Below are 288,358 nucleotides of genomic sequence, written 5' to 3'. Positions count from 1 at the left end.
CAGCCAGACAGAAACCTCTGCATGCTGCGGTTTGTGTCCAGCCGATTCCCGGCATTCTTTGATGGAACTGGGTGCCAGATCACAATGCCTTATCTTATGTTTGTATGTCTCTGTACATGCAATGTACTGCAGCGGGACCTGACACTGTGCCAAGTTGGGTTTGGCACTGTGACGTCTAGTTTATAGGAGTACTTTGCCTAACAGAAGACTTTAGGATGGGGTTGGGCAATAAACCGGTATTAACGATATACCGCGGTATTAAGAAATGGAGATATCGCCATTTCTTGGGGTACTTTTACATTAGCGTCGCTGGATTCTGACAGGCAGTTCCATCTGGCAATCTGTATGCAAACGGATACCATTTGTAGACTGCTCCGGATGCGGATCCGTCTGACAAATGTATTGCAATACCGGATCCGTCTCTCCGGTTGTCATCCGGAAAAACGGATCCGGTATTCATCTTTTTCACATTTTTAAAGGTCTGCGCAGACCGCAAAACCGGATACGTTTTTCCAGAAAACTTAGGGCCGGATCCGGCATTAATGCATTTCAATGTAAAATAATGCCAGATCCGGCATTCCGGTAAGTGTTCCGGAATTTTGGACGGAGAAAATACCACAGCATGCTGCGGTATTTTCTCCGTCCAAAAACCGTACAGTGACTGAATTGAAGACATCCTGATGCATACTGAACGGATTGCTCTCAATTCAGAATGCATTAGGATAAAACTGATCAGTTTTTTTTCCGGTATTGAGCCCCTAGGACGGTACTCAAAACCGGAAAAGAAATACGCTAGTGTGAAAGTACCCTTAATTACCGCAGTATTTTAGTGGCGTCATAGGGGCAGACACACGTCACAGTGCTGAATGCCTTTAAAACGTCTGGTGCACAGTGGAGAAGGAGAGTCCCTCCCCACTGTGATCCGGCTGACTCTGCGCCACAAATGAGAATTGCCCTCAATTCAAATATAGTCTGTGGGTGCCAGCCATATCACATACTCAGCACCCGGTCTCAATGACAGGAAGCGGTGATCCTGCAAACCGAGGCAATTTACCCCTCAAATGCGGCACCTGAGGGGTTAATTGGCACGGTTCGTCAGGATCCCTGTCATTGAGACAGAGTGCCAACTGTGTCATATGGCTGGCAACTGCCGTCTACATTTGTATTATGAGGTTAACTACATTCATTGGTGGCGCAGTGCACACCCCCCCCCCCCCCCCCCCCCCATACCCTAGTATTATAAATTATAATCATTGGTGGCGCAGTGCACCCAAGCCCCCCAGTACTATAATCATTGGTGGCAGTGGCCACAGGGTCCTCTCCCCTCTTCATTGGTGGTGCAGTGGCAGCTTCTGATCGGAGCCCCAGCAGTGAAATCTCAGGGCTCCGATCGGTTACCATAGCAGCCAGGACACTACTGAAGCCCTGGCTGCCATGGTAATCTCACTGCTGCCGTGTGCACAAAGCACAGGGCAGCAGGGACAGTGTGAGATCCTAGGCACACTAATAGATCTCTGGCCGGGGCTGAGAACAGTCGCTGCAGTAATATGGCTGTAGTGTGTCGGGACTAAGACCCATATGGGAAGTGCCAGTCTTTAGTGAATGACCCCCAATACCAAGATGCCCTTCCTGACGACAATGTGCACCTATAATGGACACACTCTGAACAACCCACTTATCAGGGTTTTCCGCTAGGATGTCCCACTTTCTGTGGGAGCGGTAAACGTGGCTGATCGCTGCTATCTCCAGCACTCCCAGATAGAATGAATGGAGCAGCAGGGGGCACGGCCGCTCCATCAGATTTGGGGGGAACGGTAACCCCTTCTTGGTGGGCAACTAAGAGATATTACTGCATGGGGGCATCAAGGAGACATTATAATGTATGGGGGCAACGAGGAAACACAAGTACAACCAGGCAGCCTATAGCTGGCCATACACATAAGGTTATGACAGGCAACTCACCAGCCACATTCATATGAGTGCTCTGACCATCAGCATGCCAACATGACAGATTTATATGCAAATGATAGCTACTATAGCAAACTATTGTCGGCTGATGTGGTCAAAATAGTTCATTTTATGTGTATTAATCAGCTTAAAGTGGTTATGGCAAGTTTTTAATGTGTGCCTTATCCACAGGAAAGGGGATTGGTATCAGCCCCTCGGACCCCCACCGATCCTCAGCTCTCTATAGTTGGTTATCTTCAATAGTCCTATAGAGAATGAATAGAGGGGCACAAGCAGTGAAGGAATGGAACCCCCATTCTTGTGATCGGTGGGGGGCCCCCAGTGGTTGGACCTTCACAATCAAATACTTATCCCCTAAAGAGGCTAGGTTAAAAACTTGGCACAACCCTTTAAGGCAGAGTTGTCACTGAACGTGGGGCAGAGAAGAGAAATGAGCTGTGCTGTCTATATGAAGAAGGTTGTCAGTAAAGCAGATCTGTCTTCAGACTTTGCTGCTCTGTGTAAGGGCAGCATATTATGGGGACATTGCTCTTTTTCTTACATTTTGCATGTATGCTCGGAAAGCTCCCGACATACATGCTGTCCATTAGTAAGGTGGAGGCAAAAAAGTGTGTGTGATAAGTGCCACGGTTGGAGGCTATTTACACAAGTGTATATAGGACGAATTATCCCTCCATAGTACTTGCAAGTGTTGTGCCCAGTTGTGAGTATAACTTTCCAGAACTTGCAGCATCATTGATCCTGCAACTGGGCCATGCCACATCCGAGTAAGGCTACATGCACATGAACGTTGTTTGTTTCCGTGTCCGTTCTGATTTTTTGCGGATAGGATGCGGACCCATTCACTTCAATGTGTCCGCCAAAAATGCGGACAGCACACCGTGTGCTGTCCGCATCAGTATGTCCGTTCCGTGGCCCCTCAAAAAAAAATGTAAAAAAAATAGACCATGTCCTATTCTTGTCCGTTTTAGGCATTGTTACAATGGATCTGCAAAAATAGACCTAATAGACTATAACCGATGTCCATATGGTGCTGTCAGTTTTTAAGAATAATAATTATGAAAGGGAACATTTACTTAATTTCATTAATGTACTTTTTTTCTTTTTTTTCCTTTAAAAATCCTTAGAAGTCCCACAGCTGCAGCCTCACCCTGGTCTAGAAAAGAAAGAAGAGGAGGAAGAAGATGAAGAGGAGGAAAGCCCTAGTACAAGGAGGAATACCAAGAAAAGTGTGCAGTCTGGTCCTCGCACCCCTAACCCATATGCCTCAGACAACAGCAGCCTCATGTTTCCAATTCTGGTGGCCTTTGGAGTGTTTATCCCCACACTCTTCTGCTTGTGCCGGCTATAGAAGGCCGGGTGCCAATCTTTTCTTTAACTTTTTTTAAATATTTTTTTATTCCCTTCCCCCCCTGATTTGCTTTAGTTTTGTTTGTTTTTTTCCCCTGGTAATTTTTCTGAATCTTTTGACAATGAAGCAGAAAATCTCCTGGAAAGGAGATAGGTGGCCCTCTACGAGCAGCAAATCGTTGCCTGACCGTTTCATGTTTACATGGTGAATGGATCTGGAGCTGCGGCCAGTGACACATCTGAACTATAAGGCTCGTGCTCCTGAAAGGTTTTAGACATCTATTACATGTATTGAGGAGAACTGGAGTAGAATGCAAGTGCTGCTAACTGATTTTCTGACCTGGAAGATCTATGGGACTATGGACATACAGCCTAGAGATTTGCACAGAGTTTTCCAGGGTACCATTTCTGCATTCTCTATATATTTTTATGTCATTGGGTTCCAGCTCTCAAAATCCTTTAACAACAACTCCTGCCAAACCTATGTGAGTGTGCTTGTGTGTGGTAGCAGGGGATTCCAGTACTCTGTTGTGGCGTCTCCATGATGGTGACTATGAGCTATGTCTTTCTGCTATGCATACAATGGGGAATATTTGATTTGCAAGCTTATTGTTTTTATGTATGTTTTTTTATTTTGCGTGATTTATACCATGAAGTGACTCGCTTATAATTGCCTTTAGCCTCACTGTCCTGCCATTTTTAAAGGGGTTGTTCCCGACTACTGGGGCCCTTCTTGATCACTAGAGAGGTGAGTCTTATTCCCCTGTATGAATGGTGCAGCAAGTTGCACTTTTTGCACCGACGTTACATCCTTCTGTGGGACTGCAGGAGATGGAGTACAGCACTTGGTTATCTCCAGCAGTCCCTTGGAGTTGAATGGAGCTGAAGTACGCACACTTGAGTGCTACTCCATTCAAACTGGGGAACACTGGACCCATGATGAGGTCAGACGCAACCTCACAGATCAGCTCCTAAAAGCAATCAGCAGATTTGTACCTATGAGACTGACTGACCTGTTGAATGTATGCTTGGCAGCTGAAGACATCTGTGTTAGAGAATTTCAATATATGCAAATGAGCCTCTAAGAGCAACGAGGGTGTTGCCATTACACCTAGAGGTTCTGCTTTCTCTGCAACTGCCACGCCCTCTCCACTGTGATTGACAGTCAGGCATGATAACTGCCTGGCCCTGTCAAAGTGGCGAAAGGCGTGGCAGTTGCAGAGAAAGCAGAGCCGCTAGGTTTAAAGAGGCTCTTTTCACAGAATTTTATTAATTGAGATAAGTACCTGTACTTGTGGGGTCCCCCTCCCCCCGCTGATGCTGCCACCCTGCCTGTTTTGTTAAAATAGAGCTCCTATGCTACGCTATTTTAACAAAATAGGCAGGGTGGCAGCATCAGCGGGGTGGGGGGGGGGTATCCTGCAAGTACAGGTACTTATCTCAATTAATAAAATCCGGTGAAAGGTCCTCTTTAATGACAAAGCCCTAGTTGCTCCTAGAGGCTCATTTACATATATTAAAACATCATCTTTCTCCGCAATGCGGGCACATATGGACATGGGACCAACACAGATGTCTTCGGCTGCCAAGTGCACATGTAACAGGTCGGCCAGTGTTATAGGTGCAGATCTGCTGACAGATGCCCTGTCATTGGACAACGCCTTTAAGAGGTAACGCCCTTTTCCATGTTTCTCCCTAAGCGGTTGGTTATAGGCACAGGCAACCTCTTCGCTGTCAATCTCTTCACCTCAGCCAATAGCTGAACTTCCTTCTCCTTTAAAGGAATATAGCTTCATTCACTGAGCTATATATTTTAAGACTAGAATGAAATTGAATACTCTCGGAGGAAATCTGGGATTTATTTTTTATTTTTTTTACCTTAAAATACATAGAACTCACACAGACTGTTCTTGCATCTGTATGAATGAAGCCTGATGGCAAACTGCTTGCTCACCATGGCCTGAAGCTCATTTGGGGATGGCTTTTACAACTGTTAAAACGGTGCAATGACTTTAGTTTAAATGGCTGACAGTGTTTTACGCTTTTTTTTTTTTTTTCTTCCCCCTACCCCCTTTCTTTGGTGCCTTTTGCGTTTTTTGCCTTTCCGTTCATAGGAAACTGAGAGGTAGCATCCTGTTGTACTTTATACGTTCTTGCGATGCTGTCATTGAAACGCCTCTATAGATAGTACTTTTATGCAGATGTCAGAACTGCCAATACGTCGTAGAGGCAGCACAAGAAAAGAACATTGGTTCAGTTCAGTTTTCTGGTGCTAATGACTGGAAGGATCATCTTTTTGGACACCCTGAGACTTGTCTTTCGTGTATTACTTGAGCCGTATTTGTGTGACTACACAAGGTTCCCAGGTTCGGACTCTGTTAGCACCAGATATGATGACTCTTCCCGGTTGTCAGTACAGTTTTTTCCCTCCTATTTATAATTAAGTACTACCTGTTGTCTTGTGGCCTCAGGAACGTATGAGTTCTTTGTATTGTGGATGATACATCAGAGGTACTTGGCATTTCTAGGCTAGATGTCCGACTCCAGCTCAATTCTGCTTGAAAATCTTTTATGTGACGTTTGTTTTTTCACTTGATTCTGAACTACAAGCCCAACAGAACAGAAGACTTTCTTATTTTCTGGTATGAACGACTTGTAATTGCTTGGTGAAAGCTTTGATTTCAGGTACGATAATATTGTCATGCTTTGTGAAAATCTTTGCGACTTTTTTTTTTTTTTTTTTTTTTTTAAACTTGAATTTTATGACGGTACTGTGTCTGCGCAGACAATATTGGAGTTTAGTGTTGGCCAACCTTCATTTATGACAGGCGTTATTTTCCTCCATGATGATATGCCAGAGCCTGGCAGGAGGTGAAAACCTAACTTGATGCGTACCTGTCGGGTACCAAACTAAATGGTACGATGTCTGAGCTTCATGAATTCTGTTTCAATCTTCTGCGTTTGGGCTCCATTTCCCTTTGCTCCAGGGGAGTGGAGGCGGCTCTGCTTCAAATTTTTTATTTTTTTATTTTGGTAAATGTTTTATTGCCTTTTTTTTAATGGTTGCTATTTGTAAGTGAATTCAAAATCGATTGCAGCTTTAGTATGCCACGTACCCAGATGGATTTAGTGCAGTTACACATAAGCTAACCCTGACACTTGGGACTACATCTTTTTGATAAGATGGGTTTCATAGTTGGCTGTAGGAATTCATGGAGTGACAGTGTCCGCCTTCATTGAAACTGGTCTCCATGATCGGGTCATGATGGCACACTTGCTGATGGTGAGCTTCATTTAGCCAATAGTGATCCAGTCTATTTAATTTGGCTTATTACCAAATACATGGCCCATTTTGAGACTAAACCACACAAAGCCGTGGAAGAATGTACCAACAAGCCTATGGTGTATAAATTTACTATACTTAGTATCTTACATTGGCTTATTTTTTTGCGTTCATCTATGGTAGGCGTCTAAAAGTAAGTAGACCTTATATATTTTTCAAAGCGTTATTGATGAACCGTATATTTTTCCAACGCTTGTTTCTGCCTTGCTTTATGGTTTGCTTACATGCCTTGAGTTGAGTGTCCTTTATAGAGCAGTTCCCATGCACTCCTGAACCAGTAGGGGATGCTACAGAAATCGTTCAACTGCCAAACCCACCTTTCTTCGGTTCTTTTCGGTTATGTTCTGTTTTATTGATCTGGAAATCTGGCATTACATCCAGTTTATAAACAAAATAAAGATAATAAAGTTTATATTATACTTTTCTGTGCTTCGCTGATTCTCTGAGAACTGTAAACTGGGAAAGGAAACCTGGCCCATAGTAACTGGATTGATCCTTTCTTTTTCCAAAGGTGATCGGAAAAATGAGGTTTTCCTTTTTACAGCAGTTTTGATCTCTCCGTATATGTATTTTTACAATAAGGCTACTTTCACACTCCTGTTTTTTTTGCAGATCCATGACGGATCCGCCCAAAACGTATCCGTTACAATAATACAACCGCATGCATCCGTTATGAACATTTGTATTATCTGTAACATAGCCAAGACGGATCGGTCATGAACTCAATTGAAAGTCAATAGAGGACGGATCCTTTTTCTGTCAGTCTCGTTTTGGTGTCAGTCTCCAAAGCGGAATGGTGACTGATCGGAGGAAAACTGATGCATTCTGAGCGGATCCTTTTCCATTCAGAATGCATTAGGGCAAAACTGATCCATTTTGGACCGCTTGTGAGAGCCCTGAACGGATCTCACAAACGGAAAGTACAAAACGCCAGTGTGAAAGTAGCCTAAGAAAAAAAAAAAACTTGCATAATGTGCAGGGAGGCTAGCCCTGATCTGACACACCCCAACAAGTTTGCACGTTTGGCAGATGAGGGGGATGTCAGTCCAGGGACAGCACTGCTGCAGCCGGACACTTCCTCTGCCAGTCAGAGGAATGTCAGCTCCAGTAAGCAGGGGACCAGGAGAGCAGGGCAGGCCAGGCAGGTGTTGGTAGTGGAGACTCAATTATTAGGGGTACAGATAGGGCGATCTGTCACAAAGACCGTGATCGCCGAACAGTGTGCTGTCTTCCTGGCGCTAGAGTTTGACACATCGCGGATCGGGTTGACAGATTACTGGGAGGGGCTGGAGAAGATCCAGTGGTCATGGTCCATATCGGAACCAATGACAAAGTTAGAGGTAGGTGGAGAGTCCTTAAAAATGATTTCAGGGATTTGGGTCAAAAGCTTAGGGCAAGGACCTCAAAAGGTAGTATTTTCTGAAATACTGCCTGTAACACGAGCCACACAAGAAAGGCAGCGGGAGATTAGGGAGGTTAACAAGTGGCTCAATAACTAGTGTAGGATGGAGGGGTTTGGGTTCCTGGAGAACTGGGCCGACTTCTCTGTTGGCTACAGGCTCTATTGTAGGGATGGGCTGCACCTCAATGGGGAAGGGGCATCTGTGTTAGGGGAGAAGATGGCTAAAAGGTTCAGATACAGACTGGGGGCAAGGTAGTGGGACTGGGGGAGAAATGGAAGGAGGGACTAGAACAGCTCAGAAGGAAAAGTGTAGGGTACAAAATATACATAAACCTCTTAAATGTATGTATACTAATGCCAGAAGCCTGACTAATAAAACTGGGGAACTGGAATTAGTGATGTGTGAGGAGGACTATGACATAGTGGGAATAACTGAGACATGGCCGGATAAGAGCTATAACTGGGCGGTTAATGTACAGGGTCACAGTCTGTTTAGAAAGGATCGCCAAAACAGGAGAGGGGGTCTGGCTTTATGTAAAGTCCTGTCTAAAGCCCAAAGTCCGAGAAGATATAAGTGAGGGACATGAACATGTGGAGTCACTGTGGGTAGAAATACATGGAGGCAAAAACAATAATAAATTACTAATAGGAGTTTATTATAAACCACCTAATATACCAGAGTCCACAGAAAATCTACTACTAAACGAGATAGACGAGGCGGCAAATCATAATGAGGTGGTTATTATGGGGGACTTCAACTACCCAGATATAGACTGGGAAACTGAAACTTGTATATCTCATAAGGGATGAAAACCGACCAAAAGGAGTGTCAATACAGTACAAATAACACTAATGGTACCAAAGTAGTCCAAAAATAGCATAATTTTTATTTGAAAAACACATGATTGACACAAGTCACACAAAGACATTTAATACAGGTCACAATACATATTAAAAAGCAAGAGGACCGATGGTGAACTGCCGGTACATATAAATAAGGTGCACGTGCAAAAAAGCTTCCTGATTGGTCATCCGTAGGAAGGTATGTCATACCTACACACTATGGCTCCAGATTTGCATGATTTAACCTATATGCATAAATTGTACAACAGATACCAGAGTTGGGGGTGATAATACACACCACAAGTGGCTAACTGAGGCAATAGGGTAAATAGAATTATAACAAGCACATAGAAAATACTGACCAAGCAGTTTAGTATACCGTACAGCAACACCACCGGTCCACTCCCCAACGCATGTTTCGCGTACAGCTTTTTCAAGGGGTACTGGTTGGTATAGTGAAGGTAGTCCCTTAAGTAGGTGGAACAACTGTATCCTGTTTGCTGATAGGCTATCGTTCAATCAAATCACTGATGCCATTGGCTAGCCTGTCATCCGTCTGTTTTGACTCGCCTAAATGATATCACATGGTGAGTGCTCTATACATGGCGCCCGGTAGTCTGCCATGAACGCCGCGCTGCAGGCCACGCCGATCCGGAGGAGGGAAGTCACGCACTTACTGCGCGACAATCGTCATCCAGGAGCGGCGGGCGGCATGCGCGGAACGTCAGGCTCACTGCAACCACCATATTAGGTGAGGAAATACGGATCGGCTGCCGTTCTGATTACAAACAACAAGAATAAAATTGTATTTACAATATCCAGATCCGATACAGATAGACCGCCAATTGTCGGTCATACAGATATAAGTTTGCTCCAAAGGCAAGAATGAGACACATAGGCACCTGTCATGAGAAGCAAAACATCCAATAAATTAGATGAACCTAATGCTAATCATAAATGGAATACAGGATGTATTGATGTTTTTATAACTTGATGTATTTTTAATACATATATATATATAAATGTGGATCTTTATTCACCCTTGGGACGTTTCAGTCCACTTGCTGGGACTATTATCGCTTGATAATAGTCCCAGCAAGTGGACTGAAACGTCGCAAGGGTGAATAAAGATCCACGTTTTTCACCTACGGATGTGCTGCGGTGTCTCTCCTTTTCTATATCATACACCTTGGTAAGGTGTTTCCACCGCTGGCACCCATTTATCCATCACCAGGTGTGCTGCCCTGATTCTACGTTGTGTGTGTGTGTGTGTGTATATATATCAAGCTTGAAAAAGGCTCTTGTAGGAGCTGAAACATTGCCATCCACATGGGTGAATAAACACCATTGCTTTTTACTTGGAGTGCTGTCAGTCTTTCATCACTGTTGATTTGGGGTAAGCAGCTACATCCCCGGACCTAGCGCCCACATTGCTGTTTTCCGGTGCCGCCATTATTTTCTATATATATATAATATATTATAATTATTTTTTTTTATTTTTTTTTGGGGAACAACGGTATAGTGCATGAATGTACAGCGCGCTGTACACTCATGCACTATACCGTTGTTCCCCAAAAATATATATATATATTGTGGGGGATTAGCTCTTTTCCGGTGGTTGCAATCACACGCTTCTTCACAGACACCAGGATTTAGGGGCCAAACTGTGCTTTATTGTGGCACACGGCATAAAGAAAAACACACAAAGCCAAAATAAAATACCTTGCCCGTCTGGGCCCTATCTAAACACATAGGTTTCCCTGACTCACCTAAAACGTACCACAGTTCACACCCGTGATGAGATGCGGCTTTCCCAGCCCAACCTCCAGCAGCCTCCAGACTGCTCCCACACCAGTGTCTCTTGTGGGATAGTGGTCTCTCAGCCCTCCCGGCTCAGACCACACAGAGCTACTCCAGCCTTCTGTGTGCAAGTCCCCCAAAGTCCAGGCTATTGCCTAGCCTCGTGTCCCCTCAGCCTTGCCTAGCTGAGACCACACTGACAGAGCCTCACCAGGCCTCTGTCTGCACACTCTCCAGAGTGAAACACACCCAAGATCCAGTAGCAGGATTAAATAGGATCCCTGGACATGAGCATGCCCTAAGTCCCGGACTGGAACCCGGGGAAACACTACCTCAATGTTCACATTGCCACAATATATACAGTACAGACCAAAAGTTTGGACACACCTTCTCATTCAAAGAGTTTTCTTTATTTTCATGACTATGAAGGCATCAAAACTATGAATTAACACATGTGGAATTATATACATAACAAACAAGTGTGAAACAACTGAAAATATCTCATATTCTAGGTTCTTCAAAGTAGCCACCTTTTGCTTTGATTACTGCTTTGCACACTCTTGGCATTCTCTTGATGAGCTTCAAGAGGTAGTCACCTGAAATGGTCTTCCAACAGTCTTGAAGGAGTTCCCAGAGATGCTTAGCACTTGTTGGCCCTTTTGCCTTCACTCTGCAGTCCAGCTCACCCCAAACCATCTCGATTGGGTTCAGGTCCGGTGACTGTGGAGGCCAGGTCATCTGGCGCAGCAACCCATCAGGGTCGAGTCGAGGGGGAACGTGTGGGAACGACGTTCCTGCACTTTTTTCATGGCAGGAACGCCGTTCCCTTTCAGGGCAAAAGGATCAGGAGGGGAAGCGGTGAAATCAGATTCACAGGGGGCGGAGCGGAGGCGAGGCCCTGCGTGACTCACACTGTGCAGGGCAGGCTAAGGGAGGAGGGAGGAGGAGGAGCGGCTTCAGTTGAGGACGGAAGAGGAAGCTGTGTGCAGCGGTGCTGGGCTGGCTGCGAGTGACTCACTGACTGACTCCCCCCCCTCCTGGCTGAGAGCTCCCCTCCTCCTATCCTGAGCCTGCGACTGCCTGACTGTCTGCTGAGGTGAGCGTGGCTGGACCATCTGACCGGACCGGGGTCCTGGTGGTCCGGTCCAGACCAGTCTAAGTGTCTGTGACTGTCCCTGAGTGAGTCCGGGGGCCCTAACCCTCCTGGTGGGAGCGCCGGTGGCCAGCAGCCCCAGACCAGACCAGTCAATACCCCCTCCTTTATCTCAGTCAGTACTCTCATCAGATGTGACTGCAGGCAGCACAGCAGCAGGCCAGAAGCGATCGATCAGCCAGGATTAATGTGCACAGCCTGGGTGGGAGGCCCCCCTTACCCTGGCCTTAGGCAAGTGACAAACTGCCCCCCCCCCCTCCTCAATCTTAGGCAAGTGACAAACCCAGCTCTGCTACATCTACAATGAGCAACTACAACAAATGTAATGCCAAACTGCAGTTCCTCTATGTGATTGTGATGCCTTGGATAGCTTCCACTGGACCCACAGCCTGTGGGTCCAGTGGAAGCTATCCAAGGCATCACATAGAGGAACTGCAGTTTGGCATTACATTTGTTGTAGTTGCTCATTGTAGATGTAGCAGAGCTGGGTTTGTCACTTGCCTAAGATTGAGGGGGCAGTTTGTCACTTGCCTAAGGGAGGCCTCCCACTGTGCACATTAATCCTGGCTGATCGATCGATCGCTGCTGCTCTCACATCTGATGAGAGATTTCCTAAGGGGGTATTGACTGGCATTAGGGACGGGCTGGTGGATGAGGGCAGCCACCCGGTCCTGCCTATGGATCACCCAGTTTGCATTTAGCTATGCCCAGGCCCCATGCCAGGGGGTCCCTGATGTATATTAACTGACCAATAACATGGAGATCCCAGTGCCAGCTGCCTTGCTGGTGGACGATTGGCATATACTTATGCTGTGGGCCACAGCGGAAGTATATGCCAATCGTCCACCAGCAAGGTAGCTGGCACTGGGATCTCCATGTTTATTTCATGTTAATTTTGCAGTTGTTTGTGTAAACTGGCACTTTACAATAAATGTTGCACTGAATTATTATTTTATTTTTTTGGGGGGGTTTTCAGTGGATCTTGGGTGAGTTCCCACACTTTTGTTTCCCAGGACTTGACCCCTGTCCTTCATGGTCAAATAGCCCTTACTTTCAAAGTTTTCACAATTTTTCGGCTGACTGACTGACCTTCATTTCTTAAAGTAATGACGGCCACTCGTTTTTCTTTACTTAGCTGCTTTTTTCTTGCCATAATACAAATTCTAACAGTCTATTCAGTAGGACTATCAGCTGTGTATCCACCTGACTTCTCCTCAACGCAACTGATGGTCCCAACCCCATTTATAAGGCAAGAAATCCCACTTATTAAACCTGACAGGGCACACCTGTGAAGTGAAAACCATTTCAGGGGACTACCTCTTGAAGCTCATCAAGAGAATGCCAAGAGTGTGCAAAGCAGTAATCAAAGCAAAAGGTGTCTACTTTGAAGAACCTAGAATATGACATATTTTCAGTTGTTTCACACTTGTTTGTTATGTATATAATTCCACATGTGTTAATTCATAGTTTTGATGCCTTCAGTGTGAATCTACCATTTTCATAGTCATGAAAATAAAGAAAACTCTTTGAATGAGAAGGTGTGTCCAAACTTTTGGTCTGTACTGTATATTAAAAATACATCAAGTTATAAAAACATCAATACATCCTGTATTCCATTTATGATTAGCATTAGGTTCATCTAATTTATTGTATGTTTTGCTTCTCATGACAGGTGCCTATGTGTCTCATTCTTGCCTTTGGAGCAAACTTATATCTGTATGACCGACAATTGGCGGTCTATCTGTATCGGATCTGGATATTGTAAATACAATTTTATTCTTGTTGTTTGTAATCAGAACGGCAGCCGTTCCGTATGCTCTCACCTAATATGGTGGTTGCGGTGCGCCCGACGTTCCGCGCATGCGCCGGGTTGGGGCGCCGCCCGCCGTTCCTGGATGACTATCGTCGCGCAGTAAGTGCGTGACTTCCCTCCTCCGGACCGGCGTGGCGTGGCCTGCAGCGCGGCGTTCATGGCAGACTGCCGGGCGCCATGTATAGAGCACTCACCATGTGATATCATTTAGGCGAGTCAAAACAGACGGATGACAGACTAGCCAATGGTATCAGTGATTTGATTAAACGATAGCCTATCAGCAAACAGGATACAGTTGTTCCACCTACTTAAGGGACTACCTTCACTATACCAACCAGTACCCCTTGAAAAAGCTGTACGCGAAACGTGCGTTGGGGAGTGGACCGGTGGTGTTGCTGTACGGTATACTATAACTGCTTGGTCAGTATTTTCTATGTGCTTGTTATAATTCTATTTACCCTATTGCCTCAGTTAGCCACTTGTGGTGTGTATTATCACCCCCAACTCTGGTATCTGTTGTACAATTTATGCATATAGGTTAAATCATGCAAATCTGGAGCCATAGTGTGTAGGTATGACATACCTTCCTACGGATGACCAATCAGGAAGCTTTTTTGCACGTGCACCTTATTTATATGTACCGGCAGTTCACCATCGGTCCTCTTGGTTTTTAATATGTATTGTGACCTGTATTAAATGTCTTTGTGTGACTTGTGTCAATCATGTGTTTTTCTGTGATTTTCTAATAAAAATTATGCTATTTTTGGATTACTTTGGTACCATTAGTGTTATTTGTACTGTATTGACACACTCCTTTTGGTCGGTTTTCCTACTTTAATCAGGGGTGGGCCCTGAACTTTATTTGGGCTATATATAGGTTCCCCCTATCTCATAAGGGAAACAGGTTCTTGGCAATAACCAAAGACAATTACCTCTCCCAACTGGTTCAGGACCCGACTAGAGGGACGGCCATACTGGACTTAGTATTAACCAATAGACCTGACAGAACAACAGATGTGCAGGTTGGTGGACACCTAGGAAATAGTGACCATAAAGTAATAACCTTCCAATTATCATTCAAAAGAGCGTCTCTACAGGGAGGAACAAAAATACCAAACTTCAAAAAAGCTAAATTTAGCCAACTAAGAGAGGCCATAGGCCTAACTAATTGGGACAAAGTCCTCAAAAATAAAAATACAGCCACAAAATGGGATATCTTTAAAAAAATCCTAAAATCTCATTGTGAGAGGTAAATACCGTATGGGAATAAAAGGTTAAGGAACAAAAAGAAACCAATGTGGATAAGCAGAACTGTAAAGAAAGCAATAAATGACAAAAAGAAAGCATATAAATCACTAAAACAGGAGGGTAGCACGGAAGCACTGAAAAACTATAAGGAAAAAAATAGAACATGTAAAAAAACAAATAAAAGCGGCCAAACTAGAGATCGAGAGATTAATTGCCAAAGAGAGTAAAACTAACCCTAAAATGTTCTTCAATTATATAAATGTTAAAAAGTATAAATCTGAAGGTGTCGGCCTTTTAAAGAGTAATGAGGGGGGAGTCGCAGAGAGCGACGAGGAGAAAGCAAAGCTGTTAAATATTTTTTTCTCCAATGTATTCACTGAGGAAAATAAACTGTCAGATGACATGCAGAATGTAAAAATAAATTCCCTATTAAAAGTGTCTTGTCTGACCCAGGAAGAAGTACAACAGCGACTTAAAAATATTAAAATGGACAAATCGCCAAGACCGGATGGCATACACCCCCGTATCCTAAGGAAATTAAGTAATGTCATAGCAAGACCCTTATTTCTGATATTTGCAGACTCTATACTGACAGGGAATGTCCCACAGGATTGGCGCATGGCAAATGTAGCGCCAATATTCAAAAAGGGTCCAAAAACAGAGCCTGGAAACTATAGGCCGGTAAGTTTAACATCTGTTGTGGGTAAACTGTTTGAAGGTTTTCTGAGCGATGCTATCTTAGAGCATCTCAATGGAAATAAGCAAATAATGCCATATCAGCATGGCTTCGTGAGGGATCGGTCATGTCAAACTAATTTAACCACCTCCGGACCGCTGTACGCACAGACGCGTCCTGGAGGTGGTTGATTCATTCCTCCTGGACGCGCCGGCGCGTCCTCTCGCGAGACACGAGATTTCCTGTGAACGCGCGCACACAGGCGCGCGCGCTCACAGGAACGGAAGGTAAGAGAGTTGATCTCCAGCCTGCCAGCGGCGATCGTTCGCTGGCAGGCTGGAGATGTGTTTTTTTTAACCCCTAACAGGTATATTAGACGCTGTTTTGATAACAGCGTCTAATATACCTGCTACCTGGTCCTCTGGTGGTCCCATTTGTTTGGATCGACCACCAGAGGACACAGGTAGCTCAGTAAAGTCCCACCAAGCACCACTACACTACACTACACCCCCCCCCCCGTCACTTATTAACCCCTTATTAGCCCCTGATCACCCCTAATCACCCCTGATCACCCCATATAGACTCCCTGATCACCCCCCTGTCATTGATTACCCCCCTGTCATTGATCACCCCCCTGTAAAGCTCCATTCAGATGTCCGCATGATTTTTACGGATCCACTGATAGATGGATCGGATCCGCAAAACGCATCCGGACGTCTGAATGAAGCCTTACAGGGGCATGATCAATGACTGTGGTTATCACCCCATATAGACTCCCTGATCACCCCCCTGTCATTGATTACCCCCCTGTAAAGCTCCATTCAGACGTCCGCATGATTTTTACGGATCCACTGATAGATGGATCGGATCCGCAAAACGCATCCGGACGTCTGAATGAAGCCTTCCAGGGGCATGATCAATGACTGTGGTGATCACCCCATATAGACTCCCTGATCACCCCCCTGTAAAGCTCCATTCAGATGTCCGCATGATTTTTACGGATCCACTGATAGATGGATCGGATCCGCAAAACGCATCCGGACGTCTGAATGAAGCCTTACAGGGGCATGATCAATGACTGTGGTGATCACCCCATATAGACTCCCTGATCACCCCCCTGTCATTGATCACCCCCCTGTAAAGCTCCATTCAGACGTCCGCATGATTTTTACGGATCCACTGATAGATGGATCGGATCCGCAAAACGCATCCGGACGTCTGAATGAAGCCTTACAGGGGCATGATCAATGACTGTGGTGATCACCCCATATAGACTCCCTGATCACCCCCCTGTCATTGATTACCCCCCTGTCATTGATTACCCCCCTGTAAAGCTCCATTCAGACGTCCGCATGATTTTTACGGATCCACTGATAGATGGATCGGATCCGCAAAACGCATCCGGACGTCTGAATGAAGCCTTACAGGGGCATGATCAATGACTGTGGTGATCACCCCATATAGACTCCCTGATCACCCCCCTGTCATTGATTACCCCCCTGTCATTGATCACCCCCCTGTAAAGCTCCATTCAGACGTCCGCATGATTTTTACGGATCCACTGATAGATGGATCGGATCCGCAAAACGCATCCGGACGTCTGAATGAAGCCTTACAGGGGCATGATCAATGACTGTGGTTATCACCCCATATAGACTCCCTGATCACCCCCCTGTCATTGATTACCCCCCTGTAAAGCTCCATTCAGACGTCCGCATGATTTTTACGGATCCACTGATAGATGGATCGGATCCGCAAAACGCATCCGGACGTCTGAATGAAGCCTTACAGGGGCATGATCAATGACTGTGGTGATCACCCCATATAGACTCCCTGATCACCCCCCTGTCATTGATTACCCCCCTGTCATTGATCACCCCCCTGTAAAGCTCCATTCAGACGTCCGCATGATTTTTACGGATCCACTGATAGATGGATCGGATCCGCAAAACGCATCCGGACGTCTGAATGAAGCCTTACACGGGCGTGATAAATGACTGTGGTTATCACCCCATATAGACTCCCTGATCACCCCCCCTGTCATTGATCACCCCCCCTGTCATTGATCACCCCCCCTGTCATTGATCACCCCCCCTGTCATTGATCACCCCCCCTGTCATTGATCACCCCCCCTGTCATTGATCACCCCCCCTGTCATTGATCAACCCCCCTGTCATTGATCAACCCCCCTGTCATTGATCAACCCCCCTGTCATTGATCAACCCCCCTGTCATTGATCACCCCCCTGTAAGGCTCCATTCAGACATTTTTTTGGCCCAAGTTAGCGGAATTATTATTTTTTTTTTCTTACAAAGTCTCATATTCCACTAACTTGTGACAAAAAATAAAATCTCACATGAACTCACCATACCCCTCACGGAATCCAAATGCGTAAAAGTTTTTAGACATTTATATTCCAGACTTCTTCTCACGCTTTAGGGCCCCTAGAATGCCAGGGCAGTATAAATACCCCACATGTGACCCCATTTCGGAAAGAAGACACCCCCAGGTATTCCGTGAGGGGCATATTGAGTCCATGAAAGATTGAAATTTTTGTCCCAAGTTAGCGGAACGGGAGACTTTGTGAGAAAAAAATAAAAAATATCAATTTCCGCTAACTTGTGCCAAAAAAAAAAAATTTCTATGAACTCGCCATGCCCCTCATTGAATACCTTGGGGTGTCTTCTTTCCAAAATGGGGTCACATGTGGGGTATTTATACTGCCCTGGCATTCTAGGGGCCCCAAAGCGTGAGAAGAAGTCTGGTATCCAAATGTCTAAAAATGCCCTCCTAAAAGGAATTTGGGCCCCTTTGCGCATCTAGGCTGCAAAAAAGTGTCACACATCTGGTATCGCCGTACTCAGGAGAAGTTGGGGAATGTGTTTTGGGGTGTCATTTTACATATACCCATGCTGGGTGAGATAAATATCTTGGTCAAATGCCAACTTTGTATAAAAAAATGGGAAAAGTTGTCTTTTGCCAAGATATTTCTCTCACCCAGCATGGGTATATGTAAAAAGACACCCCAAAACACATTCCCCAACTTCTCCCGAGTACGGAGATACCAGATGTGTGACACTTTTTTGCAGCCTAGGTGGGCAAAGGGGCCCATATTCCAAAGAGCACCTTTCGGATTTCACTGGTCATTTACCTACTTACCACACATTAGGGCCCCTGGAAAATGCCAGGGCAGTATAACTACCCCACAAGTGACCCCATTTTGGAATGAAGACACCCCAAGGCATTCCGTGAGGGGCATGGCGAGTTCCTAGAATTTTTTATTTTTTGTCACAAGTTAGTGGAAAATGATGATTTTTTTTTTTTTTTTTTTTCATACAAAGTCTCATATTCCACTAACTTGTGACAAAAAATAAAAACTTCCATGAACTCACTATGCCCATCAGCGAATACCTTGGGGTCTATTCTTTCCAAAATGGGGTCACTTGTGGGGTAGGTATAATGCCCTGGTATTTTAGGGGCCCAAATGTGTGGTAAGGAGTTTGAAATCAAATTCTGTAAAAAATGACGAGTGAAATCCGAAAGGTGCTCTTTGGAATATGGGCCCCTTTGCCCACCTAGGCTGCAAAAAAGTGTCACACATCTGGTATCTCCGTACTCAGGAGAAGGTGGGGAATGTGTTTTGGGGTGTCATTTTACATATACCCATGCTGGGTGAGATAAATATCTTGGTCAAATGCCAACTTTGTATAAAAAAATGGGAAAAGTTGTCTTTTGCCAAGATATTTCTCTCACCCAGCATGGGTATATGTAAAAAGACACCCCAAAACACATTCCCCAACTTCTCCTGAGTACGGAGATACCACATGTGTGGCACTTTTTTGCAGCCTAGGTGGGCAAAGGGGCCCATATTCCAAAGAGCACCTTTCGGATTTCACTGGTCATTTACCTACTTACCACACATTAGGGCCCCTGGAAAATGCCAGGGCAGTATAACTACCCCACAAGTGACCCCATTTTGGAAAGAAGACACCCCAAGGTATTCCGTGAGGGGCATGGCGAGTTCCTAGAATTTTTTATTTTTTGTCACAAGTTAGTGGAAAATGATGATTTTTTTTATATATTTTTTTTTTTCATACAAAGTCTCATATTCCACTAACTTGTGACAAAAAATAAAAACTTCCATGAACTCACTATGCCCATCAGCGAATACCTTGGGGTCTATTCTTTCCAAAATGGGGTCACTTGTGGGGTAGGTATAATGCCCTGGTATTTTAGGGGCCCAAATGTGTGGTAAGGAGTTTGAAATCAAATTCTGTAAAAAATGACGAGTGAAATCCGAAAGGTGCTCTTTGGAATATGGGCCCCTTTGCCCACCTAGGCTGCAAAAAAGTGTCACACATCTGGTATCTCCGTACTCAGGAGAAGGTGGGGAATGTGTTTTGGGGTGTCATTTTACATATACCCATGCTGGGTGAGATAAATATCTTGGTCAAATGCCAACTTTGTATAAAAAAATGGGAAAAGTTGTCTTTTGCCAAGATATTTCTCTCACCCAGCATGGGTATATGTAAAAAGACACCCCAAAACACATTCCCCAACTTCTCCTGAGTACGGAGATACCACATGTGTGGCACTTTTTTGCAGCCTAGGTGGGCAAAGGGGCCCATATTCCAAAGAGCACCTTTCGGATTTCACTGGTCATTTACCTACTTACCACACATTAGGGCCCCTGTAAAATGCCAGGGCAGTATAACTACCCCACAAGTGACCCCATTTTGGAAAGAAGACACCCCAAGGTATTCCGTGAGGGGCATGGCGAGTTCCTAGAATTTTTTATTTTTTGTCACAAGTTAGTGGAAAATGATGATTTTTTTTATATATTTTTTTTTTTCATACAAAGTCTCATATTCCACTAACTTGTGACAAAAAATAAAAACTTCCATGAACTCACTATGCCCATCAGCGAATACCTTGGGGTCTCTTCTTTCCAAAATGGGGTCACTTGTGGGGTAGTTATACTGCCCTGGCATTCTAGGGGCCCAAATGTGTGGTAAGGAGTTTGAAATCAAATTCTGTAAAAAATGACGAGTGAAATCCGAAAGGTGCTCTTTGGAATATGGGCCCCTTTGCCCACCTAGGCTGCAAAAAAGTGTCACACATCTGGTATCTCCGTATTCAGGAGAAGTTGGGGAATGTGTTTTGGGGTGTCTTTTTACATATACCCATGCTGGGTGAGAGAAATATCTTGGCAAAAGACAACTTTTCCCATTTTTTTATACAAAGTTGGCATTTGACCAAGATATTTATCTCACCCAGCATGGGTATATGTAAAATGACACCCCAAAACACATTCCCCAACTTCTACTGAATACGGAGATACCAGATGTGTGACACTTTTTTGCAGCCTAGGTGGGCAAAGGGGCCCACATTCCAAAGAGCACCTTTCGGATTTCACTGGTCAGTTTTTACAGAATTTGATTTCAAACTCCTTACCACACATTTGGGCCCCTAGAATGCCAGGGCAGTATAACTACCCCACAAGTGACCCCATTTTGGAAAGAAGAGACCCCAAGGTATTTCGTGATGGGCATAGTGAGTTCATGGAAGTTTTTATTTTTTGTCACAAGTTAGTGGAATATGAGACTTTGTAAGAAAAAAAAAAAAAAAAAAAAAAATCATCATTTTCCGCTAACTTGTGACAAAAAATAAAAAGTTCTATGAACTCACTATGCCCATCAGCGAATACCTTAGGGTGTGTACTTTCCGAAATGGGGTCATTTGTGGGGTGTTTGTACTGTCTGGCCATTGTAGAACCTCAGGAAACATGACAGGTGCTCAGAAAGTCAGAGCTGCTTCAAAAAGCGGAAATTCACATTTTTGTACCATAGTTTGTAAACGCTATAACTTTTACCCAAACCATTTTTTTTTTACCCAAACATTTTTTTTTTATCAAAGACATGTAGAACAATAAATTTAGAGCAAAATTTATATATGGATGTCATTTTATTTGCAAAATTTTACAACTGAAAGTGAAAAATGTCATTTTTTTGCAAAAAAAATCGTTAAATTTCGATTAATAACAAAAAAAGTAAAAATGTCAGCAGCAATGAAATACCACCAAATGAAAGCTCTATTAGTGAGAAGAAAAGGAGGTAAAATTCATTTGGGTGGTAAGTTGCATGACCGAGCAATAAATGGTGAAAGTAGTGTAGGTCAGAAGTGTAAAAAGTGGCCTGGTCTTTCAGGGTGTTTAAGCACTGGGGGCTGAGGTGGTTAATCAGTTTCTATGAGGAGGTAAGTTCTAGACTTGACAGCGGCGAATCAATGGATGTCGTGTATCTGGACTTCTCCAAAGCATTTGACACTGTACCACATAAAAGGTTAGGATATAAAATGAGAATGCTCGGACTGGGAGAAAACATCTGTAAGTGGGTAAGTAACTGGCTCAATGATAGAAAACAGAGGGTGGTTATTAACGGTACACACTCAGATTGGGTCACTGTCACTAGTGGGGTACCTCAGGGGTCAGTATTGGGCCCTATTCTCTTCAATATATGTATTAATGATCTTGTAGAAGGCTTGCAAAGTAAAGTATCAATTTTCGCAGATGACACTAAACTGTGTAAAGCAATTAACACTGAAGAGGACAGTATACTGCTACAGAGGGATCTGGATAGATTGGAGGCTTGGGCAGATAAGTGGCAGATGAGGTTTAACACTGACAAATGTAAAGTTATGCACATGGGAAGGAATAATGCAAGTCACCCGTACATACTAAATGGTAAAACACTGGGTAATACTGACATGGAAAAGGATCTAGGAATTTTAATAAACAGCAAACTAAGCTGCAAAAAACAGTGTCAGGCAGCTGCTGCCAAGGCCAATAAGATAATGGGTTGCATCAAAAGGGGCATAGATGCCCGTGATAAGAACATAGTCCTACCACTTTACAAATCGCTAGTCAGACCACACATGGAGTACTGTGTACAGTTCTGGGCTCCTGTGAACAAGGCAGACATAGCAGAGCTGGAGAAGGTCCAGAGGAGGGCAACTAAAGTAATAACTGTAATCGAGCAACTACAGTACCCTGAAAGATTATCAAAATTAGGGTTATTCACTTTAGAAAAAAGACGACTGAGGGGAGATCTAATTAATATGTATAAATATATCAGGGGTCAGTACAGAGATCTATCCCATCATCTATTCATCCCCAGGACTGTGACTGTGACGAGGGGACATCCTCTGCGTCTGGAGGAAAGAAGGTTTGCACACAAACATAGAAGAGGATTCTTTACGGTAAGAGCAGTGAACTATGGAACTCTCTGCCTGAGGAGGTGGTGATGGTGAGTACAATAAAGGAATTCAAGAGGGGCCTGGATGTATTTCTGGAGTGTAATAATATTACAGGCTATAGCTACTAGAGAGGGGTCGTTGATCCAGGGAGTTATTCTGATTGCCTGATTGGAGTCGGGAAGGAATTCTTTATTCCCCTAAAGTGGGGAAAATTGGCTTCTACCTCAAAGTTTTTTTTTTCCCTTCTTCTGGATCAACTTGCAGGATAACAGGCCGAACTGGATGGACATGTCTTTTTTCGGCCTTATGTACTATGTTACTATGTATAATTTCGAACATCCGTTACAAAGAAAACCAATGCAAAAGTTCCTATAGTCCTAATCCTCACAAGGATGTACTCGTAAAACATCACAAGCACATGACTAGTGCCTTATGTAAAATAACATGCCACAGGCCACACATACCTTATCAAAACCAGTGTAAAGGAAAACTGCCTTAGTTGCCCATAGCAACCGATCAGACTTCACCTTTCATTTTTCAGATCACCTTTGGAAAATGAAAGGATCAATCTGATTGGTTGCTCTGGGCAACTAAGGCAGTTTTCCTTTACACTGTTTTTTATACATTTCCCCCCTTGTCATAATGTAGTCTACACTATGTATAGCGCAAAGTCATTGATCCTGTGTCATGAATGGTTTATTTGCCTACTGGGCTCTGAGATGCAACCAACATGCTTATTTACTATTAATCTCTGCAAAAACCCTTTAGTCCGTGCACAGTCTGACGCTATCCAGTCAATGCTGCTAGCATCAGATTTGGCAGGGACACACCCCAATAGGTAGCAGCCCGATAGACCTGCATTGCAGACTGCTAGCAAATCATTCACGACTTCTAGAAGGAATAATAAACGAATGGTACAACATAGTCGAAGGAATATATGCTGAAGAATTATTACAAGAGGGATGCAAGTAGTTACTAAAATAGGCATGTCAGGAGAGGTTTCAGGTCCTCTTTAAAAGAGGTTTCGCTCATTATGTGAGTACAAATCATTACAGCTGAGGTCAGGCAGGGACACACAGCATTAGAAATCATTATAAGGCCTCTTGCACACGACCATATGTATTTTGCGGTCCCCAAAAAATCCAGATGGCATCCGTGTGCGTTCCGTATTTTGCGGAACAGAACAGCTGGCCCTTCATAGAACAGTCCTATCCTTGTCCGTAATACGGACAATCATAGGACATGTTCTATTTTTAATTTTTTTTGCAGAACGGAAACGGAATGCACACGGAGTAACTTTTTTTTTTTTTTTGGCGGACCCATTAAAGTGAATGGTACCGCACACGGTCGCATGGAGTGAGTGAGCTTGACTGAAACTGCCTATACACTTCAGATAGCGGTTAGCAGAATGTTTGTTCAGCAGACAACTATCTCGACTGACTTAAGCCTCATTCACACGTCCACGATGACATCAGTGACAAGATGGTCAGTTTTTCATCTGTGTGTCCGTTTTTTGCCCTACGCGTGTCATCTGTATTCAATGGACACTGCTCAGCCGAAAATTAATTCCAAAACATCTCCTAGCAGCCATCCATGTTGTGTCAGTGGATTTTCACGTGGACGTGATCGATACGTATACATGGACAAAAATAGGGCATTCTCCTGTGGTGTTACCATGGACAGATGTGTGAAAACACATTGAAATCAATGGGTACGTGTGGTGTCTGTGATTCACTGATGTCTGAATCAGGCCTTAGCCTGTGATGACGGCAGTGGTTCATCTGTGAAGGGTCCGTGTGTAATCTGTATTCCATAGACAATGCGTAGAGGAAAACTAATTAGAAGAGCCTTTCCTAGCAACAATCTGTATTGTGTCTGTACGGACCCATATTATACAGTATATTGGGCGCGTGGGACAGGAATAATTAGGCATTCTTTGCATGTTCTGTAAATTAAATGATGCAAATCCTCAAACAATCCATGTTCATTCCAGGTTGTGAGGCACCAAAACACGAAAAAAGTCAAGTGGGGTGAATACTTTTGCAAGGCACTGTATTTATCCCCAGGACTGTGACTGTGACGAGGAAAGAAGGTTTGTTCTTTACAGTAAGAACAGTGAGACTGGAACTGTAACTCTCTGCCTGAGGAGGTGGTGATGGTGAGTTCACTAAAAGAGTTCAGGAGGGGCCTGGATGTATTTCTGGAGTGTAATAATTAGTGATGTCCGGATCATCAACGAATCGTTCTTTTGAATGGGGGGGGGAATGTAGCGGAGCTGTGTGTGTACAGGGTGCATGCAGCAGTGTAGCATGTAGCAGAGCAGGAAGCCTGGCAGGGACTCAGTGACACGATTCTTTTAACTAATAAACTCTCAGACAATTATCTGAGTCCCTGCAATAACTATACATTGTAATTACATCACAGTCTGCTCCACTGCATTCACTGCAGCAGAGCTGTGTTTGCCAGGAGCGATTCCCTCTTGACCTTCGGTTCACTTGAGAGCCGACTCAGCAAGTGAACCGAGGATCCGATGAGCTGAGCATGCGCATTGATCTTCAGTTCACTTGCTTCTGCCAGCTCAGGAAGTGAACCAAAGATCCGATTCATGAATCGGTTCTTTCGAATGAACTGATTCAAATGAACCGATTCATGAAAAAGATCCGAACTTCCCATCTCTAGTAATAATATTACAGGCTATAGCTACTAGAGAGGGGTCGTTGATCCAGGGAGTTATTCTGATTGCCCGATTGGAGTCGGGAAGGAATTTTATTCCCCTAAAGTGGGGAAAATTGGCTTCTACCTCAGTTTTTTTTTTTGCCTTCCTCTGGATCAACTTGCAGGATGACAGGCCGGACTGTATGGACAGATGTCTTTTTTCGGCCTTATGTACTATGTTACTATGTAAACATACTTGCCGATTGGTTGATTGTGTAGTATTGTTTTAGTGGTGACTGTTGTACATTTATAATGCAGAGAGAAAATACCTGTTTGGGCGCTTCTGTGTAGGCCTAGGACCCATACAATAGTAACCTTATTACTGTAAACGGTAAATCCATTGGAAACAATGACTTTCCTGGACAGAACACCCTCCAAGAAAGCCACCAGTTACTCCAGACAAGGCAAACCCTGAAGTCTAAGGCCCCTTTCACACGGGCGAGTATTCCCCGCGGGTACAATGATTGAGTTGAACGCACTGCACCCGCACTGAATCATGACCCATTCATTTCTATGGGGCTGTTCACATGAGCGGTGATTTTCACGCATCACTTGTGCGTTGCGTGAAAATCGCAGCATGTTCTATATTCTGCGTTTTTCACGCAACGCAGACCCCATAGAAGTGAATGGGGCTGTGTGAAAATCGCAAGCAAGTGCGGATGCGGTGCGATTTTCACGCACGGTTGCTAGGAGACTATCGGGATGGAGACCCGATCATTATTATTTTCCCTTATAACATGGTTATAAGGGAAAATAATAGCACTCTGAATACAGAATGCTTAGTAAAATAGCGCTGGAGGGGTTAAAAAAATAAATAAATAATTAAACTCACCTTAATCCACTTGCTTGCGCAGCCGGCATCTCTTCTGTCTTCATCTGTGAGCAATAGGACCTTTGATGACGTCACTGCGTTCATCACATGGTCCATCACATGATCCATCACCATGGTGATGGATCATGTGATGAGCGTAGTGACGTCATCAAAGGTCCTATTGCTCACAGCACAGATGAAGACAGAAGAGATGCCGGCTGCGCGAGCAAGTGGATTAAGGTGAGTTTAATTATTTTTTTATATTTTTTTAACCCCTCCAGCCCTATTGTACTATGCATTCTGTATTCAGAATACTATTATTTTCCCTTATAACCATGTTATAAGGGAAAATAACACAATCTACAGAACACCGATCCCAAGCCCGAACTTCTGTGGTGAAGTTCGGGTTTGGGTACCAAACATGCGCGATTTTTTTCACGCGAGTGCAAAACGCATTACAATGTTTTGCACTCGCGCGGAAAAATCGTGCATGTTCCCGCAACGCACCCGCACCTTTTCCCGCAAAGCCCGTGTGAAACCAGCCTAAATGTTGGCATTTAATTTAATCAAAAAGATCTTTATCCTTTGCTGCTCACCTCTACACCTCAAATAGCTCCTCACAAAGACTCTGATTGTAAGGCCTCTTTCACACGGCCGTGTGCTGGCCGGGCCTGTGCTGTGGACTGCAAATTGCGGTCCGCAATGCACGGGCACCGACCGTGGGGCAGCCGCATGCGGATCGCAGACCTATTCACTTGAATGTGGTCCGCAATCCGTCCGGAAATCGCCGTATGCGGCCCGCAATACGGCCACGGGAGCACCCGTGTGAAAGAGGCCTAAACCTGAGAAGAACCTGTTTAAGGCTACACTCACAGGTATCAGAAAAAACGCTTCCGTTACTGATAATACAACCGTCTGCATCCGTTATGAATGGATCCGGTTGTATTATCTTTAAAATAGCCATTACGAATCCGTCATGAACACCATTGTAAGTCAATGTGGGGCAGATCCGTTTTCTATTGTGTCCAAGAAAATGCATCTGTCCCCACTGACTTGCATTGTGTGTCATGCCGGATCCGTTTTGCTCCGCATCCCATGCCAAACAGTAAACCGCAGCGGAATGGAATTCATTTTGGAGCATTCCGTTCTGTTCAGTTACGTTTTGTCCCCATTGACAATGAATGGGGACAAAACGGAAGCGTTTTTCTCCGGTATTTATATCTCAATACCGGAAAAGTTAAACACAAGTGTGAAAGTAGCCTAAATATCTTCCAGTGTTAGAGCAATGTAATGGCAATGCATTAAAATCAATGACTACAGCACATGTCCGTGATTCACTGACGTGTGGATAAGGCCTTACACATGGATGCTCGGCTCTGCTAAATCTGTATGTTTGCTGAATTAGGGCTTATGCACACAAAGGTTTTTTTTTCAGTGTCTGTTCTTTTTTTTTTGTGACCCTTATGTTGAACCATTCACTTCAATGGGGCCACAAAAAATTGGAAATGACTCCGGGTGCATTCCATGTACGCATGGGCGTTTCTCAAAAATATGGCTAAGGATAGGACTGTTCTATCAGGGGCCGACCCTTCCGTTCTGCAAAATGCGGAATGCACACGGCCGGTACCCATGTTTTGTAGATCCGCAATTTGATCCTTTAGAAAGGGGAATAAGCCACTCTCAAACACCTCTTACAGGGGCTTATTGCCTGGGGAAAAAAAAGATTGGGCATGTTACCTGCACAAGTGTAGCTAGTAATAGAAACTAGCCAACCCCTTTAAGGCTACATGCACACGACCGTGTTTTGCAGTCCGCAAATTTCGGATCCCCCCAAAAAACGGATAACGTTCCGTATGGCATGTTTTTTTTTTGCGGATCCGTAGTTTTTGCGGATCCATTGTAATAATGCCTATCCTTGTCCGCAAACTTGAAAAAAATAGGACATGCACTATTTTTTTTGCGGGGCAACGGAAAGGACATACTGATGCGGACAGCACACGGTGTGCTGTTCGCGTTTTTTGCGGACCCATTGAAATGAATAGGTCCGCATACTATCCGCAAAAAAAACGGAACGGACAAGGAAACAAACAATGTTTGTGTGCATGTAGCCTAAAACTGAAGGCACTGGCCCAGGGAAATGTGAGAATAAGGCTACATGCACACGACCGTATGTGTTTTGTGTTTTTTGCGGACCCATTGAAATGAATCGGTCCGCATTCTATCCGCAAAAAAAACGGATCGGACACGGAAACAAAATACGGTCGTGTGCATGAGGCCTAAGGTATGTATCCGTATTTCAGATGTGTGATTCAGCTTTTAACCCTTTTTCTACCAGTGCCATGTATGTAACGGCACTGGAGCGATAGGCAAACATGGCGCCCGCTCGCAGCGGGCGTCATGACTGGCAGGTCCTTGCAGTTTCAAACAGCAGAGACCTGCGGCTAATTATTGCCGGTTGCGGTAATTAAAGCCTTTAGATGCAGTGATCAAGTGAGATCACAGCATCAAAAGGGTCAAAAACTCTGTGGCCAATGAGGATGCCAGTAATTGATTTCAATGCTCTCACTCTCGCTGAAGAGGCTGAGAGCATTGAAGCTTCAATTCTTATTTGGGCCACCAGGTGGTGGTAAAACTGTAAAAAATATAAAAGTTTTAAATCACCCCCATTTCCGTATAATAAAAAAATAAATACCAAAAAATATAAACCTCATGTGTATCACAGCGACTGAAAACGCCCGTACTATTAAGATATAAAAATATTTTTCCAATATGGTGAATGGTGTAATGGAAAAAAGGATCAAAATGGCCAATTTGCCATTTTTTCATTGCTTCTCTTACCCCAAAAAATTTTATAAAATGGTAACAAAACCCGTAAAACAGTGGAGGAATTGCGTTTTTTTCCAATTACACCCCATTTGGATTTTTTTTTTTTACTGCTTCCCACTGCATTGTATGCCATAATTAATGGTGGCATTAGAAAGTACAACTTGTCCTGCAAAAAAATAAGCCCTCATACGGCTAAGTGAACAGAAATATAAAAAAAAGTTATGGCTCAAGGAAGATAGAAAAGAAAAAGAAAAACGAAAAAGCCTCTGGTATCCTTAGGGTTAAAAGAGTCATAGATCCCTATGATGTTATGAGCTGGGGTGTGTAAATTTGCGGTCAGGCAAGGACATTCGTCTGTAGTACACTTGGACCTTGTCTAAACCAGCTTCACGTGGTCAGTATTTTGCATCCATATTTGTAATCCAAAATCAGTAGTGGGTCAGGATTAGGGATGAGCGAATCGACTTCGGATAAAACATCCGAAGTCGATTCGCATAAAACTTTGTTCTGATACTGTACCGAGCAGGAGCTCCGTACTGTATTAGAATGTATTGGCTCTGATGAGCTGAAGTTATTACTTCGCGAAGTATCGCGAGACTTTGTGTAATAACTGCATAAATTAATTTGTACTGGAAAAAAACATTTCCCGAACTCTGGTTCGGTTCCAAGGTACCACTTTGAACCGAATCCGAGTTCAGCAAATGTTTTTTTACAGTACAAATTAATTTATGAAGTTATTACGCGAAGTCTCGCGATACTTCGCTAAGCAATAACTTCGGCTCATCGGAGCCAATACATTCTAGTACAGTACGGAGCTCCTGCTCCGTACAGTATTGAAGCAAAGTTTAATGAGAATCGACTTCGGATGCGGACCCATTCACTTTCAATAGGGCTGGAACGGATCCGAATCCGCATTTCCGGGATCCGCATCCGTTTATTCGGGATCCGCAATTCCGTTCCTGAAAAAAATAGAGCATGTTAAATCTTGTCCGCAATTGCGGACCTGAAAAGGCATTTTCTATTATGTCTGTGATGTGCAGTCTGCAAATTGCGGATCGCACATTGCAGGTGTCCGTGTTTTGCGGATCCGCAAAACATTTACGGACGTGTGGATGGACCCTCAGGACGTTTTTGTTAATTGCCAATTTACTGACAAAACCCTGATGTTTGGCTCATTTTCATTTATATTAGATAAAAATAATTGCATTCTGTTTTAGGCCTCATTCACACATATGTGGATTTTCAAGGACCTCGGTCCGTGAAAACCCATTCTGCCGAGTGTATTAATGTACAGCGGCATGAAGTGCACGGCGTCATAGCAACCAATGACGCCGTGCACTCATGCACTCAGCAAGACGGGTTTTCACGGACCGTGGTCCGTGAAAATCCACATATGTGTGAATGAGGCCTTAATACTTCTATCACTTGTTCCCACGAGTTTCATAAATGCGACTTTTTGAAAAAAGTCACATCTGTCTGCCATAAATGCGACTTTTTACACAAAACGCCACCACATAAGTTGGCTTAGGCTACTTTCACACTAGTGTTTTTTTATCAGATCCGTCATGGATCTGCAAAAACGCTTCCGTTACCATAATACAACAGCATGCGTCCGTCATGAACGGATCCGGTTGTATTATATCTTCTATAGCCGTGACGGATCCGTCATGAACACTGTTGAAAGTCAATGGGGGACGGATCAGTTTTCTATTGTGTCAGAGAAACGGATCCGTCCCCATTGACTTACATTGTGTGTCAGGAGGGATCCGTCTTGCTCCGCACCACATCGCGGACAGAAAACGTTGCTTGCAGCATTATTCTGTCCACGATGGGAGCGCAAACAGAACGGAATGCATTTTGGTGCATTCCGTTTAGTTTTGTCTGCATTGACAGTGAATGGGGACAAAACGGAAGCGTTTTCTTTAGCTATTGAGACCCTATGACTGATCTCACTAGCGGACTTGAGAAAGTAGCCTTAATTGTGCCCAAGAGGATGATAAATAAGGCGTAATATGCGCCAATTTTATAACCCCGCCCACTTTGACATATCTAACTAATTTCTGGCGTGATGCATTCTTTATGGTGAAATTCTGGAGAAAACAGTTGATACCATTCTTTTTGGTGCATTTTACGCCATAATTTTGGTGCAACATACTTAGTAAATGTCCCCCAAAGTTTTTCAATTTTTTTTCTTCCTATATAGAATTTTGGAAATTCAAGGGACAAGCCAGATGCTCCAGAGCAGGACTGGTGGGGGGTGAGGGAAGCCTTTGTGTACGTGCAGACTCTGCTTCCCATTGGTGGGGGCATATTTTGGATGTACGCCCCTTCATTTGTGCCTCCTTCCTTACGCTCTCTTCTGTTGCCTAGTAACGGTGGTACCCGCCTCCTCTCCATAGTTACGGCGCTAGCGGAGGTGGCAGCCGCCATCTTGTAGAAATGAGCGGGTCGAACCGTGAGGCGGCTAAGGAAGAACGCAAGAAAGCGGGGGGTGGGGTGATTAACCGTCTGAAAGCTCGGAGGGTGCAGGGCAGGGAGGGAGGCGGCTCCGATCACCGAGCAGTGATTCCGGTCACCGAGCACGAGTTGCTGGGCCTGAAGGAGCTGAGACCGGAGCACGTCCTAGGCCTGAGCAGAGTCACGGAGAGTAAGTCTTGCGGTGGGGCCCCGCGGGCGCGCTGCTCGGGGGCCCCTCCACTCACTTGTCTTTTGTCTCCTCACCAGATTACCTGTGTAAACCTGAGGAGAATATCTACGGCATTGACTTCACTCGCTTTAAGATCCGGGATCTAGAGACTGGCACCGTGCTCTTTGAGATCTCCAAGCCTTGCCCAGGTAACCTCCAGCAAGGTGGCATATCATAGAGGACTGGTCACACACTGCATTCATCATCACTGAGGTGCCAACCCATAATGCTGCCATATAGTGCATGGATTATACTATCCTTATGCCTCCGTGCAGTACTTCCACGACTTGCATACCTATCCAAGTACCGGCGCAAAATAATACAGCTTAAAGAGGATCTTTCATGGTTTTGTATTAATTACGGTAAATACCTTTCCTTGTGGCTGATTCTGCCACCCTGCCTGATTTTTATTTTTTTCTCAAAATATCGCTCCTGCACCCCGCTGTGCCCCCGCGCAGTTTTCCCGCTGGGTATGTAAATACTGAGCATCGGTACAGGGAGGAGGAGACGCCAGGGTTTCTAAATGGGCGTCTCCCTCTCCCTGGCTGTGCCGCGATCCAATCACAGCCTCAGGGAAGGAACTGCGCATACGTGAGCTTGCGCACCGCGAGATTACGACGATCTGACTTTGTGAGCAAGGAGGAGATTCCTGGATACAGGCGGTGCTGGGCTCCAGAACGGTTAGCGCAGCCCCTTACCAGGCTGATTTACATATATATAAAACCACTCGGAGATATGGGACAGATATATTGCAGACATGCTAGCGGCGATCTAGCTGTGCATGTCCGCATCTCTATAGGGTAAAAAGAGGTGACAGAATCCCTTTAAGGCAATCGCATAAAAAAAGCAATAGTGGTGGGAGTTAGGCAATGGTTTTTGTCAGAATGAAACCCGGCATTTTATGCGAGAAAGCGGCCTGATCACCGCCGTACCTCATTGCTGTCAGTGGGGATCCGGTGGTTAAATGGAGGATCCAGCAGGCTTCTCTGTACTGGAACAGTCTCTCAGATCTCCTAACGGAGATGTAAACGATGCCTTGTGGCTCATGCAGACGACTGTTTCCTGTTTTGCAGTCTGCAGATTGCGGATCCTCAAAACATGGATGCTGGCCTGCCCTCTATAGAACTGTCCTATCCTTGTCCGCAAAACGGGGCCACGGAACAGACATACAGATGCAATCAGCACACGGTTGTTCTGTCCGCATCTTTTGAGGCCCCATTGAAGTGAATGGGTCCACATCTGACCCGCAAAAATATGCGGATCGGATGCGGACCAAAACCACGGTTCTGTGCATGAGCCCTTACAGGTATACACCTAGTAAAAACTAAACAAGCAAGTGGGGGAGGGAAGAGCTGAATAGATTGCACTTGGTTCTGTGGAGTCACATTGTGTATCACTCAATTCTCAACCCAGTTTGCTGCTCTGAAAAGGATCATGTGAATATTTGTGACTCAACAAAGCCCCATTTCATACTAGTGCGGCCTGGCATCAATTACTTTCCAAATAAGGTTATTTCATACTAATGCGGCCTGGCGTCAGAATTACTTTCTAAATGAGGTTTTTTTCATACTAGTGCGGACTGGCGTCAGAATTACTTTCCAAATAAGGTTATTTCATACTAGTGCGGCCTGGCGTCAGAATTACTTTCTAAATGAGGTTTTTTTCATACTAGTGTGGCCTGGCGTCAGAATTACTTTCTAAATGAGGTTTTTTTCATACTAGTGCGGACTGGCGTCAGAATTACTTTCCAAATAAGGTTATTTCATACTAGTGCGGCCTGGCGTCAGAATTACTTTCTGAATAAGGTTTTTTCATACTACTGCGGCCTGGCGTCAGAATTACTTTCTAAATGAGGTTTTTTTCATACTAGTGTGGCCTGGCGTCAGAATTACTTTCTGAATAAGGCTTTTTCATACTAGTGCGACCTGGCGTCAGAATTACTTTCTGAATAAGGCTTTTTCATACTAGTGCGGCCTGGGGTCAGAATTACTTTCTAAATGAGGTTTTTTTCATACTAGTGCGGCCTGGGGTCAGAATTACTTTCTAAATGAGGTTTTTTTCATACTAGTGCGGCCTGGCGTCAGAAATACTTTCTGAATAAGGTTTTTTCATACTAGAATTACTTTCTGAATAAGGTTTTTTCATGCGGCCTGGCGTCAGAATTACTTTTCTAAATTAAGTTTTTTTTTTTATAGAACAAGAAGATGAAGATGAAGAATCGGGACAGGTGGATAGTAGCGCCGGACGTTTTGTACGATATCAATTCACACCAGCATTCCTTAGACTTCGAAAAGTTGGTGCTACGTGAGTATTAGGCCTCATGCACACGACCGTTGTGTGCATCCGCGTCCGTTCCGGTCATTTTTCAGTTTAGCGGAGGTCCCATTCATTTCTATGGAGCTGTGAAAAAAAAACTGATAGTCCTCCGTTTTTTTGTCCGTGATTCCAGTCCGTCAAAAAAATATAACCTGTCCTATTCTTGTCAGTGGAAAACGGAGGACGGACCCATTCAAGTCAATGGGTCCGTCAAAAAAAAAAACGGATGCACAACTGGTATGTCATCCGTGTCCGCTTTTTTTTCTACAAGACCTTGGTGCAATAAAATGACACTTTTCATTAACCTTCCTTTTTTTTCCCCCCTGTCAGACAAAAAAAAAGGAAGACACAAGGAAACACAACTGAAGCAAAATCAGACACGGACCACTGAAGCCAAATCACTGACAGTGAAAAAACACTGTCGTGTGCATGAGGCTTTAGAGAAATTCAGATTAAAGCTCTGTGCAAGCTGATTTATCGAACGCGTCTCCATTTTTCCTAAGTGGATCATACATGTTATATGGATATCAGTGTATATAATATGTATGGGGTTATCTTGACATCTGCTTTCTGGGAAATGAGGATGGCATGTGAGGTGGCCATACATCTTAACAGCCTTTTACACAGTCTGACAGTTGAACATTCGTTAGCGATGATTTTGTGGTGTAAATGCACTGCCGAAATGCTCGTTCATCGGGTAATTATATATTTTCTGCAGCACAAAAGATCATCGTTTCCTGGGGCAGATTGTGCCGTGTGAACAGGATCTGATGCCCGGAAACAACGAGTCAGTATGGGGAAGAGCGATGGCATGAGCGATCTCTCCTCCCCATACTCTGGAGGAGATTGCTGCTTGTAAATACTGCGGTCTCCTCCGCTAGCAATTAGCAGATTGTCGGGAAGACACGCTTCCTTCCCAATAATCTGCTAGATCATCAACAGAATGAGCTGCTGTCAGACACCCCTGGTAGCACCTTATCTATCTTGAGAAGAAAAGGATCAGGCATGCTTGAATCTTTTTCTAGATATCTGCCTTCAGCGAAGAGTCAAGAAAGCCTTAGGCTGAGTTCACACGGGCGCGTATTCCGCGCGGGTGCAATGCGGGAGGTGAACGCATTGCACCCGCACTGAATCTGGACCCATTCATTTCTATGGGGCTGTGCACATGAGCTGTGATTTTTCACGCATCACTTATGTGTTGCGTGAAAATCGCAGCATGCTCTATATTGTGCGTTTTCCACGCAACGCAGGCCCCATAGAAGTGAATGGGGCTGCGTGAAAATCGCAAGCATCCGCAAGTGCGGATGCGGTGTGATTTTCACGCACGGTTGCTAGGAGACCCGATCATTATTATTTTCCCTTATAACATTGTTATAAGGGAAAATAATAGCATTCTGAATACAGAATGTATAGTACAATAGCGCTGGAGGGGTTAAAAAAATAATAATAATAATAATTTAACTCACCTTAATCCACTTGCTCGCGCAGCCCGGCATCTCTTCTGTCTTCATCTTAGCTGTGTGCAGGAAAAGGACCTGTGGTGACGTCACTCCGGTCATCACATGGTCCGTCACTTGGTAAAAGATCATGTGACGGACCATGTGATGACCGGAGTGACGTCACCACAGGTCCTGTTCCTGCACACAGCTAAGATGAAGACAGAAGAGATGCCGGGCTGCGCGAGCAAGTGGATTAAGGTGAGTTAAATTATTATTATTATTATTTTTTTAACCCCCTCCAGCACTATTGTACTATGCATTCTGTATTCAGAATGCTATTATTTTCCCTTTATAACCATGTTATAATTACAGGGATATTTTTGATGGTATGTAATTTGTTTTTGCATATATATTATGTACTTCATGGATTGAAATGTGAACATGTTAAATGTTTTTGAAAAATGAACTGAATAAAAACAGTTTAAACATAACCATGTTATAAGGGGAAATAATACAATCTACAGAACACCGATCCCAAGCCCGAACTTCTGTGAAGAAGTTTGGGTTTGGGTACCAAACATGCACGATTTTGCACTCGCGCGGAAAAATCGCGCATGTTCCCGCAACGCCCTTCTGAACTCAGTCTTACACGTGTTAGATGTCTGGCTGGATTTGGCAGACTATTATTTAAGGCCACCCCTAGGCCTCTTTCACACGAGCGAGTTTGCCATCCGGGTACCATGCGTGTAGTGAACACATAGCATCCGGACTGAATCCTGACCCATTTATTTCAATGGGTCTGTGCACATGAGTTTTTCACGCATCCTCTCTGCGTTCAGGAAAATCTCAGCATGTTCTATATTGTGCGTTTTTCACTCAGCTCTGGCTCAATAGAAGTGAATGGGACTTGTGTGAAAAACGGAACACATCCAGATGCAATGTGGTTTTCACTGATGGTGGCCAGGAGATGTAGATTGTTATTCTTCAGGTTTTTCTAAATGCACATGAAAAACACAATCCGGACAGAAAAAATGCACGCACTGAACGCAATCGCAGAAAAAACTGATTGTTTTACACACAAGTTCAATCAGTGTTTCCTGAACAGATCCTGATACAATCCGTATTGCTAGTGTGAAAGAAGCCTTAGGCTCCATTCACACGTCCGCAACGTGTTTTGCGGATCCGCAAAACACAGACAGCAGCAATGTGCGTTCCGCATTTTGCGAACCGCACATTGCTGGCACTAATAGAATATGCCTGTTCTTGTCCACAATTGCAGACAAGAATAGGACATGTTCTATTTTTTGCGGAACGGAAGTGCGGATCCGCATAGAAATGAATGGGTCCGCAATTCCGTTCCGCAAAATGCGGAAAGAAATTGCGGACGTGTGAATGGAGCCTTAGACTGCAACATGCCCGTTCTTTGTTCTGCCAAGAGATACATACGACACTGCACGGTGTCTGGCAGCAGCTTCTATCCCTCTGTCTTCTGAGTGAACATGCATGGGTGGCATAAGTGTAAGTAGGGGCTACAAGCGTTCGACTGTCGAAAAAAAGGACAAACTGGGACTTGAAAAGATTTGCATTGTCTGTGCGTGTAGAATTCACTGTGCCAGGCATGCCGTGGTTAAAAAGGTATCCCTGTAATATAAAAATAACCCCTATTCACTATCCAATAGTACTGAATCCCGCCGGCCCCCATGAAGGAGCATGTGCACTTTTGCACCATTCATCTCTGAGACGTCTGCAGAGTACAGCACTCTGTTATTTCCGGAAGGTCCCATAGTGATGAAGGGAGAAGCAGGACGCATGCTCAAACTGCCGCCCTGTTTCTTATCCCCATTCTGTGGGTAGGGGATAACTTCAAGTTACCGGAATACCCCTTTAAGTGCTAATACAATTACAGTATCCAGCCACTAAGATCTTACAGAAAGGGCATTGCTCTAGATCTGTGATCTCCATGTCTGCGTTATGATCTGCGAGGATTCACTGATCCGAACTTGACATGTAATGAATGTAATCATCTCATAATAAATGAATATATCATTGCTGTATGTTAGTGTTTTACACAGATTGTTACCGTATGTAATCTGTAACAGAGTGTAGTTAAAGCAGGGGTTCCATTGTGGTAGTTCGATTTGGGAAGTGCTGAGTGTAGTTAAAGCAGGGGTTCCATAGTTCGATTTGGGAAGTGCTGCTGATTTTGCGCTGTGCTCCATTCGGGCACAGTAGTGATCAGTGACCTATTTTAGTGTCCTGTAGTCAGAAATCATCATTTTATCTCATTTGTGATTTCGGAGACTCTGGCTGTTGCTCCTTTGCGTTTGTAATGCAGTCCACTTACGTTTATTACAGTATTATGTCATGTTTAGCCCATGATTCTTGAGTCTAGACTAAGGCGATGGATAAAGCTAGAGCAGATATGGGTATAGTCAGGGGCGGATTGGCCATAGACCCTACAGGGAAATTTTCCAGTGGGTTGATGCCCAGGGGGCCACCCAAGCTCTCCTGATGGCCATAGGCCAGGTACATAATGATGATCTGATGCTCAACAGCCGCTGTTGCACTTCTGAACTGTATTACCATCCTGAAGACCATGCTGGCGCTTCATACTGTGGAGAGGGCGGCAGTGTTTTGTGCTGCACTGTGGTATTTGGTTCTGCTGGGTACACTGTCCCTGTCTACTCATGTTTCCCCGTCTTCAATCAATTTAGTCCCACCTACAACATGGGGCCACTTTTATTTTTTAGTTTTTTCCACTTTAAGTTCCCAATCCGCCCCTGGGTATAGAGCCGGGATGAGCAACCTCTGGCACTCACCTCTATGGGAGTTACAAGAATAGCTAAGCAAGTGTGCATGCTGGGAGCTGTAGTCTCACAGCAGCTGGAGTGCGAAAGGTTACTGATCCCTGCTATGGTCAGAATTTACTCCTAAATAGTGTCCTGACTTTCCAGTGGCAGATTTTGGGCAATTAATAAAGAGGTTTCTGGGGTTAGAATCAAGTGTCTGGTTTTTGCCTGAAACAGCGCCTCTCTTAGGCTGCGTCTGGTATTAATGCTCATCCACATTGAAGTAAATGAGCAGAGCTGTATTACCAGACCCTCGCCATGGACAAGATTGGTAATAAATCCCTTGCAGTGATGGTTCCTGTGCTGTACTTGTACCGTCCACTACTGTTACTCAGTGTCTCGTTTTCTTTTTAGTGTGGAGTTCACCGTAGGGGACAAACCCGTGAAGAGTTTCCGAATGATTGAGAGGCATTATTTCCGCAATCGCATACTGAAAAGCTTTGATTTTGACTTTGGCTTTTGCATTCCAAACAGCAGTAACACATGTGAGCACATGTATGAATTTCCACAACTTTCAGAAGACCTTAGTAAGTATATATATTTTTTTTATTATTATTTTTTTGTAAATACTTTTTAATATAGAAATCGGAGATCCCGTTCTAAGAGCTGTTAGAAACGACACCCCTAAAGGTATTTAAAACTGATTTTACAAACTTTAACCCTTTAGGTGTTCCACAAGAAAAATGGAGATGAAATTTCAGAATTTCACTTTTTGGCAGATTTTCCATTTTAATACATTTTTTTCCAGTAATAAAGCAAGGGTTAGCAGCCAAACAAAACAATATTTATTACCCTGATTCTGTAGTTTACAGAAACAGAAACACCCCATGTGTGGTCGTAAACAGCTGTACGGGCACACAGCAGGGTGCAGAAGGAAAGGTTTTTGGAGGGCAGATTTCACGGGGATAATTTTAAGTTGCCTGATGCACCGCTAGAGTAGAAACTCCCAAAAATTACCCCATTTTGGAAACTACAGGTTAAGTTGGCAGTTTTGTTGGTACTATTTTAGGGTACATATGATTTTTGGTTGCAGGGTAATAAAAATAGCTGTTTTGGAGCCGTTTTTATTTTTTATTATTTACAATGTTCATCTGACAGGTTTGATCATGTGGTATTTTTATAGAGCAGGTTGTTACGGACATGACAATACCAAATACGACTACTTTTTTTGGTTGGTTGTTTTACATAATAAAGCATTTTTTTTGTGTTTCCATATTCTGAGAGCCATAGTTTTTTTTATTTTTTGGGCGATTTGTTCTACATAGAGTTTCATTTTTTGCAGGACGAGATGACTGTTTGGTTTGATTTTTGGGGTGCGTATGACTTTTTGATCGCTTGGTATTACACTTTTTGTGATGTAAGGTGACACCTGAGGGATTAGTTCATGTGATATTTTTATACAGTAGGTTCTTATGGACGATACCGAATATGTATGCTCGCTTGCGGCGATACCTAATATGTATACTTGTTTATTTAAGTTTTACACGATAACAGCATTTTTTAAAGAAAAAAAATCATGTGTTAGTGTCTTTATATTTTTGAGAGCCATAGTTTTTATTTTTTGTGCGATTGTCTGTCTTTGGTAGGATCTCATATTTTGCGTGATAAGATGACTGTTTGGTAGGATTTTTGGGGTGCGTATGACTTTTTGATCGCTTGGTATTACACTTTTTGTGATGTAAGGTGGCCAAAAAAATAGCTTTTTTGACACTGATTTTATTATTTTTACGGTGTTCACCCAAGGGGTTGGATCATGTGATATTTTTATAGAGCAGATTGTTACGGACTTGGCAATACCTAATATGATTATTATTATTATTTTTTTACATTTAACACAATAAAAGCATTTTTGAAACAAAACAAAAAAAAATCATGTTTTAGTGTCTCCATAGTCTGGGAGCTGTAGATTATTATTATTATTATTATTATTATTATTAATAATAATTTTTTTTTTTTTTTTTTTCTGGAGGAAGTGACTGTTAGGTACTATTCTGGGGGGCATACACCTTTTTGATCGCTTGGTGTTGCACTTTTTTTTAGTGATGTAAGGTGACAGTTTTATTTTTTTTACTGTGTTCACCTGAGGGGTTAGTTCAATGTGATATTTTTATACAGTAGGTTCTTACGGCCGCGGCAATACTTAATATGTCTACTTTTCTTATTTTCCCTAATTGTTGTTATTAATAATATATATTATTATTTTATTATATATATTATAAATATATATTTTATTTTTTTTCTTGAAACTTTTTTTTATTTTATTATGAAAAAAACTTTTTTTCTTGAAACTTTTAAAATTTGGCCCACTGTGGGACTTCACCTTTTCGGGGTTTGATCCCTGTTTCAATTCGGTACAATTCTGTATTGTACTGAATTGAACTGTCAGCGTCTTACATAGTAAACCGCTTATAGTTGCCTAGGAGACCCAGCCTGCAGGCTGGATCTCCTGGGCTTCCGTAGCTGGCAGGCTTTGATGCGTGTGGAAGGCAGCGGGGGGCCGATGGAATCAGAGGGAGCCTCCTCCTTCTGTAAACTCCCCTCCTCCCCCCCCCCCCCCCCGTGCCCTGGTCAGCGCTGACCGCGGCATGTGAAAAGGTTAATCCACCGGCATCACCGCATACAGCGATGCTGGTGGATGCAGCAGGGAACCAGCTATCAGTAACATGGATCACATTACGTACATGCACGGGGGAATGCGGTAAGGCACCACATTCCCCCACGTACATGTACGTGATTTTGCGCAAAGGGGTTAAACTAACAGTTTTCCCTCATATTTTCTTCATTGTTTTCTGCAAAACTTTTAAGTTCACGTTTTTTTCAAGTGCATGAAAAATGCAAGAAGAATAAAACACAGCAGCCGTCAGTGAGAACTGGACCATCCTTCAGTGGGGCTCAGTTGTTGTTGTTTTTTCACTGACCTGTTGACTTGATTGGGCAAGTCCATTATGAAATCGCAACATAACACATGCCCTGCGTTTGGTTGTGTTTTTCACACAGACCCATAAAAAAAGATAATTTCTATGGGATCTTTCTTGTGTGGAAAACACAAAAGATAAAACATGCTGCATGTTTCTTTTGCACATATCAATCGTGCATGAGAAAAAACTGCCTGTGTGCATAAACACATTGGGCCAGATTTATCATTAGCTCAGGTCAGAATAATGGAGTGAAAAAGTGCCAAAAAAAGTCCCAAACGCTAAAACTGCGCACAAATTTGCGGCTTTTTTCTGCTCTGCTCTATGCTCGCCAGTTTTCTGAAAGTGGGCGTGTTTTCTTATGTAAATGAATCTCTAGACAGATTTACTATTGGGACTATTTAAAAAGTCGCAAAAAAGTCGCAATTTCACTCCAGTGAGGACCATGCTTATCTTATGAGACTTTTTAATAGAACATGCGACTTTTTCATAAAAACGTGCGATTTTTTTCGTAAAGATGTGCGACTTTTGTAAAGCTGCTTACTGACGGATAAACTGCTACCGTCAAACCACATTTATTACAGTCTTAAAGGGCCGATCATAAATCTGATTTGGCTAAAACTGACTTTAGCCATATGTGAAAGTGGAGTGAGTTGTCAGAGTCATGATAAATCTGGCCCATTGATTTTATTGAGTACGTTTTTGCTGTAGGTGGTCTGCTTTAAATACTGACTGCACCCATGCATGAAGCTTGCTTGTGTGCACGAGCCCTAAGGCCTTCTACCTTTTGATTTCAGGGTTTTTAAAATGCTTGTATAAAAAAATTAAAATTTTTTCCAGGGTTTCGAATATTTTCAGTGCCATTTATTTTGTAACATTTAAAGGGAACCTGTTACATCGTATGCTGCCCTGTCAGTCTAGCACAGGGATCAGCAACTTCCGGCACAAGCTACCATTCCCAGAATCCTTTCACTTCAATGGGAGTCACAAGAACAGCTAAGTACGTGTGCATGCTGGGAGTTGTAGTTTTACAGCAGCTGGAGTGCCGAAGGCTGCTGATCCCTGGTCTAGCGACAAACCAGCTGATTTCAGTGGTCTGTCACTGCTGTGATGGTAGTCGCCACTTAGAGCACTGACCTGCTCCATCCCGCGGCCCAAGCCAGCGCTGATCCGCCCCCAGACGATGAGTGACAAGTTTCTTTCCTTTGCACGACAGGAAAGAAAGCTGTCGGTTTACTTATTAGGGCTCTTTCACACTTGCGTTCTTTTCTTCCGGCATAGAGTTCCGTCGTCGGGGCTCTATGCCGGAAGAATCCTGATCAGTTTTATCCTAATGCATTCGGAATGGAGAGAAATCCGTTCAGGATGCATCAGGATGTCTTCAGTTCCAGAATGGAACGTTTTTTTGGCCGGAGAAAATACCACAGCATGCTGCGCTTTTTGTTTCGGCCAAAAATCCGGAACACTTGCCGCAAGGCCGGATCCGGAATTAATGCCCATTGAAAGGCATTGATCCGGATGCGGCCTTAAGCTAAACGTTGTTTCGGCGCATTGCCGGATCCGACGTTTAGCTTTTTCTGAATGGTTACCATGGCTGCCAAGACGCTAAAGTCCTGTTTGCCATGGTAAAGTGTAGCGGGGAGCGGGGGAGCAGTATACTTACCGTCCGTGCGGCTCCCCGGGGGCGCTCCAGAGTGACGTCAGGGCGCCCCACGCTCATGGATGACGTGTCGCAAGGATCACGTCATCCATGCGCATGGGGCGCTTTGACGTCATTCTGGAGCGCCCCGGGAGCCGCACGGACTGTAAGTATACTGCTCCCCCGCTCCCCACTACTACTATGGCAACCAGGACTTTAATAGCGTCCTGGCTGCCATAGTAACACTGAACGCATTTTGAAGACGGATCCGTCTTCAAATGCTTTCAGTTCACTTGCGTTTTTCCGGATCCGGCGTGTAATTCCGGCAAATGGAGTACACGCCGGATCCGGACAACGCAAGTGTGAAAGGGCCCTTACAGAAGAAAAATCGTTCATACAGCAAAGTTGTGAGCAAAGTACGGTCTGGTATAACCATATAGCTGTAGAAAGTCAGTGACGCCATTTTGTTTTCTTTCCCCCCCACAGTTCGCTTGATGATTGATAACCCATATGAGACGAGATCCGATAGCTTCTACTTTGTGGATAACAAGCTGATCATGCACAATAAAGCAGATTACGCCTACAATGGTGGCCAGTAAGGATCGGCTTCCGTTGACTGACCTAACATTCCTTGACAAGAGCAGAGGATTTGGGGATGTGTGCGGTCAATCCTGTGCTTGATGCATCACGGAGCATCGTCTGTTTGTTTCTCTTCCCCCCCCCCCCCCCCCTTTTTATAAAGTGCTGTAATACAAAACTGAAGACTTTGTACAAAAGATATTTATTTATTTTTGTAATATCCTCCTTTTATTGGCAGTTAAGCAGCTTTCTGAGCTGGGAGGAAAACCATGAGAGAACAATCGCTGTTACGTGTTATAAGAAATTATCAGATAAAATGTCTAACTTGATTCTTGGTTTGTGCAATATCACATGCCCCTTACCCCTCTCTTCAGAAGGAATACCTGTTCATGAAATGCACAGAGAAGTTTAGTTTGGGGAGCTTTTGCAAGTGACGTAAGTGTATAAAAACAGCCCTATGATCCAAATGTGGATCATTAAAGTGATTGTCCAGCTTTCACGAAGTGATGCCCATCCTCAGGATAAGGCCTCCTGCACACGACCGTTTTTTCCCCCCGTTTTCTGGCCGTTTTTTGCGTTCCGTATACGGTCCGTATACGGAACCATTCATTTCAATGGTTCCGCAAAAAAAACAGAATGTACTCCGTATGCATTCTGTTTCCGTATTTCCGTTTTTCCGTTCCGTTTAAAGATAGAACATGTCCTATTATTGCCCGCAAATCACGTTCCGTGGCTCCATTCAAGTCAATGGGTCCGCCAAAAAACGGAACACATACGGAAATGCATCCGTATGTCTTCCATTTCCGTTCCGTTTTTTGCGAAACCATCTATTGAAAATGTTATGCCCAGCTCAATTTTATCTTTGTAATTACTGTATACTGTATATGCCGAACGGAAAAACGGAACAGAAACGGAAACACAACGGAAACAAAAAACTGAACAACGTGAAAAACGGACCGCAAAACACTGAAAAAGCCATACGGTCGTGTGCAATAGGCCTAAGCCATCACTTACTGCCAACACTCCGCTGATCAGCTGTTTGGTTGTAGCTCCAGTGCCAGAACTACACAGCTGTGACAACGGTGTAGAGGGCAAAGCTTGTGCTCCCATCGACTGACTGGAGTTACAAGCTCCCTCACAGTTCAGACGCCTGAGCTACACCCAAACAGCTGATATACGGGGTGTCGGACCCCTGCCGATCAGCTACTGCTGGCCTATCCTGAGGACATGCCATCACTTACTAAAAGCTGGACAACCCCTTTAAAGGGCTATTTCCATAATTAATCTAATTTTCTCATATCAGTAGAATTTTGACTGCCTTTTATCTGTTTGTATTTTTCAATGACGCCAGAAGCAATAATTCTCCAAATACCAGGTATTGTGCCTGCCATCAGGTCAGAGAGTAGAGGCCAAAACAGATAAATGTCTTCCATATGCACAGAACAAGGACAGGCTTATAGCGGGCAGGTGGTGATTCTGGGTCCATATTAGTCCTTGTCAATGTGGTTAGGAACATTAGTAAGCGCCTTTTAAAGAGTCACTTTAATTCTGATAAAGTGATGTGAACGGGTAACATATTGTCAGTTTTGTTTTTTGTCATTGGGATGTGTTGAAATAGCAGGTGGTAAGGGTCCCACTATACAGCTTTTGGAACTAGTGCTTTGAGGACTACTTGAATGCCTGGAATTCAACTGAAAAGAACATAGACTGAGCTATTGCTCTACATTATCAGTTGCTCTTATCCAATCAACATTGCTTGAAAAACCTCCGACAACGGCACTGACAGCAGAACATATTATTATTATTTTTTATTTTTTTTTAGCTGAGCTGTCCTTTTCAGCTCGATGCTTGTTCTGGGAGCTGTATAAGAAGCTCTTAGCAATCAATTGTTTAACTCATTATGAAAATGTATTGATTTGTCATAAATTATTACTAGACTCCTTAAAGGGGTTATCCGGAAAAAAATATTGATGACCTTTCCACAGGATAGGTCATCAATAACACCCAACCAATGTGATGTTAATGACCTGTAAGCTGTTTTGGGAAGCTGCAGCGGCTTCCCAGGCGCTTAAACAAGCACATTGTATAGTGGCAGTGCTTGGTATTACAGCTCATCCCCATTGACTTGAATGGGGCTGAGCTGCAACTAGGTCATAGTAACCGATGTTCTGTGAAATCACATGGCCTAAGAAGATGCCTTGTTGGTCACAGAGCTGATCGGCGGGGGCCTGGTTGTAGGATTAGATCTGATATTTGAGGATCGGTCATCAATATGAACTTCCAGACAACCCCTTTAACCTATTTTGTAGCAGCAGGCGGATTATCTGAGCTTGCTCTTTTGCACATGCAGGTCCATAGGATGTTTTGCAGGGTGATATGACTGTAGTTGTCACAAACCAAATGGTTGTGGAAAAGGCTTTTGCTCTGTGCCACGGCTTTTAGAAATTCAAATTACAATTGTGTTAGGCCGTTTTCATTCTTGGAAAACACGCTCCGTGTGTGAGTGGCCTGAATGCTGCTCCTGTGAAGTGAACTTGCAACATTATAATGATTAAAGAGGACCTTTCACCAGTTTTTACTTTATAAAAGCGATACCTCACACTGTAGCCCATGTTCTCTAGATGTCATATCGCACATTTTTTTTTCATGATATGCTGCTCCGTTGTGCCGCTGTGCCCCTCGTTCTATTTAGGCGCCCTGTATGCTAATTAATAGCATCGGTACATGGAGGAGGAGACATCAGCTTTTCTCAGTGGGCATATCTTCTATCTGGCTGTGGCGCTGTCCAATCACAGCGGAGCGCGTCACAGCCAGGGAGAAGGTGAGCAGTTTTTTTCTCAATGGCTGTGATGCGCTCCGCTGTGATTGGACAGCGCCACAGCCAGATACAAGAGACGCCCAATGAGAAAAGCTGATGTCTCCTCCTCCTTGTTCCGATGCTAATTATTAGCATCGGGGCGCCTAAACAGAACGAGGGGCAGAGCGGTGCACTGGAGGAGCATATTGTGAAAAAAATTAGCGATATGACATCTACTGAACATGGACTACAGTGTGAGGTTATTGGTAAGGAAATAGAAAGTATAGTGGCTCTACCAATTGGCCTGACAATGGTTCGGTGCACTCCCCCACGACACGCCCACCGTCATTAAAATTGTCAAAAAATAGAAAGATGGGGGGGGGGGGGGGGGCAGGCACTCTTCTATCTGGCATTATACGGACACACTAAATGGTTTAAAATTGTACATAAATTTGATCAAATTTTTTTTTTAACAATAGAAGCATACCAATGTGGTCATCCGGACCCCACAGAGGCCTTCTCAACAAGCAATATAGTCACTTGACACATGCTAAAAATGCATACTATTGCACTTACATAGACTTACATAAAAATATTAAGTGAAAATGGAATAAAAATAGAATAAAACAATGCAGTATATATATGAAGTTCCTGGGATTCAACTAGCAGAGCTACAAGTTGTTTTTGCGACTCGTTACGTTTTGTATATGTAGCAATTATTTAGCAATGTTTTCCTCTGCAATGGTTATACAAGCAAAACAGCGCTGACTTGATGAAATGGCTACTCGTAGATCGGCGGTAAGACTGGAATTAACAACATCATAAATCATTTTAAGGGTCCATTCACACGTCCGCAATTTCGTTCCGCATTTTGCGGAACGGAATTGCGGACCCGTTCATTTCTATGGGGCAGCACGATGTGCTGCCTGGATCCGGAATTGCGGATCCGCACTTCCGGGTCCGCAATTTCGATCCCGAAAAATAAAGAACATATCCTATTCTTGCCCGCAATTGCGGACAAGAATAGGCATTTTCTATTCAGTGCCGGCAATATGCGGTCCGCAAAGTGCGGAACGCACATCGCCGATGTCTGTGTTTTGCGGATCCACACACACGGACGTGTGAATGGACCCTAAAGTTGTGAGTTCACTTGACAGGAGCAGCTCACACACAGCGTGCTTCCTGGATTGAACACACTTGTCTGAAAGTAGCCTTAAAGGCTCATCCAAGTGATGGTAGTCGATGGGGGGGGGGGGGGGGGGGGGGGAGTTGGGGGTGCTGCTGATCCTGGAATCTCCTGGATTATATTCACATGCTAGTTTAATCAAAAACTTGCTTTTATTTATGACTTTGGAATAGATTCATTTCTTAAAGACATTGTAACCTGATAATTCTGTATTTTTCATTGTCATTTGTCTTCTGTAGGGAAATACAAATAAGATACATAAAGTATGTACTTTTATGACATGGCCTTTCCATTCACCTTTTTTCCACATTCTGACTACACCCTGTCATACTCCAGTATGGCTCAGCAACCATAGTCACTCCAGCTGTTGTGAAACTACAACTCCCAGCGTGCACACTTGTTCAGCTGTTCTTATAACTCCCATAAAAGTGAATGGAGCATTTTGGGAGAGGAGGTTGCTGATTCCTGTACTACGGCTTTGTGGATGTGATGATCCTCTCACTATCTGGTGGCTCTATGCCCTAGCCCAGGGATCAGCAACCTTCGGCACTCCAGCTGTTGTGAAACTACAATTCCCAGCGTGCTCCATTTATTTCTGTGAGTTCTGAGAAGAGCAGAGGAAGTATGCATGCTGGGAGTTGTAGTTTCACAACAGCTGGAGTGCTGGAGGTTGCCTACCCCTGCCCTACCCTGTGGGTGGATTGAGATTGCCTGTATTCACGCTAGTACATTCTCCTTTCTACTGAGCACCATCAGAGGATTGTAACTGAAATATTTAGTACCACAGGGAATAATCCTTTATATTCTCTACAAATCTATTGACACTCAGCAGAAACAACCACAGAATACCAGGTTGTTTATATTGTTTGTAGCTGTGGAAGTGGCCAAAATTATCTACTGGAAGCAAATAATCATTGGGTGTTACTGTGCCTTTAAGGTGAAGCAGTAGTAAGTATATTTAACAATTTAAAGGAGAGTTATGGTAACATCTACTCTGTACTGTTACTACCAGGAGTAATTGTTCCCACTGTGTGACCAGATTTACAAGAACCTGTATTTTTCTGTAAGAAGTAATAAAGTACTTTTGAGAAGAAAAAAATGTCTTGTGTTTTATTAGGGTAGAAGTTAGAATGGAGTGGGTAAAATGAGGTGTGACGTCACAGGTTCTATGGTGAGAGGTATAATAGATGCAGTGTGTGCATGTATATGTGTATGTGTGTGTGTGTGTGTGTGTGTATATATATATATATATATATATATATATATATATATATATATATATATATATATGTCGCCATATAAATTTATGGCTGAGATAAGAGTAAGCTCTATAGAAGCATCTGGTGCTAATTAACTCTACAGATGGTATCTATTAATGAGGCAGACAATCAGTGGTATCCATATACCGTATTTTTCGCTTTATAAGACGCACCTGATGATAAGACGCACCTAGATTTTTGAGGAGGAAAATAAGAAGAAAAAAAATTTGAACCAAAAGGTGTGCTTTTGGAGGGGTTTTGAACTAATGGTGGTCTGTGGATGACGCACTGTTATGGGGGGACCTGTGGATGACGCACTGTTATGGGGGGACCTGTGGATGACGCACTGTTATGGGGGGACCTGTGGATGACGCACTGTTATGGGGGGACCTGTGGATGACACTGTTATGGGGGGACATGTGGATGACGCACTGTTATGGGGGATCTGTGGATGACGCACTGTTATGAGGGGGATGTGTGGATGATACACTACTACGGGGGATGTAGCATCATATATAGCATCTTATGTAATGGGGGTCACTATTCACACAGGGACAATATACTGTGACACATATGATACTGTGACCAGCATAAGATGATTTTATGCTGGTCACAGTATCATATGTGTCACAGTATTTTGTCCCTGTGCGAATAGTGACCCCCATTACACCACAGGGCACACAGTAGATTTTATATGTAAAATCTTTTAATGGCTCTGCTTTCTTCTATAACAGTACTCACTATAAAAGCAGCAGTCTGGCCAGCACGTGACGTCACTCACTCAGTCAGTCACGCTCCTGCCAGCTTCATTAATGAAGTGGGAGGAGCATGACCGAGTGAGTGACGTCACGCGCCGGCTGGACCGCTGCTTTCATAGTGAGTACTGTTATGAAAACTGCTTCATTACACTTTGCTTTCTTCTATATGTAAAGTCTATAATCTTCAAGCAGTATCTCTGCTTTAAACTAGGGCAATCCTCTGTAGTAGTACACCTTACTATGAAAGCGGCAGGCAGGGCGGCAGCGTAACCTCGCGATTCTCACTCATTTAATGCTCCTCCCACTTCCTTCCCATGAATGAAGTGGGAGGAGCGTGAATGAGTGAGCATCGCGAGGTTACGCTGCCGCCCTGCCTGCCCCTTTCATAGTGAGTTGTACTGCTACAGAGGATTGCCCTAGTTTAAAGCAGAGATACTGCTTGAAGATTATAGACTGTACATGTGATAATTGCCGTGAGCGGGGTCCGATGTATTACAGTACAGTTACTGCACCGGGCCCCGCCGCGAGTGTTGCCAGCCTCCGTCCCCTCCTCCCACCCCTCTGATACATCGCGGCTTGCGATGTATCAGCGTGACCAAAGTAAACATGGCAGTGTTCGCTTTATAAGACGCACTGCCATTTCCCCCCCACTTTTGGGGGGGGGGAAAAGTGCGTCTTATAAAGCGAAAAATACGGTACTCTTATAATCAACCTTAGTTTTGTATGAGAAAATCAATAAGACATATGTATTGTTTTATATTGTTCAGCCTTATTAAGGACTTTTATGGATTTGCTAATATATATATCAGAGGGTGCGCCTCTTTTAGACTGAGCACACGCCCATCTGCCTGGGGCTTCTGAGCAAAGTACAAATGTAGCTGGTTCCTTCACTGCCCTGATAATGTGGACTTGGATAAGTCCAAGAGAGGCGGTATATTAGTGATAGAGACCCGTCCGCGGAAGCCACCTTGACGCCTGGTGGATGGGCCCGACACAAGTTTGATCAAAATGTGCGCTAAGAACTTCCATTGATCTAATTGTGTGTGCAGCCATTATTTTTTTTACTTATTATGTTTGCCTTATGGATGTGCACCCATGACCATGATTATGAATAAGAATATGCCAGTCTAAATTTTCTTGTAATATATACATTTTCTTAGAAACACATATATTCCTATTATATGATGAAGACAGTTTGGGTATGGACTTTAATGAGTATCTGTAAAGATGTGTTTTTTTTTAAACCAAAATGCTTTATTTTATTTTTCAAAAGGTTGTTACAATAGTACATCATAAAAAGACCATCACATATTTCTTGTATCCAATGTAATTACAAAAGTACAAATATACCATTACAGCCATTTCTCTATTGCTATCCCTGAGTATGATCTGTTTAATAGCGGTAGGGCTTCCGTTACATATTACAACCCTTTTAAAACGACATCTTTATTTAGTAAGTCTTAAGAACTACCCCCCCCCCCCCTAACACATGCTACCTCCACTCTCCTTCCTGATTTTTCAATTATTATTTTCTCACAATAGGGCACTATAGAAAGCTTAAGTTGTATGTCTCATTCATTTACAAAGCAGGCTGTTGGCGTTATTGTTCAATGAACAACGAGTTCCACGGATCTGATGGATACAATTTCAGAAACCATTCCGTATGTTGGAATGGCCGCACTACCTCCCTCACTTCTTCTGCTGAAAGAAATGCCGCAATATATGGTCTCCACTTCCCAAAGAATGCACCCGTCAATTTGGCCTTCTGATATTCTGCCTCTATTTTCTCTAGGTTTAGGCACTTTTTCATGTCATTTAGTGTTTCTGATATCGAAGGTGTGTTTTCTTTCAACCAATGTCTTAGTAGACTTCTCTTAGCTGCTAATATTAACATATGCAGTATTGAGGGAAATTTTCCTTTGCTTGTGTTTTTTCGTCTATGGAATAGAAATAAAGTTGACTCCGTTGGTAGCGTCATCTTCATTTTGTGTCTAATCTCGGATATCATCTTCTCCCAAAATTTTCCAGTCTCCGGGCAGGACCACAGACCATGCAACACATCCGTATTCTTCTGTTGACATTTTGGACAGTGTGTGATCCTGCCCGTGTTCGCCGTTCCCTGATCCCTAGGGGTATGAAAACCATATATTGCTTTATGTATTATTTTGTACTGCGTTTCCCTCCATATTTCATTACTTACCCATCTACATACTTTGTCCCATCCCTCCATTATGTCCCCTGGGAGATCCAAATCTGGGAATTCCTTGGCCCACCCTTTGAAAAGTGACTTATCTCCCTGCCGTGAGACTATTTCATTTATTGCCCCGTATATGTGAGCCAGCGAAGATACTGATGTTTTTGTTCCAATCAGGGAATCGAAGGGGTTGGTTTTCCTTTCATTTGTAATATCATGTACTCTGGGTCTCAGAAATGCTGTCAGCTGATGATATGCTAAAAAGTGTGATTTCCGGATGTTGTATATTGTTTGTACCTCTTTAAAGTTTAAATATCTGTTTTCTTCTTTGTGCCATAGATGTTTCACTTCTTTTACCCCTAACTCATTCCATTTTGCAAACTGCTTATTTATTGAGAATGCCTTAAATTCTGGGTGTGACCAAAGTGCCATATGTTTAGATATAGTTACCGGTAGTTGGTATAATTTTCTTGTTGCCTTCCATGCGGCTATGGAGTCCCTCAGTAGCACACTATCTTTTACTGCTTTAGGTATGGCCGAGTATTTTGTGTGTAATATGGCGTTTAAACTCCAGGGTTTGACCATTTCTGATTCAAGATCCACTACTGAATAGTGTGACGATCCTTTTAACCAATCTATATTGTGTCTCATTAAACTTGCTAAGTTATACCTCCTGATATCTGGCATGCCTACGCCTCCATTGCTTCTAATTCTTGTCAACTTGTTGAATGCAATTCTCGGCTTCTTACCTTGCCATATGAACTGTCTAAACTCTCTATTGAGTTTTTGTATGTCTTTTAAAGATGTGTTTTTACTCACAATCAATTAACCGTTGGTATAGCAGAGGAGGCACAGAGATCTCTGTGAGGAAACCAGGCCCATTCATATTATTATCTATAACATAAATTTAGGAGAGTGAAAAACATTCAAGGGGCGCCTAGAAGTCTGTCCTTTAATTGGTAAGAAGTGTCAAAATTTATCCCTCTATCTTTTATTTAGGTTCTAGATGTCAAATGTATAGAATGCAAGATGAAGTCAGACTTGTGATGTTAACTCTTTATAGTATGATGCTAATAGCTTATACAACAGTGCCACCTAGGTATGGGTAGGTGACATTACAACCGGAGCAGAAGTGCATTCTGGGTGATGTAGTGACATCACCACCCTTATCACATGTACACGCCTATCCGACACTGATTAGAAAGTTCCAAACTAGAAAGGTGTGTCTAACTGATAAGTTTGTGGATAATAACCCACATGGAGGAGGTAGAAAAAAAAAAAGGGACCACCAACAAGAAAGAAAGGAGAGACCCCAGGAGAAAAAACGATGACCAGAAAGTACCTTAGAGCTGACTTCCCTTAGTCCCTGCACATCACCTGTATTCTCGGTAATGTATAACTTTGTTTGGTGTAGTATTGATATAAATTAATCAGCGTGATATTTAGCACACTCCCTGCTGTTGGCGGATGTATAGTTGTTAAAAGTGCTACATTAATATTGTTAATATTCAGCAAAGATGCATATTGCTGAATAAAAGACCTAAATATTGATTTCAGAGTTAACCCTCTGATTGGAATAATTTCATTCCATAGTCAATACCAGGCTTGATTTATATTGCTACCCCATTATCCGAGATTTGTCATAGTTGGGTGCAGAGCAAGGGTACGTATCTTTTATGAAAGTTATTGAGTTTTTATATCTAAAATTGTGGCCAAGACGGATTGTATTATATTCTTATATCTGAGAGGTACTGTGTATACGCTGATATTTGTGTTGGTGCCATCTTGTGGTGGATTTGGGGTACTACATTTTACTAACCATCATTGGTTTTATATTCATTGTTATTGATTTGTATATAAATTATTGTATAATCATTTATATTTTTGCATAAGATGCTTGTACCTTGTTTTACTGATTTCACAATATAATTAAATAACCGATAGAACTCTTTTTGAGGTGTCATATATGTCCACCTCGAGGATCAAAATCATTTGAAATTTTTCTTTGAACCTTTCTGTTATATAAAGCCTTGCTTTATATCCCCAACATACCTCACATATCACTGCACTGCTGTATATACTATATATCTGTACACACTGCATCTATTATACCATGTACCTTACATATGGGTCCACTGCTGTATATACTATATAGCTTAGAACACTGCATCTATTATACCTCGTACCTTACATATCAGTACAATTGACGGTGGGCGATATGGCCTAAAATCTATATTGCAATATAATTTGAAGCATGTGTGATATGCGATATATATATTGCGATATATTATTTTCTTCTGTATGTATACAAATTACAAAACTTTTCAAGAAATTTTTAATGTGTATTGTGTAACGGATCTTTTTCCAAACAATGTAATGATGAAGACTAAGGCCTCTTTCACACGGGCGTTGCGGGAAAATGAGCGGAACATGCGTGAGTGCAAAACATTGTAATGCGTTTTGCACGCGCGTGAGAAAAATCAGCATGTTTGGTACCCAAACCCGAACTTCTTCACAGAAGTTCGGGCTTGGGATCGGTGTTCTGTAGATTGTATTATTTTCCCTTATAACATGGTTATAAGGGAAATAATAGCATTCTGAATACAGAATGCATAGTACAATAGTGCTGGAGGGGTTAAAAAAAAAAAATATATATATTTAACTCTCCTTAATCCACTTGCTCGCGCAGCCCGGCTTCTCTTCTTTGCTGTGTACAGGAAAAGGACCTGTGGTGACGTGATGACCGGAGTGATGTCACCACAGGTCCTTTTCCTGTACACAGCAAAGAAGGGAAGCCGGGCTGCGCGAGCAAGTGGATTAAGGCGAGTTAAATTAATTAATTCTTTTTTTTTTAACCCCTCCAGCGCTATTGTACTATGCATTCTGTATTCAGAATGCTATTATTTTCCCTTATAACCATGTTATAATGGAAAATAATAAAGATCAGGTCCCCATCACCTAGCAACCGTGCGTGAAAATCGCACCGCATCTGCACTTGCTTGTGGATACTTGCGATTTTTTACGCAGCCCTATTCACTTCTATGGGGCCTGCGTTGCGTGAAAAACGCACAAAATAGAGCTTGCTGCGATTTTCACGCAATGCACAAGTGATGCGTGAAAATCACCGCTCATGTGAACAGCCCTATAGAAATGAATGGGTCCTGATTCAGTGCGGGTGCAATGCGTTCAACTCACGCATTGCACCCGCGCGGAAAGGGGCCTAGTGTTAGTAAAACACAAATTTCATACATGTCCCTCAGAGCCAGTGCCATCATCATCATACATTTCCCCCAGGGGCCCAGAGCCAGTGCCATCAGCCCCATGGCATTTGCCATCATCATCATCATCATCATCATAATCATCATCATACATCTCCCTCAGAGCCAGTGCCATCAGCCCTATGGCATTTGCCAATTGCCATCATCATACATGTCCCCCAGAGCCAGTGCCATCAGCCCCATGGCATTTGCCATCATCAGACATGTCCCCCAGAGCCAGTGCCATCAGATCAGCCCCATGGCCATCCTTTGCAAATAGATCCCCCCCCGATGAGTCGCTGTTATTATACTTACCTTTCCTGCAGGGTGCTCGGCAGCGTCTTCTTCCCAGCATGAATTGGGCGGGACCTGACGTCACACACAGCGTCAGCCAGCGGGCTGACGCTGTGTGCACGCCAGGCCCTGGCCAGTACAGCGCGGTGCGGATTGCGGAGTCGGGAGGCCACAGAGCGGTGAGTGAGAAGCTTCTTCAATTCACTACCACTCCGTGGTCATATCGCGGTCCGGCGATATAGAGAAAATCTGTATTGTGCATAAAAAAGTAAAAAAAATTGATATTTATTCCACACATGTTGATACAGGCAACGTTTCAGCTCTCTCACAGAGCCATTATCAAGCCAAGTCACTTGGCTTGATAATGGCTCTGTGAGAGAGCTGAAACGTTGCATGTTTCAACATGTGTTGAATAAATATCACATTTTTTCACTTTTTTTTATCCAAGGAGTGCTGCGTTATATTTTATTTAGACCAAGGGGATAACGCTGGCACCTGAACTGCTTTAAGCTAGGAGTGCTGCCCTGTGATTTTTTTGGAGGTGTGTGTGTGTGTGTGTGTGTAAAATTATATATATATAATATATATATAATATATATATATATATATATAATATATATACACACCGTATTTTTTGCCCTAAAAGACGCACTCCCCCCCCCCCCCCCTCCCTTGTTGCTTGTTACGATACCTTGCTGCAGTGCTGGAATGGAAGGGTCGGCCGTGCTGCGGGTGCTGGGAGGAAACGTTGGGCGGGCTGCAATTGTGTTAAGGCAGGGACCGGCCGCCGTTGGAGATGGCGTGATGCAGGGGCTGGTCGCCTCTGCGGGTTGTCTGTGGTAGGGTTGTTGTGATACCAAAATTTTTATTCAATTTCGATACCATAAAAAAATATTGCGATACCCGATACCACGCAAAAAAAAAAAAAGCCGTGTGCATTCCGCATTTTAAAAAGGCGAATCGTGCAGTTTTTTTTTTTCTTTCTGTTTCTGTGTTCACCGCATAGGAGATTGTTTTTATATTTTAATAGTTTGGACTTTTTGGACGTGGCGGTTTGTTTATTTATTGTTTATATATTTTATATGTAAAATTGGGAAAGGGGGTGATTATACTTAATATTTTGGTGTGTTTTTGTTTTTTTTTACTTTTTATTTAATAACTATTAGCTTCCTTAGGGGCTAGAACCTGGGATCTTTTAAACCCTTGTCCTATTTAACCTTATAGAGCTCTATTAGGGTGATTAGGACCTCACACTCTCCTTGCTGCCATGTGCATAGTACAAACAGCAGCAGGAAGATTACCATGGAGGGCTTCAGTAGCATCCTGGCTGCCATGGTAACCGAAGGATTACACTGCTGGGGCTCCGATCAGAAGCTGCCACCGCCACCAATTATTTTAATACTGGGAGGGGGGGGGGGGGGGCGGGTGTCAGCCGCAGATCAGCGGCAGTTAACCTCTCAGGTGCCGGCACTGTAATTCTGCTGCCAGCACCTGCCTCCTCTATTAAAGGTTAAAGAGGACCTTTCATGGGTCCAAACATTGTACACTATCAAGATATGTAGCGCGGCGCCCAGGGATCTCACTGAACTTACTATTATTCCTGGGCGCCGCTCCGTTCGCCCTCTGTGGCCCCCGGTATATGCTCCAGCTCTGTATGCTAATTGCTAGCATCGGAGCAATGGGGAGGAGACTGCCCTTTTTCCTCAATGGGCGTTCCTTCTCCCTGGCTGTAGCGCTGTCCAATCAAAGCGCAGAGCGTCACAGCCAGGGAGAAGGTGAGTTTTTTTTTTTTTCTCCCTGGCTGTGACGCTCTGCGCTTTTATTGGACAGCGCTACAGCCAGGGAGAAGGAACGCCCATTGAGAAAAAAGGGCAGTCTCCTCCCCATTGCTCCGATGCTATCAATTAGCATACAGAGCTGGAGAATATACCAGAGGGCGAACGGAGCGGCGCCCAGGAATAATAGTAAGTTCAGTGAGATCCCTGGGCGCCGCGCTACATATCCTGATAGTTAGTTTACAATGTTTGGAGCCATGAAAGATCCTCTACTATCATTCGTGGCGCAGTGCGCCTCCCCCTCCTCCTCTCTCTTCTTATTGGCAGCAGCAGCGGCACAGGGGGGAGGGATAGAGTGACTCCTTCTCATCTGTGCTGCTGAGGGAACATGAGCCCGCTGACAGCAGCGCGCTTATCTTCTGTGATGCTAGGCTGCGCAGTAGGGCAGCCTAGTATCGATAAATGTCAAATCCTGGTATCGTATCGATACCGGGACAAAAGTATTGATTGGGTATCAATATTTCGATACCTGCAACAACCCTAATCTGTGGTAAGGGCCGGCCAGCTGCAGCAAGTGCTGGGTGGTAGGGACCGGCCGGCCCGAATGTGATGCGCTGTTATGGAGGAGGACAATTGAATGGGAACGCGGGAGCAGGCAGACGAGGGGCGGAGCAGACTTCCCTGTCACACATGCCTGCTTCGCCTCTCTGTCTTCACACGTGACTGCTCCTGGCTATGTGCGCTGTGAAAGCTGTGCCCTGCCCTCCCTAAGGTACCCCTAATAACCCCAATTCTAATAAAATTACCCCACTCTTAATAAAGTGACCCCCCAAAATAAAGTGACTAGAGATGAGCGAATTTCATATTTTGAAATTCGCTAACACTTCGTTTGGTGGTAAAAGCAGAACTGCGTTATGGATTCCGTTTCCATGGACAATAACAATTCTATGATGGAATGCATAAAAGAATGCCTTTAGAGTCATTGCGTTATTCATTCTGTCATAATGGAAACGGGACGGATCCGTTATGCAGCCCATAGACTTCTAAATTATTTTTTTCCTATTTTCACCCTCTAAAACCTAGGTGCGTCTTATGGGGCGAAAAATACGGCATATGCACACTGCATCTATTATACCTTGTACACTGCTGTATATACTATATTGCTGTGTCCACCATATCTATTACCTTGTACCTCAAATATCAGTACACTGCTGTATATACGATATATCTGTACACAGTGCATCTATTATACCTCACATATCAGTACACTGCTGTATATACTACATACCTGTGCCCACCATATCTATTATACCTCGTACCTTACATATCAGTACACTGCTGTATATACGATATATCTGTACACAGTGCATCTATTATACCTCACATATCAGTGCATCTATTATACCTCACATATCAGTGCATCTATTATACCTCACAGTATATACTACATACCTGTGCCCACCATATCTATTATACCTCGTACCTCACATATCAGTACACTGCTGTATATACTACATACCTGTATCCACCGTATCTATTATACCTCGTACCTCACATATCAGTACACTGCTGTATATACTATATTGCTGTGTCCACCATATCTATTACCTTGTATCTCACATATCGGTACACTGCTGTATATATCTGTACACAGTGCATTATAACTCATACCTTACATATATAGTATATACCGCAGTGTACTGATATCTGTACACACTGCATCTATTCTACCTTCTACCTCACATTTCAGAACTCTCTATTAAACTGCATATCTCGCATATCGGTCCACTGCATCTATTATACCGTATGATACATGTAGTAGGGTACATGGGGAGAAAAGAGTAGGATTTCCTTTCCCCCACTCCATTCTAGCCTGCTTTACCCACTCTCTAGTCTGAACTGTTTCATTAGGAATCTGCCTGTAAATGGAGGACGTGTGAGGCAAAACCTGACCAATCACTAGCCTCGAAGTCCAGTCACCTGACCATGTATTTACATCTGTTACGTGACTCCTTTTACGCTACGTCAAGTGATAGGTGGTGCTTCACGAGGACGTCAGGGAGGGGCGGGGCCTGGTTACAGCTGCAGTGGCCCTACTCCAGGGTGGTGAGGGGACAGCAGAGCAGACATGTTACGGGGTATTACGGCCCTGAGCAGGGCATGGCGGCCGCTGCACTCAGGTGAGCTGGGGTGTGGTTAGTGACCTTGAGGTGACGTTTGCCCGACAGCTGACTAAGTTCTCTGTGTTGTCTCCACAGCTCCCCGGTGCTTGCACACGGTGTATCAGAGCGTGGACTTACCGGACGTTCATAGCATGCTGCGGGACACATGCAGGGAATTTGCCGAAAAAGAGCTCCAGCCCATAGCAGGCCAGCTGGACCGAGAGCACCGCTACCCGAGCGAGCAGGTGTGACAGCCGAGCCCGCTCCTGCACTTTCACCTACTGCCTGCTATGCCCTCTGCTTATACTGAGAACACCAGTGTCTCTGCCCCCTGCCCAGTTCTGTACAATGGGTGCAGTTATTTACAGCTCCATGATAAGGCTGAAGTTGGTTTCTTATTCACATCATTTGTATATATATGTATATATTTATTTTTTGAAAGAATTTTGAGGACACCTTATCAACAGTAACAGAAGAAGTTGCAGTGAGCGGTCCTTAACATAAATCAGTCGAAAGTGGCATTAAAATACAAAAGATGGGCATTGAAGTGGGCACCAAATGTGATTTAAGGAATTAAATGAATTCGGGCCAATGATCACACACTGCCAACATACAGAGGGCGATGCCCCGCATCAGATACAATGGAGTTCAGCCTGGCCCAAACAGGTTCTGGACATAAAAATTGGAATCAAAGTTGGCAGACAGGCACTTTTCTCTGATTTGAATAAGTAGCTGATGTTTTTAAGGGGTTAAATATATTCAGGCCAATGATTTCGCACTGCCAACATACAGCGGGTAACGCTCCGCATCAGGTACAGTGGAGATCAGCCTGGTCCGAACAGGTTCTGGGCATGAAGACCTGCATCAAAATGGGCAGACAGGCACTTTTCACTGATTTGAATAAGTAACTGATGATTTTAAGGGGTTAAATATATTCAGGCCAATGATTTCGCACTGCCAACATACAGCGGGTAACGCTCCGCATCAGGTACAGTGGAGATCAGCCTGGTCCGAACAGGTTCTGGGCATGAAGACCTGCATCAAAATGGGCAGACAGGCACTTTTCACTGATTTGAATAAGTAACTGATGATTTTAAGGGGTTAAATGAATTCGGGCCAGTGATCTCACACTGCCAACATATAGCGGGTGATGCCCCACATCAGATACAGTAGAGTTCATCCTGTCCCAAACAGGTTTTGGGCATGAAAACTGGCATCAAAGTGGGCAGATGAACACTTTTCACTGATTTGAATAAGTAACTGATGTTTTTAAGGGGTTAAATAAGATCAAATCAGTGACAAGTGTCCGTCTGTCCACTTTGATGCCAGTTTTCATGCCCAGAATATGCTCGGGCCAGGCTGAACAATACTATATCTGATGCAGGGCATCACCCTCTGTATGTTGGCAGTGCGAGATCACTGGCCTAAATTCATTTAATTCCTTAAATTACTCTTTTTTTGTGCCCATCTTTTGTATTTTAATGCCACTTTCAACTGATTTATGTTGAGGACCGCTCACTGCAACTTCTTCTGTTACTGTTGATAAGGTCTCCTCAAAATTCTTTAAAAAAAATGATGTGAATAAGAAACTGACAACTAAGAAATCAACTTCAGCCTCGTTCCATGATGACAGAATGACAATATAGGCTGTTGCAACAACGTATCAGTACTTAAAGTGGTTTTCTGGGGGGAAACATAATGATAACCTAACCTCAGGATAGGTGATCAATATCTGATCGGTGAATCATCTGTTTGAAGAGGCCTAGGCCCTCCAGTGAGCACTGTGTCCTGGTCCTAGGCTTGTGATGTCACATTCATTGGTCACGTAGCCTAGAAGCAGCTCAGTCCCATTCAAGTGAATTGGTCTAAGTTGCAATACCATGCACAGCCCCTACGCAGTGGTTGGTGCTGTGCTTAGTAAGCTGTGTGAAGCCTCTTCAAACAGATGATCGGTGGTGATGCTGAGTGACTGGCCTTTACCGACCAGATATTTATGACCTATCCTGAGAACGGGTCATCAATATCTTACTCCCTGGCAAACCGTTTGAAAGGCCAGTCCAGGCTAGTCTAGGGTGAGTCCATGGGTAGAGGTTGAGGTGTGGTTTTATTGCAGATCAGCACCGGTTTCAGATTCTTAAAGGGATTCTCCGGGTTCAAAGCTGAACACGGACATACCCTTATTTTCACCCAGGCCCTGATGTTAACATTGGAGCATCTCATGCTCCATTGCGCTCCCTTGCCCGCGCAGGGCAAGGGCTATTTTATTTGCAATAACACACTGCCGGGAGGAAGCTTCCGCCCGGCAGTGTGTCCGGTGACATCACCGGCTCTGATGGGCGTGCTTTAGCAAACGGCTAGGGCAGCGCTAAAGCCTGCCCATCAGTGCCGGTGACGTCACCAGGCTTCTTGGCAGCCACATGGAGAGCCTGGTATGTCAACGGAACTCCGGAAAATGCCTTTGCCCTGTGCTATTTAGCGCAGGGCAAAAGAGAGCATCAGACCATGAACTGCTCCGATGCTCAAGTCAGGGGGGCTGCCTTGGTGAAAATGCTCAGAACCCGGACAACCCCTTTAAAGTGTCATCAGAAAATGACATTGTTTAAATCACATTTTATGTTTATCATATTTTTAACCCCTTAAGGACTCTTGCTGTACATGTACGTCACAGCTGGACGTGACTTAAGGACCAGTGACATACATGTACGGCAGGCTGATCGGGCAGGTGCAAGAGCTACGCCCGCCAAATCAGCGGCAGGAGTCCCTCAGTCGCTGACAGCCGGACCCCTGCTGCATACGCCGGTGTTCTGCCACTTTTCTATACCCGGACAAAAGTCTATACCCGGAAGTGATGTAGCTGCACCGGAAGTCACGTGGATGCGTTGGAATCAGCTGGAGGAGGGGGTGTGCGCGCTGCGCAATCGCATTCGGCTAAAGTATAGTAATCTGGCATAACGCCGCGAGCCCGTAATCTACATTAATTTGTACCCTCGCGGGCTCGATTCGCTCGCAACGCATCGGCCTCGCTGCGCTCGGCATTTGCTAAAGCTAACTCTGTACCGCCATTGATAGTAAGGAAAGAGATGGATAGTAAAGAAAGAGATGGCTAGTAAAGAAATGGAGGGCTGGGAAAATGCAGGGGCGTTCTGCCAGATTAACATACTTTAGCAGAATGCGCTTGCGCAGCCCGCACACACCCTCCTCCAGCTGATTCCAATGCGTCCGCGTGACTTCCGGTGCAGCTACATCACTTGCGGGTATAGACTTTTGTCCGGGTATAGAAAAGTGGCAAAACACCGGCATTGGTGAAAACGCCAATGTCGGCGTATTAACCCCTTGTATGCTGCGGTCAAAGCCGAGAACAACGGGGTTTGTGGAGGTTACGCGTGCCCTCCGTTTCCCCATCGGGTCCCCGCGCTGCAGAGACGGGGACCCGATGGCCGAGAAGGCAGCCCGATGCCTTCCATAGGCATCGGGGCTTGTCTTCTATGGAAGCCTGTGAGATCCATCCCTTAGGCTGGGTCTCACAGGCAGGTTGTGAGCATACAAGACATATTTGGTATCGCCGCATCTGTGACCGACTAAAACATAAAATAAAAACTGTGCTAAAAAACCCCAATTTTTTTTTGTCACTAACAGAGCCCCACCAAGCGATCAAAAAGGCGTATACCCCCCAAAATAGTACCAATCTAACAATTGCCTCATCCCGCAAAAAATTATCCCCTACCTAAGACAATCGCCCCAAAAAATCGCCTCAGACTATGCAGACACAAAACATATTTAAAAAAAAAAAAAATGCTGTTATTGTGTTAAATGTAAGTTAAAAAAAAAAAAATAGACATATTAGGTATCGTCGTGTCCGTAACAACCTTCTCTATAAAATACCACGTGACCTAACCCCTCAGATGAACACCATAAAAAAATAAAAAAACGGTGTCAAAAATGCCATTTTCCATTTCATCCACCATGACGGCTACACATGAGATTGACCCCTTGACCTCTGTAGGGGCAGGAATACAGAGAGTTTAAAAGCTCTCACCCACTCTCACGCCTCAGTGTTTCCTGTCCCTATGGGGCATCTCACAGAGAGACCTCCCTTTGGGAGGTGAAGTTTTTTTTAATTTTTTATAATCTTATTCACAGTTACCTTTAAGGAACGGGGGTTGTCTTTTTTTTCCTCCTTCCCTTCTGCCCTCCTGCGGTAGTGACTAAATCTGGGCAGAGGAAAATACAGGAGTCGATTCTCGTCCCTGAGAGCGGGGGCCTGTAATCACTCCTTGCCGCATGGTCTTCCTTCCCTTTAGTGATGAAGCAGACCAGAGGAAAGGAGCATGTTGCACGCCGATCGGAAGCTAGGGAACATGTGGGGAGCGCGCGTGCGCTTGTGATGTCAGACGCCGCTCTAGGAATTAAAGAGCAGCCAATTCTGTCAACCTCTTTTTCCACTGATTCCTGCTCCCGGAGAAGCTACAACATGTCAGCTCCTGAACCCCCTGGAAGCCACACGGAAAGTACAGACCCACCTTCGGCTGCTCCTGCTTTGAGTTCCCATGTGTGGAAAAATATCAGCATTTTTTTTTCTTCATGTGATTTAGAAAATTCTGATACCTGGTTGCTCTTCTTTTTATAGGGAGTGAAAGAGTCTAAAGTTAAATCCAAATACGCAAGATGCGCAACAAAAAAACTAAAATTATAAAAAGAAACTTTGCAGATCTTGCATTAGTGAGCTTGTAAAGGAAGAGCAACCATCTATCCTTATGGAGGTTAAATCTATGATTCAAAATGAAATTAAATCCTCCCTGGCCTCCCTTACTCCAGTTCCTCCTACACCTCCTGCCAAAAAAATCCAGGTTGTCAGCTTCATCCTCCTATGATCATGAGGACATGGACGAGGAGGCTTCCACCTCTAGACATAATATTGAAGATGATGTATTGTCAGAGGGGGAAATTGTGGAAGACGAAAATAAACATTACTTTGCATCTGAGGATATGGAGGAGTTACAAAGGGCAGTATGGGTATTGAAGATATCCAAAAACCCCGGTCAGTACAAGACGAGATGTTTGGGGGACTAAGTATTCCCTATAAATGAAAACATTAAGGACATGATCCTTGATGAATGAACTGATCCAGAAAGAAGGTTGGGAATCTCTAAGGCCCCTTTTACACGGGTGAGTATTCCGCGCGGATGCGATGCGTGAGTTGAACGCATTGCACCCGCACTGAATCCTGACCCATTCATTTCTATGGGGCTGTGCACACGAGCAGTGATTTTCATGCATCACTTGTGCGTTGCATGAAAATCGCAGCATGCTCCTCTGTGCGTTTTTCACGTAACGCAGGCCCCATAGAAATGAATGGGGTTGCGTGAAAATCGCAAGCAAGTGCGGATGTGGTGCGATTTTCACGCACGGTTGCTAGGAGACGATCGGGATGGAGACCCGATCATTATTATTTCCCCTTATAACATGGTTATAAGGGAAAATAATAGCATTCTGAATACAGAATGCATAGTAAAATAGCGCTGGAGGGGTTAAAAATAAATAAATAATTTAACTCACCTTGATCGCGGAGCCGCCATCTCCTTCTGTCTTCATCTTAGGCTACTTTCACACTAGCGTTCGGGGCTCCGCTTGTGAGTTCCGTTTGAAGGCTCTCACAAGCGGCCCCGAACGGATCCGTCCAGTCCTAATGCATTCTGAGTGGAGGCGGATCCGCTCAGAATGCATCAGTCTGGCAGCGTTTGTCCTCCACTCCGCTCAGCAGACGGACACCTGAACGCTGCTTGCAGCGTTCGGGTGTCCGCCTGGCCGTGCGGAGGCAAACGGATCCGTCCAGACTTACAATGTAAGTCAATGGGGACGGATCCGTTTGAAGTTGACACAGTATGGCTCAATTTTCAAACGGATCTGTCCCCCATTGACTTTCAATGTAAATTCAAAACGGATCCGTTTGCATTATCATGAACAAAAAAGAAAAATTTTTTTTTTTGTTTTGTTTTTTGTTCATGGTAATGCAACAGGACCTGTGGTGACGGCACTCCGGTCATCACATGGTCTATCACCATGGTAAAAGATCATGTGATGACCGGAGTGACGTCACCACAGGTCCTGTTCCTCCACACAGCTAAGATGAAGACAGAAGGAGATGCCGGCTCTGCGATCAAGTGCATTAAGGTGAGTTAAATTATTTTCTTATTAACCCCTCCAGCGCTATTTTACTATGCATTCTGTATTCCGAATGCTATTATTTCCCCTTATAACCATGTGATAAGGGAAAATAATACAATCTACAGAACACTGATCCCAAGCCCGAACTTCTGTGAAGAAGTTCGGGTTTGGGTACCAAACATGCGCGATTTTTCTCACGCGAGTGCAAAACGCATTACAATGTTTTGCACTCGCGTGGAAAAATCGCACATGTTCCCGCAACGCACCCGCTCCTTTTCCTGCAACGCCCGTGTGAAAGAGGCCTAAGGAGTTTAAAAATAGGCTGTTATTTGACCAGGCTGAAATAAAAAATTTTTATGAAACCCCAAAGATTGACGTTCAGGTGGCAAAAGTTGTTAAAAAAAAATTCCCTGCCATTCGAGGATTCGTCACAGCTAAGGGATCCCATGGAACGGAAGGCAGATGCCCTCCTGAGGAAATATTGGGAAGCCTCCATGTTTAGGGTGAAGACAAATATAGTGGCAACCTCTGTGGCTAGAGCCATGTATTTTTGGCTCAATGAATTAGAAAACCATATAAAAAATAAAACTCCCAGAGAGAAAATCTCCATCCCCCTTCTTAGGACTGACACAGCTTTTCTGGCTGACGCCTCCGCAGAATCAGTCAGATTCGCTGCTAAAGATGCGGCTCTGTCAAATTCTGCAAGAAGAGCACAATGGATGAAATCCTTGGGAGGTGACAGAAACTCCAAGCCAAAATTGTGCGCCATTGCTTTTTCAGGAGAATACGTGTTTGGGCCCGTAAAAGAAAGGGTTCCCAGAGAGGAAACCTTTTTCATCCCTTTAGTTCACAGTCCAAATCCTAATAGGGGAAAGAGCTCCAACATCCCGTTTAGCCATCAGAAAGGGGGCAAAGGTAGAGGTTTTCGCCTTAATCCCCAGAACAAAAAAATTTAAAACAATGATGCCAGGGTAGGAGGAAGGTTGAGGAATTTTCTGAGCCAGTGAGAAGCTGTAACCCAAAATCCCTGGGATTTAGACATCGTGAAAAATGGTTACAAGATAGAATTTTCCTCAACCCCTCCAAGAAGATTTCAAATCACTTCCCACAGTTAGAACGAGTTATCAAAAATTTGGCAGGGGGCCTGGACTTTAAAAAAATTGGGAGTAGTGGTAGAAGTACCCGAATCGGAAAGAGGAAAGGGCTTCTATTCAAAATTATTCATCGTCCAGAAACCGTGACGGCTCTTTCTGTACTATTATAAACTTACAGGAAATTCAAAATGGAGTCAATTTCGTCAATCATCCCCCTAATCAAAAAGGGAGCCTATATGACATCCATTGACCTAAAAGATGCTTACTACCATGTTCCTATCAATACAAAATCACAAAAATATCTCAGATTTGCGCTAAAAAACTAAGCATAATCAATAATTTTCAATTCATTGCTCTACCATTCTGTATATCATTAGCCCCAAGGGTCTTCACAAAGCTGGTAGTCAAAATGATATCTCCCTTTAGACTAGAAGGGCTACAAATCTTTCCTTACTTAGACGATTTCCTTATAGTAGGAAACTCAGAACTGGAAACGACCAGACAAACTGAATATGTGCTACAAAAAGTCTCGGAATTGGGCTGGTTGATAAATGTAAAAAAATCTTGCCTAATACAGTCATCAAAAAGAAAGTTCTTAGGGGGTAATGCTAGATTCAGTTTCCCAACAATCATCCATCCCACAGGAAAAGATGGAGTCTTTCAGGGAGAAAATAAAGAACTTCCAATCTCATAAACAGTGCTCTATCAGAGGAGCTATGAGCATCCTGGGACTGATGACATAATGCATTACAGCACTTGCATGGTGCAAAGCTCACACCAGAATAACACAATCCTGGATTCTAGGGAAATGGGACAAAAAGCAGTTCTCCCTAGACAAAAAGATGAGCATCCCTTACCACGTAAAGTTAGATTTAAACTGGTAGAAGGAAAGGACGAATCTATCAAAAGGCGTAGCCTGACTATCTGTGCCAGATCATGACAGATGCAAGCGGTTCCGGATGGGGAGCAAAAGTGGCTTCCTCAAGCTGGCAGGGCAAGTGGTCAGAAGAAGCAAGAAACAGATCCTCAAACTACAGAGAACTATGAGCGGTCTGGGAAACCCTAAAAACATCTCAAGCAATGTTACCCAAAAACATCTGAAAATATTTTCGGACAATACCTCGACTGTTGCCTATTTAAAACATCAAGGAGGCATAAGATCTCCAGGCTTGAGACTGCTAGCGGAAAAAATATTTTCTTGGGCAGAAATTATTGTTCTTTCCATTACAGCAATCCATCTGAAGGGATCAGAAAACCTAGAGGCAGATTATCTGAGCAGAAGAACATTAGACCTGGGGGAGTGGTCATTAAACCAAGAAATCTTTCAGGGGATTTCCTAAAAATCTGGTGTACCACAAATAGACTTGTTCGCCTCAAAAACAAATGCAAAAGTAAGGTGTTTCTGTTCCTTAAATCCCAGAGAAAAACCGTTGGCAGTAGAAGCCTTTTCAGTAAAATGGACATGGGACCTAGCTTACTCGTTTACTAACGGTGATATTAATAGCCCCCTACTGGCCCAAAAGAAGCTGGTTCTCTATCCTAAAGAAAATAGCTCTAGAAGAACCTTTGAAAATACCATTGCAAAAATTCATTCTGTCACAGAGCCCAATTCTTCCTCAGAATCCTAGCCTTTTCAAGCTGTCAGCCTGGATCCTGAGAAGCAAGGGGCTCTTGGACAAAGTTATAAATACATTGAAGGCTAGTAGGAAGAAGGTCACCTCAGCTATATATCTTAAAATCTGGAAAAGATACTGTAGTTGGTTGGGGGATATGTCATCCCCATGTATCCAGAAAATTCTAGATCTCCTTCAGAGGGGATTGGATCTTGGTCTTAGACCAAGTACACTAAAGGTCCAGATCTCCGCCTTAGGGGCCTTCTATAGTAAAAACTTAGCCGATCATAGATGGATAAAAAGATTCATAAGAGCTGCATCTAGACTGAGACCATCCTTAACTCAAAAGTCCCTCAATGGGATTTAAACTTGGTTTTAGGGGATTAATGAAATTTACCCCATTTACCCCTATATCGGACATTTTAATTAAACACCTCTTATTTAAAACAGCGTTCCTAATAGCTATAACATCAGCTAGACGCCTGGGGGAAATTCAGGCCCTCTCCTGCAGAGAACCCTATCTTTCAATATTTCCTGACAGGATAGAGCTGAGATTTGATCCTGGTTTCCTTCCAAAAGTGGTCTCTGATTTTAATAGAGACCAGGAAATCCTCTTACCTTCTTTTGTACAGACCCACAAAACCAGTCAGAAGAACAGTTCTATCACCTAGATGTAATGGAGACAATTATCCAGTACCTGTCGGCCACTAAGGAGTTTAGGAAGGATGACAATCTTCTGATTCAGTTTGCAGGTCACAATAAAGAGAAGAAGGTTTCCAAAGCTTCCATAGGTCGTTGGATAAAGACCATGATATCCTGCTTTTACTCCATAATGGGTCTTACAAATCCTTTTACCGTTAAAGCCCATTCCACCAGGGCAATGGCATCTTCTTGGGCAGAAAAAGCTGGGGTGTCTCTTGACAAGATATGTAGGGCCGCTACTTGGTCAAGTATAAATACATTCATTAAGGATTATCGTCTAAATGTCTCTGCTTCTACAGATCTGACCTTTGGCCAGAAAATTCTGCAAGCAGTTGCACCTCCTACTGATTAATCTGGTAGTTCTCATGTGTAGCCTTCATGGTGGATAAAATGGAAAACCGTAATTAGACTTACCGGTAATTCTGTTTCCTTGAATCCACCATGACAGCTCATATACTCCCTCCCTTAGTTGTTCAGATATGGAGTATGAAGTAATACACAAAAAAAAATTAAAAAAATTTTGCACCCACTTGGGTAATTTGTAAACACTGAGGGGTGAGAGTGGGTGGGGGCTTTTAAACTCGGTGTTCCTGCCCCTACAGAGGTCAAGGGGTCAATCTCATGTGTAGCCGTCATGGTGGATTCAAGGAAACAGAATTACCGGTAAGTCTAATTAAGTTTTTTTGTCACCTTACATCACTAAAAGTGCAACACCAAGCGATCAAAAAGGCGTATGCCCCCCTAAATAGTACAAATCTAACCTTCACCTCATCACACAAAAAATGAGCCCCTATCTAAGAAAATCGCCCAAAAAATAAAAAAAACTATGGGTCACAGACTATGGAGACACTAAAACATTTTTTTTGTTTCAAGTATGATATTATTGTGTAAAACTTAAATAAAAAAAGTATACATATTAAGTATTGCCACATCCGTAACGACCTGCTCTATAAAAATATCACATGGCCATTAGTTGTCACCTTACATCACAAAAAGTGTAATACCAAACGATCAGAAAGTCATACGCACCCCAAAAAAAAAACAATCAAACCGACATCTCAGCCCGCAAAAAATGAGCCCCTACATAAGACAGTCGCTCAAAAAATAAAAAATTAAGGCTTTCAGAATATTAACTTTTTTTTTCAAAAATGCTTTATTATGTAAAACTGAAACAAACAACTAAAAAAAGTAGTCATATTTTTTAGTATAAAAATAGCACATGATCTAACCTGTCAGATGAACGTTGTAAATAACAAAATATAAAAACAGTGCCAAAACAGCTATTTTTTGTTACCTTGCCTCACAAAAAGTGTAATATAGAGCAACCAAAAATCATATGTACCCTAAAATAGTACCAACAAAACTGCCACCTTATCCCATAGTTTCCAAAATGGGGTCATTTTTTTGGAGTTTCTACTCTAGGGGTGCATTAGTGGGTCTTCAAATGTGACATGGCAACTTAAAATTATCCCAGTGAAATCTTGCCTTCAAAACCATATGGCGTTTCTTTCCTTCTGTGCCCTGCCGTGTGCCCGTACAGCAGTTTACGACCATATATGGGGTGTTTCTGTAAACTACAGAATCAGGGTAATCAATATTGAGTTTTGTTTGGCTGTTTACCCTTGCTTTATTTCTGGAAAAAAATGGATTCAAATGTAAAATCTGCCATAAAAGTTAAATTCTGAAATTTCATCTACATTTTCCTTTAATTTTTGTGGAACACCTTAAGGGGTAATTTTTTTGTGTGGTTTCTATTATGTAAGCCTCACAAAGTGACTTCAGACCTGAACTGGTCCTTAACCCCTTAAAGCGAACCTGTCACCATGATTTTGCGCACAGAGCTGGGCACATGGGCTGCTAGATGGCCACTAGCTCATCTGCAGTACCCAGGTCCCACAGCTCTCCGCGCTTTTATTGTGTTAAAAAAACCTTTTGAGTGATATGCAAATTAGCTGATATGAGTCCTGTAGCCGGAGATGAGTCAAGCGTCAAGGAGCCCAGGACCGCCCCGCGTCCTCCGAATCTCCTCCTTGCCGCTTGACTCATCTCCGGCTACAGGACTCATATTAGCTAATTTGCATATCACTCAAAAGGTTTTTTTAACACAATAAAAGCGCGGAGAGCTGTGGGACCTGGGTACTGCAGATGTGCTAGTGGCCATCTAGCAGCCCATGTCCCCAGCTCTGTGAGAAAAATCATGGCGACAGGTTCACCTTAAGGACAGTGTCACTTTAAGTGCTGATAACTTTAAAACGCTTTTACTTACACAGGCCTTTCTGAGATAGTTTTTTTTGTCACATATTGTACTTCATGACACTGCTAAAATTGGGTCAAAAAAGTAAATTTTTTTTGCATACAAAAATACCAAATTTACCAAAAATTAGCAAATTTCCAAGTTTCAATTTCTCTACTTCTATAATACATTGTAATACCTCCAAAAATAGCTATTACTTTACATTCCCCATATGTCTACTTCATGTTTGGATAATTTTGGGAATGATATTTTATTTTTTGGGGATGTTACAAGGCTTAGAAGTTTAGAAGCAAATCTTGAAACTTTTCTGAAATTTTCAAAAACCCAATTTTTAGGGACCAGTTCAGGTCTGAAGTCACTTTGCGAGGCTTACATAATAGAAACCACCCAAAAATTACCCCATTCTATAAACTACACCCCTCAAGGTATTCAAAACTGATTTTACAAACTTTGTTAACCCTTTAGGTGTTCCACAAGAATTATTGGAAAATAGAGATACAATTTCAAAATTAAACTTTTTTGGCAGATTTTCCATTTTAATAATTTTTTTCCAGTTACAAAGCAAGGGTAAACAGCCAAACCAAACTCAATATTTATGGCCCTGATTCTGTAGTTTACAAAAACACCACCATATGTGGTCGTAAACTACTGTACGGGCACACCGCAGGGCGCAGAAGGAAAGGAATGCCATATGGTTTTTGGAAGGCAGATTTTGCTGGACTGGTTTTTTTGACACCATGTCCCATTTGAAGCCACCCTGATGCACCCCTAGAGTAGAAACTCCATAAAAGTGACCCCCCATCTAAGAAACTACACCCCTCAAGGTATTCAAAACAGATTTTACAAACGTCGTTAACCCTTTAGGTGTTCCACAAGAATTAATGGAAAATAGAGATGAAATTTCAGAATTGCAATTTTTTGGCAAATTTTCCATTTTAATCAATTTTTCCCAGTAACAAAGCAAGGGTTAACAGCCAAACCAAACTCAATATTTATGGCCCTGATTCTGTAGTTTACAGAAACACCCCATATATGGTCGTAAACAGCTGTACGGGCACACAAGGAAAAGAATGCCATACGGTTTTTGGAAGGCAGATTTTGTTGGACTGTTTTTTTTGACACCATGTCCCTTTTGAAGCCCCCCTAGAGTAGAAACTCCAAAAAATTCGCCCCATTTTAGAAACTACGGGATAGGGTGGCAGTATTGTTGGTACTAGTTTAGGGTACATATGATTTTTGGTTGCTCTATATTACACTTTTTGTGAGGCAAGATAAAAAGAAATAGCTGTTTTGGCACCGTTTTTATTTTTTGTTATTTACAACATTCATCTGACAGGTTAGATCATGTGATATTTTTATAGACCAGGTTGTCACGGATGCGGCAATACCTAATATGTATACTTTTTTTTTTTTATTTATGTAAGTTTTACACAATGATTTCTTTTTTGAAGCAAAACAAATCATGTTTTAGTGTTTCTATAGTCTGACAGCCATAATTTTTTAAGTTTTTGGGCGATTACCTTGGGTAGGGTATGATTTTTGCAGAATGAGATGACGGTTTTATTGGCACTATTTTGGGGTGCGTGTGACTTTTTGATCGCTTGCCATTACACTTTTTGTGATGTAAGGTGACAAAAAATGGTTTATTTAGCACAGTTTTTATTTTAATTTTTTTTACGATGTTCATCTGAGGGGTTAGGTCATGTGATATTTTTATAGAGCCGGTTGATACGGACGCGGCAATACCTCATATGTATACCTTTTTTTTTTTTATTTATGCAAGTTTTACGCAATAACAGCTTTTTTAAAACCAAAAAAAATGTTGTTTTAGTGTCTCCATATTCTGAGCCTTAGTTTTTTTATTTTTTGGGCGATTGTCTCAGGTAGGGGCTAATTTTTTGCGGGATGAGGTGATGGTTAGATTGTTGTACTTTTTGTGATGTAAGGTGACAAAAAAATGGTTTATTTAGCACAGTTTTTATTTTTTACGGTGTTCATCTGAGGGGTTAGATCATGTGATATGTTTATAGAGCCGGTCGATAAGGATGCGGCGATACCTAATATGTATACTTTTTTTTTTTCCCCCCAATTTTTTTTTACTTTATTTGGGGAAAATGAAATTTTTGTTTATATTTACTTGAAACTTTAAAACATTTTTGGGGAAAACTTTATTTTTTCAACATTTTTTTTTCACTTTATTTTTTGTCCCACTTTGGGACTTGAACTTTTGGGGGTCTAATCCTTTACAATGCATTCCAATACTTCTGTATTGGAATGCATTGGCTGTATGAGTAATACTGTGTGTATTACTCATACAGCTTCCGGCCTGTGAGATCCAGGGGGCTGGATCTCACAGGCTCTTCACCGGAAGGCAGCGCAGATGCCTCAGGAAGGCATCGCGCTGCCTTCCATGCCATCGGGTCCCCCCTACAGCCCCATGGGGACCCGATGGCACAGCCGCACCAGGTAAAAGCCGCAAACCGCAGGTCTGAATTGACCTGCGGTTTGCGGTGATCGCCGACACGGGGGGGGGTCACGGGACCTCCCGCGCATTTAGCCAAGGTGCCTGCTCAATGATTTGAGCAGGTACTGGATTACGATCACCGCCCGCCAGGCGGCGAAGATCGGAACTATACATGACGTACCGGTCCTTCATGGGTCCTTAAGGACTCGGGAACCATGCCGTACCGGTACGTCATGGGTCCCTAAGGGGTTAATGGACATACGATTTGGCAGGTAAACAGTGGTGAAACCATACCTCGGTCATGCTGTGGCAGCTATATATAGACCTACTCTTAGAGTACATCCACGCGTCGTGAAAATATGGATTTTCCAGCGAAAAATCTCAAGCGGAATTCAGTAGCAGCAAAGTATCTCAATAGCAGAAACGTGTCCAGCAGACATTGACCTGCGGTGCTGATTCCAGCCCTTTCCATGTAGAGGGCAGAAACGCGCAGCATAGTCCACATTACACATGAGGATTTGTCCATTCTTTGTGGACACAACGTGAATTGAATCTGATTGGTCAGATCATCAGCCATTTCTCTCAATTATCCCAGATACAGTCACGTTTGGCAAAGCATACAGTACATGATTATTTCAATGAGGAGAATTAGCCAGACACTTGGCAGCATCTTATTTGCTGAGGTATAAATGACAGGTTTTACTAAATCTTTTCTCACAAAACTATATATCAATCTGCTCATCTTCTCCTGCTCTATAACATGGTGCCTGCAGATTGCACTGCATTTTGTGGTGACAGGTCATCTTTAACCCCTTAAGGACCGGGCTCATTTTCACCTTAAGGACCAGGCCATTTTTTGGAAATTTGACCATTGTCACTTTAAGTGCTAATAACTTTAAAACGCTTTGACTTATCCAGGCCGTTCTGAGATTGTTTTTTCGTCACATATTGTACTTCATGACACTGGTAAAATGAAGTCAAAAAAATTATTTTTTTTTGCACAAAAAAATACCTAATTTACCAAAAATTTGGAAAAATTTGCAAATTTCAAAGTTTCAGTTTCTCTACTTCTGTAATACATAGTAATGCCCCAAAAAATTGTGATGACTTTACATTCCCCATATGTCTACTTCATGTTTCAATTGTTTTGGGAATGATATTTTATTTTTTGGGGATGTTATAAGGCTTAGAAGTTTAGAAGCAAATCTTGAAATTTTTCAGAAATTTACAAAAACTCAATTTTTAGGGACCAGTTCAGGTCTGAAGTCGATTTGCGAGGCTTACATAATAGAAACCACCCAAAAATGACCCCATCTAAGAAACTACACCCCTCAAGGTATTCAAAACTGATTTTGCATACATTATTAACCCTTTAGGTGTTGCACAAGAGTTATTGGCAAATGGGGAGGAAATTTGAGAATTTAATTTTTTTGTCAAATTTTTCATTTTAACACATTTTTTCCACTAACAAAGCAAGGGTTAACAGCCAAACAAGATTGTATCTTTATTGCCCTGACTCTGCCGTTTACAGAAACACCCCATATGTGGCCGTAAACTACTGTACGGGCACACAGTAGGGCGTAGAGTGAAAGGTGCGCCGTTTTGTTTTTGGAGGGCTGATTTTGCTGGACTGGTTTTTTGACACCATGTCCCATTTGAAGCCCCCTGATGCACCCCTAGAGGAGAAACTCCCTAAAAGTGACCCCATCTAAGAAACTACACCCCTCAAGGTATTCAAAACTGATTTTACATACGTCGTTAACCCTTTAGGTGTTGCACAAGAGTTATTGGCAAATGGGGATGAAATTTGAGAATTTCATTTTTTTGCCTAATTTTCAATTTTAACCCATTTTTTCCACTAACAAAGCAAGGGTTAACAGCCAAACAAGACTGTATCTTTATTGCCCTGACTCTGCTGTTTACATAAACACCCCATATGTGGCCGTAAACTACTGTACGGCCACACAGCGGGGCGCAGAGTGAAAGGTGCGCCGTTTGGTTTTTGGAAGGCTGATTTTGCTGGACTGTTTTTTTGACACCATGTCCCATTTGAAGCCCCCCTGATGCACCCCTAGAGTAGAAACTCCATAAAAGTGACCCCATCTAAGAAACTACACCCTTCAAGGTATTCAAAACTGATTTTACAAACGTTGTTAACCCTTTAGGTGTTGCACAAGATTTAATGGAAAATAGAGACACAATTTCAAAATTTCAAATTTTTGGCAGATTTTCCATTTTAATATTTTTTTTCCAGTTACAAAGCAAGGGTTAACAGCCAAACAAAACTCATTATTTATGGCCCTGATTCTGTAGTTTACAGAAACACCCCATATGTGTTCGTAAACCGCTGTACGGGCACACGGCAGGGCGCAGAAGGAAAGGAATGCCATACTGTTTTTGGAAGGCAGGTTTTGCTGGACTGTTTTTTTGACACCATGTCCCATTTGAAGCCCCCCTGATGCACCCCTAGAGTGGAAACTCCAAAAAAGTGACTCCATTTTAGAAACTACGGGATAGGGTGGCAGTTTTGTTGGTACTAGTTTAGGGTACATATGATTTTTGGTTGCTCCTATATTACACTTTTTGTGCAGCAAGGTAACAAGAAATAGCTTTTTTGGCACGTTTTTTTTTTTTGTTATTTACAACATTCATCTGACAGGTTAGATCATGTGGTAATTTTATAGAGCAGGTTGTCACGGATGCGGCGGTACCTAATATGTATACATTTTTTTTTATTTATGTAAGTTTTATACAATAACTTCATTTTTAAAACCAAAAAAATGTTTTAGTGTCTCCATAGTCTAAGAGCCATAGTTTTTTCAGCTTTTGGGCGATTATCTTGAGTAGGGTCTCATTTTTTGCGGGATGAGATGACGGTTTGATTGGTACTATTTTGGCGTACATGCGACTTTTTTGATCACTTTTATTACCTTTTTTGGGAAGTAAGGTGGGCAAAATTTCAATTTTCTCATAGTTTTTATTTTTTTATTTTTATGGCGTTCACCGTGCGGGGAAAGTAACATGACCATTTTATAGATCAGGTCGTTACGGACGCGGCGATACCTAATATGTGTAGTTTATTTTATTTTTTTAATTTTTATTCATTGATAAATGTTATTTTTTTTTATCTTAACTTTTTTCACTTTTTTTTACATTTTTTTGACCCAGACCCGCTTGGTTCTTGAAGATCCAGTGGGTCTGATGTCTGTATAATACAGTACAGTACAATATATATTGTTCTGTACTGTATTTTACTTACACTGAACAGATCTATGCTTTCAGCATAGATCTGTTCAGCACCATGGACAGCAGGACGCCTGAGCAGGCGTCCTGTTGCCATGGGAACCCTCCCCGTCTGCTCAGAACTTCGCAGACGGGGAAGGGTAAGCACAGGGCTGAGGGGGGCTCTCTGGGGGCTCTCTCCCTCTCCATCGGGGGGCTGCAAAGGCACAGCAGCCCCCCGATGGAGAGGGAGGGAGCTCCCTGACCGATGACAGTTAACTTTTTCCATACAGCGGTCGGTATGGAAAGGGTTAAACGGCTGACATCTGCACAGATGTCAGCCGTTTATACCAGGGTGCCAGCAATGTGCTGGCACCCTGGTATACCCACTAGAAGCCAACGATCATTCATGGGGAGGCGGGCGGGGGATCGCGATCCCGCCTGCCGCACCTCCCGCAACGCCCCCACCGCATGCGACACCCCCCCCGCACCACCTGCCGGCATCAAATCATGCAGGGGTGCAGGGGGGGGTGAAAAATATAGATTTTAGCCACTCTAAAGTTTCTGATCGCCGCGGTCAGGGACCGCGGGGATCAGAAACTGCAAAAAGCGCAGCAAACCGCAGGTCTGAATTGACCTGCGGTTTGCTGCGATCGCCGACACGGGGGGGTCACATGACCCCCCCCTGGCGTTGTCACAGGATGCCGGCTGAAGGATTTCAGCCGAAATCCCGTTCCGTTTAACCCCTCGGGCGCCGGAATACAGATTTTAAGTCAGGACGTACCGGTACGTCCTGTGTCCTTAAGGACTCGGGAAATAGGGCGTACCGGTACGTCCTATGTCCTTAAGGGGTTAATGTGTGTGCACAGATTTAGTCATGACAATTAGGCCATCATGGATTTTACTGCTCAGCTTTTCCAGACACTGATACATGCCTGTATTTCTGCATAATTAGGTAATTGTGGTTTGTCATCTAAAACTAGAAACAGCAAGGACTTGCACTTACTGATGATTTGTTTCATTTTGGGTTCATACAACTCCTCTCTCTAGGTCCAGAAGATGGGACAGATGGGATTACTGTCAGTGGAAGTCCCAGAAGACCTAGGTGGAGCAGGACTTGACTGCTTGGCTTACGCTATTGCATTAGAAGAAATCAGCCGTGGTTGTGCATCCACTGGAGTCATCATGAGTGTGAACAATGTGAGAAAAGAGAGCTTTTAAATTTTTGGGAATAAGCGTCAATTCTCATCCAAAATATTAAAATGTGGAAGCAGATTTATAGATTTTTATATGGGGTATTCCAGTGTGGATATTTATAAGCGTTTTTACTTCCCATAGGAGTGAATAGAGAGTCGCACAGGCACAGCCACCTCTCCATTCTGTGACCTGCACCAATCAGACATTTATGGCATACCTTGTAAATGTTAGTTGGGAATACCCTTTTAGCCCCTTCCCGAACAGAGCCGAATGTGCACAGTGCTGGTCGGGTCTTTACAGATGGTCCTCGGTGCGGAATTGGCGCCCAATAGCTGCTAGGTTTTTTCTGTTTCACACAGCAGAGACCCGGGGCTAATGTCTGTGATCTGCAGCAACGTATTTGTAATTTTGCTTTAGAAATTATCCCTCTTTGACAGCAGTAATGAAGACACATAAAATAAAAGTAAGAGCTTTGCTAATACATTTTCATAATGGTCTTGTATTTCTTGTAAGTTCTTAAATTCGGAGTAAATGTTAGTTAACCACTTGCCTACCGCCGCACGACTTTCTACGTCGCGGCGGTAGGCTCTTATCTGTAACCTGACGTATAAAAGTGCCGGTTACATCGCGATCTTCCGGAGGCCCATGCCACCACAGATCGCTGTAACCGCGCTGTCATTAGACAGCTGCGGTCACAGGGAGAAGTCCGGAAGCCAGCTGGAGCGGTCTGGTTGGAATACACGCTTGTAGCACTCTGCTACAAGCCTGTATTACATTGAAGAAGCTGAAAGCCGGCTGGGAGCGCTTTTTCTTATGTGAGGGTGCCACCTGCTGGCTTTAAAATGAAATGGCTGGGAATTAACCTCTTCCTGCCTTGACTGTGGCAGAAAGGGGTTAATTCATTTTAAAAAAAGTAAATAAAATAATAATAATAATAATAAAAAAAAATTACAAAATATAGCAATAGTTACTAGTATTAGCAATAGTAATTAGACTACGCACACACCCATACAAACATCCCGCCCCTTTTTTGTTCATAAAAAATAAAAATAAAAATTAATATTTATATATATTTATTAGTTTTAGCAATAGTATGGGTGGAATCTGTATGTGTAAAATATACAAACATACCTAGATTTTTAAATTAAACAAATGTGTGTATTTGTTTTAGCTATATTTTGTATAGCAGGGTTTTTTTTTCTGCGTAAAATATACAAACACATTCAAAAATGCCAAAACAAAACAAAAACCCTTAAAGTGTCCAAATGAATACCTTAGTGCAAATAACATAAAATAAAAATAACATAAAGTCACTTTGAAGGGGATTGTAACGTTTTGGCGCTGTATAACAGTTTTCTGCCAATACGGTGCCATAGAATCAGGCCGCCAAAATGCGCTCCAGTCTTTTTAAGTCTTTGGGTGGGCCCAACTAGTAGATAAATTACATAAATAGTGTCCATTTTCAGGGTACAAGCGTACGGGATGGTTTTAGAAATGTTTTGTCTTTAAACCTTTTGTAATAGAAAGAAAAATTGAAAGAATATTTTTCTTCATAATTTTCAGTTTTTCCTTAAATATTATTTTTTTTAAATATTATATCCATTATCTAATGGCACAAAAGAAAGGTCTAAGGCGTCCCGTGAAAAATAATATCAAATACATTTAGGCTGTCTCAGAAATTAATCAGTTATTTGCAGTTAGATAGGCCCATTGCTACAACTTAAAAACTGGCCTGGTAAGGAAGGGGGATAAACATTCCGGTAATTAAGTGGTTAATGGGCATAATTTATCTGGCCTCTGGAAAAATGGCTGCTGCATGGTGATTTTTATTTATTTCTTTGCTATGGGCAGCTTTCTATTAGGCCGGGTTCACACGGGCGTTGCGGGAAAATGTGCGGGTGCGTTGCCCGCGATTTTTCCGCGCGAGTGCAAAACATTCTAATGCGTTTTGCACTCGCGTGAGAAAAATCGCGCATGTTTGGTACCCAAACCCAAACTTCTTCACAGAAAATAATAGCATTCTGAATACAGAATGCATAGTAAAACAGCGCTGGAGGGGTTAAAAAAAAATAAAAAATTTTTAACTCACCTTAGTCCACTTGATCGCGTAGACCGGCATCTCCTTCTGTCTCCTTTGTTGAACAGGACCTGTGGTGAGCATTAATTACAGGAACAGGACCTTTGATGACGTCACTCCGGTCATCACATGATCCATCACCATGGTAAAAGATCATGTGACGTACCATGTGATGACCGGAGTGACGTCATCAAAGGTCCTGTTCCTGTAATTAATGCTCACCACAGGTCCTGTTCAACAAAGGAGACAGAAGGAGATGCCGGGCTACGCGATCAAGTGGACTAAGGTGAGTTCAATTTCTTGATTTTTTTTTTTTTTAACCCCTCCAGCGCTGTTTTACTATGCATTCTGTATTCAGAATGCTATTATTTTCCCTTATAACCATGTTATAAGGGAAAATAATAATGATCGGGTCTCCATCCCGATCGTCTCCTAGCAACCGTGCGTGAAAATCGCACCGCATCCGCACTTGTTAGCGGATGCTTGCGATTTTCACGCAACCCCATTCACTTCTATGGGGCCTGCGTTGTGTGAAAAACGCAGAATATAGAGCATGCTGCGATTTTCACGCAACGCACAAGTGATGCGTGAAAATCGCCGCTCATGTGAACAGCCCCATAGAAATGACTGGGTCGGTATTCAGTGCGGGTTCAATGCGTTCACCTCACGCATCGCATCCGCGCGGAATACTCGCCCGTGTGAAAGGGGCCTTAGAATTAGTCTCATATTTGATCTTACAGACAGGGGATGGGCATGAGATCTTTTTCAGACTGCTGAGTTTTCTGGTTTATTTAATGTGATACATGTTTGTGAGACAATGTGCTAATCAGACTACTTATTCTTAATCTTGTCATTTACATACCTGCGTTTTTGTAGTCCCTTTATTTAGGGCCGGTCCTCAAAAATGCCTCTGAAGAACAGAAAAAGAAGTGGATTACTCCATTTTGTAGTGGGGACAAGATCGGCTGCTTTGCACTTAGTGAACCAGGTTTGTGAGTTGCATATGTAATGAGACCTGTGAAGGGGAGTATACTTACCTGCTTCCTGCCACTCGGTTCAGGCTTTCTCTGCACTTCCAGTTCTTGTATGTAAACTTCTTGCAGGGTGGGGTCACATGTATTATTGCAGAAAATGACTGGCCACAGCAGTGACATGTCCCCAAGCTGTACGACACTGTTGGACCACGTTCCACTTGGGGATATGTCACTGATGAGGCCAGTCAGTTTGTATTTCTCAGCCTGAACATTGCCCCTGTGAAGTAAAGTGATGATGTTTATGATGTTGTGAATTCCAGTCTCACTACCGATCTACTGAATTGTAGTCACCTCATTATGTGATAACAGTTCAGAAGATTGGTGGTGAGACTGGTATTCACACCATCATAAATCATTACAATGTTGTGAGTTCACTTCACAAGAGCAGTGTTCAGGCTGGGAAATACTGCTCACACATGGATCGTGTTTTCACGAATGAATATGCTAATTTCACTTATGTTTCACACTAGCGTTAAAATCATCCAGCATGCTGTTACGGCAGAGGTACAGTGTGCCAGAGTTCATTGTATTCTGCATAGCCAGATACTGCCTTTTCCTGACGGAGCTCATTGACTATAAAGGGTTTTGGCCAGAACAAAAAAACGGTGCTTTGACTAATGCCGGATCCCCCCTCCCCCCCAGGTCCCATTATAGTCAATGGGCTCAGCGGGGAAAGACATCTGGCTAATGGCGTAATGAAAAAAGGGGTCAAAATGGCTGATTCAACATTTTTTTTCATCGCTTCTCTTACCCAACAAAATGTAATAAAATGTGATCAAAAGGTCACACACACTCCACTCCAATGGTAGCAATAAAAACTACAGATCGTCCCGAAAAAAATGAAAGTTATGGTGATGCCATAACTATTTAGACATAAAAAATCTATACATATGTGGTATCGTTGTAATCGTACTGACCCAGATAATGAAGGGCACAGGTCAGTTTTGCCATAAGGGGAACGACGTAGAAACAAAACCTCGTAAAACGGTGGAGGAATTGTGTTTTTTCTTTACAATTCCACCCCATTTGGAATATTTTTCCCGCTTACGACTATATTGTATGCCATATTAAATGGTTTCATTAGAAAGTACAACTTGGCCTGCAAACAATAAGCCCTCATATGGATATGTAAACAGAAAGATAAAAAGGTTATGGCTCAAGGAAGATAGGGAAGGAAAATGAAAACGCAAAAACGAAAAAACCTCCGGTATCCTAAGGGTTGAAGTGGCCCTGGAAAAAAAAATGAAAAAGTGTCCTCATGTTGCAGGCGGGTCCAAATTGACAGAAGGCGGGGCAATACCATAGCGCAAAATACCCTCCTAGCAGAAACATACACCACAGTGCAGCACAATATATTGACTCAAAAGTTGTCCTTCTGTGGTGGCCATCAATAGATGTCATTTTCTGTCCTCCTCCTCCCTTTGTTGCTGATTAAGATATGGAGTAGGGGGCTTAAGATGTGAGATGTAGGCCAAAGCAGTTGATATTAAGAGGGCATGTGCGATTGCTGGCCGGGTACATGAGTACCTCATTCTCACAGCATTAATTACTGCTGAGAGCTCATTATGTACCAGGCCAGCGGCATAGAGGAGGGCTTGGGTGGCCCCCCAGGCGACGGCCCACCAGGAAATTTCGCTGTAAGATCTATGACTAGTCCAACCTGATTTATATGCATAATGAGGCCATACTGCTACCAAGGACACCATATACAAGCATAAACAATTTAAGCACTAGATATAGAAATGAATACATGCTCCCACATTTCTCAGTGACTGCTGAACTGCTTTGGAGCTAGAATGCTAATCTCTTTTCATTGGTAGGTAATGGCAGTGATGCCGGAGCAGCAAGTACCGTAGCCAGGCTGGATGGGGACGAGTGGATTCTGAATGGAACAAAATCCTGGATTACAAACGCATGGGATGCCTCTGCAGTTGTCGTCTTTGCTACAACAGATAAGTCCATGAAACACAAGGTGAGTGACCCAATCATGTAAAAACAGCTTTCTCCCGCTCCTGTTATTGTTTGCTGGCGATATTATTCCTTTTGATTTATTAATTACAAGGGTTTCTTGAGATTTCTGACAAAATTTGCGGAAATATACTGCATACAGTTATTATAGTGTAATATACATTAAAAGTCTCACATCCTGCCCTCAGTATGTTTATCAGTATATCACAATATACAGAAATCCTACTCCCTTTATGTAGTACTTTTTAGAGCATAAAGATTGTCACAATGAATGTCATGCCCTGCTCTGACTATGTGCGGAGGTCGGCCAGAATAGCAGCACGTGTTTAGTTTAGTTTTGTTTTGGAGTCGTGCTGGACCCGCCTCCCATAAGGTGCACTGGGTGGGGTCATTGGTTTAAATATCACTCTAGTCCAGTGTTCTGAGCGGGTTATAGAAATCAGTCTGGCCTTGGAAGCAAGGAAGGAGGGTTGTCTGTTCCAGCTCAGAAAAGATGAGTGTGGTTTCAGTTTTTGTTGATTGCTGTCTAGGTTGTGTTTGTGTCATCTTTCCCATCCGGGTTCTGTGCGGACGGGCTGCTCCTTTTCCCCTTTTCGCCATCTCGGGGAGTCTGGGGTGTTTTGGCCCGGGCGCGTCGTTCCTACCTTCAGGGTCTGAGTGTGGGCTGAGCAGTGCAGGGAGAGAGGTCGGGATTTAGCTAGGAGGTGACCCTTCCCCTGCTTCTCGCCTAGAGCCTGGTTGTTGGTTTATCAGTGTGTCTGAGTTCCCAGTCCGCCGTGACATTATAACCCGCCATACTGTGACTGCCATTACTCTGCGTTTTTGTGATGGCGTCAATTGATGCACTGGTTGACTGCATGCAGGGATTATCCATAGAGGTTGCGGATCTGTGTAGTTCGGTCACACGGTGTCAGAATGCTCTGGCATCAGGTGCATGCCAAATTTGTGTGGAGCCAAAAGTGGCACTTCCTGATCGATTTGCAGGGGGTACGGATAACTTGATCCGTTTTAGGGAGTCTTGCAAATTGTATTTTCGGCTGCATCCATCGTCGTCAGGTGATGAGAGTCAGAGTATAGGTATAATCATTTCTCTGCTTAAAGGGGACGCGCAATCCTGGGCCTTTTCTCTGCCGCCCGGTTCTCGGGCCCTCCGGTCGGTGGAGGAATTTTTTAAGGCCCTGGGTTTGATCTACGATGACCCAGATCGGGTTTCCGGGAATTGAACCGTATTACGGTCCGGGATCCATATCCCCTGCCTTTGATCTCTGACCTTTTTGATCAGATTGTTGGAGCCAAGGTGTTCTCCAAGTTGGATTTGAGAGGGGCCTACAATCTGATCAGAATCAAGGAGGGGGATGAGTGGAAAACGGCCTTCAATACGCACGAGGGAAATTTTGAGAATCTGGTTATGCCTTTTGGGTTGACGAACGCGCCAGCAGTATTTCAGCGATTCGTCAATGACATTTTTCATCATTTGGTGGGGAGATTCGTGGTGGTTTATTTGGATGACATTTTAATTTACTCTCCTGATCTGAAGACCCATCAGGATCATGTGAGACAGGTTTTGACGATCCTTCAGGAGAATAAATTATATGCTAAATTGGAGAAATGTTTGTTTTCGGTGCAGGAGCTTCCATTCTTGGGATATCTGCTTTCTGACTCTGGTTTTCGTATCGACCTCGAAAAGGTCCGGGCGGTTCTGGAGTGGGACCGACCTGAGAATCAGAAAGCTTTAATGAGGTTCCTGGGGTTTACTAATTATTATAGAAAATTTATTTCGAACTATTCTACCATTGTAAGACCTCTCACTGATATGACTAAGAAGGGCGCCGACGTCTCTGTCTGGTCGGATGAGGCATTGCAGGCCTTTTCGGCTATTAAGGAGCGTTTTGCGTCTGCTCCCATTCTGGTGCAGCCCGTTGTGTCTCAGCCATTCGTAGTGGAGGTTGATGCATCTGAAGTGGGGGTTGGAGCGGTGCTGTCGCAGGGTCCATCTCCTGGCAAATAGGTCCCGTGTGCTTTTTACTCCAAGAAGCTCTTGGTCGCCGAGAGGAATTATGATGTTGGAGATAGCCAGCAACTCTCTATCAAGTTGGCCTTTGAGGAATGGCGTCACTGGTTGGAGGGGGCGTCTCACCACGTTACGGTATATACAGACCATAAGAATTTGGCTTACTTGCAATCTGCCAAGCGTCTGAACCCTAGACAGGCCAGATGGTCACTGTTTTTTACCAGGTTCAATTTTGTGGTTATCTTTCGCCTAGGGGTTAAGAACGTCAAGGCGGATGCCTTGTCTCGCAGCTTTACTGGGGGAGCTGATTCAGAGGATCCTGCTCCGATTTTAGCTGATGGGGTGGTGGTCTCCGCTCTGTACCCCAAATTGGAGATGGAGGTGTTGGGAGCTCAGGAGGGGGATCCTGGTTCTTGTCCCCCAGGGAGGTTGTTTGTTCCTGAAGGCCTGCGATACAAGGTATTCAAGGAACATCACGATACTGTCCTTGCTGGACATCCTGGTGGTAAGTCCACCTGTGATCTGGTGTCTCGGAGGTTCTGGTGGCAGCTTGTGAGACCTGTGCTCGGTCAAAGGTTGCTCATACTCAACCGGCTGGTTCACTTCTTCCATTGTCAATTCCGTCTCGTCCTTGGACTAATTTGTCTATGGACTTTATTACGGATCTGCCGAGTTCCTCCGGGAGAACAGTAATTTTGGTGGTAGTTGACCGTTTCAGTAAAATGGCTCACTTTATATCTTTAACTAGTCTGCCTAACGCCATGACTCGGAAATTGCATGGTATTCATTCGGATGTGGTCTCTGATAGGGGCACGCAGTTTGTCTCCAGGTTTTGGAGGGTGTTCTGTTCTCGGCTGGGCATTCAACTTTCGTTCTCTTCGGCTTTTCATCCGCAGTCGAATGGACAGACAGAGCGTACTAATCAAAACCTGGAGACCTACTTGAGGTGCTTTGTGGCTGAGAATCAGGAGAACTGGTCCTCATTCTTGTCCCTAGCAGAATTTGCTTTGAATAACCGTAAGCAGGAGTCCACGGGTAAGTCGCCATTTTTTGGTGCCTACGGTTTTCATCCTCAGTTTGGTACCTTTTCTGGGACTGGTTCCTCTGGGATGCCAGAGGAGGAGAGATTTTCTTCTGCCTTGTCCTCTATCTGGAGGAGGATCCAAGGGAATTTGGAGAAGATGGGCGAGAGGTATAAGCGAATGGCTGACAAGAGACGTGTGACTGGTCCGGACCTGTGTGTGGGTGATCTGGTGTGGTTGTCCACTAAAAATATTAAATTGAGAGTGCCATCTTGGAAACTGGGTCCAAGATTTATCGGTCCGTACAAAATATCTGCGGTGATCAATCCAGTAGTGTTTTGGCTGGATCTTCCGCAGACTTGGAGGATCCATGATGTGTTCCACAGGTCTTTACTAAAAAAAATACGTAAAATCGGTGGAACCATCGCCATTGCCTCCTCCTCCCGTTCGAGATCTCCAGGGTTCTCGACTCTAGAGTTCTTCGGGGTTCCCTTCAGTACCTGGTACACTGGAGGGGATACGGCCCTAAGGGGAGGACGTGGGTTCCGGCGCTGGATGCCAGTGCCAGCCGATTGGTAAGGGCTTTTCATAGATCCTATCCGGATAAGATTGGTCTTTAGAAGGGGGGGTACTGTCATGCCCTGCTCTGACTATGTGCGGAGGTCGGCCAGAATAGCAGCACGTGTTTCGTTTTGTTTTCTTTTGGAGTCGTGCTGGACCCGCCTCCCATCAGGTGCACTGTGTGGGGTCATTGGTTTAAATATCACTCTAGTCCAGTGTTCTGAGCGGGTTATAGACATCAGTCTGGCCTTGGAAGCAAGGAAGGAGGGTTGTCTGTTCCAGCTCAGAAAAGATAAGTGTGGTTTCAGTTTTTGTTGATTGCTGTCTAGGTTGTGTTTGTGTCATCTTTCCCATCCGGGTTCTGTGCGGGCGGGCTGCTCCTTTTCCCCTTTTCGCCATCTCGGGGAGTCTGGGGTGTTTTGGCCCGGGCGCGGGGGTGCGTCGTTCCTACCTTCAGGGTCTGAGTGTGGGCTGAGCAGTGCAGGGAGAGAGGTCGGGGTTTAGCTAGGAGGTGACCCTTCCCCTGCTTCTCGCCTAGAGCCTGGTTGTTGGTTTATCAGTGTGTCTGAGTTCCCTGTCCGCCGTGACAATGCATTTCTGAAACTGGATATTTAGTTAATAAAACTCATATGAACGTGGGAATGCAAAAAATCTCTTGATACTAAAAATTGTAGGAGTTAATTAGCTTTCGTGAATTAGGCTTGTGACAGTGCTTCCTGAATGTGGACATATAATTTTTAAAGCCAGAAAATAGGGGTTTTAAAAAGGTCAGTCACAGGAGATGGGATAGGAACATGTGACTTGTAATATAATTCCTCAGGCAAGAAATATATGCACTTTTTGACCTGTGGTCACTTAAAGGGGTTGTCCAAGTTATGTAGAAAAAACAAAGCACTGTAAATCTGATGGTCAGAAATATCTATATTAGCTAAGCAAGTGTTAGACCAAAAAGTTTTAGGCAAATTATATTTGCTCATTTACCTAATTATGTTCTGGCCCCTTTGTTTACATGCAGTTGCAGAGATGTGGGGGTGTGTAACAGTCTCTGAGGTTGTCAACAAAGACTGTCTATCCCCTACCCCTGCTCTGCAAAGGGAGTGAATGAAAGTGCTGCCCTGACTGCTGGGATACTTAGCAGCATGTTGTATGTGTAGTACTACAAGTCCTGCTGTATAGTACAATGACTTTACTGATACACACAGGATCTTCCCCCTACCTGTTCTTGTTCAGTGCTCTGCACACACTTCCTCATAGCTGGCAGAAGAGTACAGAGGAGAGGACTCCAGTTCTTGTCAGCTGTGTGTTTGGAGGGTGAGTAGGGAGTGAGGATCCTGTATACAGAATTAGTCTCTTTCGTGCCTGGAGAAGAGGAAACCCTGCAGCTGCTCAGTACCTGAGGCAGAGCCTCCAGCCCTGAGTCTGTGCTGCTAATGCTAGAAGGGGTTAAACTTTGCTGAAGAATCCAGTGGGAGGAGAGACACAGCTCAGCCAGCAGGTCGGGCAGTTCAGGGATTGTGGCTTGTTGCTCCAACCAGCACAGCCTTCACTGTGACGTTCCGTGCACAGAGACAGACGTGCTCCCTCAGGCTTGTGCACTGAACTTCCGAGCAGGGGAAGCAACTGACATCACAGGTCATGTGATGTTCAGCTAACTAGAAGAACTGGGCCACCCTAGATGAAGTGAATTGAAAACCCCTTACATTTGCTTAGTTAGAAACATACAAAGAACAAAAAAATTACTTGGACAACCCCTTTAACCCCTTAAGAACCTCCCCCGTACATGTACGGTGGAAATCCGCTCTTTAAACATGGCGCCTACTCAGAAGTTGAGTGGGTTGCCATAGCCGCCGGTTGCCTGCTGTTTTACACATCAGACACCCCAAGGCAATATCCATGATCGGTGATAATGCCAATCATGGACATTTAACCCCTCAGAGGATGTGGTTACTTGTGACCACAACATCTGGTCGGTTTAACCCTGGGAGCGCTGCTCTCCTGGGGCCCAAATGTTTGTTTGCTATGGCAGCCCAGGGCCCTCTGAAAGAACTATTCTAAGGCCTGCCACAGTGATGTTCCTCTGCAGGGCTCTATAGAAAGATAGTTAATCTCCAATAGATTGCAATGTTAAATCATTGCAGTCTATGGGAGAAGCAATCAGATAATCGCATTTTCAAGTTACCTCAGGGAGCATAATATAATTGTAATAAAAAGTTTAAAAAAAGTTTATAAAATTTAATAAAAAATCTGATCATCCCTCTTTCCCCATATTAAAAATAAAACTGAATAACAATAAACAATATCAAAACAATAATCAAAAATCATTGTATTTATCCTGTACAGTGAACGCCCCAGAAAAAATTAGCCCTAACACAGCTCCATAGACATAACTATAAAACAGTTATGTGGGTCACAATATGGTGATGCAAAGAAAAAAAAAATTTTCAAAGTTTTTAAGAATAACTATATAAATGTGGTATCGCTGTAATCATACTGATCTGGAGAATGAAGGTAACAGGTCAGTTTTTCCCACTTCCACCCCATTTGGACTTTTTAGTAGAAAGCTGAAAAAAAAAAAATTATTGTATGAAATATAAAGTGGTGCCGCTAGAAAGTGGAACTTGTCCTGCAAAAAACAAGCCCTCATACGGCTATGTGAATGCAAAAATAGTTGCTTCAGGGGACAGGGAGTAAAAATTTAAAATCAAAAATGGAAAATCGCTTGGTTCTTAAAGGGGGTTATCCATGGTTAATGTAAAAAATGAAAATTGTTCATCATATTATATGTGACAATATCTTTCTAACAAAGAACCAGCCCTGTACCTCACAAGGATCCAGAGATCTCCCCATTCATTGTTCCAGTTGCGCTGCTAGATTTATATGAAGCTGATAGCTCAAGGGGCATGTTCTTTCTGTTGCATCTCTCTCCCCATCACAGCTCAGGAGGTGGTTGAAGGATGGAACTGAACATATGCATCCACCTAAACAGCAGGTGGCGCTATACAGATACATTTTATTTGCTAAAATGTATATTGGCTATATTAAATTTTAAATTACATGCAATTACAAAAGTATTTAGATCCAGGTGTTGGTTTGAGAATTGTTTGAGAATATTGTTTGTGGGGCAACCCCTTTAAGGGGTTAAAGGAACACTAAACCTTGAAAAACAACAAAAGAAGTTGGAGTAGAAGTCTTGTCGCTGTACTCTCACATTGTACAAGTTTCCCAGCTTTCATAGGTTCCTGAAATCTGCCTAGCTGTGGCATTATTTGGGAGAGCTGAGAGGGATTATTTATTTTTTATTTTTATCAAATCTCTTTTTATTTTCAATTTCAAAAGTAAACAATTTCTTACATTACACCATAAAGAATTACAGTGGTTATACACAAGAGATTTCAAATAAGTGATATAGACAAAAACCACATCTTATGAAAATGGTAAGAAAGGTAGGGAAGGTCCGGGGGGGAAGGGAGGGAAGGAATGGGAGTAAAGAAGGAGAGGGAGTTAAAGGACGGAATGAGGGGAACATTTGATGGCATTATAAAAAGAAAAATATGGTACAAACATGTAGTATTACTGGTCCAAAATGTAAACAATAGTGCCTTACAAATACAATGACCGCAGATTAAATGAAGAAAGACAATTCAGACACTACTGCAACCACCTAATCAAATCAATTAGAATCCATCAGAATAAAATAAAATCAAATATTCCCCTCTAAGGGCAACGGAAACTAAGGAAATATGCTTGGAACCTCATAAACATTTGAGTCTAGCATTAGAACCAAGCAAACATTCTGCTACAGCATTGAGGGGTCGAGTTGAACAAACTACCTAGTTGTATAAATAGTGATAAAACCTATCACATGGACATAGTTTTCTGGAAAACATTGTGCTGGACTATAGTTGACTAGGGAGGATTTCGATATGACTTCCAAGGTTTCCATAACCTAGTAAATTTTTCATGGGATCTGTTTGACCAGCTTACTAACTCCTCCATTAAGTATATTTGGTCAACTTTTGTGCGCCATTGTTCTAATGTAGGGGACAGGGGACTAAGCCATTGAAGTGGGATTAAAAGTCTCGCCGCCTGGATCAGTAAAGTGGCCAAATCTCTTGAAGAGGGGTACCATTTATCATCTGGTAGCCATAGAAGTACAGATTGGGGAGAGAAGTTCAAGTCAGAATGACAAATTTTATTAATTTCCCTTCCAATTAGGTCCCAGAACTGACGAATCTGGGGACAATGCCAAAATATATGACCCAGGGAACCCGTGTGAACCGAGCATCTCCAGCACTTATCCAATTGAGAAAGACCCATTAAAAATAGCTTCTGCGGATCGTTATACCACCTTGTTACTGTCTTATATGAGTGCTCCTGGATTTTTGCGCATCTCGAAAAACCATGAGAGTTTCGGTGGATGTGTATAATATCTTGATCGGAAATAGATATGTTGAGGTATTTTTCCCAGGATCTGATATAGGAGGGGACAACTGAATCAATAGGGGTGATCAATGCCTTGTATAGGGTAGATATACAACGTTTCGGGCAGGAGTCTAGTGTGGTTAATCTTTCAAACCACGTGGGGTCTGTCTGGATCTTAGTGTTAGACAGTAAGGCCTTGAGGGAGTTCTGAAGCTCCTGATTAGCAATAAAGTTGCTAACAGCAATGACTTGGGAACAAAAGTTTGGAATGTTATCAGCTGAACCAATCTCTTGCAACAAGGAAGAGACCGGGACATCTTTCAAACCTTTCCAAAAATGGGGTAATTCCTGGGAGTATTTATTTAAGAAATAAGGAATAAACTTTGCAGGTAGGGTCTTAGGGGGGGAGGAGAATATCCCCAATGTTGTGTGCAAGGACCTTATGGTCTGGAATACACCTCTTGTGAGGTTCTGTGGGATAGAAGAGGAAGTGTTCAACCCCCACAAACCTGATTCTATATCCGATCCCAATATCTTATATTTAGATATGCACAACTGTAACCACCTTTTAAGTTGGATCGCATTGTAATATTGCTCCACATCCGGGAGGCCGAAACCACCGTGAGCTCTACTCCTTGCAAGTTTGAAGAAGGAAATCCTAGGCTTCTTACCTCTCCATAGGAAAGTCGTAAGGATACGTCTGATCATTTTAAAGAAAGACTTTGGGAGAAATATAGGCACCATTTGTAATAGGTACGTTATTTTAGGTATAATATAAGTTTGTAAGAGGTTTTTTCTACTTATCCAGGACAACCACGGCAGAGCAAGAGTACTCAATTGCTCCTGAATCTTTTTTACTAATGTAGGATAATTTAGTTTATATAGGAGGGAGGTGTTATTGGGGAGAGTTATCCCTAAATATGGAAGAGAGGTAGAATTCCACCTGAATGGGAATTTGTCTTTCAATAAGTGAACCGTGTGGGTCGAAAGGTTAAAACCCATTGACTCCGACTTAGTGTAGTTAATTTTAAAATTGGACAGATTGCCAAATTCAGAGAAGATGTCCAAGACATGAGGAAAGGCCATTGTGGGATTGGTAATTAAAAGCATAAGATCATCTGCAAATGCAGCACATTTATGTTCAGAACTACCAATTTTTAAACCCCTTATGCGAGAATCATCTCTGAATGCCTGTAGCAAAGTCTCCATTACAAGAATAAAGAGAGAGGGAGACAGGGGGCAGCCCTGTCGTGTCCCATTCGTGATGGGAAAGGGCTCGGATAATGTACCATTAACTCTCACTCTCGCTCCTGGGGATCCATACAGAGACATTACAGCTCGTACAAAGGTATCTGGCACTCCAAATCTATGCAAAGTTCTCTGCATGAATAGCCAATTTACCCTATCGAAAGCCTTCTCAGCATCTGTGCTGAGAAGGACTAATGGGGAAGAATTCTTCTGAACCCAGAAAGCTGCATTTATCAATCTGCATGATTGAGAACTACCCTCTCGACCCAACACGAATCCCGCCTGCTCTGGGTGGACTATTTTTGGTATAAGGGGGGCTAGTCTAGAGGCAAGGAGTTTGGCCCAAATCTTGACGTCTATGTTTAACAAAGAAATAGGGCGGTAATTTCTACATTCTTTGTTATCTTTCCCCTCTTTGTGTATGATGGTAATAGTGGCTTCCAAGGTCTGTTTTGGTAAGGGGTTTCCTTCTAACAGTGCCTGACACCATTTAGTTAGCTCTGGGGATAAGACTGGTAAAAGTTTCTTATAATAGCCTACAGGTAGACCATCTGGCCCCGGAGCTTTTCCCATAGGCATTGAGCTAAGTATTTTTAAGACTTCGTCTTCTGTGACCGCTGCAAGAAGAGAGGAGCTATCTGACTCCTGCAAACTGGGAAGGTGTAATTTTGAAAGAAAGCTGTCAATTAACTGACGCTTCTCATCTTGGATATGTTCCTTGTGTGGCGACTCTATAGGGGGGTCAATATTGTATAACTTAGAATAGAACGAGCAGAACTCTCTTGCAATATCCTTAGTGGTGTCTACCAGTGTGCCTTTATCTGTTCTGATTGCTGCAATATGTTGTGCCTCGTTTCTCTTCTTTATCATATGCGACATTAAGCGGTTCCCCTTATCCCCATGGAGATAAAATTGGGCTTTAGAGTATTGATAAGCCTTGGCACATCTAACATTGAGGAGTTCTTTTAGTTGTCTCCTAAGGGTATCAAGTTCAGCCTGTGAAGACAGAACAATGGATCTTTTCTGCTTAGTTTCTATGGAGGATATTTGGCTTATCAGGGAGTTTATTTTACTCTGCCTCTCTTTCTTAATGCGAGAGCCTAGGGCTATTAATTCCCCCCGAATAAATGCCTTATGTGCCTCCCACGTTATAGTTTGTGACGTGTCCTTGGGATTATTCTCCTGAAAATATCTTGAAAGTTTTTTCGAGATGTCAGACAAGTGACGTTCGGAATCTAATAAAGTCTCATTGAGACGCCAAGCCCACTCCCTAATAGGTAAGTTCATAAAGGAGAGAGCAGTGGTCACCGGGGCATGGTTGGAAACAGTGATGGGGTCTATCTTTGAATCGCGTACCATTTCAACATGGGATTGAGAAATAAATATGTAATCTAAACGTTGGTATGTATGGTGGACTGCTGAGTAAAATGTGTAGTCCCTGTCAGAACTATGCAACAACCTCCAAGTATCTATTAGCTTAAGATCCCTCAACAGCAGTTGGATACCTCCTATCGTCTTCTGGGATTGAGCTGAACCACCTACGGAAGTGTCTAATGAGGGATTAAGCGAGATATTGATATCTCCCCCTACTATTAAAATTCCCTCCGCAAAATCTCTGAAGCTTCTGAGGGTAAGTTTGATCCATTTGTGCTGGCGCGTATTAGGCGCATAGAGACAAGCTAGGGAAACCATAACCTGACCTACCCTGCCTTTCACAAACATGAATCTACCTTCCGGATCTATTTGGGTCCCCGTGGTCACAAAAGGTACACTTTTACCAATGCCTATGCTGACTCCTCTTGCGGCTTTGTGGTATGTGCTGTGATACCACTGTGAGAAATTGGTTTTTGGAAGTTTAGGAACTTTCTCATTCTTAAAATGAGTTTCCTGTAGAAAACAAATATCACTTTTGTTTTTCCTCAACATAGTAAAGATTTGAGAGCGCTTCTGAGGTGTGTTGAGGCCTCTCACATTGAAAGTAGTTACATTAAGTACCGCCATGAGGAGTCAGCATGATCCAGCATCAATACTAATATAAAGGTCGCCCAAGCAAAGCTGTAACAGATAGAAAAAATGGGGAAGAACATAGGCACAAACATGTGCCACAATAACAGTGAACTAACAAGCACTATCCTTGAAGCAAGGAAGACATGCAATGTGTCGTCTAAAGCCAACACAATTGGCGAGGGCAGAGGAAGATGGTAAGTGAACATCCTAGCCCGGGTCCTCACATCCATGCTCCAAGGAGCTATTACATATTGTATAATACCTGGTAAAAATAGAACATACTAAGGAGAGTAGAGGATGAAATATTACATGACAATAATAACCTAGCGGGTTAAATTTAGGTCATGTCAAATATGCCATAAACTGAAGCACAGGAAAAATCTTGAACCTGTGGACTGAATAACCCTTTAGGGTAGATGGGAGAATTTGGAATACAGAGTGACCAACTCCTGTTATAAGACCACCTTAAATGAATATGGCACACGTGACATGCGTACTAGCTCATTGGGATAATAATCAAACCGACATTAACTTTTTATCAGTATTGGGTCCCATAGCAAATAAACAGGGTAACAGTAAAGATCATACTCTAAGAATGATAGCAGTGACTTGCACAAAAAGCAAGGCAGCCGTGACACATCACCGAGAGAACTCCCTGTTTTCTCTAGTGTGTCAAGGGTTATAGGAGACTACAGTTATCTGCGTAAATACACTGAAGCAAATCCCCTGATGATGAGGGCCTATTGAACGTCAGCCCGTCTCTTGCTGCTGGATTTCGGTCTGGTGACCGTCTCCCACGGTTCTCTTGGCGGGAGGCGAGGTAGTGTGTCCACTAGTGAATCCACTGGCAGCCAGGAATCTATTTGAACTGGAGGGACCTCCAATATGGACCAGGCCTCAGCAGGATCAGAAAAGGCGCGAACAACACATCTGCGGCCATTTTTAGCGAAGGTTAACCCGAAAGGGAACAGCCATTTGTATAGCACTTTCTGACTTCTGAGTTGTTCCGTGAGGGGTCTGAGAATTCGCCTCTTCGCCAATGTGGAGGGCGCTAGATCTTGAAATAAAAGGATAACAGAGTCGGTGTACCTGATTTCCTTCTTGTTCCTTGCGGCTTGTAGGGTGGCAGCTGTGTCTCTAAAACTTAAGAGCCCACAAACCACGTCTCTCGGCGGTTCATCCGTCTTGGGTTTGGCCCTGAGGGAGCGATGAACCCGCTCAATGACAATGGAGGCTGCCCTTTGTTCCCCCAGTAGATCCGGAAATATCTTCATGACGGCAGGCTCCAGGTCTTCATTCGCCACTAACTCTGAGAGGCCTTTAAGCCGGAGATTCCTCCTCCTGCCTCTATTCTCTTGGTCCTCTATCATGAGGTGGGCAGTGTTCAGCGAGGAGGCATGTTGTTCCAGCGACCGTTCGAGTGCTGTGCTGTGAACGATAATACGATCGTGTCTCGATTCCAGCTTTTCTACCCTCTGGCCTAAGGATCTCATCTCATGGCTGAGGTCACGCATCTCCTTTATGAGCGGGGCAATCGCTTGTTGTAGCGTGGCTTTAAAAAAGGCTTTCGTGAGGGCGCCAATATTGTCTTCCCGGTCGTCTCCCGCGCACGACGCTACATCGCTCTCTGCATTCTCATCCTCTGTAGGAATTCTGTCTTTCGTCCCGCGCCATCTTGGAATCGCGCGCTGGGGACCCAGCACTTTTCTTATAGAGGTATTTATCCATCTCCGCCGGGTTTTTCTGCGAATTGGAATGTCTAGGGACTTCTCTGGGCTTGTCTCTCCCGATTTTTACCATATTGTCTCAGGTATTTCGGTGCATTAGCTGCAGAGCACGGACTTCAGAGGAAGGAGATCTCTCCTACAGCTCTGTCTCCATCAGCGGCTAGGCACCGCCCCCGAGAGGGATTTATTTTGATAGATTTAGTGTTTAGCAGTCCCTATTACTTAACCTTATAATGTGTTACTCAGCATTCCCAGGGCCCTGAATGACAAGCCTCTCTAGCTATGCTACGGAATGGAGGATTTGTCAACTTGGCTGATTTGTCAGTTGCAACTTTGCATGGATACTTGGTCATGCTTTCCAGGATCCTGTATAGTAAATCCATCCAGATATTCTATAATATGAGAGTTGGGGGTTTACCAGTGAATGAGTAGTTTGATCTGGCATTCTGTAGCCTGAGAAAGCTGGGTAACAATGTCTGTGAGGTGGTTATAAGGATGCTATATTGGTTATAGAAAATATACACCGTGTGGCCCTGATACATTGTGCGAATCTGTCATATGGTACCGTATCTGTTGTCACTAATGCAGCTCTACAGTCTTGTCGCCAGCAGTCAATCTGTCTATAAGTGGAGATCTAACACTACATGCCTAGGCGATGTCTGCAAACATGTATTAGAGGTCACACTTAGTACATATATTCTGTATACGCTATATCCATAAAATATAATATTAGGACAACTGTGAGTATATACTGTATGTATTTTAGTCTCCAGCATACCGTCACATACCTACCCAGCTTCCAAAGCTACTAAAGGCAAATCTGCACAATTATGCAGTGAAAGACAGAATTATCAGTGCATAACTAGGCAGATTTGCTATTCAGCTGTCTATAAAAGTTGGGTGACTATCCCTATAGAGCTGTGATGGAGGCCTCAATCGGCTGTGTAGACACTGCTGTCCTATGTGCTTATCTATAGTATTGGGACACTGGTATGTGTGCTGCCTCTGTCCCTGTACAACCAGTCAGTAAGTGAAGTGCAGTCGCCTGTAGCCACCGTGGGCCAGATTTATCATTAGCTCAAGTCAAAATAATGGAGTGAAAAAGTCGCAAATTTTTGCGCAATCGCTAAAACTGCTCAAAATTTTGCGACTTTTATTGGCTCTGCGCTATGCTCGCCAGTTTTCTGAAAGTGGGCGTGTTTTCTTATGTAAATTAATCTCTAGACAGATTTACTATTGCGACAATTAAAAAAATTCGCAATGAATTGCGCAATTTCACTCCAGTGAGGACCATGCTTATCTTATGCGACTTTTTAATAGAACATGCGACTTTTGTAAATCCGCTTACTGAACGATAAACTGCTACCGTCAAACCACATTTATCACAGTATAAAGGACCATTAATAAATCTGACTTTGGACATATGTAAAAGTGGAGTAAGATGTAAGTGTAATGATAAATCTGTCCCTGTGTATGTTCTGCTGCTGGTACGATGGGGGAAATTCATTATGAGGAAATTTCTCGTGCATGGCATTGGGGGACACAGCACCATGGGTATATGTCCAACTACCACTAGGAGGCGACACTAGACATAAAAAGTGTTGGCTCCTCCCCGTTGGGCTATACCCTCTCCACAGGCACTAGGCTAATCAGTCTTGTTCTAGTGTCCGTATGAGGCAGACCTGACCTGCCCTTTTTGTGCAGGTCATCCTGCTATTTTATTTTATTTTTTCTTCAATCATTTTTTATTTTTCTTCTCTGCAGGTTCCAGCCTGCTGCAGGGATGGCTCCATCGTGTTCCACTTTAGTTGCCCCCCTGCGGGCGCGTACTCAGGTACCTGGCAGCCACCCAGTCCCCAAATCTGCTTCCGCAGTGGAATTCCGGCAGTCCCACGGTTCCCGTGTTGAGTCCGCCGAGGGGGTGGTTATTGCTGAGCCTGAAGACGTCTGAGGGTGAGTATGTTAGATTAGGGTCTCCCACCCTCCTCCCTGGGCCTGGGCGCGTTCCCCCCTCTCCTCTCCTTCCCGGATACCTTCATCTCTTAGCTGTATCCTGGCCTTCCGTTTTTCCCTCTCTGGGGGTTTCTTCTCCAGTTCTCTCCCCCACCTGGCCCACGTTCGTCGCGGCAACTCCGGAGCACCTCCGCAATCGCGGCCGCGCTCAACTAATTTAGGCCCCGGCTTTTCGGACCTACTAGGCCGCAACTCCCCGCCCACTTTCTGGGCTTCCCGGGCTTGCTCCGTCACCTCCCCTCCGTGGGGGGAGCCTGGGAGGGGCCTCTCCTGCCTGCCCAATCTAGCTCCAGGTTCCCTGCTCTGTCAGAGGGGCGGTTCTTCCTTCGGCTGTCGGCTTCTTTTTTCTACACCGGGTCGCCATCTTGCTGCTCTCCTTGCTGCAGCTCCTGGGGTCTGGTAGGCAGCCTCTGGCTGAATTGCTCTGCAGGCTCCTTTTCCCCCCTCTCCCTCCCCTCTCAATTGCCGCATTCTCCTGCAGCCCTGCCACTGATCTATAGCTGCTGCAGCACCTCTTGGGAACAGTGGCATCCGGGGACAGATAGGTCAGCCCTGCTGCTCTATGAGGGCCTCCTCTCCCAGCCTCCCTATCGGATCGCCACGTATTTCACGTGCGTCCGTTGTCTACGGAGGTTTCCATGTGGTCGGCTTGTCCCCCCCCCCCCCCCTTCCACCCTTTTGTGTAGGTCCCCCCTGAATGGGCTCCCTCCCTGTCGAACCATGGGAACCTTGCCTGACTCGCCCAATCCCCGGCGGAGTCTCTGGAGCGCCACCTACAAATTGCGGTCTCCTCTCCCCCCCAGGGTCCTCCCTGCAGATGGGCCACGCTCACGCTCAGATACAGGGTCACGCAAGGAGTAGCCCACGGACCAACCTCGGGTGGCCTTAACTAGCTTCCACCCCTCCTCGGCATCCTCGGGTCGCCCCAGGACAGGCCTGAGGCTGGTGACGAAGCCTTTTCTGTCAGTTGCCTCTGGGGACACCTCTGCACCGATTCCCTCGGAACAGAGCATCAGGCGGTCTTCCACCATGCAGGATCCCTCTGTGAGGTCAAGACAAACGTGCACGGTGGTACCTACCCTACCCAGGTTTGGTACCCCTATGGTGGACTTTCAGATGGCGCTCTCCTGCCTGCACAGGTAATTACCGCACAGGTAAGGCAGCCGTCACCGTGCTTAGCAACTGGGACACCTACACGGTGTCTCTGGTACTTACGCCCTCGTAGGCTGTACACGACAGACCTTCCTGGTTCCCCTATCCAGGGGCTATGTTCTAGGCAAGCTGATAATTCAGGCAAACGCATCTTGTAGGGTTGGTAACCCTTCTCGGCCTCTAAAGGTTCTTTTGTAGTGCCTGTACCAGAGAATACAGGCCGGCTTCTATTGCCGTGGCGATTACTTCTGTCTGTTTCCAGCCGCCTTGTTACTTTCATAGGTAGAGTTCCTACACCTACTCCAGATGCTGTAGCCTTTACCTCTGGCTGGCTCTATGGTGTTCCATGTGGCACTATTTCCCCCTTTCGGGCGAGATATACAGGCCGCCTTCAATTGCCGTAGCAATTGCTCCTGTCTGTTTCCAGCCACCTTGCTCCCTTCATAGGTAGAGTACCTACACCGTCTCCTGATACTGGCGGGCTCTATTGTGTTCCGTGCGGCACTATTTCTCCCTTCCGGGCGAGATATAGAGACCACTCTCAATTGATGTTGCAATTGCCTCTGTTTGGTTCTAGTGGGCACCAAGCTGCCACCTTGCTCCCTTCATAGGTAGAGTACCTTCACTACCTCCTATCTGGCCTTATGGTGTACCTTGCGGCACTATTTCTCCCTTACCGGACAAGATATTGAGGCCACCTTGTATTGCCGTGGCCACTGCACCTACCTCATCATAGTGTGCACCAAACAGCCATCTTACTCCCTTCTTAGGTAGATTCCTGCACCGTCTCCGATGCTGCAGCCGTTACACTTGTCTGGCTCTATGGTGTACTATGCGGCCCTGTATCCCTCAGATAAAATAGAGGGCCTCCTTCAGTTGCCATTGCACTTACTTAATTGTGGTGTGCACCTGTCGTTCTTTGTGGTACCGTGTGGCCCTATTTTCCCCCTCGGAATATAGGTAGCATTGCTAACGCGGTAGCCGCTGCACTTCTCTGGTCCTAGGGTGCACCATGCGGCCACATCGCTCTAATCTTAAATCTAGTACCTCTACCCTCTCCAGATGCTGTACCCATTGCACCTGTCTGGTCGTATCTCTACACTACACAGCCGTATTTCTACTTTAACAGGTTGAGGACCTGTACCCTCCAAATGCGGTCGCATTCCCGGATGCTGTGGCTTTGTTTCCACTCTCCTTAGTGTGCAACATGCAGCCACTTTATCTCGGTTTTTAGGCGTGTATTTTTAGTACCCACGTGCTGGGCCCTATGGTGCAATCTGTTGCCCATACAGTTTCTGTATTACTGGGTGCTTTCTTCCCCGGGCTCTAATCTGTGCTGCGGATGTGGTTACTTCTCTTTTTGGTTCTTCCATACATCTGCCACTCCGTTACTGTCGTGCTGTATCGTCTTCTTGTACTTTCTCAAGGCACTGTCCACAACAGGCCATCCTGGTTTAGCATGTACATGGTAACCATATCTGGCAGGGGTGGGCCAGCCCAACCCCCACCTCCACCTTGTCGGTCTAGTGCTACTTCTGGTGTACCCAGTATATGGCTGATCTGTTCTGATCTGGTGGGTGGTCCACATACAACCAAGCTCCCTACACCATGGCCAGGTGGTTGTTGGCTTTTGTGCTAGGGTTGCTCTTGCCATCCCTATAAAATACTACTGTCTGCGGCACTCCACGTTACCCCATATTATAAAGGAGTACCCGCGTTGTTTTCTATTACAGGGCGGACCATTCCTGGTGGAGTACAGTGATCTCCACTGGATCTTCTCCTTGTTCGGGTACGTAGCTTGGTGAGCACCGGCCGCTGCAGCAGTTTTCGGCCATCACTGGATGTCCTCCGCCACACAGAATCCTTTTGGGGTCAGCGACTTTTCCTCGCTGGACGTCCTTCCTGATGAGTCAGGGACAGAACCGCTGAGCGCCACACACCTGCCCGGTAGGTGAATTTTCTGCTGATTGCTCTGGCATCGGACAGGGTTCCATAGTTCCTTCTGGGTTCGGGTGTTCCATTATATTCTCTGCTTAGTTGTACTATATGACAGAGAGCAGTTCCCTTGGACCTTGCTATTGTCTGTGCCTGTCAGGTACTTTCTCCCCCTGGGAGTCTTCTATATGTCGGTCGCAGCTGGTTTCTACATTTCGTGTAGTCATACCCAGTTTCTTTCATAGCGACTTCGCTATTCCTTATGCATATGGGTGTCTGTCGATTTAGTGGTACAACCCAAGCCGCTGTACTTGCCCTCCCCGGGACAATGTATGTAGATTGCTAGCCACTATTCTTAGAATGGCTAGTTGTCCATGACCAATTCCTTCCCATATGGTGGTTCTTTTCATTTTTTCTTGGATATTCTGGCTTTTGTTGTCCTCTGGTGGTTCAGTTCCTGGTTTCTTGTGAGCCCATACCGGGTACTCCTTTCTGGAGTCCCTGTCCCCGTTCATTTGACCACACAGATTCTGTATGATAATCATTGTTTGGGGGAGGGGGGGGGCCTGGGTTGATTGTTCCCCTTGTAGGTTCCAATAGCCTTGTGGACCTCTTGGGATTCGTGTCTATCTTCCCATCCTCCCACGTCAAGTATCTGGTATTGAGTGGTTTAGTGCTAAGGTTTGCATTTCCACCTTATGGTCTCCTTCGGGAGTGACTTCCTCCTGTTGGTAGAAACTTCCTCCTTAGACTGTTGGGAGTACTATCCTTCTCCTCCCATGTCTCTCAGTCCAGTGTGTCCCTGCTGAGATTTCCTGGGCCTGCTTCTGTTTCCCTGATACTTCATTTTGCCAGAGTTTCTCAGGTCTAGCGCTTCTCAGCGATATTTTGTTTTCAGTGGATCGTTCCTCGTCTCCTGATTTTGGGATGCCGGCCTTATCTTTTCTCTTTTCCTGGCATTTACTTACAACCCCCTCCCTTTCCAAGGGTTGGCGGTTTCCCTTAGCATCTTTGGGGTTTTCTCCTTTCAATAGGGCGCTTATCTTCATCACCTGCTTTGCGGTGGGGGGAGACCTGCTCCCTTCACATGTGAGCCTTGCTAAGGCTTCCCTCACTTGTTTGGCCTTCAGTGATTCCATGTTTCCTTGCTCCCCTGGCCTGTCAAGGTTTGGCCACAGGGTGTTTGTGCTTTTGCCTGAGTCAATTAGAATGTTAGGTAGCTCCACTACGCGGTGCTGTCCTACTTTTTCTCCAGCCTTTGGATGAGCTGGGTGTTCCCCTTTGACTTCTTCTTGCATTTGGGTCCTTCTCCCAGGCATTTGTCCTGGGGTCCTGGCAGTTTCCTTGGGGTTTCTCCCTTGTTATGAGGCTTCTTGCCTATTCCGTGCATTTCTCCTGTTGGGTCACATGGTTCTCCTGCACCTGTATGCCCAACCGGTGGCATGGCTGTTCATTTCCCACCCTCGAGGACTGCTTTGGGACGTCCCATGGTGCTGTGTCTCCCAATGCCATGCACGAGAAAATTAGATTTTTTTGTACTCTCCGTAAAATCCTTTTCTCGTAGTAGGCATTGGGGGACACAGATCCCACCCTATGTTTTTTACTTCTGCTTCTCCGGGCTGGTCTCTTGATCTTTCCCGGTACGGGAGTTGTTGGTTCCTTGCCTTTCTTCTCTCTCCTACTGCTTTTGGTACAAACTGATTAGCCTAGTGCCTGTGGAGAGGGTATAGCCCAACAGGAGGAGCCAACACTTTTTATGTCTAGTGTCGCCTCCTAGTGGTAGTTGGACATATACCCATGGTGCTGTGTCCCCCAATGCCTACTACGAGAAAAGGATTTTACGGTGAGTACAAAAAATCTAATTTTTTTAAATCAGTTTTGCAAGTGCCTGCATTGCTGCAATTTAGGCTAGATTTGGCAAATGTTGCACAATATATGATAAATCTAGTGCTTTTTCAAGTCAACACTTCTGTCTTGAGATGTTTCTTCACTTTCAATGCCATCCTTTACTGGAGTAAGAGTGAGACCATTTTTAAATAAAATAAATCCTCAGCTGATAAATCTGGCTTAAATCAGCTGGACCCACTTCTGCACCCACTTTTCAAAACTGGAGTGAATTAGATGTTTTCCATCTTTTATTCCAAAGAGTACATAAAGCACATGAAACTCAAATGTCTTCCAGGCTCAAGTGCACTACCATTGGGGGAGGAGGCATGACTGCCTCCTATGGGAAGTATACACTGCTGTACTATTTTATTTTAATTGTTTTGCAGTTGTGATATCAGGACAGTACAAGAGCAAGAAAAATGAGGAGATAATGTTAGGTTTTGTTAGTTAGGTTTTTGTTAGTTCATATTTTTTGGGGGGGATTCTGTATTTAGTGGTCCTTTAACCGCCTCCGGACCGCTTAATGCAGGAACGCGTTCCGGAGGCGGCAGCCCTGCGCAGAGTCACGCATATATGCGTCATCTCGCGAGACGTGAGATTTCCTGTGAACGCGCACACACAGTATCGGAAGGTAAGCGAGTGGATCTCCAGCCTGCCAGCGGCGATCGTTCGCTGGCAGGCTGGAGATGCGATTTTTTTAGCCCCTAACAGGTATATTAGACGCTGTTTTGATAACAGCGTCTAATATACCTGCTACCTGGTCCTCTTGTGGTCCCTTTTGCTTGGATCGACCACCAGAGGACACAGGCAGCTCAGTAATAAGTAGCATCAAACACCACTACACTACACCCCCCCCTGTCACTTATTAACCCCTTATTCACCCCTGATCACCCCATATAGACTCACTGATCACCCCCCTGTCATTGATCACCCCCCCCCTGTCATTGTTCACCCCCCTGTAAGGCTCTATTCAGACTTCCGTATGTTTTTTACGGATCCACGGATACATGGATCGGATCCGCAAAACACATACGGACATCTGAATGGAGCCTTACAGGGGGGTGATCAATGACAGGGGGGTGATCACCCCATATAGACTCCCTGATCACCCCCCTGTAAGGCTCTATTCAGACGTCCGTATGTTTTTTACGAATCCACGGATACATGGATCGGATCCGCAAAACACATACGGACATCTGAATGGAGCCTTACAGTGGGGTGATCAATGACAGGGGGTGATCACCCCATATAGACTCCCTGATCACCCCCCTGTCATTGCTCACCCCCCTGTAAGGCTCTATTCAGACGTCCGTATGTTTTTTACGGATACATGGATCGGATCCGCAAAACACATACGGACATCTGAATGGAGCCTTACAGGGGGGTGATCAATGACAGGGGGGTGATCACCCCATATAGACTCCCTGATCACCCCCCTTTCATTGCTCACCCCCCTGTAAGGCTCTATTCAGACGTCCCTATGTTTTTTACGGATCCACGGATACATGGATCGGATCTGCAAAACACATACGGACATCTGAATGGAGCCTTACAGGGGGGTGATCACCCCATATAGACTCCCTGATCACCCCCCTGTCATTGATCACCCCCCTGTCATTGCTCATCCCCTGTAAGGGTCTATTCAGACGCCCGTATGTTTTTTACGAATCCATGGATCGGATCCGCAAAACACATACGGACGTCTGAATGGAGCCTTACAGGGGGGTGATCAATGACAGGGGGGTGATCATCCCATATAGACTCCCTGATCACCCCCCTGTAAGGCTCCATTCAGACATTTTTTTGGCCCAAGTTAGCGGAAATTGTTTTTTTTTTTTTCTTACAAAGTCTCATATTCCACTAACTTGTGTCAAAAAATAAAATCTCACATGAACTCACCATACCCCTCACAGAATCCAAATGCGTAAAAATTTTTAGACATTTATATTCCAGACTTCTTCTCACGCTTTAGGGCCCCTAAAATGCCAGGGCAGTATAAATACCCCACATGTGACCCCATTTCGGAAAGAAGACACCCCAAGGTATTCCGTGAGGGGCATATTGAGTCCATGAAAGATTGAAATTTTTGTCCCAAGTTAGCGGAAAGGGAGACTTTGTGAGAAAAAACAAAAAAAAAATCAATTTCCGCTAACTTGTGCCAAAAAAATAAAATTTCGATGAACTCGCCATGCCCCTCATTGAATACCTTGGGGTGTCTTCTTTCCAAAATGGGGTCACATGTGGGGTATTTATACTGCCCTGGCATTTTAGGGGCCCTAAAGCGTGAGAAGAAGTCTGGGATCCAAATGTCTAAAAATGCCCTCATAAAAGGAATTTGGGCCCCTTTGCGCATCTAGGCTGCAAAAAAGTGTCACACATGTGGTATTGCCGTACTCTGGAGAAGTTGGGCAATGTGTTTTGGGGAGTCATTTTACATATACCCATGCTGGGTGAGATAAATATCTTGGTCAAATGCCAACTTTGTATAAAAAAAAATGGGAAAAGTTGTCTTTTGCCAAGATATTTCTCTCACCCAGCATGGGTATATGTAAAATGACACCCCAAAACACATTGCCCAACTTCTCCTGAGTACGGCAATACCACATGTGTGACACTTTTTTGCAGCCTAGGTGGGCAAAGGGGTCCACATTCCAAAGAGCACCTTTCGGATTTCACCGGCCATTTTTTACAGATTTTGATTTCAAACTACTTACCACACATTAGGGCCCCTAGAATGCCAGGGCAGTATAACTACCCCACAAGTGACCCCATTTTGGAAAGAAGACACCCCAAGGTATTCCGTGAGGGGCATGGCGAGTTCCTAGAAAAAAAATTTTTTTGTCACAAGTTAGCGGAAAATGCTGATTTTTTTATTTTTTTTTCTTACAATGTATCATATTCCACTAACTTGTGACAACAAATAAAAACTTCCATGAACTCACTATGCCCATCACGAAATACCTTGGGGTGTCTTCTTTCCAAAATGGGGTCACTTGTGGGGTAGTTATACTGCCCTGGGATTCTAGGGGCCCTAATGTGTGGTAAGTAGTTTGAAATCAAAATCTGTAAAAAATGGCCGGTGGAATCAGAAAGGTGCTCTTTGGAATGTGGGCCCCTTTGCCCACCTAGGCTGCAAAAAAGTGTCACACATGTGGTATTGCCGTACTCAGGAGAAGTTGGGCAATGTGTTTTGGGGTGTCATTTTACATATACCCATGCTGGGTGAGATAAATATCTTGGTCAAATGACAACTTGTTCTATGAACTCACTATGCCCATCAGCGAATACCTTAGGGTGTCTACTTTCCGAAATGGGGTCATTTGTGGGGTGTTTGTACTGTCTGGCCATTGTAGAACCTCAGGAAACATGACAGGTGCTCAGAAAGTCAGAGCTGCTTCAAAAAGCGGAAATTCACATTTTTGTACCATAGTTTGTAACCCAAACCATTTTTTTTTTTACCCAAACATTTTTTTTTTTATCAAAGACATGTAGAACAATAAATTTAGAGAAAAATTTATATATGGATGTCGTTTTTTTTTGCAAAATTTTACAACTGTAAGTGAAAAATGTCATTTTTTTGCAAGAAATCGTTAAATTTCGATTAATAACAAAAAAAGTAAAGATTTCAGCAGCAATGAAATACCACCAAATGAAAACTCTATTAGTGAGAAGAAAAGGAGGTAAAATTCATTTGGGTGGTAAGTTGCATGACCGAGCAATAAACGGTGAAAGTAGTGTAGTGCAGAAGTGTAAAAAGTGGCCTGGTCATTAAGGGTGTTTAAGCTAGGGGGGCTGAAGTGGTTAAAAAGGATGGATTTGTGGCATACCCACAGGAAATGCCATAAATATGATAAATTAGGTACCCCATCCAACCTGGTGAGGCAGCCACCACATCTAGGCAGAGGGTGGTGAAGGGGGCTGCACATGTGCATGACTCTCTTCAGCCACTTCCATGAGTTACTGAAGCATCTGAGCACCCTCTTCATGTAGGTGTTCTTTAGATGCAGGTCTCAGAAGTGGGATCCACATAGATCAGACATTTGTCATATCCTTGGCCATGCCATACACTTGTTAGGAATAACTATACTTGTGATGCTATTCATTATTTGTACTTTTATTTTTTTTACAGGGCATTAGTGCTTTTTTAGTTGAGATGCCGACCCCAGGCCTTTCACTTGGAAAGAAAGAAGATAAGTTAGGAATCCGCGCCTCTTCCACTGCCAATCTGATTTTTGAAGACTGCCGCATACCATGTGAGAACCTTCTAGGACAGTCTGGAATGGGCTTCAAAATTGCTATGGTAAATAGTTTTCTGCATTATTTAGGTATCAGTTTCTATGTATTATAATTGTTTTAACTTATTCACTTCTTTTAGCAAACTTTAGATTCCGGGAGGATTGGCATTGCATCTCAGGCTCTTGGCATTGCTCAGGCCGCTCTGGACTGTGCTGTAGACTATGCAGAGAAGAGGATCGCATTTGGAGCACCAATCACCAAATTGCAAGCCATCCAGGTACAGAACCTAAATAGCTACTTATCACCTTTATTAGCTGCTGTCCATTCGTTTTCATCCGTTTCTCTCCGCCTCACAGTTTAAGCTGGCAGACATGGCCCTAGCATTGGAGAGTGCAAGGCTCCTCACCTGGAGAGCAGCAATGCTGAAGGATAACAAGAAGCCTTTTACCAAGGTTAGAGGTCATCCATCTTGATTTATAATACATTGCTATATCCTGCCTTGTAACAATATATATTTTCTTTTATTAGGAAGCTGCAATGGCAAAACTAGCGGCATCTGAAGCCGCTACAAAGATATCACACCAGGTATGATTAGAAACTTGCTACAAATAACATACATGGGGCTTATGCCTTTTTTATTATTCAAGTGTTTTATTGGGGTTTTGGTATAATTTTTTGTCAACAAATAATACAATCTCGGTAAAGACATAATAAAGGAGAACACATATATCTTCCTATGTCCATAAATGTCAAACCATGCAACAAACATGGATGAGTGCGAGTAATCATACATAAAGCATAACAACTGTTTGAGTGACAAGAAAGAAAAAAGAAAGGAAAGGAAACAAAAAGCGAGTAGGAGAGGGGAAGGGAAAGGGTGGTAGAAGGCAGAATGTGTTTGACTCAGCTGTAGGTTACGGAACATCTTCGAGGAACGAAACGTATCCCTACAGACTCCAGGTTCTCAGAAATCGCGAAGAGCCTGAGGGGGTTAGGATAATTAGATCCCCCTCCGCTGATATAGGGAGACATCCTCGAACAATTTGTCTAGTGAGGGTGGAGAGGGGGATTTACAGTGTCGTGGGATGACTGCTTTTGCTGCCTGAACTATATACTTAAAGGGAACCTGTCACTGGGATTTTGTGTATAGAGCTGAGGATATGGGTTGCTAGATGGCCGCTAGCACATCCGCAATACCCAGTCCACATAGCTCTCTGTGCTTTTATTGTGGAAAAAAAACGATTTGATACATATGCAAATTATACTATTCAAAAAGGTAATCCTAAAACATAACATTTATTAGTAATACAAATCAAATAAGTTGTATCCAAAAATAAAGTGCAAAACAAAATCGGCAATTGGGATCAAGGGTAAATGAACCCCCGATTATACAACCATAAGTATCCCAAAAGAAAGAAAGAATATAAATAAATAAAGTGCACAGCGGAACTAATAACCAGCACGTCCTACCGGTACCAAGGGACGGTCATCAGATCCTTCTCCGATAACTTGAGCCGTATCGTACCCATCTGAGGATGATGTCCAATCAACGTAAAGATGGCAGTGATACTCAGCTATGTAGGGTCCCTATTCATGCCCTGTAGCTAGCTAACCGCTTCACCCTGATACTAGGAAATATGTAGCAGCCTGACCACAGGGCACTCGTCCTAATAAGGGCGACCCCGTCCGGAACCTGTCCCTCAGCAATAAAAATCTATATGTCCCTATATGTACATGAAACACTCTACACGCATGTTTCACTGCCAGGACAAAAGCAGTTCATCAGGGGAGATGGAAAGGTATTAGGAATCAATACATAAGGATAAACTATTGATCCCATACAGCAAGTTAAAGATTGTATTTCTGCTGGTAAAGAGGGGTACCAAGGTGGTGGGACCCCCCAAGGGCAACCTCAAAAATGGGAGGTAAAGGTGGTGCAGGTTAAAGATAAAAAATGCCTGCACATGGGACGCCAACTAAACTGGCGCTCCCACCTCATTTAAATAGTTACCTTTCTCTGCCTGCCGCCACCTGTGATACCAATAACCAATGAGCGCGCCCGCCTGCACGGCGCGTGCGCTCATCACAGATCCAAAGCGAGGCATGAAGCGCAGGGAAGTGCCAAAAGGAACTGAGCACTCCCGCGCATGCGCGATCTCGCACTAAATATCGCGAGATCGCGTCTGCCGGCCTGAACGACCATGGCATTAGGGGTAATCACCGATACCTATTACTCCTATGTGCTCTCAGGCTGCGAAACAATAGGACATCATGCCGCAACCGGAGCACGTCGGCCCACAATTAGACCTTATTGAAACATGGTATTAAAAGCAATATGCAATAATCAAAACAAAAAGAAAACTGGATAATGGCCTAACAACAAAAACATTGACCATTGGCACTAGCTAATAGGCATTATAGTGATCTTTTTCCAAAAGGTAAAAAAATAATGGCATAGTGAATAAATTAAATTCTTTAAACTATAAATGATAGTAAAACCAGACAAAAGATAGAAGACCATCATTAATGTAGGGGAAGGATACAGCCTCTAGTTTATATGGTACAGTAACAAAGTCATGGGCATTGAAAAACAGTTCATGAGTACTAAGGGAAGAGAGGAACGAACCTCTCCATTTGAGGAACAGTCACCAAGGGTGATTGCTTATTTACAAAAAACAACTAAAGTTTAGTTGTTCATTAAGCCCTGTCGGGGTGACCGTCCGTAGGAGAAAAATCCAACGTGCCTCACGCTGTAATAAAATCTTGTCCCAGTCCCCACTACGTTTAGGGGGACTAACAGTTTCAATGCCCATGACTCTGATAACCCTAGGGTCTCCCTGATGGAAGTCGCATACATGGCGAGCGACCGCTGTGTCTCGCCGCTTTTCAATATCCAAGAGATGTTCTCCTACACGTCGACGAAGCTCCCGTTTCGTTTTTCCTATGTATTCCTTTTGACAAATACACGTAATTTTATATATTACACCAGAAGTCCGACATGAAATAAAATCACTGATGATAAAGCTGCGTTTTAAATTGCTGCTGCTAAAAGTTTTACCCGTGGTAATACTGTCACAGGCCACACAGCCACTACATTTAAAACATCCTATAGGTCGGCAACTCAACCAGGTGTTTGGTGTAACAAGTGGGGAAAAGTGACTGTGCACTAGTAGATCCTTGAGGCTCTGGCCCCTCCTGAAGGTCACCTGTGGATACTCGTGTAAGACATCACTAACATCCGGGTCCATCAGAAGAATCGGCCAGTGTCGCCCAAGGATCTCACGTGATTCATTAGAAGAACCATCAAATGTGGTAATGAATCGTATCTTTTTATCTCCTTCCTGCTTCTTTTTGGGTATCAGGAGTGTATCTCTTGGAGTATTAACCGCCCTCTGAAAAGCCTTTTTCAGAACTTGATCAGGGTAACCCCTAGCACGAAATCTTCGTCGGAGATCAACAGCCTGATGTCTAAATTCTTGTTCTTCTGAACAATTCCTCCGCAGACGTAAATATTGTCCGTAGGGAATTCCTCTTTTCAGTGGTAATGGATGACTACTTTGCCAGTGAAGAACCGAATTTGTGGCTGTTGATTTCCGAAAAATGTTCGTGGAAAGTTCGCCCCCACCTTTCTTAGATATTCGTACATCCAAGAAGGGAAGTGATTGTTTATCAACCTCATAGGTGAAGCGGAGGCCAATAATGTTGTTGAGACATTCCACAAAAAGTTTAAAGGCCGATTCACTGGCATTCCAGATTATGAGGATATCATCGATGTACCGGGCCCATAATAATATGGGCCCGGTCATCGAATCACCCTCGCCAAAGATAGTGGTAGCCTCTCACCAGCCCAGGAGCAGGTTTGCATAAGACGGCGCACAGGAACATCCCATGGCCGTGCCCCTGAGCTGGTGGTACAGGCGGCCATCAAACATAAAAAAGTTATGAGTGAGCAAAAACTTGAGTAATCGGAGAACAAACTCATTATGCGCGGAGAATTGTTGTCCGCACATGCTCAGGTAATAGCTCACTGCCTTGAGTCCTGCCTCGTGTGGTATGGAGGAATAGAGAGCCTCCACATCCACACTGGCTAGAAGGGAACTGTCTTCAATAGATATCCTATCCACCCGTTTCAAAAGGTCCATGGTATCTCGGGTAAAGGACGGGAGTGCGGTTACAAATGGCATCAATATCTGATCAATGTAGACCCCCAAGTTTTGTCCTATACTCCCAATGCTGGCCACAATTGATCTTCCTTTAAGTGGCCTGAGGCCTTTGTGAATTTTAGGGAGACTATAAAAAGTGGCCGTTACTGGATACTTGGGGTACAGGAAGTCAAATTCCTTTTGGGAGATAAGATTTTTTACTCTACCTTCAGACAGAATATCCCTAAGCTCCACCAGATATAGTGCTGTAGGATTTGAAGTCAACATCTGATAGTTGTTCTTATCTTTCAATATCTGCTCACACATGGACTGATAACCTTGTCTATTCATGATCACCGTATTTCCGCCCTTATCGGATGGTTTTATAACAATGCCCTTATCTTCTCTTAGAGCAGTAATTGCACGATGTTCATCAGAGGAACAGTTATTAAATCTCCCGTCCTTTACCCGAGATACCATGGACCTTTTGAAACGAGTGGATGGGATATATGTTGAAGACCGTTCCCTTCTAGCCAGTGTGGATGTGGAGGCTCTCTATTCCTCCATACCACACGAGGCAGTACTCAAGGCAGTGAGCTATTACCTGAGCATGTGCGGACAACAATTCTCCACGCATAATGAGTTTGTTCTCAGATTACTCAAGTTTTTGCTCACTCATAACTTTTTTATGTTTGGCCGCCTGTACCACCAGCTCAGGGGCACGGCCATGGGATGTTCCTGTGCGCCGTCTTATGCAAACCTGCTCCTGGGCTGGTGGGAGGCTACCACTGTCTTTGGCGAGGGTGATTCGATGACCGGGCCCATATTATTATGGGCCCGGTACATCGATGATATCCTCATAATCTGGAATGCCAGTGAATCGGCCTTTAAACTTTTTGTGGAATGTCTCAACAACAACATTATTGGCCTCCGCTTCACCTATGAGGTTGATAAACAATCACTTCCCTTCTTGGATGTACGAATATCTAAGAAAGGTGGGTGCGAACTTTCCACGAACATTTTTCGGAAATCAACAGCCACAAATTCGGTTCTTCACTGGCAAAGTAGTCATCCATTGCCACTGAAAAGAGGAATTCCCTACGGACAATATTTACGTCTGCGGAGGAATTGTTCAGAAGAACAAGAATTTAGACATCAGGCTGTTGATCTCCGACGAAGATTTCGTGCTAGGGGTTACCCTGATCAAGTTCTGAAAAAGGCTTTTCTGAGGACAGTTAATACTCCAAGAGATACACTCCTAATACCCAAAAGGAAGCAGGAAGGAGATAAAAAGATACGATTCATTACCACATTTGATGGTTCTTCTAATGAATCACGTGAGATCCTTGGGCGACACTGGTGGATGTTCGTGATGTCTTACACGAGTATCCACAGGTGACCTTCAGGAGGGGCCAGAGCCGCAAGGATCTACTAGTGCACAGTCACTTTTCCCCACTTGTTACACCAAACACCTGGTTGAGTTGCCGACCTATAGGATGTTTTAAATGTAGTGGCTGCGTGGCCTGTGACAGTATTACCACGGGTAAAACTTTTACCAGCAGCAATTTAAAACGCAGCTTTATCATCAGGGATTTTATTTCATGTCGGACTTCTGGTGTAATATATAAAATTACGTGTATTTGTCAAAAGGAATACATAGGAAAAAACAAAACGGGAGCTTCGTCGACGTGTAGGAGAACATCTCTTGGATATTGAAAAGCGGCGAGACACAGCGGTCGCTCGCCATGTATGCGACTTCCATCAGGGAGACCCTAGGGTTATCAGAGTCATGGGCATTGAAACTGTTAGTCCCCCTAAACGTGGTGGGGACTGGGACAAGATTTTATTACAGCGTGAGGCACGTTGGATTTTTCTCCTACGGACGGTCACCCCGACAGGGCTTAATGAACAACTAAACTTTAGTTGTTTTTTGTAAATAAGCAATCACCCTTGGTGACTGTTCCTCTAATGGAGAGGTTCGTTCCTCTCTTCCCTTAGTACTCATGAACTGTTTTTCAATGCCCATGACTTTGTTACTGTACCATATAAACTAGGGGCTGTATCCTTCCCCTACATTAATGATGGTCTTCTATCTTTTGTCTGGTTTTACTATCATTTATAATTTAAAGAATTTAATTTATTCACTATGCCATTATTTTTTTACCTTTTGGAAGAAGATCACTATAATGCCTATTAGCTAGTGCTAATGGTCAATGTTTTTGTTGTTAGGCCATTATCCAGTTTTCTTTTTGTTTTGATTATTGCATATTGCTTTTAATACCATGTTTCAATAAGGTCTAATTGTGGGCCGACGTGCTCCGGTTGCGGCATGATGTCCTATTGTTTCGCAGCCTGAGAGCACATAGGAGTAATAGGTATCGGTGATTACCCCTAATGCCATGGTCGTTCAGGCCGGCAGACGCGATCTCGCGATATTTAGTGCGAGATCGCGCATGCGCGGGAGTGCTCAGTTCCTTTTGGCACTTCCCTGCGCTTCATGCTTCGCTTTGGATCTGTGATGAGCGCACGCGCCGTGCAGGCGGGCGCGTGCGCTCATTGGTTATTGGTATCACAGGTGGCGGCAGGCAGAGCAAGGTAACTATTTAAATGAGGTGGGAGCGCCAGTTTAGTTGGCGTCCCATGTGCAGGGATTTTTTATCTTTAACCTGCACCACCTTTACCTCCCATTTTTGAGGTTGCCCTTGGGGGGTCCCACCACCTTGGTACCCCTCTTTACCAGCAGACGTACAATCTTTAAAGGGGTTGTCCGGGATTGGGGACATTGTTGTAAGGGTACAACAAGCACATAAATATTACATACATTCCTGTCCTACCTTTGCCAGAGTTTTCTGATGCCCTGTATTTCTTTCATAAATTCTCAGCTGGAAGTTCAGATTTTCAAAGATTCAGTGACGTACCGACTCCTTACTGGTGTGCTAAACCTCTTCCTTCCGCTTAGCAAGGAGCCCAGTGACGTCACCAGCACACAGGATCGTTCTGCAGCTAGCAAGGAGGCTGTCAGTAGGAGGGAAATGTCGGAGCTAATCCACGTCCCTCTGTGACATCACCGGGCACAGAGGGCGTTAGTCTGAGAGGAAGGAGGCAGTATTGGAGGAGGGAACTCGCCTCACTAAGGAACGCCCCCCTCTGCCGATGATGTCACCGGCCATAGAGGAGTGTTATCAGGAGTAGAAGGAGGCTCTATTGGAGGCAGCAAACTATGCTATTTAGCATAGTGCACGCCTCCCATGGTCATTTGCAATGAATGGGATGTGCTACAGCTCCCTGCCACTATTGTCTTTTATGCAATGCTAGCAGAGAGCAGATACATGGAAGCAGGGAGGGATTCAGTTTGTAGGCTTAGAAAAAGGTGGTTTTAGGGGAGGAATACTGATGAGGAGTATGAGTGGCAGGAGGCGGAATACTGATTAGGGGGAGTGGAAAGGCTTGTAAGATCCAGCTGCAGAGTCACGCAGCCTTGTGGGACCCATAAGGCAGTGTGGCCGGAAATGACATAGCACAGGAGCTGCTATGTAAACAATACTGACAGCAGTATTAGAGACTCATAGGAGCAAAGAGGATGAAAAAAAAAATACACAGAGCATCAGAATGACTTTACTGCGTAATATCAAGGTGATTATTAACGTTTTTAAAAATTACTTTGATCCCGGACAACTCCTTTAACTTGCTGTATGGGATCGATAGTTTATCCTTATGTATTGATTCCTAATACCTTTCCATCTCCCCTGATGAACTGCTTTTGTCCTGGCAGTGAAACATGCGTGTAGGGAGTGTTTCGTGTACATATACAGTCATGTGAAAAAATTAGGACACCCTTTGAAAGCATGTGGTTTTTTGTAACATTTTTAATAAATGGTTATTTCATCTCCGTTTCAACAATACAGAGAGATTAAAGTAATCCGACTAAACAAAGAAAACTGAAGAAAAGTCTTTTCAAGATCTTCTGTAAATGTCATTCTACAAAAATGCCTATTCTAACTGAGGAAAAAGATAGGACACCCTCACATGTATTCCCTCTTAAATTGGCTCAGATCTCACACAGGTATATCACACCAGGTGCACATAATTAGTAGATCGTTACTCTGCATGTTGAATGAGGCTTGCCCTATTTAAACCTCAGACATTTAGTTTGGTGTGCTCCTGACTGTTGAAGTGAGAGTGAGCACCATGGTGAGAGCAAAAGAGCTGTCAGAGGACTTCAGAAAAAAGATTGTAGCAGCCTATGAGTCTGGGAAGGGATTTAAAAAGATCTCAAAAGATTTTGAAATCAGCCATTCCACTGTCCGGAAGATAGTCTACAAGTGGAGGGCTTTCAAAACAACTGCCAACATGCCCAGGACTGGTCGCCCCAGCAAGTTCACCCCAAGAGCAGACCGCAAGATGCTAAAAGAGGTATCCAAAAACCCTAAAGTGTCATCTCGAGAACTACAGCAGGCTCTGGCTACTGTTGATGTAGAAGTACATGCCTCTACAATCAGAAAGAGACTGTACAAGTTTAACTTGCATGGGAGGTGTGCAAGGAGGAAACCTTTGCTTTCCAAGAGAAACATCGAGGCCAGACTGACATTTGCCAGCGATAAAGTTGACAAAGACCAGGACTTCTGGAATAATGTTCTTTGGACAGATGAGTCCAAAATTGAATTATTTGGACACAACAGCAGAGGACATGTTTGGCGTAAACCAAACACAGCATTCCAAGAAAAGAACCTCATACCAACTGTGAAGCATGGAGGTGGAAGTGTCATGGTTTGGGGCTGCTTTGCTGCAGCAGGACCTGGTCAGCTCACCATCATAGAATCCACGATGAATTCTACTGTGTATCAGAAGGTGCTTGAAGAACATGTGAGACCATCAGTTAGAAAATTAAAGCTGAAGCGGAACTGGACCATGCAACATGACAATGACCCAAAACATACTAGTAAATCAACCAAAGATTGGCTGAAAAAGAAGAAATGGAGAGTCCTGGAATGGCCAAGTCAAAGTCCAGATTTGAATCCCATTGAGATGCTGTGGGGTGACTTGAAAAGGGCTGTACGTGCAAGAAACCCCTCAAACATCTCACAGCTGAAAAAGTTCTGCATTGAGGAGTGGGGTAAAATTTCCTCAGACCGATGTCGAAGACTGGTAGATGGCTACAAGAACCGTCTCACTGCAGTTATTTCAGCCAAAGGAGGTAACACTCGCTATTAGGGGCAAGGGTGTCCTATCTTTTTCCTCAGTTAGAATAGGCATTTTTGTAGAATGACATTTACAGAAGATCTTGAAAAGACTTTTCTTCAGTTTTCTTTGTTTAGTCGGATTACTTTAATCTCTCTGTATTGTTGAAACGGAGATGAAATAACCATTTATTAAAAATGTTACAAAAAACCACATGCTTTCAAAGGGTGTCCTAATTTTTTCACAAGACTGTAGGTACATATTGATTTTAATTGCCGACGGACAGGATCAGGACGAGTGCCCTGTGGTCAGGCTGCTACATATTTCCTAGTATCAGGGTAAAGCGGTTAGCTAGCCACAGGGACCCTACATAACTGAGTATCACTGCTGCCATCTTTACGTTGATTGGACATCATCCTCAGATGGGTACGATACGGCTCAAGTTATCGGAGAAGGATCTGATGACCGTCCCTTGGTACCGGTAGGACGTGCTAGTTATTAGTGCCGCTGTGCACTTTATTTATTTATATTCTTTCTTTCTTTTGGGATATGTCACGGATTAGAGTGGGGGTAACTCTAATCCGTGTGATGTTAACATAAGTGGAAGCTGCTTGACCAGGACAACAGAATTAGGGAGCAGGTCACCTCCTAGCGCATCCCTAATCTGACCCTGACTCCTAGCTGTATGAGCCGACCCTGATGGTAGGAGGGCTCATACTCAGGAACCTCGCTTCCCTACTAGCCCTGGACAGATCCCTGAGCTAGGAGCTGGTTAAGACAACCTGTTCCTCTTGGATACGGACGGACAGGAGTCTAAACTGGCCAAGCTTCAAAGGAAGAGAAACATCAACAGCCTATGGATATGGCAGGAGAGTGAAAGACTTCCACCCCTACCTGCCACAGACACACTGACTGGATCCCGTGCTCAACTGCTGATGTCCACACACAACATAAAAGGACACAGCACACACACATATACACACAGGAACCCAGATCCATAGGTGCAATAATAACAAACACCACATAAACATAAAATAACAATGTATAAACTTATGACCACAAGGGTGGCCCTCACTGGCAGATGGTATATAACCAGGAGGATGACTCCAGCTAACCATGGCTGAAGTACCCCTCAGAGTCTGGCATCCAGCAGGAGCTAAATAGCCCCAAGTGGCCACAGACACACCCAGTGTTCACACACTAAGAAGGGAGTTAACCCTTCCTACACCAGGCAAGGGAAAAAGCCACTTAAAGGAGAAGTGTACAATAAAATTCCACAGAAAAAAATAAGATAAAAACATCCTGCACGATATGATATACAAATGTGCGGATGTCCCTGGCCATATTATTGAAGAAAACCACAGAAATAAGATAATAATGCACTTTGTCCATATATAATGCTTGCATCTACTTTACTAAGTCCTCACTCTGATATGATAATATCTGAGACACTTAGTCAATATATTTTGATCAAAACACATCTAAGCCCGCCTACCAAGCGCCAAGGTGGTCTCGGGTCAGGCGGGTCCTACGCTAAACCTACCTAAGCCATTGGGCTTCTATGTTCAGGAGCGCAGACGCCACACATATGGTGTGCTGCTCCTAGTCACCTCCATGTGCATGAAGCAACCAATGGGAGGAGGAGTAAGCACACCCATATGTACCACCTAATCAAGGCGCTCTATTGGATAGGAAGGGCAAAAGTGCAGAGGAATGCTACTCCCAAGATAAAATAGGTGTGCATTCACACTTAATGCAATAAACTATCACACTGCAGCTGTTACCGCAGGCAACGACATGCGTGGCAACCATGTCCTGGGAAACAGCCAAAGGCCGAGACACTGCCACCACATGTACACAACACCACACGTTGCCACGGACAGCCACAAGTGAAAGGAAGTGTCACAGTGCACGCATACAGTACAGACCAAAAGTTTGGACACACCTTCTCATTCAAAGAGTTTTCTTTATTTTCATGACTATGAAGGCATCAAAACTATGAATTAACACATGTGGAATTATATACATAACAAACAAGTGTGAAACAACTGAAAATATGTCATATTCTAAGTTCTTCAAAGTAGCCACCTTTTGCTTTGATTACTTGCTTTGCACACTCTTGGCATTCTCTTGATGAGCTTCAAGAGGTAGTCCCCTGAAATGGTCTTCCAACAGTCTTGAAGGAGTTGCCAGAGATGCTTAGCACTTGTTGGCCCTTTTGCCTTCACTCTGCGGTCCAGCTCACCCCAAACCATCTCGATTGGGTTCAGGTCCGGTGACTGTGGAGGCCAGGTCATCTGGCGCAGCACCCCATCACTCTCCTTCATGGTCAAATAGCCCTTACTTTCAAAGTTTTCCCAATTTTTCAGCTGACTGACTGACCTTCATTTCTTAAAGTAATGATGGCCACTCGTTTTTCTTAGCTGCTTTTTTCTTGCCATAATACAAATTCTAACAGTCTATTCAGTAGGACTATCAGCTGTGTATCCACCTGACTTCTCCTCAACGCAACTGATGGTCCCAACCCCATTTATAAGGCAAGAAATCCCACTTATTAAACCTGACAGGGCACACCTGTGAAGTGAAAACCATTTCAGGGGACTACCTCTTGAAGCTCATCAAGAGAATGCCAAGAGTGTGCAAAGCAGTAATCAAAGCAAAAGGTGGCTACTTTGAAGAACCTAGAATATGACATATTTTCAGTTGTTTCACACTTGTTTGTTATGTATATAATTCCACATGTGTTAATTCATAGTTTTGATGCCTTCAGTGTGAATCTACAATTTTCATAGTCATGAAAATAAAGAAAACTCTTTGAATGAGAAGGTGTGTCCAAACTTTTGGTCTGTACTGTACATAAACCTCGTGCACACCAGACATAGAAAGTGCATATATATATATATATATATATATATATATATATATATATACACACACACACACACACACACACACACACACACACACACACACACACACACACACACACACACACACACACACACACACACACACACACACCCAGAGGCAACCGCACGCATCAACAGTGAGACGCCTAGCAACCAGCTCAGGCTGCTACACTGCTAACAAACACCTGTTGTCCGCGGCAACCGCACTTGAGGCAAACTACTAACAGCCCCCAGCTGCGGTTGACAAAACACCCAGACCGCGGGCAACTGCATGCGGCTCCCAAGGAGTCACGACCATGCACATGGGCGTGACAGGATACTTATGGTTGTATAATCGGGGGTTCAAGTCTACTCTACCCATTTTCCTTGCCTGGTAAAGGATTCTTGTGATCGCTATTCTAAGCTCAGGGGTAGCAGGTATCAGTTTGGTATACCCCAAAATACAGACTGTAGGAGTTAGATCAATAGTTATATCAAACACATTACAAATTAAGCTCCCCACATCTGACCAATATCTTCGCAGCCTTGGGCAATTCCACATCAAGTGAATTAAATCGGCATTGTGCGAGTCACATCTAGGGCAAGTATCATCCGTCCTATACCCCATTTTGTGTAAGAGGACTGGAGTTCTGTACACTCTATGTAGTAATAGCAATTGTGAGACTCTGTGGGCCTCACTTACCGCTACCACCGGGAAGTCTTCTAATACCTCCTCCCATTGTTCCACTGTTAGATCAGTGACATCATGTTGCCATTTGGAATATAACTGCAGCGGGTGGGCCTTCTGTAACGCCTCCATTAGGCTCAGAATGAGGAGATCACCCCTCTTGTATCCCCCTGGGAGGTAATATGAGTAATAATCGAATGTGAATCAGCAGGGACTATTTTCTCCTTACGGTCTTGTATTTGTATAGCATGCCGTACCTGAAGGTAGACATAAAATAACGTCTTAGGCAGACCAAACTCCTGCTGTAACATATTAAAGGATTTAAGACAGTTATTCTCATATAGTTGACACATTCGATTAAGACCATAGATGTCCCATACTTTCACATTGGTTACCGTATTTAGCTCCTTGTACAGGTAATTAGGACGTCTTTCCCCGGTTTTGGGATAACTACAATAATGGCCTCATTCATAGAAGCTGACAGGGCCTTACTAGTATGAGCCTCTTTAAATACTTCTAACAACTGGGGCAGGAGCACTGAGGAATAGGTTATATATACTTCAGCTGGTAGTCCATCCCTCCCAGGGGCTTTATTATTGGACATGTCTCGCAGCGCTATTTCTAATTCCATAAGGGAAATGGGGGGTGTCTAATTGAGATTGTTGGTCCTGTGTAAGAGTAGGGAGGTCAAGTGGGACCAGAAAGTCTTCTATCTAAGACTCAGAGGCAGTAGTTTTGGAGGAGTATAAATTGGAGTAAAAGGAATACATGACCTCTATCACCTGCTCCGGGGAGGTGCATATCGACCCTTCTGAATTACGTAGAGCTGGTATAAAGCTGGACTGATGTTGGGCCTTAGTTAAGAGAGCTAGCAATCTCCCTGTCTTTTCTCCCTACTCATAGTACTGCTGTTTTTAAAAGAATCTCCTATTCTGCGCATTCACTAATAATCGATCATTCAGCGCCTTTTGGGCCTCATTCCACTTATTCTCAGAATCTACAGATGGACTTAATATAAACTCAGCTTCAGTTTCTGCTACTTCTTGCGTCAGCCTCCTCACCTTTTCTCTAGTCTCCTTTTTCCTCCCATTAACCCTCGCTATGAGAATACCTCGAAGAAAGGCTTTCAGCGCGTCCCAAACAATCATCCGCGAGGCAGTAGGTAAATTAAAAGTGAAAAATTCTGCCAATTGTTGCTTAACATCTGCTACATCCACTAGTATATGCAGCCAATTCAGGTTAAATTTCCAACACCTGTCTCCCTGCTGCAAGCGCGGCTGTAAGGTAATGATTGTCAGTAACGGAGAATGATTAGACAACCTCCTAGGGAGGTAAGCAATATCTTGTATAAAACGGCCCATAGTCTCATTTCCTTGCGCCAAATCAATTCTAGATAATGAGCCATACGAACTAGAGTGACAAGAATATTGTCGCACATCCGGATTTCTCATTCTCCAGAAGTCAAAAAGCGCCGCCTCCTGTATTAAGCGCGTAAAGGGAGTAATACCCTCACTTATCACATTAGAGGTCTGACTGAGCTTGTCTAATTTCTGACAGGGAACAGTATTAAAGTCACCAAAAAGTAGAGTGGGAACCTGAGGCAAGTCCGCGATAAAGGAGATCACTTTCCTCATCAGCGATGGTGAATAGGGCAGAGGGATATAGATCCCTATAAGAACGCATTCGACATTAAATAAAGTGCAGTGCAGGTATACATATCTCCCTTCCTCATCATTTCTTTTGGTGATGCAAGTAAACTGAATATTTTTATGAACCAGAATGCTCACTCCCCTGGCATATGACGAATACGTGGCGTGGAAGCTATGTCCAGCCCAGAAAGGAGTGAGCAAGTGAGTATCAGAGGAGAGCAAGTGAGTTTCCTGCAAACAACATATTAAAGGATGGTGCTGTCGTACACTGTCTAAAACTGCTTTTCTTTTGTTGGCGTCCTTAATCCCTCTCACATTCCAGCTCAGAAGATTTACGGAGCTAGCCATGGTCATCAAACATCAGCAAGTGACTAATTAAGGCTACTTTCACACTTGCGTTCGGAGCGGATCCGTCTGGTGTCTGTACAGACGGATCCGCTCCTATAATGCAAACGCTTGCATCCGTTCAGAACGGATCCGTTTGCATAACTGTTTTTTTCAGATCTGATTTTTCACTTCGTGAAAACTCAGATCTGACAGTATATTCTAACACAGAGGCGTTCCCATGGTGATGGGGACGCTTCACGTTAGAATATACTAAAAGAACTGTGTACATGACTGCCCCCTGCTGCCCCCCCCCCCCTGTTTTTAACTCATTGGTGGCCAGTGCGGCCGGCCCCCCCTCCCCCTGTTTTTAACTCATTGGTGGCCAGTGCGTCCTGGTTGCCATGGTTACCGATCGGAGTCCCAGCGATTAAACTGGGACTCCGATCGGAACTCTCCGCTGCCACCAATGATGGGGGGTCGTCATTTTAATTAGGGGGGGGAGGGGGGGCCGGCCGCACTGGCCACCAATGAGTTAAAAACAGGGAGGGAGGGGGGGCCGGCCGCACTGGCCACCAATGAGTTAAAAACAGGGGAGGGAGCCACCAATGAGTTAAAAACAGGGGAGGGAGTCCCAGCGATTAAACTGGGACTCCGATCGGAACTCTCCGTGGCCACCAATGATGGGGGGTCGTCATTTTAATTAGGGGGGGGAGGGGGGGCCGGCCGCACTGGCCACCAATGAGTTAAAAACAGGGAGGGGGGCCGGCCGCACTGGCCACCAATGAGTTAAAAACAGGGGGGGCGGCGGCCGCACTGGCCACCAATGAGTTAAAAACAGGGGGGGGGCGGCGGCCGCACTGGCCACCAATGAGTTAAAAACAGGGGGGGGGGGGGGGTCTGCTGCCTGGCAGCACCTGCCAGGCAGCAGGGGGCAGTCATGTACACAGTTCTTTTAGTATATTTTAACTTGAAACGTCCCCATCACCATGGGAACGCCTCTGTGTTAGAATATACTGTCGGATCTGAGTTTCACGATCTTACTCAAATCCGATGGTATATTCTAACATAGAGGCGTTCCCATGGTGATGGGGACGTTTCAAGTTAAAATATACCATCGGATTGGAGAAAACTCAGATCTGATGGTATATTAATAGGGACTCCTGACTTTACATTGAAAGTCAATGGGGGACGGATCCGTTTGAAATTGCACCATATTGTGTCAACGTCAAACGGATCCGTCCCCATTGACTTGCATTGTAAGTCTGGACGGATCCGTTTGGCTCCGCACGGCCAGGTGGACACGAAAACGCTGCAAGCTGCGTTCGGGTGTCCGCCTGCTGAGCGGAACGGAGGCCAAACGGTGCCAAACTGATGCATTCTGAGCGGATCTGCATCCACTCAGAATGCATTGGGGCTGTACGGATCCGTTCGGGGACGCTTGTGAGAGCCTTCAAACGGAACTCACAAGCGGAACCCCGAACGCAAGTGTGAAAGTAGCCTAAAGCGTACCTCTTAGGAGCCAAATTTTCCCTAACCGCGACCCTTGGAACCCTCCCTATCCCCATCCCATGTAAACAATTGGAACTAAAGGACGGACACCGGCCGTACCAACAGGTCCCCGCAAAAACTCCCATGACAGGACCGCGGGATCAATAATCAAAACCCGTCAGCACCACCAGGTCCAGCCCCGTAGTTGAATACTCAAGTATTCAACATCGTTCAGAAGAGAGAATAATTCAGTCCTCATCTGCCTGTGGTTCCGCCACACATAGTTGTCGCTCATGACGATCTAGCCATCTCATTGCTTCTCTTGGGTCTTCAAAAAATGTGGTAGTTCCTAAGGCAACTACTCTCAATTTTGCCGTATAAAGCATAGAGTAGGACACGTTGAGAACTCGCAGGCGACGTTTTATGTCCATGAATTTCGCCCTTCTTTTCTGGACATCAAGAGAATAGTCAGGAAAGAGTGACACCTTCTGGCTGTTAATAGACATTGCAGGCATTTCACGAGCTTTTCTGAGACTAATGTCCCGGTCTTTATAATGGAGTATTTTCATGAGCACTGGTCTGGGTGGGGCACCCGGTGGTAGAGGCCGGGTTGGGACCCGGTGGTAGGGGCCGGGTTGGGACCCGATGCGCTCTTTCCACTGCGAAAAGCGGAGTGAGGGATTCTTTCCTGAATTGCTCTTTAATCCAATTTTCAAAGAAATCAGTAGGGTTCGGCCCTTCTACTTTTTCCAGTACTCCCACAATACGCACATTATTTCTGCGTAGACGATTTTCTAAGTCGTCCTGTTTGGCCGCAATAACATCTAGCTTACGGGTATGTTCACTCGTTTCCCTTCTGAGAGGTGGTATTGCGTCCTCCAGATCCCCCACGCGACCTTCTAGAGCAGTAGTACGTTCCGCCAACCGTTTTAAATCATGGCGCACTATAGACACGTCCACTTTAATAGTACCCACTTGCATTGTGAGAGCAGTTAAGGACTTACTGCATTTAGTGATGGCTCGCAGGACGTCCTTAAGAGTAGGTTCTTCTGGGTCTGCATCCATCTCAGCTCTGTCTTTATAACTTAGCAAGGATTCACTTGTGTTAGAGACATGCCTGGCTGCAGTGCCTTCAGCAGAATCTTCTTCCTCTGAATCAGTGGGAGGATGTTGCCTGTTGCCACCGCTATTTTTTGCTGGGATTGAGGCTGCATTACGGACATACTTGCCCAGCTTAGCTGCTGCTTCCCGCTGAACCTCCCCAGCGCGCGCTCAGCGTGTCAGATGCAGCGCCATCTTGGATATCCCTGTCGGCGCTTTTGGCTCCTCTCCGGCCGGTCATTTCTCCTCCTGCTGCAATATCACAGGTACCGGGGGACTCGGGGCACCGTTAGGCAGACTTTGGGGATCCAAATATAGTAATTGGGGTGGTTTTTTTCAGGATAAACTGCCGAGGAGGTGCGGGAGCTCACCGGACCTGCGGCTGCTCACATGCTCGGCTAGCCATGCTCCCGGAAGTTGTAGTTTCAGAACAGCTGGTGTGCCGGAGGTTGCTGATCCCTGATCTAGTGTGACCAAAAGGTCTAGGGAGACAATCACCGGGAACCAAGCAGTCCTAGAGGAGCGTCTCAGACTATTGGGGGAAAGTAACAACGAGAAAGGAGCAGACATGCCACATTCCCTTTCCAAGTAAACTGTCAAAAAGATACCACCTACTCCTGAGGGGGAGCAAATGAAACAGAAAAATGCAAAAGGTAAAGGCGAGATGAGCCGTTATGGCAGCAGGTCAATAGTCCCATTCAGGAACAGCAGAGTCCTTCAGGTGACGGAGCTAGGGGGAGATCCACGTCGGGGACCGGCTGATCGTCAGTGTCGCTGTCCGCGAGGAGCAAACGTGGCCGGTCCAGAAGTCTCGGTACTGGCAGCCTGAGAGGGAGTTGGTCGTCCTAGTGATGCAGGAGCAGGTGGATGGATAGAGGGCCAAGGACCCAGGTCGACCAGCGGCAGATCTAGTTGTTGAAGGAAGTGCGGAAGGTCCATGGGGTTAGGGAGAGCAACAACACGTCCCTTGGGGCCCACAAACAAGGCAAATAGGTCGCCCCAGCCATAAGGGATTCCACAGTCCCTGAGTAGGTCTAGTAGAGGACGTAGGGCGGCCCGCTGTGACAAAGTGTGACGAGAAAGGTCTTGCAGCAGCGTGATGGGGGTCCCTTCATGAGACAAAGTGGATGATTGTTGAGCTTTGTTAAGGATCTTCTCTTTGATTGCATAGAACTGGATTCTGCAAATTACATCTCTAGGTCTAGCGCCATCTGGATTAGGAGGCCTGAGGGCACAATGGGCTCTGTCAATATCTATGGGAGTACCTGGTGGGCGACCCAAGATGTTGTTGAATATTCCCACTTACTGGGCAGCAAGTCAGACATGGCTACTGACTCTGGGAGACCTCTGATCCATATATTGTTGCGGCGACTGAGGTTCTCTATATCATCCAAGTGTTGTTGTAGGACATAGAGTTGGGCGTCATGGGTTTGGCTCTTATCTTGTAGAGCTTTGATAGCTGATGACATTGCGGTATGGTCTTGTGTGACAGAGTTCACTCTTGTGTTAATTGCTGCCAGCTCAGAGTGGATCTGGGAAAATTCCTGTTTGCATTCTTGTAAGATGTTAGTAGCAAAAATGGACAGGTCCACCTTAGAGGGTAGAGAGCAGATGAAGGTACGTAAATCTGCCATGGTCGACGGTCTAGAGTCTGGGAGACGGTCTAGAGTCCGATCTGCGGAAGATAAGTCTCAGAGAGGAGTGCAAGGGAGACCCCTGGGGAGGTATGGCTGTGAGATCGGTTATGTTCCTGGGGCCAGGGAGTGCTATTTCAGGTGCCTGTGGATGGGGGCCGTCCCATGAAGATCCAGTGGACCAATGCAGGGATGCTGCCGGGGAGTGAGGAAAGGGGGTCTTGTGCAGTAGGGAAAGAGAATATCTGGTGAGCAGACTAATTGGGGGACCGTTGCTGGTGGTCCAGTGGTCGTTTCTGAAAGGGGGGGACGGACCAGAGTCTAGAACTGGTCACAGGAGGGTATCTGGGACATTTAGCACGGTAGGTGGGGCCCTCAGGGCCAGAAAGGGTGGGCTGAGGGCCTCAGAGTAAAGTCCAAATGACTGACTGGGCCAGTAGCTACTGCTGGTGGCTCCGGCGGGTGCAAGGAGGTGATGCCGGAGTGCGCACACGGGGATTGCAATGGCGGCGGAGAGGCGCGGTCGGAGCATTGGAGCTGCTCGGCAGGGGAGTGCAAGGTGGGCACTGAGACCGAGCGGCGCCCTTGGAGCTATAGGGAAGGGTTCCTAGGCGTAGCAGGCACCGATTCAACAGGCCGCGAGGTATGAATGCCGGCGCCATCTTGGGAGTACATGGTGCAGTCATGCAGGGCTGGACCCGGGGAGACTGATTGCTGGGCAAAGAAGTGAGGGAGATCTCCTTGAGAGGATGCCAGGGGAGCCGATGGTCGGGCTCTACCCTTTTTGATTGTTTTGCCCATCAGGAGTGGTGGGTATGAGGTATAATTTGCCAGGGATGCAGCAGAGCTCCTACAGAGCGTCTCCTTCATAGCTGGCCACGCCCCCTTATACCACATTCATTAGCTAGGTTAGGCTACTTTCACACTTGCGTTCAGAGCGGGTCCGTCTGGTGTCTGCAGACGGATCCGCTCCTATAATGCGGAGGTTTGTATCCGTTCAGAAGGGATCCGTCTGCATTATAGTTTAAAAAAAATTCTAAGTGTGAAAGTAGTTCAGACGGATCCGTCCAGACTTTACATTGAAAGTCAATGGGGGACGGATCCGTTTGAAAATTGAGCCATATTGTGTCAACTTCAAACGGATCCGTCCCCATTGACTTACATTGTAAGTCTGGACAGATCCGTTTGCCTCCGCACGGCCAGGCGGACACCCCGAACGCTGCAAGCAGCGTTCAGGTGTCCGCTTGCTGAGCAGAGGCTGAACGCTGCCAGACTGATGCATTCTGAGCAGATCCACATCCACTCAGAATGCATTGGGGCAGTACGGATGCATTCGGGGCCGCTTGTGAGAGCCTTCAAATGGAGCCCCGAACGCTAGTGTGAAAGTAGCCTTAGAAGGATACGTTTAAGTATTTATTTTTAACCCTATTTGGGTAATTTCACATGTAGCAGAAATGCTGCAGATTCTCGGTCTGGATTTGCACATGAAAAGTGCACATCATATTACAGTATCATCCGCTCTGGATGCAGAAAATTACATGCAGTGCAGGATACATCTTTCAGTCAATTCTATTACTTTTTGTGTCATCCTTTGAAATGCATACAGTGAAATCTGTAATGTTTTTTTTTCCTGTCACATGTGGACATACATAAACTAACAGGCTGCTCTTCTGTTAAACATTTTTTTTTATTTTTCTCTCTACTGCAACCAGCATCAGGGGAGCAGCCATTGACAATTACTCCATTTTCTCCGCTCTGCACCTGTATAGGATGCTAGAGCTAGGAGTTCCACATCTAACCATACGTGATGATAAATATACAGTGAGTTAGCATTGGAGACACGCTTCATTCTGCTGGAGCTGACTGCTAAATACTTGGGTCTATAGTGTTCTAATGATAAGTGATATAAAATAGCTTCAAGGGATTGCAAATATTGGTTAAGGAAGGATTGCCTAGCTGTCATGTGTTCTCAGAAGTCACCACTGACCATATGCCAATCCTGACTCCCCATGAATTACTATATACACTTTAGGGCTGATTCTCACGACCACAATGGATCCGGGAAACATGGCCCTTGTGTCAGCTGCATCTCCCAAACTGACTGCATCATAGTGTTTTATCTGATCACAGGTCTACATCATCATGCGATTACAGTACAATAGACCTGTGATCACATAGGAACTGACTGCATCATTAAACATTATTGTGCAGCTGACACACGGTCATAGGAATCAGCACCTACTATAACAACATACTGGTGTGTTTTTGCCATTTATCTTATAAATGATATAGTTACCGGTATGTATCTGCTTTGGTTTTTCATGCATTCCACTGAACCTGGACATAAGCTCCCCTTCATACATTTAGCCTGTCTGAGTGGAGTATTGGAGAACTTCTAGCTGCAATGCATAGCGCAGGATGATGGCTGTTTGTTTACTGCCGGTGACGTACCCAGCTTTTTTCAGTATGCTAGCCAGAGGCTTCCACCTAGCAGTGATCACTGTGATGGCACCGGCACTAATGGGTGTTCTTTAGTACTGCCCTAGCCTGTAAAACAGCCATGGGGCAGCTCTAAAGACTGCCTATTTGTGCCAGTGCCATCACTGGGCTCACTGCTAGGCAGAAGCCTCCACTTAGCATACCCACGTGAAGCCCAGTACGTCACTGTCAATAAAGAAAAAGCCCTTGCTCTGCTCCACTTGGACATGGGAAATGAGTGAAGGGGAGCTCTGAATCCGGACAACCCCTTTAAATTGGTGAAGAGTTACCACTGTCAATTGATCTTGTATATGGTGATTTATTTTCCCAGGCGATTCAGATTCTTGGTGGCATGGGGTATGTGACGGAGATGCCGGCTGAACGTCATTACAGAGATGCACGCATCACTGAAATCTATGAAGGCACCAGTGAGATCCAAAGACTAGTAATAGCCAACCAGCTGCTCAAAGAGTATCAGCATTAAATCAGTGAAGGACAAATAGAAACAAATCCAAAAGCCTTAAATCGGGGATGACAGCCACTACATTTCATGAAGTTACACCGAAGCCATCCATGCACTGTAATTCTTTTTTTTTTCCTTCAATGAATTAAATTGTACACCACAATGCACCAGGGCTAGTACTGAGACTAGAATGTCATTCTAATCACTGTCCGTTGGGAAATCTGTTCATTTAGCTATTTATAATAAAGTTCCATTGACTTTTGACAGTTGTTACTTTCCTGTGTTTGCATCCTGCAGAAAAATACGTTCGATATGCAAATAAGGCCTAGCACCCAAGCCTGTGGCTCCTCCACTCTGCTGCTGATATCAGACTACCCTCAGCCTGCACATTACAATGCATACTGTCCTCTTCCGGTGGGGCACTATATACCGTTATGCTGATGTCTACAGTACATATTGTATGGTGGGTTTCTGAGTGGTGGCTCCTCCACTAAGATGATTGGACGTTATTCTCAAGAGCACTATAAAAGTTCATTACTGGAAAAAGATCACAATGATTTAGAGAGGTCAGGCTATTTTCTAAATAAATGGGGGATGGATCAGTTTTCTATTGTGTCAGAGAAAACTGATCCGTCCCCATTGACTGAGATTGTGTGTCAGGACGGATCCCAGTCTTGCTCCACGCCACATCGAGGACAGAAGGAGGAGCCCTGTTCTAATAATGAGCTGTAGCCTGTACTAGGCTTACAGGCTCATTATTAGTATATCCCAGTTCAGGCCAGCAGATGGCAACACTGAACTGGGATAATTTAGCAAATTCCATTATTCTGTACAAGTTGTAATCTGATGATGTATACAAATCATTTCATGTTCATGAAGAGAAGCTGTTCTTTTCATACAGAAAGCATAATTATTACTAAAAAGGTCTTATTCACACAGTCTGTGTTAGGTCAGTGATTATGAACCAAAACCAGGAGTGGAAACAACACAGGTATAATGAGAAGGTATAATGGAAAGATTTGCACCTGTTCTGTGTTTTAAGACCCTGGTTTTGCTCACAATTAGAGATGAGCGAATCAACTAAGGATGAAGTTGATTCTCATAAAACTTTGTAAGAATACTGTATGGAGCGAGTGCTCCATACAGTATTAGAATGTATTTGCTCCAATGAGCCGAAGTTATTACTTTGTAAAGTCTCACGAGGCTTCGGGTAATAACTTCAAAAATTAATTTCTACTGTAAAAAACCTTTCACCGAACGCTGGTTTGGTGCCCAGGTACCACTTGGAACCAAACCAAAGTTCGGTAAACGGGTAATAACGTAAAAAAATTTCTACTGTAAAAAAACCTACGTCTCATGAGACTTTACGAAGTAATAACTTCAGCTCATCAGAGCCAATACATTCTAATTCTGTATGGAGCTCCGGCTCCGTACAGTATTCTAACGAAGTTTTATGCAAATCGACTTTGGATGTTTCATCCGAAGTCGATTCGCTCATCCCTACTCACAATCATTGATACAAAACACTGACATGTCAATAAGGTCTCATTGAATTTAAAGGGGTTGGTCACTTTCTGGCTACTGCTGTAAGATGATTTTATAGCACTTAGTAATATAGCTTTTGTTAATATACTGCACCAATTTCTATATTTCATGCCCCCTTGTTATGCCAAGTCTGTTGTGCTGTCCACACAAATCAATTCCATGTGATGCCTGCTCCATTCAAAAACGCTGCACTTCACTGCTAAGAGATTAGTGCAAGTGTGGTGTATTAGAATGGAGGAGGTGATCTGTCTGGTCACAGGACCCTTCATCAGCAGCTATCTAAGGCTACTTTCACACTTGCGTTGTTCTTTTCCGGCATAGAGTTCCGTCACAGGGGCTCTATACCGGAAAAGAACTGATCAGGTATGTCCCCATGCATTCTGAATGGAGAGTAATCCGTTCAGTTTGCATCAGTATGTCTTCAGTTCAGTCGTTTTGACTGATCAGGCAAAAGAGAAAACCGTAGCATGCTACGGTTTTATCTCCGGCTAAAAAAACTGAAGACTTGCCTGAATGCCGGATCAGGCATTTTTTCCCATAGGAATGTATTAGTGCCGGATCCGGCATTCAGAATACCGGAATGCCGGATCCGTCCTTCCGGTATGCGCATGCGCAGACTGAAAAAAAGGTGAAAAAATAAATGCCGGATCCGTTTTTGCCGGATGACACCGGAAAGACGGATCCGGCATTTCAATGCATTTTTTCGACTGATCAGGCATTTTTAAGACTGATCAGGATCCTGATCAGTCTTACTAATGCCATCAGTTAGCATACATTTTGCCTGATCCGGCAGGCAGTTCCGGCGACGGAACTGCTTGCCGGATCTCTCTGCCGCAAGTGTGAAAGTAGCCTTATGGACAGGACCTGTATGCAGACAGCACAGAAGATCTGCCCAAATAGGGGGCATGGCTCATGAAAAATAGCAAACAGCACAGAAGGACAACTAAGGCTATATTAGTAAGTGCCATGTGGTCACATTACATACACATTGGTAAAAGTAGCCAGAAAGTGGCCAACCTCTTTAAGAAGTCATGTCTTTGTTACTTACCATAAATTGATATGTGAGGTTGATAGCAGATAGCGTGGTCTAGGGTTTCACCACTGTTCCCTAGCAGATCACATTTAATTTTTGCCAGTCACTTAGAGAACTCTTGGCAAAAGGTCTGTAAGCTGTCAAGGTGCTCTGTACACTAGGACCAGTAAGAAAATGGCTCCATGGTACTGGGTGAAGTCCCTTCTCTACCATCACACAGACTTTCTGGTCTGCCCTGCTCATCTGGTCTCACCCTAACAACTTATCCACATGATAGGAAGTAAGTGATCACAATAATCAGGTGCTGGAATCCCCGAAATGAAAGGAGCTGCGGTCATACATGCATGCTACTACTCCATTTAACTCTATGGGACTGCGGAAGAGAAGCAGAGTACAGTGCTCACCTATAACTAGCAGTCCCATAGAGAGTCAAGTGGAGCAGCAGCCTGCATGTGTGTCCTCAGCTCCATTCACTCCAAGGAAGGGATGCTCACCCTGCGGCCCTCCAGCTGTTGTAAAACTACAACTCCCATCATGCTCTAATGTAGGATGATAGCTGTAGTCTGTCTGGGCATACTGGGAGTTGTAGTTTTGCAACATCTGGAGGGCCACAGGTTGGGCATCCCTGCAGTTTAAGGGAGTCCAGAACCTCATTCTTGTGATCGCTGGGGGACTGCAAAATTCATACGTCATGTGCATAAGGCCTTACCAACAATACAAATTTGAATGGAGTTTTCCTTTAAATCACCAGCATAATGCAGAGTTGTTACTGTTAAGAAATAGTAGTAGACGCAGACATAGACCACCATATTTGAAGGAGTTTTTTTTCTTTAGTTTTTTTTTCATGAGTGAGGGTAGTCACATGGAAAGATCAGAAATACAGCAGACAAATGAAAATACTAAAATACAAAAACAATAGAAAAAAAGAAAAAAGGTATTTACAGGAAGGTAACATTATTAAGGAGGGAGCGATGAGCGCAGCAAGTTTGACATGCAAGAGTCCAAGGGAACCGTTAAAAAGGCTGCGCACAAATGAAGACAAAAGTTTTGGAACATTTCATCTGTCCTAGGTCACTACATTGATCAGAACCAAATACAGTCACTAAACAGCCCATGAGCACATCAGAACGAGCACACAATACACTGGATTGAACCGAGGCTTCACTTTGCTGGGATGGATTAGTCATATAAAGCCAAAGATGAAAGTGCAGGACATGCGACAGAACACAGCAGGCCTGACGTGACCTGGCATTATTCTGTGAATATTTAAACTATCCATAGAAAATATATCTCAGACTTGCCCTCTGCAACATGAATTGGGAGAAGGGTGAAATGGAATTAAATACGACAGACTATGTATATACTTTGAGTAACTCACACACTGGCTGAGATCTAAAAAGTCACTTCACACCACAGAAAAAAAAAAAAAAAAAAAAAAAGAAAGAAAAAAAAAAATACAGGAAGGAGAGCTGGTAAGAGGGCTGCACTGCTCCTCATGGGGTCTGGTCCCACAGGTTTCAAAGAGCCCAAATAGTCTGTAGCTCAGAGGCCTTTAAAGTCACATGCTACATAGAGCTACAATTAGGCCAGACCTTGAAGGAATCCGAGATTTACAATCCATATCGGGCTCACTGGATCCCAGTTCTTTATATACATTTTGTCTAAACTCTGATGTTGATGTTCCAACAGGAATATAGTCCGCTGCTGAGGGCATGTTTCAAAGAGAACGACCCTGCATAGAAGTCTCTAGAAAGTTTTTTTCCCCATCGTTATACACAAAAATTCCCTTGAGGTCCATCAGTTGTAGCTGTGTCCATTTATACCGAGTTCATCCAGAGGACAGAGAAGCCAAATCGAAAAATATTTCTGCCGCTTTTGGCTTAGTTTCCTGTTCCCATCATACCTCAAGGAAGCGGGAGCTACTGGCCTTAACATGGAACGGTTCTGACCACATTCTGCGCAGGTCACCCTGAAAGAAAAACAAAACAATTCAGAAGTCGCTTTAAAGTATGTGCAGATTATTCACATTCTGTGTAAATCTGAACTATTCTCAGGTCATAAAACAGTAATGCTGGGTTCACATCACGTTTTTCCAGTCAGTTTAATGTATACAAAAAAAACATGTTAGGCCTCATGCACACGACCTTTGTGTGTTTTGCAGTCCGCAAAACACAGATGGCGTTCAGTTTTTTGTTTTTTTTGCAGAACGTATACAGGACCATTCATTTCAATGGGTCCCAAAAACAAAAACTGAAGTTACTCTGTGTGCATTCCGTTTCCGCATGTCCATATTTCCGTTCCGCCAAAAAAAAAAATAGAACATGTCCTATTATTGTCCGCATTACAGACAAGGATATTACTGTTCTATTAGGGGCCAGCTGTTCCGTTCAGCAAAATACATACGGTCACACTGCACATGTGGTTTTGTCACACAATCACTGAAGGAAATCACTAATGTGTGAGTGAGGCTTAAAGGGTTTCTATCACTTGGTATGACATAATTAGCTGTCAGACACTAGCGATCTGCTAGTGTCTGCTCTGGCCAACCATCCTACTATAATCACTTGTGGGGCAGCGGTTTTGCTAAAAAACTAACTTTTATAAATATGCTAATGAGCCTCTAGGTGCTATGTGGGCGTCATTAGCACCTAGAGGCTCCGTCTACCTTCATACACAGCCGCCGCCCAGCGCGTCCCTCCAGCCCGCCCATGTCCTCCTCCGTGTGACGCAGCGGACGAGTTCTCGCGCATGCGCCGTGCGCGGCTGTATTCGGCGCATTTGAGATCTCAGCTCGGAGCGGTCAGACATTCAATGCGCATGCGCGGCTGTATTCGGCGCATGCGCATTGAATGTCTGACCGCTCCGAGCTGAGATCTCAAATGCGCCGAATACAGCCGCGCACGGAGCATGCGCGAGAACTCGTCCGCTGCGTCACACGGAGGAGGACATGGGCGGGCTGGAGGGACGCGCTGGGCGGCGGCTGTGTATGAAGGTAGACGGAGCCTCTAGGTGCTAATGACGCCCACATAGCACCTAGAGGCTCATTAGCATATTTATAAAAGTTAGTTTTTTTAGCAAAACCGCTGCCCCACAAGTGATTATAGTAGGATGGTTGGCCAGAGCAGACACTAGCAGATCGCTAGTGTCTGACAGCTAATTATGTCATACCAAGTGATAGAAACCCTTTAAAGAGGACCTTTCACTAGAATAAAACATCTAAACTAACTATACAGACATGTAGAGCGGCACCCAGGGATCTCCCTGCACTTACTATTATCCCTGGGCGCCGCTCCGTTCTCTCGGTATAGGCTCCGGTATCTTCATAGTTAGGCTCCACCCAGGGGAACTTCCAGGCGTCTCATTCTCCCATGCTGTAGTGCTAGCCAATCGCAGCGCTCAGCTCATAGCCTGAGAGGCTTTTTTTTCTCTCAGGCTATGAGCTGAGCGCTGCGATTGGCCAGCGCTACAGCCTGGGAGAATGAGACGCCGGCAGGTTCCCCTGGGTGGAGCCTAACTATGAAGATACCGGAGCCTATACCGGGCGAACGGAGCGGCGCCCAGGTATAACAGTAAGTGCAGGGAGATCCCTGGGCGCCGCTCTACATGTCTGTATAGTTCGTTTAGATGTTTTATTCTAGTGAAAGGTCCTCTTTAAGCCTCACTCACACATTAGTGATTTCCTTCAGTGATTGTGAGCCAAAACCACATGTGCAGATGTTTTATTCTAGTGAAAGGTCCTCTTTAACCACCTCCGGACCGCTGTACGCACAGACGCGTCCTGGAGGTGGTTGTTCTTTAATTCCACCTGGACGCGCCGGCGCGTCCTCTCGCGAGACGCGAGATTTCCTGTGAACGCGCGCACACAGGCGCGCGCGTTCACAGGATCGGAAGGTAAGCGAGTGGATCTCCAGCCTGCCAGCGGCGATCGTTCGCTGGCAGGCTGGAGATGTGATTTTTTTAACCCCTAACAGGTATATTAGACGCTGTTTTGATAACAGCGTCTAATATACCTGCTACCTGGTCCTCTGGTGGTCCCCTTTGTTTGGATCGACCACCAGAGGACACAGATAGCTCAGCAATATGTAGCACCAAGCACCACACTACACTACACCCCCCCCCCCCCTGTCACTTATTAACCCCTTATTCGCCCCTGATCACCCCATATAGACTCCCTGATCACCCCCCTGTCATTGATCACCCCCCTGTAAAGCTCCATTCAGATGTCCGCATGATTTTTACGGATCCACTGATAGACTGATCGGATCCGCAAAACGCATACGGACGTCTGAATGGAGCCTTACAGGGGCGTGATCAATGACTGTGGTGATCACCCCATATAGACTCCCTGATCACCCCCCTGTCATTGATCACCCCCCTGTAAAGCTCCATTCAGATGTCCGCATGATTTTTACGGATCCACGGATACATGGATCGGATCCGCAAAACACATACGGACATCTGAATGGAGCCTTATAGGGGATTGATCAATGACAGGGGGGTGATCACCCCATATAGACTCCCTGATCACCCCCCTGTCATTGATCACCCCCCTGTAAGGCTGCATTCAGACATTTTTTTGGCCCAAGTTAGCGGAATTTTTTTTTTTTTTCTTACAAAGTCTCATTCCACTAACATCAAAAAATAAAATCTCACATGAACTCACCCTACCCCTCACGGAATCCAAATGCGTAAAAATTTTTAGACATTTATATTCCAGACCCCATTTTGGAAAGAAGACACCCCAAGGTATTCCGTGAGGGGCATATTGAGTCCATGAAAGATTGAAATTTTTGTCCCAAGTTAGCGGAAAAATCAATTTCCGCTAACTAGTGCCAAAAAAAAAAAAAATTCTATGAACTCGCCATGCCCCTCATTGAATACCTTGGGGTGTCTTCTTTCCAAAATGGGGTCACATGTGGGGTATTTATACTGCCCTGGCATTTTAGGGGCCCTAAAGCGTGAGAAGAAGTCTGGGATCCAAATGTCTAAAAATGCCCTCATAAAAGGAATGTGGGCCCCTTTGCGCATCTAGGCTGCAAAAAAGTGTCACACATCTGGTATCGCCGTATTCAGGAGAAGTTGGGCAATGTGTTTTGGGGTGTCATTTTACATATACCCATGCTGGGTGAGAGAAATATATTGGCAAAAGACAACTTTTCCCATTTTTTTTTTATACAAAGTTGGCATTTGACCAAGATATTTATCTCACCCAGCATTGGAATATGTAAAATGACACCCCAAAACACATTCCCCAACTTCTCCTGAGTACGGCGATACCACGTGTGGCACTTTTTTACAGCCTAGGTGGGCAAAGGGGCCCACATTCCAAAGAGCACCTTTCGGATTTCACAGGTCAAACTTGTGACAAAAAATAAAAAGTTCTATGAACTCACTATGCCCATCAGCGAATACCTTAGGGTGTCTACTTTCCGAAATGGGGTCATTTGTGGGGTGTTTGTACTGTCTGGCCATTGTAGAACCTCAGGAAACATGACAGGTGCTCAGAAAGTCAGAGCTGCTTCAAAAAGCGGAAATTCACATTTTTGTACCATAGTTTGTAAACGCTATAACTTTTACCCAAACCATTTTTTTTTTTACCCAAACATTTTTTTTTTTATCAAAGACTTGTAGAAAAATAAATTTAGAGCAAAATTTATATATGGATCTCGTTTTTTTTGCAAAATTTTACAACTGAAAGTGAAAAATGTCATTTTTTTGCAAAAAAATCGTTAAATTTCGATTAATAACAAAAAAAGTTAAAATGTCAGCAGCAATGAAATACCACCAAATGAAAGCTCTATTAGTGAGAAGAAAAGGAGGTAAAATTCATTTGGGTGGTAAGTTGCATGACCGAGCAATAAACGGTGAAAGTAGTGTAGGTCAGAAGTGTAAAAAGTGGCCTGGTCTTTCAGGGTGTTTAAGCACTGGGGGCTGAGGTGGTTAAAGAGGACCTTTCACCGCTCCGGACATGCCCGTTTTAATAGCTTCATGCATTCCCCATGTAATAACAATTCTGAAGCATCTATTCTTATGGCTCTATGTTGTGCCATTCCTTTATTATGTCTACTAGAAGTTATGAATGAATTGCTAGCAGTCTGCAGTAAGGGTACAGAGTGGTGGTAACCAGTTAGGGGGGGTGTACCTGCACAGTGTAAAAATGGCAGCACTGATTGCACAGACTAACTCTATCCAGATACCACCACCCCCCCAACTTGTTACCACCCCTTTGTACCCTTACGGCAGACTGCTAGCAATTTATACATAACTTCTAGTAGAAATAATAAAGGAATAGCACAACATAGAGCCATAAGAATAGATGCTCCAGAATTGTTAGTATGTAGGGAATTCATGAAGCTATTAAAACAGGCATGTCAGGAGCGGTGAGAGGTCCTCTTAAGATGTGTCTTGCTACCAACACCCCTCTCTATCATATGGGCACCGGCTAAGTGCCATATTGGCCAATGTGGAGCTTGCTCATTTGTTTTGACGACTTTTGGTCTTTTATCATAATTTAGTAAACTCTTTACATACCTAAGGCTACTTTCACACTTGCGGCAGGACGGATCCGACATGCTATTCACCATGTCGGATCTGTCCTGCGGCTATTTCGCCGTGCCTCCGGACCGCCGCTCCGTCCCCATTGACTATAATGGGGACGGGGGTAGAGCTCCGGCGCAGCACGGCAAAAGCCGCCGGACTAAAAAGTCTGACATGCAGTAATTTTAGTCCGGCGGCTTTCGCCGTGTACCGCCCTGCTGCGCCGGAGCTCCGCCCCCGTCCCCATTATAGTTAATGGGGACGGAGCGGCGGCACGGCGAAATAGCCGCAAGACGGATCCGACATGGTGAACAGCATGTTGGATCCGTCCTGCCGCAAGTGTGAAAGTAGCCTTAGTCGTGTAAGTCTATTTTTCCTGAATCTCAGTCCTCACAATAATAGAAAAACTATAAAAGTATGCGTTTGTGGTAGAGTGAGGTAATATGGGTGCTAAAATACAGTATAAAACCTACCTTTAAATAGGCCATAGTTAGGAGCGGTAATAAAGTAAAGGGCACCAAATACAGCAAAGCAGGTTGTGCAGCCCTATGAATGCGTGAAGCCACTGTCGCAGTTAACAACCCTGTAATGTAAACTTCCAAATATTAATATAGACATTTTTGTGTTTTTTCAGGCTAGGCTTTACAGGAAGAGATTTAAATGATTACTACTACAAAAAAATACTAGAACAGCTGTGACTACTACATAGTAGAAAATAATCTTTCTCCCATCACAAGTTATCTATGCAGTTCATGTCATGAACAGGACGATCTCTGTGGGAAAAGTTCAGATACAGCACATAAAGAATGAGAAAAATCTATATTGAGTGTATCCCTATAGTTTGTTGGCAACCGCCATAGCATCTAGCATACACACTAATTGCGGCCAGAAAAAACCTTTGCCGTTGAATGGATATAAGTAAAGCGCTTAAGGGCCCTTTACACGGGCCCAGAATCACACAGAGTATCGCTAACAAGTGTTTATACTGACACTTGTTAGCGATGATCTGGTAGTCTAAATGTACCGCCAATTCTGTTATTCCAATAGTTTGTGTGCACGCAAAAATAATCATTCACCGGATGCAGATCGTGCCGTGTAAACACAATCTCCGGCCGGAAAACGAGTCCTTATGGGGAAGAGCGATGGCATTAGCAATCGCTCCTCACCATATTCTAGAGGAGATCCTCCACCAGCGATCGGCAGATTGCCGGGAAGGAACGCTTCCTTCCCGACAATCTGCTGTAATGTCGTCCCGTGTAAAGGAACCTTTAGTAACCTACTGTCTGTAGTAATTGCGCTTTGTGCTTTTATCTCTCCCTTCTCCAGGCAGGAAGTACTGTAGCTTCTGACACTTCTAACGTGACTCAGAGGGGAGAACTTGGACGACAGCTAGTGGGAAATCAGAAGCTACAGTACTTTTGCAGCAATATATTAGTAAGAGCTTTACTTATATCTGTTCAACAGTGAAGAGAAGTTTAAGAAAATGGATGAAAACAATCTTTATAAAATTCAAGCAGCATTAATTTGGGGGGCAAGAAGAGGTATCTTGAAAGACCACCTGACATATGCATAACAGATCAGATGCCGATTACTTACCCACAAAGTACCCAATGAGTGTGCAATGAAAGTAGGAGACCTTCTGCATACGTCCAGAAATGGCAGCTCCCTGTGCACCACAAGAATCAGCAGTCGCCTGTTTCTTGTAGTTGTCATAACGTAGAACGAAGCACAGAAGCAGTCCTGGCATTACAATGTCCCCTATCCCAAGCATGGAAAAGTGACTTCCTGTAGAACTGTGTACAAATACAGAAACACTCAGACAGGAACATTTTCATTCAGTATAGCCGCAGCTAGATCTAGAAAGAGTAAAGCATTTCTCAGTAAGACAACTTTACCTGGGGAATACTAGTTTTCCTGGCAGAGATAACCGAGGTACATCCCTCCCAACATTAGGGCCAAGATGAAGCTTCCTTGATAAGACATCCAGAGGATTGTCAGCAGGTTGTGTTGCCACCTTGACCATCACGTTGCTGTTAAATATGTATGCAGAAAAGAAGACCTGCAGAGAGATCAGAGAAGTAGGATGAGCTCATTTGTACCAGTCATTGATTTATTCTTCATTCCTCCAATTTTTTTACTCATAAAACCCCTTTAACCTCCTAACAGTCATGTTAAAATTAGAAAAACCCTCCCAAAAATGTCTCTTTTATATTGTACATTTTTAATGTGTGTCTGCAGTAAATCTTGTTGGCGCACAACTCAGGAGACACTATTGCATTTTTAACCTCTTAGTGACCATTATTTTTTGCCTTAAGGACCAATAATATTTCCCCCCTTTGTGTTCCAACAGTCATACCTTTTTTAATCTTTTTTTATTTTGCGGGATTATTAGTAGCTTCTTTAGGAACCATTTTAATACATACCTATATAGTGTATTAAATAACCTATTTTATTTTTAGGGGGAAAGAAAAAAAAAATCTGCAATTTTTACATTATGTTGTGGAATTTATTTACAGTGTTCACTATTTGGTAAAAATAACGTAATTTTACTATGTGGGTATGTACAATGGATTATAATACCACATTTCTATATATTTCTCACTCTTCCTGCTCTGTCAGCTATGCAACTGCTCCCTTATTTTCCTTTACACTGACAGGGAGGGGGCAGTTGCTTTAACTGCTCATATCTCTGGTTTGGTACCAGCTATGGGCTTTGTATTGTTTGAAAGCTGGCATTCCAAGCTTTCAGACAATTCGAGAATGACTGCAATATGTTCGGTACAAGGGAAGATTTCACTGTTAGAAATCAGGATGGAGTGAATACAGCAGGTTTTACCCGCGATTATTCCAGACTCGATTTCTAACAGTGATTTCTCTTCTGTTACTTGGACTTTACACAATCCCTGTGTAACCTTCCCGATTCCCAACAGTGATTTTAAACCAAAACCAGGTGAGGCAATAAACACAGAACAGGTGCAGATCTTTCCCTTATCTCTGTTGAGGCTACAATCCTGGTTTTGGCTCCTAATCACTGATGGAAAACACTGACCTGTGAGTGATGCTAAACTTAAAGAGGACCTTTCACCAGGATACATGTATTGAAATAGTTATATTACCTTACAGTGCGGCCCCCCGTTTTGTTTTGTTTTTCAGAGGACCCCCCCTCTTCGTCCGCTGTGGTCCCCGTTTGTTTGGCACCTCCTATGCTAATGAAGCGATTCGGTTCAACTAGGCGGGGACTTGAATTTGTCCTGGGCGATGTCATCTTCTCCCTGACTACGAGCGCATCTAATCAGAGCGCTCAGCTCTTAGCCAGGGAGAAGGAGCTCAAGTTCTCGCGAGATTCGCGAGAACTTGAGCTTTTACACATCCCGAGCCGTGCGCCATCTTGGAGTCCCCGGCGGGGAGCATCGCAGCAGCTGCGGCATAGGCGGAAGCAGCATCCTGTGGGTAAGTATGAAAAACAACCCTAGAAAACTAGCAACTTGTTCAACCTTTACTAATACTCCCCCTAGGCAAAAGAGCACGGTGTTAATTTTTCAAATTTACCTCCCACCACCCCCTAAGAGACTCCAAGATGGCGCACAGCTCGGGATGTGTAAAAGCTCAAATTCTTACGAATCTTGCAAGAACTTGAGCTCCTTCTCCCTGGCAAAGAGAAGGGCGCTGTGATTGGATGCGCTCGCAGCCAGGGAGAAGATAACCGCGCCCAGGACAAATTCAAGTCCCTGCCTAGTTGAACCGAATCGCCTAATTAGCATATGAGGCGCCAAAACAAACGGGGACCACAGCGGACGAAAGGAAGGGGGGGTCCTTTGAAAAAATTAATTTAAAAAAAAAGCGGAAAGTCACCACTGGGGGCCACACTGTCAGGTAATATAACTATTTCAATACATGTATCCTGGTGAAAGGTCCTCTTTAAGGAGTTGTCTCACTTCAGCAAATGGCATTTATCATGTAGACATTGCCTACTTTGCTGGTTTCATTCATTTTCCCACCACATTATACATTGCTCGTTTCCAGGGATTATGACCACCCTGCAATCCAGCAGTGGTTGCCGTGCTTGCATACTATAGGAAAAGGTGCCACATATAGGCTGGTGCTTTTTTCAATAGTGTGCAAGCATGGCCACTGCTGCTTGATGCCAGGGTGGTTGTAACCCTTGGAGCAAGAAGTAGCTGACAGAGACCATCTGCAAAGTTGCATCATTGTTTGCCAAGCACTGGAGACATGCAATGGTTGCCAAGTTGAACAAGTGTCAACTCTGGAACTTTGCACTATTAACCCTTAGGATACCGGAGTTTTTTTTAGTTTTCATTTTTCTTCCCCATCTTCCTTGAGCCACAACTTTTTTATATTTCCATTCACATAGGGCTTTATTTTTTAGAGGGAAGCGGTAAAAAAAAATTCCAAGTGGGGTGGAATTTGGGGGGGGACGACGCAATTGCTCCACCGTTTAACGGGTTTTGTTCCCACAGCGTTCGGTATACGGCAAAACTGACCCATGCCCTTCATTCTCTGGGTCAGTACGATTATAACGATACCCCATATTTATAATTTTTTTTTATGTCTAAATCGTGTAAGAATCTGACCCTCATAACTTTTTTATAGTTATAACTAGGGATGAGTGAATCGAGGTCGAATGAAATATCCGAAGTCGATTTACATAAAACTTTGTTTCAATACTGTACAGAGCGAGCGATTCGTACAGTATTAGAGTGCATTGGATCCGATGAGCCGAAGTGATCACTCGCGAGACTTCGCATAATAACTTCAGAAATATATTTATACTGTAAAAAAACATTTTCCGAACTCTGGTTCGGTTCCAAGTGATACCAATCAGCATTATTGCCGGTCACGGTAATTAGCTGCGGGTCTCTGCTATTTGAAACAGCGGAGACGAGCCGGCCATGATGCCCGTTGCACGCCATGTTTGCCCATTGCTCTAGCCCCGTACATGTACGGCGCCGGTAGCGAAAGCGTTCAAGGGGTTTTCCGGGATTTTAGCATTGATGACCTATCCTCCAGATAGGTCAACAATATTAACATCCAGTAATACCCCTTTAAATCTGCCATCCAAAGATTTAACATGGACAAAGAAAACTATCATTTAATAATAAAGCACCGGATCAACTTTGATGGAACCCATTAAAAAATATGCTCGCATATTGCATAAATCACAATTCCTTAAAATAGCGCAATCAGCAATATGTATAAAAAGAGCCAGGGTTTTAGAGAATTTCACACGTCTACAGTTCACTGTGACTATGAATTCGACAGCATCTTCACTGCAAACCTGAATTCAGTCTCGCTCACTATGCATTCCTATGAGATGCACATTGAGAATCTCATAGGCTTTCACAGAGGCTGATATCCAGTATACACTGTAGACAACTGTATGATTCAGAGAGCCAAAGTGTGGCCATGTGGTATAACCAAAAGGAACGGAGGAGCTGAAAAAAAAGCCACCAGTAAGAAAATTAAACTGCCAATCTATTCATCAGACAAAACAAACAATTTTCCTGGAATGATTCTTAATAATTAGACTCATGATCTAGTAAACCTGCTTACCCAAAACACATCATATATGAGCAGCCCTGAAAGGAGGAGACAGGAAACCTTCAGGCTGGGCAGGCGGACAAAGGCAATCATTGCTACACATAGTCCCATTGCAAGGGCTGGAAAGAGAAACAAAGTAGTGGATTGTTCAAAACCATTTCTTCATAAAAGGGAATTCATGTAATGTGTTACGACAGATTTAATGTGCCCAAACCACATAATACTGTACAGTAGTAAAAAAGTAATGAGCCAAAGTGTATATGGTTCTTCTAGGTTTGGTGCCTCACTCTGGTCTGTGATATCCCTTTAAGAAGATAAACTCACCATCCATGAGCAGCCAGTGGCCTGTCAGGACCCAAATAAGAACTAGCATTACAGAGAGAGAGAATGATAGCAGCTCTGCCAATGTGAAACGACCGCAGCATCCAAAGGAAATCCTGAGAGACAAATGGAAACGTTGGTAAATCAATGGCAGGCACTTTCTCACTTCTAAATGATGATCCTGGGTATGCATTCACTTGTTTACAGGACGGGCCGTGAACAAGGCCTGAATATTTTTATGTGAAGAGAATCTCCTTCAGTTCTAGAGTCAGTCTACTAAATCTCATTCTGTAAGAAGTTTGCATTCCATGGTTTCTTCTACATATCATATTAAAGACTGCTATTACGAGAGCCACCATTTTTACCAGGGTGCCACAATTTTTTTTTTCAAGCATTTTAGTACTTAAAGGCCTCTTTCACATGAGCGATACGGATTAGGTCCGGATGCGTTCAGTTAAAAATGTGCGATTTCGCAAGCAAGTTCATTCAGTTTTGACTGCCATTGCGTTCAGTTTTGTGTGTGAAAAAATTTACACAGACCTATTGAAATGAAGAGTCCGGATTCAGTGCGCATCACGCATTGCACCCACGCGGAATACTCGCTCGTGTGAAAGGGGCCTAAAGGGGTATTCCAATCACAGAAAATGGGGCATATAGCTAGGATATGCCCCCATTGTTTGATAGGTGCGGGACCCGCACCTACAAGGAGAACGTATCGGGGAGAGCTGTGGCTTGAGGACCCCGGATTTCCCAGGGTCCGTCCACCACCAAGCGCTGCTCCCATAGAAGTGAATGGGAGCGCACCACACACGCGCACCACACACGCGCACCCCCTGCTCCCATTCATTTCTTTGGGGCAGACGGAAATAGCCAAGCCAGCACTCAGCTATTTCCGGCGGCCCCATAGAAATGAATAGAGGGTGGCTGCGCATGCGCAGTGCGCCCTCCGTTCATTTCCCCGCTTTGTTCTCATTGGTGGGACCCGCACCCATCAGACAATGGGGGCATATCCTAGCAATATGCCCCCATGTCTGAGATGGCATTTTAGTACTTTTGCACAATAAAATAATGGGGGGGTTTTTGTGGAAGAAAATCATTTTTATAACACTACTTTCATAACTTTTGTTTTTCCCAGACTGGTTGTAGTTTTTACTGGTACTATTTTGGGGTGCCTATAATTTATTCATTGTCAATTTGGGGGGAAGAATGCAAGACTTTAAAAACATGTTAAAGGGGTTTTCCGAGTTCAGAGCTGAGCCCGGACATATCGCCATTTTCACCCAGGCATCCCCTTCCCTGATATGAGCTTCGGAGTATTTCATGCTCTCCCTTTCTCTGCACTGGATCGCCGGCGACGTCAACGACACTGATGTGCGAGCTTTAGTGCTGGCCTAGCTAGCCTGCCCATTCGTGCTGGTGACGTCACAGGGCTCACTGCTAGGCGGAACCCTCCGCCTAGCTTTTCTCATGGAGAGCCTGTTACGTCACCGAAAAAAAAAAAAAAAAAAAAAAAAGGTCTTTGCCCCGTGCAATTCAACAAAGGATAAGGAGAGCATCAAAGCATAAAATGAATGCTCCAACTGGGATATGTCCGGGTTCAGAGCTGACCCCTTTAACTTTATCCTATAGGTCATTACGATTGTTGGTGATTAGTTCAAAAATAAGCCTCCTTGAGCAGTGAGGGGCTGGTCCCGTCTTGATTCACAGGGCCAGCTACCAAAGACAGGGGTTAAACACCTGAGATAAGGTTTTTCTGATCCCAGCTGTCATAGTGGAAGGCTGGCTGGCTACCAATCTCGAGATCCTGCAGGGACCACATGTGCTATGAAGTGCATGTATGGGATGGTACCTAAACACAAGGCATTCCATGACAAACAATGGTGTTCTTTTTTAACCCTTTGGTACATAAGACGCTCCTCACTGACATGATCAGTAAGTCAATTTGACTAATATGTCTACTAGAAGGCTGGTAAATAATTCTTTCCATTACTTGGAATTATTTTATATTCACCTTCCCTGATACACAGCAGTACATGTTGTGCACAGTATGTGTGTGGTTTTGTTGTTTACACTTTATAAATGGCAAAGTTTATTTAATTCTACCAAATTCATGAAAGCATACTCACTTATTCTGAGAGCAGGGCCGGGTTAAATACTGGCACATAGGCAGCAAGAGAAATGCAAATGCTATTGTTGCAAGAACTGCAAGAGAAATTGGACATTTGTTTGCTTTTGTCACCTTTGGAAAATTCTTAAATCAGCACACGAGAAGCGATATATAACTATAGTGGCTACCCCCTCTAAAACACAAAAAATACTTACCTGCAGTGCAAATGGTGAACACCACCTGGACAGAGTCAAAGAAGAAGAACATGACCAGAAGAGACACTGAGGCTCCAATCGGAAGGAACAAAGCCTGAGTAGAGTCAATAGTCTGGATACCTGTGGAAGACCAACCTGTTACACACCCAAAACGATTCAGTGAATCACAGAAAAGGAAATGTATTCTCTACTATTTGGGACATCTTCATTTGCTGTGATGATCACCTCTGAGACCTGCTCCTATCTCCAGAACAGGACCCGTGAAGTGAAGGGAGAGCAGCTGTGCGAACACGGCCACCACTCCATTCACTCCTGACAGATATAGCCGAGCCAGTGCTTAGCCATTTCAGAAATACCACACCAGTGAGTTGAGGGTGGCCATGCATGCGCCTTGACTTTGGGGGGGCCCCCCGTTCTGGAGATAGGACCAGGTCATAAAGGTGATCATCACAGCAAATGAAGATGGTAATTAAGTTCACATCGACACACCCATCTATCTCCTCATAGCAGATCATTAAAAATCACTTATTTTTTTTCCCCATTGCTACAATAAATAAATCTACTTATTTAGTTCCTAGGCTTGGGCCGTAATACAATAGTATATCAAAGTTTTTACATCTTATTGAAGCAGTTTCCATAACTATGATAGGTTATGATGAGCTGGGCAGTTGATAAATGTATCATCACTGGGGGTACGACTGCTGGGACCAACACTGATCAGGAGCACGGAGAATCACAAGCCCCTAGTCTAAATGCTGCAGTGCTCATACAGGCACACTACTGCTCCAGTCAACTTCTATGGGACTCACAGAGATAACAGATAGTCGTTCCCCGCTATCCCTGTCAGTCCTATTGACTTTGAATGGAGCAGAAGTGTGCCTGCATGACCAGAACATTTAGACAGGGGTCATTGGTAGGGATGAGTGAATCGACTTTGGATGAAACTATTTTGTTCTAATACTGTACGGAGCAGGAGCTCGGTACAATGTTAGAATGTATTGGCTCTGATGAGCCGAAGTTATTGCTTAGAGAAGTCTCGCGGGACTTCGGGTAATAACTTCATAAATTAATGTGTACTGTAAAAAAAAATATTTCCCGAACTCGGGTTCCATTCCAATTGGTAACTTGGAACTGAACCAGAGTTCGGGAAATGTTTTTTTTACAGTAGTAATTAATTTATGAAGTTATTACCCGAAGTGCCGCGAGACTTCACGAAGTAATAACTTTGGCTCATCTGAATCAATACATTCTAATACTGTACGGAGCTCCTGCTCTGTACAGTATTAGAACAAAGTTTTATGCGAATCGACTTCGGATGTTTCATCCGAAGTCGATTCACTCATCCCTAGTCACGGGACACCAGTTCTTGTGACTGTGGGGTCTCAGCAGTTGGGAGCCCCAGTGATCATACCTATCTGGTGAATAGAAGATAACATTTGGTCATGGACCAACCTCTCTAAGGTCACACAGTAGCAATAGGGCAGTGATGGCTAACTTCCGGCACCCTAGCGGTGGTGAAACTACAACTCCCAGCATGCTCCATTCATTTCTGTGGAGTTCTGAGAACAGCCAAGCAAGTGTACATCTTGGAAGTTATAGTTTTACCACAACTGGAGTGCCGGAGGTTAGCCATCACAGCAATAGGGCATGAATGTGCCTAGAACCTGGGGTAAAATGCAGGTGATTCAACAGGATTTTTGATGGCGAGTTCATATATTTTTCAAAGTGGTTTTGTCAAAGAAATTGCATCTTTGGCATTGCGTTGCAACAGAAATGATCAAATAAGGTATGTATGGCATTATTTTACATGGAGCACAAAAAGTGTTACCTTCTCACTCTCCCTTAGTTCTTTTTTACTCAGTGTTCAGTGTGAAAACTGACATATTTCATCCTGAGGCCTCATGCACATGCCAGTGTCCATAATAAAACCTCCATAATATATGGATATCATTCGTGTGTATTCATATTTTTCTCACTCCTATCAACAGAGAGGGCTATTCTCGCAATACAGACCAGAATAGGACATGTTCTATATATTAGATCTATATAATTTGCGGAATAGCTATACAGAGCCACAAAAAAATATCAAATGTGTGCATGAAATGAATGGGTCAGTGTGCTAAATATTTTTATCACTCCTTTCAACAGAGAAGGCTTTTCTCGCAATACAGACCAGAACAGGACATGTAGGACTATATTTTATAGCAGGATAGATCATCAGTTCAAACAAAGTGCAGAACCCCTTTAACTTTGAACTTGTAAACTATGCTATCACTGTATCTCTTGGAACAATCAGCGTGCTTGCTATCTTTTTGTATCCTTTTCCTATTTATGCAAGGCACTGATTTCTTCTTTCTGGACCACTCGACATATTTCTAACATGCAGACAAAGGTTTCAGTCAACAAACCACTAGGCAGTCTAGGTAGATGAGGTGTTTTATCTCAAGCATACCTGATGCAACTAATTCGATTACTTGTATCGGGGTGCTTGAGACAACGCCTGATTTGCAAGTGTGTGCTCTTTTGAGAGATTCTATTCAGAGGGTTGAATAATTCCGAGACTGTATTCGTGTGACATTTTATATTGAATTTGGAGAAACCACTTGCTAGATTAGTTGTGTTGAACTATTTCAATTGTTCTTGTTTGCAATAAAACAATATAACTATAGCTGAACGGTTGTAAATTTGGCTAATAAACCTTATTTGCAATGGGGGTTGAACCATTTTGATTGCAACTGTAAACCAAGGCTGCAGCCTATTTATTCTCAGGATCAGAGGATACTAAGTGGTGGCACATCCTAGAGATAGAAAGAACCCTTTTGCCATGCTCGCACAGTCAGTATTTGCTCAAGATTTTGCAACAGTATTTTCAGCCAAAGCCAGCAGTGGAGTCTACAGAGGAAAACTGACCAAACACTGACCATGTGAAAGGGGCCTTTCACAGAAAAGTTATATCCTTAGAGTTAGAGAACTTGTGAACGATAGTTCTCCTCCAGCCTCGTAGGACACAAACATGGAGGAAATGACACTGGCAAATAAAAGCGGTAGAACCATATAGCTTCACACAGGGAACACAAGCTTAAGTCATGTCTTACTATTATTGCTGCTGTTCCCACTAAACGCTCCTGGAGAGCTACTGCCATCCTTCTCTTTATCTTGATTTTCAAAGTCCATGTTAAGAGACCTAAAAAGGAAGAAAAGCATTTGTGAAGAGAAGTTTTCACATTTTCAATCTACCCTACAAGGTCTTTTCATACAAGTCTTACATTTTATGGTTCCCTCACACAAAAGGAACAGTTTAATACTATTAGTGACAGAGCTAAAAAGGTCTTGTAAAAACCCGTAAAAAACAAACCTGAAGCTGCCATAGACTATGAGAAGGATTGAAATAAGGAACGTGGAGACTTGACTGGAATCCACCAAGGAGTAAGCCCTGTAGAAAGAAGAAAGAGCACGGTTCAGCGGCAAATGACGACTAACAATTAGTAGATTAAATAAAAATGAATACTGATCTTAATGTGACAATGATCCATGGGTAAAACACTAGTTGGTATTGGCTATATACTATGTCTGGACACATCAAATTGCCATGTTTATCTTTATGTGCTATATGAAAAAATTATAAATAAAGAATTTACAACAAAAAATATATATAATATAAAGTAGGATAATCTGGTTGCTGCCAGCAACACTTCTTCATGCAGGAGTCTTAAAATGTCTGATGAAAGTTATAAATGTTTGTCCCTTCCATTAAACCATGTCATTTTGTAAGAAATCCTTTCCAATTGTCCTGCACGTGTATTCTGACCAGCTGTCGCCTGGGTTGGATTCTCCAGAGGCACACGGATGGCCACTGATCAGAAAAAGCAATGAATGTACGGCCAAGGCTGGCAGGTAAGTCCTACAGAGCTGTTATCAGGAAGACTGCCCGCTTTCATGTTCCCCCAACTAGGAGGAAAGACATCCACTATGCACAAATGCATGTATAATAATCTAATAATGATGAGTACTAGACTACCGCAGTGTGCAATGTGGTCTGGTATTAAAATGTTGCTGCAATGCTGTGCGTCAATGGATAGGGATAGCGATTGTGAGCAGGGCAGGGTTTAGTAAGGAGCACTTGCCATACTCTGCCCACACACTGGGCACTTGCCATTACATTTGATGTGCAAATGACAGTTTTATCTGCAACTAAACCGCCAAAAAAAAAAAAAAAAAAGTATGCTTGCACAACTAGTTAACCACCTCAGCCCCCATGGCTTAAAGAGGACCTTTCACCGATTCTTACCCTATGAACTAACTATACAGACATGTGGAGCGGCGCCCGGGGATCTCCCTGCACTTACTATTATCCCCAGGCGCCGCTCCGTTCTCCTGCTATGCCCTCCGGTATCTCCGCTCACTAAGTTATAGTAGGCGGAGATACCAGTCCCTAAGTTATGGTAGGCGGAGTCTGCCCTAGCGCTGGCCAATCGCAGCGCAGAGCTCACAGCCTGGGAGGTTATTTTCTCCTAGGCTATGAGCTCTGCAATGCGATTGGCCAGCGCTAGGGCAGACTCCGCCTACCATAACTTAGGGAACGGAGATACCGGAGGGCATAGCAGGAGAACGGAGCGGCGCCCGGGGATAATAGTAAGTGCAGTGAGATCCCCGGGCGCCGCTCTACATATCTGTATAGTTAGTTCATAGGGTAAGAATCGGTGAAAGGTCCTCTTTAAACACCCTGAAAGACCAGGCCACTTTTTACACTTCTGACATACACTACTTTCACCGTTTATTGCTCGGTCATGCAACTTACCACCCAAATGAATTTTACCTCCTTTTCTTCTCACTAATAGAGCTTTCATTTGGTGGTATTTTATTGCTGCTGACATTTTTACTTTTTTTGTTATTAATCGAAATTTAACTATTTTTTTGCAAAAAAATGAAATTTTTCACTTTGTTGTAAAATTTTGCAAAAAAAAAACGACATCCATATAAAAATTTTGCTCTAAATTTATTGTTCTACATGTCTTTGATAAAAAAAAAAATGTTTGGGTAAAAAAGAAAATGGTTTGGGTAAAAGTTATAGCGTTTACAAACTATGGTACAAAAATGTGAATTTCCGCTTTTTGAAGCAGCTCTGACTTTCTGAGCACCTGTCATGTTTCCTGAGGTTCTACAATGCCCAGACAGTACAAACACCCCACAAATGACCCCATTTCGGAAATTAGACACCCTAAGGTATTCGCTGATGGGCATAGTGAGTTCATAGAACTTTTTATTTTTTGTCACAAGTTAGCGGAAAATGTAGATTTTTTTTATTTATTTTTTTCTTACAAAGTCTCATATTTCACTAACTTGTGACAAAAAATAAAAACTTCTATGAACTCACTATGCCCATCAGCGAATACCTTGGGGTCTCTTCTTTCCAAAATGGGGTCACTTGTGGGGTAGTTATACTGCCCTGGCATTCTAGGGGCCCAAATGTGTGGTAAGGAGTTTGAAATCAAATTCTGTAAAAAATGACCAGTGAAATCCGAAAGGTGCTCTTTGGAATGTGGGCCCCTTTGCCCACCTAGGCTGCAAAAAAGTGGTATCTCCGTATTCAGGAGAAGTTGGGGAATGTGTTTTGGGGTGTCTTTTTACATATACCCATGCTGGGTGAGATAAATATCTTGGTCAAATGCCAACTTTGTATAAAAAAAATGGGAAAAGTTGCCAAGATATTTCTCTCACCCAGCATGGGTATATGTAAAATGACACCCCAAAACACATTACCCAACTTCTCCTGAGTACGGCGATACCACATGTGTGACACTTTTTTGCAGCCTAGATGCGCAAAGGGGCCCACATTCCTTTTATGAGGGCATTTTTAGACATTTGGATCCCAGACTTCTTCTCACGCTTTAGGGCCCCTAGAATGCCAGGGCAGTATAAATACCCCACATGTGACCCCATTTTGGAAAGAAGACACCCCAAGGTATTCAATGAGGGGCATGGCGAGTTCATAGAAATTTATTTATTTTTTTTTTGGCACAAGTTAGCGGAAATTGATTTTATTTATTTTTTTCTCACAAAGTCTCCCTTTCCGCTAACTTGGGACAAAAATTTCAATCTTTCATGGACTCAATATGCCCCTCACGGAATACCTGGGGGTGTCTTCTTTCCGAAATGGGGTCACATGTGGGGTATTTATACTGCCCTGGCATTCTAGGGGCCCTAAAGCGTGAGAAGAAGTCTGGAATATAAATGTCTAAAAATTTTTACGCATTTGGATTCCGTGAGGGGTATGGTGAGTTCATGTGAGATTTAATTTTTTGACACAAGTTAGTGGAATATGAGACTTTGTAAGAAAAAAAAAAAAATTCCGCTAACTTGGGCTAAAAAAAGTCTGAATGGAGCCTTACAGAGGGGTGATCAATGACAGGGGGGTGATCAGGGAGTCTATATGGGGTGATCACCACAGTCATTGATCACGCCCCTGTAAGGCTCCATTCAGACGTCCGTATGCGTTTTGCGGATCCGATCCATCTATCAGTGGATCCGTAAAAATCATGCGGACGTCTGAATGGAGCTTTACAGGGGGGTGATCAATGACAGGGGGTAATCAATGACAGGGGGGGTGATCAGGGAGTCTATATGGGGTGATCACCACAGTCATTGATCACGCCCCTGTAAGGCTCCATTCAGACGTCCGTATGCGTTTTGCGGATCCGATCCATCTATCATTGGATCCGTAAAAATCATGCGGACGTCTGAATGGAGCTTTACAGGGGGGTGATCAATGACAGGGTGGTAATCAATGACAGGGGGGTGATCAGGGAGTCTATATGGGGTGATCACCACAGTCATTGATCACGCCCCTGTAAGGCTTCATTCAGACGTCCGTATGCGTTTTGCGGATCCGATCCATCTATCAGTGGATCCGTAAAAATCATGCGGACGTCTGAATGGAGCTTTACATTGACAGGGGGGTAATCAATGACGGGAGAGGTGATCAGGGAGTCTATATGGGGTGATCACCACAGTCATTGATCACGCCCCTGTAAGGCTCCATTCAGACGTCCGTATGCGTTTTGCGGATCCGATCCATCTATCAGTGGATCCGTAAAAATCATGCGGACATCTGAATGGAGCTTTACAGGGGGGTGATCAATGACAGGGGGGTAAATCAATGACAGGGGGGTGATCAGGGGTGAATAAGGGGTTAATAAGTGACAGGGGGGGGTGTAGTGTAGTGGTGCTTGGTGCAACATATTACTGAGCTGCCTGTGTCCTCTGGTGGTCGATCCAAACAAAGGGGACCACCAGAGGACCAGGTAGCAGGTACCGTATATGCCGGCGTATAAGACGACCCCCAACTTTTACACTGAAAATATAGAGTTTGGGATATACTCGCCGTATAAGACTACCCCTTTTTCAACACACAGCAGTACATTACTGCATCCCACCACCATCCCTGGGTACCTCTGCCATCACTGAATCCCACCACCATCCCTGGGTACCACCGCCATCCTTGCATCCCACCACCATCCCTAGATACCACTGCCATCCCGGCATCCCACCACCATCCCTAGGTACCACCGCCATCCCATGGTATCACCACCATCCCTGCATCCCACCACCTTCCTTGTCCTCCCTCCCTGCCTCCCAGACCCTAAACATGTGCCACCTATACCCTGAACATGTTTTTGTTATGTTATTCTTCATATTCACATTCACATATGCACATCTGCGCCGCACTTAGATACGCCGCACGGAGATCTCGCACATGCGCAGGAGCGAGATGCGAGCGGCCGGGAGGATATCGGTACAAGGAGCATACAAGGTACAGAGCAGGGGGGAGGCATACAAGGTACAGAGCAGGGGGCGGTATACAAGGTACAGCGCGGGGGGGCATATGCCGTGGGTTACATCGCAGCTCTCGGCTGCTGGGGATACAAGGCAATAGCCCGGGCTCTCTCTGTTGATAATTCGGGCGTCCCGGCACTGCAGCGCCCGCCATACCCGGCGTATAAGACGACCCCCGACTTTTGAGAAGATTTACATGTGTTAAAAAGTAGTCTTATACGCAGGAATATACAGTATATTAGACGCTGTTATCAAAACAGCATCTAATATACCTGTTAGGGGTTAAAAAAAATCACATCTCCAGCCTGCCAGCGAACGATCGCCGCTGGCAGGCTGGAGATCCACTCGCTTACCTTCCGATCCTGTGAACGCGCGCGCCTGTGTGCGCGCGTTCACAGGAAATCTCGCGTCTCGCGAGATGACGCGTAGATGCGTGACTGTGCGCAGGGCTGCCACCTCCGGAACGCGAATCTGCGTTAGGCGGTCCGGAGGTGGTTAAAGAGGTATTCTGGTTGTAGCAAGTTATCCCCTATCCACAGGACATAGGGGATAACTACAGTTTCACAAACATTAGGAACAGGATTAAGTCATTTTACATAATTGTGTGGAGCTGAACACACAAATGACATTGAAAATGCAAGATTGGTTCTTGTTTGGAAGTTATAGAGGGGGAAAAAATATACAAATATTTGAAATTTTCAGAGCCTGTTGAAAGAGAAAAAGACACAAGAAAAGCTTTCAAAATTGTCGTTAACTGGTTTGTTAGGAAATGTCAGAGTTGAAACTTTCCGTCGCTGTAGAGGAACCTCTAACGGCAGACAATAAAGTGTCCCTGAACCCGCACTCTATTCCCATTCAGATGTTTTCCCCATTAATTGCGGTGCACTCCGTGACGAACATGGGGGGCGCTTTCATTATGATATCGCAGTCAATAAGCAGCACTACAACCTGAAATGTTGGCGCATTACTGCTGGATGAATGGTTTTGAATAACATAAGTGAAGATGGAACTTTGACCTTTCTTTCTGAATACAAAAATTCTTCATATAGCATACAACTAGATTCGCTGTTGATCTTGTATTACAAATGATAGTAATAGTAACAATGAAGGTGTTGAAGGTCATCTAGTGATAATAATTGGTGTTTAACACTGAACTTTTTTATTAATTTTTTATTTATTCACTGCATGTCAGAGCACTAGTGACTTCAGCGCTGTTTTCTCACTTTCTTCAATCCTTTATTTATTGCACTGTTTGCACTTTACCAATTTTATTTTTATTAATATAATCATGCTAATGGATCAAAATTTGATTATGAATATTTATGTACTCTAGGGTGATACTATATGTATATTTTATCATAATTGTTCATTGGATGAAGATTTGGTTATGAATTATTATTCATGTATTATAGGGTCATACCATAGGGTTGGTTCATTATAATAATCACCTATCACAATTATGGATCTCGATATCTATGCATTTTTGTATAGCATGTATTTTAGGTTGTGTTTATTATTTATATATTTAGTATTAGTATAGATCTGATGCACTGTGATTTTATATAGAATATTTATTATTTATACCTATCATGTTGTAGACATAAAACTGCTTTTATATGGATGAATTGATTGTTGCTTTATGTATCCAGATTCAATAATATTGCTACTGTGCCCCCTATTCCTGTATCTAGATTAGTGATGATTTTATTTTAACATCGATTCTTGACTGCACCCGTGTATTACGCAGACCGAGATAAACATTTCCATATACTGGGTGTGCTATGTTGCGCTAAGAACGAAGCGAGGGTGCGGTCACGTGACTACCATCATGTAACCCTTTACGTGCGTATTCTCGTGAGACCTGCGCGGCATTCGTGCCGTCACATTTGGCATACTCTCGCGGGACTACGCCCAGGACAAGGTGAATACAGTGGCGTATATCCATTGGTTCCTGCACAGGTGTCTCCCCTCGATTTAATTAATGCTTGAGGTATATATTATGGTGGGGTGAGGTGGTCAGACATGCCCCTTGAGAAAGCGGTAGCGAAACGTGCGTCAGGGTGTGCTCCCTGCTGTCCAGAGATCGGATCCCTTTTTCCTTTTAATATCATATCCTTTGGTTATTCATTCATGCAGTCTTCCACAGTTTGGGCCCATGGATTAACCCTATAGTGGTATTTAACATTAGGATATTTGGGTGATTATTTTGAATTACCTTGCGATATTACAGCTATTAGTGCCCCTTCACTGACCATTGGAGTGAGCATTCTTAGATTGTGGGGATCTGCTTCTCTTGGTACAGCAGGTGAGCTGCTTGTCAGCGCCTACTTGCATTGCAGCTCTGATTTCAACTAATGTATTAATTGTTTGTAATTTATTATTGTCTAATAAAGCCATTATATGTACTGTGTGTCCCCTTTGTGGGTTTTTGGTATTATGATCATAATACAGGTAAAACTGGAAAAATTAGAATATCGTGCAAAGGTCCATTTATTTCAGTAATGCAAATTAAAAGGAATTGCATTAATGCAGCTTAAAATTAGACTATTGTGAAAAAGTTCAATATTCTAGGCTCAAAGTGTCACACTCTAGTCAGCTAATTAATCCATACCCCCTGAGCAAAGGGGACCTCAAAATTGAGACTTTGGGGTTTCATAAGCTGTAAGCCCTAATCATCCAAATTATAACAAATAAAGGCTTGAAATATCTCGCTTTGCATGTAATGAGTCTCATATGTTAGTTTCACCGTTTAAGTTGCATTACTGAAATAAATGACCTTTGCACGATATTCTCATTTTTCGAGTTTCACCTGTATAAGAAGATCTCATTATACGGCATTCCTGATCCCCTGTACACTGGATTGAGACACAACTAATTTATTAAGGGGCAGATACCTCCCAATAACTTAGATGCATCGGTCACTGTGCTAGAAGGTGGCGTAGACTTGAGCTATAAGTTAAACCTGGTTTAAAGTTATAGTAAATCTGACAGGCCACGGTGGGCTCCACCGCCTCCCACTGCGGCCAACCATTTTCTCACCACTTTAGAAAAGTGGTAAGAAGCTCAAAAAGTCACAAAATTATGGTGGGTGCCATAAAAAGTAAAAAATTATTCTTGACTGCAGGGGGGGGGATTATCGCATAAGATTGGTCAATCAGGTCTCCTTTGCAAAACATGTGTAGAACAATGCTATTAGATCATTCGGGGTACTACCGCTGGGATACCCACCAATGAAAAGAATAAAGACCCCTGAAGGGAACAGAGCGGCAGGTTGAGCTCATACTCCCCTCATCTTACATAGTTGCATAGTTAGTATGGTTGAAAAACAAAAGTCCATCAAGTGTAACCAATTGGCGGGTTCTCTATGGGCTAGATAGTCGAGTACAGTGCTCTGCCATTTCCAGCAATCCCATAGATATGTACAGAGTGCTAGTGCACATGCTCGACCTGCTGCCAAGTTCTTTTCAAGGGTACAGGTTCCTCATTGTCGTGTTTGGTGGTGGTCCCAGCAGTAGGATCCCCACTGATCTAATAAGTTACGCATTATGCTATGGATAGGGGATAATTTGCTACAACTGAAATATCTTTTTTAGGCTACTTTCACACTAGCGTTAAAGTTTTCCGGTATTGAGTTCCGTCCTAGGGGCTTAATACCAGAAAAAAAAAACTGATCAGTTTTATCCTAATGCATTCTGAATGGAGAGCAATCCGTTCAGTATGCATCAGGATGTCTTCAATTCAGCCACTCTAAGGCCGAGTTCACATATTGCGGGCCACAAAGCACGATCGCCGGCCGCTGGTCAGCCGCATCGGATCGCGGACCCATTCACTTTAATGGGTCCACGATCCGCAAAAAGATAGGACATGTTCTATCTTTTTGCGGAACGGAAGTACGGGACGCAACCCCACGGAGGCACCCCGGAGTGCTTCCGAGGGGTCCCGTTCCGTGCGGCCGTTCCGCTATTCCGGATTTGCGGACCCATTGAAGTGAATGGGTCCGCATCCGTGATGCGGAATGCAAACGGAACTGTGGCCGTGTATTGCGGCCCGCAATACGGCCACGGATCACACACGTTCGTGTGAACTAGGCCTAAGGTATTTGGCCAGAGAAAATACCGCAGCATGCTGCAGTATTTTCTCTGTACAAAATTCCACAACACTTGCCGGAATGCATTAATGCCGGATCCAGCACCAAGTGTACCCGTAAAAACGGATCCTTTAAAAATGTGAAAAATAAATAAATACCGGATTCGTTTTTTCCGGATGACACCAGAGAGACGGATACGATATTGCAATGCATTTGTGAGACGGATCCGCATCCGGATCAGTCTACAAATGCTATCCGTTTGCATACGGATTTCCGGATCTGGCAGGCAGTTCCGGCGACGGAACTGCCTTCCGGAATCCAACAACGCAAGTGTGAAAGTACCCTTAAGGGGTTGTGCAGCCAGTACATATGGATACTCTAGCCTCAGGATAGGTCAACAATATCTGATCGGTGGGGGTCCGTCTCTTGGCACTCCGCTGATCAGCTCTTTGAAGAGGAGGCGGCACTCGTGCAATATGTACTGCAAAACCCCTATAAACCCTCTACCCAGCACAGGTATCACTTTTTAAGCAGAATAGAGCTCACAGACTTCCTTTTAGGGCAAGCACAAGCCCTTCTAATAAATGCTGAAACTCGTAAAACCAGATCTCTCAAAATGAAGGCTCTGCATCTGTATTATTCAAATCACCCTCAATTACATTACACAATGCTACCCCAAAGAAGTTGCAAAAATAATTACAATAAATAGGTCTGACCGATTGTGTATTCTGATTTTTCAGCAACTAAACCTGAAGAACGAGCGGCGGATACTTTAAGGAAATATGTCACCAAACATTTTTTCTGCCAGTTAAAACCAGATAGTAACACATCTCCTTTTCTTTAAAATGTATTTTTATTTTCTGACTGCAGAACTTTTTATTCTATTATCTGAACATGATTATGGGGGGCGGCCATCTTGCCTGAGAATTTCTTAACAGCATTTAGAAAGAATTTATGAAATAGCTTTACAGCAGCCCCATGGTCCATAGACACAATGGTCAAGAGGTGACCTCAGTGACTTCTATGGGGGAGTTTTCTATTGGGAATGGTGGATCCTGTCTTATCTGTACACAGAGGTGATATCATTACAGGCAGGATTAGGATGACAGTTAAGAAGGTGACTACAGTAAAGTGATCTGTACAGACCAAGAAGTGGCGCAGGATTTTATGTTTTTCGTTGAACTATAGATAGATATTGACATGGGAAATTAAACATACTACATTCATTAAAAATATGTTAAAACATAAAAACGGGATTTAAACAATAGGTCATTTTCTGATGACATTTCCCTTCCCTAGATGCAATAATCAGAGAGGCATGGGACCCATTCTACCTCCTGCCTCAGTGCAGACTAGACCTTGTTGAATACAGCTTCTGTTACCCACAGCGAGGCATGTGTGGCCCTCCAGATATTACATGCTACGTGTAGAGAGGTAGGATGACGCTAGACTACAGCATCCACCCACATACACACTATGCAGACTACGTCTGCCGCTCAGAGACAAAAGCACCACCCAACCCCATCTCTGAACTCACAATACAGGCCAAAGGGATTTTAATAACTGGTTTGCAGTCCTGGTCTATTTGTGTCTGTTATACAGGCAGGGGTTTCCACCACAGAGGGGCTGTAGAAATGCCAGGCCAAAACACAGAGCGCTCTGTCAGGGGCGGACAATGAGCACATTCTCCTCTCTTCCCCATTACAGCCAGTGCTCCCACTGCAGCCACCTTCAACAGACACACCGAGATCACTGAGAGCTTGTCACCCGGGGGCACACAATGAGCACCACACACACTCACAGCTGCCCAATAGCACCCGCTTGTCCAAGGCAATGGCATGCAAAAAGAATGCCAGGATGAGATGGCACGGCGGCAGGTGTGAACTCCGGCTCTCACATAAAGCTAACGTTAGTGTACTTCTAGCAGGAGAGATGGCCCATCCAATACTTATTCTCAGCAGGACATCTATTCATCATATAAGATGGACAACCACCTTGTCCATGTCCAACATCCTGCAAAGATACTAACCCAAAACTACCAGAAGCAATGAAAAGTGACCATTCCCAAATTTCGTGTCTCACACTTGAGACTGGGCTATTTGGACAGTTTCAGACGCTCTAGTCACACAAATGAGAAAGTGCCAGGCCTGTTCCTACACAGGAGCCTTGTATGCAAAGCATTACTGTAGAGCCTCTATAGGCCCCCATACACATCATTGTTAGAGCAGCCGCCAAAAGTCTAATGTGTATAGGGAGCTCCTAACAGATTAAATGAAGGTTTTCGCGCAATCCTTTTGTTCTTCCATTTGATATTGGAGGCTGCACTCTCCCAATGAATACATATACATATTCAGCCATATTGAATCCATGTGTGTATGGAGGATTCAAGAGAGATAGCAGAAAGACTGTCCAGCAGACAGCTACTAAATATCTATGGGGACCTTATAGGGATAGGTCATCAATATCAGATCAGCGGGGGCCCGACTCCCGCCGATCAGCTGTTAGAGGAATCCAGGTGCTCAGGGAGCGCTGCGGCTCAGTCCCATGGGGGGAATGAATGAGACCAAGCTGTGCTTGGTAAGTTGCTGGGAGGCTGTGGCGCTCACCAGAGCTCCAGTGAGCGTCGTGGATCCCTGAAACAGCTGATCAGTGGGGGTGCCAGGACTCGGACCCCCACCTATGTGATAATGATGACTTATCCTGTGGATAACCCCGTTAACACTAGGTTTATCACACAGACCAATATCTCGAGCAGGGGTACACAAGTACTTTTTTTTTGTAAAGGTTCACATACCTTGGGCTGCAGGTGGGTAAAGGGCAACACCAGTGGCTCGTTGATATATATTTCACACCTCTAATTCGGCCCAATCACAGTAATGGTGCCTCCTTGATGTAACCTCACAATCATGATGCCTGTTAGTGCCTCTCAGACAGTAATAATGCCCATAGGTGCCCCCTGACAGTAGGGTGATCCATTGGGAGCCCTTACAAGGTATGACGCTGCTTTTGTGCTCTCTGCACAGTACGATGTCCCCTTAAAGAGAATCTGTCACCACGATCTTGGACTATTATCTGTTGCAATAAATAAGTGGAGCCCAGATCACTTTTTTTGTTTTTCCACTATCCCCCATTCCCCTGATGTCAGCATTCAAAGCTGCACTGAAATACATTGAGAGGACTTACAATGCCTACAGGACTCCTCTCCATTAGGGCTCATGGACATTAACGTGTACCACCCTTTCCGTGCACTGGGGACCGCAAATTGCAGTCCCCAACGCATGGGCACAGTCAGTGTGGCTAGCGCAGATGGATGCAGACACATTCAACTTGACGTGATCCGTCCGCATCGCAAAAAATAAATTAAACAAGTTTTATTTTTTTGCGGTGTGGAGGCACCGGCCGAAATGCCATGGAAGCACTCTGTAGTGCTTCCGTGGCCTTCCGCTCTGTGCCTCTGCACCGTATCTTCCAGATTGCAAACCCATTCAAGTGAGTACATTGCACGATACGGTGCGCACACGGCCGATGCCTGTATATTGTGGACTAGCTGTTTGCTGTTTACAAGCCCTTATGTTGGAATGGCATAGCAGGCCGGACTGATTTCAGAGCAGCTTTGAAAGCACACGAGGGGCATGGGAAGTGGGGGGCGCAGGCCCCAACCATCTGGTGACAGACATGTATGTCTATGTCTTGTGGCTGCTCACGTGTATCTTTCATGTATTCCCCCATTAGATGGGAGTACTAGAAGTGTAACTAGACATTTCTGATATATACAGTAGGTTCAACACGCCATAAATATAGTATTTTAGTTAGAAATACCTCTTTAAGGCTACTTTCACACTGGCGTTTTTTGCGGATCTGTCATGGATCTGCAAAAACGCTTCCGTTATAATAATATAACAGCATGCATCAGTCATGAGCTGATCCGATTGTATTAGGTCTTCTATAGCCAGGACTGATCTGTCATGAACACCATTGAAAGTCAACGGGGGACGGATCCGTTTTCTATTGTGTCAGAGAAAATGGATCCGTCCCTATTGACTTACATTGTGTGTCAGGACGGATCCGTGCTTGCAGCGTTATTCTGTCCACGATGGGGACGCAACCAAACGTCTGCGCGCTGTCTCCTCATACAGCCGATTGAAGAGCGTGTCGGACTCCCACCAATCCGATATTGATGACCTATCCTGAGGATAGGTAATAAATATTAAAAGCCCGTACAACCCTGATGGCACCCTGCTTCATCATTACAGTCAACTGCATCTGTGTCCTGAGGGTGCCGATACAGCTGAAGTCATGCAAGGGCCCGGACCACCAGAGGAGGATCCTGATCTACAGTATTCTGCAACCACCACAAGCCATGTATTATTCTGATTTATAGCAACCACAACGTGGATGTTCAAAACCACAGTAACTGAGAAATCTGGCTTTATCTAATAAATAAAAAAAGCCATGTAGTGTTTTATTCATCAGAAATACTAATTCAAAAGTATTTTCAGCATCATTTGCTGTAGCTTCTATAAAAGTCCTAATAATCCAGTCACCTGTAAGGGTAAGCCTGCGGCACATCAAGACAAATCAAGGCAAAGATGTGGAACGGTTGGAGACATCAGAGGAAAGAAAAATTCTTCCCTTTTGCTGTCCGCCTCAAAAGCGGAACGGAGACCAAACGCAGCCAAACTGATGCATTCTGAACGGATCCTTATCCGTTCAGAATGCATTGGGGCTGAACTGATCCATTTTGGGCCGCTTGTGAGAGCCCTGAAACGGATCTGAAAAACGGACCCTGAAACGGCAGTGTGAAAGTAGCCTTAGTTGTCTATAGCAACCAATCAACCAGATTCCACCTTTCATTTTTCAGAGCCTCTTTGGCAAATGAAAGGTGGAACCGGATTGGTTGCTATGAGCAACTAAGCCAGTTTTGGGGTCTTCAGGCCAGTTTTGATAAATCTCGCCCAATGTCATTAAACTGATTCCGCCAGCTTTCCAGACAGGTCTAAGTAAATATCTGCAGTCCCCATGAAACAATACTGGGCATCTTTTCTTTGAATTCTGACTTCTCTGTTGAATAAATTGACAACTCAGCATTACCATAGCCCTTGTGTGTGGGGGGGGCATGCTCTGTGTCCAAACTGTGCAGGGACACACCCAAGTGACAAGGAGAACAATAACACTCCGTTGTCAGAAACAGATCTCTATGAAAAGTGCAGTATCTGGTGAGAAACATTCCAGGAGCGCTGACAGGACCTCTTCTTAGAACAATACTGTGAGGACAGACCCTGCTCTCCTATATTGAAGATGGCACCACCCCTGTTCTTGGAACGAATGGCTCAGGTTTCAGTCCATTGTACTGGCCATGTGTATACTGCAATGTGATCCTGCACAGGCAATATGGGTGGTAGCTGGATCCTGCTTCCAGGCAGAAACTGCTAAGTAATGAGGAAGTCATTAGCCTAAACTTGGAATACTCCATTGCTGCTTTAGATCATTTCCAGTGCGTATCCATGATGCTCCTTTCAGATTTTTCCCCATACGCTCTTCCCTAGTCCCTGCACCTGACACTCCTGGATTAGGCTGCTCATCATCCCACTGCCGGCTCCCAAAAAAAAAACAAAAAAAAAAAAACAACACGTCGTCTGCAGAAGATCCTGCTTGCCAGATTCAGGGATCAAGCCAAGGCTAAGGGCACATTTCTGCTTAGATTCTGGTATTCTGTCCCGACACAGAATAATGGAACCGCCGCAGGTGTAGACCTAGCTTAAAGAATAACCGTCAAGTGTAACCATATGCAACACAGAACTTCTATTCAGACCCGCAACCAAGCTTCAACCCCCGTAAGGCCCATTTATTCCGCGGACAAGAATAGGACATGTTCTCTTTTTTTTTCTGCGGAGCCGCGGTACGGAATAACGGATGCGGACAGCACACTGTGTGCTGTCCGCATCTTTTGAGGGCCCATAGAAATGAATGGATCCGCAGACCTTCCGCAAAATTGCAGAACGGGTGCGGATCCGTTCATACGGCCGTGTAAATGAGCCCCTACCCAAAGGTTTATAAAAACCTGTTACTAGCATTTTATGTAAAATGTCAGCACTTTTTTTTTTTTTTTTTTTTTAGGCTGGATTCATACAAGACATTATGGCGAAGTCAGGGATTCACAGAATAAACAGGTGGGCACTTGCAGCATGGATGCCCATGGGATCCCTGGTTACAAAAAGCTATGCAGTTCCCTTTAAATGCAAGTAATTTGACAATTGTTTTCTACTTTTATAATGGCAAAGAGAGATGAGCGAATTTCATGTTATGAAATTCGTTCACGCTTCGTTTGGTGGTAAAAGGTGAAATGCATAATGGGATCCGTTTTGCAGCCCGTAGACTTCTATTAGGACAGAATGAATAACGGAATGCCTCTAAAACACATTCTGTTCTGCATTTCATTATAGAATTGCATTATGGTCCGTGGTAACGGAATCCATAACGCGATTTTGCTTTTACCACCAAACGAAGCGTGAACGAATTTCAAAATATGAAATTCGCTCATCTCTAATGGCAAACTATTGTTACAAGTTAACGTACAACCTGCCGATACAGAGAAATTAAGACAGGCCTTTAGAGGTCAACCTATAAAAGCTGAGAGCGTTAAGATTGGCAGGAAGGAAGCGTTTGTTCCCTGCAATCGCCTGCTCGTCAGTGAAGGTGGCCGCTGCTATAACATGCAACGATCTGGAGGAGCAATCGCTCGTCCCAATACCGAATCATGATTTGTGGGGCAGCAGCAGTGATTAGACAACACGATCTGCCACCGGCAAACATAAAAAATGTGAATGCCCAATGAGCAAGCGTCTGCTTGTTCATGAGAGAATAGTCAGCACTAGTGTTGAACGAACTTGTTTTTTTAAGTTCGGCGTCTAAAGTTCGGGTTATCGAAGAATCCAGTTATGGATTCCGCTACCACGGACCATAACGGAATTTAGAATCCATAACGGGATTCTTCGATAACCCAAACTTTAGACGCCGAACTTAAACAAGTTCGCTCAACACTAGTCAGCACTTCACAGTCAGATCATTGCTAACCAATGTTCCTGCGAAAGCTTGCTAGTGATGATCTGCCCGACCCTCTACAGGCCTTACCTAAGGCTGGGTTTCACACACGGCTTTCTTGTTGAAAATTGCATGTAAAGATTCTACAAAATCCTTGCAGTTTTATAAAGTGGTGTTTTTGTGGCTTGCTTTTTATTGTCTACATACCTTTTTTTTACAGAATTTTTAAAAGTCCCCTTAAAAGCTGCTTGTAGGCTACATGAGAACAGTCATGCCCAGAGCATGCAGACATTAAAGGAGTCCAAAAGAAAACCAAACAAAAATAATATCTATCTAAATGCTGGGAAAGAAGTCATTAGGGAAAACTTATTTTGGGCCCATATATTCAGTTATATTAAAGTATACCTTTTAGGGCTGCAGTAAACGATTATTTTAGTAATAGAGTATTATTCTATTGATTATTTTTTACGATTAAAGAAAAAATAATAGACTGTTTTCCTTTATAAAAACTCAGACCCCCTGCCATTAGTCCCCAACACCCTTTGTTCCCCACTGTGCGATCAGCCCAAGTGCATCAGCTCCACTATCCCCCATTGTGCCATCAGCTCCACTATCCCCCATTGTGCCATCAGCTCCACTATCCCCCATTGTGCCATCAGCTCTGCCCCCATTGTGCCATCAGCTCTGCCCCCATTGTGCCATCAGCTCTGCCCCCATTGTGCCATCAGCTCTGCCCCCATTGTGCCATCAGCTCTGCCCCCATTGTGCCATCAGCTCTGCCCCCATTGTGCCATCAGCTCTGCCCCCATGCTCCTCCTGACACCCGGATTGCACAGCGTCACTGGTTTCTATGACGCTGTGCACTCCGATTCACCAACTTACCTTTCCAGCAGGGGTGCTGCCGACACTCCATCGTTCTGCGCTGCTCCTGACGTCACAGTGCGTCAGGTCACGGCGTGCGTACGTCAGGCGGTCAGAGCAGCGCGGGACCATGGACGTACTGTGGAGTGTCCGGAGGCCGCCTGCTGGAAAGGTAAGTATTCCAAGTAAGTATTCCAAGCGCCGCGGGAGACCACGGAGCGGGAGTAATAGCAAGCGCTTCACTCCCGCTCCGTGGTCACATGACACAAACGAATCTTCGATGCAAAAAATTTGCATCGAGGATTTTTTTGTGTCGAATTACTCGATTTAATTGAGTAATCGTTTCAGCCCTAATACCTTTATTAAAATGTTTTCTAAGGGCTCTTTCAGTGTTGGTTTCCTGATGCGGACCGCAAGTATTTCCTATTCTTGTCCGCAATTGCAGTATTGATATTCCATGCACACAGGTCACCCCGCAGCAGTACACAGGACATCACTGCTGAGGCCAGGAAAACAAATAGGGACAGGGAGAAGTGGAGTGTGCATGACAACCCCTTTAATTAAGATCGTTTAGGCAAAAAAGCAGCACACAGAAGTATTTCTTCAAATAGATTATACCAGGAAATTGTGGTTGAAACCCAAACACAACTCTGGTGGTGGCTGCTTATCTCCCCTGACAGTCAGGAAGATCCCATATACATGATCAGGGGACAGACAGGAAAATCCGAGGTGTGACTAACATTCGGAGTCTGACTGGGTTCCTGAGCAGAGGTCTGATGAAAATTTCTATTTTTTTTTTCTCGTTTTTCTCCTCTAAAATCTAGGTGTGTCTTATAGGCAGGTGCATCTCATAGGGCAAAAAAAAAATATGGGTACATCTTTTCTAAAGAGCAGCGTTAGATGCCCAAATTCACTGTACCCTGGCTCAGAGAAAAAAAAAAAAAAAAAAAAAACTAGCCGCCTAGCGAAAAGACCACACACCACAAGGAAAGGCCTTCGACACAGGGCAAATATCGTGTAAACAACTGCAAAGCAATGGCCAGTGTACAGTCACCATCGGCGAGAATCTGATAGTCCATCATTCATCAATTCTTTAACAATGACCTAAAAATTATCGTCTCTCGTCCTTGTATTGCTTTATGCAAGTAGGTATTCACTATCCATTAGCAGTAGAGATAGTTTTTTTACACAAATTTAAAGGAGCCCTACAGTATGCATTAGAAAAGCCAACTATCTATGCATAGTGACAAAAGATGTCGCCATCAATGTCAAACTGGTGGGGTTTGGCCACTTTGACCTGCTGGAATTGTCAGAAGGAAGCAGCAGCTCCACTAGAAAAGCTTTATGCCCATTCTTATTTTGGTTCCGCCACAATAAAGTGTCAATGGCAGACAAACCATTCACAGCCAATTATTTACGGTATTTTAATTCCGATTTCATCTAAAGTAAGGCAACTTTTGGGATTGCATGTACTCATCCCTTTATCTATTTTATGGGTTTATCTTTTTTTCTGTATATTGAATTAATTTAAATTGATTGATTTAAAAATAAAAAAAAGTTTTGGATTGTTTTTTTTCAAATTTACAATTTTGTGCCTATAGGTCGTATGGAGACCTATGCATTGCTATGGTTCTAGACTACAAACAAGTCCAGTTTAGCCTACCCCAGAAAATTTATTTTCCTTCCATCTGTCTCAGATGTCCTACAAACATATTTAGGAGGTTAGCAAGACTATAGACAGTTCGCAGAGCTCCTCAATGCAATTTTACTACATTCCTTTACGGTAATGTAATCCACCCCATCTCCATTCAGAACTGAATTATCAGACTATAACCCTAGTTCCATACATGATAAGTCTCACATGGTTGCTCATGATTGCTTCTGTGTGTAAACTGTGAAGAGATGTTCAAAGGTGAAGATTTCACTCAGTATCCACAGCATTTCTACCTGGTTTTATGGGTCAAGTCATTACTTTGGTGCAAATAACCTGTGAAATATGAACTGCTGGAAGTTATAGGGAGCACAGGACACAGATAAAGACCGAGCAATTCTCACAAACTCCACTGTGTTCTCAGGGCTTGTAACAAGTCATGCAGCCCAGACCTAAACCCTTGGTGAAACCATATTGTGCAGAAGAGCTTCTCAGCTCTCTGGACTTCATCCACACCGCTTGCCGTTTCCAGCAAGCAAAGTACAGATCCACAGAAAGTATGAGACAAAGGAAAAGACAAAACTTGCCATCATGAGACATTTGATAAATGTGGCATAAAGTACTCCAACGCAGACTCAAGAAAATCAGACTTAAAATATTACCCTCATGATAAATTCCCCCGAAAGACTTCTGCAAGGTTTGTACGTAGCGTGTTGTCTGGTTCTTCTTGAATGCACTCTCTGACCCAACATAAAAGTTATGTATTACATTACAGCACATAGTTTGAGACTACTGGATGCGATCCAAACTAAGAGTGGTGACCCGCAGCCTACCAGATTGCAAATCCGCATCAGAAATCCAAGGGTCAGCTAAGGACTTCTGCCAGAAAGATCTACTGTCTGGTACAAGCCATCGAGTGCGGACATCTAACAGTGCGGACACATCTTTGCTGCCTCTTAAAGGGAATCTGTCACTAGCATATTAGCAAAAAAATTTTTTAATGAATCCATGTGTAATAAAGTACTTTATTTCCATATGTCTTGTTCTTTTTATTCTGTGTCTTGTCATTTCTTCAAAAAAACGCTTTTTATGATATTCAAATGAAGCTGTAAGGAGCCCAGAGGGGCGTTATTCTTTGTCCACAGTGCCCAGGAACGCCCCTCAAGTGCCGTGCCCGCCTAAATGTGAAAACTAAGAACTCCTCCAAGATCGCCTAAATCACCTCCCAGAGGCGAGGCTAAGTGCCCCCCCCAGCGCCGCGCTATGCGGCAAACACCCCCGATCCTCCTCTCGCCCGCAGCCGAAATCCCAAGCAGGCGCAGTGCCGGCGATTGCCTGCGCGATGATAAGACGACTGAGGGCAACAGCGTCACTGGGCATGCGCCGATCCCAGTGACGTGTTCGCCGTTTCCTCAGCCAGCTGGGATCGGCGCATGCCCAGTGACGCTGTTGAAGCTGTTGCCCTCAGTCGTCTTATCATCGCGCAGGCAATTGCCGGCACTGCGCCTGCGTGGGATTTCGGCTGCGGGTGAGAGGAGGATCGGGGGAGTTTTCCGCAGAGCGTGGCACTGGGGTGGGGGGGGGGGGAGCACTTAGTCTCGCCTCTGGGAGGCGATTTAGGCGATCTTGGAGGAGTTCTTAGTTTTCAAATTTAGGCGGGCACGGCACTTCAGAGAGGCGTTCCTGGGCACCGTGGACAAAGAATAACGCCCCTCTGGGCTCCTTACAGCTTCATTTGAATATCACAAAAAGCATTGTTTTTTTTTTAAGAAATGACAAGACACAGAATAAAAAGAACAAGACATATGGAAATAAGGTACTTTATTACACATGGATTCATAAAAAAAATAAAAATTGCTAATATGCTAGTGACAGATTCCCTTTAAATAAAAGCACAAGATTAGTGATCTGTTATCACTGGAATAGAAACATAAGAAAAGTAAATCTGTTATCTAGAGTTAAACAGTTTTAAAAAGGAGTTTTCGAATGCCTCGTTTAGACTGCCCAATTGTCGTGCGGATTAACTGGAAACGATCGCTCTGCCCATCTAAAGATGCCACAGATCACCTGATGACCAAGCGAAATCATGGTGTATAAATGGCGATCTGCTACCCAGAAACAATGCAGCTGTATGAGGACGAGCGATGGCAGCAGCGATCGCTCGTCCTCATACTGTGGAGGTGATCGCTGCATGTAAATACAGCATGCCACATCCACTAACGAGCAGGTAATTGTCAGGAAGGAAAGCTGACAAATCGCCTCCTCATCGCACAGTGTAAATGCGCCTTTAAAGAGGACCTTTCACTAGATTAAAAAATCTAAACTAAGCATACAGCCATGTAGAGCGGCGCCCAGGGATCTCCCTGCACTTACTATTATCCCTGGGCGCCGCTCCGTTCTCCCGGTATAGCCTCCGGTATCTTCACATGTTAGGCTCCACCCAGTGGAACCTGACGGCCTCTCCTTCTCCCAGGCAGTAGCGCTGGCCAATCACAGCGCTCAGCTCATAGCCTGAGAGGGGGTTTTTTTCTCTCAGGCTATGAGCTGAGCGCTGCGATTGGCCAGCGCTACAGCCTGGGAGAATGAGACGCCGGCAGGTTCCACTGGGTGGAGCCTAACATGTGAAGATACCGGAGCCTATACCGGGAGAACGGAGCGGCGCCCAGGGATAATAGTAAGTGCAGGGAGATCCCTGGGCGCCGCTCTCCATGTCTGTATACTTAGTTTAGATTTTTTAATCTAGTGAAAGGTCCTCTAAGTAATATTATGGTCACACTGTTAGAACGCAGTTCAAATAATTCACATGCACTGGGCCGCAGCAGTGACTTCCCATATACCACTGTGGTCAATGGACGGCACAACACTGCCAAGGCCTGCAGTATAGGGACTGAGCGGTGGTGCTGGATCAGAGGGGCTGGGAAGGACATTTTTCAATTATTGTAATCCACATCCCTGAACAAGCCGGTGACTTTTTGTTTGGACAACGAGTGATTTAGGACTAATAAATGAGCTCCAAGTGTGCAAATGTGAAAAAACAAACACACAGGAAGACACGTGAACTTGGCAGAAGTCCACCAGCATGATACGATGCCTCCCACACTATGCGCCAGTTTGTCTGTGCACACATTCCAATATACCAATGCAAAAAAAAAAGACAGACATTCACATGAAGTGTTAAAAGAGGACAAGGGGCTCGTGAGCAAGATTTGCTGCCAAACAACCATAGCAGAATATGCTGTGCACTAGCCATGGCTGCAGCTTCAGGGCTGATTCACACAACCATGCTCAGTCCAGGAAACGCTGTCTGTGTATCGGATGCATCTTCCGGACCAACCGGTTTCCCCTGATCAGAACTGCATCATAGTGATTTATGATCGTTCCTGTCTGGTTGTGGGGCTATTGTATCGTACTCACATCATGTCAGTACAGTACAGTACATTGGACGCAATCAGATTCCTCTATTTTCGCTTATTTGTCACACTTGAATGGCTCAGCTTATCAAATTAAGTTTATTAATAGAAAACTGATCTCGTCCACATTTCCATGTCAGCTTCACGTCCATGAAAAAAAAAAAGCGTTCATGTTTCATCCGTAAAGAACCGTTTGTCCATTTTTACCCTCTGTGCGTCATCTGTAATTCACAGATACTGCTCAACTGAAAATTAATTTCCAAAGCATCTCTTCAGTGGAAAAATACGCGACACGGATGCCACAAACTTTAATGGGCGCATTTGGTCTGCATCACGGACCAAAGTAGTGCATGTCCCCATTTTTATTTTTTTATATTGACCCACAGGTCAGTAAAAAGATACTGATGTATGAACAGACACATTCAAATCAATGGATACGTGTGATGTCCGTGGAATATGCAGTCAGTGAAAAACGGAAATGTGGATTAGGCCTTACTTTCACACTTGCGTTTGGTGCGGATCAGTCATGGATGGACCCGTTCAGAACGGATCTGTTTGTATTATCTTTAACATGGCCAAGACGGATTGTGTCATAGAAAACTGATCCGTTTGGCTCAGTTTCCTCAGATGGACACTAAAATGCTGCAAGCAACGTTTCGGTGTCCGCCTCCAGAGGGAATGGAGAAGGAACGGAGGCAAACTGATGCATTCTGAGCGGATCCTTTTCCATTCAAAATGCATTAGGGCAAAACTGATCCGTTTTGGACCGCTTGGGAGAGCCCTGAACGGATCTCACAAATGGAAAGCCAAAATGCCAGTGTGAAAGTAGCCTTATTTAAAGGGAGTCCGTCACCACCATGTGACCATATACAGCGCTTACATGGCTCTGTAGCACACCTATACATGAATGTAATGGTACCTTTGTTATTTTCTTTAGACTTGCATAAGCTGGAAAAACTAAGTATAAATCATATGCAAATGAGCACTCGCAAGTGCCCAGGGGCGGCGTTCAGTGCGTAGGAGCCCAGGCTGCTCTGCCTTCTTTCAGCCTCTTCCTTTGCCCGCCCTCCTATTCCCTCGTGTCATCCCTAGGTCCGGCCGAGATCGTGCGCACTGCTTCGCCAGGCTGGCGCATGCGCACTAGTTGAATCGATGCCGTGCCCACAAATCGGCATTGCAGTGTGCATGCCCCGGCCCGGCTAAGCAGTGCGCAGCATCTCGGCCGGACCTAGGGATGACAAGGAAATAAGAGGGCGGGCAGATATGTGAAGGAGAGTCTGAAGGGCACACTGGGGACTCTGAAACTACCAGCTCCTACATGAGGGCCAGGGAACTAATTCATTTTATTACACTACTTAATGCCTTCTGTTTTTCTTTTGGGCGTATCTAGAGTGATGGACGTTGGACATTGTAGATAACAATGAATTTAAGGGCAATATTATAAGATACAGTAGCTGGCTATGGTTAATTGTTGTTCTTTGCTTGCTGCATTTATATGCTGCAAAATGCCATCTACTAGGGCTGGGCGATTAATCAAGAAAAAAAGAAAAAAAGAGGAAACCGTCCATCAGCCCAATCAACCAGCGACACTTTGCCTATGTAGGTTTTTTTTTTTTCGGTTCGGTTTTTGTGACGTCATTCCCAACCAATACCGTACATATACGGGTCTGGCCGGGACTTTAAACATGACCATAGTCGCTGGATGCCTGCTGTTTTATACAGCAGACTCCCGCAGCGGAAATGCAGATCGCAGACTTTTAACCCTTCAGATGCTGTGCCGAAACATGACCACAGCATCTGAATGCTCTAAAACAAGTAAACACCCCCTTTAATTCAAGAAGGCGGTCCTATCAGTGAATGACTGCCAACTTCTAAGCCCAGAATCAGCAGAGAATTAAATTAATGAAAACAAGACTATGTTGAATTTTTTCTGAAAAATCTATACATCAATCTGCTAATCCCCCCCCTGTCCTATAATCTGCTGTCTGTAGCTCAGATGCTATATTCAATGTGACAGGTTCCCTTTAACCAAATTCAATTGACAAGTGTATTGTAAGGGGTACTGATTAGTTCTGTCCCTTTAATTCTGTTCTCTTTATTATTATTTAATTATTATATTATTTATTAAATGTAGGACCGATCCCCCATTGTGCTGATAAGAACACATTTATCAGAGACATGCGTTATGCACACTGGAGGAGTAGCTGATTGGAATAACTGGGTCATTCCATGTCAAGTGGACCAACCTAGAAATCCTACCCTCTCTAAATTGAATACAATTTTGCACAGATGTTCCCTAGGGTCCTAAATGAAATCTTACTAAATTTTTCATCTGGACCTCTGTTGGTTCCAGAGTTTCAGGCAGCTGTAATGCTCTGCTTGCTGCATAACCCAAAGTGGCAACTTTGTCAAAGCACAGTATCTTACGGAGTTAAGCTAGGAGGCTGAATTTTTAGGCTTGGTCTCCTTGCAAAGTTTGGTGCCTTAAGAAGGCTTGACTTAATATTTACATGCCATCAAAATAGGCCAAAAAATTTGACGAATGACCGCTAAGGGCCTACTTTGACTGCCCACTGCTCCTGACATGCATGTACGATCAGGTTGTAATTTTGCCAGGACTTATGGCCCATGCGATATATCTTAAAGGTCACATACACAAGCTTTCCAACAAACTTGAAGACAAGATATGATTAGACAAAGAAATGACATCTCATATTTTTGCTACTTTTGAGGGGGAAATCTCAAATGTGTAATTTTTTATAGTTTTTTTTATTTTATTAATCTCATTTAAAAGATCATGCTTTTTGCCACAAAAATCACCCTGTTCTATCCTTGACCCAGCCTTATGTTGGCCAGAACTAAGCTCACAAGAATGTACCTATTTTGCATGCGTGCATGAACTTTACTACAAGGAGAATTTTTGGTGGCCTTCTGTCTGACAGGCTGGTGAGCCAGAAACAAGATTATGTAGTGCTGCTGAGCTGATTATCCTAATATAACTTTAAGCTATATTTCCATACACATTCTAATTAATTGTGGGTTGCCATTTTAAATTGGATTTAATTACATTTTTATTTAATTGGTTCCCCCCTATGGTCTATATTTCTTCAATGTACCTACAAGCTACAGATTTTTAAAAAAAAGAGGACCTTTCATGGTTCCAAACATTATAAACTAAGTATCAGGATACGTAGGGAATAATGCAGGGATCTAACTGCACTTACTGTATTGTATTCTCCCGCCTGGTATGCTAATTTTAGCATAGGAGCAATGAGGAGGAGACTTAGTCTCTCAGTGGGCGTCTCCTTCTCCTCTGGCTGTGAGCTGTCCAATCACAGCAGAGCGTGTCACAGCTCTGGCTAGAAAAGCAAATTCGCAATGCTGTCAAAATAATAAACTTATTCCTCATAGAAGTTAGACAGCATTTTGCAAGACTGCTGTGCATGGCTTCACCCAACAAGTATGGCAGTAGATACCTTAGTTAAAGCCATTTCTGCATAGCCAGTATGTATGTGTACACATTGGCCTGATTTCACATTTGTTAACAGCTAGTCCCCAAAATGCCTGGGTGTAAAAGCCCCAAAATGTGACACTTGATTGTCAGTTGAGCAGCATCTTGTGAGACTACAGGAACATATTCAGACATGTCGTGCTATTGTCTCCCCCTAAGATACAATGTTTGCCTTGTCAGGCAAGCCCTGTCCTGTTCTGCTGATAGCTTACACAGCTAGATATGCCATTTCCCTCTATGTTCTCCTGCAATTCTACTGATATTCTCTATTTAGCATTGTTTTCTTAAAGGGAAACGGTCATTTTTTATTTTATTTGATAGTTTATTACAGCTAGGCATGTATACCTGAGTTAGTCTGTCAACTATTGTCCAAAGATCTGTAATTACCTTATAGAAACAGTTTTCATTAATGTCCTCTGTCCCTTTCCACTGCTCCCTTAAAAGGCAGCTGCTATGGCATGTCTGTCTTCCCTTTACTGTAAACAGAAGACGGAGGGGTGGTCCTTCACACTACATGCCTGCATTAGGCTTCAGAGTGAGGAGGCATGTCTCAGTAATCCAATCTGATTGGCTGGCAGGGAGCTGCTGGCTACAGCAAGTGTATATGGGAAGTGAGGGAAAGCAGTTTTGGCCTCAGAACAGGCAGAGGAGCCATCTTGAGAAGGTTCTCATATTGTAAATGTTTAAACAGCCGTAACCAAGGAAAAAACTCAAGGAAAACAGTGGTATGTGAAGAAACTAAAGATTGCTCTATGCATAATGCTACAGCAGCAGTAAACATATGCTAAAAATTTATTTTTTATTTTTATTTTTTATGAAAACATGACAGTTGCCCTTTAAATAATTTGTAAACCCTTATGAGTCTTTCTAAATTAAATTCACTTTCTTTTTTACAGATAGCTATGGATGCTCATTTATTACACTAAGGAGCATAGCAGGGAATTCGGTCCTTGCAGTATTGGGCTGTTTGATGACTCCGAGTGCAATAAGCAGTCTGGATTTTATTCTGGCAAAAGTTTGAAACCGATTTTTCTTTGAAAGATCAAGTATAAAAAAAAAAATAAAAAAAAGAAGGAGCTCTGGACTGCATAGTTTCTTTGTAGAATCAAATATATGTGCCTTCCATGAAGCATTAATTTTTACCAAATTTGACTTTCTTAAAAAAATAAAAAATGCTGCAATCCATTTGAAAAGCAGAATCACAGTAATGCCAAAGGTTTGTGCTTAATTGATCTTGCCACATCTATCCACCTGAAAACTATTCCAAAACAAGAGTTTAAGCCAGGCCAAAAACTTTGCCCACGTTGTAAGCAGGATGTTAATGAAAAGTTACAGGAATTGGAGGCTTCTCAGTCTGATTCAGGTACTGACTAACCTAATCAGTGTTGCTGAAAACCTTAACAAGTTTTGGACCACTTGGCATATCCCCATTAAAGATTGAGAAAGCCAGTGGGCGAAATTCATTGTGCTATGCAAAGCGTAAATAACTGACATTTTGCAAAACGAACTGAATCAAAAAGCTGAATGTTTCCAGCAATGGTAAAAATAAATAAAATAAAAAAAATATGCAATCTCTGACCCTAGTCCCAAATAGTTGGAGTATTGAGAAAACTTCCAAATAATTTAATGTCTCAACTAGAATCGTGAAGAAAGCTGAAGCAGGAATATGGTTTCCTTGCTGATCCTAAACCCAAGCAAAGGAAAAATGCTGTCTGAGCACAAAGCAGAATGTACTGGACTTTTATGAAAATGATGAATTTTCTAGAGTATGTCCTGGCAGAAAGGATGTGTCTGAGGATAAATTGTGAAAAGCAATTGAAGCAGAAAAGGTTGATCTTGTGCATCTTGAAGGAATTGTACATTGAGATAAGCATGGGTCTGAAATTGGGTTCTCAAAATTCTGCGAGTTTCGGCCAAAATGGTGCGTTACTGTTGGCTCATAGAAACAGAATGTGTCGGCAGATCAGAACCGTTTGGTCCATCTAGTCTGCCCAATATACTGAATACTATGAATAGCCCTTGACCCTATCTTATATGAAGGATGGCCTTATGCCTATCCCATGCATGCTTAAACTCCTTCACTGTATTTGCAGCTACCACTTCTGCAGGAAGGCTATTCCATGCATCCACTACTCTCTCAGTAAAGTAATACTTCCTGATAGGAACTCATTCAGTCTGTGTCTGCACAATCCATCAATGTGTTAAAATGTAATTGTCCTGATGGACTTTGCTGAAAACTACTCCTTTGTTGTCCAGGATGCAGTGCAGGGTTTCACTGGGAAAATAGCCAGGCAACACTTCATCCTTTCGTTGTTCACTGTTGCAACCCTGACTTTCGATGCTTCAGCATTTGCTGGTGTCATGACACTATAGCTGTCCATAAAAATTCAGACTCCTGTACTCCACTTTGCTATTTGGATAAATGCTTTTATTTCAAAGAGCGGTTCCTGTCCAAAAAAGTTTTTCGGCATATAGCCTTCTTCAGTACAACTGGTTGAGCCACATAGGTGGAGAAAAAGCGTAGAGTTAGAATACCCACAGTGGGTGGCAGGTTGCTGCAGTGATGTGGGGCTCTATGGCCCTGTATGGCATGCGCTGGAATAAGGCGGTAGCCTAGAAAGAAAGGCGCCTTTCTTTCTAGGCTACCGCCTTATTCCAGCAGTAGTCCAATGCAAGATTGATGATAAATGTGCCAATTTAAAATGGCAATCCACAATTAGAATATGCATTTGGGAATAAATAAAAATAAATAAAAAACGTAATTAGTTTTACCGGTAATTCAGTTTCCTTCAATCCACCATGACGGCCACAATGGGAGATGACACTTGACCTCTAGGTCAAATTACCCAAGTAGGTGAGCAATTTTGTGTGTCCCCTTTGAGTATTACTTCATACCCGAATAAAGACCTATATTAGTTTAATACATAAGATTTTTTTTTATTTTTTATTTTTTATTTTTTTTAGAGGGACAAATTTTTTCTTTGCAGGAAGAACCACAAGGAGAGGAAGGTTGTCGACATGGAAGATAGATATAGAAACAGACCACTGAGAACGCCGAGATACAACATGTCCAAAGCACAGAAGAAAAAATAGACTAATAGTGGTAAATAATTTTTTCACATATATTGGATGAATTTGAACTTAAGGCCTTGAATAGAGGCTTGTTCTTTGCCCACAGACAGGGATGGATTCGTTTTAGTTGGACTTGAACCGCCTCTTCAGGAATCTTAAACTGAGGGTGCGGTTCGACTCCAACTCCTCTGAAGGTGGTGGTGGTGGATAGGCTCCCCTAACCCAGGGGGCCTGTCTAACACATTTGAAAAGTGATTTTACTCAGATTGTGAATTCACATGCATTGGAAGCATTTATGGATTCTGTTAAAAGGGATATATCGATACTGCGACTATCTAGCCATAATGTAACATTGAAGAGACCTAACATTACAACTAGGGAAATGAGGGCTTTAGAGGGTTTATCCAATAACCCCCATCTCACCATAAAACCCGATGATAAGGGTGCTGGGATTATGGTGATGGATACCTCTAAGTATATTCAAGAAATCTATAGACAGCTTAATGAGGGTGCAACATATGAGTTACTTGACAAGGACCCAAGATTTGATATAGTGAAGAAAATCAACAGGTTATTGACTGAGGCAGAAGATAATATTATTGATAAACAAATGAAAGAATAATTGATAGTAATGTCCCCCGTTACTCCACTAATATATGTATTGCCCAAGATTCACAAAAGATTGGATCACCCTCCTGGGTGCCCAATTATATCAGGCAGGAATTCTATCTTGTCGAATATTAGCATTTTTTTGGATAAGGTACTGAGAAAACATGCTATAGTGGCAACTTCTTATATTTATATATTAGAGATACGAGTGACTTTCTGATCAAATTAAAATCTATACAGATACCACAGGGGGCAATATTGGCATCCTTTGACATTGTGTGTCATTATATACTTCTATTGGCCATGAAAGAGGTTTACAAGCTGTAGAAAAGGTGTTAGAAAATTCCATGTATTCCAATGAGACCAGATGGTTTATATTTGATCTCCTGGAAGGGACGTTGAGATGTAATTACTTTGCATTCCAAGAGAAATTCTATTTGCAGCGGGTGGGCGCAGCAATGGGGTCGAATGTCGCGCCCACTTATGCAAATATTTATGTACGGTCTCTAGAGGAACAGTGCATCTATGTGTCTCCCCACTTCAGGTTTGTTCTGTCGTGGTGGAGGTACATAGATGACATTTTCCTAATATGGACTGGAACGATGGAGGCACTAGTGGAGTTTCATCGCTTTCTAAATTCAATTGATGAACACATTAGGTTTACTTTGACAGAGTCTACTGAAAGGGTACAGTTTTTAGATACACAGGTATATATTAAGGAGGGGATGGTACATACTGATTTGAACATTAAACAAACAGATAAGAATACATTGTTACATTTTTCGAGTTGCCACCCAAGAAGGATGGTTAACTCGTTGCCGTATAGTCAGATGTTGAGAGAGTGAGGAGGATTGTGGATGTGGAAGTACATGCGGATCAAGCATAGGGATGGAGAGTTTCATCTTGGAAAGGATACCCTAAGAATCTTGTACAAAGACAAAAAAGTAAAGCTAAACAAAAAAGGTCCAGAGATGATTTAATGACACCAGGAGTTAGACCAAAATGTGATAGAATACAGTTTGTGACAACATATAATGAATTGAGTCCTTCTATTGAACAGATTGTGAGAAGATATTGGGGTGTACTGAAGAACAGCTATCCTCAAATAGCTGGCTTCAGGGATCCATCAATGATGTCATATAAAAGATCTAGGAGTATTAAGGATAGGATTGTTAAAGCAGAAGTACCTGGACCTAGGGGTTTGAGACAAACATTTCTCAGGCGCAAAAGTAGCAGGTGTTTTCCTTGTCTAGGATGTGTGAATTGCAAATTGATGCATTAAGGCTCGGCTTTCATAGATCCCGAGACAGAAAAAAGGTTTGAGATTGAACATTATCTTACGTGTGATTCCTCTTGGGTGATTTATGCGTTATGGTGTCCCTGCAAATTATTGTAAGTGGGAGAAACTACCTGTGATATGAAAACCAGGTTAAATAATCATAGGCAAACCATTAGAAACAAGAGAAAGGATCTACCAGTATCCAAACATTTTGTAGATAAGAAACAAAGAGCATGAATTGAGATTTTAATGATATTGGATCAGGTATTGATGACCAAAAGAGGGGTGATAGATAATCTATTTTGAAGAAAAATTAGTTAAAGGGCTTCTGTCACCCCCCTAAAGTCATATTTTTTTTTGGCTCCTTAAAATCCTTATGCTGCAATTTATCAATATATAGGACTCTTACTCATTTTTCTTCAGTAGTTTCTTCAAAAAACGGACTTTTATAATATGTAAATTACTTCTCTACCAGCAAGTAGGGCGGCTACTTGCTGGTAGCAGCCGCATCTTCCTTTCATAATGACGCCCCCTCCTCATGTTGATTGACAGGGCCAGCGAACGCGCTCGTCCTCTGGCTGGCCCTGTCTGCGTTCAAAATCTCGCGCCTGCGCCGTACCGGTCTTCAGTCGGCGCAGGCGCACTGAGAGGATGATCGCTCGGCCGCTCCTTCCTCAATGCGCCTGCGCCGACGACGTCACATCTACACCCGGCGCAGGCGCACTGAGGAAGGAGCGTCCTCCTATCAGTGCGCCTGCGCCGACTGAAGATCGGTACAGCGAAGGCGCGAGATTTAAAACGCAGACAGGGCCAGCCAGAGCACTCGCAGCATAAGGATTTTAAGGAGCCCAAAAAAATAAATAAATGACTTTAGGGGGGTGACAGAAGCACTTTAAGATGGATTTTCCGTCTAAATACATTAAAACCAAAAGGTCTCAATGTAGACTTTAGAGTTACATATGGTATAATAAATTGAGGTACCCCTTGATATAGACCCTTTGTCATTTCTTCAGTCACGTCATTGTAAAAAGTGAATTACTGGTAATATTTTTATTTAATTTAGATTTTTTTCTATTTCTTACAGTATTGAGGATACACATCAGTGGAGAGAGATTCCATGGATCATATAGCCAATAATTATGAACACCTTGCTTATCTATTCATGTCTTCCGTAGCAGATGGTGCATAAATTTGTATGTGCAAGGGGTTATGTATATATGAGTTTTATATTTAATAAATGTGAAGTACCTCCCCATTAATATCACTGTCTCCGGGAATATATATGGAATATAATGTGGGCAATATGTATAGATAATGATCATGTGCTATGGCTCTTTAAGAGTGTCTTTAGTACGATAGACCCGTCAGGGGTTAATGTGACTGAATTGCGTAGGTTAGGCTACTTTTACACTTGCGGCAGAGTGATCAGGCAATCTGCATGCAAACGGACAGCATTTGTAGACGGATGCAGATGCGGATCAGTCACAAATGCATTGCAAGAATGGATCCGTCTCTCAGTTTGTCATACGGACAAACTGATCAGTTTCTTTTTTTTCACATTTTTACCGGTCTGCGACGGATCCGGTATTGCGGTATTTTAATGCCGGCATTCCGGCAACTGATCAGGAATTTTGGACAGAGATAATACAGCAGCATGCTGCAGTATTTCCTCCGTCCAAAACGCAGTTCTGTGACTGAACTGATGACATCCTGAACGGATTTCTCTCCATTCAGAATGCATGGGAATAAAACTGAAGAGTTCTTTTACGGTATTCAGCTCCAGTGACTGAACTCCACACCGTTAAAGAAAAACACTAGCGTGAAAGTACCCTAAAATAGTTATATATAGTTATCCTGGAGTGGCAAGAATGTCTGTTTGTCTCTTTCGGATTATGGCTAATGGTTGTTAGGATATTATCTAAACATAAGTACACTTATATTATAGATAGGAGTTTGCCCATAGATTTGCCCTTAGACAAAATAGGGCGCGGCATTGATGAGTGCGTGGGGTGTTGTCGCATCCGCTCTGTGATGAGTGGTGCGCTGGTGTCCGCTTGCGGTGCGGCTTGCGTTGCATAGACCCGCCCTTAAGTAGGATAGCGTGAGAAAATTGATAAGCAGGTGAGGTATGGACACATGCGCAGTACGGGGAGCAGCACACAGAGGTCCGCGAGCGGCGTGGTACAGATTGTGGGAAGCTGTTATCTTCTCCCTGGCTGCGAGCGCATCGCTCTTAGCCAGGGAGAAGGAGCTCAAGTTCTCGCGAGAATAGCAGCTACTTTTCCCGTGGGAACTTGAGCTCCTTCTCCCTGGCTAAGAGCGGGGCGCTCCGATTGGATGCGCTTGCAGCCAGGGAGAAGATAAGCGCGCCCAGGAGAAATACAAGTCCACGCCTCGTATAACCGAGTTGCCTCATTAGCATATGAGGCACCAAAATATACAGGGACCACAGCAGACGTTCTTTAGAAAAAAAGAAGAAGAAAAAGTGCCAAGACATCAGTGGGGGTCGCACTATAAAGGTAGGATAATAATTAGATTAAGGATATTCAGGTGAAAGGTCCTCTTTAAGGGCTCATGCACACAAAGTTTTTTGCATTCAGTATACTGGCCGTTATTTTAGTATGCGTTACTTATACTGAACCATTCATTTCAATGGGTCAGCAAAATAAAAACTGAAGTGTCTCCGTGTGCATTCCGTTTCCGTATTTCCGTTCCGTTGAAAGATATAACATGTGCTATTATTGCCCACAAGTCACGTTCTATTGCTCCAGTCAAGTCAATGGGTTCGCAAAAAAAAAAAAAAAAAACACCTACAGAATGTACTCCATATGTCTTCTGTATCCGTTCCGTTTTTGCGGAACCATCTATTGAAAATTTTATGCCCAGCCCAATTTTTCCTATGTAATTAACTGTATATACCATACGGAAAAACGGAACGAAAAAAATGGAACTGAACCGGAAACCCTACTGAAGCAAAAAACGGATCCATTAAAAACGTCCCGCAAAAGACTGAAAACGCCATACATTTGTGTGCATGAGCCCTAAGGCCGATATTTGGACCTTAAGGGTACTAGGCCTTAGGCCCAATTCTAGTCCATTTTGCAGGAAGTCTAGTATTTTATTAACTGGTGGAGAAGAAGTGTTCGGATGATCTTCTCCCAGCCAACTGCAAAAATCTTTTCCAGACTTTAAGATGAATGGCTGATGTGATTCTCTTCCTGCTTGCCTTAGGGTCCATTCACACGTCCGTATGTTTTGTGGATCCGCAAAACACGGACACCGGCAATGTGCGTTCCGCATTTTGCAGACTGCACATCGCCGACACGCTCGTAGAAAATGCCTTTTCTTGTCCGCAATTGCAGACAAGAATAGGACATGTTCTATTTTTTTGCGGAAAGAAAGTGCAGATCCGCAAATGCAGACAGCACATTTCGGCCCCATGCGGACCCATTTTGCGAATGTGTGAATATATCCTTAAGAGTAAGGATGTAAGATCTGAAAGATCCTGTCTTCAGAGTGATTCACTCTCAGGATCCAGACTGCCAAAAATTGTAGATCTGGGGGTTTAGGTGGATTATTCAGCCCCGAGAGAGCAAGTTCTCCCCGAAGGGTATTCTCCAAGGCTCGTCAAGTGCCAAATGTCTCAGGATTGAAAACCAGCTTCTCTTTGGCCAGAGGGGAGCTACTAAGATTACTGTTGTTTTCTTCTGTAATTTCTGTAGTAAGCGAGGAATCCACAAAAAGGGTGGAAAAGCATAGACTAGGTCCCACTCCCATCTTATTGATAGGGCATCTATTGCCCATGGTCTGTCTCTTTGATTTCTTGAACAGAACGGTCGGACCTGGGCATTTTCCCTGGAGGCAAACAGGTCTCTCTCTGGTAGTCCCCACCTGGAGGTGATCTCGTGAAAAATGTTGCAGTTTAATGTTCATTCTCCTGGATCTATTTTCTTTGGCTTAGGAAGTCTGCCTCTAGGTTCTCTGACACCTTTAGGTGGACCGCTGTTAAGGAGAGAACGTTTTCTTCTGCCCAAAAAAAAAATATTCATTTTGCTACTTCCGCCAACGGAATGGACTTCGTGCCCCCCTGGTGTTTCAGGTACGCGACTGTCGTGGTATTGTCCGAGAGGACCTTCAGATGCCTGTTTTTTTAATAGGTCTACTGCCTCTGTGAGAGTCATAAGGACTGCATTCAGCTCTCTAAAATTTGAGGATGTTTCTTTTATGCTGTTTGGCCAGTCTCCCTGGAAAAACTGGTTGCCTACCTTTGCACCCCAACCTGAATTGCTGGCATCGGTTATTTCCTGAGCTTCTGGGCCATTCTATACCCTGAAGCAGATTTTTCTCTTTCTTCCACCAGTCTAGGTCTATTTTGACTGTTGAAGGCACCTGTATCGTCCTGTCTAAGGATGAGTGTTTCCTGTCCCATTACTTCAAGATCCATGACTGCATGATTCTTGTGTGGGCCTGACTGCATGGAACTGAGTTTATGCATGCAGTTAAGATCCCCAACAGGCTCAATGCCCTCCGAATGGAACACCTGTGGGATTTTTGAAAGAGACTTATCTTGTCTGAGAGTTCTTACTTTGTCCTGGTGTAGATAGGTTTTCTGGGATACAGAATGTAACTACGCCCAAGAACCTTATTTTTGTAGATTGGGTGAGTATTGATTTTATTTAGATTTATCACCCATCCTAAACTTGAAAGGGTACTTCTAACCTCTTCTGTAGTCATATAGGTTTCTTCTTTTGAATTGCCAATTAGGAAATCATCTAGGTAAGGGATGATATTGGTTCCCTTCCTGCGTAGAAAGGCGATCATTTCCACCACTAGCTTGGTGAATGTTCTTGGGGCTGATGAGATATCAAAGGGAGAGCTACGTACTGAAAATGATGGAGGAGTCCCCCAGGATCTCTTATTGGAAACCTTAGATATTTCTGGGAGGCCTGATGAATTGGTATGCGATAGTAGGCGTCCTTTAGATCCACTGATGTCATAAAGGCACCTGTTGGAATCAGCGGAATCATAGACGCAATTGACTCCATCTTGAACCTTCTGTACACTATAGATCTGTTCAAAGGTTTTAGATTTATTATCGTGTGGAATGTGTTGTCGGGTTTTTGACTAGAAAGAAGCCTGAGTAGAACCCCTTCCCCTTTTCGAAGACTGGTACCTCTATGACTACCCCCGATTTGATTAACTCCTGAATTCCCTGCCAATTTCTTTTCCCATATACCTCTGTTGTGGGTGGTAACGGACAATATTTCTGGAGGTTTTGAAGAAAATTCTATTCTGTATCCCTGGGCTATGAGGTTTAGTGCCCATGGATTTGACATAACCAGATTCCATTGGTTTAGAAAAAATTTCAACCTGCCTCCCACTCTGGAGTCATAGTTTGTTGCTCTGTTTATTTTGGGGATTAAGGATAAATCCTCTACCACTTCCACCTTTTGTGTAGCTCCAGCGGCCTGTTTTACCCTCACCTCTGTAGGGCTTAGATTGTGAAGGGAACTGACAAAAGGGCCTCTTTATTTATTTCTTTCTCCTGCGGAAACCCTTTCTTTTTGTCAGCCGCTTTCTCCAGTATCTTATCTAACGCTGGGCCAAAAACAAACTTCCCTTGAGAAGGCAATAGAGCTTAGTTTAGCCTTGGAGGTTTTATCCCCAGACATGCTTTCACCCATAAAGCTCTTCTGGCTGCATTGGAAAGGGATGCATCTTTCGCTGCAAAACTTAGACTCCACCGAGGCATCTGCCAAAAAAGCAGTTGCTGATTTTAATAGCGGTATGGAATTTATGATATCCTCCCTGGGAGTTTTGTTCTTTAGGTGGTCCTCTAACTGACAACCAGAAGTACATAGCTCTTGCCACAGATGTAGCCGCAGTGTTGGTTTTTACACCAAACATAGATGCCTCCCATGCTTTCCATAACAAAGAATCTGCTTTGTGTTCCATCGAATCGCTTAGTTGTGACGAATCCTCAAATGGTAAGGCCGTCTTTTTGACTACCTTTGCCACCTGAATATCAATTTTTGGTATCTCAAACATTTTACATTCAGCCTGATCAAATAGTAATCTGCTCCTGAACTCTTTGGACACCCTAGTCTTTTTTCAGGTTCAGTCCATTCATCCAATATCATCTTTAATATTCTCAATAATGGGGAATACTTTGGTTCTTTTAGTACGTAAATCCCCGAACATCTCATCCTGTACCGTACGAGGTTTGGGAGTATCCTCTATGCCCATGGTCTAACTGCTTTCAGTAACTTCCATTTCATCAGAGAAAAAAAAAAAAAGTACTTTTTATCATCCTCTGCAATCTCACCCTCTGAGAAAAGTTCTTCCTCAAGCACTTGTCTAGAGGTAGAGATATCCTCATCAATGTCCTCAGCATCAGAGAAGGATTGAATGGATAGTCTTGTTTTTTTGGCAGGTGGGATAGGCATAGTAGGAGTAGTCAGAGATGCTAAGGAAGATTTAATCTCATCCTGGGTAAAAGACTTAATTTTGGATAGGATAGATGGATGGATGCTCCTCTTTTAAGACATCAGAAATGCATTGCTTGCACAACATTTTATAGTTATCAGGTAATCTCTTGGCAGAGTTAGCGCACTTTAGAGATCTTGACAGACTTTGTATCTCTTGCTCCCTAAGGAACGGAGAAGAGCAACCAAATATCAGCTTTTAAGAGTTATATCTAAACAAAAAGATAAACATACTCCCCTTAGAAGAACTCACGGTAGGTGCAGCCGGAGAGGGGTCAGAACCCTCCTGACGGGATGCAGGAGCCTCAGGAATAGACATAGTGGCGGTGATGCACAAAAGAAAAAAAAAAAAAAAGAGCAGGTTCTATTTTTTTGCGGTGCGGAGGCACAGACCAAAATGCCACAGAAGAAGTTCTCCGTAGTGCTTCTGTGGCCTTTCAACTCCTTGCCTCTGCTCCATATCTTCCGGATTGCAGATCCATTCAAGTGAATGGGTCTGCATCTGTGATATAGTGCGCAGACGGCCGGTGCCCGCATATTGCGGACCCGTTGTTTGTGGACTGCAACACATGGACGACCAGCACATGTTTGTGTGCATGAGCCCTGAGATAAGATTATTTACAAGACAAGAGTTTAAGTGACCTTTTCTTGTACTACTGAAACTTGCCATGTCTGATTGGAATTAAATTCCACTGCTTAAGCCTTTTACCCAAATGAAAAATTGCACAACACTTCAAATCAGTTACAATAAAGTACAATATTTCAGTAACAATAAGAACAGGACCTATAAAAAGGCAGCATGTTCTCTACAACAGATTCCAATTTCATCCAGATTTTCTACTTTAACCATCCTGAATACTAAGATTCCAAAAGAAAGAACAGAATGCGGCTAAAATGAAGACGTGTCCATCTGCATTTGCTGCACTTTGCACCACGAGCCAGTCACCAGAAAATTCACCGTTACAGGCATGTCAGCAGTTTTGTACCTATGAAACTAGCTTACCTGTTACATGAGCACTTGGCAGCTGAAGACATCTGTGTTGGTGAGAAAAATTATAGTTTTTATATTCAAATGAGCCTCTAGGAGCAATGGGGGTGTTGCCATTACACCTAGAGACTCAGCTCTCTCTCTGTGACTGCTGCACCCTCTCCGATTTAATTGACAGGACCAGGCAGTTAAAACATCATCATACCTGGCCCTGTCAAAGTGCAGAGGTAGCAGCAGTTGCAGAGAAAGCTGAGCCTATAGGAGAATTGGCAACGCCCCTAGATGATCATTTGCATATAATTAAAACAAGTGCACATGAAATGGGTCAGCCAGTTTCATAGGTACAAATCTGCTGACAGATGCTCTCTTCTATGCCGGTCTGATCACATTTGCCACTGGAAAATGTGCTTAATTTATGATGAGGTGCAAGTCATGTGCTTAGACTGAAATCTACGGCCTGCAATCCGCAGCAATTAACACCTCAGTTGCGGCACCTGGGGGGTTAATTGCTGCGGATTGCAGCGCCCTGTCAGAGGTCAGGTGCCGGAAACTACCACCGGCACCCGCATCCTATATTTGCATTAGCAGGTTAGTAGTCTTCATTGGTGGAGCAGTGGCCACAGCCCCCTCCCCCCCTCTATCTTCTGATTGGTGGCAGCAGCGGCACAGTGGCGACGCAGAGACTGCCTTTCTCCACTGTGCTGCTGAGGAGAACATGGTGCGCGCTGAAAGCGGCGTGTGCCAAGTTTTCTAACTGATACTAGGCTGCGCAGTTGTGCAGCCTAGTTTCGGTAAATAGCAAATCCCAGTATCAAATTGATCCGGGTCTAAAAGTATCAATGCAACCCTACACAGGATTAAGCCAGACTAATCCTGTGTTTTCTGCAGGATTTCTACAGGACCATGTCAGGATCATGCAGATACAGTGCCTTGCAAAATATTCACCCCCTTGACTTTTTTCGCATTTTGGTGCCTCACAACCTGGAATTAACATGGATTGTTTGAGGATTTGCATCATGTAATTTACAGAACATGCCCACAACTTTGAAGATGTTTTTTTTATTATTGTGAAGCAAACAACAAATAGGACAAAACAACAGAAAAAGTCAATGTGCATAACTATTCACCCCCTAATATCAATACTTAGTAGAGCCACCTTTTGCGGTTATCACAGCTCCAAGTCGCTTTCGATAAGTCTCTTTGAGCTTGCCACATCTTACCACTGGGATTTTTGCCCATTCCTCCTTGCAAAACTGCTCCAGCTCCTTCAAGCTGGAAGGTTTGCGCTTGTGAACAGCAATCTTTAAGTCTGACCACAGATTTTCTATTGGATTGAGATCTGGGCTTTGACTAGGCCATTCCAACACATTTACGTTTCCCCTTAAACCACTCCAGTGTTGCTTTAGCAGTGTGTTTGGGGTCCTTGTTCTGCTGGAAGGTGAACCTCCGTCCTAGCCTCAAATCACACACAGTGGTACAGGTTTTGCTCAAGAATATCCCTGTATTTAGCACCATCCATCTTTCCCTCAACTCTGACCAGTTTCCCAGTCCCGGCTGCTGAAAAACATCCCAACAGCATGATACAGCCACCACCATGTCTCACTGTGGGGATGGTGTTCTTTGGGTGATGTGATGTGTTGGGTTTGCGCCAGACATAGCATTTTCTTTGATGGCTGAAAAGTTCCATTTTAATCTCAGACCAGAGCACCTTCCTCTATACATTTTGGGAGTCTCCCACTTGCCTTTTCGCAAACTCACAACGTGCCTTTTTGTTTTTTGCTGAAAGTAATGGCTTTCTTCTGGCCACTCTGCCATAAAGTCCAACTCTATGGAGCGTACGGCTTATTGTCGTCCTATGTACAGATACTCCAGTCTCTGCTGTGGAACTCTGAAGCTGCTCCAGGGTTACCTTAGGTCTCTGTGCTGCCTCTCTGATTAATGTCCTCCTTGCCCGGTCCGTGAGTTTTGTTGGGCGACTGTCTCTTGGCAGGTTTGCCGTTGTGCCATGTTCGTTCCATTTAGTTATGATAGATTTGATGGTGCTCCTGGAGATCATCAAAGATTTGGATATATTTTTATAACCTAACCCTGACTTGTACTTCTCAACATTGTCCCTTACTTGTTTGGAGAGTTCCTTGGTCTTCATGGCAGTGTATGGTTAGTGATGCCTCTTGCTTAGGTGTTGCAGCCTTTGGGGCCTTTCAAAAAAGGGGTGTATATGTAATGACAGATCATGTGACATTCAGATTGCACACATGTGGACATCATTTCACTAATTATGTGACTTCTGAAGGTAATTGGTTGCACCAGAGCTTTTTATGGGCTTCCTAACAAAGGGGGTGAATACATACGCACATGCCAATTTTTTTTTTTATTTATATATTTTTCTCATTTCACTTCACCAACTTAGACTATTGTGTTCTGATCCATCACATAAAATTCAGATTAAAGGGAACCTGTCACCAGGATTTTGTGCATAGAGCTGGGGACATGGGCTGCTAGATGGCCGCTAGCACATCTGCAATACCCAGTCCCCCCAGCTCTCTGCTCTTTTATTGTGTTAAAAAAACTTTTTGATCAATAGGCAAACGACCTGATATGAGTCCTGTGTCCGGAGATGAGTCAAGCGGAAAGGAGCCCAGCACCGCCCCGCATCCTCCGAATCTCCTCCTTGCTGGCTGACGTCACAGAGCTGGAGCGCCGAAATCTCGCGATGCGCGAGCTAGCGCATGCGTAGTTCGTTCCCTGTGCTGATGCCAGCACAGGGAATGAACATGATGCCGACACTGCGCATGCGCTAGCTCACGCATCGCGAGATTTCGGCGCGCCAGCTCTGTGACGTCAGCCAGCAAGGAGGAGATTCGGAGGACTGGGTATTGCGGATGTGCTAGCGGCCATCTAGCAGCCCATGTCCCCAGCTCTATGCACAAAATCCTGGTGACAGGTTCCCTTTAACAAAACATTATACTTAAGGCTGTAATGTAACAAAACATGAAAAAAGTCAAGGGGGGTGAATACTTTTGCAAGGCACTGTATACTGAAGCTGCTCAACAGTGAGGGCAGCCATATTTCATTTTTTGGTTTAGTGTTCTCGTTTAAGCAGTCCTCATTCTACTCCGGGTTAGGTAAGACAGCAGTGACCAGTTTGGTTGCTATGGTGACTACATCTCCCTTTTCTTTGGTACCAGTTTTTATAATGAGTGCTTTTAATTTGACATTCTGCAAGTAAAACCTCCTCAAAAGTCAATTATCACCTCCAGTACAGAAGGTCTGTAGAAGAATAATGGAAAATGCTCTGACTATGGCCAATGTATTGCTGTGACATGGCAGACCCCTAGTCCTCGTCTGCCGCACAGCTCTCTGATCAAATCATTGCTGCCAGATGAGAAGAGGCATGAAGCCCCGTTAAAGTGGCGATTCATTTTCATATTGAATTATGAACACACTATATATATATATATATATATATATATATATATATATATATATATATATATATCTCAAACTAAAAATGTAGACTTGAGTATAACTTAGAGATTACAGACATGTGACATCAGTTTTGTGGTCCCCAAACTGCCTTTCCCATTCCGCACAACTCTCACTATTGTCCGCAATACGGACAGGAATAGGACATGTTCTATATATTTTGCGGAACGGAGTTACAGATGCGGACAGCATATGGTGTGTTCTGCATCTACTATAACAATAACATATACAATATTTTTTCGCACAATGGACTCTATGGTGACGGCATGAGGTTTTTTGTGCATGTAAAAAGTATTACAAAAACATGACGTGAACCCAGCCTAAGCTGTGGCGAAAGGTAAATTATCTCGTACACCGCCCTTTTCTGCAGAAATTACTTCTACTGTTACCCCACGTGAATGATGAGGCCGATGATTGGCTGCAGCTACTATGTTAGGTAGATGGGGGGAGGGGGGGGGGGCAATCACAGCAGCTAATACACCCACTCTCTATTACAGAATGGACACTGTATATCAAATTTATAGACTTGAAAAGTTGGATCATAGAAGGATGGTCACATTCAAAACCACATGGACGTACTGGGCTAAGTGTCGGAACTTTTAAACTTGATCCCCCTAATCACAATCCCCTTGGACAACACCCTCACCTTGATCTCCTACTTTCTGACACAGCCGGTACTGTATAACTCAAGGTAATTAGGAGTAAGCTCAGATAACCTACTTTCTTCCCATCCCCCCTTAATCTTTGGTTTTGTTCACTAATTGCTAGTTCATCCTGTTCTAACCACACACATTTTCAGGGACACTATTTTGGAGTACATATTAGGCTATTTTCACACTAGCGTTTTGGCTTTCCGTTTGCGAGATCCGTTCAGGCCAAAACGGATCAGTTTTGCCCTAATGCATTCTGAATGGAAAAGGATCCGCTCAGAATGCATCAGTTTGCCTCAGTTTAGTCTCCATTCCGCTCTGGAGGCGGACAACAAAACGCTGCTTGCAGTGTTTTTCTGTCCCTCCTGACAAAGCGGAGCCAAACAGATCCCTCCTGGCACACAATGTAAGTCAATGGGGAAGGATCCATTTTCTCTGACACAATAGAAAACGGATCAGTCCTCTATTGACTTTCAATGGTATTCAAGACTGATCAGTCCTGGCTCTAGAAGACATAATACAACCGGATCCGTTCATGACGGATGCATGCGGTTGTATTATTGTAACAGAAGCGTTTTTGCAGATCCATGACAGATCCGCAAAAAACGCTAGTGTGAAAGTAGCCTAACTGATTAGCTTTATTTTTTTCGGTGTGCAGTAATGGAAAAACAAAGACACAAAAACTATACCACTATTGTATTTTGAACTTTAAATTTCCGATGTTCAATGTGCAACATTTTTTATTTATTTTTGATTATATAAGTACATTTTATTAACCTTTCATTATTTTTTACTCTCACTAGCAGACATGGCTTTTTATAATGCAGCGGTATACAGTACCTTCTATACCACTGTATTAAAGCCACTGCAACAGGGACAGGCAGTCTATTAGGCTGTGCATGTGACCCTAATGCCCATCCAGTCATGGCAGGCCTACTGCCATGGCAACACATCGGCACCCCCAGGGGCCGATGGTGGTAGGTGCATAGATGATGTGGTCGCTATCTACCACAGCATCTAGAGAGTTAAGCAGCCGGCATTGGAGTTAACTGCAATGCCAGCCTTTACAGCACTGTAAATGTATGGCGCATGTCTTAAACCAGGGATGCCCAACCTGCGGCTCCCTCAGCTGTTACTTAACTACAACTCCCAGTATGCCTGCACAGCCTACAGCTATTAGGGCATGCTGGGAATTGTAGTTTTGCAACAGCTGGAGGGGCACAGGTTGAGCATTCCTGGCTTAAACAACCTGGGCAAGCTACAGAAATGTACATCGGATGGTGCCAAGGGATTAATGAGGTCTTTGAACTTTTACACGAGCAAGTTTTCCCGTACTGGTGCAATGCGCGAATTCAACTGATTGCACCCGTACTGAATCCTGACCCATTCATTTCTATTGGTCTGTGTACATGAGCATGGATTTTCACACATCATCTCTGCGTTACGTGAAAATCGCAGCATGTTCTATAGTCTGTGGGTTTTTTTTCACGCAGCCCTGGCCCTATAGAAGTGAATGGGGATTCCGTGAAAAAAGCACTGCATCCGGATGGAAAGCGTTTTACGCTTATGGTTTCTAGGAGATGTTGTTTGTAATTCTTGTGGGTTTTTTTCACCCGCATGAAAAACACAAGATCAAAACAGACTGCACCCTTGTTTTTCTGAACATATCCAGACACAATCATTCTTGTCAAAGAGGCCTTAAAGTGAGGAATTCTCAGAGGAGAGAAACCAGAGTTTCTGCTTTCTTTCCCCCAGCTGCAGGTATTACAGTAAAGCATACACCTCTGGCATGCAGCAACATATCAATGTGCTTGGGGTTTTCAAGGTGCCTTGAGAAGAAATCAATCACAGCTAAAATGCGGAAGGTGGTGACTAAGGCTACTTTCACATCTGCATTTTCAATTCCGCTACTGAGATCATCATAGGATCTCAATAGCGGAAGAAAACCCTCCAGTTTTGTCCCCATTCATTGTCAATGGGGACAAAACTGAACGAAATGGAGTGCACCAAAATGCATTCTGTTCCGTTTGGTTGCGTCCCCATCGTGGACAGAATAACTCTGCAAGCAGCGTTTTTCCGTCCAGGATCTGGTGCGGAGCAAGACGGATCCGTCCTGACACACAATGTAAGTCAACAGGGACGGATCAGTTTTCTATGACAGAATAGAAAACTGATCCGTCCCCCCCATTGCCTTTCAATGGTGTTCATGACAGATCTGTCCTAGCTATAGAGGACATAATACAACCGGATGCGTAAAAAACGCTAATGTTAAAGTAGCCTAACACGTCTGTTTCTTTTAATTACACTCCGGCAATTCCGTCCAAGTCCACGGTTTCATCTTGGGTGAAGAAGTCCTTAGCTGATCCTACTGAAGAAGTACCAAAAGAGATGACTCTGTAGTAATGTTGAGCAAACTTGTGTTTCAAGTTCGGCGTACAAGGTTCGGGTTCGTTAAGAATTCCGCTACCACGGACCATAAGTTATGAACACGTGGCAGCACCCTCAGGCTACATTCACATGACCGTATTTCTGCTCCGGATTTTTTTGCGGCTCACAAGCCGACCCAGTCATTTCTATAGGGCTGCAAAATACTGCAGACGGCAAACAGATGTCATTTGTCATCAACACTGAAAGATACATTAGGCCTCATGCATTTTTTGCAGATCGTGCACGGACCCGTTCATTTCTAGGTGTCCGCAAAAAAAAAAAAAAAAAACAGGCAGCACACGGATATCATCTGTGTGCTGTCCGCAAATTATAGAACAGGTCCTATTTTTGCTTAATTTGCGTACAAGAATAGGCGTTTCTGTAATACAGGGTGTGGAAAGTCCAGGAGGCATACGGCCAGTATCCGTATTTTGCAGATCCGCAATTTGTGGACTGCAAAACAGATACGACTGTGTGAACCTTAGGAGTCAGTAAAATGTTCAGGCACATCGGCTGGCTGGCTCAAGGTCTGGTCCTTTCTAACACATATATCAGTATCGGTTAGGCATCATGTACAAGTTATTGGAAACTTGGGGGTCCTCGGTTCGAATCCGACCAGAGACAACATCTGCATGGAGTCTGTATGTTCTCCCCGTGTTTGCATGGGTTTCCTCCGGGTACTCCGGATTCCTCCCACACTCCAAAGACATACTGATAGGGACCTTAGATTGTGAGCTCAGTTGGGGACAGCTTGATGCTAATGTCTGTAAAGCGCTGGGGACTATGTCAGCGCTATAAAAGTGCTTAAAATAAACTACTGGAGCGGACATTATCTACATGTCAACAGGGGGAATTCGAGACCTTCGCAAGTCTCAAAAACTTGAAGCACAGGTACTGCTAACTCTCATTCAAATCAATGTAAGAAGTGTGGACAAAGCAATATCCCCATTGCAAACAGAGAATAAGGGCTCATGCACACGACCTTTGTTGGCAGGGCCGATGCAAACAGAGGGTCCGCATTATACAGGCATTAGCAGTTTGTGCACCACATCATGGATGCGGACCCATCAGTTGAATGGGTCTGCATCCGGCAGCGCCAGCCACACAGGCAGTGCACGTGGATTGAATGCACAGAGCGGGCGGACACGTTCGTGTGCATGAGCCCTAAGGCTGCTGGTCTCAACCATCAGAATGCATCTTCAGTCTCACATAATGAAAGAACATTTTTAGAAGCGGTGTCCAACATAAAAAAAAAAAAATTCCTTTATTCCAACACAGGCAAGTAGCTTCCACCCTCTGCATGCAGTAATTTGAAGTGGTAGCTCAATTCAGCAAGTCAGACGTAGCTTGTGTCAGATAGAACACCACAAAAGCGGAGCTGACGGGTGCCGGAAATAAAATGAGGCCTGCTGGCGGCAAATGCTCCACAATTCATTTTCTTACACATCTGGGGCCATATGTAGGCACTGGCTTAGATTGCAGGTTTAATTAACACCCTAAGGGTCGCTCAGTTATTTTCTGAAGTGGTATGCAAAACGCAATCCCTGCACATGTACGTCATCGGGCGTGAAGGGGTTAAAGCGTTTGTTGTCTTATATAATCTTATTGCCAAGACGTCTGCTGACGTCACACAGTATAGTACATTGGTTCATTGGGACAATTGCCAGAACTGCAGAACTCCGATAGGATCAGGCAATAGTCATTGGGTGGGCAGCCCCCATCAGTAAGCATTCCTGGTGAATTTCTGTATTGTAATGTCAACTAGCAAAGCCGGTTTCTTCTTTACCATTCGTCCCCACATTTAAACTAAATCCCAGTATTAATCTAAAAACTGCTGAAGAGAGCGGCTGCCACTCTGGATGACTTAGCACAGTCACTCATTCATTGCAATGGGCGTTTGCCTTAACATGCAACCGTTTTTTGAGTGGTTTGAGAAATGATTCTTTTGGCTTGGATAGACATCAAGGTCACCAACAATCATGCCTTGGGGAGAACTGCCTAGATTCTGCTGCTGACAAAGAAGAAACACAAGAATACGATCAATCAACCTGGGGCTAGTGACATCACAGCTAATTGTCAATGAGGCGGGGGGGTCACACAACATAACTGTTGTAATCGGTCCTATACTGTTGGATTTTTGGTTTCAGATCGCACATGACAATGGCTCTTGCATGCAAGTGACTTACCTGTGATTTACCAAACACACAATATTATCCAGAGCAGATACACAGCATCTCTCACGTAGAAAAAACCATAACATCTGTGCATCACAAAGGCAGCCATACATTTCATGATAGATGGTGTAATGCTTTATTTCTCCTGTGGAGGCACTGCAGGAGAACTAAACACTTACTCAAGGTTAGGCCTCAAGGACACCAACGTTGTTTGGGTCCACAGCCGATCCGCATTTTTTGAGGCTCAGATGCGGACCCATTCACTTCAATGGGACCGCAAATGATGTGGGCAGCACTACGTGTGCTGTCCGCATCCGTACCTCCATTTAGCAGCCCCGCGAAAAGAAAATAGAACATGTCCTATTCTTTTCTGTATCAAAAGACAAGGATAGGACTGGTCTATTGAGGGGCAGACCTTCCGTTTTTGCATTTTGCAGAACACACAAGGCCAGTATACGTGTTTTGCAGGTCCGAGATTTGCGAATCGCAAAACACGGTGCGGCTGTGGGCATGAGGCCTTATCCAAAGATTTCAGCCAATTACTGCAGGTCCCAGCAGTAAGAATAAACTTATTTTTGGAAGACCCTTCTAATTAAACTTCAGGGTTCATTGGTTGTACTTTACTGCATTCATTACCACCGCAAACATATGACTTTTTACGTGGCATCTCAGCAGCATTGAACTTGGAAATAACAATGACCAGGTCAAAGCTGCCAAACTGGACAATGATCCTGTTGAATGAGTACATCAGGCCATGCGTGGTTAGCAGAACAATTATATTGCAACTGAACACTAATCTGAACACAATGGACTCATGTATGAATAATGCTGCTTGGATGGGCTTTGGAATAATACAAAAACTAACTTCTGAAGTAGACACAGGCTCTACACCACATCCAAACGCATGTCCACTTCTAGAAACACAGAACTTTGCCTTCAGCCTTGTGCTGTGCCAGTTACAAACACCAAGCCACAAAAGGCAAACGGAAAAAGCTCTAAGCGACATCATCAATATGGTGCTTACAGTTTTTACAACCCTCTTATTGAACTGGGAGATTTTGCCCAAAAAAAAAAAAAAAAAAGCCTATTTTCAGCTTAACAGGATGTTTACAGACCCCCTCAGTGTGGCTGGACCCACAGTGGTAATCATACTTACGTGATCCCCCAGCTCCATCGTATTTGGTATTCGTCTACCCACATTAAGATTCATTTTTATAAGTGTCACGTGACCACTGCAGCCAATGACTGGCCACAGCAAGGATGTGTCACCCACATCAAAACAGCTGATGAGGGAGACCCAGGAGGATAAGGATGGAGCCAGAACCCAGCGGTGGGAATCAGGCAAGTATGATTACCACTGCAGGTCTGGCTATGCTGAGTAGTCTATAATAAAATAAAAAAAAGCATCCCAGGGGTGGACAATCCCTATTAGGCTACTTTCACACTCACGTTTTGGGAGGATCCGTCATGGATCTGCAAAAACTGATCCGTTACAATACAGCCGCATGCATCAGTCCTGAACGGATCAGTTTGTATCATCTGTAACATAGCCAAGATGGGTCAGTTTTCTATTGTGCCAGAGAAAACGGATCCGTCCCCATTGACTTACATTGTGTGCCAGTTTTGTCAGGCAGCGTTTTTATGTCCGCCTCCAGAGCGGAATGGTGACTGATCGGAGGCAAACTGATGCATTCTGAGCGGATCCTTTTCCATTCAGAATGCATTAGGGCAAAACTGATCCGTTTTGGACCGCTTGTAAGAGCCCTGAACGGATCTCACAAACGGAAAGCCAAAATGCCAGTGTGAAAGTAGCCTAAGCAAGATTATTGATTTTAGTCTTGTCACCAGAAAAAAAAAAAAAAACAAGATGACAACTATATTTTTGTTGATGTAGCCACATAAGGACTTGTTTTCGGCAGGACGAATTGCATTTTTTTAAATATATTTATAGCGACAATTTTGGTTTAAAATATAACATAACATATCTGTTACATTTTTTACACTGTTCACTGAGCTGAACCCGGACATGACCCCTTCTTCACTCATTCAGCATGAATGAGTGGAGCATCGGAGGATTTTGTGCTCCAATGCTCCCCCTTGCCCAAGAAGGTCACAGTAGTGGGTGACATGCACCATGACGTGCCTGGATTTGGAACCTCATTGCTGAAGCCAATCACGGTCTCCAAATGTAGACCACAGAGGACCGTGATTGGCTGCAGAGGTCGCGCTACATTTTTTCTGGAAGAGTAAAAATACTCCTCTTACCATTTTTGAGGAGTATTTTTAGCCGATGAGGAGTACGAAAGTTACAGTAATTCAAATAGTTAATACGAAGGCCTACATAACATTAAGGGGTTGCTATTTATGCAGGGAAACCATTACTAGTATTCTAGAACTGTCGTCCATGCATAAATAGCAAATTTAGACAATTTTAAATTTAGCTGACATCATATACTAAACATAGGACCACTGCCACCTAAACAGTGCCACCATTTTTATTTATTTTTTGCTGGTATAGACGCGAACAGTAGACCCCTTATTACAGTCATTCCTCCAACGCCGAAAGCTGGGGACACTGTTACATGAGAGCTTCCCCCTCTGCTGTGGTCTCAGATTGTAGTTAACTGCTTTTTGATAGAAAATGGACGTACTGCTATTGAAAACTATTAACTGCCCGAATAAGGTACGTTAAAAACAACTTTATTGTGTTCTTTTATAAAAAATAAATCGGTTCTCCACCAAATCTGGCGATCAGGCTAGTAGTGTGAACTGGTGTATAAAGGATATTTATAAATACTTCCTCCTCAACTCACACCAGAGTGAGTATTTATAAATATCCTTTCTACACCAGTTCACACTACTAGCCTGATCGCCAGATTTGGTGGAGAACCGATTTATTTTTTATAAAAGAACACAATAAAGTTGTTTTTAACGTACCTTATTCAGGCAGTTAATAGTGGTCTCAGATTGGATGCTAATGCTACGTAGTCTTAGGGTGGCACAGAGAGCTCTGGAGGGTCAGGTTGGCACAGTATGAGGCTATGTAGGCTTAGGGTGGCACAGAGCTCTGCAGGGTCAGGTTGGCACAGTATGAGGCTATGTAGTCTTAGTGTGGCACAGAGCTCTGCAGGGTCAGGTTGGCACAGTATGAGGCTATGTAGTCTTAGTGTGGCACAGAGCTCTGCAGGGTCAGGTTGGCACAGTATGAGGCTATGTAGGCTTAGGGTAGCACAGGGCTCTGCAGGGTCAAGGTGGTAGGCTTAGGGTAGCACAGTGTGAATGTACTGTATGTAGTGTGATTGTGTACTGTTATACTATTATAGTGTACATAGTGTGATAATGTACTGTATATACTGTTATAGTGTACATAGTGATACAGTATATAGTGTGATAGTGTCCTGGACAATAGTGCACATTGTTTAATAGTGTACGGTATATAGTGGGACAGTGATGCTTTTCCTTGGTCACTACTGTCTGTGTGTGAACCCGACCCCCAACGCTCATGCAGCCTCCTGTTCCATGGTGCTTGCAGGATTAGCATTGGCAATGAGAGTAGGGGTATCTGTAAGTCAGTCATGCTGTGACATCTGTGTATCAGCCAGGAGGCATGTGCTGGGCCCCGCACCGGGTACACAGGCACATCACAGTCTGATGCACCTATAAGGCTACTTTCACACTTGCGTTCGGGGCTCCGCTTGTGAGTTCCGTTTGAAGGGTCTCACAAGCGGCCCCGAACGCATCCGTACTGCCCTAATGCATTCTGAGTGGATGCGGATCCGCTCAGAATGCATCAGTCTGGCAGCGTTCAGCCTCCGCTCCGCTCAGCAGGCGGCCACCCGAACGCTGCTTGCAGCGTTCGGGTGTCCGCCTGGCCGTGCGGAGGCAAACGGATCCGTCCAGACTTACAATGTAAGTCAATGGGGACGGATCCGTTTGAAGTTGACACTATATGGCTCAATTTTCAAACGGATCCGTCCCCCATTGACTTTCAATGTAAAGTCAAAACGGATCCGTTTGCATTGTCATGAACAAAAAAGCCCGTCTGGCGCATAACAGGTAGTATTTAGTGTTAGGACCCGTCTAACAGAGATAACCTTGGCGTTCGGCAGACGGGCTTAGATGGTTTTGTACAAAATGCATTGTCCAAGCATCTCGCTTTTATAAATAAGCGTAGTATTAGCACCATAATTTTTGTAAGCATTGTTGTACTTTGTCTGATTTGCAGAGTGCTGCTGCATTGTCTCTTTTTTTCCCTCTAGGTCTTTGCCATGGCAGCGTGCACCTGCGCACTGGGAGGTGCTGACTAACCCCCTTTTTTTTGCAGATCATTTTTTTCTAACCATTTTGCATTTTTATAAGGAATCCAGCAGAAAAAACAAAAACAAAAACAAAAAACACACACTATGCGAGTCCATAAGTCCATTGTGTGCATTAAGTTTAACAAGAGGAAAGTCACTGCTCATTCTCAAGGCCATCAGGATAAGTTATCTCAATCTCACCACGTGTATATAAATGAACACCCCAAAATACTGGAAAATGTCCAAGCATATCTGACTAGATTTACTAGTTGGTTTTCTCTAGTGCAGGAACCTGCGGCCCTCCAGCTGTTGCCAAACTACAACTCCCAGCATGCTTGGACAGCCTACAGCTATTAGGGCATGCTGGGAGTTGTAGTTTTGCAACAGCTGGAGGGCCGCAGGTTGAGCATGCCTGCTCTAGAGAAGTAATATAGAGAGACAAAAGAATTTCAGAAATTCAAAGCCAAGCACATGAAGAACTTGGTACAAAGTTCATTAGACAATTATTTGCTTTCATACATTCTATAAAGATTACCACGCCCGTGAAAATGATCTACCTTTCCTACACAAAGAGTTGAGTAACAACCACTTGACTTTTTTTACTTGATCAACAAATAAGGAAAGAAAATAGCTTGGTCCATCTACACCTAAACCACCATCTCATCATCAAAGCAAGGCAATGCATCATCCATTAATGACATGCATCCTCAGGGTGGTCAACACAGAGGCTCCCGACATTTCTAACACACCCTTAGCAATTTATTGCATGTTTTACACTTGCTGACATTTGAGTCATAGCTTCTGTTGAGCAAATCAAAGTATCCGAAGTGGACTTCAATAAGAATTCCAGGGAAAATTTGATTCGCCGCAAAGCCCAATTTCCTCATGCTTCGTGGTAATGAATCAATTCCCCTTAAAAAAAAAAAAACAACAAAAAAAAAAACAAATACATACCTCATTCATTTGAGCATGGCCACCTTGATTGAAAATCCCACGTGCGGCAACGTATGACACACCTCGCGAGATTTCGCCCAGGATCTTCAATCAAGATGGCCATGGTGGCCTCTTCGTGTTAAAACAGATAAGGCGAGTATTTTTTTTAACACCTGAAAGCCCTCATTTTTCATCTCAGATGCCACGATCAGTAATGAACACTGTTCAATGACGGGGGGGCACAATTGCCGTTTCCCATCAGTGCGCCTGCTACTTACAAAGAAACGCGCTTTGTGACGAATTTGTGAAAATTCGGCAAAGCAGCCAAATCAAAGTTCTCATAACTTCTCTATTCCTAATAGAAGACACATTGCATAACAGTCTTCACTGTTTTTCAATGGAGCCCCCAAGCATTACTTCAAATTCCATCTTTTTGACAGCAATAATGGGGCTGTATGCACTCAGAGTCTTGCTATCCATAATCCAGTCTGAAATCACCACATATATTTCACAATGACCTATAAACATCGATATATCAACTGGTTACACAGATTTAAAAAGGACTATTCTGGTATACAATGCACCTGAAGGGTTGTCAGTGACTCCTAACTTTCCAGGAAGACTGATGCCCGATTATGCTGCAATTTGGCAGATGCCTCAATACTCACGCAGAGTAAAACACTGCCACTGTCATATGCAGTATTAGTAGTCTTTAAATGCTGGTTAATAAGAAACTTTAGTCAGAAAGGGGTATTATTTTAAACTCAATATTCATATAAAAAATTTTTTTTGAATTTGTGGTTTTTCATTTCGGCAGCACTAGGCCAATGAAAATAAAAAATATTGTCCTTCTGTAGCAGTCAGCACAGAGATGAAACCCTTATAGAAATATGGAACCCATTGTTAGTTGACTGCTGCTGCGAGAGAAAGGGGTTATCTGCTAGAATAATGGTAGATTACTAGAATTAGGATAACAGTGCAACAGCTCTATTGTTCTCTTGATAGGCACAGATAAAGATGTCCCCTGAAGAGCATTATAAACACAGGAGCAGTTTTCCGAGATTTAAATACTGGTGACCTGCCCTCTGGATAGAAACAAAAGTGCAGGAGCAGCACTCAACGGTCCGTCCTTGTTGTAGGGAGTTGCAACAGCCCCACACCAGCCGCGGATCCAATCAGCCAGAGAATACGTGAAAATCAAACAGCAGTGGCAGCATCTCCCATCATTCCAACTTTATTAGAGCTTCACAGCATACAAAAAAATCAGCAACGTTTCGGCTATGCAACAGCCTTTGTCAAGCATTGACAAAGGCTTGACAAAGGCTGTTGCACAGCCGAAACATTGCTGATTTTTTGTATGCTGTGAAGCTCTAATAAAGATGGAATGATGGGAGATGCTGCCACCGCTGTTTGATTTTCACTGCCCTCTGGATAGGTCATCAGTATCGGAGTAATTGGAGGAGGTCCAACAACCGCCAGTCAGCAGTTTGAGAAGGCAGCGGCACTTGCAGTAGTGGCCACGGCCTTCTTACAACTTTTCTTAAGTGGCGTGATGTCACGTTCACTAGTCACATGACCTATACGCAAGTTCAGCTCCATTGAAGTGAATGAGGCTGAGCATGATACCAAGCACAGTCACTATAAAATACGGCGCTGTGCTTGGTAATCAGCAATAAGACCCCAGCGCTCACAGAAACGCTGATGCCTTTGGAAACAGCTGTCCGACCCATCCAGAGGGCAGTTATAAAGTCTTGGAAAACCCTTTTAAACAGCCAAAACAGGAAGCAGAATACATGGAGTATCTTCAAAAAACAGATATACAGAGAACTATCCATTTTTTTTTTTTCCTATAAAAAAATGAAAAGAATTTTCACTATTCGGGTGTTTATATGTTTTGTTGGTAGTGTTCGGCTTAGAATCCGGCGTCAGAAGCTGGCTGCTGCATCCGGAAACCTGTATCCAACATGCTGCAGTATTTCCTCCGGCCCATCACCGTAAAAGGGACTGAACTGAAGACATCCTGATGCATACTGAACAGATTGCTTTCCATTCAGAATGCATTAAGATAAAACTGATACGTTTTTTCCGGTAATGAGCCCCTAGGACAGAACTCCATACCGGAAAACTTTAACGCTAGTGTGAAAGTACCCTAAATTTTCCATTTCTCAACACGGTTGTATTCTCATGAAGGTAACCCCTCTTTATATATCATATTAAAAGGGGAACCTGTCATGTTGATCTTCCACTGTTAGCTATGCACATTACCTTATCACTACAAGCATGTTGTCCCCGATGCCTCCTTTCTTTGGTTTTCCTCGTTTCACGGTTGTTGAGAAAATGAACTTTATATCTTGCTCCCTCCATATGCTAATCGTAAGGATTAGCATATGGAGGTAACATAATTGTATTGATAATAGGTAATGTGAATAAATAAAAGTGGAATATAAATCGGCATGACAGGCTCCCTCTCAACCATACGAGCATCTAAGCCAAAGCCACCAAAAAATGTCAGCCTGAACAAACCATCTCTTGGCTAAACTGGTGGTCAAGCTCATGTTTGACTATTTTCATGAAAAAACACCATTTTACTTTTCTTGTATGGATCTGAAGTTATAAACTGGGCACTGACGCAAGAAAAAGCAGTCAATCCCACCAACTACTTAATGTGGTATATGTGGGAAATAAAAGGATTGAGTAGGGGTTCCAAATAAAGATCTTTTGATCCCACTGGAGACAGGCTGATTCCAGACATCTCTCAGTTCAAATAAACACTTGCAATCGGCCGAGAGTTTACATGGGGATGGCAGACATGGTCGTCAGGTGAACAAGTGTTTGGCCGAAACTCTGAAGGCTTCTCTACTCACTCATTGCTGACTCCACACAGCTTTCTCTGATAATTTACATTTGATAAAGTGAAATCTCCGGTACTTCACAGACGTAAATCGGATGTAGAAAATTCAGGATTACACTTACCGGTAATTTGTTTTTCCATGAGCCCATGACAGCACCCTTGAGAGACCGCCTCCATCCAGGACAGGAAACGGGAACTTTTGTGGAGAGCTCTTAAGGAGGGGCTCTGCCCCTATACCAACAGTTAATTAAAAAAATATATATAATTAACTGGTGGTATAGAGGCAGAGCCCCTCCTTAAAGAGGACCTTTCACTGATCCTGACATTGTGAACTAAGTATACAGACATTGAGAGCTGCGCCCGGGGATCTCACTGCACTTACTATTATCCCTGGGCGCCGCTCCGTTCTCCCGCTATGCCCTCCGGTATCTTCGGTCACTAAGTTATGGTAGGCGGAGATTCCAGTCACTAAGTTATGGTAGGCGGAGTCTGCCCTTGTTCTGCTGTAGCGCTGGCCAATCGCAGTGCAGAGCTCACAGCCTGGGAGGTTCTTTTCTCCCAGGCTGTGAGCTCTGCGCTGCGATTGGCCAGCGCTACAGCAGAACAAGGGCAGACTCCGCCTACCATAACTTAGTGACCGAAGATACCGGAGGACATAGCGGGGGAACGGAGCGGCGCCCAGGGATAATAGTAAGTGCAGCAAGATCCCCGGGCGCCGCTCTCCATGTCTGTATACTTAGTTCACAATGTCAGGATCAGTGAAAGGTCATCTTTAAGAGCTCTCCACGAAAGGTCCCGTTTCCTGTCCTGGATGGAGGCGGTCTCTCAAGGATGCGGTCATGGGCTCATGGAAAAACAAATAACCGGTAAGTGTAATCCTGAATTTCCCTTACGCCCATGACTGCAACCATGAGAGAAGACTAGAATAGTAACTAGCTTTGGGGGGTGGGGGAGACTACTGCCTGCAGGACCTTCCTGCCGAAAGATAAACTGCTAAATCTAACCAGGTAGCAACTCTACAAATTTGTTCTAGAGACTCATCAGCCCTCTCTACCCAAGAAGTAGAAATGGATCTGGTTGAGCTAGCACCAAATCCCAAAGGGGGAGTTTCGCCCGCTGAGGAATAGGCTGGCGCGACAGGGCGCCTCCCCCCCCCCCTCCCCCTATCCATCTGGATAGCGTTCTAGAAGAAACTTTATTCCCTTTCTTTCTTCCAAACTGTACAAAAAGTCTAGAGGATTTCTTCCATTGACCAACGTCTAGAGACAATGGAGCCTACTCTCTTGTTCTTTGGGGATTGACACAAGGATGGAAGAACAATGTCTTGGGTCCTATGAAACAGGGAGACCACTTTAGGTAGAAAAGAAGGATCTGGTTTAATGAGCACTCTGTCTTCCAGGATGTTAGAATAAGCAGGAGAGGCTGAAAAAGCTGACCTCCAGGATGTTAGAATAAGCAGGAGAGGCTGAAAAAGCTGAAATCTCACCCACACACCTGGCAGAGTTGATGGCCACCAGAAAAGCAGTATTGAAAGACAAAGTTTTAATAGATAAATCCTGCAGAGGTTCGAAAGGAGGCTCCATCATTCTAGTCAAAACTAGATTAAGATCCCACGTGGGAACAGAAGATCTGATCATAGGCTTAATCCCGCTAACCGCTTTAAAAGAACCTCCTAATCCACGGATGATTGGCAATAGGGAAATCAAAGAAAGCATTAAGGGCAGAAACTTGAACTTTAAAGAGGACTTTTCACTGCTCCTGAAATGTCTGTTTTAATAGCTTCATGCATTTCCCACGTACTAACTAGAAGTTATGAATAATTGCTAGCATTCTGCAGTAAGGGTACAGAGGGGAGGGATATTCACCATAGTATCAAAACACCTTCAGATAGATTCATACAGAGGGGAGGTAACCTTCACACTCTGAATATGGCAGCACTAATTGGATAGAGTCAGTCTGTGCAGGTACAGGTGGGTAGGAATTCTCTTAAAGGGAAATAGAACCGCTCTCCACTCCATCATAATATGGGAATCCTGACTTTCTGTTGAACTCCACACCCCCTGCCGAACCCCCCACTGACAATAGGCCCCCCACCCGGTCGGACTGGCATCCGCGGTGATGGTTATTTGCTCCTGTAGATCCCAAGGGAGGCCCCGAGTCAGATTTGAAGGTTCCAGCCACCAGGTTAAGGATTGTATCACCTGAGGGGTGAGAGGAAGTGGGGCATCCAACGGAGACAATTATCCCTGGAACAGAAACACAAACCTTTTTCTTTAAAAAGGTAAAAAAACTTAGTGATAAATCTCTTACAGAATTTGGAACCAGATTTGTAATTTTTTATATCTCCGGTGGGCGAAACCCGTCTTTTATAATACCAATAATCCAAGGGCTTGCCAAGATTTTTTCCCAAACCTGAGAGAAAGTCTTCCCCCCCACGGGACAGTAACAGTCATTGTTGACCAGCCTTGGGCCCTGAAGTGGACTGGGTATTTAAGAGGAATCCCTTATCCTTCCTACCCCTTTTCTTTCCAATTATTCAGCTTTTTGTCTGTTCTATTGAAAAATTTTCTGTTTCTGCGAAAAAACTGTTGTCTTTTAGGGGGTCTGGAACCAGAAAAGAATTTTTTTTGTTGTCAGTGGCCTTTTCTAAAAGGTCGTCCAAACCCGACCTAAAAAGGAAATCTCCCTGGCACAGAATAGAGCAAAGCTTATTTTTTTTAACCCATGTCACCAGCCGACCCCGAAAGCCAAATGGCCCTCCTAGCAGAATTAGATAGAGCTGCTGATCTGCCATTTAATCTTAATGCATCCAATATGAAGTCCAACGCTTTAAAGATAGTAGGAAACACCCGTAGCAACTAGTCTCTTGAGGTTTTAGTCTGGATATTCTAACTCTTGTAGTCATAACTTTAAATACCTGCCAGTAGAGGTAGTGGCAATATTTTGTTTAAATGCCTGCATAGAGGCCTCCCATACTTTTGTTTAAGGCATACTTCTGCCCGTCTATCCATCAGATCTTTCAAGGCCTCGAGGTCCTCAGAAGGCAAAGCAGACCTTTTAGAAATATTGGCGATTGGGGTGTCCAATTTAGGAGGCCTATCCCAGCAGGAGGACTCGCCCTCATCAAAAGTACATTTCTAGTGATAAAAAAACTTCTTGTCAGGTATTTTCCAGTATTTCTGAATCAAATATTTTATATTTTCGTTTAATGGAAAGACTTGATCTTTTGTGCCCCAGGTCAGCAAACATTATATCTTGAATAGATTTTTGTTCCCTAGATTCATCCACCTTCATAGCGGCTCTAATAGCCTTGAGCAGACAATCCATAACCGCAGGGGAAAATAAAGGTCTACCCGTGGTTTCTTCATCCGAGGAAGAGAGTTTGAATCTTCTAGGATTTCTCCTTGCTCATGGGTCGTCTGAAGACGCTGAATTGGATACTATATTAGAGTGACCCTGCTTGCCTGAGAAGGGAGGCACTTTTTAAACAATTTTCATTGAATCAGAAACTTAAAATTTGACAATATCTTTGATACTCTGAAGTAGTGACGGGATTCCTCCTCTACCACCTTGTTTACACAATGCTGAAATAACTTAGACAAGGAAGGAGCAAGTTTTTTCTTGCATACAGCACACTCTTCCTTTAGATTTAGAGGTAGCTTTCCTAGGGCCCTCTTTGATATTCTAAACTAAAATAAGAGAATAAGCCCCTATTAGACACAGAAGGAAGAAATAAAAGGTGGGGATTGACCCCCTTACCCCACCAGGAATACCGGTCTGGCGTCATGACTCTCCTGGACATCAGCGCGCTGACTACCCTCTTCCTCCATGGTACCAGACAGGGACAGAGAGTTCCAAGTGGATCCACAGATGCTGGCAGGCTGGCTGGGATCCTTCTGACTGCGCGCTGAAGGGATTAAATACCCTGCCGGCATTCCCATGCGGCCCTTGCAGCAGGGGATGTCCCTCCTCTTACTTCCGGAACGCTCCTTCACTGTAGCCACATGCGTTCCAAATACCGGAAGTTGCGCCCCCTGACTAAGTTTCTCCAGGCTGGGAGGAAGGCAGAGAAAAGGCCCCGGACCTCCTGAACACCGTCTGGAGGATCCAGCGTGCCAGCATCACCTCCTGGTTATGCTGGGACTGCCAAGTAACACCAGCCCGACAGAACACATCCAGGACCCAGAAGGATTGGCCCCAGACTTAGCAGGCGGCTCCTAGTGGAGTCTTATGCCGCACCAGGTGACCCCTATAAATGTTGCACCCCAGGGGCTCCTGCAGCCTGATCCTAGCTCTCCACATAGACATCCTATCCATAGGACAGTAAACAGGAACTGGTGGTATAGGGGCAGAGCCCCTTCTTAAGAGCTCTCCACGGAAGTTCCTGTTTCTTGTCCTGGATGGAAGCGGTCTCTCAAAGGTGCTGTCATGGGCGTAAGGGGAAAAAAAGCGTTACCACTGTATTATGGGAATGGGAATGACAGCGAGCCATGTTACCAATGAGGACTAGCAGATCTGCAGATCTGGGCCATAACACAGGATGTAACTCCAGACCAGTGCGATATAAGTAAAGCATGTACAAAGAAGCTCAGATGTTTACGAAGACTATGGGGCAGATTTATCACAGACTGGCAGTGTATGCCCGCCTATGATAACCAGGCGCGATGCCAGGGCTTATTAGGCACATGGTTTATCATAAATTAGGCCCAGCTTCTGGCGGTCTATAAGCCTATATCGATATCTAGATGCCAGAAAAATGGTATAAAAGATGAGAAATGTGGAGGGGCCCACCACCCTCCTTTCAAGAAAGTGGCAAAGGTGGTTGAGAAACACCAAAAACTTTTGCAGAAGAGGTGCTGGGAAAGTTGCAAACATGCAGTTTGTGGCTTTTTCACACCAGGAAACAGGTATATTTATAATAAATTAGGCCCTATATTTTTATCTCCTGTTGAAATCAGTACATAGATAGTCATCAGACCCAAATACAGCTCAGTATCTAATTTCTGCATCTCAAGAACACACACACACACACGGTCCGATTCCAGGGAAAGCCAATGAACCTGTCGGTACAGGACAGGAGTGTGGGAGGGAACCATGGGAAAACATAGAATGAGAGCAACTACCAATGCCAAAGTGAAGCCAGACATTTGTATCCTGGCAACAAGGGTTGGGCGATCAAATTAATTAAATTAATTTGCTCTTTTAGTGTCTGACAGTTTTATCTTTTTGAAAATCGTCAAATCAAAATCTTCCAGAGCGCTGTGTCCACGCAGGCTGTGTAGTCTCTTCAGCCCCTGCTGCCCGTGTCATCAATCCTGGTGCAGGCAGCAGTGATCGATGCCACACAGCACAGGCTGCTCTGGTATAGTCCTGGGAATCGCCGCAGGAGTGACACACTGAACAATTCCATTGTATGTGATTTGCATCATAGCATCATCACCGCCTGCGCTGACATCTTACTACACCAGTGGATGGTGCCTGCAAGAGGTGAGAGAAATACAGTGCACCCCTCCATATACAAAACACCCCACCCCCACACAGAAAGTGCACCTCTCTATATACAAGACAACCCCACCCCCACAGTGCACCTCTCTATATACAGGACACCTCACCCCCACAGTGCACCTCTCTATATACAGGACACCTCACCCCCACAGTGCACCTCTCTATATACAGGACACCTCACCCCCACAGTGCACCTCTCTATATACAGGACACCTCACCCCCACAGTGCACCTCTCTATATACAGGACACCTCACCCCCACAGTGCACCTCTCTATATATACAGGACACCTCACCCCCACAGTGCACCTCTCTATATACAGGACACCTCACCCCCACAGTGCACCTCTCTATATACAGGACACCTCACCCCCACAGTGCACCTCTCTATATACAGGACACCTCAGCCCCACAGTGCACCTCTCTATATACAGGACACCTCACCCCCACAGTGCACCTCTCTATATACAGGACACCTCACCCCCACAGTGCACCTCTCTATATACAGGACACCTCACCCCCACAGTGCACCTCTCTATATACAGGACACCTCACCCCCACAGTGCACCTCTGTATATAGAGAGGTGCACTGTGGGGCTGAGGTGTCCTGTATAGAGAGGTGCACTGTGGGGGTGAGGTGTCCTGTATATAGAGAGGTGCACTGTGGGGGTGAGGTGTCCTGTATATAGAGAGGTGCACTGTGGGGGTGAGGTGTCCTGTATATAGAGAGGTGCACTGTGGGGCTGAGGTGTCCTGTATATAGAGAGGTGCACTGTGGGGCTGAGGTGTCCTGTATATAGAGAGGTGCACTGTGGGGCTGAGGTGTCCTGTATATAGAGAGGTGCACTGTGGGGGTGAGGTGTCCTGTATATAGAGAGGTGCACTGTGGGGGTGAGGTGTCCTGTATATAGAGAGGTGCACTGTGGGGGTGAGGTGTCCTGTATATAGAGAGGTGCACTGTGGGGGTGAGGTGTCCTGTATATAGAGGACACCTCAGCCCCACAGTGCACCTCTCTATATACAGGACACCTCACCCCCACAGTGCACCCCTCTATATACAGGACACCTCACCCCCACAGTGCACCTCTCTATATACAGGACACCTCAGCCCCACAGTGCACCTCTCTATATACAGGACACCTCACCCCCACAGTGCACCTCTCTATATACAGGACACCTCACCCCCACAGTGCACCCCTCTATATACAGGACACCTGACCCCCACAGTGCACCTCTCTATATACAGGACACCTCAGCCCCACAGTGCACCCCTCTATATACAGGACACCTGACCCCCACAGTGCACCTCTCTATATACAGGACACCTCAGCCCCACAGTGCACCTCTCTCTATATATACAGGACACCTCACCCCCACAGTGCACCTCTCTATATACAGGACACCTCACCCCCACAGTGCACCTCTCTATATACAGGACACCTCAGCCCCACAGTGCACCTCTCTCTATATATATACAGGACACCTCACCCCCACAGTGCACCTCTCTATATACAGGACACCTCACCCCCACAGTGCACCTCTCTATATACAGGACACCTCACCCCCACAGTGCACCCCTCTATATACAGGACAACTCACCCCCACAGTGCACCCCTCTATATACAGGACAACCCCCAGCCCACCAAATGAACCTCTCTATATACAGGACACACACAGTGCACCCTTCTATTGACAGAAAAATAAAAGTTATTACGAGGGGGGGGGGGGGGGCGTGGGGACAACACTTTCTTAAATCGATAATTGTCCTTAAAATAAAAGCAAAATTGGCTAGTCCTGCCGACAACTAGGATTGTTGTGGTGATCAGAGTTTACAATCAGTGATAGTCATAACAGGACTGGTCTGAGAACTCTTCAAAACGTCAGATTAATTTGACATTCCATTTATAAGCCTCACCTCCAGTAGTCAACCAACATCTAAGGCTGCATTCACATCAGCGCTTGTATTTCAGTCTTTCTGCTCCATCACTTCAGGTCATCCTGCAACCTGACATTTTGCCAGCCATGATGGCGCAGCATGCAGCATTATGTTGTCCCCTATTTTTGACGGAGTATGTGGTGGAGGCTTCGTCAGCAAATGTCAGGGAAGGATCGGGAGGTAGCCATGAACATTACACTGATGGCCAATCACACTGAAAATAGTGGGTTCTGGGGGGGGGGGGGGGGGGGGGCAATAGTCTAATGTGTAAGAGCTTTTGCACACACAAGTGTTACACAAGCGCATGCCGTCAGTGTTTAAATCGGACAGCACCCGCAGTGAAAACTATCATTCTCCCACGCCATCCTGTTAGCGAATTTTAAAAGCCACTGCACCTCAACCTAGGAGCAAGTGGCATTTCTACACCACTCGTGCCGCTTCCCCAAAAAGGGGGCATGGAGAGGGTGGGGAGAGGCCATCAGGCCCAAGCAAATTTATCCTTGTTTTACACAAGTTTTAAGGCATAAAAGAGGAGTGAAATCTATGTCAGCTCAGTCTAGATGCACAGACTGACGGAAAATGCGCCCAATATACGCGCAGTAAGAAATTTGGAGCATCCTCCACAGAGCAGGGGATATCTATACTGGTGTAAAATGCTGGTCTACGAGAAATGTGAATGGGTTTAGACATGTAGGCGTTTTTTTTTCCTCATGCAACATTGCTCTGAAAGAAAAACAATGCAGCATGTTCTGTGGCGTTTTTTCACGCAAAACGGACCCCACAGAAATGAATAGGTCTGCAAAAAACAATGCAACCAGAAACAGGGCATGTATGTCACTGCGTCTTTTATGCAGCCCATCAAGTCAATAGGTCAGTGAAGGAAATGATGGTCCAGGTCTCAGTGATGGTTGCTAGGAGATGCTGTGCATTATTTTTCACTTGCATAAAAACTTGACATTTGCACAGAAAAAAATTCAAGAACTTAAAAGTGTTGTGTCACAAGCAAATAGTATTTATCACGTAGATAAAATTAATACAAACCACTTACTAATGTATTGTGACCATATTGCTTCATTCATTTTTCCATCACATTATACACTGGATTCCAGTGGTTATGGCCACCGCTGCAGCGCAGATACGAGGTGGCTGATGCGGGAGCTGCTGTGCATGCACGCTTCCACAATCCTGGCCACCAGAGAGGACGGTGCTTTTTCCTTTAGAGCACAAGCACTGCCACCACTGCTGGATTATAGGGTGGTCGTAACCATGGAAATGAACAGTGTATAATGTGATGAAAAAATGAATCCAGCCAGCAAAGCAAAGGAGGCAAAATGGATAATAATAGTATAAGTATTACAGTAAGTGGCTTCTATTAACTTTTGGCCGCGTTCAGAAGAGCGTATTTGCAATGTGTGTATAGATTGGATTTAATGTACTAGAATTCGCTGTTAATGTTAATGAATGGCGCTATTCACATGGGCGATTAATTTCCGTCAGTATTTGAAATCTGCAGCATGTCTGAGTTTTGTGAGGATTTGTTTCCAAATATGCACATTACAGTCTGAGGTGCATAAATAATGAAGGAAGAAAGACGCATGTAAACCCTGATGACAATACTGATGGTATATCATCAGGGTCCTGAGCCAGAATACTGACGGATTTCAATACGCTCGTCTGAAAGCGGCCTCTCTACATGATAAATGTCACTCAGGGTACTTTCACACTTGCGGCAGAGGATTCCGGCAGGCAATCCAGACGCAAACGGATGCATTTGTGAGACAGACCCGGATGGGTATCCATCTCACAAATGCACTGCAATACCAGATCAGTCTTTCCAGTTGTCATCTGGAAAAACGGATATGGTATTATTTTTGTTCCCATTTTTAAAGGTCTGCGCATGCAGATCAGCCCCTTAGAAGTGAATGGGGCTGAGCGCGATATCAAGCACAGCTACTATACAATGAGCGGCACTCACAGGAGCGCCGGCCCTTCTCAAAACGGCTGATTGCTGGGGGTCCCGGTTGTCAGACGCCCACCGATCAGATACTGATGGCCTATCCAGAGGATCAAGTCATCAGTATTAAAGTCCTGGAAAACCCTTTTAAAGAGTTATTCCCATCTAGGTTTTTATAGCCGAGATGGGAATACCCTGAGTAAGCCCCAGCCACGGGTAGGCAGAGGTACGGAAATGGCCAGAGGTTGCAGTAGGTGGAGGTACAGAAATGGCCAGAGGTTGCAGTAGGTGGAGGTACAGAAATGGCCAGAGGTTGCATTCTGTTTCCTAAACTGCGAATGAAGGGAAGCTACACAAAACAGAATAACACAGCGAGTTCGCCGATCCCATAATTCCCGAGTTACCAGGAAAAATGCAGCTTGCTGTGCTACACTGATTGCGTAGCTCCCATTCACTGCTATGGGAGCCACGTAAACAGCAGGATGCAGCCGATTCAGATGTTTCTCTAACTCCAGCCACCGCTTAATTAAGATTATTCCCATCTCGGCTATGAAAAGCTAAGTCCCATTCTAGCTTAGATGCAGTACGAAGTATAGCCGATATTCAATTGATGGCGCTGTGCTTGGTAAGCTGCGGCCTCTGCAAATTGCTTATCGGCGGGGGTGCTGGGAGTTGGACCCCCACCAATCACAGCTAAAACACTGCAACATAGATGTACTCTGCTATCTCCGGAACTCCCATAGAAATGAATGGAGTGGACGGGCACATGTGCGACCGACCACTCCGGTCATTTTGGGGGAGCTTCAAGGGGTCTGCAGGACAATTTCTAAAACAGGTCAATTTCCACTCAGAACGAAAAAGCAAAGTGTGCATTATATTTGTGTAATCTCATACAATCCGCTGGTACTGTATTACGCTGCATTTAATCCGCAACGTGTGCAGGCAGCCATACACCCTGTACAGAATTATTAGGCAAATGAGTATTTTGACCACATCATCCTCTTTATGCATGTTGTCTTACTCCAAGCTGTATAGGCTCGAAAGCCTACTACCAATTAAGCATATTAGGTGATGTGCATCTCTGTAATGAGAAGGGGTGTGGTCTAATGACATCAACACCCTATATTAGGTGTGCATAATTATTAGGCAACTTCCTTTCCTTTGGCAAAATGGGTCAAAAGAAGGACTTGACAGGCTCAGAAAAGTCAAAAATAGTGAGATATCTTGCAGAGGGATGCAGCACTCTTAAAATTGCAAAGCTTCTAAAGCGTGATCATCGAACAATCAAGCGTTTCATTCAAAATAGTCAACAGGGTCGCAAGAAGCGTGTGGAAAAACCAAGGTGCAAAATAACTGCCCATGAACTGAGAAAAGTCAAGCGTGCAGCTGCCAAGATGCCACTTGCCACCAGTTTGGCCATATTTCAGAGCTGCAACATCATTGGAGTGCCCAAAAGCACAAGGTGTGCAATACTCAGAGACATGGCCAAGGTAAGAAAGGCTGAAAGACGACCACCACTGAACAAGACATACAAGCTGAAACGTCAAGACTGGGCCAAGAAATATCTCAATACTGATTTTTCTAAGGTTTTATGGACTGATGAAATGAGAGTGAGTCTTGATGGGCCAGATGGATGGGCCCGTGGCTGGATTGGTAAAGGGCAGAGAGCTCCAGTCCGACTCAGACGCCAGCAAGGTGGAGGTGGAGTACTGGGTTGGGCTGGTATCATCAAAGATGAGCTTGTGGGGCCTTTTTGGGTTGAGGATGGAGTCAAGCTCAACTCCCAGTCCTACTGCCAGTTTTTGGAAGACACCTTCTTCAAGCAGTGGTACAGGAAGAAGTCTGCATCCTTCAAGAAAAACATGATTTTCATGCAGGACAATGCTCCATCACACGCGTCCAAGTACTCCACAGCGTGGCTGGCAAGAAAGGGTATAAAAGAAGAAAATCTAATGACATGGCCTCCTTGTTTACCTGATCTGAACCCCATTGAGAACCTGTGGTCCATCATCAAATGTGAGATTTACAAGGAGGGAAAACAGTACACCTCTCTGAACAGTGTCTGGGAGGCTGTGGTTGCTGCTGCACGCAATGTTGATGGTGAACAGATCAAAACACTGACAGAATCCATGGATGGCAGGCTTTTGAGTGTCCTTGCAAAGAAAGGTGGCTATATTGGTCACTGATTTGTTTTTGTTTTGTTTTTGAATGTCAGAAATGTATATTTGTGAATGTTCAGATGTTATATTGGATTCACTGGTAAAAATAAATAATTGAAATGGGTATATATTTGTTTTTTGTTAAGTTGCCTAATAATTATGCACAGTAATAGTCACCTGCACACACAGATATCCCCCTAAAATAGCTAAAACTAAAAACAAACTAAAAACTACTTCCAAAAATATTCAGCTTTGATATTAATGAGTTTTTTGGGTTCATTGAGAACATGGTTGTTGTTCAATAATAAAATTAATCCTCAAAAATACAACTTGCCTAATAATTCTGCACTCCCTGTATACATACATACTATGGAAAGGGGAGAGAAAGGATGAAGACGCTTCCAGATAAGGCGGCAGTATATCTCCCCAGAAAACAAAAGAATCAGGCATGTTGAAATCCAGCAGCTTGGTCCCTTTCCCCAGATCTGCCACCAAGGGAAACCTCCAAACACATGAGGCTACTTTCACACTAGCGTTTCGGCTTTCCGTTTGTGCGATCCGTTCAGGGCTCTCACAAGCCAAAACAGATCAATTTTGCCCTAATGCATTCTGAATGGATAAGGATCCGCTCAGAATGCATCAGTTCAGTCTACATTCCGCTTTGGAGACGGACACCAAAACGCTGCCTGCCGCGTTTTGCTGTCCGCTTGACGAAACTGAGGGGACGGATCCGTTTTCACTGACACAATAGAAAAACTGATCCGTCTCCCATTGACTTACACTAGCGTTCATGACGGATCCGTCTTGGCTGTGTTAAAGATAATACATTCATAACAGATGCATGCGGTTGTATTATTGTAACGGATCCGTTTTTGCAGATCCATGGCGGATTCGCCCAAAAACACGTGTGAAAGTAGCCTTACCCGATCGATCATCTGTTTCTGCCAACAAAAGCAGTTTTGTCCAACATTCATCTAATATGAATTTTCGTGCAGATTTATATGAGTTTCTGCAGCATATCTGCACCCAAATCCACAATTGTTATTTGCAGTTTTTGGTGCGGATTAGACGCGGTTTTGCAGCAGATATCACCCTTCCACTGAAATCCGCAGCTACAACCGCAAACATAATAGACATGCTGCAGATTTGGAAATCCGTAATGCCGGTCAATTTCCACACGGAAACAATCCGTAACATGTACATGAGACTTGTGTAATCTCATACACTTTGCTGGTACTGTAATATGGTGCAGTTTTTCCGCACAGATTCCTCAAGGTGTGCAGGTGGCCCAAAAGGTTTTTTTGGGAATTCTGTTTTTAGTTATGCCCCACAGCGTGTATAAGAGCGCCATACTCACCTGCTCCCCTCTGCTACAGTTCTGCAGCCTGGCTCCCACTAGGCCATGTTCCGGCTGCCAAGCTAATTTACTTCTGGCCAGGCTATGGACACGGACACATTCGCCGCTCCTGCCATTGACACACACCCAATCGGCATGTCACTGCTGAAGTGGCTTACGTGACCATGTCTAGAAGTTAGCAAGACAGGCGCTGGGGAGCGAGTAGGATTCTCTCATACACTGCAGGAGTTCCAGGAGAAGCAGTTTCTCTTTGTCCCCAAGCAATTGTTGCAGTCACTATTAGGCCTCTTGCACACGAACGCATTTTCTATCCGTGTCTGTTCCGTTTTTTTTGCGGACCATCCATTTCAATGGGTCAGCAAAAAAAAAAAAAAAAAAAAAAAGGTACTCCGTGTGCATTCAGTTTCCAATCTGCAAAAAATAGAACTGGTCCCATTATTGCCCGCAGTACGGAGTCGTGTGCAAGAGGCCTTAGTTGTGTGTTCCACTCACTGTACTTCGTAAGGAAAATATTTCTTTTAAAAGGCACCACAGTACACATCACTAAATTTAAACAAAAAAAATAATAAAAAAAAAAGTAAATATAAATAACTTCCATGAAAAGCTGTTAAGCGACCGTCCTGCTCCCCCACACTAAAGCTGGCTATACACATTACGTTGGCCAAACCCACAGAATTCCTCAAGATCAGCAGACTACCTGACGTGTAGGGGACCCCTGACTCTTCCCCAATGACAGATGTGGGAAAAGAGAAGGGGCCAGAAATGCTGAATTTCAATATGCCCGTTTCTTCTGTTCTTGGGGAGCTGAGCAGCACACAAGGTGTCTGGCAGTTGTTTTCTCCACTCTCCAATCACAACACATGTATGCTTGGCCAGGCATGCAGGTTTAGGCTAAATGCACACGATCAGGATTGCGTGTAGATTTTCTGCGCAGAAAATCCGCACCGTAGGTCATGCACAGTGTATTCTATGAGAATTTGAAAGTCTCATCATGTACACAATCAGAATTTTGACCTGCGGTGCGGAATTTAAAAATCAATTTTCTTTTTCCTGACCGGATTTTGTCTATTCACTTCAATGAGGAAAGTAAAATGCGCACCAATTGATGTTGATTGTCCGCACGGATTTCCCTGCGAACGCCTGCAGGTTTCAGTGCAGATTCTTCGCATTTGCCCTTACAGAGAGATCTGCAGATAACTAATGGCTGAACAAGTGTTGTGGATAGCTCACTTCCTTCCATATACGTATCATTGTTGCCTCACCAAACTTTATTATTATTATTATTATACTACTATAGAAATCGTCTCTTCCTGCTGAGCCTGTCAGACTTGTGGTATACACAGCAGAGCCGCACCTCAGAAGAAGAGTCCGTAGCCAGTTGGGTGGTCACGTAATCATGGCTGAGATCACTGAATGGGTGGCAAGATGGAAGGTTAAAGGTGTTATCCCATGAATGTAAAAAATTTTATTCCAATATCATCTAGTACAAGACAGTACCTTTTAGGGCTGCACGATATGGGAATTTTGTGCAATTGCGATTAGGGCCCTAAAAATTGCGATAACGATATGCGATATTTTAAGTGAATTGTGCTAGAGGTCTATTTGCTTGGATTTTCAAGGCAAAAGTAGGGATCGACCGATTATCGGTTTGGCCGATATTATCAGCCGATATTCAGTATTTTGACCGTTATCGGTATCGGCATCTATTTTGCCGATATACCGATAACGTATGGGGAACACAGAACGCGCTGCTCTCAGCGCTCTCTGTGTTCCCTCAGCAGCACAGGGGAGAAGGAAGCAGTGTCTCCTCCCCCTGTGCTGCTGCCGCCAATGAGAGGAGAGAACATAAGAGGAGGGGAGGAGCTGTGGCCGCTGCGCCACCAACGAAGATAAGCCTTGCATTCATTCATATACAGGAGGCGGGAGCTGGCTGCAGAATCACATAGCCGGCTCCTGACCTCTATGAGCAATAGCTGTGATCCACGGTAGTTAACTCCTCAGGTGCCGCGGATCACAGCTACCGCTCATAGAGGTCGGGAGTCGGCTATGTGATTCTGCAGCCAGCTCCCGCCTCCTGTATATGAATGATTGAGCGACTTATCTTCATTGGTGGCGCAGTGCGCCCCCCCCCCCCCCCAAGCCCCCCAGTATTAATCATTGGTGGCGCAGTGCGCCCCCCATCCCAGTATTAAAAACATTGGTGGCGCAGTGCGCCCCCCCACCCAAGCCCCCCCCCAGTATTAATCATTGGTGGCAGTGGCCACAGGATCCCCCCTCTCCCCTCCTATCGGAGCCCCAGCAGTGTAATCCTGGGGCTCCAATCGGTTACCATGGCAGCCAGGACGCTATTGAAGCCCTGGCTGCCATGGTAAGCTCCATGCTGCTGTGTGCACTATGCACAGAGCAGCAGGGACAGTGTGAGCTCCTATTCACACTGATAGAGATCTATCAGGGGGAATAGGACAAGGGTTCTAGTCCCTAAGGGGGCTAAAAGTTAGTTAAAAAAAAAAAAAATATTAAGTATAAATGAAAAAGATTAAAAAATAAAAATACACATTAACAATAAACATTTAATTTTCAGCAGATTTGTGTAGGAATTTTTTTTTTCTCTCAAAAATGAAAATTCCCAGAATATCGGTATAAATTATCGGCCATCAGCCTGAAAGTTCACAAATTATCGGTATCGGCCCTAAAAAAATCAATATCGGTCGATCCCTAGGCAAAAGCACACAGAAATTACTGATGATGCTGAAATGTAGTTATGCTTAACTCCAGAACTGAAATGCACAGCGTTTTTCAAAATAAAACATCTTTTACTAAATTAAATAACATATTTGCATTACTGCAAAAGTACAAAATACAAAACTTGCCATTTTCTTAATAGCACTGCACAGAACAGATAAACAGAATAAATAGAAGAACATTTGTTCATTAAAATAACGACTTGCCTGCAGCCCCTCCTCCCTCCCCGCACTGTAACTGATGTATCGCCGGCCGCGCTGTGCAACATAGCGGCCGGCGATACATCCGTGTCAGGCACGTAAAAAGTCAACCATCGCTTTATAAGACACTGCCATTTTCGTCTTATAAAGCGAAAAATATGGTAATACAAATGCAGCATTTTTGGGTCGGCCAATTGGCGATTGCGATATGGCGATTAATTGCGATTGCTTTGGCGATATATTGTGCAGGCCTAGTACCTTTTCTAACAAAGCTAGAACCAGCCCTGTACTTCACATGGATCCAGAGATCTCCCTTTCATTGCTAGATTTCAGAATGAACAAACTTTAATCCTAAACTCTAGCCAAGGAATTTATCTTAAAACATAGCTTTTAATTATAATGGTTAAAAAACTGGCTACAAATATTTAATGGGAAAAGGTGTAACTAAAAAGCATCACAAATAATAGTGGTAAAGTGCTCAATATTAGAACAGCCTTACCTTGAAGGACAGAAACAGAGGTTGTCTCCAGACTGTCTCGTCCTCGGGGTAAGTCCCTATTAAATTCCTGTAGCCCTGCACTTAAAGGGGTTATCTGAAGTCTAAAAGATGCCCCCCCCCCCCCCCCCACCTCAATGCCCGGGTCCTTGCATACATTTTACTTACCTGCTCCCTGGTTCCCTGCACAGCCGCCCCAGAATGACGTGGGTGCCGGGGAGCAGGCAAGTATAATCCATACAAGGGGCCCGTGGTTTGGGGGGACACGGATTACTGGAGTTGCAGAATGGAATTGAGCATGTGCTTCCATATAAGTAAGCTGGACAGAGAAATCAGAAAAAGGATAAACCATAGGTGGCACTATATGGATAGATTTCAGCGAATAACTCCGTGAGGGATATTTATTAAGCCCTTTACCCCACTATTATTGCATAAAAATAGTCACATGTTATGGCGCACGCCGTATGTGCACCATAATTTGCAGCTTTTTAGGCTTCTCACCACTAGTCTGAAGTGGCAAGGAAAATGGGTGGGGCTTAGCAGAAAGGGGAACTTCTTGTCACCCACCGCATTTACTACACCTTTCGCCAGAAAGTGGCGGAAGTTATAGTTGAAGTCTATGCCAGCCTGAGGAGCAGCATCTGCTTCTTAATAAATTAGGCGCATCTCACGCCATTTGTCAAGACTGGTGGATGGGTACAACAGTCTTGACAAATGTCCCTCAGTGGCTATAATACATTTTTTAATTACATGCAATTACAAAAGTATTCAGATCCAGGTGCTGGTTTGAAAACTGTAGAATATTTTTCATAGGACAACCCCTTTAGGTATTGCTGAAACTCTCTTCCAGAGATTAGCTGAAAAAGGGAATTTAAAAAGGGGTTGTCCCACAAAAAATATTCTAGTTTTCAAACCAGCATCTGAATACTTTTGTAATTGCATGTAGTTAAAAATTTAGCATAGCCATTGAGTTATTCAATAAAATGTATCTGTATAGCGCCACCTGCTGTTTTTTATTTTTTCCTTGTCCTGCTAACTGAGAAAGCCGCACATGCTCAGTTTCATCCTTCCACTAACCCAGTGGTTCTCAACCTTTCTGAAGCCGTGACCCCTTAATACAGTTCCTCATGTTGTGGTGACCCCCAACCATTACATTTTTTTCCTTGCTACTTCATAACTAATTTTGCTACTGTTATGATGACCCACCAAAAACATGCACAGACACCAATACACCAAATGTTAATTCAAATAGACAAGTATTCAGTCATAACCACTAGGGATCGACCGATATTGATTTTTTAGAGCCGATACCGATAATTTGTCAACTTTCAGGCCGATAGCCGATAGTTTATACCGATATTCTGGGTATTTTTATTTTTGAGGGAAAAAAAAAAATTTCCTACACAAATCTGCTGAAAATTAATGTTTATTGTTAACGTGTATTATTTTATTTTTTTTGTAAATCTTTTTCATTTATACTTAATATTTTTGTGTTTTTTTTTTTTTTTTACTAACTTTTAGCCCCCTTAGGGACTAGAACCCTTGTCCCATTCACCCTGATAGATCTCTATCAGAGTGAATAGGATCTCGCACTCTCCCTGCTGCCCTGTGCTCTGTGCACACAGCAGCATGGAGCTGACTATGGCAGCCAGGGCTTCAATAGCGTCCTGGCTGCCATGGTAACCGATCGGAGCCCCAGGCTTAAACTGCTGGGGCTCCGATCGGAGGAGCAGGGAAGAGGGGATCCTGTGGCCACTGCCACCAATGATTAGAACTGGGGGGGGGGGGGGCGCACTGCGCCACCAATGTTTTTACTATTGGGATGGGGGTGGGGGGCGCACTGCGCCACCAATGACTAATACTAGGGGGCTTGAGGGGGGGGGGCGCACTGCGCCACCAATGTTTTTACTATTGGGGTGGGGGGCGCACTGCTTGAGGGGGGGGGGGGGGCGCACTGCGCCACCAATGAAGATACCTCTCTTTCACATACAGGAGGCGGGAGCTGGCTGCAGAATCACATAGCCGGCTCCCGACCTCTATGAGCGGTAGCTGCGATCCGCGGCAGCTGCGATCCGCGGCACCTAAGAGGTTAACTACCGCGGACCGCAGCTGCCGTTCATAGAGGTCGGGAGCCGGCTATGTGATTCTGCAGCCAGCTCCCGCCTCCTGTATTTGAATTAATGAAAGACTCATCTTCATTGGTGGCGCAGCGGCCACAGCCCCTCCCCTCCTCTTGTCTTCCGTCCTGTCATTGGAGGCAGCGGCAGCAGCATCACAGGGGGAGGAGACACTGCTTCCTTCTCCCCTGTGCTGCGGAGGGAACACAGAGAGTGCTGAGAGCAGCGCGTTCTGTGTTCCCAATACGTTATCGGTATATCGACAAAATAGATGCCGATAACGTTCAAAATCCTCAATATCGGCCGATAATATCGGCCAAACCGATAATCGGTCGATCCCTAATAACCACAGAACTTTAGCATAAATACAAAATATTTGTAAACCAAATAAATAACTTTAAAATAAATAATAAACAACAAATACCCCCTAGCGGTGCTCAGGGTACCCCCAAATAAATAAATCAGCGGTGCTCAGGGTACCCCCAAATAAATAAATCAGTGGTGCATCAGGTTTCCCCCAAATAAATAAATCAGCGGTGCTTCAGGTCCCCCCCCCCCCCAAATAAATAAATCAATGGTGCTCAGGGTCCCCCAAATAAATTAAGCCTTGCTCAGCCAAATAATTAAAATAAAATTAGCCAGGCTCAATTAAATCATTGGTGGCAGTGGTGCTCAGCGGCGGTGTCATTAACGAAAAAACTCGGACCTCAGCAGACAGGCGGCCCGACCTACCTGTCCAGACGTCAGGCTCCTTCCAGCACAGGCAGTGATAGGACATCACTTCCTGTGCGCGAGGATAAGGGGCCGCTGCCGTTGTGCGGGCGACCCACAATAGGAAGCCTCAGGCGACCCCCCGGAAAGGGCCGATCAACCCCCAAAGGGGTCGCGACCCCTAGGTTGAGAACCGCTGCACTAACCCCTGAGCTGCAGCATAAAAGACACTCCCCCTGAGCTGTGATAGGGAGATCTGAGACACGCCCCCTGAGCTGCAGCATAAGACACGCCCCTTGAGCTGTCAGCTTGATATAAATCTAGGAGAGCAATGAATGAGGAGATCTCTGGATCAATGTGAGGTACAGGGCTGGTTCTAGCTTTGTTATAAAGAGATTGTCATGTCCTATATATGTCTGATTTACATTTTTTACATTAGGGTACTTTCACACTAGCGGCAAGGAACTCCGGCAGGCTGTTCCGGCGGGTGAACAGCCTGTCGGATCAGTCCTGCCGCTAGTTCACGTGTGCCCCCGGACTGCCGCTCCGTCCCCATTGACTATAATGGGGGCGGGGGCGGAGTTCCAGCGGCAGCGCACGCTGAGAGGCAGCCGGACTAAAAGTACTGCATGCAAAACACATACGGTCGTGTGCATGTAGCCTAAGAAGGATTAATAACAGAAGAGGGTTTTAAGTCACAAGCCATTGAGTTGAAAAGACGCCTCAGAGAGAGGTTACCCCAATGATATGTTGGATAAGGCTATGGATAAGGTAGCTAGTGTTACCCAACAGGACCTTCTAAAAAGAAAAATGGGAAAGGAAGAGAAAGATAACAAGAGATTTGCCTTCTCTTTCAAATATAGCCCAATGGCAGATACCATTAAAAAGGCTATATTCAGGAATTGGGACATTTTGAAAAAAGATGACAGCCTAATAGAATACACCAAGACTAGACTGATCATAGCTTTTAGGAGAAGTCACATGATTAGGGATCGATTAGTGAGGAGCCGGTTTAGGGTCCATTCACACGTATGCAAAATGGGTCCGCATCCGTTCCGCAATTTTGGGGAACGGGTGCAGACCCATTAATTTTCAATGGGGCCAGAATGTGCTGTCCGTACCCGCATTTGGGGATCCGCATCCCCGCTTCCGTTTCCGCAAAAAAGTATTGCGGACAAGATTAGGCATTTTCTATTATAGCGCAGGCGATGTGCGGTCCGCAAATTGCGGAATGCACATTGTCGGTGTCTGTTTTTTGCGGATCCGCAAAACACTTACGGACGTGTGAATGGACCCTCGTAGAAGAAAAACCTACCACTTGGTTGAGAGAAATGCGCCCAGTAGGAAATTATAAATGTGGCAATTGTGCTTTTTGTAATTACAACCCCCAGTGGAAAACCTTGCAATTTGGAAATATTCATCACAAAGTAACAAATCTCATCACTTATAAGAGCACTTATGTAGTGTATTTGGTAATATGTCAATGTGGCAAGACAATAAGATTCAGGGAACATGTTAACTATCAGTTCAGGAAAGGGATGCCCCCGTCTTGTGTATGAAGTAGAGTTGTTGCGATACCAAATTTTTGATTCGGTTTCGATACCATGAAAAAGTATTGCGATACTCGATACCATTCGATACCACGCGAAAAAAATAAACAAAAAAAGCCACGTGCATTCCTCATTTTTAAAAATGGCGAATCGCGCAGTTTTTATTTTATTTTTTCTGTTCCGGCATTCACCACCTAGATTTTTTTTTTATATTTTAATAGTTTGGACTTTTCTGACGTGGCGATGTAATATGTTTATTTATATATTTTATATGTGAAATTGGGAAAAGGGGGGTGATTTATACTTCATATTTTAGTGTTTTTTTTTTTTTCACTTTTTATTTAATAACTATTTCCCCCCTTAGGGGCTAGAACCTGGGATCTTTCATCCCTTTCCTATTCACCCTGATAGATCTCTATCAGGGTGAATAGGACTCCACACTGTCCCTGCTGCTCTGTGCTTTGTGCACACAGCATCAGGGATGTTACCATGGCAACCAGGGCTTCCTGGCTGCCATGGTAACCGATCGGAGCCCCAGGCTTACACAGCTGGGGCTCCGATCAGAAGCTGCCACTGCACCACCAATGAGGGGGAGTGGAGAGGTCCCTGTGGCCACTGCCACCAATGATTTTAATACTGGAGGGCTGAGAGGGGCCGGCGCACTGTGCCACCAATGATTTTAATGGGATGGGGGGATTGAGGGGGGGGGCACACTGCACCACCAATGATTTTACCCCTTTATACAGGAGGCGGGTACTAGCAGATCAGCGGCAGTTAACTGCCGCTGATCGCAGCTCCCTGTCAGGGGCAGGGTGCCGGCAATGCGATTCTGCTGCCGGCACCCGCCTCCTGTATGTGTTAAAGACTACTGTATATGAGTCCAGACTTTCACTATTAGGCCACACAGAGCGGCGCCCAGCGATGTCTCAGCACTCACCATTTAGTCCTGGGCGCCGCTCCGTTCGCCTGCAGTGCCCCATTACTGTCTCCTCTCCTGCTCCACATGCTGCTGATTACTATCGGAGCGATGGGAGGAGACATCAGCTTCACTAGTGGGCGTTCCTTCTCCCTGGCTGTAGCGCTGTCCAATCGCAGCGCAGGAAGAAGGAACGCCCACTAGTGAAGCTGATGTCTCCTCCCATCGCTCCGATAGTAATCCTATCATTGGTGGCGCAGTGCGCCCGCCCCTCCTCCGCCCCTCTCTTCTCATTGCCGCCCCTCCTCCACCCCCTCTCTTCTCATTGCCGCCCCTCCTCCGCCCCTCTCTTCTCATTGCCGCCCCTCCTCCGCCCCTCTCTTCTCATTGGTGGCAGCGGCAGCAGCACAGGGGGAGGGAGGACAGCTTCCTTCTCCCCGTGCTGCTGAGAGAGAACATGAGCGCGCCGATAGCAGCGCGCCCATGTTCAGAGATACTAGACTGCGCAGAAGCGCAGCCCAGTATCGAAAAAACGGAAATCCCGGTATCGTATCGATACCGGGACAAAAGTATCGATTGGGTATCGAAATTTCGATACCCGCAACAACCCTAGTATGAAGTACATGGAGGCAACCAGAGATGTCTAAGATTTGCGGGGACAGAAACAGTTCCCCACCCTCCCGCAAGGAGGAGATCGACACTGTAGGCTTTTGAGGAATGAAGCCAGGTGGATAATACGTTCAGGAGCAATGGGGACGCTGGGCCTTAACAATAAGAACGATATTAGTGTGTTTTTATGATTGATATGCGCTAATATATAATTAACCAACAGTGTTTGCTACTTGTATTTGTATCATCACCATATAGGGTTAAGGGAACCTGTCATTAACTTTATGCTGACCTCACTGAGGGCAGCATAAAATAGTGACAGAAATGCTGGTGTCAGCGGTGTGTCAGTCATGAGCTAATAGTAAGTGGTTGCTGAGAACCAGCATCACAATCACTGGAGACCAGGCCCTGAAAAGAGTCACATCCACCTGAGAAGAGTCCTGGTTATATCTCCTGATGATTGGCAGTTCTCTCCTAGAGAGAAAGGGAGAAAACTCGGTAGAAGACAATCATCAGGTGGGCAGGAGATTAGGAATAACCAGGACTCTTCTCAGGTGGCCGGGACTCTTTTCCAGGCCTAACCTGCAATGATTGTGATGTTGGTTCTCGGCAACCACTTACTTATAACTTATAAATGACAGACCTCTGAAATCATCTCACCGGTCTCTACTTTATTCTGCCGTTATTATGGGCAGCACTAAGTTCATGACAGGTTCCCTTTAACACTGTGAGCTTGCACGGTGCACCCATATGGTGACGTATATAAAAAGGTAGACACATTCACGCCATTATGTCAGTGGCCAGAGGAACATAATGTGTGTGAGATTGCTGTCCGCCCCATAACCTTCTGTTTTTACTGCAAGTTGACTAAATAAAGGTGAAGACGATTTTAGACCAAATTGGTGAGTGCCGCCTATTTTTCTTATATTTGCACTATAATTATAAATAATCAAGGTTGGCCACGAACCCTAATTTGCAATGCTACCCAGCTAGTTATTCAACCAACTGTGAAAGCATAATTAGAAGTCACTGGAGCCAATTAAAAGCAAACAATAATCACGTGCTGCATCATACTAGTATACATGGGGCTGACAACCCCAATAGTGGTAACTTATGGCAAAGCTAAAAAAAAATATATAAAAAATTAACTGTCTACAATCCCTCACGCCCGGCCACTTCTAGGCTGCAAATGGGCAAGTTGAGATTTTTTTTTTCTGTTTGGCCACAGGTTATCATCGTTGCAGTTGTGCATTTCTATGCACGACAACCTGCATATGACACTACTTATCCCCACTAGTATGTGTTTCTTGGCACACCGCCATCAGTAAATGTGCCCCATTGTTTACCCCTTGGTCCACCTGAGCATGCATGTGGGGAGTAAGCTGCCACCACTGGCCACGGCTTACCTTCCCGAGAACAAAAGGATTGGGCATGTTGAAGTCTAAAAGCCCAATCTTTACCTTCCTGACATCTGCTGAGAGCAGAATCATGAGGTCCCTCCTATACATTAGAACGCTCAACCAGTCCTGCCAAAATCAATGAATTTGGCAGATACAAATCTAATGTTGAAACTAGAGATATTTCGCACAAGGGTGACAAGTAATCAATTTGAGGTGCACCCAATCTGACAGAAATCAAAATAAGTAAATAATAGTGGGGCACTCTCTATAGTATTGAGAACAGTAGGGTTTATTAATAAAATGTATCTAAAAATTGATAAATATCCAATTAATCTATAGTACAATTAATTGTAGCAAAATCTGAAAAAGCAATAATATGCAGGATAATTAGACGTACAACAGATCTCATAACGCAGTGTTCCTAAAAAGAGTCTCCGTCAATTGTCCATCAATAAATGACCTCCAATAATTCCTAGTAACTTGGATGGGATACTCGTCATCCAGACCCACAGTAATATTAAATCGTCCACAATGTTAAGAGATATATCAATGTGATTAAAATACAGTCAGATGTCCTCTAAAAATCCAAGTCAATGTACCAGGTAATCTCCGGTCTATAGCGCAATCAAGCGCTGACAGTATTCAGAGCGCCGTCCCGCTCACTTGTCTGAGACAGCGGCGTCCCGCTGAATCATTTGGATAATGCGATCGCGTACTCTCTTTAAATATTCCACATAAAACTAGCGCGATCTTACCGGGAGGACTTCAGTGGATTTTCTTGCCCTCGACGCGGTGTGCCTCTTGTATAATTGGGCGCTCCGGTCTCGAGGGCTGTTTCTTGCCAGGTAATATCGTGCCAACGATAGTAGTGCACGTGGACCCGCAATGGATAGTTGTTTTCTCCATGCAGCAAGCGTTGTTCGCGCGAATAGATGTTGTAAAGCGGCAACTTCCACTCCTCCTCAGGTAGATATTCGTGTGTATGTGTTCCAATGCAGGGGGATGATAACATACGCGTTTCGGGGTTTAGAAGAATGACCCCTTAATCAGTGGTACACCATTAATTGTACTATAGATTAATTGGATATATATCAATTTTTATATACATTTTATTAATAAACCCTACTGTTCTCAATACTATAGAGAGTGCCCCACTATTTACAAATCTAATGTTAATGTTTAACTTTAAGATGCATCTACACAGCCTAAGGCCTCTTTCACACGGGCGTCGCGGATTTGCTCCGGATGAGTCGCGTGTGCATTGCGGGGAAACCCGCGCGAGTGCGCACATAATTTCAGTCAGTTTTTACTGCGATTGCGTTGTTCAGCTTTTATCGTGCAGGTGCAATGCGTTTTGCATGTCAGGGCTCCAGATGGAATGGTCACCAATGCGACTTAGAATTCACAAATGGCGACAAGACTTTAGTCTTGTCGCCATTTGCGACTAGACCCGCCGCGGCAGCTCTGCTAAATACAGCGGCGGGCACAGGAGATGATAGTTCTCTGCCGCCGATGTTCTTCTCAGCAGCGCAGTGGAGGAGTCTCTCCCTCCCCCCTGTGCTGCCGCCGCCAATAAGAAGAGAGACAGGAGGAGGAGGGGAGGGGCTGTGGCCACTGCGCCGCCAATGAAGATAACTGACCTGTTAATACAAATACAGGAGGCAGGTGCCGGAATCAAATAGCAGACACCCGACCTCTATGACAGGGAGCGGTACCTGAAGAGTTAACTGCCGCTGATCGCAGCTCCCCGCCATAGAGGTCTGGTGCCGGCTATTTGATTCCGGCACCCGCCTCCTGTATTTGTATTAACAGCTCAGTTATCTTCATTGGTGGCACAGTGCGCCCCCCCAGTATAATAAACATTGGTGGCGCAGTGGGAAGTGCCAATGAGGGTTAAAAAATAAAAAAAATATGAACTCACCTCCTCCAATTGATCGCGTAGCTGCCGGTCTCCTGTTCTTTCTTCAGGACCTGTGGTGACGTCACTGAGCTCATCACATGGTGCATTACCATGGTGATGGATCATGTGATGAGCACAGTGATGTCACCACAGGTCCTTTGACAGGTCCTGAAGAAAGAACAGGAGACCGGCTGCTACGCGATCAATTGGAGGAGGTGAGTTAATTATTTGTTTATTTTTTAACCCTCATTGGCACTGCCCACTGCGCCACCAATGTTAATTATACTGGGGGGGGCGCACTGTGTATTTTGAATGCCGGATCCGGCACTAATACATTCCTATTGGGAAAAATGCCGGATCCGGCATTCAGGCAAATCTTTTATTATACTGGGGGGGGGGGGGGGGGCGCACTATGCCACCAATGTTTATTATACTGGGGTGTTGGGGGGGGCACACTGAGCCACCAATGTTTATTATACTGGGGGGGGGCACACTGTGCCACCAATGTTTATTATACTTGGGGGGGGGGGCACACTGAGCCACCAATGTTTATTATACTGGGGGGGGCACACTGAGCCACCAATGTTTATTATACTGGGGTGTTGGGGGGGCGCACTGCGCCACCAATGTTTATTATATTAACCTTCTACTAAGCATTCTGTATTAAAGAATGTTATTATTTTTCCTTATAACCATGTTATAAGGGAAAATAATACAGTGAATAGACTTTCATCCTAGCAACCGTGCGTGAAAATCGCACCGCATCGGCACTTGCTTGCGGATGCTTGCGATTTTCACGCAGCCCCATTTAACTTCTATGGGGCCTGCGTTGCGTGAAAAATGCACAATATAGAGCATGCTGCGATTTTCACGCAACACACAAGTGATGCGTAAAAATCACCGCTCATGTGCACAGCCCCATAGAAGTGAATGGGTCCGGATTCAGTTTGGGTGCATTCCGGTATTTTGAATGCCGGATCCGGCACTAATACATTCCTATGGGGAAAAATGCCGGATCCGGCATTCAGGCAAATCTTCATTTTTTTTCGCCAGAGATAAAACCGTAGCATGCTGTGGTTTTATCTTTTGCCTCATCAGTCAAAATGACTGAACTGAAGACATCCTGATGCATCCTGAACGGATTGCTCTCCATTCAGAATGCATGGGGATATGCCTGATCAGTTCTTTTCTGGTATAGAGCCCCTAGGATGGAACTCTATGCCGGAAAGGAAAAACGCTAGTGTGGAAGTACCCTAAAATATTAGGTTTAAATCCCCCTTTCCCAATTTTACATATAAAATATATAAACAATAAATAAATAAACATAATTACATAGCGCTGCGTCCGAAAAGTCCAAACTATTAAATTATTAAAAAATATCTCCTATGCAGTGAGCATTCGCCATTTTTTAGTCACCCCAAAAAATAGGATAGGACTGTTCTATTATGGGCCGAACGTTTCATAAAATGCAAAATGCACGTGGCTTTTTTGGTGTTTTTTTATTTATTTTTTGCGCTGTATTTATGGTGACGAAAGCTAATCAAAATTTTGGTATCGAGACAACCCTACGCCGATCTGATCGGCGTAGCGTTGTCACGATACCAAAATTTTGATTCACTTTAGATTTGGCGACTAAAAATTGGATTTGGCTCCTAAATTTTTCAGTTCAGGAGCCAATGGCTACTAGGTAGTTTTTTTAGTCTGGAGCACTGCATGTGCGTGATAAAAACGGAATGTGGTACCCAGACCCGAACCCGGACTTCTTCACTGAAGTTCGGCTTTGGGTTAAATGTTCTGTAGATTTTATTATTTTCCCTTATAACATGGTTATAAGGGAAAATAATAGCATTCTGAATACAGAATGCTTACTAAAATGTCGATTGAGGAGTTAAAAAATAAAATAAAATATTAACTCACCTCATCCACTTGTTCGCGCAGCCGACATAGTCTTCTTTCAGGACCTGCAAAAGGACCTTTGATGACGTAATCGTGCTCACCACGTGTGAGCGTATTGACGTCAGCGCAGGTCCTTCTGAATGAAGATGTAATCCTTATATCTTCATTCAGAAGGACCAGCGCTGACATCACTAAGCTCACACGTGGTGAGCATGAATACGTCAAAGGTCCTTTTGCAGGTCCTCTAAGAAAAAGAGAGAAGACGATGTCGGCTGCGTGAACAACAGGATGAGGTGAGTTAATTTTTATTTTTTTCAACCCCTGAATCGACATTTTACAAAGCATTCTGTATTAAGAATGCTATTATTTTCCCTTATAACCATGTTATAAAGAAAAATAATACAGTGAATTGACTTTAATGGGGTCCAGGGTTGCTCATCCCCATCATCTCCTAGCAACCATGCGTGAAAATCGCACCGCATGCGCACTAGCTTGCGGATGCAATGAGATTTTCACGCAGCCCATTTCATTTCTATGGGGCCTGTGTTGCATGAAAAAAGCTGACTATAGAACATACTGAGATTTTAACGCAACGCACAAGTGATGCGTGAAAATCACCGCTCATGTGCACAGCGCCATTGAAGTGAATAGGTCCGGATTCAGTGCGGGTGCAATGCGTTCACCTCATGAATGCTGGCACCACAGATCAAGGCTTCTGGGCAGAAGATCGTGTCGTCTAAACAGTGATCTGCTACCCAGAAACCATGATTCCGTATGGGGACGAGGGATACCTATAGTGATCCCTCACCATCATACTGTGAAGGAGATCGCTGCATGTAAATGTGCAGTCTCCTTCACCGAGTGAGCAGCCGACTGTCGGGAAGGAAGCATTCGGCCGCTCAGTCAGCCCGTGTAAGTCCAGCTTAAGTCCCTAAACAACAACCTTGCTTGGCCTGGGGCCACACTGTGAGGACACCTGTTTAAGGGGCACAATAAAAGTTTTACAAAATATACAATACAAACCACAGCAAATCCCAGTCACAAAGCCAATGAACAAACAAATCTACTGCTGGCGCAAAGCTTCATGTTTTTTTCTTAGAAAGTCCTTATTGAAAGGCTCCCTACAAAAATTGCCCCTTAGGGTACTTTCACACTTGCGTTAAACTTTTCCGGTATTGAGTTCCATCCTAGGGGCTCAATACCGGGGAAAAAAATAAATATAAATGATCAGTTTTATCCTAATGCATTCTGAATGGAGAGCAATCCGTTCAGTATACATCAGGATGTTTTCAGTTCAGTCATTGTACAGTTTTTTGGACAGAGAAAATACCGCAGGATGCGGTTACCGAATGACAACTGGAGAGACGGATCCGGTATTGCAACGCATTTGTGAGAAGGATCCACATCCAGATCCATCTACAAATGGTATCTGTTTGCATACAGATTGCCGGAGTCCAACAACGCAAGTGTGAAAGTACCCTTATAAAAATGGGTAACAGAATTGTCCTAGCGCCAAGCAGTACGGTGCACCATAAGACATGTTTCCAAGACCATGTGCCGACGTGGGTATACAGCAACACTGCCCGACTACACCATAATGCACTGGCTGCAGATTTAGGCCAAATTCACACTTAGTTGTTTCCATCAGAGATTGTGAGCCAAAACCAGGTGCGGGTCAAAGAGTCAGAACAGGAGGAAATCTTTATATTAGACCTGATCTCTGTGTAGGCTAATTGTGGTCTGCAATGCACGGCACCGGCCGTGTGAATCCTGTATTGCGGCGCAGTCCCATTCACTTGAATGGGTCCACAATATACAGAAAATGATGATAGGATATGTCCTATCTTCTGAGGTGCCGAGGCATGGACGCGCTTCCAATCCGTGCCTCCACTCCACACTGCATCTGGAGGATTGCGGACCAGTACAAGTAAATGGGTCTGAATCCGTGATACCGGATTCACATGGCTGGTGCCCGTATATTGTGGAACCGCCGCTTGCAGTCAGCAATATGGGCATGGACGTCTATGATCGTGAAAATGGACCCTAACTGATGGAAATAACTGAAGTGTGAACTCAGCCTTACAAAAGTTGCAATGTAGTACAGCAACTGTAAGGCCATAATGCCTTAGGCTTCATTCACAGATACGTGGATTTTCACGGACCACGGTCCGTGAAAACCCGGTCTGCCGTCCTGCTGAGTGCATGGCGTCATTAGTTGCTATGACGCAGTGAGCTTCGTGTCGCTGTACAATAATACACTCGTACAGAGAGAGATATATATATTTATTAGGTAGTGGTTAACCCGTAGGATACCAGTGCCGTACAGCTACGTCACGCTGATCAGGTGGGCTCAGGAGCTGTGCCCGCGCGATCAGCTGCAGGGGTCCGGCAGTCCAATATATATTTTTTTATTTAATGATCTCACCAGGGGTCCGGCAGTCACCAATAACTTTGACCGCGGCATGTGCGGTATCCTTACTGGTCCTTCCTTAGGCATAGTGGCTGCCATCCCTGTAAGATCCAGGGAGCAGGCTGTAAGTGTATTACACTCCGTATACACTTACAGCCAATGCATCACTTGTGGTGAAGTAACTTGTCCTCCTGTGTGATTAGGACAGGTTTTGTGTGTACTGATAGGACGGCGGCCATTTTATTTCTCCTAGACAAAACAAGCCATTCTAAGTAATGAAAGGTATTTGTGAATATATTTATTATAAAATAATATTTAAGTATTTTCAATTTTTTATTTTATTCCTGGAGACTCCCTTTAAGGTGAAAAGTGGCTCGGTACTGAAGGGGTTAAAAAGGGGGTGATCAATAAATACAAAGCTCTGAATGAACGACATTGAATGCAATCCCATTGATAAGGCCTTGCCTATTGGCTCTCAAAAACAGAAAGTAAAAGCCACGCTGTGCCACTTGCTCCGGTATCCTCCTTGGGGCTAAGTCACGTGTCCAGAAGGACGTACGCTCCGTGACAAGATGGTCAGTGGTTCATTTGTGAAGGATTAGCATTTGGTCCGTGTGTCATCTGTATTCTAAGGACACCGTCAGGCAGAAAATGTATTTCCAGAGCATCTCCCACCAACGGTCATGGACTATAATCTAAGTGAAGGACCCCTCATCACGGGCACAAATAGGGCACGCTTCTGTGGCATCACCACGGTCCACGAAAAACCGCTGATGTGCAGGAAAACTGGCTTAGGCTACTTTCACACACTCGTTTGGTGCGCATCCGTCATGGATCTGCACAGACGGATCCGTTCAGATAATACAACAGTCTGCATCCGTTCAGAACGGATCCGTCTGTATTATCTTTAACAAAGCCAAAACGGATCCGTCTTCAACACCATTGAAAGTCAATGGAGGACGGATCCAGTTTCTATTGTGCCAGTGAAAACAGATCCGTCCCTATTGACTTACAGTGTGTGCCAGGACGGATCCATTTGGCTCAGTTTCGTCAAACGGACACCAAAACGCTGCAAGCAACGTTATGGTTTCTGCCTCCAGAGCAGAGTGGAGACTGATCGGAGGCAAACTGATGCATTCTGAGCGGATCCTTTTCCATTCAGAATGCATTAGGGCAAATCTGATCCGTTTTGGACCGCTTGGGAGAGCCCTGAACGGATCTCACAAACGGAAACCAAGACGCCAGTGTGAAAGTAGCCTTAGTTGTCCATAGCAACCAGATTCCACCTTTCATTTTGCAAAGGGACTCTAAAAAAATAATATGGAATTTGAGCGGTTGCTGTAGGCAACTAAGGCAGTTCTACTTTACACCAGTGTTGATAAATCTCCCCCAATGGAGAACACGTATGTGATATGCAGTGTGAGAAAGAGGCCTGCACCCCAAACCTCCATCACAAAGTTTGTAATTTTAAAACATGTTTTTTTCTTACAAGAAAATTAGCAAGGGGACCAGACAGACAATTGTGTGCATTGTACACACTGACAACTATTTGGTCGCAGAGGAGGCCCAATCCCTGACACCCACCAGGACTCCCCTGGGACACAGCCATGTGTGCCACACATCCCCCTGCCTTTCCTGGCACCCCGCGCTGTGTTTACACATAGAGCAGCCCTCATTGTACACATCGCACACAAAGACAGCAGGTACGATCAATAGCACAATGCGCCATCCGCCCGCCGCGACCACCACCGGGGCCCACAACGACCTCTGTGCACTCCCACCATGAACCTGCCCGGTACACAGCCCCTGCACAAGACAAAAACACCTTCAGCCGAAGCCGATCCGCCCACAGCAGAACAAAGTCACATCCCCCACCACACCGGCCTCTCTCACCACGAATAGCTCTGCTCGGCCATGGCGGCGTCTCCTCAGGGGGGTCGGGGCTCCGGCCCAGTGTTTGTCAGCGACGGCTCTGCGGTTGTGCACCCAACATGTCGGCCGGAGCTCAGTTGTCAAGGGGACGTTTATCCCAGCGGGGCAGGCCCATGGCAGACGAGAAGACACATGCAGCGGGCACCGGACTAACACTGGCGGAGAGGCTGCGGCTGCGCGCTCGAGAGTTGTTGCGAGCACAAAGCGCGTGCACAATACACTCTGCAGGGTACGCGCAAGCGCGGTGAGCAGGTTCAGTCACGTGTTCTTTGTGGGCGTAGTTATTTACTATATCCCTATGACGTCACGCCTGTATGTGCGCACCGGGTGTTACCGGCCGGGTGACCCCACAGAGCAGGGGCTTGTGCGGAGCTACATGAGAGCCAGAGGGATGAGAATGGAACCACGAATCCCCGTGCTTGTTTGCTTCCATAGGGTTCATTTCACGCACAACCTAACTAAGAGTGTTTTTTATTGCTAGTTCTGTTGAAAGCCTAAATTACAATATGAAATTGCACAGTCTTTGATAAATTTGGCGCAATTTTAAACATCACGCTGTGGCCCCATTCACATAGTTAAATATTAGCGAGCCCTCCGAAAAGTAGAATTCACGGCAGAGTATGTTCACACCGTGGATTTTGATCGTGTCCACTTGTGTATTCCAGGACAGAAACCGCTTGGATTTCTGCCGTGATTTTCTTTTTGAATGGAACTAAGCCGTGAACAGGCTCCCGTTGCGCCTTTCCAACGGGAACCGCATAGGAAGAATCCTCAGCCGCATGAACTGCAGCGCAGCCTCCCATCGAAAACAGTGAAAGGTGGTTTCAAGACAGATATGTAACGGCTTTCGAGCTGTCTTACATTTAGAACTTTTTCTACACCGAAAACAGGCGCAGAAAATGGGAAAAGAGATGGGCCTGCCGGTCCGCCCATGCCACTCCCACTTTTTTTAGACCTGGCGTGAACGGGGAAAAGTCACAGATTGTAGCGCAAATAACCGGTGGGCCGCAATCTGCTCCTGAAATACGCCTAATATAATAGTCGTATTTCAGCTTCATAAATGACCCCCTTTGCAAAGTAGATTGTGCCGAAAGACACTAGTGGCACGTCAGGAGGTAATCCGTCTTTCAGAGCAGGTCATTTGAGGGCGTGAACACTTCCAAATAAGTACCAAATACGCCCCAAAGACCAAATACGCCCCCTTTTCCTTCATCTAAACAGAGAGTGTGCCATTAAAATGCTTCAGAAGAGTGACATGCTATATCTGGAGAAAGCTGCGTAAAACATGTGCAGTAGGGCATGTATCACCCATGGAAATCATTGGGAAGCTGGTAGGATTTTGACCACAAATTAGGCCCCATAAAATGCCCGTTTCTCACGTTGGAATTAGCGCTTTTTTTGCCTAGTAAATGTAGCCTTGTATGATAAGGCCTTTTGCACATGACCATATGGCTTTTTCTGTATTTTGCAGTCCGTTTTTCATGGATCCGTTTTTTGTTTCAGAAGTGTTTCCATTCCGTTTTGCCGTTCTGCTTTTTTGCGTTTGTTATCTGGTTTTTGCGGAACGGAAACGGAAGCATACAATAATGTTTAAACAGTAATTACATAAATTGGGCTGGGCATAAAATTTTTAATAGATGGTTCCGCAAAAGCGGAACGGATACGGAAGACATACGGATGGATGCATTCTGTTTTTTTGCGGACCCATTGACTTGAATGGAGCAACAGATCATTATTTGCAATTAATAATAGGACAAGTTCTATCTCACAGCGGAACAGAAATACGGAAACAGAATGCATATGGAGTACATTCTGTTTTTTTTGCGGAACCATTGAAATGAATGGTTCCGCATACGGACCGCAAACCGAATCTGCAAAAAAAAAGTTTGTGTGCAAGAAGCCTGTAGCTGGCCAGCGACCTGTCCTAGGTTGCTAATGTAGCTTATATGTTTATACAGCTAGACCTGCCAATAACCTTAAAGGGGTTCTGCACTTTCATTTAACTGATGATCTATCCTCTGGATAGATCATCAGCTTCTGATCGGCAGCGCCGCGGCCTTCTCACTGTTTACCGCCGGCCCACTGACGTCACGACTAGTATCAACTAGCATGGGCGGGGCTAAGCTCCATTCAAGTGAACAGAGCTTAGCCCCGCCCACGGTAGTTGATACTAGTCAGTGGACCGGTGAGAAGGCCGCGGCGATGCTGGAGCGCCGCTGCCTTTTAAAACAGCTGATCGGCAGGGGTCCCGGGTGTCGGACCCCCGGCCGATCAGATGCTGATGATCTATCCAGAGGATAGATCATCAGTTAAATGAAAGTGCAGAACCCCTTTAATACAGTTTCTACACTCACCTAAAGAATTATTAGGAACACCATACTAATACGGTGTTGGACCCCCTTTTGCCTTCAGAACTGCCTTAATTCTACGTGGCATTGATTCAACAAGGTGCTGATAGCATTCTTTAGAAATGTTAGCCCATATTGATAGGATAGCATCTTGCAGTTGATGGAGATTTGAGGGATGCACATCCAGGGCACGAAGCTCCCGTTCCACCACATCCCAAAGATGCTCTATTGGGTTGAGATCTGGTGACTGTGGGGGCCATTTTAGTACAGTGAACTCATTGTCATGTTCAAGAAACTAATTTGAAATGATTCGAGCTTTGTGACATGGTGCATTATCCTGCTGGAAGTAGCCATCAGAGGATGGATACATGTTCTCATTCTGTTTACGCCAAATTCGGACTCTACCATTTGAATGTCTCAACAGAAATCGAGACTCATCAGACCAGGCAACATTTTTCCAGTCTTCAACAGTCCAATTTTGGTGAGCTCGTGCAAATTGTAGCCTCTTTTTCCTATTTGTAGTGGAGATGAGTGGTACCCGGTGGGGTCTTCTGCTGTTTGTAGCCCATCCGCCTCAAGGTTGTGCGTGTTGTGGCTTCACAAATGCTTTGCTGCATACCTCGGTTGTAACGAGTGGTTATTTCAGTCAACGTTGCTCTTCTATCAGCTTGAATCAGTCGGCCCATTCTCCTCTGACCTCTAGCATCCACAAGGCATTTTCGCCCACAGGACTGACGCATACTGGATGTTTTTCCCTTTTCACACCATTCTTTGTGAACCCTAGAAATGGTTGTGCGTGAAAATCCCAGTAACTGAGCAGATTGTGAAATAATCAGACCGGCCCGTCTGGCACCAACAACCATGCCACGCTCAAAATTGCTTAAATCCCCTTTCTTTCCCATTCTGACATTCAGTTTGGAGTTCAGGAGATTGTCTTGACCAGGACCACCCCCCTAAATGCATTGAAGCTACTGCCATGTGATTGGTTGACTAGATAATTGCATTAATGAGAAATAGAACAGGTGTTCCTAATAATTCTTTAGGTGAGTGTATGTTTGTGTGTTAAAGACAAAAGCAGAGTTATTTACAGTGACTTCATGTTTGGATATCATATAACTGTTATATATAGTGTTCACAGAAGCAAAAAAGATAATATGCCTTTAAGATTCATTATATGGATGTGAGGTAAGCTCAATGACATAGCAGAAACAACAGGAAGCATAGAGTTAAACTGTTGTTGCTGGGCAGGAGTCTAGACCAATCACAGCCAGCCTTACACACAGCAGGAGTCTTTGCCAATCACAGCCAGCCTCACACACAGCTTGTGTGGGAAATTCCTAGCAGGAGCTGCTGGAATTATTATTCACCAGAGAGAGAGGCTGAACAGACATTCACTCCACTAAGAGCTGTGTTTTATAGAAGCAGAGAGGCCAAAATAGGTATTTAAAACATTTATATAATGTTTCTACTGTTAATATAGTGATTAGAACTGTATACTGAACCAGTTATATGTGTGTTTACTTACAGTTCCACCAAATTCAATTGCAAACTACAAAGTTCACAATTTCAAATTCCATATTGCAATCCAAATTGCATACAACCATACCAGATCATAATCAACCAATCTGCAAATAGTTACTGCTAACTGCATATTGCAAATTGCGACCAAATTCAGCAAGTGAACTACTTAGACCTCAGATATATCTCTCAGAGAGATCATAAAGTGCTTAAATAACTTAAAGTGAGAGTACAGATACTCAAGAGAGAAATATATCCACCATTTTATGTTGAATGACAAGGTTGAACAGTTGAACCACCATCTTATGCATACCGCCATTTTGTGATATCTTTTCAACACGTGTTATGTACATGGACTATCTGCTGCGAAGGCGGCAGTGTTATATATGAAGAAAAGTTGAAGTTAATAAAGAAGTTATTTCAAGCATTTGGTGTGCTCTTTAAACCTACTGTTTCCATAGAACGGCGCTAGAGGAATTACAGAGTAATAGACAGTCTGGTTAGACTAAAAGTCAGAGATATCAAAATTCTTCTAATGCCACAGCACAAAAAGCACTTCATAGTGCTGCACCTGTCACAAGGCCTAAATCTGACACACATACCACTATCCCTCCCATTTTTCAAAAGTGCAGAGAATAGCATAAAATCACAGTCACAAGTCACACTTTTTTACTCAGAAATTACCAAAATTTGCAACTTTTATCAAACAGAAATCTGAGGCAGAGGGAATGATAAATTCTCCCCAATTGTTCTCGTTTTTGGGTCCAGTGGTGTTTTTAACAAAAGCTAAAAACTATAGGGGTAGTTTATCATATCATTTACACCACAATTTTGGCAGAAAAAATTTAGCAAATTTCAGTGCATGCCATTTTAAAGCAAACATTTGTAATTTTTCTTGGTTTTATGCCGCTCTTCGCTGTTTTGAAAAGTGAGTAAGAAAGTGGGTGTGGTTAGCTATGTTAATGAGGTTACAAAAGATTTATAAACTGTGACCTTTTATGGCGGCTGCGCAGCGTAATACAGTACAAGTGATGTGTATGAGATCAGAAAAATACACTTGTATTTGTGAATGTACACGTTGCTTTATTTCTTAAGTGCAAAGTTTACCTTTCCAGATGCCGCAATTTACGCCAGCTAGGATCTGGCATGGATTTCTGTTTTATCTCCTGGCTTTAACTGACGTAAGTAATCTTAATCTGTTAGGCTGTGAAACCGGCCTAAAAGTGCTTCAAACTGCAGGGACTTTTTACATGCATATTAATCCCAAAAAGGTGTTTTCTAGTTTACATCAACATCCTTTAACCCCTTAAGGACCCATGACGTACATGCAGGAGCTGCGCCCGCCCGATCAGCGGCAGGGATCCAGCAGTCACTGATAGCCAGACCCCTGCTGCATGCGCCGGCATCAGCGCTGACCGCAGCACGTGCGATGTCTGGTGGGGATCGGAGCTGCCATCGGGTCCCCTGCTGCTGTGACGGGGACCCGATAGCAGGGAAGGCAGCGCGATGCCTTCCTTAGGCATCGGGGCTGCCTTCCGGGGGAGAGCCTGTGAGATCCAGCCCCCTGGATCTCACAGGCAGGAAGCTGTATGTGCAATACACACTGTATTAGGCCTCATGCACACAACCGTTTTTATTTGCGGTCCGCAAAAACGGGTTCCGTAGTTCCGTGATCCGTGTCCGTTTTTTCTTCCGTGGGTCTTCCTTGATTTTTGGAGGATCCACGGACATGAAAAGTGAAAAAAAATTCTAAGTCAAGTTTGCCTTTAAAATGATTGGAAAAAAACGGACACGGACGCGGATGACAATCTTGTGTGCATCCATGGTTTTTCACGGACCCATTGATCTGAATGGGTCCGCGAACCGTTGTCCCTGAAAAAAATAGGACAGGTCATATTTTTTTCACGGACAGGAATCACGGACGCGGATGAAAAACTGTGCATTTTCCGATTTTTCCACGGACCCATTGAAAGTCAATGGGTCCGCAGAAAAACACAGAAAACGGAACAACGGCCGCGGAGCACACAACGGTCGTGTGCATGAGGCCTGACACTTACAGCCAATACATTCCTATACAGAAGTATTGGAATGCATTGTAAAGGGGATCAGACCCCAAAAGTTGAAGTCCCAAAGTAGGACAAAAAATAAAGTGAAATAAAAGTTTAAAAAATAAAGTTTCCCCCCCCCAAAAAAAATTAAGTTTCAAGTAAAAAACAAAAGTAATTTTCCCCAAATAAAGTAAAACATTTTTTTTTAAAATAGAGAAAAACCAAAAGTAGACATATTAGGTATCGCCGCGTCCATATCGACCAACTCTATAAACATATCACATGACCTAACCCCTCAGACGAACACCGTAAAAAATAAAAACTGTGCTAAATAAACCATTTTTTTGTCACCTTACATCACTAAAAGTGCAACACCAAGCGATCAAAAAGGTGTATGCCCCCCAAAATAGTGCCAATCTAACCATCACCTTATCCCTGGAAAAAATTAGCCCCTACCTAAAACAATCGCCCACAAAATAAAAAAAACTATAGCTCTCAGACTAAAACATGATTTTTTTGTTTCAAAAATGCTTTTTTATGTTAAATATAAAAAAAATGACGTATTAGGTATCGCCGCATCCGTAAGAACCTGCTCTATAAAAATACCACTTGACCTAACCCCTAATTTCAGAATTTCGATTTTTTGTTACCTTGCCTCACAAAAAGTGTAATATAGAGCAACCAAAAATCATATGTACCTCAAAATAGTACCAACAAAACTGCCACCTTATCCTGTAGTTTCTTAAATGGGGTCACTTTTTTGGAGTTTCTACTCTAGGGGTGCAACAGGGGGGCTTCAAATGGGACATGGTGTCAAAAAACCAGTCCAGCAAAATCTGCCTTCCAAAAACCATATGGCGTTCCTTTCCTTCTGCTCCCTGCCGTGTGCCCGTACAGCAGTTTATGAACACATATGGCGTGTTTCTGTAAACTACAGAATCAGGGCAATAAATATTGAGTTTTGTTTGGCTGTTAACCCTTGCTTTGTTACTGGAAAAAAATAGATTAAAATGTAAAATTTGCCAAAAAATTGAAATTCTGAAATTTCATCTCCATTTGCCATTAACTGTTGTGGAACACCTACAGGGTTAACAAAGTTTGTAAAATGAGTTTTGAATACCTTGAGGGGTGCAGTTTCTTAAGTGGGGTCACTTTTTTGGAGTTTCTACTCTAAGGGTGCCATCAGGGGGGCTTCAAATGTGACATGGTGTCAAGAAACCAGTCCAGCAAAATCTGCCTTCCAAAAACTATATGGCGTTCCTTTCCTTCTGCGCCCTGCCGTGTCCCCGTACAGCAGTTTACGACCACATATGGGGTGTTTCTATAAGGCCTCATGCACACGACCGTTGTGTGCATCCGTGGCCGTTGTGCCGTTTTCAGTTTTTTTTGTGGACCCATTGACTTTCAATGGGTCCGTGGAAAAATCGGAAAATGCACCGTTTTGCAGCCGCATCCATGATCCGTGTTTCCTGTCCGTCAAAAAAATAGGACCTGTCCTATTTTTTTGACGGACAACGGTTCACGGACCCATTCAAGTCAATGGGTCCGTGAAAGAACACGGATGCACACAAGATTGGCATCCGTGGCCGTAGGTTACTTTCATACAGACGGATCCGAAGATCCATCTGCATAAAAGCTTTTTCAGAAATGAGTTTTCACTTCGTGAAAACTCATATCCAACAGTATATTCTAACACAGAGGCGTTCCCATAGTAATGGGGACGCTTCTAGTTAGAATATACTACGAACTGTGTATATGACTGCCCCCTGCTGCCTGGCAGCACCCGATCTCTTACAGGGGGCTGTGATCCGCACAATTAACCCCTTAATTGTGCATATCATAGCCCCCTATAAGAGATCAGGGGCTGCCAGGCAGCAGGGGGCAGACCCCCCTCCCTCCCCAGTTTGAATATCATTGGTGGCCAGTGTGCGCCCCCCCCCCATTGTAATATCATTGGTGGCCAGTGTGCGGCCTCCCCCGCCCCCCCTCCCCCTATTGTAATATCATTGGTGGCCAGTGTGCGGCCTCCCCCGCCCCCCTCCCTCTATTGTAATATCATTGGTGGCCAGTGTGTGGCCCCCCCTCTATTGTATTAATATCATTGGTGGCCAGTGTGCGGCCTCCCCTTCCCCCCCCCCCGATCATTGGTGGCAGCGGAGAGTTCCGATCGGAGTCCCAGTTTAATCGCTCTGGGGCTCCGATCGGTAACTATGGCAACCAGGACGCTACTGCAGGCCTGGTTGCCATGGTTACTTAGCAATATTACAATATTAGAAGCATCATACTTACCTGCTGGCTGCTGCGCTGTCTGTGACCGGCCGGGAGCTCCTCCTACTGGTAAGTGACAGATCATTAAGCAATGCGCCGCACAGACCTGTCACTTACCAGTAGGAGGAGCTCCCGGCCGGTCACAGACAGCGCAGCAGCCAGCAGGTAAGTATGATGCTTCTAATATTGTAATATTGCTAAGTAACCATGGCAACCAGGCCTGCAGTAGCGTCCTGGTTGCCATGGTTACCAATCGGAGCCCCAGAGCGATTAAACTGGGACTCCGATCGGAACTCTCCGCTGCCACCAATGATCGGGGGGGGAAGCCGCACACTGGCCACCAATGATATTAATACAATAGAGGGGGGGCCGCACACTGGCCACCAATGATATTCAAACTGGGGAGGGAGGGGGGTCTTCCCCCTACTGCCTGGCAGCCCCTGATCTCTTACAGGGGGCTATGATACGCACAATTAACCCCTTCAGGTGCGGCACCTGAAGGGTTAATTGTGCTGATCACAGCCCCCTGTAAAAGATCGGGTGCTGCCAGGCAGCAGGGGGCAGTCATGTACACAGTTCGTCGTATATTCTAACTAGAAGCGTCCCCATCACTATGGGAACGCCTCTGTGTTAGAATATACTGTCGGATCTGAGTTTCACGATGTAACTCAAATCCGATGGTATATTCTAACATAGAGGCGTTCCCATGGTGATGGGGACGCTTCAAGTTAAAATATACCATCGGATTGGAGAAAACTCCGATCCTATGGTATATTAACTCCTGACTTTACATTGAAAGTCAATGGGGGACGGATCCGTTTAAAATTGCACCATATTGTGTCAACGTCAAACGGATCCGTCCCCATTGACTTGCATTGTAATTCAGGACGGATCCGTTTGGCTCCGCACGGCCAGGCGGACACCAAAACTACATTTTTTTCATGTCCGTGGATCCTCCAAAAATCAAGGAAGACCCACGGACGAAAAAACGGTCACGGATCACTGACTAACGGAACCCCGTTTTGCGTCCATGAAAAAATACGGTCGTGTGCATGAGGCCTAAACTACAGAATCAGGGCAATAAATATAGAGTTTTGTTTGGCTGTTAACCCTGCTTTGTTAGCGGAAAAAATGATTAAAATGGAAAATCTGCCAAAAAAGTGAAATTCTGAAATTTCATCTCCATTTTCCATTAATTCTTGTGGAACGTCTAAAGGGTTAACAACGTTTGTAAAATCAGTTTTGAATACCTTGAGGGGTGTAGTTTCTAAAATGGGGTCATTTTTGGTGGTTTCTATTATGTAAGCCTCACAAAGTGACTTCAGACCTGAACTGGTCCTTAAAAAGTGTGTTTTGGAAATGTTCTGAAAAATTTCAAGATTTGCTTCTAAACTTCAGCCTTCTAACGTCCCCAAAAAATAAAATGTAATTTACAAAATTATCCAAACATGAAGTAGACATATGGGAAATGTAAAGTAATAACTATTTCTGGAGGTTTTACTATCTATTCTAAAAGTAGAGAAATTAAAATTTGTAAATTTGCAAAGTTTCCAAATTTTTGGTAAATTTGGTATTTTTTAAAAAATTAAAATCTTAGAATCAATTTTACCACTGTCATGAAGTACAATATGTGACGAGAAAACAGTCTCAGAATGGCCTGGATAAGTAAAAGCGTTTTAAAGTTTTCCCCCTACTAAAGTGAGAGTGACACATGTCAGATTTGCAAAAAATGGCCAGGTCCTTAAGTGAAATATAGCGAGGTCCTTAAGGGGTTAAAATAATCATTTATAATAGCTGTATCTCTTTTACCCTTATCCTCTGGGCTGTGGTCACATGACTATGTCCATGTTGTTATGTGATGTCCATGGACGTGTCAAAGCAGCAACAGGGGCAATGATAGGGGAGTGTCTATGTAACTAGCTGGGTGGGAGGAGCTAGCTGGGTGTTGTTAGGGGCGGTGATGACTGTGCCGTTCCTCTGTTATTCCTAATAGAAGTTCATTAAATGCTAGCAGTTTGCAATGAAGGTCCATCTGGGTGTTACCAGTTGGGGGTGTGTTCCTGAATAGTCTGACACTGTCCAATCAGTGCCGCCAGTGTCAGACTGTGTAGGGACACCTCCCAACTGGTAACACCCATCTGAACCTTCATTGCAGACTGCTAGCAATTCATTCATAACTTCTAGTAGAAATAATAAAGGAATGGCACAATATAGTCATACGAATAGATGCTCCAGAATTGTTAGTACATTAGTACAGTAGTAAGTAGTTAGTAAAACAGGTATGTCAGTCATGTCATGGGCAACAAAGACATTCTTACTCTTAGGGCTCATGCACACAAACTGCTCAGATGCTCAAGTCAGGGGGGCTGCCTGGGTAAAAATGGAGGTATGTCTGGGTTCTGCTCTGAACCCGGACAACCCCTTTAAAAAAAAAATCACAAATTGCAATCATTTGCGACTTTACACTTATCACTTTTAAACAGTGGCAAGAAAAGTGGGCTGGGCTTATAGGCAGGGGGTGGGGCCATCTGAGGCCCGCTGGATTTACTATTACTGTATTTACGCCCAAAACAGGCGTAAATAATAGTTCACACCTATGCCAGCTTATAGATGGCAAAGATTTGAAAGTCTGGTGCATTAATAAATTTGGCATATTCTGCACGGGCTGGCCTTATACTAGGACTGATGCCTGTAACAGCAGTCATCGTATATCTCCCACACTGTGTTTGTGACTTTTTAAAATGCTGTTTGTGACAAATTTTGTTGCAAGTGTCCTTTTTAATGCCATCCCTCGCCACTTTCCGAAAAAGGGTGTGGTGAGGCGGGAGCCAACACATACAGTGGGGGAAATAATTATTTGACCCCTCACTGATTTTGTAAGTTTGTCCAATGACAAAGAAATGAAAAGTCTCAGAACAGTATCATTTCAATGGTAGGTTTATTGTAACAGTGGCAGATAGCACATCAAAAGGAAAATCGAAAAAATAACTTTAAATAAAAGATAGCAACTGATTTGCATTTCATTGAGTGAAATAAGTATTTGAACCCTCTAACAAAAAAAGACTTAATACTTGGTGGAAAAACCCTGGTTTGCAAGCACAGAGGTCAAACGTTTCTTGTAATTGATGACCAAGTTTGCGCACATTTTAGGAGGAATGTTGGTCCACTCCTCTTTGCAGATCATCTCTAAATCCCTAAGGTTTCGAGGCTGTCTCTGTGCAACTCTGAGCTTGAGCTCCCTCCATAGGTTTTCGATTGGATTAAGGTCCGGAGACTGACTAGGCCACTCCATGACCTTAATGTGCTTCTTCTTGAGCCACTCCTTTGTTGCCTTTGCTGTATGTTTTGGGTCATTGTCGTGCTGGAACACCCATCCACGACCCATTTTCAGTTTCCTGGCAGAGGGAAGGAGGTTGTCGCTCAGGATTTCACGATACATGGCTCCGTCCATTTTCCCGTTTATGCGAATAAGTTGTCCTGTGCCCTTAGCAGAAAAACACCCCCAAAGCAAAATGTTTCCACCCCCATGCTTGACGGTGGGGACGGTGTTTTGGGGGTCATAGGCAGCATTTTTCTTCCTCCAAACACAGCGAGTTGAGTTAATGCCAAAGAGCTCTATTTTGGTCTCATCAGACCACAGCACCTTCTCCCAGTCACTCTCTGAATCATTCAGGTGTTCATTGGCAAACTTCAGACGGGCCTGCACATGTGCCTTCCTGAGCAGGGGGACCTTGCGAGCCCTGCAGGATTTTAATCCATTGCGGTGTAATGTGTTTCCAATGGTTTTCTTGGTGACTGTGGTCCCTGCTAATTTGAGGTCATTAACTAACTCCTCCCGTGTAGTTCTAGGATGCTTTTTCACCTTTCTCAGAACCATTGACACCCCACGAGGTGAGATCTTGCGTGGAGCCCCAGAGCGAGGTCGATTGATGGTCATTTTGTGCTCCTTCCATTTTCGAACAATCGCACCAACAGTTGTCACCTTCTCTCCCAGCTTCTTGCTAATGGTTTTGTAGCCCATTCCAGCCTTGTGCAGGTCTACAATTTTGTCTCTGACATCCTTGGACAGCTCTTTGGTCTTTCCCATGTTGGAGAGTTTGGAGTCTGCTTGATTGATTGATTCTGTGGACAGGTGTCTTTTATACAGGTGACTAGTTAAGACAGGTGTCCTTAATGAGGGTGACTAATTGAGTAGAAGTGTCTAACCACTCTGTGGGAGCCAGAACTCTTAATGGTTGGTAGGGGTTCAAATACTTATTTCACTCAATGAAATGCAAATCAGTTGCTATCTTTTATTTAAAGTTATTTTTTCGATTTTCCTTTTGATGTGCTATCTGCCACTGTTACAATAAACCTACCATTGAAATGATACTGTTCTGAGACTTTTCATTTCTTTGTCATTGGACAAACTTACAAAATCAGTGAGGGGTCAAATAATTATTTCCCCCACTGTATATCTTCATTTGCACCAATTTTCTGGCACAAATGAAGACAAGTCTACAGCAGCGCCAAACTGCCATCGTTTTCATTCTGGCGCACAGACTGCCAGAGGATGAGCCTAGTTTATGGCATGGCGTGTCATAAAATAAGCGCATCCTCTGGCAGCGCAGGGAATAACTTAGACTGGCACGAAAGACCGGTCTGTGATAAATCTCCCCCTATGTACTTTGGGCAATAATCGTGTTGCTTGACTCTCTAAAAAAGTCACATATTTGACCTTTTCGCATTTCGCTGCATTTCTCGCTGGTCACACCAGGTAATATAAGTGAATGAAATAGTTCAGAGGATAAATCTAACAAACTTTCAGCACTTTTTAAAAGCAGAATGTTATTTTCTATGTTTCCTTATCCCAATGGCTTTATTGCTCTCCTCCATCTTGATACCCTTAGGCTACATTGACACGAACGTATTTTGTTTCCGTGTCCGTTCGTTTTTTTTTTGCAGATAGGATGCAGATCCATTCATTTCAATGGGTCCGCAAAAAATGCGGCTTTGTGCATCCGTATGTCTGTTCTGTAGCCCCTCAAAAAAAATAGAACATGTTATAGGATAGGCATTGTTACAATGGATCGGACGTCATCCGTTTTTTTTTGCGGATCCGCAATTTGCGGACCGCAAAACACATGCAGTCGTGTGAATCTAATCTTAGGGTACATGCATATGGTAGTTTAGTTTATGCAGATTTTTCAGCACTTTTTTTGTAGCACGTCCTCTTCAAAATCCCCATGTGTTACTTGCAGCTTTGGATGCAGCATCTTTTTCTGCACAAAAATCATCATGGAAAATCTGTGCGTAATACGCACTGTGTGTATGTGGCCTAAGTGTAAAAATTACCATCCTAGGGGGCGTGGCCAACTGCCGACATGGCCGGATGCGTTTGAGCGCTGCTCCGACTCCCGCTGATTATCCTGAGCTATTCTAGCTATTACAATACTACCTGACATCCCCGGATAGTGCCCCAACATATCCTGTGGCAGCAGGACCGCACCATGAGCCCCAGTAAAGCCCAAGCTGCGGCGGAACGCCTCAAGGAATACGCCAGGCAAGAGGCTCAACATGGCGCCGCTCCTTCCTCTCCTGCACGTGCACCGCAGACCAGAGGGCAGGCGGCGCAGCAGTCTGAAGAAGTGCCAGAAGTCACCCTGCAGTCATCGCATGAGCGGCTGATGGCGACGATTACAGGCTGCCAATCATCCCTTACTGGTAAGATAGAGGAGGTGAGGGTTGATTTGGGACTTCTGCGCCATGATGTGCAGCAGCTAAGAGAGAGGACCAGGCTCACTGAGGAGAGGGTCTCTGAGCTGGAGGACAACATGAGACTACTGCCGGACAGGATTACAGATGTGGAACGTGCTGTGAACTCTCTGAAACAAAAATGCGACGATTTGGAGAATCGTGCACGGTGCAATAATGTGAGAATCCTAGGAATACCAGAGAGATCGGAGGGTGCCGATCCAGCAGCGTTCCTGGAGGGTTGGTTTAAATCCATTTTTCCTGAGGCATCCTTTTCAAAGGCATACGCAGTGGAGAGAGCTCACGGGGTGCCGATTAGGGCACCACCTCCGGGTGCGCCTCCTAGACCCTTGCTGGCTCGACTGCTTAATTGGAGAGACAGGGATCTCATACTTGCACAAGCCAGGATAAAGCAAACCATAACCTTGGGATCTGCAAATATATCCCTATATCCAGATTTTTCGGCAGATCTACAGAAGAAGAGAGCGACCTTTGTCAGCATTAAGAAACGTCTACGTGACTGTAACATCCAGTACTCCATGGCCTATCCGGCTCACCTGAGAGTGGTCGACGGCGGGAAATCACTTTTCTTCTCTTGTCCCAGAGAAGCTGAAGACTGGCTCTCTATGAGGCCAAGAAGATCACCTCCCAGATGAACTGCATCTTGGTTTCCAAAGGATGCTTGCCCGTTTACCTCCGGGACTATTATAGTTATAGGCGCAGTATCCTTCCTAGCACCACTGGCATGCAATCTGAATGGTATCATTTATTGTTCTGATGTTTAAATGGTTTATAGGCACTGTCTTATGGGATATAGCATTGCATTTTGTCACTACTTAATATGCTACTGCGAGGGGAGGGGGGGGGGGGGGTATGCCTCACTACCTGTCTCAGTTTTCCACCTATCTACACTGGGCAGGTCCCCCGAGCATATGGCCACTATAGTTAACTACTTGTTCATGGTTCTATGTTTAAGAATCTGGGTACCTTTGTACTGCTATCATTTATGTTATATTGTTGAGGATTGGTATGAACATGCAACTATCATGGGGCTTGCAGCTTGCATTACTTGTATGGTGGGTCACAACTTAGTAGTGAGTTATTATCTCATACTGTTAATTCAGCCAAATGGCGACCATTTAGGTAATGTCCTGGAACGTGAAGGGGCTAGGAGGCCCTAGGAAACGTATAGCGGTATTTTCGCATATACGAAAGTATGTTCCTCACGTTCTAGGATTGCAAGAAACACACATAACAAAAGACACAGGAGGGAGAGTTAATAAGCCCTGGGTGCAATGGGTGGAGAATGCATATGGAACTACATACTTTAGGGGAGTGTCATTGTTAATCCATCGTACAGTCGATGGGAACCACACGAGGTTGTGTCTGACCCGGAGGGGAAATATATTTTTGCCTATGCACACGCCAACGGTATCCCCTATGTTGTGTTGAACCTGTATAATCCTCCACCAGCTAACCTTTCATTGTTACAGGCAGCGGCGGGTTTTGCAGCCCAGTTTCCTGCAGCGAGGGTCATATGTATGGGTGATTTTAACATGGTGCTGGACGAATCTTTAGACAGATGCCATAATTCATCACAGAACGCTAGTGTTAGATCGTCTGGCACCATCTTGGCGAGATTTGTGTCTGAGATAGGATGGCTGGATATGTGGACGGAAAAAAAACCAGCCCATTTGGTATATTCTTGCTTCACCCCCTCCAAGGGGGCACTCTCAAGGATAGATTACATGTTTGGTACAGTGAATACTCATATGTCGTTGCAAGACATACATTATGGTGCACAGGGTCCTTCTGATCATGCGCCTATTATAGCACTGTCCGTTACGTCGGACATGAACCTGCGTACAACTAAGAGGCGCATTCACCCGTTTTGGCTGTCGTTAATGGGTATAAATGACCGTGTCCCAGATCAACTCCGGGTGTTTTTGGAGATGAATGGAGTGGATAATAACGTTTCTCTACTGTGGGATACCTTGAAGGACTTTCTGCGTGGCTGTCTTCAGTCCTCTATCTCATATATAAAAAGGTCTACGCAACGTAGAGAAGAGGAATTGGAGGAGCTCTGCAGGAATGCAGAAAGAACATATATTTCTGACCCAACAGAGGCTAATAGGGTAGATTGGATGTTAAAAGGGAGATCGTATTTGGACCATCTTAAAGAGAAAGGGGATCGTAAACTTTTATTCCTGCAGCAGCAGTCGTTTGAACAGGGTAATAAAACTGGGAAAGTATTAGTGCAGGTAGTAAACAGAAATAATAGAGCCCCCCCCCCCCCCTGTATTGCGCATTGCTAGCGTCACTTGCGATGTGATAGTCGAGCCAGCAGGGATTTTAGATAGATTTAATGAGTTCTATCGAGATCTGTACAGATCTGTGGCTCAGGAAACTGACACCGAATTGAGGGAGTATATGCAGGAGGTGACACATCCCCAATTGGCAGTCCCAGATAGGGAGCTCCTGGATGAGGAAATTACACTTGAAGAGATTGAGGAGGCTGTCAAACGGCTAGCCTCAGGCAAATCCCCAGGTCCGGATGGGATCCCGCTGGAGGTCTATTCGAAATACATAGACATACTTGCTCCTCAGCTGCTTAGAGTGTATCCTAAATCCCTGGAGAGTGGTTTCCTCCCTGATTCATTATATGCCGCCTCTATTGTTATACTGTTAAAACCGGATAAACCCCCTTTGGAGTGTGGGTCGTATCGCCCCATATCCTTATTAAATTTGGATTATAAAATACTAACAAAAATTTTAGCGGACAGGTTAAATAAGGTAATAACTTCCATAATACATGAAAACCAGTCGCCTTCATCCCAGGCCGTTCCACTTCCAGCAACATAAGGAGAGCGCAGGTTGTCACACAAATAGGCTACACAGGCAATAAAAGATGGGCTCTAGCGACCTTAGATACGGCCAAAGCGTTTGACTCAGTTGAGTGGCCCTATTTATTGCAAGCTTTAGAAAGCTTTGGCTTTGGCCCTGTATTTATACGGTGGATTTCTGTAATATATGCTAAACCTACTGCTAAAATTTTAGTTAATGGGTCTTTATCTCCGACATTTCCATTTAACAGGGGAACTAGGCAGGGGTGCCCATTATCTCCCCTATTATTTGCGGTAGCAATAGAACATCTGGCACTTAGAGTCCGGCGAGACCCGCTAATTAAAGGGGTCTCCTTGGGTAATAGGGAAGAGAGGTTTGGTCTCTATGCAGATGACCTAATTGTTTATATGGATGAGGTAGAATCAACGTTGCCGAGGGTAATAGACATTATTGAGCACTTTGGTTTCTACTCAGGTCTCCCTATTAACTGGACCAAGTCGACTCTTATGCCCTTGTGGTCTGCAGGATGGCCTTCTGTATTTCCACAACCTCATGGTAGTTGATCAATTCAAATACTTGGGGGTCATCATTACAAGAGACCTCTCTCTTAACCGAAACATAATTCCCTTAATGGCTCATTTTGTAGACAAATTTAGGGCCTGGAAATCCTTACCGTTGTCCGTCATGGGGAGGCTAAATTTGATCAAAATGATACTACTGCCTAAAGCCTTGTATCTACTTGAACACGGGTGTACCACAGTCCCCAAAAACATTTTTAGTCGAATACACTGTTTAATGGCCACCTTTGTGTGGGGGAAAGAGAGAAGGAAACTGGCACTGGGGACCCTGCAAAGGAGCTGGCAACAGGGAGGGGCAGCCCTTCCAGATTTACTCCTGTACTTTTTAGCCGGGCAATTGAGGTACTTGGCACCGTGGGTTTCACGTGTAGAGCTCCCTAACTCAGAGTACTACCTACAATATTATCTGCAGCTATCTAGTTTGTGGCCTGTATTGGAAGACCTAACAGTAATCTCTGGGCATCCACTGCCTATCCATAAGTTAGCACATCAGGTCTGGAAGGCTGCAAAGCTCCAACAGTATGCTGACCTTCCGGATGAGATGACACTATGGGATAATCCAACACTACCTATGCTGATGCAGTGTGAGGGGAAGGGTATTTGGCAAGGGTATGGAGTACTCACGCTGAAAGACCTCTATGAGAACGGGATTCTGTTCTCCTTTACTCAGCTTCAAACGAAGGTGGATGTGGTGCGCCCTAACTTTTTTAGATACTTGCAGCTGCGACACACACTTCAATCACAACTGAGATCCTTGAAGAAATCCATTTTTTTAAATACCCTCTCATCGGCATTTTGAAAAGCCAGGGCCCTAGGGGCATGATATCGGCCTTATATACACACCTCTTGAATATCAAAATGAGCTCAAGCTCTCTGCTGGCGGAGACTAGATGGAGGGAGTGCATCACAAACCTCACTACAGAAGAATGGAATGAGGCATTAGAAGCTCCGTCAGGGGTATCACCCTCCCTTAACAATAAACTTATTCAGTTATTTATACTTCACAGGAGCTACCTCACTCCGGTCAGGCTGTATAAAATGGGCAGGTTGACGCATAGCGGGTGCCACAGGTGTGCACAACCAGGTGCGGGCTTTTGGCATCTGATATGGGAATGTACCTATGTTCAGAACTACTGGAGAGATGTAGTGTCAGTACTATACTCTATGATTCCAGGAGACCTGGAGCTGTTCCCTAAAAAGTGCCTCCTGGGAGTAATTGATGACGAGGCGCTAACACACTATAACTGTATTTTTCTGAGAGAGACTCTCTTCATGGCCAGGAAGGCAGTTGCTCTCAGATGGATGGCAGAGAGACCGCCTACAGTCGCTCAATGGAAAGCCTTAGTAAACCAAATAATTCCCTGGGTAAAAATTATGTTCTCCCATAGAAAATGTCCTCAGAAATTTGAGAAGGTTTGGGGATCATGGTGTTCATCGCCATTGACAGTATCTTCGGTACATATGCATTCTATAGAATGAACCTTTTCTCAATGTATGCACCCTGTAGTCAACACAAAATAACGTCGCAGTGCCTCCTGCTGTTAAATTTCCTTTATTGCTATTAGTCATTACTGTGAAATGATAGTGTAATCTGAAGTGATCTATATGTGACTCAACACCGGTCCTGTATGTAAATCTGTGACTGAGCTTGTAATTTATCAGTATAATGTATGTAACATGCCAATCTTGCTTGTTATATTTCAATAAAACGAGTTAAAAAAAAAAAAATTACCGTCCTAAGCGTGAAGGCTTCCACTAAGGCCCCTTTCACACGAGTGAGTTTTCCGCGCGGGTGCAATGCGTGACGTGAACGCGTTGCACCCGCACTGAATCCTGACTCATTCATTTTAATGGGTCTATGTACACGAGCGTTGTTTTTCACGCATCACTTCTGCGTTGCGTGAAAATCGCAGCATTCTCTATATTCTGCATTTCTCACGCAGCCCTGGCCCCATAGAAGTGAATGGGGCTGCATGAAAAACGCATTTCATCCGCAAGCAAGTGTGGATGCGATGCGTTTTTCACTTATGGTTGCTAGGAGATGTTGTTTGTAAACCTTCAGTTTTTTATCACACGTGTGAAAAATGCATCAAAACGCATTGCACCCGTGCGGAAAAAATTCAACAACTGAACGCAATCGCAGACAAAACTGACTGAACTTGCTTGCAAAATGGTGCGAACCGGACCTAATCCGTCACGCTCGTGTGAAAGAGGCCTAATACAGACAGAATGACACTAGATCAGGAATGCCCAACCTGCGGCCCTCCAGCTGTTGCAAAACGACACGTCCCAGCATGCCCAGACAACCTACAGCTATCAGCCTAGAGCAGGGCCTGATGGGAGTTGAAGTTTTGCAATAGCTGGCGGGCCGCAGGTTGGGCATCCCTGGACTAGATGATAGTCAGTCATTTGGGAGGAAGATTTACTTGAAATGATGGCAATCACCCAGCCTTTAATATTTAGAATTGGGGACCGTTTCCATACTATCTATGGAAGGCTCATGCACACAACCGTAGCCTATTTTGCGGTCCGCAAATTGCAGATCTGCAAAATACGGATATCGCCCATGTGTGTTCTGCATTTTGCGGAATTGACCGTCCAGCCCATAATAGAACAGTCCTATCCTTGTCTGTAATGCGGACAAGAATAGGACATGTTCTTTATTTTTGCATATGCCACGGAATGGACCTATTGATGCGGAGAGCACACGGAGTGCTGTCCGCATCTTTTGCGGCCCCATTGAAGTGAATGGGTCCTCATCCAACCCGCAAAAAATATATTTGTGTGCATGACCCCTGACTGTAATTGTGAATCATGTTAGCCATTGTTTATCCAGTACAGAGGAAGAATTCAAGATATGTCGTCTTACATTAATATATTAACCTACCTGAGGATAAGTCATCAATCAACTGTGTGAATCCCAGAAAACCCTTAACGCTTCAAGAAGCAAAGTGTCTTAAAATATTTTTCTAGGTCTGCTGAGACACTTGACTGGTGTTTGAACAGGTTTATCTTGTGCATCTGGATCTGGAGCAATCAGACGTAAGTCAAACAGCAGACTTGTAAAGACAGATACCATCACCCATTGTAATTTATAGGTCATCTTTATTAAATACCCATGATTAAAATACATAAAAAACACTGCATTGGGGGGAATGGTATGTAACGCTCTAAAAGTAAGACAATGTGAACTTACACAGTCTTCAAGAGTATTTGTAAGCATGATCAACTTTATTAAACCAGACATACAGCCTGGTAAGGGTTGATTATGGTGATAAAAAATGCATACTGATACTGAATGATAAATCTGATCAAAGCAATAGACTGTCTAGCCTAAGTTAACACCGGCTATTATTGACTTAGGGGGTCATTTATCATTCTGAAATACTCCTATATTAGGTGTATTTCAGGCGCAGATTGCGGAGCAACAGCTACTTGCGCCGCAATCTGTGACTTCGCCCTGCTCACACCTGGTCTAAATAACTGGGTGTGGCGTGGGTGGAGAAGGTCATTCACAATTTTCTACGCCTGTTTCAGGTGTAGAAAAACGTCTAAATGCAAGACAGCTCGGAAGCTGTCTTACATTTGGAAATAGAGCTGCATGCGCCCAAATTACGGAGAGGCCTGCACCTCTTCAGATCCACCGCCGGCTTAAGGCTTTATTAAGACCGGCGTTTTAATAAATGTGCCTCTTAGTTTGTACCACAAAACGCAACAAAACCACTAGACTGCATAGGGACGAGCAATGGCATAACAATCACACCTCCCCATACTGTGGAGGAGATCGCTGCATGTAATAACAGTGCTCTCCTCCGCTAACTAGCAAGTGATTGTTGGGAGGGAACGCTTTCATTCCGACAAGCTTTTGCTTAATTGGCCTGTGTAATACAGGCTTAAGGGTCCATTCACACGTCCGTTTTTTCTTTCCTGATCTGTTCCGTTTTTTCAGGAACAGATCTGGACCAGATCTGGACCCATTCATTTTCAATGGGTCCTGGAAAAAATCTGACATTGAGCTGTCCGTTTTTTTTCCAGGACCCATTGAAAATGAATGGGTCCAGATCTGGTCCAGATCTGTTCCTGAAAAAATGGAACAGATCAGGAAAGAAAAAACGGACGTGTGAATAGACCCTTAAGGTTACAAAATCCTAGAAGCTGTGAGCTTCATTTCAAAGATCACTTGCTAGGCAACTCATACTGTAATTGCAGGATTATGTTGACCTAAGATTTCTTAGATGTCCCAAGGTGTATCCTCTGGCCAGCACTGTAACTTATGTTTATGTCATTCATTTAAGGGGATATTCACAATATCACATTGGTGGCTCAGTGTTTTCTATACCTGATCTTGTGATTTTTGCAAAAAAACACTTATTTACTAAAAAAAAATGTACCATTACTCAACCACACAAACTGTTGACATGCTTCGGTTTTCAAAATCTGTATATACAGTGGCGATCAAAATCAGAGAACAACATACAATTTCCGAAATGTCAAGGTCATAGAGTAGTCCTATGTGAATATATCTTAGCATGAGTAAAATAGCAGTATTTTAATATTATTTCATAAATTGTATTTATTCTAAAGCACAGAATAAAAATGTAAATGAGATCATTGAAAAAGAACACTGATCAAAATTAGAGAACACTTTCAGATACCTGCAAGTTATTGGTGTTAATCTGGCAACTGGTGCTAATTTCCTTAATGATCTGACAACCCCTATTTAACTGGCAGCCTAACTTTTTAGTTTTCACTGACCAAAATGGTGTGCCGTTCCAAAGTGACTGACACCCTCCAGCAGCAGGTTGTCCAGATGAAGGCCAAAGGGTTGACCCTATCAACTATAGCATAAGAAGTTGGTCGTTCCAAATCTGTGATTTCTAGAATATTGCATCTTTACAACATCACAAACTCATTCAAGTTCCCCAAGAAGGCTGGTCGCCCTCGAAAGACAAATGCAAGAGAGGTCAGGATAATGCGGAGAATCTCCATGGGTAATCGCTTAAACACTGCAGCTGGAATTGCTCGCCAGTTCAGCACTGAACAAGGTAAGGATCTGTCTCGTCATACAGTGTCTCAACATTTAAGACCAAACCTCTCATTAGCAGAAAGAATCAAAAGGCTAGACTCACCTTTGCTGAGGAGCATGGGTGGACAGAGGAGAAGTGCTCCAGAGTTCATTTTAGTGATAAAAGCAAGTTTAATTTATTTGGGTCTGATGGGAAACATTATGTTCGTCGACAAACTGGGGAAAGACTAAACCCAAAGTGTGTAAACAAGTCAGTGAATAGTCTTATTTCTGTTCTCTCTTACCTTATGTGACCTACCTTTCCTCATGTGTGTTAGTCTTGTTATCCCCCCTTTATTTGTTTAGTCATTATTATGATTCTTTCCCTTTTTTGTCAGATTAAGTTCTGATGTTTTGTACCGCTCATAGAGTGGTTGTATTTCTTTGTCATGCTAGTCCTTTAATATGACGGCTGTCATACCTTACATTTAGGGTTGAGCGAACCCGAACTGTAAAGTTCAGGTTCGTACCGAACTTTAGGATTTTTGGACCCCGAACATTTCAGTTAAAGTTTGGGTTCAGGTTCAGTGTTCGGTGATTTCTTAGCGCTTTTTGAAAGGCTGCAGAGCAGCCAATCAACAAGCGTTTAACTGTGTGCCCTTAAAAGCCATCACAGCCATGCCTACTAATGTCATGGCTGTAAGTGGCCAGTGCAGCATGTGACCCAGCCTCTATATAAGCTGGAGTCACGTAGCGCTGCACATCACTCTGCTGGTACTTGATGCTGCTGGTGATTTCAGGGAGAGAATAGGACAGAATCTGTGATCAGAACTCAAATCTAACTCAGCGATCTACATACAATTAGTTGTGTGGGTGCAGGGCACAATCTTTTTACCCTGCCCTGAGCCCAGTGACAGAAAAAGGTGGGCGGCTGCGGCGGCGGCCATTTTATGCAAGCTCAGTGCACCAGCACTGCATCTGAGCTTTTGTGACATTCAAATCGAAGCTTGAAATACTGCACTAATAATCTGGGTTTAAAAAATCACCCATTTTTGGCAATATACAACATCTGGTACATTTGCAGGATTAGTCAGTGTGCAATTTAAGCTAGAAATACAGCCATAATTTTTGGGGTTTTTGAAAACACCCTTTTTTGGCAAAATACAAAATTTTACAGCCCTTGCAGCATCAGCACGTGTGAAATTCAAGGGTTATATACAGCTTTCATATTCAGTTAGTAAAAGAACACACTTTCTTGGCAATATCCAACATCTGGATTAGTCAGTGTGAAATTTAAGCTAGAAATACAGCCATCATTTTCTGGGTTTTTAACAACACATTTTTTTGCCAAAATTCACAATTTTACAGCCCTTGCAGCATCAGCACATGTGAAATTCAAGGGTTATATACAGCTTTCATATTCAGTTAGTAAAAAAACACACTTTTTTGGCAATATCCAACATCTGGATTAGTCAGTGTGCTATTTAAGCTAGAAATACAGCCATCATTTTCTGGGTTTTTAAAAAAACACTTTTTTGCCAAAATACACTATTTTACAGATCCTCACGCATGAAATTCAAGCTTAAAGAGGACCTTTCACTAGAATAAAAAATCTAAACTAAGTATACAGACATGTAGAGCGGCGCCCAGGGATCCCCCTGCACTTACTGTTATACCTGGGCGCCGCTCCGTTCGCCCGGTATAGCCTCCGGTATCTTCATAGTTAGGCTCCACCCAGGGGAACCTGATGGCGTCTCTTTCTCCTATGCTGTAGCGCTGGCCAATCGCAGCTCATAGCCTGAGAGGTTTTTTTTTCTCTCAGGCTATGAGCTGAGCGCTGCGATTGGCCAGCGCTACAGCATGGGATAAAGAGACGCCGGCAGGCTCCACTGGGTGGAGCCGAACATATGAAATCACCGGAGCCTATACCGGGAGAACGGAGCGGCGCCCAGGGATAATAGTAAGTGTAGGGAGATCCATGGGCGCCGCTCTCCATGTCTGTATACTTAGTTTAGATTTTCTATTCTAGTGAAAGGTCCTCTTTAATATATACAGCTTTCATATTCAGTTAGTAAAAAAACACTTTTTTGGCAATATCCAACATCTGGATTAGTCAGTGTGCAATTTAAGCTAGAAATACAGCCATAATTTACTGGGTTTTTAAAAACACCCTTTTTTGGGCAAAATACACAATTTTACAGCCCTTGCAGCATCAGCACGTGTGAAATTCAAGGGTTATATACTGCTGTTATATTCAGTTATTAAACAAACACCCGTTTTGGGCAAAAAAGTTTATTTTGCAGCCTTTGCTGCATATGTCATTGTGAGATACGCCCTTTACATACTGTGGTTCTATTCAGTTATTTGAAATACAGCCAATTTGGGCAATAATCTTTAATTGCAGCCTAGTCTGGATCAGGGGCGTGTGAGATACACCCTTTACATACTGTGGTTCTGTTCAGTTATTTGAAATACAGCCATTTTGGGCAATAATCTTTAATTGCGGCCTAGTCTGGATCAGGGCGTGTGAGATGCACCCTTTACATACTGTGGTTATATTCTTCTATTAATAAAACACCCTTTTTGGGCAAAAATACACAATTTTTCTGCCCTTGCAGCTTCAGCACGTGTGAAATTCAAGGGTTATATACTGCTGTCATATTCAGTTATTAAACAAACACCAGTTTTGGGCAAACAAGTTTATTTTGCAGCCTTTGCTGCATATGTCATTGTGAGATACACCATTTACATACTGTGGTTCTATTCAGTTATTTGAAATATAGCCATTTTGGGCAAACAAATTTAATTGCGGCCTAGTCTGGATCAGTCGGTGTGAGATACACCATTTAGATACTGTGGTTATATTCTTCTATTAATAAAACACCCTTTTTTGGGCAAAATACACAATTTTTCTGCCCTTGCAGCATCAGCACTTGTGAAATTCAAGGGTTATATACTGCTGTCATATTCAGTTATTAAACAAACACCAGTTTTGGGCAAAAAAGTTTATTTTGCAGCCTTTGCTGCATGTCATTGTGAGATGCACCCTTTACATACTGTGGTTCTATTCAGTTATTTGAAAAACACCCATTTTGGGCACAAATCTTTAATTGCGGCCTAGTCTGGATCATGGCGTGGGAGATACACCCTTTAGATACTGCGGTTCTATTCAATCATTTGAAAAACAGCCATTTTTAGTAAAAAACTTTAATTGCGGCCTAGTCTGGATCTGTACGTGTGAGATACACCCTTTACATACTGTGGTTCTATTCAGTTATTAAACAAACACTCATTTTGGGCAAGATCCTAAATTTGAGAAATATGAGGAGAGCGTCAAATAAGGGACGTGGCCCAAGTCGTGGTGCTACTGGTGGAGCTCCTGTTGCAGGGAGAGGATGTGGTCGATCTGTGCCTGCTACACGCACAAGTGAAACCCCTTCCTCAGGTGCGAGTAGGCGACAGAACCTGCAGCGGTATTTGGTGGGGCCTAATGCGGCTCTATGAATGGTGAGGCCTGAATTAGTACAGGCGATAGTAGATTGGGTTGCTGACAGTGCCCTTCAGTTCCTTAACATTGTCTCCCACCCAGTCTCCTGCTGAAAGATCAGAGTTGGCACCTGCAGCCTATGTCCATCAGTCTTTTACCTCACCCCCTTGCAAATCAGCCAAGCAGTCTGAGCCCCAAGTCATGCAGCAGTCTCTTCTGCTTTTTTATGACTCTGTTAGCAGGGTTTCCCAGGGCCATCCACCTATCCCTGCCCCAGAAGTGGAAGAGATGGAGTGCACCGATGCCCAACCACTTATGTTTCAAGATGAGTACATGGGAAGACCATCTCGCAGCACATCTCGGATGATGACGAAACACAGGTGCCAACTGCTTTCGAAAGTGTGCAGACCGACAAGGAGGGCAGGGGAGAAGACTGGGTGGAAGATGATGTGGAGGTCATGCGAGTGACCTATGTAGTTCAGAGAAAGAGGCGGTGGTCGCACAGAGCCACCAGCACAGCAGAAGAGGGAGCAGGGTGCAAAAGCGGAGCGCCCATCCCTTAGGCCTAGACTGTACACCTGCTACTGCCCACAGCAGCAAGGGACCGAGCACACCAAAGCCAGCTCCAAGGAGTTCCCTGGCGTGACGTTCTTCAGACAATGTGCTGACGACAAGACACGAGTGGTTTGGACGCTGTGCAATCAGAGTTTGAAGTGAGGCATAAACGTTCTCAACCTGAGCACAACCTGCATGACCAGGCATTTAAGTGCAAAGCACGAGCTGCAGTGGAGTATACACCTCAAAAACCAAAAAAGGTCTCTGGCTCCTCCTGCTTCCTCTTCTGCTGCAGTCTCGGCCTCTTCACCCACCTCTGGAGTGACAGTGCCACCTGCCACCCCGCAAACAGAGGATCTGCCAGCAACACCGCCACCTGGGTCACCAAGCATCTCCACAATGTCCCACGGAAGTGTTCAGCTCTCCATCTCCCAAACACTGGAGAGGAAGAGGATGTACCCCCTACCCTCTCGCGATCCCTAGCCCTGAATGCCAGCATTTCTAAATTACTGGCCTTTGAAATGCTGTCATTCTGTCTGGTGGAGACGGAGAGTTTTAAAGGCCTTATGTCGGTGGGTGTCCCACAGTACGTCGTGCCCAGCCGCCACTACTTTTCGAGGCGAGCCATCCCTTCCCTGCACAACCAAGTGGGGGACAAAATCAGATGTGCACTGCTCAACGCCATCTGTGGCAAGGTCCACCTAACTACGGTTACGTGGACCAGTAAGCACGGTCAGGGATGTTATATCTCCCTAACAGCACACTGGGTAGATGCAGTGGCGGCTGGGCCTGAGGTGGATAGCAGTTTGGCGCATGTTTTTTCACCACCAAGGATTGCATGGCGCTTCAGTTTGCCTCCTGTTGCTTCCTCCTCCTACGCCGCTTCTTCATCGTCTACCGCCTCCTCATCCGGTCAGCGTAACACCTTCACCACCAACTTCAGCATAGCCAGGGGTAAACGACAGCAGGCAGTTGTAAAACGTATCTGTTTGGGGGACAAACCCCACACCGCGCAGGAGCTGTGGACGGGCCTTGAACAACAGACCGATGAGTGGTTGGTGCCAGTGAGCCTCAAGCCCGGCCTGGTGGTGTGCGATAATGGGCGAAATCTTGTAGCAGCTCTGGGACTAGCCCGTTTGTTGCACATCCCTTGCCTGGCGCATGTGCTGAATTTGGTGGTGCAGAGATTCCTTAAAAATTACCCTGATATGTCAGAGCTGCTGCCTGTCAGCGCTGCAGCGTAACTTCGGCCTTCCCACTCACCTCCTCATATGCGACGTGCCCACAAGGTGGAACTCCACCTTGCATATGCTGGCCAGACTGTGCGAGCAGCATCAGGCGATAGTGGAGTTTCAGCTGCAGCACGCACGGGTGAGTCGCTCTGCGGAACAGCACCACTTCACCACCAATGATTGGGCCTCCATGCGAGACCTGTGTTCCTTGTTGCGCTGTTTCGAGTACTCCACCAACATGGCCAGCGCCTATAACGCCGTTCTCAGCGTAACTATCCCACCTCTATGCCTCCTTGAAAAAACGCTGCTTGCGATGATGGAAGAGGATGTGGCACAGGAGGAGGAGGAAGAGGGATCATTTCGTAGGGTTTCCGGACAGTCATACACAAGTGGCTCCGAGGGTGGGTTCCTGCACCCACAAACGCCAGGTACACAATTGTCCAGCCAGGGCACAGTTCTGGAGGATGACGAGGTGGAGGATGAGAAGGAGGAGGAACCATGTTCACAGCAGGGTGGCACCCAGACCAGCTCATGGTCATCACTGGTGAGTGACTGGGGGGATACAGAAGACACAGACGATACACCTCCCACAGAGGACAGCTTTTCGTTGCCTCTGAGCAGCCTGGCACACATGAGCGATTACATGCTGCAGTGTCTCCGCAACGACTGCCGAGTTGCCCACATTCTAACTTGTGCTGATTACTGGGTGGCCATGCTGCTGGATCCCCGTTACAAGGACAACGTACCGTCCTTAATTCCCTCACTGGAGCGAAAAGCCTCAATGTGGAAAAGCTTTGTCAGCACGCCACAACAACCAGCACCTCCAGCTGATATGGAACGTCTTAGCAGGAGGCAGTATTTCACCAACATGGTGGAGCAGTATGTGTGCACACGCCTACACGTACTGAATGACGGGTCTGCCCCCTTCAACTTCTGGGTCTACAAATTGGGCACATGGCCTGAGCTTGCCCTTTACGCCTTGGTGGTGCTGGCCTGCCCTGCAGCCAGTGTATTATCTGAACGTGTGTTTAGCAAGGGGACGTCATCACAGACAAGCACAGCCGCCTGTCCACAGCCAATGTGGACAAGCTCACGTTCATTAAAATGAACCAGGCGTGGATCCCACAGGACTTGTCCATACCTTGTGCAGAATAGACATGTATACCAGCCTTAAGCAGCCATTGTTATACTGCAGCGCAAATCAAATTTGTTTTATTTTTTTTGTACGTATTTTATTATGTCATTTCACTACTTTGTTAGTTACATTTTCGGGTGAAATTCACCAATTTTTGGGTGTGATGCACCACTGCTATACCTAGTAGACAGGGGGGAAAAAATAAAAAATTTGTCAGTTACATTTTCGGGTGAAATTAAACAATTTTTGGGTGTGATGTACCACTGCTACACCTAGTAGACAGGTAAAAAAAATAAAAAAATTTGTCAGTTACATTTTCGGGTGAAATTAAACAATTTTTGGGTGTGATGTACCACTGCTATACCTAGTAGACAGGTAAAAAAATATATATATATTTGTCTGTTACATTTTCGGGTGAAATTCAACAATTTTTGGGTGTGATGTACCACTGTTATACCTAGTAGACAGGTAAAAAAAATTATAATAATTTGACTTCTACATTTTCGGGTGAAATTCACCAATTTTTGGGTGTAATATACCCCTCCTTTACCTAGTTGACAGCTTAATAAATTTCAATAATTTTTCTTTTACATTTTCGGGTGACAATAAACAATTTTTTTCTGTCATAGACCCCTGCTCTACCAAGTAGACAGGTTAATACATTTCTGTAATTTTTATGTTACATTATTGGGTTGACATTTTACAATTTTGGACATGAATAAACCCCTGCTATGCATAGGTGACAGGGAATACAATTTCAGAAATTCTTCTTTAATTGATGCACGCCACCTCCTTTCATTCAATGCTTAAACTTTAACAAGTTGTACCACATTTGCGCTTCAATAATTTGTCCCACAATTGCTCTTTACTAATTTGTCCCACATTTGCGCTTCAATAATTTTTCCCACATTTGCGCTTCAGTAATTTGTCCCACATTTGCGCCTCAATAACTTTTCTTATATTTCCACTCGATAAATTGTTCTCCTAGGCTACTTTCACACTGCCGTTTCAGGGTCCGCCTGTGAGATCCGTTTCAAGGCTCTCACAAGCGGCCCCAAACGGATCAGTTTAGCCCCAATGCATTCTGAATGGCTGCGGATCCTTTCAGAATGCATCAATTTGGCTCCGTTCCGCCTCCATTCCGCTCTGGAGGCGGACACCAAAACACTGCTTGCAGCGTTTTGGTGTCCGCCTGGCGGTGCGGAGCCATATGGATCCGTCCTGACATACAATGTAAGTCAATGGGGACGGAGCCGTTTACATTGACACAATATTGGTGCAATTGTAAACGGATCCGTCCCCCTTTGACTTTCAATGTAAAGTCAGGACGGATCCGTTTGACTTACACTTAGACTTAGACTTTTTTTGACTAAGTGTATGCAGACGGATCCGCACCTAACGCAGGTGTGAAAGTAGCCTAATTTTGATTGCCACTGTGTATATATATATAGTACAGACCAAAAGTTTGGACACACCTTCTCATTCAAAGAGTTTTCTTTATTTTCATGACTATGAAGGTATCAAAACTATGAATTAACACATGTGGAATTATATACATAACAAACAAGTGTGAAAGAACTGAAAATATGTCATATTCTAGGTTCTTCAAAGTAGCCACCTTTTGCTTTGATTACTGCTTTGCACACTCTTGGCATTCTCTTGATGAGCTTCAAGAGGTAGTCCCCTGAAATGGTCTTCCAACAGTCTTGAAGGAGTTCCCAGAGATGCTTAGCACTTGTTGGCCCTTTTGCCTTCACTCTGCAGTCCAGCTCACCCCAAAGCATCTCGATTGGGTTCAGGTCCGGTGACTGTGGAGGTCAGTTCATCTGGCGCAGCACCTCATCAATCTCCTTCATGGTCAAATACCCCTTACTTTCAAAGTTTTCCCAATTTTTCGGCTGACTGACTGACCTTCATTTCTTAAAGTAATGATGGCCACTCGTTTTTCTTTACTTAGCTGCTTTTTTCTTGCCATAATACCAATTCTATTCAGTAGGACTATCAGCTGTGTATCCACCTGACTTCTCCTCAACGCAACTGATGGTCCCAACCCCATTTATAAGGCAAGAAATCCCACTTATTAAACCTGACAGGGCACACCTGTGAAGTTAAAATCATTTCAGGGGACTACTTCTTGAAGCTCATCAAGAGAATGCCAAGAGTGTGCAAAGCAGTAATCAAAGCAAAAGGTGGCTACTTTGAAGAACCTAGAATATGACATATTTTCAGTTGTTTCACACTTGTTTGTTATGTATATAATTCCACATGTGTTAATTCATAGTTTTGATGCCTTCAGTCATGAAAATAAAGAAAACTCTTTGAATGAGAAGGTGTGTCCAAACTTTTGGTCTGTACTGTATATATCTTATATATATATATATATATATATAAAAATGAGTTTCTGTCTGTCTGTCTAGACGTCTATCTGGACGTTCTTTATGCGCGACCAAACGACTGGACCGATCTTCACCAAATTTGGCACACAGGTACATCAGGTGTCCGGGAAGGTTTTAGACCGGGTCTTAGCTCTCTAGGACTTCCTGAGATAGCCCCAAAATATGACCCACATTAGCCAGAACAAGCCTGCAAGTCTTTCTCTTCAAATCCCAACTGCTATAAACACAGTTTTACTCCAGGTTTCCATAACAACCCAGCCATTTTTCTTTACTGCTTAAAGGGGCTGGCACTGTGGAGGTCACTGTTTTTAAAGGTGCGGGCACAGTGGAGGTTACTAATATTAAAGGGGCAGGCACTGTGGAGGTCACTGTTATTAAATGGGCGGGCACTGTGGAGGTCACTGTGATTAAAGAGGCGGGTGCTGTGAAGGTCCCTGTTAAAGGGGCGGGCACTGTGAAGGTCACTGTGAAAGTCACTGTTAAAGGGGTAGTCACTGTGAAAGTCACAGTTAAAGGGGCGGTTACTGTTAAAGGGGCAGTCACTGTGAAAGTCACTGTTAAAGGGGCAGTCACTGTGAAAGCCACTGCTAAAGGGGCGGTCACTGTAAAAGTCACTGTTAAAGGGGCGGTCACTGTGAAAGTCACTGTTAAAGGGGCGGCCACTTTGAAAGTCACTGTTAAAGGGGAGGTCATTGTGAAAGTCACTGTTAAAGGGGAGGTCACTGTGAAAGTTACATTTAAAGGGGCGGCCACTGTAAAAGTCACAGTTATAGTGGCGGTCACTGTGAGAGTCACTGTTAAAGGGGCGGTCACTGTAAAAGTCACTGTTAAAGGGGCGGCCACTGTGAAAGTCACTGTTAAAGGGGAGCTCACTGTGAAAGTCACTGTTAAAGGGGAGGTCACTGTGAAAGTCACTGTTAAAGGGGGGGTCTCTGTGAAAGTCACTGTTAAAGGGGCGGTCACTGTAAAAGTCACTGTTAAGGGGGCGGCCACTGTGAAAGTCACTGTTAAAGGGGAGGTCACTGTGAAAGTCACTGTTAAAGGGGCGGTCACTGTGAAAGTCACAGTTAAAGGGGCGGTCACTGTGAAAGTCAATGTTAAAGGGGCGATCCTGTTAAAGTCACTGTTAAAGGAGTGGTCACTGTGAAAGTCACTGTTAAAGGGGCGGTCACTGTGAAAGTTACTGTTAAAGGGGCGGTCACTATGAAAGTCACTATTAAAGGGGCGGCCACTGTGAAAGTCACTGTTAAAGGGGCTGCCACTGTTAACGGGGCGGCCACTGTGAAAGTCACTGTTAAAGGGGAGGTCACTGTGAAAGTAACTGTTAAAGGGGCGGTCACTGTGATAGTCACATTTAAAGGGGTGGCCACTGTAAAAGTCACTGTTAAAGTGGCGGTCACTGTGAAATTCACTGTTAAAGGGGCGGCCACTGTGAAAGTCACTGTTAAAGGGGAGGTCACTGTGAATGTCACTGTTAAAGGGGCGGTCACTGTAAAAGTCACTGTTAAGGGGGCGGCCACTGTGAAAGTCACTGTTAAAGGGGAGGTCACTGTGAAAGTCACTGTTAAAGGGGCGGTCACTGTGAAAGTCACAGTTAAAGGGGCGGTCACTGTGAAAGTCAATGTTAAAGGGGCGATCCTGTTAAAGTCACTGTTAAAGGAATGGTCACTGTGAAAGTCACTGTTAAAGGGGCGGTCACTGTGAAAGTTACTGTTAAAGGGGCGGTCACTATGAAAGTCACTATTAAAGGGGCGGCCACTGTGAAAGTCACTGTTAAAGGGGCTGCCACTGTTAACGGGGCGGCCACTGTGAAAGTCACTGTTAAAGGGGAGGTCACTGTGAAAGTAACTGTTTAAGGGGCCGTCACTGTGATAGTCACATTTAAAGGGGTGGCCACTGTAAAAGTCACTGTTAAAGTGGCGGTCACTGTGAAATTCACTGTTAAAGGGGCGGCCACTGTGAAAGTCACTGTTAAAGGGGAGGTCACTGTGAAAGTCACTGTTAAAAGGGCAGTCATTGTGAAAGTCACTGTTAAAGGGGCAGTCACTGTGAAAGTAACTGTTAAGGGGGTGGCCACTGTGAAAGTCACTGTTAAAGGGGAGGTCACAGTGAAAGTCACTGTTAAAGGGGCGGTCACTGTGAAAGTCACAGTTAAAGGGGTGGTCACTGTGAAAGTCAATGTTAAAGGGGCAATCCTGTTAAAGTCACTGTTAAAGGAGTGGTCACTGTGAAAGTCACTGTTAAAGGGGCGGTCATTGTCAAAGTAACTGTTAAAGGGGCGGTCACTGTGAAAGTCACTGTTAAAGGGGCGGTCACTGTAAAAGTCACTGTTAAGGGGGCGGCCACTGTGAAAGTCACTGTTAAAGGGGAGGTCACTGTGAAAGTCACAGTTAAAGGAGCGGTCACTGTGAAAAGTCACAGTTAAAGGGGCGGTCACTGTGAAAGTCAATGTTAAAGGGGCGATCCTGTTAAAGTCACTGTTAAAGGAGTGGTCACTGTGAAAGTCACTGTTAAAGGGGCGGTCACTGTGAAAGTTACTGTTAAAGGGGCGGTCACTATGAAAGTCACTATTAAAGGGGCGGCCACTGTGAAAGTCACTGTTAAAGGGGCTGCCACTGTTAACGGGGCGGCCACTGTGAAAGTCACTGTTAAAGGGGAGGTCACTGTGAAAGTCACTGTTAAAGGGGCGATCACTGTGAAAGTCACTGTTAAAGGGGCGGTCACTGTGAAAGTCACTGTTAAAGGGGCGTTCACTGTGAAAGTCACTGTTAAAGTGGCGGTCACTGTTAAAGTGGCGGTCACTGTGAAAGTCACAGTTAAGGGGGCGGTCACTGTGAAAGTCAATGTTAAAGGGGTTGTCACTGTGAAAGTCACTGTTAAAGGGGTGGTCACTGTCAAAGTCACTTTTAAACGGGCGGGCACTAAGGAGGTCTCTGTTAAAGGGGCGGGCACTGTGGAAGTCACTGTTAAAGGAGCGGTCACTGTGAAGGTCATTGTTAAAGGGGCAGGCACTGTGGAGAACAATGCTAAAGGGGCGGCCACTGTAGAGGTCACTGTTATGGGGGAAACTGTCGATATCTTTTTACGACACATGGAAACATAAAATGAAATAGATGAAATATACCCGTGCGAAGCCAGGTCCTTCTGCTAGTATTTTATATATATATATAAAAATGAGTTTCTATCTATCTGGACGTCTGTCTGTCTGTTCCTTATGCGCGACCAAACGACTGAACCGATCTTCACCAAATTTGGCACACAGGTTCATCAGGTGTCCGGGAAGGTCTCAGCTCTCTAGCACGTACCGTTCCTGAGATATTCCCAAAAAATAACCTGCATTAGCCAATACAAGCCTGCAAGTCTTTCACTCATATCCCAACTGCCATACACACGGTCACATGTCCCTTATCAGCCAATAGAAGCTCGCAGGCCCTTAGTCTCCACATGCACACAGTTTTACTCCAGGTTTCCATAACAACCCAGCCATTTTTCTTCACTGCTGTAGGTCAGCTTTAGCTAGGGCTACAGGACGACAATAAGTCGCCCGACACATAGGGCACAACTACGCTGAAACATGCATTCATCTTGGATAGATTTTTGGCGACTGTCATGTCGCAGTCGCAGCATGTCGCATGTCACAGTGTGACACCATAGCCTCTCATTATAAAAGTTGTTGAGACAAAATGTTGCGCGACACATGTCATTGTGTAGCCCTAGCATTAAAGGGGCAGGGTGCTGTGGAGGTCACTGTTAAAGAGGCGGGCACTGTGGAAGTCACTGTTAAAGGGGCGGGCACTGTGGAGGTCACTGTTAAAGGGGAAGGCGCTGTTGAGGTCACTGTTGAAGGGGCAGGCACTGTGGAGGTAACTGTTAAAGGGGTGGGCGTTGTGAAGGTCACTTAAAGGGGCGGGCGATGTGAAGGTCACTTAAAGGGGCAGGTGCTGTGGAGGTCACTGTTAAAGGGGCGGGCTCTGTGGAGGTCACTGTTAAAGGGGCGGGCGCTGTGGAGGTCACTGTTAAAGGGGCGGGCGCTGTGGAAGTCACTGTTAAAGGGGCGGGCGCTGCGGAGGTCACTGTTAAAAAGGTGGGCACTGTGGAGGTCACTGTTAAAGGGGCGGGTGCTGTGGAGGTCACTGTTAAAGGGGCGGGCGCTGTGGAGGTCACTGTTAAGGGGGCGGGCCTCTGAGGAGGTCAGTGTCAAGGGATTAGGGTGCTATGAAACTCACTGTTAAAGGGGCAGGCTGCTGTGGAGGTCCCATTTTAAAGTGGCGGACCACTGTGGGGGGTCAGTGTTAAGGGGTGGGGGACTGTGGAGTTTACTGTTAAAGGGGTGGGGTGCTGTAGAGGTCACTGTTATGGGGAATACTGTCAATATTTTTTAACAACACACAGAAACATTAAATGAAATAGATGAAATATACCGTACGAAGCCGGGTCCATCTGCTAGTCTCTTATACATATAAAAATTTGTTTCTGTCTGAACGTCTGTCTGTCTTGCACACATGTACATCAGGTGTCCCGGAAGGTTTTAGACCGGGTCTCAGCTCTCTAGGACGTACCGTTCCTGAGATATTACCAAAAAATTACCTGCACTAGCCAATAGAAGCCCCCAACTGCCATGCACATGGTCACATGTCCCTTATCAGCCAATAAAAGCTCGCAGGTCCTACTCCAGGTTTCCAAAACAACTGATAACAGGTTTTAGCAGTTCGCAGGTCCTTAAATATTCAGTCATATGACGTGTCAGGATTAGATACACAGCTCAGCAGGCAGTATCACACAGGATAGGATATAAGATACACAGCTCAGCAGACAGTATCACACAGGGTAGGATTAGATACACAGCTCAGCAGACTATCACAGGATAGGATTAGATACACAGCTCAGCAGACAGTATCACACATGATAGGATTAGATACACAGCTCAGCAGACAGTATCACACAGGATAGCATTAGATACACAGCTCAGCAGACAGTATCACACAGGATAGGATTAGATACACAACTCAGCAGACAGTATCACACAGGATAGCATTAGATACACAGCTCAGCAGACAGTATCACACAGGTTAGGATTAGATACACAGCTCAGCAGACAGTATCACACAGGATAGCATTAGATACACAGCTCAGCAGACAGTATCACACAGGATAGGATTAGATACACAGCTCAGCAGACAGTATCACACAGGATAGCATTAGATACACAACTCAGCAGACAGTATCACACAGGATAGCATTAGATACACAGCTCAGCAGACAGTATCACACAGGTTAGGATTAGATACACAGCTCAGCAGACAGTATCACACAGGATAGCATTAGATACACAGCTCAGCAGACAGTATCACACAGGATAGGATTAGATACACAGCTCAGCAGACAGTGGGGCAGGGTGCTGTAGAGGTCACTGTTATGGGGGAAACTGTCAATATCTTTTAACGACACACAGAAACATTAAATTAAATTGATGAAATATACCCGTGCGAAGCCGGGTCCTTCTGCTAGTATATATACATATACTGTATATATGCGATCCCAGCTCTCTGTTTATGTTGCTTTTGGACACATCCTCCAGCAGTTCTTCATTTGCGCAGATTATTCTCTCTTCCCTGCTGTTCAATGACTTTCTCCTCCTTCCCCATCTTGAATACAGGGCACACATGCCTAGGCTATGTTTACATCCACATTAGCGGCTCCATTAGGGTCCTCCATCTCAGACTCCATAAAAAAACATTGGATAAAAGTGCAGCATGCTGCGCTATTTAGTCTGGTAAAATGCTGGATTCCCTAAAGCAGGGATGCCCAACCTGCGGCCCTCCAGCTGTTGCAAAAATACAACTCCCAGCATGCCCAGACAGCCTACACCTATCAGCTTACAGCAGGGCATGATGGAGGGCCGCAGGTTTAGCATCCCTGCCCTAAAGGAAACCCCAACTTATCCCTTTATAATCATTGCGGTCCATCTAGCCGCCATTAGTTTCTGTTGAGTGCAGGATCGGCAACAATGGAGACAACAATAATGTTGTGAAAGGCCGCTAAAGTTTTTTTTACACGGGCTGATAATTAGGCCGATTATCAGAAACAAATGTTCTTACGAATACTTGTTCCCGATAACTGTCCTGTGTAAATGACCCACTGATCACCTGCTCGTTCATGAGGTGAAAGCATTGTTGAAATGGACACCAAAATCATCATTTCTGGGCAGAAGATTGTCCTTCATAAACAGAGATGTTCTGCCTAGAAGCAATGATTCTGTATGGGGACGAGCAACTGCAGCAGTGATTGCTTGTTCCTATACAGAGAAGATGAATGCTGCATGTAGCTCTCACCTCTGCTCAACATTAGGCAATTACCGGGTACAAACAGTTAATTCTCAGTAATTGCCTGGTCAGTTAGGGAAGACCTACGTGTCTCTGATTTATGAAGTGCTGCACGCTGTGTCACAGCTGCAGTCCAGCATGCGCCAAAGATTTAGAAGGTATTAAGACTAATCATTGTAGGATAACCTCTGTAAGCTTTGACTAACATACAGTATGTATTAGCTATGGACATGTATGAATACCTAACATTTATCACAATAGAACTGTAGGATATACAATATAAATTTGAATATAGTTTCCCTAGTTCTCTTAAGGTTGGCTGTACCTTGATGCAGTGCAGCAGCAGTGATAGGAGTGTGATGTCTATTTTACAGGTAGATTACCTTTTCTAAACACACCTTCTTTACCAACATGAGTCAACGTAGATAATCTGCCCCAACTCAAGCTGCAATGCCAGATCCTGACTGTAAGCACTTACAAGTTAGTCCAAGGTTCGTGCTATATAGTAGTTTCCTGGCTGTACATAGCAATATGTATACTGTTCTGCAGATTGCCATGGGCAGAGAAAAAGGGGTGCAGTTTTAACTCCTTAACAACCAAGCCAATTTTCTTATCCCCACCTTCCAAGAGCCATAGCTTTTTATTTTTCTGTTGACATACTGTAGACTTATGAGGTTTTTTTTTTGTAATAAGTTGCATTTTTAAAGGGGTTTTCCGAAATTTTTATATAAATGGCCTATCCTCGATGTAGGTAATCATTATCTGATCTGTGGGGACTGACACCCGGTACCCACACCGATCAGCTGTTTGAAGTGGCTATGGTGCTTCGGTCAGTGATGCAGGCTCCTTCCTAGGCCATTGACATCACAAGGCTAACTAATTTTAACCACAAGGACCAGTAACATTTTTCCACCTCTGTGTTCCAGCATTCATAACTTTAAATTTTTTCTTCAGTTTAGCTATATGAGACTTTGAATTTTGCAGGATGAGTGCCCCCACCCTTTTCAGGGTACATCTAATATCGTAAAAGTATTAAATGGCATCTCTAAGCAGATTTGTACCTATGAAACGAGCTGACCTGTTACATGTGCGCTTGGTAGCTGAAGACATCTGTGTTGGTCCCATGTTCATATGTGCCCGCATTTCTGAGAAACATGATGTTTTAATATATGCAAATGAGCCTCTATGTCACGAATTTCCCGCGACAGGTGGCAGCAGATCGGTGAGACTGGCAACACGTGGTTTGATCTGACATGTTTTGCGTTAGGCTCAAACCTTCTCTATTTATTGTTGCTTCTCCCACAATGCTGTGCGGTTTATAGCTTCTGTTTGGACCTTTGGATAGATTGTGGTTGTATCTCGGCTGAGTTCCTGGTGCTTCCATTGCTCCTTTGAAGTTAAGTCTTTCCTTTTCCTTTTGTATTTTGTTTGGGTTCTGTGTGTTGCATTTCCCTATTGTTTGTATTAGGCCTGAAGGTGACTCCTGTTCATCCTTCCTTGTGGATGAACAGGTAGTCTAGTCCCTGCCATTAGTACAAGGGTCCTATAGGGCTAGATAGGACTCTATGTATTTCTGCGTATAAACTCACCTACCTTTTGGGGTCAGTACACACTGGTAGTCAGTCAGGATTTTGGTTAGGGTTTTCACTAGGAGGTGTTCATATTCCTTACCTAGTTCTCAGGCCTGATTCCCTGTTCCCCTCTTCCCTCCTATTGTGTGGTGTTTCCCTCCCACACCGAAGCGTGACACTCAAGGAGCAATGGGGGTGTTGCTGTTACACCTAGAGGCTCTGTTCTCTCTGCCATTGCCGCATTCTCTGCACTTTGATTGACAGGGCCAGTCAATGAAAACATCATAATGGCTGGCCCTATCAATCAAAGTGGAGAGGGCACTGCAGTTGCAGAGAGAGCAGAGCCTCTAGGTATAACCACAACGCTACCATTGCTCTTAAAGGCTCATTTCCATATATTAAAGCATCATTTTTCTCAGCAATGCACGCATATGCATATGAACTTGGGTCCAACCCAGATACTTTCAGATGCCAAACACATATGCAACAGGTCAGCCAGTATTATAGGATTAAATCAGCAGAAAAAATGCTGTTTAAATAACTTTTATTAATTAATTTTTCCTTTTTTTGGGAGGGGGAGATTAAAAAAAGCATCAATTTCAACACTTGCCATTTTATTTATTTTTGCAGCATTCACTGGGTGGTATAAATAACATGATAACTTTATTCTATGGGTCAGTACCATTGCAAAGGTGCCAAATTTATATAGTTTTTATTATGTTTTATTATTTACACAATAAAAACACTTGCTTTTTTAAAACAGTTTGTTTTTGTGTCTCTACATTCCAAGACTCAGTACTTTTTTATTTTTCAGACAGAATAAGGCTACATTCACACTCGCGTTTTGTCTTTTCGTTTGTGAGATCCGTCATGGGCTCTGACAAGCGGTCCAAAACGAATCAGTTTTTCCCTAATGCATTCTGAATGGAAAAGGATCCGCTCAGAATCCATCAGTTTGCCTTCGATCAGTCTCCATTTACGCTCTGGAAACTGAGCCAAACGGATCCGTCCTGGCACACAATGTAAGTCAATGGGGACAGATCAATTTTTTCTGACACAATCTGGCAAATAAAAAACGGTCTTGGCTATGTTACAGATAATATAAACGGATCCGTTCATGATGGATGCATGCGGTTGTATTATTGTAACGGATCCGTGTGTGAGGGTATGTTTTTTGCGAGGTGATTTGTAGTCTTCATTGATACCATTTTTTATTGCTTATTATTCTGTTCTGGTAGGTGAGATGAATAGAAAACATCAATTCTACTATATTACATTTTACTGTGTTTTCAGTGACCCATAAATAATGTACTAAGTTTATAGCATGGGCCATTATGGATCCACCTCTCCCAACAAAAGGTACAGCCAAGTTTTCATAGTTAACAAGGGCGTGTGGTTTCTGGGTGTGACTTAACAAAACAATTTTTTCCTGTAATTTTCTTAATAAAATGCAGCCAGAATGGAGAAGCAAATAAACACAGCCAGGAAAAGACAGTACACCTATTTTAATGATGCCGACATGCCATGCAACCCTAAGCAGGAGCCTAGGGCTTGAAAATGATCATTTACGGTGACAGTCAATGAATGAAAAAAAATTTAATTAATTCACAATGTCATTTTATTTCCTAGATATATAAAAAGAAAGAAATATATTATTCCTTTCCACTTAAAGCTGGCTCTAGCTCAGTTGGTGCCAAGAAAGATCAGAAGTAGCCCCCTTACCTCTGCAACCATGCAGTCTAAACATAGTTCATTGAAAGCAGTATCGTCCTTTCCTGCCAAAAAAACTGTGTGTGTGTGTGTATCTATCTGCCTGTGTATGTATATTCTGCAAGTGAAACTCTCGTTCATCGGGTAAAAGGATCTTTGGTGCAGACACCCAAATCCCCGTATGCCATCAGCAGATCTTGCTGTCTTAACAGCATTCTGCTGCCAGCAAACAATGATTCTGTATGGGAACGAGCGATGGCATTAGCGATTGCTCCTCCCCATACTGTGCAATGCACCGTTCTCCTTCACTGATGAGCAAGCGATTGTCGGGAAGGAACTCTTCCCTCCCAACATACACCTGCTCAACTAAGGCTACTTTGACACTAGCGTTTTTGCTGGATCCGGCAGGGTTCAACAAAAACGCTCCCGTTACTGATTATACAACCGCCTGCATCCGTTATGAACGGATCCGGTTGTATTATCTTTAACATAGCCAAGACGGATCCGTCATGAACTCTATTGAAAGTCAATGGGGGACGGATCCGTTTTCTATTGTGTGAGATTGTGTCAGAGAAAACGGATCCGTCCCCATTGACTTGCATTGTGGGTCATGACGGTATCCGTTTTGCTCCGCATCCCAGGACGGAAAGCAAACCGCAGCATGCTGCTCTCCGGCATGAGAATGGAGCATTACGTTCTGTTCAGTTACGTTTTGCCCCCATTGACAATAAATGGGGACAACACTAAAGCGTTTTTTTCCGGTATTGAGACCCTATGACAGATCTCAATACCGGAAAATATTAACACTAGTGTGAAAGTAGCCTGAGCAGTTTAAAGGGGCCCTAAAAGGATTGTCTCCTCTCGCCGTTACTAAGGCTCCAGCGCTCTGCTGTTTTAGTAGTTGTCATTGCGGTGCATGACAGCTACAGAAAAAGTGTAGCACAACAAGTTATGCTGTTTCTGAGTTAGGGAAACAGTATAGATTGCTGTGCTATGCTGTTTCAGTAGCTGTCATGCACGGCAATGAGAGCTACTGAAAAAGCAGAACACCAGAGCGCTTTCTATTTCCTGGCCGGGAGGTGGTCGGGACTGTGTCTCATCTCTCCTTCCAGGATGGAATGCAGTATACATTGCACTTAGGTACCTAGATATTAACCATTTCCGCTGGGACCTCTTTCCTGCCAGTCATCGTAACCCAACATCTCCATTCACGGAATAAGCCATCTTTGCCTTTCTTAATCTTCCTTCTTTCTCGTGTCTGGATTGAAGCTCTTTGCTGTCTTATCTCTGCCATCTTATCTTTGCCAAGTGTAAGGTATTAGTCTATTCCAATGTCGTCTTTTTCCAAGTTTGACTGGTCAGATTTTGGAATGGCTTCGCTCTCACAGTCCATTATGTCAATCCCTGTAGCAACTCCTTGGTCTTGGGGCACAGTCAATGTGGAATGGCATCCTGTCGACAGAGGCATGACTTTCGCCAGATACTTTTCCTTGTCTCCTTGATGGAAGTAAGGATCATCGACAAGGTTACTTCCTCCATAAACAGATATGCAGGTCTTTACCTAGGCAGGTCAGAATCCCTGAGTAGAAGGTGATATTACTACCTAAATCCTGCGGGGAACACCATCTACTATTGCTGACATTCAAACCATCTCTTAGGAACCCCACCATTCCTAGGGTTGACATGGCAAATATCTTAAGAAAGTGTGGGGACCTGACCCTAGGGATCCATATGTCTTTCCCCATTCATACACAAAACAAGTCACTACTCCCACCCCCAACACATTTAAACCCACGAGAAAGAAAAAAAACAATATATACCATGATACGAGATTTCATAACTGCATTGGGGTTACGTCCTGAACCCTCATAGGAAAATGCTAAACAATATATACACAAAGATACAAGGCTTCAGGACTGCACTGGTGTTAAGTCCTGAATCTTTGTCTACGATTGAGTTCATGGAGTTCTGTTAGATTTGGTTGGCAAGTCTCTTTACCCTCTGGTAAACCAGGCACAGTCCAAGGTACATGATGATGACTAAAACCAGGAGAACTATCACCGGCTGGATGAGGAGGTTAAAGAATGAAGTGGCTTTCAGGCTATAGCCAAATAGACTCTCCCACCAGGACACTATTGAGTGTTTGTTCATAGCATTCACAATCTCCATGATTTTGGTTGTGTCATGTTCCAGCTGGATGTTAGCCCGATTCTCAGCCTCTTGAAGATTTCTCACTGTCCCTTTTTCTTCACTGAAATCTAGCAAGAGGCCTTTGAGTTTGTTGCCAAAACCAAGGGGAATCCTCTGAAGTCTCACAGGAGTGTCAGGTCAGATGTCGAGTCTCTTCTGAGGAGTGATTGGTGCTCTTCCCTGTTGTTCCATGATGTTGATACCTAGGATGGGTCTAAGGGTACAATATGCTCCTCGAAGGAGTTTTCATCTTTTGGTACATTTAGTTCCGTAGATTGTATATGACATATTTTGCCCTTGGTACCAACACCTATATCCCTGTCCTATATATTTCAGGCAGGAGGGGGGTATTGGGTTAGCCTTCATCTCACAGGACCCATCAGTGTCTCAACACTGTGATGTCTAAGCACCCAATCATAACTGCCTTGATGGAGCATGGCATCCTCTTTTCTCCAACATCCATTTGTATCCGAGGGGAGCTGTGGATGAAGTACTGTCCAATTATTCATTACAATCCCTAGGTTAATGGCACTGTATCCATGTTTGAGGTTACCCGATACAGGTGCCAAGGACGAAGCAGTACGGGTGAGATTTTGACATCCATGCCACTGAATCATCCACCAGTTAGTATGGTTGGCTGCAAAAGGAGAGATCAGGGGACATACCCTGTCGGAGATTGAATGGGTAGTGGTCCCTGTACAAAGAGGACACAATATATTTCAGGTTATCCAAGAGTTCACTTTGTACTTGCGTATATGCCAGGGCAAACTGAGCTCTATCTTGCTCCTCCATAAGACCCACAACTAACCATTTAAACTTCTCTTGTAGAGCCGAAGATAGAGAGGTAGTGGCATCTATGTGTGAATGTTATAAACCCTCTAAAACGTGGTTTACATCAAGCTGGGTTTTTGAATCCTTCTCTGGCATGTCACACAATATCCCCAATTTTATTTCTCAGGACTTCGAGATTCATAGTGTTCAGGGCTCCCACTCCCAATGCACCTCTGCCCAGTCCCATAGCAATCAGATCTTTTCTCCCCCTGAATTTCCTATGTCTGGAATAATCTTTTCTTACCTCTTGCCTGACCTCTACCCAACTCCTCACATCTGCGATTCCAGTGGTCTACTCTAAAATTGTTCACGGAAATCCTCTATGTATATCGGATGAATTTAGTTCCCATGATCATTTCCCACAAAGATGACAGTTAAAAAGTTATAGGATCTGCCAATTGATGGATAGTGGCATTGCAAGAGTTAAAGTGCGGTTTGAAAGCTTGCAGACCTTCGGTTTCATAATGAACCCTTACCACCATCACACATACACCACTGATCGCTGTCTCCAGCCTGTAACACTAGGTTCCCAATGTGTTTGGATTTGGAGAGATATACCCACTATGTAAACATCTAGCACCCTTCATCAACTGCCTCACAAAAAGGCACATCAAAATGAATGATATCTTGTATTTTTCCCTCCTCTTTCAAAAATTCTGAAAAAAAACATCACTTGACTCGACCTGTGCTTCTCACTACTGACCTGTTTCTAACCTCCCCTTCATCTCTAAACTCCTGAGACGTCTCGTCTACTCTCGCTTAATAAGCTATCTTTCTGAAAACTCTCTTCTTTAAACCCTTTACAATCTATCTTTTGCCCTCTCCACTCTACAGAAACTGTCCTTACTAAAGTGTCTAATGATCTCCTGACAGCAAAAAAGAATGGTGACAATTATCTACTGATTCTACTGGATCTCTGCAGCGTTTGATACACTAAACCACAAACTCCTCCTCACCATGCTCCACTCAATTGGCCTTAAAACTGCTCTCTCCTGGTCCAGTCACCGTATTTTTCGCCCTACAAGATGCACCTAGGGTTAAACAAAGAAAAATAAGATTAAAAAAAAAATTTCATCTGATCTGAGGTCTGCTAAAAATATTTTTTTCTTATTGTTCATTAGCAGAGAAAAAAATAAAAAAATATATGTTTCATCAGACCTCAGATCAGACTCCTAAATAAGATCCCCAATCCTCATCTGAGCTACAATAAGATCCCCAAACCTCATCAGACTTCCAAATCAGACCCCCAAAATCAGATCCCCAATGCTTGGATCAGACAACACAAATCAGACTCCCAGTGTCAGACCCTTAGTGCTCATATCTCCCCCACATGCTCAGATCCCCCCCCCATGCTCAGATCTCCCCCTTCTCAGATCTGACCCCCCATGCTCAGACCTGACCAACCCATGCTCAAACAAGACCCCCCATGCTCAAATCTGAACCCTCATGCTCAGATCTTCCCCCTCATGCTCTGATCAGACCCCCATTGCTCAGATCTGGACTCCCTCATGCTCAAATGAGACCCCCCATTGCCCAGGTCAGGACCCCCCTCATGCTTAGATCAGACCCACATTCTTAGTTCTATAATTTAAAAAAATCTCTTCCCTCTCCTGATCAAGCACTGGGCTCCTGCTCGGGCACCTGCTACTCTGAAGGTCTGACACGCTCTCCACTGTGACCTGATGAGCAGTGATGGCCAGTTCGCAGTGTTCGCCAGCGAACACATGCGGGCTGCCGTCTTTAGTAAGGTAGACTCACCCGTCTGGCGATGCACAGGTAAGCCCTTACCTGTGCCTGTGCCACGAGCCGGTCTGAAATCAAATGTGGTCACCGGGAGCAGGCAGTTTCAAAAACAGCCCAATGAAGGCCCCCGGCGGCTGTTCTCGGAACTGCCTGTTCCCCGTGACCGCATTTGATTTCAGACCGGCTCCCGGCACATGTAAGGGCTTACCTGTGCATCGCCGGACGGGTGAGTCTACCTTACTAAAGATGGCAGCCCGCAATGTGTTCGCTGGCGAACACTGCGAACTGGCCATCACTGCTGATGAGCACAATGTCAGGTCATAGTGCGTGTCTCCACGTACTACGTTATTACACTGTGTGCATCAGGACGTAGTGGAGAGTGAGCTGCAGCTGCAAAGTAGTAACAGTGCCCGATCAGGAAAAGAGATCTGAACATGGGGTGGAGAGTGCTTCCTGGCTTCACAGCTAGAGCCTCACTTGAAGAAGCAAAGAGCCGCATGTGGCTCAAGAGCCACAGCTTGGCCACCCCTGCTTTAGTGTATCATTCGCTGGCTCTACTTCTTCTCCTCTTTCTTTTGATGTTGGGGTTCCACAGGGTTCAGTCCACTCTTCTCTCTCTACACAGCCTCCATCAGACAGACTATCAGTAGATTTGGCTTTCAGTACATCTCTATGCCGACGATACCCAACTATACGCTTCATCCCCTGACATCACTCTTGCTTTACTCCAAAACACCAGTGATTGTCTGGCAGCTGTCTCTAACATCCTTTCCTCTCTGTATCTAAAACTGAACCTCTAAAAAACTGAACTTCTTGTCTTTCCCCTATGTACTAAACCAACTAAACTTGATATTTAAATTTTGGTCTGCAGTTCTTTCATAACTCATGGACAGCAGGCCTGCTGTCTTGGGGTCATGTTTGACTCGGATCTTTCCTTTGTTCCCCATACCCAATCACCTGAACGCTCTTTTCATCTGCACCTCAAGATCATCTCCAGAATCCGATCTTTTTTTACGGTGAAAATGGCCAAAACTCTTGTTGTTGCCTTGATTGATTCTCGTCTTGACTACTATAATTCATTACTAATTGGTCTCCCTCTCACTAAACTCTCCCCCCTTCAGTCTGTCCTAATTGCTGCAGCCAGGCTCATCTATCCATCCAACCGCTACACTGATGCCTCTAGCCTGTGCCAGTCACTTCACTGGTTGCCCATCTGCAGTACGCCAGTCCTGCAGGGTGGGCGAATGTGAGGTCACAGGGGTCAGTAAACAGACCGAGGGTTGCTCTTTGTACTCACAGTTTGAAGTATACTCTGGGCAGGCGTACAGCAGTGATGGAGATGCTGGCACGTAGATCCTCTGGGGCACTCTCTGGATATAGGGACCAGGCCAGGTGATAGGCGAGGTGCCCTGGGTGTTCAAAGTTTAGCGTGCCTGTGGCAAGATCCCTTACAGTTCGTGACGTCAGTGCCGGTAACGGTGGCACACCGATTTGTTAGGAGGAATAATGGAGGTACACAAGATTGTAGTGAACTAGAATTCCTCTTTACTGAACAGTTCAACTATATACAAGTTTCAGACAGTTCCATATGAAGTAGATTTGGTAACAGGCAGGCTTTACATAAATGGCAGGTAGAATCCTAGCAAGATAAACTCACAGATCAGGCTGTACTTTCTGCAGAATCCTGTCTGACTTTCTCCAAGGCCCGAATGCCTAATAGCTGGCTTTATCCTTGGGTAGGGAAACCTTCCTCTGGTATAAATCCTCTTGCTGTAAATAAACTTCTGCCCTTCAGCTTTCTACTTGGCTGGACACAATTAGCACTGCTCTGTACTTTGTTTGATGCAGGATAACTTCAGGAGGAAAACTTCTTCTCCTGGAAGCAGGTTAGGAACCTGGGCTATCTAGTTGCATGTTAGAAGCTGGACCTCAGCTACTCCCTGGCTGAAGTGTCTCTTGGCAGGAGGTGGAGAACAACATGACCCTTGAGTAGTGCCCACCTTTACGTAGCGGGACACTACATACCCTGCTGTTTTAAGGTTGCCCGACCTCGGCGCAACACAGGGGGCCCGCCCAGCTGGACACTGTGACCTGAAAGACAAAAATGCAAAGCAGGCATATACAACAACCACTACATTTGCAATGAAATTAACAGGCAGCTCCGCTGGCAAAGGACAAGTCCGGTGAAAAGGGGCGTCGTTCTCTTCATAAGTTGGTACATGGAACAGGGGCGCTGACCTGGTACAGCGTAGTAGGAATAACCAGGATAGTCCATAATAATAAAATACAATAGTCCCATAAAAACAGGATCTCAGAGGCCCACATGCATTGTGGTCATCTCTGGGCACAGTCCTTGAACTAATATTGCCTATAAAAGTCACAGCACAGAACTCTACATCTCAGGGATACTTTCCCCTGGCAAGTCCTGGTAGATAAAAGTGGTGCTGTAATATCCCTGATCAACATGAAAAGGGGGTTAAAAGGGTAAGGTGGAAAACAACAGGCACAAATTGGAATGGCACTTAAAGCAGGCAGGATGTCCTGAAAAACAACACAGCAGAAGAGCAATTGGAATTCTCAGTAGCCTTACAACCACCACTGGGCCGTGGGTAAACTGGCAGCAGCTCATTGTGCCAAAACATGGGACTCCTGTCCTGAAACACTTAATATTCACTGTAAGGGTCCCCCAGCAATCATGGCCTTGCAGGACTACTCACAGGTATGTGTCCAGTTCGTCCTGATCATCAGAAGTGGTGCAACCTGGTTCCGCTCTGAGTCTTGGCCTGAGACGTGGATTAACACTTGGCTGGGCCCACAAAATAGTATTATCAGGCAACTGAAATGCAAATGGCCCTGTCAATTATACAGGCTCCGCAAGGCTGGGGGTTAATGATGCAGGAGGCTCCAAGTCTGGGTGTCGTCTGTCCCGTACGACGGACCCGACTCTTAACATAACACAGTTTCTCTGCTGGCGCAGTCATGGTGGTCACCGAACTGGTGGCGACAGGAGCTTTCGCTGCAGGCCCGGGGACATCATCCGATTCTATTTGTGCGGCTTTGGACAGAGCAATTTGACGCAGGCCATCAAGGTGTACTTCTAGCCTGGCGATCTGTTCCTCCAGAGTCCCTTGTGATGCTCCACAGCAGGGATCCGGTGCTGTCGCAGCAGGTACAGGTGATGACTCATGACTTTTTCCTCGGCGCAGGACGTCAAGGGCTTCATGGAACTTATGCATATTTTCTATTTCCACTTGCGTCTTTTCCCTGCGAAGTAATTCAGGTGAAGGGTATGGACTCACCCGCTTTTCCAACACTGTAGGCTGCCAGAAGATGTTGGGGCCTGTGAACGAACCCCTCTCTTGGTAGGTATTGCGAGCTGGCTCGGACGGAACCTCTGGCTCGCATTCTGGACCGGTGGGCTCATCAGTCTCTTCCCAGTCCTCCGGTTCCAGCTTGGGACGGGTTACTGCCGTTGCATAGGGACCCCTCAGGCCCTCAGCAGGGGTAAACTCAACTTCCTCTCCTTCTCTGAGGTTATGCAGGTATTCTGGCAAGTAGCTGCGCTTCACGGACCTCCGATTTACATAAAGGTCTAGGCCGGTAGAGAAGTCCTTTATAAACCCGAAACCTCAGGCTTTATCGAAAGTCACAACCACTCCCATCCTTCTCTCCAGACGGGGCTGGGTATTTGCATGGTGCTCGAATACAGTCTTTGCGAGCTCCTCGAAATAAATCTTTGTGGCTGTCGTTTTGTGAATCGTGGCAGCACGTATCTCGTCCATTAGCAGGGGCCATTGCGCAGAAGGCCTAACAAATCCTCTGCGCGAGCCAGGGCACGGCTTGGGCTGCGACCTCGATGGGGAGCAAGGTGGCCTCTCAGGTCCCGGAGCATAAGCGGGTGGCTCCTCTCCCTCTCCGACCATTTCAGGCTCTGGGGTCTTGTCCGCAGGTAATGCCATTCCGGCAGGAGAATCTCCACTCTGCAACATGTCCGATCCCTCTATTGCACACAGCAGGCCGGCACGCAGGACTTCGCACAGGACCTCCCACTGCTCCAGGAGGCCGCCCCCTAGGTACTCCAACATGGGGGAGGCGGAGTCCATATTGACATACATGTAAATTAAATGAAGAGGTGGTGGCGTGAACATACAGTCCTTCCCGCTCCCTCAGTGGAAGGCACCAATTTTTCCCGCCAACAAAATGTAGTGATGGCGCAGCAATAATTCCAGTCAGCTTAGGCGGCCATCTTGCAGCATAATGCTGTCAATTCACTGACAGCAAGCGGTGACTTAGAAACCAGCAAACAGTCCACAATATACAGTTTCACACCGCAATTTTCCACAGTTCTTTGGCCCCAATTTTCAAATAAACAGATAGGGCATTTATCACTTAATAGGCAATTATGGCACACAGTTCAGATTCCACTATGGCGTAGAAATATTTGCATCCTGTTCGTGACGCCAAAATATGCAGTATGCCAGTCCTGCAGGGTGAGCAAATGTGAGGTCACAGGGGTCAGTTAACAGACCGAGGGTTGCTCTTTGTACTCACAGTTTGTAGTATACCCTGGGCAGGCGTACAGCAGTGATGGAGAGGCTGGCACGTAGATCTTTTGGGGCACTCTCTGGATATAGGGACCAGGCCAGGTGATAGGTGAGGTGCCCTGGGTGTTGAAAGTTTAGCGTGCCTGTGGCAAGATCCCTTACAGTTCGTGACGTCAGTGCCGGTAACGGTGGCACACCGATTTGTTAGGAGGAATAATGGAGGTACACAAGATTGTAGTGAACTAGAATTCCTCTTTACTGAACAGTTCAACTATATACAAGTTTCAGACAGTTCCATATGAAGTAGATTTAGTAACAGGCAGGCTTTACATAAATGGCAGGTAGAATCCTAGCAAGATAACTCAGAGAGAATAAACTCACAGATCAGGCTGTACTTTCTGCAAAATCCTGTCTGACTTTCTCCAAGGCCTGAAGGCCTAATAGCTGGCTTTATCCTTGGGTAGGGAAACCTTCCTCTGGTATAAATCCTCTTGCTGTGAATAAACTTCTGCCCTTCAGCTTTCTACTTGGCTGGACACAATTAGCACTGCTCTGTACTTTGCTTGATGCAGGATAACTTCAGGAGGAAAACTTCTTCTCCTGGAAGCAGGTTAGGAACCTGGGCTATCTAGTTGCATGTTAGAAGCTGGACCTCAGCTACTCCCTGGCTGAAGTGTCTCTTGGCTTCTTACCACACACCCTTTCCTGGACTGGACCTGTCTATATATACTAGGGGGTTCCCTAGCTCCCTCTACAGCTTGGGAGGAGAAACTACGCCCCTAACAGGCCTGGTACACAGGAAACAACATGAAAATACACATTATAATGCAATGCAAAACACCATGACCATGTTCCACAGGAGGTGGAGAACAACATGACCAAATCGACCCTTGAGTAGTGCCCACCTTTACGTAGTGGGACACTACACATCCACCACAGCATACAGTTCAAACTTCTCACCCTCACCCACAAAGCTCTCCACAGTGCTGCACCTCCATATATCTCCTCCTTCATTTCCGTCTACCACCTCGTGCTCTCTGTTCTGCCAGTGATCTAAGATTAACATCCTCCATAATTTTTACCTTTCACTCCCATCTCCAAGACTTTACCCGGGCTGCACCTACTCTCTGGAATGCTCTGTCCTGGAATATCAGGTCAATTCTCAACTTCCCTATCTTCAAACGTGCCTTAAAAACACATCTTTTCAGGCAGGCTTCCTAAACTGATCTTCTCCGAGTAACCCCCCCCCCCCCCATCTTTTCAGACCTGAACTCAATCTTCTAACAGTCCAACACCCTAAGCACTAGCACACACAGATCAACCTACACCACTCATTTCAGTACAGAGATGTCTGAACTACTTATATATATAATATCAACTACCTTTTGTGTCACCCCACTTCCTCAGAGATTTTAAGCTCTTGCGAGCAGGGTCCTCACTCCTAGTGTTTCAGTTTATATTAGCCAGTAACTTTGTGATGTCTTTTGTTTTGTATATGAACCCTCTGAATTGTAAAGCACTGCGGAATATGGTGGCGCTATATAAATAAAGATTATTATTATTTATGTCCCTGCCTCTGGGGTCTTTCCAATCGGAAGACACATATCTATCCCAGTATTCCTTGGTCATAGGGCTACCATACATCCATACATCAACTGTAAGGGTATCCACCCCATTACATACTAAGTCCTATCTCCAGTGATTAGTATCCAACATCACAATCTGTGTTTCTGGTTCCCAGTGGGCATAGGTGACAAAATAGTTACCTGTGACATTTGTCTCTCATAATCGTGATCATGGATGGATGGAGACCTCTCTATCAGAGTATACCTTAGATCCTTGGCATTGGTCCTTACCTTTAAAAATATCACTCTGTATAATTATGCCTTCCAGTTTCACTGGACCACTCTGATCCTTCCATAGTGCTTGCCCAGAGTTACTGCAGTTTAACTTTAACATCAATACAATGGTCCATAAGAAGTCAGTGTACACATGTCCCTGGACATATTTTGATTCCCTGGTGATAATCATCTGGGAATCCCTTAATATACAGTAAGCTTTTAGGTTGCCCTTTACAAGTATGGGTCTATCAAAATACGTCCTTACTTTCAAACCATCGTGACCATCATTCCTCATGAAGGTAGCATTGCAGATATACCAGCCAGTATACTCTGCGCCAGTGACATCTTCAAGA

At 44.3% G+C, this 288,358-nt stretch overlaps 4 protein-coding genes and 2 long non-coding RNA genes across 6 annotated transcripts in view; 3 read left to right on the top strand and 3 right to left on the bottom strand.

The window, feature by feature from the left end:
* Positions 1-4,411, top strand: part of MLEC (malectin) — a 7,280-nt gene extending 2,869 nt beyond the window's left edge. The window contains exon 5 of the mRNA XM_040416495.1: positions 3,096-4,411. Coding sequence (XP_040272429.1) covers positions 3,096-3,319 — 224 coding nt within the window. The 3' untranslated portion in view covers positions 3,320-4,411. The remainder of the gene's footprint in view (positions 1-3,095) is intronic.
* A 968-nt stretch (positions 4,412-5,379) lies between these two features.
* Positions 5,380-7,068, bottom strand: LOC120988786. The gene is made up of 2 exons (XR_005776180.1): positions 6,198-7,068; positions 5,380-6,131 (listed from the first exon to the last, which is right to left on the bottom strand). It is a non-coding gene; the product is annotated as an uncharacterized LOC120988786 (long non-coding RNA).
* A 24,534-nt stretch (positions 7,069-31,602) lies between these two features.
* Positions 31,603-44,150, top strand: UNC119B (unc-119 lipid binding chaperone B). The gene is made up of 5 exons (XM_040416494.1): positions 31,603-31,849; positions 31,927-32,037; positions 34,084-34,192; positions 38,847-39,019; positions 43,533-44,150. Exons 1-5 carry the CDS (start codon positions 31,642-31,644, stop codon positions 43,643-43,645), a joined length of 714 nt encoding a protein of 237 aa, XP_040272428.1. The 5' UTR covers positions 31,603-31,641; the 3' UTR covers positions 43,646-44,150.
* A 15,034-nt stretch (positions 44,151-59,184) lies between these two features.
* ACADS (acyl-CoA dehydrogenase short chain) lies at positions 59,185-129,618 on the top strand. The gene is made up of 10 exons (XM_040416493.1): positions 59,185-59,325; positions 59,404-59,552; positions 77,872-78,021; positions 80,972-81,083; positions 82,950-83,101; positions 107,212-107,382; positions 107,458-107,595; positions 107,675-107,770; positions 107,847-107,903; positions 129,223-129,618. Exons 1-10 carry the CDS (start codon positions 59,274-59,276, stop codon positions 129,373-129,375), a joined length of 1,230 nt encoding a protein of 409 aa, XP_040272427.1. The 5' UTR covers positions 59,185-59,273; the 3' UTR covers positions 129,376-129,618.
* A 2,898-nt stretch (positions 129,619-132,516) lies between these two features.
* On the bottom strand, positions 132,517-236,334 carry SPPL3 (signal peptide peptidase like 3). The gene is made up of 11 exons (XM_040416492.1): positions 236,067-236,334; positions 150,027-150,104; positions 149,767-149,855; positions 146,672-146,791; positions 146,476-146,551; positions 144,353-144,465; positions 144,041-144,147; positions 140,365-140,528; positions 140,066-140,262; positions 138,943-139,052; positions 132,517-133,901 (listed from the first exon to the last, which is right to left on the bottom strand). The coding sequence occupies exons 1-11, from the start codon at positions 236,087-236,089 to the stop codon at positions 133,830-133,832; spliced, it is 1,149 nt and encodes a 382-aa protein (XP_040272426.1). The 5' UTR covers positions 236,090-236,334; the 3' UTR covers positions 132,517-133,829.
* LOC120988782 lies at positions 226,855-235,867 on the bottom strand. Its single transcript, XR_005776179.1, has 3 exons — positions 235,857-235,867; positions 232,337-232,339; positions 226,855-227,007 (listed from the first exon to the last, which is right to left on the bottom strand). It is a non-coding gene; the product is annotated as an uncharacterized LOC120988782 (long non-coding RNA).
* Positions 236,335-288,358: the final 52,024 nt, after the last annotated feature.

Source organism: Bufo bufo, chromosome 2, assembly GCF_905171765.1.
Source record: "Bufo bufo chromosome 2, aBufBuf1.1, whole genome shotgun sequence".
NCBI classification, from domain to species: Eukaryota; Metazoa; Chordata; class Amphibia; order Anura; family Bufonidae; genus Bufo; species Bufo bufo.
Note: the sequence above shows the minus strand (reverse complement) of the source record. Positions and strands in the feature narration are given on the sequence as shown.

What these genes read in the sequence shown, in the direction of transcription:
- UNC119B (XM_040416494.1), top strand. Translation starts at nt 31,642, where the DNA reads ATGAGCGGGTCGAACCGTGAGGCGGCTAAGGAAGAACGCAAGAAAGCG. An exon ending in CCTGAGCAGAGTCACGGAGA is followed by an intron (nt 31,850 to 31,926) that starts GTAAGTCTTGCG and finishes TCTCCTCACCAG; the next exon opens with ATTACCTGTGTAAACCTGAG. An exon ending in CTTCGAAAAGTTGGTGCTAC is followed by an intron (nt 34,193 to 38,846) that starts GTGAGTATTAGG and finishes TTTTCTTTTTAG; the next exon opens with TGTGGAGTTCACCGTAGGGG.
- ACADS (XM_040416493.1), top strand. Translation starts at nt 59,274, where the DNA reads ATGTTACGGGGTATTACGGCCCTGAGCAGGGCATGGCGGCCGCTGCAC. An exon ending in CTTTGCACTTAGTGAACCAG is followed by an intron (nt 81,084 to 82,949) that starts GTTTGTGAGTTG and finishes TTTCATTGGTAG; the next exon opens with GTAATGGCAGTGATGCCGGA. An exon ending in CTACAAAGATATCACACCAG is followed by an intron (nt 107,904 to 129,222) that starts GTATGATTAGAA and finishes TTATTTTCCCAG; the next exon opens with GCGATTCAGATTCTTGGTGG.
- SPPL3 (XM_040416492.1), bottom strand. Translation starts at nt 236,089, where the DNA reads ATGGCCGAGCAGAGCTATTCGTG. An exon ending in TGGGAACAGCAGCAATAATA is followed by an intron (nt 146,792 to 149,766) that starts GTAAGACATGAC and finishes GGTCTTCCACAG; the next exon opens with GTATCCAGACTATTGACTCT. An exon ending in TCATATATGATGTGTTTTGG is followed by an intron (nt 140,529 to 144,040) that starts GTAAGCAGGTTT and finishes ATCTCTCTGCAG; the next exon opens with GTCTTCTTTTCTGCATACAT.